Raw genomic sequence first — 288358 nt, 5'->3', positions numbered from 1 at the left:
AAGGTCAATAAAACAACACTTTGGAGGCCAAATAAAGAAAAAAAAAGTAAATTAAAAGAAGTGAGATCAGCTCATATGATAATGCCCTTGTGGAAAAAGGAAAATAAATTTTCTACAAATAACAAAATAGATTCTTCTGGAGAATTTATTTGAATATAACTTTTTCTACTGGGTATCAAAGAGTTAAAGCCAAGGAGAGTGAAGAGGGAGCCCGAAGAATTAAAATTCAAAGTCATCAATATTTTACTCTATTATTTATCACCATGCTAACAAATGAGGTTTTTTTCTTAAAGTCTTTTATGGTGTGAATACAATGAATTCTGCCTTAATACTGGGGCAGTTAATAGTGAAAAGCATAATTACAAAGAGTAAAATCAGTAATACACTTAATCCAGGAAAGACAAATTCCTGTTGATGATAGCTTCTCAGATACATTCCATTTACATTTTAGAAAACATCTGTCCCTACTCATATTACCAGTTAACTATGATTATCCTTCTGCTAGTGAAAAGCACATTCAGGATTCTGCATAGTAGAATAATATCTCTAATAGGACTTTTACGATTCTCCTGTCTGTTTCACTAATAAATAGATTATTGATGTTAATGAACTTTATCAAAGTTCTCAGCAGACTACACTGTTATGTGCTTGTTCTGTATATACATGAACTTTTCATATTTCTTGACTCACAGGCTCATTTCCTCATATTTTTTTTCATTTTCACATGAAAATATGATAGTTCTTGACTTAAAATTTAATTTTAAGGGTTTAAAGACCTGAAATTGTAACCTTATCTGTTAAGCAATTAAGGCTGGAGGTAACTTAGATTTTACTTCTTGATAAGGCAACATTATATTGTTTGTAACAAAGTGGTACTTAGTTTGGAATACCAGATGTAGGATTCCTAGCATGAGGTGTCTTTTGCTGATCTCCTCATGGTTTTCACCTGCCCATGCAGGCCTGTGACTGTCTCACAAATGCCCTCCCATGAGTCTGACTCTGCAGTATCCCATTTAAATGCCAGTGGTTATATGTAGGCAGCAGGAAGCCCTCCCTTACACAGCCAAGCATCAGTAACTTTGCGTGGGCACCTATGCAGGAGCAAGTGGCCATCTCAAGCTGAGCCAGCCCCAGGAGCTGACTGGCTGCTGGGGGTTGGGATGATCTGATAAAGATGTCTGTGTTATGTAAAGGACTTCTGTAAATTTATTAATGACATCACTTAGCAACACATCACTTCACCGCTGTAAATAGGTGGGAATATTTTTCCAGCCTTTTGTCTTTCACACAGCTTCCTTGTCTGGCTGTGTACGTGCCTGGCTTTAACCGCTCTGCTTAACTTGTCTGAGGCTGATTTCTGTGGCGCTAATGGTCATGCATAAAGCAAGCACTCTTTCATGGATTAAACCACTTCAATTATGTTTTTCTGCTTGAGAAAAAAATTAACAAACTCTTCTTTATTTTGCAAACCAAATTTTTATTTTATAAGATCAAGTTTTCAGCTGGTTCACAGCAAAGGCTCTAGGGATATTGTAACTCTTATTCATAAGTATTTAATACCTAGTTTGTCTATTTGAAAGTAAATTATCCATGATGTCTACTCTAAAAATCCTTTGAGATTTCCAATCCCCTAATGATCAGGTAGAAAAAGAGTGTAATTAGTTTAAAACATGCATTTCTCACATAATTTTTTTTAAGGTTTCAGTTAGAAAAATATAGTTTGTAGTTATTTACATAATCAATCCATATGCAAACTTATTTTGTATTGCACCTTGCTACAAAATCCTTTCCTTTAACGTCATTGGGGTTTTCATAACTTTTTTCCAAACCAATCTGTCTGTTCTGTTTCCCAGTTGCTACTGAGATGCAAAACCAGTCACAAAAAAAGACACATTGGAGTCTCCTTTGGCTTCAGCTTTATTTTGCTATCAATCAAGGCACTTCTGTAGGGTAGTGTGCCCCATGATTCCATAAGGATAGCTGAGATTTACCTCTCTAGGTCAACAATGTCCTGTGACAGCATCTTCATTCTAAGTTTATTTAGCAACAGGGAAATGCCCATTAGCATATCTGCTTGTTGTTTTCATTCTGCAATTAAGATTTTTAAATCTCCTTTGTCTTTCTCTAGGGTTACAATTCAATGTCTACCTACTCAGTCAGTGGGTGCTGGTCTGAGGTTCCGCTAACTGAACAAGACGCCCAGAGGAAAACTGACAGGTATGGGAAATTTCTGGATGTGCTGGATATGTGTGAGAGGCTGAGAGAAGATAGTGCCATGAGCAATGGCTGGACTTCACAGGTTGCTAAAGAGAAGGTATATGAGATGGCCAGAGTTGACAAATAACTGAAGGGGAACAGAATCGTCAAAGGCTAAACAACACCTGGAAAAATGGCATAGTGATACGTTGTACAGCCAAGATTATCCAGGTAACTATAATGTCAGAAATCCTTGATGCAGGTGTGGAGGCAGCAAAACTGAGACCAGTAGGGAAAACATAATTGGGACAGGTTGTTTATTTGGTAAAAGATTGGGACTGACAAAAGAAAGTTCAAGAATGAAAATAAGGGTCAAGAAATGAGAAAAATGGTAATAAGATATATATATAAAGTGTACCTGCTGCTGTCTAGGGCTTGATTACTTCAGCTGCACAAGGACCATAAATCAAGCTCAGATCATGTAATGCAAGTGAAACTTACTTCCATACCTTGGAGAGCATGGGGGAGCAGGGAACTTTCCTTGGGTAACTGGAAAAACTGGAATGGAGTGTTGTGGTATCACCATGTCAGTGCCCTTTTGAGGATGACGGCTCTGGCAATTACCCAGAAATAATGTTTTTATTTGAAAATAAAATAAAGAGACAGTCCAGAAGATCTACTGGTGATGTGACTGCCTTCCAGGTACTGCTAAAATCATACAGGTGAGACTGTGACTCACAATCAGAGCTATGATATAAATAACAAGTAGCAGCTGGAGAGTTTTTGCTAATGCGCAGCTGCATGTTCTGGTTTTGGCAGTAGTGGGCATTGGCGACTTCTGTTCTGAGGCTGTTTATTTGCTTTCCAGCAAGGTTATGGTGAAGTGGGTTGTAGCTTTGAACAGATAGGAGAAATACTCAACAAAATCATCTGCTCTATTTTTAAGGTGTGGACGAGAAGGAAGAAAATTAAATGTTACTTCACAGTGATGCACTATATTCTACTTCAGTACAGACTAAAAATAGTGCAGAATAGAGGTTGCTATATTTAGATTATTTTTCTAGTATCCTTAAATAGCTGACTGAGGATCTCTCTAGGCCATTAATATTAATTAATTGATTAATACAATGAAACAGTGGACAAGTTTTAGAGGCCTCAAAGAAGTCATGACTGTTACCTATTGAAAAAAAAATGTCATAAGTGAAAAATTTGCTTGCACTATGAATGTGTAGCAGATAAACAAATATGTATGTCTGTGTTCATAACTGCACTTTTCAACTCTCAGATTGTCAGAAGCCTGCTCCTGACCACTGCAACTTGTTCAAACTAGTTGTAAAATTCAATGATACCTGGCTAAACCAAAGCTGAATGTCCTAAATGCTCTAATTAATAAGGAGAAACAAAACAGAACCACCCAGCTAGGGGGCTGGTCACACACTGTGCCTTGACTATTAGGCACATACACTCTTTAGATTGGAGGAAAATGAAGGACTTTAGAGTTCTGCAAAGGAAAAGTGGTGTTGAAAATAAGGGTTCCCAGAGAAAAATGGTCTTGGAGGGAAAGAAACCCAGAAAGGAGGTGGTGAATATCCTGGAAATAGAGAAAGATCCCAAGATACATGGAGACAAATGCTGGTGGACACCCAGGAGCCCTGGTTGATAATTCCAGGTAGAGGCAGAGCAGTGGCGTGGTGGGAACTGGCTTGGTTTCCTGCCTGACATTTGTGGACAGCAACAATCTTCCTGATGGGAAAGGAAGTCAATACCTAGGAAAGTGCTGGGGGAACAAGCAAGTGCAGTGTAAGGGTAGCATAAGCAAGTAGGTCAAGGACTAATCTCAGAGGTTCTTAATTGCCCTCAAGCATCCAGATCCACCGTGTCTTGGTATTTATTCTATCCTGCCAGCAACAATAACCCAAGATCTTTTAAGTCTATTCCCACGATCACTTACCTGGGAAAAAAACCATAAAATGAATGATAGAAGATTCAAATCCTTAAACTACTATAGGAGCATAACATGACCAATTTCTGTTAAAACACTTTACTGAAAATAGATTTTGTCAAAACAATTTGATACCTATTGATAAAAGTGTTAGCGTCAATGTAACATAATCCTTGATTGGTTTTGACTTTATGATGCCTGACATTTCCACTACAAAAAAAATCATACAATTAAAGTGACATACTTGTATTATTGTCTGGCTGACAGATGCCAAATGCCATTGGCAATGAAGATTCATCATCACACTGGTGGGTTTCTAGTGGAGCTCTCTGGAAATCAGCTCTTGTCCTGTGCTGTTTAATATTTTCTTTCATCTGTATCCTGAAAGAAAATAATTTAAAATCTTAGTTTCTGCAGGTAAATGACAAAACTCTTGGAGGAGTGATAAATAATAAAATAGACAAGTGTTCTGTAGCCTTTGAAAGACAAGTTGAAGAAAAAATCATGAAAGGATAATACAACAGTAAAATGGTTTGGGTGCTGCCAAGGTCACTTGTACATCTTGTGCTCCTTTTGTAGTGAGTAGAGAGAAATTGACATTTCTAAATTGTGACTTATCCTAGAGTAGAAATAAAACTGGTTAACAGTATGGATGCTATAGATACCTGTTTTTCTCTCTTAATCATAAAGGGAGTCGTAATCAATTCACTTAAATGTAGATTTTTTTCCTGTAAAGATTTGCAGTTATATGTAATAAACCATGATTGCTATCATGTCAAAAAGAAATGTGTTTGTTCAATGACAGCATGGTTGGAAATATTTAGGAAGATGGGACTGTCTGAATAGAAGTAGGTGTGTACTTCTTGGGAAATTCTTGGGAATACAGATATTAATAGAATTTTGAGTGACTTCTGTCAGCTATCACACTTGTTTTATATAAAAGTTCCAAATCCAGAAAAAAAAAGAGTGAAAAACTCCTGGAATAACAGAACTATCTTCTTTGTGGTAAAGTGCTACAGAGAAGCTGTAAATTCTATTTCTCAGCTCAAAGGACAAGACAGAATTATCTAGAAATCTTTGTAATACAGACCTATTTTCTTGCATTATATTTTTTCTCTTTGTAAAAAACATTTTATTTTCTGTCATCCCGCAAATAACGAATGGGAAAACTGAGCAGCTGTTAACCTTTCAGAAACGTTTCTTCCTCTGTGTTTCCAATATCATTTGTTCTGAAGAACATTATTCTGTATTCAGGCCTAGGCTATTTTGTAAACTACATGTATTATTTCCACTGCACTCAGTGTTGTTGCTGTTTTTATGAGGAATGTGAAACAGAATCCAAGACTAAAGAGGCAGAGTTCAATCAAAACATTAAAAGGCCTGCCCTTCAATGTTTTTTCATCGACCTCAGGTCCTTCTCACTTACCAGGTCTATATATGGGCCATGGCATATTAAGAAAGATGGTGCTTGAATTCTGATGAGAGATGCAGAACTATTGCTTTGGGCTTTGAACAGACACATCTTTTCTCTCAAGGGCTTTGAGATGAAGCTCATTAAGTCTTATACAACACAGACTATAGATAGTAGAGGAATATATTTGCAATGCTACCCAGCTTAGATATATATCAGATCATTGTCCTCTGTATGTGTGTTTTTATCTACAAATTGTAATCTCCTACTGAGGAAAGGTATCTTGGCTCTTGTGAAAACTATTTCCAGTAGTCTTCCTCAACTTGTCTCTATCTTCTGTTTACTCCTGTGATTAAAAGTAATAGAATGTCCTATTGATGGTGCAAATGCTCTTCTGTTATCCTAATTATTCTCTTGGCCATTAATGAAAAGAAGAAAAGCAATTCTAGAGGTCATGTAGCACTAGAGGAGCATGCAGTTTCTCCTCCGTGTTTGTATTCTCTGTTTTCATTAAATATTTCAGGTGCAGCTCTGCAAAGCAATAAACACCAAGAAGAAAACAACCTGAAGTATGTGAGAATTTGAAAATAACGCTGGTAAAATAATAATGAAGGAGGGTATAAGAGGAAAAGATACCATTAAAACAAATGTAATGGTACTTCTGTTACATTTTTATCCAACCTTTCTTATATTTTATTTGAAAAATGAAGTTTATGTACCAGGATAGATGGGATAGATGGAAAAGAATGGTAGCGGCATGTGGCTACAGTGAAGATCGTGATCCAGGGAGGTCACTACCAGCAGGAGGGAAAACAGACGAGACAAGTCTCTGTTGTTAACAGGAGAGTCCATTTTATTCCCTCACGCCCCCCGACCCCACTTGTGCCGGGGGAGCAGGGGGGCAGAGCCCGGGAGTCTGAGCAGAGCCCAGAGATGAGAGGAGCCAGACCCAGGGCTGTGAGGTTTCTACCAGGTGTCCCATGGGAGGAGTTTTAAAATCAGATTCCACAAAGGACCTCACAGCAATTGAAATCAGGTCATTGTAGCTGCTTTGCCCATACAGAGCACTCAAGCTATCACAGCACGAAAAAAAAAAAAAAAAGAAAAGACTAAAAGGATGTTTGCTCCTATGTAAAGCAAGACACAGGAATGCAATATCAATTTGCCTGCCTACCAGGTGCACACCATGCTGGTCTATCATTCCACATTCTCAACAGGACTGGGGGGAAAAATAAAATTAAAAGCCAGTAGGCCAAGATAAGGACACAGAGCTTGCTCATCAGTAGTATCACAGGCAAAACAGACTCAGTTTGGGGAAAATCAATTTAATATATTGACAATTAAACACAGAAGGATAACAAGAAAAAATATAAATACCACCATATTCCTCCCTACTTCCCAGGCTCAAGTTCACTCCCAAGTGGCACAGAACAGGAAATGGGCTATAGTCAGTTAATGTTTTTTCTCTGCTTTGCCTTCCTTCTCATGCTCCTGCTTTGTGTTCACATCACCCAGTAGTTACCTACACGCCCCTGTGCACTGCACCTGCTTAAAGGCAAAGTTGTAGCCCAATGTGAGGTGTAAGAACTGGATGGGCTCAGATGACCAGAAAATCAGTGACATCTGGAGGCAGCCTGAAGTTGGCTGTCCTCAAGTGCCTGTATGGTGGCACTGGGCTGCACAGCACCGACCCATCTCACCAGAGCAAGTGATGTGTGCTGGCAGGGCATGGGGCAGGGAGGATGCACTGTCTGAAACTGCCCCCAGAGAATAGCCAGAGCTCAACAGTAGAAGGACAGTTTTGAAAGACCAAGACTCCTGAAAGCATTCCAGAGGTTTACACAGCATAGAATTGAGGTAGATTTTGATAAATTATTTTTATTCTGCTGCTTCACACTGAAGGTCAAGAGATTTCACAGCCTGATATGAAGTCCTGTACTGCTCCTTTTCTCTAACCAGCTTCTTCTTATTTGTTTATTTTTAGCCTTTTCTCTCTTTATAAAGAAGCATCACTAATGCATTTATAAACTCTAGATGTGAGGTCTCTTCAGTAATCAGTGTACCTAATGCAATTCTCTTAGGCAATCTTTGGATTGCTCTTAATGAGAGGTTCTGAGGTAAAGAAAGGCAGATGCTGGAGGGTATTTTAAAAAGAGAGCTCTTTGACCTAGGACTTCGATTAGATGCTGTACTGAAGCAGATGCCTTTGTTAAATTCCCAGAAAAAAAAGTTATTGCCTTTAGCTAAAAATAATTGTACAAAAATGTATTTACAAGTGAATGAATATTTACAATGACAATTGAACAGTAACACTTGTTTTTATCTGAGGCAATTAAAATATCTCATTTTACTCTAGGTCATCTCTTTGTCCAAGTAAATGAATAATTACTCCAGACAGTTTCTTAGGAAAGCACCAAAAAAAAAAAAAAAACCCAAAACAAACAAACAAACAAACAAAAAAACCAACCAAAAAAACCCCTGAAAATTAAATGTAATATTGAACAACTCCCAACATTTTAGAAGTGTGGCCAGCTTTTAAGATTTTCTAAAGGATTAAAAGATCAAATCTGATTTAATACCACATTGCTTCATTTCACAAGAGTTTTCATTCATTCATTTAGGGATAGGACAGAAATAAACCTTAACAATTGCCAGTGTCAAGTGTAAGGTGCATCCCTAAGGGTGAGATGGTATGAAGTGTAAATGCCAGTTAACCCTTTCATGTCTAAACTTTCCCACACATCACAACTGAACGCTTGGGCTAAGTGATGTTGGAGAAGAAGGAATTTCAAATATGTTTTGAAGGAAGAATCAAAGTGTTTGATTAAGAACATGGAGTATCCTTTATCTTTGAACTATTTTGTAGATCTTGAACTTCCTTTCAATTCCTGTAAATCTGTGGGACTTCTCTTACTAAAGTTCTAAGCCAGACTCTTAGGGAAGATAAAGATCCCTGTGAGACTTCTCAGTTCCCAAAGGAATAGGTCAATGAACAAATCATTTGCAAGTGAATGAGTAGAACCATTTTGTGACCAGCCCTGAGTATGCTTTCCAAAGTTTAGAATACTAAAGTTTTTTACCCCCATTTAGTGTTGCTTATTTATGGGAAATAAAAGTTTTGTCATAATTTTATAGCACTATTTAAGATTTATGGCATTTATTCTTTTTCTTGCCATTATTACTGTCATTGCAGAGTGATTGAAAATTACTTATGAAATATTTTCCCCAAAGAACACTGACCTTGATATTTTTTTCCCTTGGTGAGAAACAATATATTGTTGCATAATACTTGTACTGGAACATCATAGAAGTCAAACAAATCTTTCAAATTTCCTGGTCTGAGATAAATACTAGGTTTTAGATCAATATAAATACTTACATCTTAAGTGAACATCATGATAATGTAGGAAGTAAGCAAGGTGCACTGTAGGAGAGGTTAATTAGTTGGCTGATGGACTGGGAGTATTGTTTAACTAAAGCACCATCTCTATATGACACACTGGTAGCTTGGATTAGGAAGGAGATTTTAACCTGGCCAAATATGATGTAGAAAGTGCTCATAATGAAACTTTTCTGTTTGAACAATATCATAATTAAATGCTTAGGTGCAACTCAATAAATTATAGCATATTTTTAAATAATAGTTTTTTACTTTTTTGCCTTTTTTTCTGTCAAAAAAAAAAAAGGTCTTGATGTGAAACCTTCTCTTGTGAGAGAATTTTTCACCTTCAATAAAATCCTGGGTCAGGATTTGTAACAAAGGATTGTCTCTTTCCTGACTAAAAGTAAACGGGTTTCTGGAAAGCAGCCTGATAAAAATAAATGATGAGGTGGGTCTCTATGCTAATGTAAATTTTACCTACTTTGTATTCATGACTAGAATAAGTAAAAAGAAGCAAATGAATTTATGGCTTAAATTTGTAAAGTTTTTACTTGTTTTATATTCAGGACAGTAATGTAAATTACATTATTTGTTCAGTGTGGTTAAAAGAATAAGTACATTTTTTGTAAAAGGCAGGTTAAACTAAATAGCTTCATTTGCCCTCAGCAATGGCTATAATGAACAATAATAGAATAGGCTGAGTTTGCTGTATTTGCCTTTGGATGGTTTTTTGTAGGCTTTTTTTTTTTATTATTATTATTCACTTTGTGACAAATGGCTTTGCTTGAATAGCTTGTCTTGTTTGGTGTGATTGGTGTCCAGACTGAGTATATTAAGAAGTGATGATACTTATCTGTGTGGTTCACATGCTAATTAAATTGACTTTACCAAAGCATACAAATGTCTCCCATTATTTTCTTTTCTCTCACCTTGTGTCAATACATTTCTGTAATAAATCAGAAAATCTTTATTCAGCAGGCAGATAGTATTTGAGAAGTGCAAAAGATGTATTCATTTTGATGATTTTTACCTTTTTCAGAGACTAGCTTGCAAAGGTAGAGAAGTATCAGGAAAGAAAATCTTTCCTATGCCAATTTCTTTGGTTTGTACATCATGAAGAGAAAAGATAAACTGATGGGCTGCTTATTCATAAATTGAAAAGGTAGATTTATATGACAACTTAAATGAGGTCTGGCAAAATCCACTTTTAAGCTTGGGTTTGTATATTGTGAGAGCTGTTTGACTAATCAAACAGAGATGGCTGTTTCATGAATAATTCATAGTGCAGAGCCTGTGAAGGAGCAGGCTGTAAATACCTGCAGCAGAACTCCAGTGACACCATAATTAGCAGCTGGCATTGGCTGGCTGATGATGCCACCTTGCTCTCACGTGTAATTATAACACGACCTGTAGATGAAGTTGTTGGTGTATAATATTTCCCCTCTCTGGTGGCATGCACGCTTTTACACAAACAAAGGAGAGGGGGTGGCCCTTCCCTCCATTAATCCCAGCCCAGTAAACCCTGCCTGCATCCCCCTTTGCCTCTCAACACCCCTTGTCATCCTACATCCTCCTTTTCTTCTTTTATTCACCATGATCTTCCTTCCAACCTCCTGCTAACACCATCAAGGTGGATGTCATTTTTGCTGTTCCCATAAATTTTGAGTACTGGACTGGCATTTAACACATCTGGTTAATCAGCCTGAAATACCCCCAGTCAGAAGTTCTTTGGGAACAAAGCAGAAATTGCTGGTCAAAAAAAAAAAATTACTCTATTTTTGTTGTTTTTTAATGAACACAGTGCTAACTTTACTTGTAATTGATGTGGAAGAGGACAATATTAGCTCTCTAACAGACTCGTGGTAATTTGTGAACCAGTAATTTCCTTTCTCTGAATCTCAGAAGTGTTTATACATCTGTGAATTGCTCATTTGTGCAGTAGGAATTTTATTCAAGGCAGTGTCCTGGCTGTTATCTCTACAATGATGACTTCCATAGGTGTTTGGATTTGTATTGCTGCTGGTTAGTCTGTGATGTGTGTTCATTTAGGGATGTAAATATTGACCAGCACTCTGCATTGCAATCACACAGCTCTCTGTGACTGAACTCACAGTCTTTTGCTGCCAAAGTGAGAAAGCTCCACAGAGCCAAAATAACACTTGGGCAAATGGCATTTCATAAAGCAGCCGGAGTGATATTTCTTTGCTTGGCACATCTGGTTTTTTATAACTGAGACTCAGTTGTGTATTTATGTTTGGAAAGAAATGTTAATGGCAAAGAGAGAAGAAAGGAAATTTTTCCTTTGTCAGGAATTCTTATAGAGATGAACATTTCCAATAATTACAAGCCAGGGACACACGTTATAGAAGGTCCTTGTTTAAAGGTTTTGGAGGGGTCAGAGGCTTGCTTTCTGTGTTGGGCCATATCAGTCAGTACTTGCAGATAAGGAAGTACTCTCTTTAATCTTATATGGAAGGGTAAAATTTATGATTCATAGACACTCCCTGTTTAGAGAACTGAGTGTAACTTCCATCTGCAGTGGGCAATGCTGAAATGCATGGAGGATCGGTCTGCCATCTGTGTGTACAGAAATATCCTGCCTCGTAACATGGGACAGTAACTAACTGTAGGAACCTGCTTCTTTACACACAGAATTAACCTCTGGCCAATTATGATTCTGGCTACAAATTTTTTATTAATCAGTATATTTTACTTTCTTTCTGTGATTTGGAAGCCTTGTAGGGTTTTTTAGGAGAAGGTTTGTTACAGTGTTTATATCATCATACAAAGGATCATGAGGAACAGGCATGGGACCAGGAGAAAGTACCTGGCTGCTGAACAGTAACCAGTATTTCCACAGAAGCTAATTAAGTGGTCAGAAAGCTAAATATTATCAAGAAATGAAGGAGCTGATGTCTGATTGAAGAATGAGATTGAGAGCCACAGCCTCCACAGGCTGAGGATTTGCTTCCATTTTCTGTTATGGCTTAAACTCAGCAAGTGCTTCTGTGTACTAGAGCAATGAGCCCTCCATGCAGGTGTGAGAGGGACCTCTCATCTCTGCTGAGATGCTCATGGTTGAATAACTGGGCTACTGGCAGCCCTTCTTCTTGCATGAGCCACTGAGCTGCAAAATCGGAGAGCGTCTGCACAAACAAGTACATGATTGCATCTGACTCTTGTACCCAGCGTGGAGAAGTTGCATATTGCCATTCTGTGGGCTAAATGATATCTAAGCCCATGACTAAACAATAAGGCAATTCCAGTGTTTGGATATAAATTTTTATGGCACTAGTATATTATTGCAAGAGTTTAGTAGTGGCTAGCAAAAATGAATAACAAATTTTGTGCAGATTAATTTTAAATTGACAGAAAACATGGTTTCCCAAAATATCAAATGTTTTTCCCTATATAATAAAAATTTAAAATTAACTCTTTCTCTTTGCAGAATCATAGAATAAACTGTGTTGGGAGGGACCCACAAGGATAGAGTCCAGCTCCTGACCCTACACAGCACCATCCCCAATAATCACTCCACATGCCTGAGAGCATTGTTCAAATGCTTCTTGAACTCTGTCAGTTTTGGTGCTGTGTCCATGTCCCTGGGGAGCCTGTTCCAGTGCCCAATCACCCTCTGGGTGAAGAACCTTTCTCTAATATCTTACCTAAACCTCTTCTGACACAACTTCAAGCCTTGGGTCTTTAAAGATTCCTTTTTAAAACTAATGTTATTGCTATTATCCCTGCCTCAATATTTTTGCAGTTAATGCAAAAGTGAGAATTTTTGCTCATTTATCTTGTCTGTTTAAAATTATTTCCTACTTCTATGAAATAATAATAATATGAGTCAATAATATGCTTTTCTAGAGTTAGGAAAACCCTCAAATTGCCAAATCTAAATGAACTTTGTCTCTGTGGAAATTTAATGATAAAGCAAAATAAGTAGGACAAATCTAAAGAAAAATCCACAGTTTTTAATAAGGATAAAGTAAGTTTATGCAGAATAAGAGGTAAGATTTCCAATACCTCTACTCTTCCTCTCACTCTTTTTTTTCCCCACTCCTTCTTTACTTTGGGACTATCACTTGCCAGAAGTAATACCACAGAAAAAAACAAAAAATGGTTTTCTCCTGTAGTTCAAGTTCTTGTTAGCACAGAGGTCTGGAATGTTAATTACAGAAGTCAATTATCTCAAGGTAGAATTCTATTAACCACATAGGAAAGAAATGGAGTTGTCAAGGCAAAATGAGCTAGGCAAAGTGAAGAGTGGATGGGCTATGGTGATAGGATGGATATAGTGAGTTGTGAATGAGTGCTTTAATATTTAATCTGTATCTTGTACAAGTGTATTTTTATACACATTTGAAAATTTTCTGAATTCTTAAATGAGTAGCATGCTGCATCCATCTTTTTAAGAAAAAAGTTATTTAACTTTTAGACAATACTGCAACAAATTACAGATATATGTGAAAATAGAATACTTACCACTCCCCATGTAGTCTAATTGTTCCTTTTTGCTTGTCTAATGTGTCTCACATTTTTTAGCTTTATTTGGATACATAGCTAAATCACTGGCTGTGCCAAACTTGTTTGCTAGTGATATTGCTTCACTTATTTCTTTGATCTTTTTCTAACTCAAAGAAGGAAAATAATTAAGCAGATGTTTTTGTCTCTGATTAATACACATAAAAATCTACACCTTTTCTAACATTAAATTTCTGTAAATAATATTTTATTGAGACAATCCTTGACTGACGACTAATAAATTTCAAATTTATTAGTAACTTTCATCTGTATTAAGCAATTATTATATTTAAGATTTTTTTCCCCTTTTTTGAAAGAAAAGGAAACAATAAGGAAGAAGAAATATTATTATCCTAACCTTGCAGCTTTCAGTTTAGGCAGTAAACATGTCTTGGGGCAATGAGAATACATGCCATTATGGGATTGAAGGTCATAGTTTCTGGAAGTAGATTTTTACAAGTTAAGGAAAGAGACACATAGCAATATTTTATTCTGTCAAGCTTTGAACTGCTGATAAGTCAAATTGTACTATTTTCAAAAAACACCTAATTGATCTAGGGGCTGGTTTTCTGAAGTTAATGGAACCTTATTTCAGAGAACATTGATGGAAATGTGGCTGTCTGATGTATTCAATGTTTTTATAAGTCCTATTTTTAAATGCTTTGTAAATTCATCTTTAAAGTTCTGAAGTCACAAACTTCAGAGTGCATTAACCAACAATCTCCCCATCCTAAATTCTGTCGGACAATTTTTATTAGTAATTAGTTTTAAAAATTTCTAAAATTATTGAAACAGAGTTATTTTTTGACAAATTTAACAGCAGTAGTCTTCCAAAAAATGTATTAACTATGTGTTTCAGTAAAGGTAGAGCCTGATTTTGAGAATGATTTTTAGTATGCACAAAGTTGATCAGATCCTTGGAATACCACTTTCACCATCTGTACTTTTCTGAATTCTTTCTGACAATGATGGTATAATTTATCTATCTTTTATATTGTTTTTATGTGGTATGGCACTTTTAAAATGGATGCATAGAAATTCAAAGAGGCATGTAACATGAGAAGACATCAGCTCAGACACTACTGACTGAATTTTGAAGTGATATGCTTTAGATGGTGTAAATCAAAGCAGTTACTTTCATGAAGTAAAGCTCTTGTCCTAATTAATTTCATCTCTTCATGCAGATTTTCTGTTAACAGATTTCCTGAGAGATAGCTACTTCCTTTCCATCTGTGTGGGGATTTCAAGTCCTACCTTTCCTAGTCTCTATAGAAAAATCAATATAGACAATTTGTTATAGATGGTATGACATGCATCTTATATGAGGGAGGTATTTGCTTTCTTAATGTAATGGAGCTTGATGGTGAATAAAATATATTTGCAATTAATTACTACTGAAATTCATAAAATAAAATATGAAATTTTGCAGAATAGCACAAGATATTTTTGGTGAAGCAACTCTAGCGTGTTAGTGCTAGCTTTGGTTTTAAGAAGTCAGACAGTCCACAATCTTAGTCTGCAGAAATGATTCCACTGATGTCAGTGTTAAAATATGTATTGACTTCAGGAGGGGCCAGTATTATTCCTCTTGTGTCCTTACTATCTACACATCAATGACCTGCTAATATTAGATAGATGATTTGAATAGGCAGTCATGTCATAGGTAGAGCTGTGGAAGTCATTTATTATTAACTGTGACTACAGTAGCAATTTATCTGACTTTAAAATCCTTAAGTTGCCCACAAATCTTTGAAATAGGACACAGATTTTTAACCTTCACACCAGCCTTATTGAGAAACAAAAGGCAAATGCTAAAGCCAAGAAAGCTCTACTGGAAAAAAAAAAAAAAAAAAAGGCAAAGTAAAAGTAATTTAATCTAAAATCATATGAAGCCTCTTTCTTCTGGGTAGCCACTCAGCTTGTCCAGCATTGAAACAAAATTAAATTAGAAAAAAACACCCATTTTTAGTTTCAAAACTTGCCTCTGAACTTTTGTTTCTCTTTTACATTCCAAGTGCATTCTCGTTCCACTCAAATACTCTTCTCATAACTATTGTGCACCCTTTCCTGTGTACTCATTTCTCACTTCAGTGCTGTCAGGAGGCAAAACTAATTTACTTCTATTTCTTTGTAATTATTCCTTCCTGATTGATATTACTTATTATCACAGTGTTCAGAATGACTTCGTTCCTTGATTCAGCTGAGACACAATCAGATACAATTGATAGGAGAAATTATCTCTTTTCTTGATCAGCAAAATATAGCAATCTTGAAATTTAAATTTTTCCTGCCAACTAGAATTCATTCTGCTAGAGATAAAAAGTATATTTCTGAGTTTATTCTTCCCATAGCAATGGACTTTCATGAATGAGAAATGGAGACTGTAAAACCAGCTAATTTAGGACAAACAATATGGGTCAGACAGGTACATTATCACTGAACATCTTCAAATATCTGTTTGTTAGGTGACTTGCAGAGGGTATGAAAAGAAAAATCCCACAGGAATCACTGCTATGTTGTATTATTTTACTGAAACCAAATAGAATCAAATTGGGAGAATACAAAGCTTGTTCAAGTCAATGGCTATGTACCCATTTAGTCCAGATCTTATGTAAATCTTGAGTGTTATTTTGCACTTTTTCTTTCTTATACAGTAATTTGTTAAGCAAGAAAAAATATTTTGGTTGTTCTCGTTAATTTTTGATGCTACCTATTCAAATTGTGTAATGTTAGCACACTCACCTCTGAGGTGGTCTCCTATGCCATTAGTTAGAAATGAATGACTGTGGCTCTACCTGAGAACAAAAAAAAGCTGTATCTTCATCTGTGTGGTCACTGATCAGAAACAGATTTTAGAAAAAGACTGTGAGGGTAGAACAATAACAATACAACTTAATAGCTTTGATTCTCTAAGCTTACCTCACTTTCAGTATGTTTTGAAACATTACCTACTTATTTCTCACATCTGTTATAAAAGAACACACTAGCTTCAAAAGTAATAGCAGTGTAATTTGGCAGGAGGACAGATGCAGCCTCAGGAATTTAAGTACAATTGAAAGACTGCTTGAAGAGATATCTAGAACTGGTCACCCTGGAGAGGAGACCTGGTCTGTCTTACATTTCTGTCTGCAGCTTATAACCATTATAGACAACTCAGAAAACCCTTGCTTTTCCCCACTAGGAACAAAGTCTGTCAGTAAAAGCATTCAGCATGTGCTGCATCTGGCCTAGGCAGACCCACCACCTCTGTGTGGGACAAGAAGGGTTTTGGTCAGCTAGGAGTTAAGCAGCTCACATTCCTCTGAGGATTATGTCTCCAGTGGTGAGGGATAAAGTTGGCTCTTACTTTCCTCCCTTCCTGGACTCATCTCTGAGGCTTGCAAGAAAGTATGTAAATTCACTTGGGAATGTTTTTTTCAGAGAAAACCACCAGTGCTTATTTGGGTGCTGTTGTCTCTTGCAACCTGTCCTATTATGAGATTAAGCATTCTTCCAAAGATGGAGGAATGGGATGTCAAAGTTCAACTATCTTCTCTGCTGGAGAAAATTTCAAAATTTCAGTTTAAAAAGCACTGTATTTTCTGTTTGTTTTCTTTCCAGAAACATCTCATACCTACTAGGTTATATGACCTACTAGAAGGGAAATCCTATCCTTTCTGTTGGAACACTGCCATAGAGCAGAGAAGTGCAGTGTGTAGAAAAATGCTTGGAAAGAAAGGGTGATCAATTGCTTTAATTTTTTTCCATGATATGTTTTAAGATCTGAGCACTGGAGAAGTATTTCTGTGAGTGCTTCTATATTAGCAATTTTATTATATGGAGGTAGATGTTCATGGCTGGAAGGAACAATCATAAGGATCTATTTTATCCCCTCTCTAATGCAGGTGGTAAAAATACTTCAGATAAAGTAAAAATACTGGTTCAGATAAAGCTAGAAAACCCCTTTTAGAAAATTAAATATTTGTGCTCTATTTGTACCTATGAGCTAACTTTTTGCACTGGTTCTTCAGGTGATCTATTGAACTTCATACCACTGGAAAATATGGGCATGAAAGTTTACCATTTTATCAAACATAACAGTGAAGCATATACGGTTGTAACAGCATACAAATGTCTATATTTTCTGGGAAGGAGTGGGATAGATTTTTTTCTTTTAAAAAATGGTTCCCAGAACACTTTCATTACCCAAGATCTAAGCAAATGTGAGTATTATAACCAGTATCTCAGGTTGTATATATCAATGTTCAGAAAAGTGCTGTCAGGCTCAGACAGCTGGGAACATTAATAGCAAAGGAAAACACTTTAGCTGGATTTTCATAAGGTCTCTGTGAGAAAACTTAAACAAAATATTGCTATTAATTTGCTATTTTTTATCAGATTATTTCAGCTAAGATTTTATTTGTCTGTTATGCTTGAAAATATCAAAAAGGATACCAAGCCTGTCCTTATATGCCTCTTAATAAATCAAGTCAGTTTAGAGAATCACAAAAGATTCAGGTCTTCCTGCTGTGTGGTGAAGAAGAAAGTTCACATGGCTTGACCACACTGTTGTGAAACCCCATCTCAGGTCATAGATGGGATTAAAAAATGTAATTCTCAATGAAAATGGTCACCTGAGCTCACCTCTGCTGCTCTTGGAATTTGAAAAATCTCTGTGAAGATGATTGTGCTCAAAGGACATATTAATGCATATTAATGCAGTCTGCATCATTATGCACAGTTTCTTCTTTGTTCTATTATCTTCCAAGCCCCCTTTATCCAAGAACAAATCTAAACTTTGTTCACCATCAGTGAATAAGACACAGAACTACAGAAGCATGTGGGACCATAAGGGAATTAAAAATAGCTTTCAAGAAATTGCATTTGGGACACAATTTGGGACACCAACAGGAATCCCTGTTTCTATGAAAATATATTAGATCTTCTTAAAATACTTATGATTAGCATAGCTTTTAATTTAATTTTCATTTATGGAAATGTTACACTATGTTTGCTGTTGTACTGGGTTAAGTGAGAGGTATATATATTTTGAGTAGGGTTTAGAAGGAATTAACTGCTTGGGTTTTGTAGGAGTACATTGTTGATTTCACTTGGCCTCACATGACCAGCCCAATATATGAAAACAGCTGAGCTATAAATGAAAGCACTAGAAAGACTTTTGGTTTTAATTCAAGCTGTCAGTTCTGTAATTCAAAAAATAGTTTGGCTGGTCTGTGGACCCTTGGAGACTTATCCACTCCAAAGTTTCAATGGGACAATAGGCCAGCATGACCACAGCAGTGTGTGTCAGCTGCAATGCTTCCCAGACACTTCAGCCACCTGACCCTCTCCAGCCTGAACGGTGCTGTGGCTTTCTGGCCCACCTACAAAGGTGTCCTCTATGCAAACAAGAGCAAGGGTGAGGCATGATTGAAAGTCACCAGTGAGTGGAGGGCTTAAGTGCCATCTTCTCCCTTTAGACATAACCTGTGAAATCTGGAGAAACCTGAAAGCTATCAGGCATGAGGAAAATGTTTGACTTCATGAATGACATATAAACCTGCCCAGTTGTTTTCTAGACAGTTTTTTTCCACTGCACATAGACCCCTCCCTAGCTCGTATTTTCTTCTTTAACTTCCTCATTCAAGCTGTGTACATTGGAACCTGGTAACTAATGTGTATGCAAGGGAGATCTCTGCTTCACTTGAGGCACCATAAATAACTACTCACATCAGAGGTAAGGCATATTGCTGGTGCAGCTCATAATGTTAATACTGAGTATTAATGTCCTGCCCTTTATCTTAATTAGTGTTGCTTTCAATTAGAAGTAAGTTGTTCACTTTGGAATTGAAGAACTGACCCACACCTCTTCCCTAAATTTGAATTATCCCCACAATTAAGAGCTAAGTATCTGTCTTGACACTTACAGACCTTTATCACCATCCTGTCTGAATGACTGGCAATGAATTGCAGCAGTCATTCACCCACCCATTCCATAAATTTTTCATATCAGATATTAAATATATGTTCTGTGATGCATTTCTGGCAGCATTTTATGTAAGTTACAAAGGACTGACAAATTTCCCTTATAACCTAACACTGTCCTTTGTACTCACTCTTGGATCTTTTTACAAGTTCCAGAAATTGACAATTTTTTGATACTGAATTCTAAGCAACTTATTTGCATCCCTAAAGACTACTCTGCATTCATACCTTTAGTACTGATTCTCCTCCAATTTACAATGCTCACTAAGGGTCACTATAACTGGAGAAAAAAAGATGACTAGATATTTGGAAAAAAACTTTTCTACTTCATGTGTGTAATGCAACAAGCAATATATTTTTGGTTTTCTGTAGATCTATGCATATCATACATACTAAAACTAACTAGCTAAATTATTTGAACACCTTGTCCAAAAGGGTCTTTACTTTGAATCTGAAATTTTCTGTCCACTCTGATGTTCTGTGATTCTGATATGTGCCATATTCTGATATTAGTGTGTTGACTCTGTAATCTGAAGGCGTTTGGTCTTTAACTTTCTCTATGACATCTGACCCAATGAGTTAGGAACCTTTGGAAATGCTGTTTATCTTACACTTGACAAAGAGTAGAGAACCATTGGTAACAGAATGTGACACAAAAGAGCCACTTCTGCACATGCCCATGCCATAACCCAAAGGATGGATGGTTTCTGATGTCTTTTTGATGCTTTATGGTAATTCATACCTTTTGAGCAACTGAAGACAAAGGGGTTGGATGTACAAGTATGGTGTGAAAGTGTGTTATTTTCACAGTTTCAGGAATCTCACCTTAGATCTGACGTGGCCAGAAGAGATTGGTTTCTCATTTGCTCAATGAATATAAGAGGTGTCTTTACCTACAGAGATGAGCATTCATGTACAGAAGGGTGTGTGGGAATTGTGGGAATTATTCTGTACAGTAATTCACTTCTTGCACTATACATTGTATAATAAAACATATGCGAATGATTGAAACATGGTTTTATTTAAAGGTAAAAAGGGAATACTGAAAAAAGTGTAACTGCAGGCTTACAGATTTTTTTTATGCTTCTCAAAGTTATATCTACTTCTCAAGAAAACACATATTATTTATTGTATTCATCACAGATGTCTTTGTACAGTCCATATTAATTATGTGAGTGATTTGAAATTGTCTTTTAACAATGTGACTTTATATTTTGTCTATAGACAAATGCTGTAGAGATTCTGAAAGCTATGTGATAGTCTATTTATGACTGCAGTCATTTTCTTTTTGTAGAGCATAACAAAAGCTAAGTGGACAAAGTTGCAGAACAATAGAAAGAGTATAACTGTTTCAAAACACTTAGAATTTGGCAAGTAAGAACAGAAAAAAAAAAAAAAAAACAACCAAAAAAAACCCAGTAAAGTATTCCAAAAAAAGTATTCACAACAAGCTGAGTTAGCAAAATGCTTTTTTTACTGCAGATGTTCCACTTCTGGGACAAGAGGGCAAACTGAGTCCAAATTGATCTAGTAGAAAATCTTCCAGTACAGTAAAAGCCTTCAGTGAAAGGGGGGTCTGTGCAGTTACAGGCAGTTGTATTTTGCTGCATTGTTCACAGCTGAAAACTATCCAGTACTGATGTGGACCTGGCAGACTCATCTGGAAACAGTTTCTGCCAACAAGATGTCTTTGGAAGGCTGAAACAAATGAGAAACTAAATTCTTCACAGCTTGCTGAGATAAGAGGTTCCTAGGAATTGCTGAGTGTTAAATTGCTGCCCTAAACCCCTCAATTTCATGCTCTTTTTTTCTGTGCTGCATATTTGTTCCAACTGGCTCCCTACCTTGAACTCTACCGCATCCTGCTGGGTTAAATGTGATGGACAGTCTATATGGAAACCAATCAGTTATTTTGACAGGAGACTTAGAGAAGGTCAAAGCCACCTCCTCTCAAAAACCTGTCTGCCGAGTCTTGAGCTGTCAGAGATGAAATGTCTCTGATGCTCTTCTTTGGTCTGGGCCGTGTTTTCATTTTGTCCCGAGCAATCAGGAATCCAGCTACTGCGGGTCTTCCAGTGTTTTCATCACAGTATTTATTTGATTGCTATTGTCCAGATTTAGAAGTGGGAGATTGTGACTCAAGTACACTGAGTGTATAGTGTGCTACAATACCTCACTTATGCAGGAAGACAATTCAATTTAATATTCATGTGATGTACTCTCAGTGGTAAAGCTCTGCTGGGACACACAAATGTGCTATTGTGAAACAATGCTTCCAGAGCTTATCTAATATATGATTGATACATGGTTAAAGGACTATGTGGGAGCCAGTCTTGAAGGATACTTAATACATAATTTTTCATTTAAAAACAGACCACAATGGGGCTTGAAGCTAATTTCATTAAAATAAGGTTTATGCTTAATATGCAAAGAGATTAATTTTATTTAAAGAATATATTTTTCACCTTCTCCAAAATTTAAAGGAAAAAAATGTTTATTAATTTTAAAGTCCATAACAGTATGTCCTAATCTCACATCAAAGCTTATTTTAAGCTTTATGAATTCTACAGGATTCATGTTTCAAGCACAGATGTTCTGATCTAGATGATTAATATAATGAAGGTACTTAATAACATTTTATTACAACCACCCTCATTTCTTGAGGTTTCTAATTCAGCATTGCATTGTTCAGAAAGAGACACAATTCAGATTGTAGTTGCAGGGAAAGAGGAGAGAAAGAGAAATAATTTCCAGTTGTGTATTCTGTAGAGATTTTGACAAGTGGCATATTCTGTATCTGAAGTTTTCTGAGAAACCACTAATACAGTTCAGTCGTGTGACCTAAGATTACATAAGGGAGATCTAATTTGGTAGTTCCTAGCATTTCAGGTGATGAAGAGTTTCCAGAAATGTTTAAATGCTTACAGCTATCAAATTATTTTCATTTTTGATACATCCATGTAGAGCATGAGAAAAAATTGACCAAAGTTACTTCAGAGGACTTGATCTAAATTGAGCTGGAGAAAATCAATGTCTAAAAGCAACAGCAGGACAGAACAGACCTACTATCATGTTGCATATATTTTACTGGAGCTTTGCTGATCTTTTTCTTTTGAAGGGCATGTGTTAGCAGCTATACATGATAATTTGAAATAGATAAAATTGGCAAATGAAGAATGATATATTTATTCCAAGTTCTGTTGAAATACCCTGAGAATTGCTTAGTCAGGATGGTTTGTCACCACAGCTACTAACTGGGAATGAGCCCAATTTTGTAGTTCATAAATTCAACATTCTTAGTAAAATATTAATTGTGGTCATTATATCAGATCATTATTGAACTTATAGGCAACATTTCTTAATCAAGAATCTCAAACAAGGAACCTGGGAAAATGATCTAATCACGACTCCCTAATTTCATGTTGTCTTATTGAAACATATATAATTTAAAGAACTTCCAGGTTTTCTAATTTATTGAGGCCATTATAGAATGTCACAGGTAATGCAATTACAGCACATACATATGGGAAGAATGACAGTAGGTATCAACCCACTAGTTCAATTAGGAAAATTATATGTTACATAGAACTTGGTCGGGTTAATTGTGTTTTGCCTAGGTAATACCTTTGTAACACAGATGACTTATGGATATGCTTAGTGGTGTTCAGGGGCAGACACAGGAACCAAAGGCACATGGCAACAGCTAAAATATGTTTTTTCAACTGAAGAGCACTTGGGTGGCTTTCAGAATAATATGGCTCCAGATGACTTTGTGGGAAGAGCACAAGATCCTTATACTGACCAGGAGACAAAGCCATGCAGACAGAAAATGAGGAAGAACTGTTGTCAATTCAGGTTGTCCTGTACCAGAGCCAGGACTGGACTGAGTTACCTAAACAGCCACCTGGTGCCATCCAAGACCCCCTTAGGTATTGTGCCTGGCCTCTGGCTCTGGTCCCTTCCCCAAAGGGCCTGGACCTCCTGTAGGTACCCAATGATATCTGCTAGCCCTGTGTGTGTGCCTCAGAAGCCTCAGGACACTTCATGTGGTCCAGGTGCTCATGTATGGAACTGAGCCCCAAAGACCACAGTTGGGCAATAACATGTTCCCACTCAATTTTTTTTCTATTGGACCCTTCTCTTCCCTAACCCAAGAGAAATAAGAATTTAAAGAAGCCAAAATATAAAGGAATAAAAATGATGAAATCTTTAGAATATTTCTGATCTGCTTTCCTATTTATCAGAAATTAGGACCTCTGTGATTGCAAGACTAACTTCTGTACAAATACAGAAATAGTCTAAGAGAAGATGAAAAGTTCTTAGAATAAGCACTTGAACTGAAACTCAGTATTTTGCTGAGGCGTCCTGATCACTAATTCTGGCTGAATTATCAAGCAACAGTGATGACCCTAAGTTGTCTACACACAGAGAACAGCATAGCATTTGTCATGTCAAATAATGCCTAGGCTGTTTGCAAAACATTGACAAAATTATGCAAGCATCCATTTTCAATGTTTTTTTGTTTTGTTTGTTTATGGTGCTTCTTAATAGAAGCAATTCCTGTTGAAGGTAACAGAAATTAGTTCAGTAACTTGGAGCAAAATGGAATCCTAAGTGTTTAATTTATATTCTAATGTCTTTTTTTTTTTTTTCTTTTAGAACAGTATTAATTAATGGTACAAATACTATTAAGTATGAAAGGATTTCATGGAAGCACTATGTTAATTACAACCTGAATCTATCCATTTCTTGGTTAAATACCCACCTATATATTGAAATGGTTCTTCTGATATATTTTCTTGCTTTGAGAGACTGCTAGTAGATGATAGGCTCCTAGTAAGTGAATAGGTGGTTGAAAACCAGTCTTTGCCTCAGAGGGGAAATGCTGACATTTCTGAACTTGTTTTCATTCTCAGCTGGAACAAAGATAAGAATAAAAATGTATGAGAAAAGAAAACTTTAAAAGAATTCATATAAAAATATGTATGTACAATTTCCTTTCAGTCAAATAAAACTTGGTTCAGTGATGTGGAAGGTTGCAACAAATATCCTATATCACATGTGTATGTGTGTTGTGATATAATGTTTATATTAAAATTTGCATTACTGAAATTTAAATGAAATTAAAGAAAATGAGTAAACAAAGATAAAATTTTTTACTTGACTGGACAAAAACTATTCTTGCATTGTTGAAATAAACTTAGAAAGCTGAAATAATTATTCCAACATTTCCTTGTGGAAAATTTCTTACCCCTTCTGAAATGAAAATCATGAAGAAATTCTCAAGTTTCTGATCAGTCCTGACACAGAGGTGAGTTGCATTCCTTACAACATAATGCTCTGACTGCTTCACCAGGCAGGACCATGTTGGACATTAGTCTTTTCCACAACAGGCCTTTCCTTAAATGCTATCAGTCATTGCCGTCTTAAGTTTGTTTTATTTTCATATGTATTTCACTGTGTCTATCAAAAACTAGCATATTTGGTTCAAATTTCTTTCTTTTAACCAGGTTTGTGGGTGAGCAAACAGTAATTAATACTGAGATAATTCTTAAGATTTCCTATAAGTTTTGCTCTGCATTTCAGTGAAAGGAAAGCCCTTTTGAAAGCTGTTAGACACCATCATTGTGTTGAAAGGCCATCTCTGTTAGAATATTTAGCCTTTAAGAAGGATGTTTGATGGTCTAAAATGATCTGTATTGTATGGCTAGGTATTGCTCTATGTAATATTATAAAACAAGGAAAGGGTTTTCTGAGTGGCCAGGAAACATGCAGGGAAAATGAAGCATGGCAAAAAAGCTGAGTTAGATATTTCAAGGACATTGGACAAATAACAAAAGAAAAGAAGAGAGATTATACAGTGCAGCAGCACAATATTGATGGATAGGAATGAAAATGCAGCTATGAATTTACAATATATTGTAGCTTAGTTCCTACTCGTTGAGCACTTGAAGGACTGATGAGAAAAATATTTGTGGAAATGCAAACAGATATACAATCAAAAAGGAGACAAAAATGAAAGGATTTTTAATGTTCAGTATGTCCATAATTTAGAAAACGAATGGCACATGAAATCACAGGCATGACAGCTGTATCCAGTCAAATCAGGGGTATCATCATTTAGTTTTAGGGTACATAAGAGCTATCAATAACTTTAATATAGAAATTGAGATAAACTTTTTCTTCATTAGAAAAGTGGGAATTTGGGATGGTCTTTCAATTGGCAGGGAATTTGTCTTGCTTTAAGATGAGTTTACTAAGATATTACTTTGGTATAGATGACTAAGATTACAGTGGAATAATCCTGATGGCATAGAAAGTCCATGCCAATTGTATTGTGCACATTTGCAATACAGTGCACATTGTGCACTTGTTTCTTTCCCAGCAGTTTTCCAGCATCCAGTAACTGTTTGTCTTTTTCTGCATGCCTGTTCTACTAGTTATCATGCAGAATTGTCCTTTTTAGGTGTAAGTCCCTCCATTAAGCAATTAGGGTCCCTTGTAAGGTATTTTAAGTAATTTTCAAATCTTGCATAATTTTTACTGGCTGACTTTGAAGATTTTCTGTGAAGCATATTCTGAAGTTCAAATATAAGCCAGTTTATGTCTCTTAATAACTTATACATTTAGAATTATTTAAGTTAAGTTTCTGGGGTCAGTGTTATCAGGATGTTCAAGTGAACATATTTTACAACATTTTCATCTCCTTTGAAATCTGTATCCCATAACACTCTTAGAGGTATGTTATGATTCTTGATGTGAAAACACTTTACAGTTACTAGTGTGGTGTTTCCTATCTGTCCCAAGGAGGGGGGATTAATTTCACTTTTTACAGACATTATGAGAAACTGATGGGTTTAGAGTGTGATTAATCTCATCTCTTTTAGTGTAGATGGATGGCCCAGGTTTCCTGTTCTGCGGTAAAGTTAGGATAGAGGGAGACCCAGGTGACCAGCACAGATGAAAATGTTTCACTTTTGATTTAGTCAAATTTATCACAGTTTTTTATTTTGTCCTTATCCTGATGGAGTGCACTCAGTTTCCTACAAGCTTCAAAAGCCTTTAAAAAGCAGCTGTAAGCCACCTGCTCAGCTGGCCAATGCACTACAACAGTAGCTTGGTAAGAATTGGGATATACTTGTCCTTGGCATGTTTAAAACCTCTTCCCATTTCAGATATCAGACCTAGGACGGGATGAGAGCTTCCCTAAAGGGTCTGATTCTCTCCTTTAACTATAAAAGGAGCCGGTAGTGGCTAAGTCACAAGCTGAGAGCTTAAGCTCCAGATCTACCTACCCCATTATCAACTAAACACTAGGATTTGCTACAGTTAGGTAGCAGCACAAGGTTTTGAAGAACTACATGTTAGCTATGAGCCTATATTTTTTATTTTTTGTGCGCCTGGTTATTACAGGGGTAGAGACTGGAGGAACATTTGGTTGAAATGGAGAATTAGAGTGCTAAGATCCAGTAATTGTGAAAAGTGCTGCAATTTTTTTGTTGTTGTTTTTTGTTTGTTATCTTTTTTTCCTTGGGGTGGCGCAGAAAGCCATGATGTTTCTTGCTTGAGGGAAGCTTGGGGAACCATCTGCCCCATGTCTTTATGTCCCTCTGCACTGAGACATTTCAAGGCAGAAGAACTTGAGGTTCTTGCATTCAAGCTTGAATCATCTGACTGTGAGAAATGGTAGGACTTTTATCTAAGGGATGTTGGAAAGCTGAAAAGTGAGTGCAGGAGGGAGTGAGAAAGAAAAGAAAGAAAAAGATCTGATTGCTCAGCCTCAGGAGAGAAACATGTTTTAGGCTTACTTTTTATTTCATTATTAATCAAATGCTGTTTTACTACATCATTTTTCTGTCTTTGCTTTTCAATATTTGGATATGTAAATATATTTGTGTCATGTAATCATATGTAAGGTTGTATTTCTTGACAAAATATCTGTTATTCACAGGTTAGAAATGATTAATTTATTATCTTATATACATTTTAAAAGAGATGTCTCTGACTTGTACACAGGGCAAGCATTTCAAAAAGCAGGGAAAGAATTTCAAAATCATGTATGTGCCAAAGAATTGGGTCCTGTGATAGCAAGTTTACAGCTGAAATGTTCCTTTTCTATAGTTCTTAACCAAAAACATTCTACTTTGGCTTAGAGCAACCGAGAAAAATATAACCTTAGATATATAAAAATTGATAAAAAATGGGAAGGTATAAATTTTCATTGATCTTATTCCATTTTTTTTCCATGGTTTTGAGATGTCAATGTTTCATTCAATGTTTCATCACTTCTGAGGGATGGGATGGGAGTTTTATCTCTTCTTTTGAGACACCATTTTCTTCAGGTTTCATCTTTCAGGAGATGCTTATATTCCATTACAAGAAGAGCTGTCTCGGAACAGATTTCAGACAGGCAAGGGGGCAATAGGGAGCTGCAGCCTTCTTTCTGTGTTAACGCTGTGAATAGATTATGAACACAGATGCATCTGCACATCTCATTTCCATCTCTATATTCATTTGGCATTTGGATCCAGCACTGAAGCATATTTTATTCTCTGCAGAGAACTGTCAAGTATTATAAATAAGACTAGAGATCTAAGTTAAACAGCTCAGTTTTGAATTCAGTGGTCAAGAAAAACATGAAAAAATACATGAGCCCACATAATCTGCCACCTCTGCCTTTACCTCCAGCTGCTTCCTGACTTACTGGCCTGAGTTGAGTATTTGCTTGCTGAGCTATCTACCACTGGATTTCAAAGAGTGCTCCTTTAACCCTTGAGCACTGTAAGTGATAATTAAGAAAATGAATTCCACAGTCAGTGGATTTAGATTGCTAGTCATAGTTTTCTGTACTCCTAGGGAAACAAACTGAAAAAAGATCCAAAAAAATTACTGAAATAGGTTTCAAATGATATATTCTCAAGTCATTATATTTTATTTAATCCTTAACATTTTATCTTGCAAAACAGATTAATATATTCATCATAGTCAGTCTTTAACCCATGTATCACAATGGCAGTTTCCCAAAAAATATCTAGAAGATTAATATTTGTTCAAGTCACTACCTCCAAGTAGGACTACTTATCCAGTAACTCATGAAGGAAAGAAATAGCACGTTTTCTCTTCAGCTCTGTGTTCAGCACTGGGAGGAGCAGCCTGTGTGATCTTTGGCTGTTGTGGCTGGGGAGCAGCTGAGCCCAGGCCAGCAGTGAGCCTTGGCTGCAGTGGAGGCCAGCAGTGCCCTGGGCTCCATCGTCAGCAGCACGGCCAGCAGACCATGGAAAGGGATTCTTCCCTGTGCCCAGCAGCTGTTAGACCACATCTGGAGCCCAGTGACCAGTTTGGGGCTCCACAGTGCAGGAAAGGCATCGACAAACTGGAGCAAGCCCAGGGCAGGGACGCTGTGGTGAGCAGGGGGAGTACAAGGGGACTGCAGCATGTTCACCTGAAGAAGAAAAATCTTTGCCAGGACATGAAAAGGCTTACAGCTTCACATCTACACATGTACAGCTTATGTCTAGAAACACATGACAGGCTTCATAAAAATATATTTCAATTTTTACCTACAGCAATTTGGCCAGCTAATTCTGTTCAGTGTGCTAGAGCCAGCAGGTTGAAGGCTACATATTGCTGCTGGCAACATATTTCCATCAGCTGAATCCTATCGTCATGGTCAGACGCTTTTTGTGCTTTGATCTCTGATAAATATTGCACTTGGGGAGGTGGATAACCAACCATCTCTGGAGACATTTACTGAAATACCTTCAAAAACTTGCCCTACCATTAAAAAGTTAAAATAACTTAATAATCTGAATTGTGCTTTGAACCTTTTCAGTAATTTTTGTTCCTTAAATGAGATAAATATTTGACTGCCCTTGCTGGCATGCCATGTCTTTTGCCCCTTCCCACTGCACTTCATTTGCTCTCAGACCATTTTCTTGTGCTCACTGCAAGATTTCAATGGAGATCAAAGGGGCTAGGTAAATTCTAAGTTTCCTCTTGCTGATAAAATTAAGTATAGATTCCACTTTCCTGTCCTAGAAAAATGGTTTATCCCTCAGGGTAAAATGTTTTTTTAAAGAGGCATGCTTATTGTTTTTCTTCATGTTATTCCTTGAAGGTTGTACTTTCAAACTACCTAACATTGATTTCACCAGGGAGCCTTACAGAAAGGTTGTTTTGGCATTGTATTGAATTAACTTAATCTCTATTCACCTTAGTTAATCCCTCTTTTCACTTTGCCTGGTTTGATTTCCTCACCTCGTTGGGAGTTTCCCAGTAGAAACAGGACTGAATTTTTATTATTCCTTTCTCTAGATGACTTCTGCTGGATGCCCAGAACTTTATTTTATTTCAATAAATATTCTAGGAGTATGTTTGGGTTTTGTTTGCCTTTTTTTTTTTTAAGTACATTAATTAAAAATAAATATAAAATATGTTCAGGGGTTTATGATGGAATTTGAGTCAGCATTAGCAGAAATCAGGGGGGCTCAGATAATAGTTTCCTTAAACCTAAACATATCTTAACAGGATAATATTGATATCAGGATGTTCTAGTGAACTTGCTTGTGTGCATGGGCAGGCAAATATGCTGTGGTACAGCACATACAGACAGACCCATAACCATCTCCCTTTTTCATGTCTCCTGAAGCTGATGTTTTCTCTCCTCCTTATTGTCCTCCTACAGGAATATATTTCTTGTTTTACTCTTCCAAGGACCACTTTGCTAATGGGGCTGTACTGTCCATATGCTTTCTTCTAGATTTCCAGCCTTCAGTTCCTTTCTGCTCTTCTCCATGCCACTAGATAATTTTGCCAGAGAGTTGTAAACTGTAGAACACTCAAGGAAACTTAGTGTCTGTAAAAATAATATCTAAATGGAATTCAGTGCTATAGGTTCAATTTTTTGCTGACTTCAAATATGGTGAAGCCTTTTGACATGTTCTGGAGTGCTTTTTCCTGCATCAGAACCATAATGATATTCAGCGCCTTCCTGCTTATGTATGTATGTACAAAATAATTCAAAGAACAGTTTAATATAGTTATCACTTTTGTACAAAGATTTCTAGCCAAAAAGAAGAATTGTTTTTTCATACATTTCTACTCAATAAGATTGTTCTTAATTCAAATGGCTTTAATTAAAAAAGTCTAATCAACTTATATTAAAGAAAAAATGTTGAAACAAAAAAAAATATTAAAGGAGCTAAATAAAAATTAAATTGAGTCAATATGATGCTTTCCATCATTTTAAACTATTGCAATTTTTAGGATACTCTTATTTTGTGCCAATATGGTCAAATCTCTGAAAAAACAGAGCTGAGGAAAACTATTAAGAACTACAGATAGCAGAAATAATACAAATTAGATTTAGTTACACATGCTTTGGCAAAACAAAAGATTGATTATAAACTTGTATTTGAATGGAAGGAAAAAAATCCATCTTTAAATTAAAATTGTCATGTAGGCAACAAAAAGAAAAACGCAACAAATGGCTCTTGCTAGCATGACCTAAACCATGGAGATGGAAAATATGAGCTCTGCAAAGGAAATAATAATTTAGTCTTCTATATTTGTCAAAAATATTATAGAAGTATCTATTAGGTGTCTGATCAAACAAAATCTTATCTGAATCCTTTCTTCCCCATAAATTATATCAAAAGAATATAAAGAATTTGACTGTTTTCCCCTTCCACATTAGTCTCTGTCTTGGAAATAAACAAATTAAATAAATAAATGCATTTGCATAACTAATTTAAAAGGTAGTGAAGAAAAGAAAGTATTTTTCAATTTTTTCTTAATCACGGCTGTTTTCTGTGCTCTGTAGATTTTCTTTGCAGGGTCCTATTCGCTGTGGATAAAAAACATGAATGAATAACAAAACCAGCAGAGAGAGAAGGTTATTAAACCACCAAATGAAGAAACAGCACAAAGAATAAGAACACCTTGCAAACAGATTTCTTTGCCTCTAGAGAGGAAATAAAGCAGGGTTGTTTGGCTTAGGGGATATGCATATACTCAAACATAAAAGCAAGTGGCTTTAGTAATGAAAACTCCCACATAAAGAAAGTAAGAGGATCAAATGTCACGTGTACCCTCTAAGGAGCTTGCAAAGATACCAGAGCTACAACACGTGTAGCTGTCTTTGAACTAGTCATTTCAGGCCTGTAGCCTTCAAAACATGATAACCACAAATAATAGTTTTGTTGTGACTATTTCATTAGTTTCCAATAAAATGGAGGAGGAGGAGGAGATGCTGTCAGGAGGGATAATGATTGACTGATGAAGCCAGGTATAAAGCAAAAGGTTATCCACCAGACAAATGTGGTTACTCAGTCTGTTACCTAAGAGGTACAGGGGCAGTCTTTTGCTATTTCTTTCTTTGAACTGAAATAGTTATAGATTAAAGCTGAAAGGAAAAAAACAAACCACATGTAGATGAGATTGTAGTGTAAATGCTAATGTTAACAGTTTTATTTTTTGATGGTTGTTCCAATACTTCAGTGCGACGATTTTGAGCAAGTTATTTATACTACCCTTTTGCTTAAATATCCTTCTGTCATATTGCTGAAAAACCACACAGAGAATTTCTAGGGTATTCTTAGTAGTAAGAATCCTTCCAGCTGCCCTATTGAGGCAGTTTGAGAAGAGCACAGCTCCCTGCCAGGCTGCTGTGGGGTTATTTATGGCATCCTGAAGGCATATATGGACAATAGAGGAGGCCAGCCTACAGAAGGACACTGTACAGCCGTGGAGGCAGAACAAGACTTTTGCTGTCCCTGTGTACTGGGGAAATGAGTGTATGTTGAACCACAGGAAAAAAAGTCATACAAATGTAGAATGCTCTGAGCAGGAAAAGACCCACAGGGATCATCAAAGTCCACTCCTGCTGCATCTCTCCTCAGAACTACCTTAGAGTTTTGAAATGCTTAATGTATCTTTCTTTCTTTTGTATAAATATTTTCTAAGCTGAAATATTTCTCTTTTTCATTGATTATGTGATTTATATGTACTTAGTTTCTTTCAGATTCTTTATCTCTTTTCTCAATTTTATGCTCTGAATAAAAGCAGAGAGAAAATACTCATATCTTTCTAATGCTGAAAATCCAGTATGCAGAAGTATTCTGTATTTTTAAAGATGGAAATACTTCACTTATGACCATCTCATTGGAGGATGCTCTTGCAAATGTTTTCAAATAGTTTACAGGGATAAGGATATTTTAATTTTTAGAGGGCAGTTCAGACAAAGTAACATATGCCTCACTGGCAACTAGAGGAAGTGAAAAGGACTCTGACAGTTTGGAAAAGAAGCAGAGAGAGAGAAAAAAGCTGTCAGTTTATGATTAGTAAATAGTACAGAATATGATGCCTACACACTGCAAAAAAATTAATTGTTTCAGGTTTTTTGGGGAGCAGCACAAGTGCCTCTGCATTATGAGAAGAACCATGAAGGATTTTTTAAAGCATTTTAGATTTTGAGTAAACCTGTCATGCATCTATCTGTGCTAACTTCTGGAGCAGAAACTAGATAACAGTACGTTAAGGTAAGTTGGGTCAGATTTTTCTGCCATTACTAATATTCTGTCTAAGTCTGAGTTTAAACAGCCTTTGGGCATTTAAGGAGTGACATTTGCCAGCTAAAAATCAATTCTCATCAAGACCTCCTTGGCTTATATACTAGAATCTGTGCTTTGAAGCTCAGAGGAATTACTGAGAAGTTAAATGGGAGAACAGAGAAAAAGGGACCAGCGGAAAAGCTCAGAAGTCCAGTGGGGAAATAACTTCTTTTCCCCATCCACTATACATTACTGGACTGTGAGAGAAGTAATGAAACCAAGGGAGACCTGAGAGGAAGCTTATGATTAAGCAAGGTGTATGGCTTTGGTCCTTTGAGAGGCAATTTAGGTACATCTTCAGGCTGAATCTTGGAGACATTTTATTTACTGAATGTTCTCCAGCTGTCTGATAAGAAAGTAAATCAAAACCCCTCTACTGGTGATGCTATGAGAGTGGTGGACTTTCCCTTTCTAGACAGTATCACAAAAAGAAAGTATAGAAGCAGCAGGTGGAAGGGTTGAAATAGCACAACTGAGCTGACATCCTAGCAGGTTCAAAGATCCTAGCAGATGCAAGTTCCTGTCCCCATTCCTAGGAATTTTTCATCAGTAGACCAAGCCTTTCCTTCACCACGAGATCAAATGACAGCAGCTCTGCAAGAATAAAGAGATATATAGAAAGCAGGATTCGATTTGTTGCTGAAGTTTGCTGTCTCCTGTGTGATGATGATTCATCATTTTTCATTAAAAAAAATAATCCTGAATGCAATTGCATGTATCACAATCACCAGTGGAAGAAAAGGTCACTGATTTAATTCTTCTTTCAGGCACAGGGAATATTAAAATGTAAGAGGCAATGTGAGATATCATATAGGATAATTAGGACATAACTATGTTCATATATTTTCCTATAGATGAAATTACTTTGTCTGCCCTTCCTCTTTAAGAAATTACAATGGACATTGTTCCTATGGTTACTGGGAGGCAGAATTTACAGAGACTGTGGATTTCTATAAAAGGACCAAAAAAATCACTGTAATTGGAATGGTCTGCTATGTTAAAAAGTCACTTCGCCCTCCAATTTTTATAGGCTAAGAGGATGCTGAAGATCTTGTTTCTAATCAGGTATAATGTGACTAATTAAACATTTAAGATGAAGAATACACTGTAATTAATTTTGTCAGCTTTTATTGGTTTGCTCCTCCTCCAACCTCCCTCCCCAAAGGTTTAAGGTTTAGAATGTCAAAAAACATCAAGAAGATTTTAGAACAGCAAAGGACAGACTGATCTCAAACATGGTCAGAAGAGAATACCTAAAAATAAAATTCACTACATATTGCTGTGTGTATTACTACAATCTGATCTACATTTGAGGTGCATTTGGAAATACTGACTTCTTATAAAACACACTCATTGACCACATGTTAATAACAATCTACATTATACATTTTCTCCTTATTTTTCTCCCTGTCCACATCTGACCTGAAGGAAATTTGGAACAGTTTATACTGGGAAATGAATTGTTGTTCTCTTGAAAGCTCAGAATAAAATAATCTTCAATGTAATTTTAGTCATTTAGGAAAGGACACATTAAAAGGTTGTGAAATGTTTTACCTGTCTGAAGAAAATGTTTTGTCAAGCCAATATAAACTGTTTCAGAGAGCCAGATGAGAAGTAGGTTTCAAAAAGTTTTCAAAATTTTCAAATCTTCTTAACACTGTCAAAAAATAGACAAATAGAAGTGAATAGAAGGTTGTTTATCTGAGATCTGTTATGCTGTCCTCATGGCAATTCTATTTCAAAGAATTTTATACTCATAGAAGAATGCCTCTGTTATTATTTTGGAATAGAAGCACCCCAAGAGTCAAGCTGGAGTAATTGTCAGCTTTTATGTACATTCTGTGGGGTCACAGATAAAAAGCATCTTATGATCATAAAGTATGGTTCTCATTACAAAATAGCAAGCTGAAAGAATATTGTCTTTTTAATTCTACATCATATTTATAATTTCTGTTGGAGCTTCAATTTACATTTTAGAAGAATAGTCAGTTTTGACTTGGAAAAAAACCTCACACAATAGATAAAAGAGCATCTTTTATATTCAAATTTGTTCTTTATATTACCTCTTTCTATTGGTTTTTCCATTCTGTTTTTCACCCCACTGGATTATTTTATTTTCACTCTCTATTCACTAGCCTAGCAGTGGAAAACAATGAAGTGAAAAAAAATAAATCACTCCTCCATAGTCTGAAAAGCTAAAACATTGCCATTCAATGGCAATGATTGACAAAAAGTCAAAACTATGATACTTGGGTATATTTCAAAATTAGACAAAAGTTACTTTGGTTGCTCTTCTAGCTATGCATGGCTATGATTTCAGAATTTATTTATTGGCCCAATCATCAGACCAATAATTAGCTGAGCACATTACTCATACTTGAATATAAATGACTGTGTTTGTAGAATGAAGTGATTCAATTTTGTTTTAGCTGGGTCTACAACACTGCTTGCCTTATTCTGGGTTGTTGGTTTTGGTTCATACATTGATTTACACTATCATTCAAAACAGACCCCTGGGTGACATTTACTGTGAATATTGACCATGTACACCCACTGTGTAAACCACCAATGTTTAAATGATGATGCACCAAATCTCATGTCTAAATCATGCATTCTCATCAAATGTGAATGTCAGAGCACAGCAGCCCTCATCAGTACAGCAAAGCTCACTCCCCAGGCTCTCAGAGCTGACGAGAAAAAAATAAACAAAAACAGTCTATGGAGAGCCCACATGGTGACAAACTTATGCAAATACAGTAATTAAAGCTTGATAATTCGAAGAAATTCACTTGAACTCTCTTAAGAATTTCCTGGGTCTTTTCTTTTGGTCTGAAGGATCTAAAATTTTTTGTCTTTCAGAAAATGTCTTAGGGCATGTCTGGCAGCAAAATATCATCTATTAATTAACAGGCAGGCTCATTTTTACTGTGGAGAACACTAAATTAATCACTGGGATAGGTTCTGTCATCTTCCTTAAATCTCCTTTGGACTGTTCAGAAGGCAGTTGCTATTGCATAGGACTTTTAAGAACCCCAAGATTCTGCCACCAGTACTCACTTTAATTGATTTTTCCATCTTTTACCAAATTAATGGTTTAACTCTTTTAACTAGTGTAAACTAGAATAGATCCACTGGTTTCAGTCAAAATGTATAGGTGCATAATTGCAGATATGTCCTAAAGAGGAAAAATGAAGTGTAAAGTATTCAAGACAAAATCTATTTCTGTGTTGACATGGGATCAGAGTTTTTCCTGAAAAAAACATATGATGAAAACAGGAAACAGAGTCATCAAGATCTAAAATGTGCATTGTGTATAACAATTACTCTACAGTGATAATAACAACATGGGTGAAATTTCACACTTCACAAACTTATGGAATACGTTAAGTGGGAAGGGATGCACAAGGATGATTGAGTGCAACTCTTGGCTCTGCAAGGACACCCCAAGAGGCACAGCATGTGCCTGAGAGTACTGTCCAAATGCTTCTTAAGCTCTGTCAGAGTGGTGCCGTGACTATATCCCTGGAGAGCCTGTTCTAGTGTTCAAGCATACTCTGGGAAATAAACCTTTTCCTGATATCCAAACCAAATCTCCTCTGGTTCAGTTTCATGCCATTTCCTTGAGCCCTTTCACTGGACATGAGAGTACCTCCCTCTCTGCTTCCCCTCATGAGGATTCTGAAGACTACAGTGAGGTCTCCCCTCAGTCTCCTCTTCTTCAAGCTGAACAGACCAAGTGACCTCAGCTGCTCCTCATATGGCTCCCCCATCCAAACCCTTCACTATCCTTCTTGCCCTCCTTTGGGCCCTCTCTAATGTCTTTTTGATATTGTGGCAGCCAAAACTGCACACAGGACTCTAGGTGAGGCTGCTCCAGTGCAGCGCAGAGCGGGATAATCTGCTTCCTTGGCCGGTTAGTGATGCTGTGCCTGATGTATCCCATATGAACTTCCCATAGCTTTTCACTAAGGATAATGCTTTGGAAAAGAGAGAGCAGAATAGCCATAACTGCATCGTATTCTGCATAGAAGATATGGTGGGAGGACTCTCAAACTCTTTCTTATCATTCCAGTGAAGAAAGACAAGAACATGTCATCATTCAAAATCACCAATCTACAACACACATTGTCCATTAAAATGACTTCTAAAAGTTCAACTGCCTAAATGAAAGCTCATTCTCAGCTTAGTGAAGTTTCTTGGTAAAAGCTGGCAGCATCCTTGTTAGATAATGTGTGCCCAGGGTGTGAATTATCATATAAAGATCCTGTACAAAGAGAGATGGCAAACTGCTTTTTGCCACTTATTTCCACAAGAATTGTGCTTTCTAAAGGTGATTTTCTGTCTTTTCATGCTTTCTTGAGAAGCATGGAGAGGAAAAAAATAACCCCCAAACCTTGACAGTATTGAAAATACTCCAAATCCAAGACTAGCTATTGCACTTGTTTACCTGCCATCCATTAATATTTAATCTGCACATGGATAAAATGTCAGCTGAGCTGTCCAGAAACATCTGGATGTTATGATACCTAACAAATCTAATAGGCATAGCTAATGAGCCCAAAGACGGGGAATACATTATGTGTTTGCTGGTACAGCCTTCACCCAATGAATATAAATAGGCTTTCGTTGATCTTTTGTCCTACTAAAATGTAATCCAGTTTATTGAACTGGTGAATTGCATTAACCATTTTGACATTATTTCCTTATAAATCTAACATAGTGTCCTTGTTCTGTTCTTTGTCAGTACATAATACTAACCAAAAGAAAAGGACAAAATCCCACAGCAGAGAGGGGTTCCAAACCACTGATGGATGTTGATTTAAATGGGAAAAATTGTTTTAAAGCTCAAAGAGAACACCACATATCTACAGAAAAGATCTGGGGAGTAAGTTGGAGGAATGCATTAAAAAGGACATATTTCATACTTGGAAGGCAATGTGTTATGAGCTTGGAGCACAAGTAAATGAAAGTTTATAAGTAGAACTCAGAAAAGGCTTATGTGTTTGAAAGATTGCCTACTTTTACACTACTATAGTAGTTTATCACACATTTAAAAACCTCATGTCACAAATCAAAACCAGCATGGCTACAGTGACATGAAATAAACAACGGGATTTAATTAGCAGTGGCTATTTTACCATTCCATTTTAAAATATCTGAAAACATTTAATAAGCTGGTGGCAAAAATATGGCAATCAAAATTTGCTGAAGTTGGGGCTGTATGTTTAACACAGTCTTTGCTGTTACTGTGCAAATGACTAAAAGGGTTGAAACCACAGTTGTGCCTCAAAGAAAAAATATAAACTTTTTCTTACTATATCTAACCTTCCCATTCAGCTCACAAAGGACACCATATCATGAAATGCCATATTAACTCAATTTATGATGTCAGTAGTTTATTGCACATATGTTAATATGAATACAAAATAAATGATTCTAGTACCTGGATTTATAATAGCTATAGAAAATATCTAGAGTGAGGTTTTTTTAAATTCACAGTTTATGAATCTGAAGAGTTTGACATAAAACCTTTACTCAGATAAACAATTAGAACATTTCAAAGGCAGATTTTATTCCCTCTACTGCATTTACCATCATACTGACCTATGACTTTGCAGGTCATAGCAGTAAAAAGGCTGAGAAAAAGATAGGTTGCAGAATTTTTGTCTAGCATCTCTGAAGAAGGTATGTGCATACCCAGGAATCAGACTGCAAAGGCAGGAAATCTTCCTATAGATCCTCTGAAAGAATAAGGAGGTGGTTCATCCAAATACCTGTGTCCAAGTAAGTCCTTTTATCTGTAAATTTGTGTTTGTCAGTATTCAGTGTATTCTCTTTCCCACAGCCATTGCTCTTGCAGCTCTGCACATTATTCAGCTAGATGAATATCCAGGGTAAAATTTCCATGATTTCCTCAGCTTGCCAGTCGCATTCAGACCTTGTTTATATGAGCCTCTCAAAGAATGTCAGACTACAGTTAAGAGCAAAGTTTGGACAAAATATTTATGAAGGAAATGAGAGACAAGAAATGAATCCAAGACCTTGATTGGGCTCATCCAAAAGAAAAACAAAAATAACAGGGAAAGCAGAGAGAGTTAGATATTTCTTTGCTTTTGGGACTCCAGATTTGAGGGGAAGAAAATAATTTATTCTAAAACCTGAGTCTTCAGTAAGCCATAGTTTTGATAAAAAACAATTAAAAATTATTTACCTGAATAAAAAAAAATATTTACTTGAATTCAGCACTATTGCAGTTTTCCATGTAAACATAACTATTGATGGAAAAAATAACTTGTTACAATTTTGCCCCAATAAATACCAAGTAGAGCTTTCCAAATGTGCAGAGAAGATCACAGAAAGATAGACAGCAACTTGCTGTATCTGGCAATTTTTTTTTTTTGTATTTGTTTAATGTTGCAAGATATCATAAGGACTTGTACTTGTTCCAGTACAGTAAAGATAGTGATAGATGCAAGCATCAGAGAGGGGACACAAACAAAGGACATAGGACATGAACAGCAAACTGCTGTGGCTGGGAAAAGAGCATGGCTCAGAGGAACAGCAGAAAGAGCTGCCTGCTTTCCTGATACCCTGAGAAGAGGAATCTGTAATTAGGATACAAGCAAATATCCTTGCAATCTGATTCTGACAGTGGAAAAAACAATTTTTCTACTATTTTAATGATTCATCTGTTTTGAAAGCGTGATTAATATTGATGGATCTGACAGCATTATGTCTGCTGTATAGAAAAAGAATTGAGAGTTTGTAAAAAAGTTAAAAAATGAGAATAATGAGTGTCTAAATTATGAAAGAAAATCAAATAAGAAATCATTGATAGCCCACCAGATACTAAAACCATTAAATTATCAACCCTTTCTAAGTTTTATTGTGAAAAAAATTTAAAAATGGAGTAGTGGAAACTCAGTCTTCTAGATTAAATAAATACTGCACTAGTAAACGCTTACACTGAATTGAAAAACAAGTGAGGAAATGATTGTTAAAAATTTACTGAGCTTTTCTCTAAGTGCACATGGATAAATGCAATTATTTTGGACTTTATAACTTTGCATATGCAGTATAAAGACAAGAGTGAATATTTTCAACCATTTTTCCCCAAATCTCTGTGGCATGTTAGCATTTATAAGGAATTTGATAAAGAAAAGGAAGATAATAGATATTTGCTATGTAATTCTTTGTAACAATACAATAGATAGATTTAAAAAATTAATTCAAGCCCAGTGTTTAATACTGAACAATTTGGTGGACTTGGAATACCTTTTTTTTCTTTGGAAACATAGATATGAAAAATGTGTGTCTATTTAGGATGGCTTTGGAGCCAAGAAGAGATGACAGCAGAACTGGCCATCTTCTGTCAACATTATCCTTGCCAGATTCAGCCTGTCAATGCAGCTCACAACTTAGTGGTTACTGTGGCTTAAAATGAGGACTGAGAAATTTACATTCCACTATGTGTTTCAGAAACTGTTGATAGGATATGAGAAAGCACACATTTAAGAGCTCAGTTCTTTGTTGCCTTTATTAAATAAACATTTCCAATTCTTGGCATTGTAGATCATAACTAAGGGAGACTTTTTCAACTGGCCAGATAATTCATGTTAGAGAAAATTTATTCTTTTTCTTTATTTCACAGCACAGCAGAAGCTTGAATAAGTGGGATGTGACAGGAAAATCAGGTCTTTTGGTTGCAAGTTGTGATTTTTTAAGAACAAAACTTCGCAAGTACTATTAAGAATAAGAATTTTAGTCTACTGCAGAGCAATGATTTTTTAAAGTTTCATAAAATAATAGGCTACATCTCTACTTATGTCTGGGTATTTCTTTCCTTCTCAGAATGATCTGTACCATACTGCAAGTGACACATATTTATTTTCTTGTCAGATTTTTGGTAGTTGAGAATTAACTTTGGATTAGGTCAAAGATGCAATGTCATCTTCAGGTGTTTAAATTACAGTTATTTCAACACCTCCTCATTACTTGTGACTGTTTGGTATTTTTTTCTCCTTTTATTTCAACACTGTTTACTTGACACCAAATTTGGTCATAACAGTAAAAAATACACCTTAAATAGGGTAATATACATCACTTTTTCAGCCTTTTTCTGACTTGATAATTATCATTTTGGATGCAAAACTCTTGTTAATTTCTGCTGTGCAACATATGGATAATTTCTTTCCATTTCCATTGCATTTAGTATTGCAATAACTGCTGATAGTTCTGCCAGTGTTTCCACTTGTCCCTTGAAATGCAGGAATCTTCTCTGAATGTTTGATGTAATATGGTTGTTTTCTGCAGCATAGCTGATGAGCTCTTCAACTGGATTTTAAATATATAAATTATGTCATATTATTTCAAGAGTTAATTACATCTTTAAAAAAGTTCTTTAGTTTCTAATTATCCCATAGCTTTCAGTAGTGGATAATTCCTGCTTGCATACAATTCCCACTATGATCATACCCTGCACAGTCCAAAAAGTCCTGCAGGCTACCCTAAAATACTGTTGAATCCAAACCAGTCCAGACATGGTATTTGCTCTGACTACCATCATTACAGGTGGTGCTGCTGAAGGTATTTTTGTTAACAGGTTTTAGTAGGGAGGTGCAAGCAACTGTGTGAATTCTGAGAACACATGGAAGCTGTTGGTGAAACTAGGTCCACAATTTTATATGGGCCCAAGTAACAGCAGTCCTCCTGTAAGGAGTATTAAGTGAACATCATGGGACAAACAAACACATTCCCCAGCCCCAAAGTCCAGAGCTGGTTGCAGATGCCTGTCGGCATAACCTTTGTAAGCAGCCTTTTTGTAGTTGTTCACAAGGAAACAAATGTATATATTGTAGCCACCAGAGACCTCAAGGGAAAACTTCTAGAGAGCTGCCTCAGCATAGCTACATGGTGATGGGGCTGGAAGCCATACTGCTTGTACAAAGAGGTCTGCTGCTTGGCAGAGCAGACCCTGCTGTTACAAACAAATTTTGCCAGTGGCTGCAGGTAAACCCAGCCATCCACAGCAGCTAATATAACAACAGGGATAATGGCTTCAGGATCTGGTTCACCTGCTTTGTCTGTGTGTGATATGGGTTGCAAAGCCTATATTTCACCCCAGTAGGCCCAAAAGCTGCCATCAGAGCTGAGAAGTGAGCTAGGTGTCTCCATTCATCTCCACACAGCCCAAGGCAGCCCATGGCACTGAAAGGCATGCGGCAAAACCAAGTGTGTGGTCCAAGGGGCTGGGGGCGACCTCCTATTGGAACAAAACCAGCTTGTCTTCACCACTGCAAGCACTATTCCATGGCCCTGGGATGCAGGCAGGTCCACAATTAAATCCATTATTATTATCCATTAATGTGCCATAGCTACGCAGGAGCTGATAAGGCTTGGGACAGACCCTCAGGCTTTGTGTTGCTCTCTTGCCCCAGACATTGACACTGCAAGCCTGAGCATGGCTCGTGCCATCTGCACGGACCAAAGGCCATGAGGAGGTGGGTAGGACTCCATGCAGAGTCTTCAGACAGCCACTGTGCCCCACCCTCAAGACATCACAGCAGCAATGAAGGACCTGTGCTCCCAGTGGGGATGTAGAGGTGTTCACTGCCATACCACTCTTCTCCATCAGGTATTGCAAAGTATGTCCTCACCAAAACTCTGTGGCCGAAGGATAGATCTCAATATGCTTGGAACTTTAAAAGTCATAGGTTTGTACAGTGACAAAAATATGTTGCAGAGAAAAAAAAAAATAGAGGGGTGTGGATCCACATCTGTGACACAGTCGAAATGAGAGAAAAATACATGGGTCACAGGGTCTAGGCAACAATAGCTGAGAGAGATTGACAAGCAATAGAAGGAAGAGGTAGAGCTCTCCTGCCACTCAGTTTTATAAGATCTCCTGAAAACCTGCCAAGGGCATACACTGATATAATATTTATAAAACTTTTTTTCTGAACAGATAGCCCATGACCCTGACAAGAGCGCCACCTGTCCCAAACTTCCAAACCTCACTCTACAGAGTTTTCAAAATAAATCTCCATAAAGAAGCAAAATGTTTGGACAAGAATATCCTCACACAAAGCATGGATAAGAGGCATAAAAAATATCAAAGAGAAAGAGATGTATCAAAGCTAGGAAGGCATCTCCAGAAATACTCCAGCAGATGTGATCAAGAATAAAATTCTATGGAAACTGGCCAAAAAATGGTCACATATGTTACGATGGAAACTGTAGCACTTTGCCCCAGGGGAAGGGCTCAGCTAAGGCATCTCTTATGGAGAGTGTTATATAAACATGAACTTTGTGAAATGGACTCCTTTCACAGATGTACCTTATCCATGTGCCTGGTTATAATTCTCAGCTAAGCATTCATATTTATCTAACAACTAATAGTAACTATCATATATCTTTCTTTTCCTTCTTACGTTACTTTTCAGTTGTCACCATGCATATGGAGACAAGCCATCTCCTTCAGAAGGAAGCGAGCTTTTTAAAATTCTAGTTATAGTTTTTGTAACATTCATGATTTAGCCTCATTTTCCAGGGCTAAAACTTTTCTTATTGTAAGTTTTTTGGGTTTTTTTTTTTCCTTATTACAATTTGTCCAGTGCTGCTTGTACGGCAGCAATTTCATGGACGAAAGCCTTCCACTGGGGGTAACAGAATATATGTAACAATTTATATTGAGTTTCCATCATGTTGTACCACTTGCCACATGCGAATGAATTTCGGTTTGCAACACCCTTGTGTGGTAGAGACATATTGATTTTCCTTTATTATAGATTGGAAAACAAAGACTTTATGCAACAAAGTCTCAGTCAGTCACAGAGCCAAGAGCAGATCCCAGCTTTCCCTAAAGTGGACTTGTGTTGGCTATTGCAAGACTACTTTCCTTCTATCAAGATGGTGCTATTTTTCAGACAAAAAAGGACAATAATGTTAATAGAAGACAGCTCACAGAAATCTACTAATGAATGTACATGTGGACATCCTTTTAAGGTAGTTTCTATAACTAAGAAATGTTAGTGGAAATTTTGAAATATTTACCTCTGGGGTCTATGAATGGTTCATTGGATTTTGGTTTGTTTGTTTGTTTTTCTTTTCAAAGTAGCAACTATTTCTGAAGATTTCCCTTCCATTTTCATTCTTCTGCTGACAAGGAAGGCCTGGTAACCATGAGCTATAATTAAAAGCACTCCTAAACATCTCAAAGAATTAAAGAATAAAAAAGTTTTTAGTAATAGCAAAATTACACCTTTTTTTGGCAGTAAAAAGTTCTAGCTGTACCTGTAATAGAGCACATAAATAATGTCAATTTTAAGGGAATTTTAATAATTTTTTTGAAATTTTATTGCAGTTATTAAGACCCTAAAGTTACAAAGCCATTACACTTTTTCATTTAATAGAATTCTTTGTACTTGAAAATTTGTCCTGAAAACATTTTCTAGGAAGTGTCCTAGATCTAAGTGAAAAGTCAGAAGTATTCTCTTAATTTCAGAATTCCTTGGGTTTTCTTCTCTTATATAGCTTTCCTCTTAAGAGTTAATTAAATCCTCTCTAAAAATATGCATCTGAAAAAATTATAATTCAGTAGTGGGTTTACACATGCCCTCAAATACATCAGAAGTGTTCTGAAATGTTGCATATATATTGACTATATTTTAAGAGTCAATGTTCAAACAAATCCTTGATTTTCAAATGTTGGATGTGGAATGCTGCAAAAAAAATTTTACTTGATCTGATCTCTCCATGTGAGCATGTGCTGAGCTTCTATATGAAAATGCGGGTTTATAATAAAACAGGGAAAAGAGACAAAAGGGAGAACAACAGTTTGCATTTATCCACCGAGGAATTCCTGATCCTTGTAGCACTATGTTCAGTGCTTTGACTACAAACAGTTTATCCTTAGGGACCAGCATGATGAGAAAAGCAAAGGAAAACACAAAGAAGAAAATAAGAGGCAAAGGGGATTACTCAAATACACATTGTTTCACATTTTTTGATTAAGTAAACTACAAAACAGCAGCTTTCTTTTATTAGTGCAGCAGAAAAAGGTGTAATGAACACGACGGAATGTTTGAAATATAGAGGATTAATTATTTTCACGTGTTTTGATAGACTTTTTAATGGAATGACTCTGTGGGCCAACCTGCTATGGTCATCTCAAGAGTTCTGACTTGTGATGGCTATATACTGTCATCAGAACATCCTAATACTATGTATGGAACCCTGTCACATGTAAAACTCAGTCAAGTATGGATATATGTACCCAGCCATAGCCTGACACACAGATGAAATAGCATCCATTTCATGTGCGTTTTATTCAGAAGATAAAACCATCCAGAACAGAACAGCAGTTCTACAATATATGAAAAGTTCCTGCTATGCTGGGAGTTAAAATAATTTAATGGTATCAAATAACATCTCTTATCAAAATTGCCCTGGAAAAAGGTCCTGCACAATAAGACTTCTCACTACAATAAATCACACTAGTTTCTGGGCCTGATGAGAAATTAATGGGAAAATGGGTCACTGAGTTAAATACTTGCTATAAGCAGATTCTCATTAACACAGTAGTGTTTTGCACAGTCCCATGTTTTATTATCACACAACACTACTATGAACAATTGCATTCTAAGAACATCATTAAGTTTCCAAAACCAGTCTCCTCAAACAAAAAAATGTCTGACGTCTGCTTTTGCAGCTGTAGTACAATCCCATTTTCACTGCCTCTGCTGATAATTTTCAACTACATGCCCATGGTTTGATCTACATGATCAAATACATGTTTTCTTCTATAGCAGAACTCTCCCCTGTCCTTTAGAGGAGTTAGTACTTGGATTAGGGTTGGTTAGTACTTGAATCTTATCTCAGTATTTTTTGGGGGTTGTTGGGGTTTGGGTTGATTTTTTTTAATGCCTGATCCACATTCTTGAGTCAGAATTTTTAATCTCTTTTTGGCTGGGTTATGGTGCTCACCAGTATGCTCTCTGCAGTCTCTGAGACCCCTTTGCTTCATTGTCAGTTGCTGATGGGAGTGCTCAGAGCTGGCTCAGGGTCCCTCTTACTGTATAGGAAATTACCTGTCTTCTGTTTTACCTTTGCAGGGGAGTAGATGGAATGCAGAGTACCTTAGGGGACCTAGACATGGAAGGAGGCATTGAGAGCATACACTGCTGTATCCCCCCAGTCCAGCTATGGACAAAGAAGTTAGGCCACTCTTCTGCTATCATCTTATGGCGCCCATCATTCTGCACCATGTATCAATTACTTACTTCTGTCTCTATGTTTGTGAATCCAAAGGTGCTGGGAGAGATAGCATGGAATATGAGAGAATGGAAACAGTGGTTACCAGTGCAAGACTCCAGGGCATGGAGTCCTGGAGCCTCAGGACATAGAAGCTTTTCCATACAACCAAAGATTGAGAACAGTTCTCCAAGTGTGCCTTTGCCTATGACAGACCTTTCTCGTCTCTAAATTACTTGCTTCTTCCACTGTTTATCAACCTATGCAAAAATTGAGCAGGGAACATGCACAGACCTATGTTTCCTTGGTTTTTGGCTATCTCTTCAGGTCAAGTCCATTGTGCACAGTGGTTGGTTCTGAAAATGCTGAAAGAATTACTATTCTTGACAAGAGCTCATTCTTATTTCTAACACGTTTCCGGTGAAAATAGCCAGGAATTAAAATAAGGATATTTCCTTTTTGAAAATGTTCTTCTTTTGTTTGTATGAATTACTCAGTTGCTAATTTCACATTTTAGAACCTGTAAGGAATGTCAACAGAAAACCCAGAATATTTTATGAGCCTCAAAATGATGAGAAATCTGTTTTTTCCAGAATGAGAATATAGAAATGTTCACAGAATTCTACTGGAGATGCTCATGCAGTGTTATCTAAGCTAAAAGTAAGCCCAGGGATGATTTTAGAATTCCACAAATTAACTCCGAAATTCTGGAGAAGTTGAATATCATTATTTGTGAATTTTTGCCACATGAATTGAGAAGTGGACATAAAAACCCTTAGGAGACATCAAGGTTTGTTTGCTTTGTTTTTCTCCCCTAATTTGATTAACTTGAATTTAATATAGCACAGATAACAGCTGTATGGTAAAAATGGGTGTTCACATTACCATTCTTTACTTTTAAAACTTTATGGATTTCCCCTTGAAATAATTGGCAGTTAGGATTGTGGAGCCCTAAATCTGTTTTATCTTGGCCCTGAGAAACAAACTAAGAAAACCTAGAAGATTTGAGTTTCTCCAAATTTATTGCAATTTCAAAGTTAAAAAAATAAGAAAAATGTTTTTTAATCTCTCTTTATAAAGTGTATATGTACATGAGGTGATAGACTAAAGTTGACAGTCTCCCAGGGTAAGAGTTTATCACCCAGATTCCCTTCAGAAATGTATAGGCAAGTGATATGAAATACTGCCTGTGAGAGTAATTGAAGATTTCTCCTTTTCATTTGGGACTAGTCTTTCGGTCTGGAAAATAGTTTTCTAAGATGAAAATTGATAGATTTTCAGATTTAGGGTTATTTATAAAAAAGCTTTTTACATCCTGTAGCTTAGCAGTGTTTGGAAGACAGCTGGTAGCACTGTAAGTTTTGCCAAGATGTCTGAGACACTTAAAAATACATTGTTAAGTGTTTGAGTAAATATCTTAAAGCACTGACTGCTCCATAAAACTATCTCTATGTATATATAATGTCTTTCTTACTTCATTGCTTTTAATAGAAAGTGTTGTGTTTCGGGGCTATCACCATGTGGTGTGTATCACATCAACGTTCCACTGTCTATTCCTCATTTTATATAATGATCCCTTTATGTTTATACAGTATTGGACTTCTGTGCATGATGTACAAAACATAAAGCTAAAACCATCATTCTAGTCAAATAAAGAGCTATGCTTGCAGTAGTCTTTAGCACTATCAAGTGGCCGTAGATAATCTGCTGCCACTTTGCCTTATCTTCAGTAGGACGAATTATGGATCACAATTTATCCTTTTATGTTTGCATGCACTTAAAATGTTCATCTATCAGACAGATAGCATAGCTTATTTGAGAATGCACATTTCTGAATGGGCTTTTGACTCACAACACATTTGACAGTAAACAAAATGAAATGGGAGCCTTTAGACATTACTCATGCAGGGATAACTTGTAGATAGACATGCACATGCTGGGCATTCATCTCCTATGAGAGTATGTGACTTGTGGATTTCTTAAATTTTCAGATTCTCTGTCTGGAAAACATCAATTCATCATCTAGTCAGACATTTACTCTGTTGCTAGCCCTGGAGTTTAATCCAGTTACCCAGCACTGAAATCACTAGTTTGGATTTATGCTGCATTGCAAAGAGAGTTTCTGAAAATGCATTCACTCTTGGCCCACTCAAAAGAGAAACTGTCCTATTGCATGGGCAGTTTCATTTAGTGATTCACCATATCAACTGCTAAAAGCATACTCATTTCTTAATTCTTAGCTATGTTACTAAAATATATGGTGCCCTTTTTCCCACAAAGCAAATGTAACTATGTCTCAGTTTAGGACAATTGAAGAGGTGGACACTCTGAAATGAGTCCCTTCCTTTAGTTTCAACCAATTTATTTCTATCAATAGGGAGAAAAAAACAGGAACTGATAAAAAGTGAAAAAAGTAACAGTTTAATAACAAACTAAACAGTAACAGGAAAAAAAAAATCACCACCAAGTAATCACTGGACACAAAAGAAGTAGTTTGCTGAGTTTCATTTATGCCATGCATTTGGGGAAAACGTGTTCTTCTGAGCTAACCCTGAAGCTATGCAGTCAACAGGGAGTTTTCTTGCTATAACACATATATGGTTGTACACTTTTCCTGCTACTCCAAATATCCAAATGCAAAATCCAGTATTCAGAGACATCATGTGGAGTTTTGACGTTTCCTAGGGTACCCAAGGTCTGGAAGCTGATGAATGGATTATAATAAGATATAAATACAGTATTTTTAACCCTGACAGATATGAACTAGTCCAAATAATATCTCTCATTTCATGTAAGAGAAAACAATACGAACACTGATCTACCAAAGAGGTTAAAACTTGACAAATATAAGCAGCATGTCTTAGGATTTATTGAAGAGCTTTTACTATCATTTTCACTAATACAATGGGAAAAGCAAATGTTCAAAACACCGTCACCTTGAGGAAGTTTTTAACATCTTCTGAAATTTCAGATTGATAGGTTGAGTAAAATAGGTGTAGCTCTCACTGTTTCAGAATTTGAACACCATGTTGGGAAGTATGCAAGAGTAATGAAACTGCTTTTATAAAATGCAGCTGTGGGTTGCAGTTCCCTGTGGCCTGTGCCATCCCTCTTTGTGAACTGAAAGGTGTTATATAAGGGCTCTTCAAAACCAACATTTTATAGAGGAGGTCACTTGCTGCAAGCAGAGAGCAACATCTCGTGCTGTACCTATCAACACAAAATGCTACAATCTTTGCAAAGTGTTATAGTGCATTACACTACTGGATTACTCATGTATTGCTCTCCTTAATGTCACAGCAGCATTATTTGGAGCAGGGTCGGGGTGGGGCTGGTGGTATGAAACCAGAGCATCTTTGTTTTTTTGTCTTCTGGGAGCACGTAAGGGCTAAAAACCACCTAGCTAGACTGCCTTGTAACAGTACTCAAAATTACCACAGCAGTATTGGGGAGATGCCCTATAAATAATGGCAAGAAATCCAGCTGTGATCTGGAAAGATGTTAAAATATGTGGACAGGCATATAATATCCTATACAACTCAATGGCATAGAAACATCAGTTCTGGCCATATTTATGAGGTTTGAAAGAACACACCACCATGAAAATTGGTGCTACTAGATAGAGAGGCAGAGGTATGCTGTGTGTGGACAGAGCTGCTCATAAAAAGCCATTCACTTGTTTCACTACTGTGATGAGGAAGCTTTTCTGGGAAGAAAAACTGTAGTAGCTATTTCTCTTCAAAAGCTGGAACCAGGTGTCTTCTTAATAGATAAGAAAACTGTTAGTGAATTCATTCAAAGTTTAACAGAAAATCCTTCCATACATCTATCTTCTATAGACAAAAGAAGTGTTTCAGAGTGAGACATATTTTGCACTTTTTCACTCAACCAGCTCTTATAACAAGCTTGTTCTTATGTTCACATCATTTGAGATGCAGTGAGAAAATTATAATGAAAAAATACAAACTGTAGTCTAAGTTTTTTTCTTGTAACATAAGGGTTCCATAAAAAAAAAAAAAATAGAAATTATCATTAACATTCAATATTATCAGTGTGTAAGAAATAGATGAAGATTTATATTAAGCAGTGAGATTACCTGGTGCAAACTGAGCCATGTGACAAATCCAAAATTCATTAGTCATTCTGGATTCTATATAACCACATCTGACTCATCGTTGAATTTGTTTCATTCCTTATGCAAAGTCTTTTTTTGGCAGAGAATTTCTCCAGTCCTATACCTTGAGTGTACAATAAATCTAACTTCTAATGATGATAAAAAATTGAAAATACTATTATTACTTAAATTTTTATTTCACTAGTTCTGTTTTAGACTCTGACTCCATTGTAATAATTGTACTGATGAACAGAGACAAAAAGCCTTTTCTGCAGAGAAAAGTCTTCTATTTAACTTATAACAAATTTTAATAAAGCTCCTGTTGCAAATACCAGGGACTGAAGGGAGAGAAAGCAAAAAATATCCCCAGCACTTATATTACTTGGTAGCTGCACTGCTTCATGCTTCTGCATTAGCTGAATGTGTTTTTAAAATTATATATCCAGAATTTTCAGTGGCCTTCTATCTACGTATTGTCAAAAATGATTTATTTACTGTAAGAAATATGGAGTAAGACACAAATACTGATGAGAATCACATCTGATATATCCATTTGTTTCATTTTGATTTCTTCTTTTGTATACAACATTGCTTTTCTTATGATATGAAGTATTATTTATGATTTTCTGTTTGAAATGTATATATGGAATGAAAACAAACTCAAAACAAAAGTACTTTAAAGGAATGACTCCTAACAAAAACCCTGAAATATTTGCTTACTTTTATCTGGTATGCTCATGATACAATTGATCATGAACAAGGCAATCAAGAAAACTCTGTTCCAGGGTTGGTTATCTTTAAATTTGTTAGTTTTCCAGATGATAGATTTCTCTGTCTTTCTCTGTACAAATAACATGTTATGAACTAAGATATGAAAAAAGACACTGTCTAAATGAAGAATTTGACAGACTGTATTTATCAAGCACTAAAATATATTGGTGTAATGCAGAAAATAAATTAATGAATCTATCAATTTTTTTTAATATATATTATTGCTAATTATTATCTTATACTAGTACTCATGGGTCATCGGTACTTCCCAAGCATAGTGAGACAAATATCATGTTAGGAAAAGTGACACACAAAATGGGACAAAATATTTGATACCCTGGCAAGATATTAAGCATGAACTTGAGAAGGGATCATCTAACTTCTTAGGAGTTTTTTCTCATTTCCTTGGTATTGACACCCTTTTTCCTAAATATATAGCTCCCACTGTGATCAACTGCTATGTCTTGACTTCATGTCTTTCTCTCATTTACAAGCTAAACTTTATCAATTGGAAAAAGTACTGGGAAGGATCCACTGGCTGAAAACATAAATTATTTCAGCCATGGTAAAAGTAAAAAGTAATATATCCTAGTGAATATGTGCTGTGGTTCATCCAGAAAGGAATGTTATGAAGGCAAGGCTTAGTAAAAAGTAGGAGAACCATCTGAAACAGAGCAAGCAACAGGTAAATGGGGAAAGGTAAACATCCAGAAAACTGTCTGGGAAAATGTAATTAAGGAGTCATGTCAGTGCTATTCCCAAACTGAAGGAGTGTATCCAGGGCTGTTTCTGTTCAGAATTAAAATTAACAACCTTGGAAAGCTGAGTAGAGAACAAAGAACACAGATTTTAAAACTTGCAAATCACCCCATGTTGGGAAGGCTTGCAAACACTTTGAAGAACAAGATTAGAAGTTAAAATATTTTTGAAAAATTGGAAAAGTAGATGCAATTTAACAAAGATAAATTTAGTGTTTTATACTATGTAGAAATAATCTTTACAGACAGAGGATGGGAGCACCTGCCTAAAATATGAGTGGTGTGGTTGATGGCAGAGTGAACACATATAAAAATACAATGATTTTGTAAAAAAAGAAACCACAACAAAGCAAAAAAGATATAGACCATGAATATCACACTTGTATGTACAAATATCTATACTTAAAGATTTGGAAGAATGCTGTCATTTGGATCTGAATGCAGTAAGAGAAGATTGTAGCTCAAGGTACAGTTGGACAAAAACAAGAAGAATGATCAGAGGTCTAAATAATATGATTTCTGAAGAAAATCCAAAGAAGCTGAGTTATCTAGTTTAAAGTAGTAATGACAATAGATTTTAAATACATGGAAGGTTAGTTTCCAAGATTATTATGATAAACTGTCTTGTCATATTCATTTTAGCTGAAACAAGAAGCAGTAAGGTTAATTTGCAAAATGGTCAGGGGTTAGGAAATGAGTTACAGCAGGCAGAATAGTTGAATAGTAAAACACTGTATATATAGTTTGTGGGCATTTTTTTTTTGTTGTTGTTTATTTTTGTTTGGGCTTTGAGGCTGTTTTTTGTATTCATTTTAGTTCATCCTTGAGAGATGTCTAGAATAAGATGGGTAGCTTTCTAAGGTCTAGAGATAGGTAGAACACTCTAGTCTATCTGTAGGGTAGATGATCTCTTAGCCTCCTTCCCAGCTCTATATTCTGTTATTCTACCTTCAGTCCATCTACTCATAAATCCTATACTTCTGTGTCATACATGGCTGGCTGCAAAATGTATTGATGGACACCATTTTCCAAAGAAAGGAAATAGAGGAAATAAAAGGGAGGCTATCTTCCAGGTTGTGAAGGGAACACTTCATAGGGGACCCAGGGGTGCAGAAACAGAACACAGCTCCAGCTTCTACCATGGTGGAAAATAGCCATAGCTACCTACCATGGAGGTAGCTAGAAACCAATGGAAAGAGCAGGGAGGAAAGCAGATCAGAAAAATGTGATAACTGTGCAGATGGATTAGATGCCTTTAGGAAGGAAACCTGATACAATCAGGAGTCATAAATCTTTTATATACAAAAAAACTTTTTCTATTAATAGATAGTATACATGCAGGCTAATATCTGTCTCTTTAGATTAATAGATTAAAAAATATGCATGGTGGGAGGAGGGTGTACATGTGTGTCTGTTTGCTCAGACATAGGAATAAGGGGCAGCAAGACATCTCTCTCTGGGGGATGCTATGATTCCTCATTTGTGCATTCTTACAGGAACAATTAGCAGCAAATCTACTGAACAAAAAGCTTGACTCTTGCTCTCACCTGATTAAGCTGTTCCAATCTTTACTCACGAGTTCCAGACAGAACTTTTTTCTGTTGAGATTGCCACTGGCCAGAAATTTTCCAGCAGGAACTTTTTCTCTCTGTAAAGTCCACCAAAAATCAGCCTTAAATTACTTGGTGCAAAGTTGGAGGTCCGGGATTAGTGTTTTGTTTTTTCTAAAGTCAGAGACAGACAGGAAGGAGAGGAAACATTATACTGCTAATTAAACCATGATGTTTTTATGACAGATCACTTTCTTTCAGTTCTTGCTTTCTGTTCTTTCAAGTTGCACAGCTCTGTCCAGCTGCAGTCCTTGGCACACCCTGGTGCTGGACTTTCTTGCTCTGTTCTGTTCTGGACAGTGGAACAAACTTCCTCTTTGACTGTGCGATGGGACATTGATTAGAGAAGGGCTTGAGCCTGGTTTACCAACTTACACTAAGTATCTATTTTCACAAACTTTCAGGATATAACACAATAAAAAGTCTAGATAAACAAATCATCAACATCAACAAATCAAACAAACAAACAAAAAAACCCCCAAAACAACAGAAAACAGCAACAACAAACAACAAACACCCTCCCTCCAAAAACAACCCACTAAAAAACCGAAACCAAACAAAAACAAAAACCCCTCAGAACAGCCAACCAACCAAAGTAAAAAGAAAATACCTAAAGTGAATGAGACCTTGCCTTTCTCTACTCTGTTCAATGTCTTCACTTGTTTTACTGATTTGAGGAAATGGGAATGCCTGAAATTTTTATGCTTACTGCTTCATTTCTTTCTGATGAAAGATTTTCAAAAGAAAACTATTTGTACCTCATATATGTAACAAATGCATCTGTGTTATATATGTGTATTTTTAATTCAAAATAAAATCCATAATTTTCCTCTTTTTTTCTTAACTTGTGCTAATTCTGTTTTCACAGTTTATATTTCTCTAGGCTTTCTCTTGTCTACCTCTCTTTTTCATTTTGGTTTAATATTTCTTTTGAGTTTAATTAACTTTATGCTAATCTGTCTTTCTATCAAAGCCCCAGATGACCAGAGGACCACTCCTGTTCTTATTTGAGCACATGACAGCAGTCATATTAACTGCAATGGTACAAGATACAGTTTTTTATGGATTCAGAGCACCAGAGTTACATTTTGTTCAATTTCATATTAGTAATACATTAATGTTCTTTAGAAAACTTGGAGATAAACTGATGTACAGGGATAATATAATAGAAAGATATCATTTAAAATTGAGTTCTTATATGTCACAGCTGAGTGTAAAAATAAACATGATTAAAAAAATACATTTGTTACATTGCAGCTACAAAACTAAATGTATGCAATAAAGTGGTGACTTTTTAATATGACACAAACACTACATGCATATTCCCACTTCATTTCCTTAACTGACCTCGAAAAAAAAAAATTCATTTTTTCATTCCATCCATAAACAGTGAAAAATAAGTTTAAAAACTGGAGTAAAAAGACAGACAGTATAACTCTAAATTGCTTATCATGAGAGAAATTTTTCATTATCTTACTTTTTCCCTAGCTTTTCAGTGATAGAAAGCATTTGACTGTATTTGTCAAACTGCTGTTTGGAGAGCTACATTAAGCAATGAAAGTATCTACTTGAAAGCACCAACCAGAAGCAGATTTAACAGGTATAATTGGTATGACTCACTGAGACTGCATTCAAAGGGACCTGCTGGGATTACCACCTATATTATCTCCGGAGAAATAGCAGGGATACAGCTCTGTGCATGGCCAATATGCACCCAGATATCAAAGTGTGGAAGGTAGTTGTCCACACTGAAAGTAGTCACCCTAGACTCTTACAAGCACTAGATCCTAATTTTTCTAATATTCATCTATATATTCTAATATTTATCTATAAAAGATGAAAAAGATAGGATGGGGTGCTCCTGGAGCTACTTCCTTAACTATAAAGTAACAATTAGATCCCTAAAGGAGCTAGGGCAGTACTGAGAGCTCAGGTGCCTGGTAACAAGCTTTGTCTCTCATCTCTTTCCCTGCTTGCCCCAGGCCAAGGTAATGAAGCTGTGTACAGACATACCCTCTCTGCTCTGCTCCTGCCCTTCCTTCCTCTGCAATTCTTCCTCTTGCACCTCTGTATGTGGCTGCAGCAGTCAGGTATCATGCATTTTTATATCCAGCATAAGACATATATTTTGGGGCCTTCTGCTCTTTCGCTGTGCAGATTGCCTCCCGTGCATTCACTGAGTAATATTTTGGTATCTTTTCTGCTCTGAGACCAGCAGTGCTAGTAGCAGATAGAGGGCTGCAGAGCAGTAAAGAGGTGACAGAATTTTAGGTCATTGAGAGTGCACTTTTGAGGGGGATTGGTGCTTGGAAACATTTCCCCTGATAGTCACATTAGCACCCAGTGGGCTTTGTGCTGCAATTTTGTGCCTGTGGCAGATACTCAGGCACAAGACAGCTGGTCTGACATGCTTGGAGAGAGGGTTCAGTTTAGAAGTGTTAGGGCATTTCTGCAATTGCTGCTGAACTGTTTTTTTTAAACATAGGAACATATTTTGGTAGTTGCATTAAATACTAAAAGCATACAGCCGTACATTGTAGAGAAAAGTCACTTTTCAAGAACATATTTTAAAAAATCAGTGGCTGATTTCCTAGATAATTATGACAGAATAGAGGCAAGGTACTTCCCTACTCCATGAAAACATACAGCAAACCCCCTAGATTCCCTTCACAAAGTCCATTTGTCACTGTGACAACTTGTCTATATGCTGAACAATGCCAATAAATCTATTTCAGACTTGTTTCTGACACAACAAATCATATTTTTCCCATTTTCCTGCAGCTCTTTTTCTCTGTTGCTTGGGCAGGAACCACATGGTAGATAATATTAATCTGACCTTTCTCTTGTCCCGGTATGTAAAGTTTTTCCTCTTCTTTTTTTATCACTCTTTGTATATACAACTAGAATAAATGTCAGAAACTGACAATCAGTAAAACAGTTTGCTCACAACTCTTGTGTAAGTCAGCCAACAGGAAAAAAGACATCTTACAGTAAGATATTTTAAAGACAAATATTTTATTCAATGTTTGTGAAACAGTGAGTGACACTGCTGCTCACACCATCCTTTTCTACAATGAAACTAAAAAAACCAAGTAAGGAACACTCTTCTGAAGTACAGAAATAAAGCAGAGTTGTCTCAATGCCATACAGCAAGTCATGTTCATCCCATCCCTTTTAGGCAGGTTTTCCAAACCCACCCACCTCTCCTTAAAAGCCCAATCTCTGTAGAATGTTCCTCCTATTTCAAAGACTAGTTTTAAAATATCCTTTTATTTAAAATAACAGGATTTTGTAAATTTTGTACTTAGTTCAACAAAACAGAAGAGCTTCTTCCTTTCCTCTCCCTCCCATTAAAACAAAACAACTTTAATTTTTATTTGGATTAATTAAATAAGGTCTTTTTTTTAAGGTAAATGCCCAATTTGTTTTTCTATCATAAGTTTATTCTATTAGACTTTTAATCTAAGAGTACCTTTAAAAATGTGTATAAAGTTAATAAATTATTAATAGCTCTTCAATAAATTTTTAATGAGCTGTTAAAAATCCCAGCAGGCAGTTAGGTTACTTACCTACCACTCTAGCTTATAGCCTTGAAGTGGTGGGCATGTATAGCAACAAAGCAAGTATTGTTCATACCTGCAACTCTTAAATACTTATTAACCCTTCATTATTGCAAAGGACTACATGAGGCTTTTTCCACCCATTCTTTACCTATTCAGTTTAATGGCTAATGAAGTGCACTGATACCTCTTAGCCCCAAGGAGCCAGTATTTTGGTAATGCCTTGCAGCAGTGGTAGTTTTGCCACAAATCTTTTCTTCCAAGTGAGAGCTTTGTGTATGATGACTGGGACATAGAAGGACTCAGAGCAGGGGCAGGGAATGAAAGCAGCTCACAGCTTTGGTTTCTAGGGCTTTACTGACAGTCTATTGACATTTCTAAAATATTCCCCCACTGCAACTGCCTTTCTCACTTCCCCCCTGTCACTTGATGCAGAAAGACTAAAAATAAAGTGGAAAGTTACTCAGAGGGTGTGCTCAGTCTTTCTTCTACAATGTCTGTGAATATCAAACTTTAAAAGCAACTGGATAAAATAGTGTTAAACTCCTCAGAGCACAATATTAGTGCAGCTAAAGACTTCCCAGAATAAACCTTATACATACACCTTCCCTTCTGCTTTACTCAGATCAGTGGTTTTGGGTAGGATTTTTTAGGCAGAATGAAGCAGTCTTTTATATTTAAGAAAAATGAAGATCAGAAAAAAATCCAAAAGCAAACCTTCTCTCCAGTTTGGGCTGTCAAGGTAGGCTCCCATGTATTCTGCCAACTTTTCCTTTCCTACATATGAATGTATAAATACATCTATTTAACTGTTCTGTAACAGACAGGCTGATGCAGTGCAGATCTGCCTAAGCTTTTTTTTTTTTTTTCTTTCTCCACCCAGAGAGGTAAAAATGGGAATGAAGGGCCATGGACACTGAGCTATCCACTGCACAGAAGTGACTGGGGAGGTCAAGTACTCCAGTAGCATAGAAAGATCCCATCTCATAGGCAGAGCTGTTTTTCCAAAACAAGGTCATTACATCATTGTAGAGTTGAAAAAAGGTGGAGGAAAAACTTCCTCACTTAAAGATGTCAAAAGTCTGTGTATATGGATTTGTATATGGAGATATATGTATGTGGGGTTTTTCCCCATAAGAGAAAATTTGCTTTTTCGAGAAGGTAGCTGTCTTAACTTTGAAGGTATAAACTGAGAATGGGAATTTCAGCTGCCAAATAACCTTTCTGCAGCATACCCAAGTTACCTACCATTTGCTGGAGTATATAAAGGATAGAACAACTGGAGGGCAAAAATGGCCAGTCTTAGAAGTCTGGCACCACAAAATTTGCCACTGTAATAGCTCCATCACCTATGAATATCTGTGTTCATCTTCAGAGCCAGGAGCTAAGAGCAATCCTCTCCTTAACCCAGGGAACTTGAAAGTTCATAGGGTCCTGCAGCTAGCTGCTCACAGCCAAACAGCTTCAGTGGGTGAAACCTGCCTGTCCTAATTGAGCTCATTCCATCCCTGTCATACTGGTGAAACACTGACCACCTGAACGTACTGCAGCAAATGAAGCTTCACTCATGGTCTTTGTTTTAATTTTCTACTATGTTTTCCATATGTATTTACAACAAATGTGGATTAAAAGTATAACTAGTATAATCATATTGATAAACAAATTCAGCAGCTTACAATGAGATTGCTAACCTATTTCAATTAATTTGTTAAAACTATGAAATATTGTCATGTTTGAACAGTTTTAATTTGAGCCCAAAATATTCAGGGACGTAGCAAGTTCCTAAATTGACATAAACTGAGAGAGGGATTAACATATCAATGGAACACAAGAACTCTAACCTGGCTCAAATTGATATGTAATTGAGCTGAAAGCTATTTTTAAGATATTTAGACACACTGGAAGGAAAAACTATGCCAAAGAACGCTTGATCAAAGGCATTCTATTCAATTAATAGTCCAGCATTTTGTGACTTATTACAGAAGATTAAATAAAATTAAACTGCTTCTTTCTGGAAATGCGAGCACAATAGATGAGCTAATGTCATGTAGAAGGGTCATGATAACTTGATTGTCACATATTTTGGGAGTATAACATTTGATTTGAGAGTTTAACAGCCACAACTCCAGTATCCTCACATCATGTCTCACATTCATCTCTAATGTCACCTAGCTGATATCTGACACAACTTTGATTTCACAATCCTTATATAACTTCCATCGATAAGTCATGCCCAAAAGACTACCAGAATTCTCAGTGCTTCCTCTGCCAAAACTCCTCATGTTCCAACTGCATTTCAGCTTCATTGCTACAGTTCATAGTCTGCCTAATCATAACTACCCAGAAGACAACATAACAATATACCCTACTCCAATGTAGAATGAATGTTTCTCCTCCAACTTCATTAATTTCATGCAAGCTTTGGATTCATTTTTGTATTGCATCTCTTGTTGTGAGATATCAAGTCTGTGAAGCTCAATCTGCTCCAGCAGAACCATCTGTTAAAACCCCATTTCTAGCCAGCTCGCTCCTTACTGCTGCCTTAGGGTTGTCTGGGGGTTTGCTGTTGATGCTTTGCATGACAGGCAGCCTGCCCTGATCCTTCAGGCTTGAACCGTGAAACATTTGCTGCAGGTTCCACCTCTTACCTTTATTCCCTTATTCTCCTTTTCTTTCACTGAGAGAAAAAAATAAAGATAGCTTTGTGCGTCTCAGTGTGGGCATGTGGACATATCAGGACTTTTGTCAGTGGTGGCTGAGAAGAGTCCTACTCAAAACAGATGTAGCCTTGGAAGAGATAGGTTCAAGGACAAGAAGAAGAGAACAGTTTGCATAACCCAGAAAATATTTATTAGAGGCATTTTTTCCCATAAAAATTCTGTCTCCAGAACTTCGGTTGCCAGGATAAAGCAGAATCTTGTGTATGTTGGTACTCACTATCTGTCTATAGTACACCAATTTTGCACAATTTGATGTTCTCACATGACCTAGAGATAGCAAGGAGATTTAGGGATGATACACATGGGAATATTTTATAGCCACTTGGATTTTATATATAGGCTGAGAGGAGCAAACTTTTAATGTACTTTTCAAAAAATCTTGTTGCAGGAGATACAGGAGCAAAGAAGAGGACATTGTCTATTCTTTACTTACACCTGTCATGGACAAAATGAAGAACTTACACATTCTGTACACAGAAAAATCCTTGATCCTGTGTAAGTACCATTCACTAATAGCTAAAATTTTCATTGTGTTGTCAACACTGTTTTGGACACAAACTCTAAACATAGTCCCAAACAAGCTACTATGAAGAACATTAGCTCTCTCCCAGCCAGTACTCTGATACAACCAGCTTTAAAGTCCTCTAGGGACTTCTGAAAAAGCCTTTTGGCTGCTGCTGAGAAGGCAGCATGGTTCACCTGTTCATGTTCATGTTCATGTTTTTACACACCCAGACTGTGAAAAAACAACTTCTTTGTCCTGGGAGCTATTACAGTATCAACAACGCTGCAGGGACATCTCTGCACCCTGTTCTGATTTCCAAGTAGGCAAAATTTTTGAGGGATGTAGAACTGGGATACTGTCAAGAGTTTGTTATGGTTAGATTTGGACTTTAAAATTTTTATGTTATTCCTGGTGTGAATAAATGCAGTGAGGATTACTTTCTGAACAGACATTTCAGAACTAAATATCTTCTGAGAATAGTGGTCTTCCTTTCCAATTCTATTTGATCTGGTATGATTTGATCTCATTTCATTTTGTTCTATTATGTAAAATATCTGGGCATCTGAAAACATGCACTTCATTTACCAAGTAAAACTGGTCCTGCTCAATGTGACAGGACTGCAGTGAATGATTCAGTTTATATGACTACAATAGAAATATTAGTTTCAGATTATAGAAAGCTGAGGCAAAACGAGAAACAGAGAAAAATAGTGCTTGAAAAACAGCGATCTGGTTGTAAATCCTGAGGACAATAGTATTGACAACTGAATTGATGACCTGGAAAATAAGTTCAAATTAAGAAACATAATACTATAAGAATATTGGAGGCACAGCAACAAAAGCAAAAGTATAATGCATCATAAAAATGAGGAGACTGGGTAATTCTGAACTCCTTCTAGATTGTATAGCAGTGTGTTGTAATCATGAGAAACCTAATCAAGTAATGCCTTACCAGTGCTTCCAAGATGTGTGTCTGTTGGAATGAGGCATCATGTTTCAAAACTGTCACATAAATTTGAGTCTAATTTTCAGGGTTGAATACTTTTATTGAGATTGCAGTTTTTCTCTATCAATGTCAGAAATGTATGAAAGCATTTATGAACATTAAGAGAGAAATGAAAAATATATGACCTTAGCAGGGGCACTGCTCTATCCTGCCAGCCTAGCAGTCTTTGATGGCAGACTAATGGATGCTCAATTCTTCTGTCACATGCAAATGTCATTGTATTTCTGGGAAAGGTAAAGTGTAGGAAGCTGAATGGAAGGCCCCTGCTATATACTACATAGTGAACTCTATCCCAGCATTGTCTCAGCTGTGTCATATTGCCATCATTCTAATTTTACTGTATGCTCAGCAAAGGACATTGTGTTCTGGCCCACTAGGTTGCTGCCCAATCTGGTACTGGTGTGCATCTTGCTGGTGCTCTCCTGTCTTTGGCAATTTTTACTCTGTGCTCTTCTACACAATACTTTGATCTTTCTCCTGGTGTTGGTCTGTTCTGTATTCTTCCTTAACTTTTATCCTTGCCATTTTTCATTATCATATGAGATTATTCTCCAAAAATTACAGACAGGCACCTCTGGATCATAGCCATTGATATTTTAACTGTTCAACTTTTAAAAAGCTGGATATTTCAAAGGATGTAATGCTGGGTGCTTTGATTTAAAGATTTATATTTTTTAATCTTGGACTTGGTTTTCATTTTGGATTAATTCATAGCAACAAAATTTTTCCTAAATAGAAAACTAAATAATTGATGATGTGGAAAATGCAGTCCATTACACAAATCACCTATAATTCCCTTTATTTTCTATGTTACTGGACTTAGATAAATAACATTTTTTTATAGATTTCCTGAGATGTTCTAGAAATTAAAAAAAATTTCTTAAAATTTTAATAGAGCTAGTTATGTTCTGCAACTGCTTTGTTGCACGCTAAAAATGAAAATTTCCATCAGACAATAAACTGACTCCTCATCATTCAATTACTTGAAATAGACTATGTGGAAAAAACATAGAGAAACTAATACAAATTTCTGTCTTTTTCTGATATATAATTTATTAGGAGAGTAAGGTATTGTATTCTGTAGAAAAACAAAGAAATAATGTCATTTGTGCAAAAAAGATATGCTGTTGTTGAAGTTGTATACAGCTGCAGTAATGGCATCAGTCAGTAATGCAAGTGTGCAATAAAAACCAGCCACTGAAATGGCCAATCTTACTTTTCATACCCAGGCTTTTTTCATATAAAAGCTGTATAAGAAAGAATGAAAGCTAAACTGAGACAGAGATCCCACATGAAAATCAATCTCCATATACCAAAATTGTTGCTGGATATAGACTTCTGCACAAATCAGGTCTATTTGGTAGTTTCCCAATGCTTATCCTGTTAAATGACTTTGTTCTGAAATTCTTGTAGTGAGTATTAATGGTTTTCTTCACAGAGAAAATTTTCAAATACCAGAATGTATGGTATGTTCTGCTGCTGATACTGCAGTCTGGGGAGATGTTGCTCAGATAGTCCACAGCAAGGCTGAACAGCTGGATTTTAGTCTAACTGTTCTTTAGGAGGATCTTTCTCTCACAGGAAAGAAAACTGGAGTTACCATGTGCACAAGCATAGTAAAGTCAGTGTTTCAGTACCAATTAAAAATGAGAAATTTTGGTGTGAATTAATGATGCAAAAAAAAAAGCCTCAGAAAGCTAAACATGAGTTGGTATAGTGAAACAATTTCTGACTGCATCTTGATTTTGAATTCTAGTGCATTTAATTTTCTTCCTTGCTAATCAATGCTGCTTTTAACCTTTAGATAGTGAAGAAAGCAAAAAAAAAAAAGAAAAAAAAGCAAATGTTTCTCTTCTGCTTGTTTACTTGCTTTTGTTTTTGTTTATGTCTTGGCTTTGTTTGGTTTTGGTTTTGCTTTTTCCATTGGGCCCGTTACAACTTAGCTTATCCTATGGTTCTATGACTCTGAATTTAGGATGTTTGAGATAGCCACTCTCTAAAAAAGGAACTTTGATCCCTTCAGTTAATTAAAATAGTTTTCATGACTACTGTGGCTATTTAGCTAAAAAAATAAGTGAATATATGCTGTTATTCACAACTACTATTCTGTAGGACTCCTGAGCCCCATATTATCAGTTATGAAACATAATTTCATCCTAAATGCAAAGAAAGTGAAAAATGAAGTTATTTATTTCTTGTGTGGGATAAAGAAGAAGTGTTTTGCAGCTGTTAGATATATACATATAAACAAACAAATAAATAAATATAGCAGCTGAGCCCTGATACAGTTGTAGGCTGAAACTCAGCATGTATCTGCCTGTCCTGTACTTTCCTTTTCAAGGTATCTCTGGTGCATTGGCTGAAAAAAGACCAGCTTCCCACAACTCATTCTCTGATTTCCTACCTCCAGAATAGACAGCTTCAGAAAGAAACCAGCCTGGCAGGAATCTGAGTTCTGTATGAAGCCTGACCTGTTGTGATGTATGTGTTTAGGGAGAACAAGGGCCGGATATTTATCTGAGCATATCAAGTGCCTTTTATTCTTAATCCACTCACTGGTAACTTGATTTTACTATAATTTATAATATATACTCCAATCCTACACTGATATGAGATGTGTGCTTGTCCTGGACAAAACATAAACAGGAGTTTCAAACTGTTGTCACTAGCACTAAGTGGATTTTGTGACTATGGTAATATGAATGGAAAACCAGTGCATTGTGTTTTTTCAGATTTCCTGCAGCAAACAGAATCCCATTACACTCACTCCAGTGAACACCATTTTTTAGATTCTTCTATTTTGGGTTTTCTCCCCGTAAGCAACGTGATACAACTTGCACATGTAAAGCAAAATTTTCTTCACTTAGCCCAAGCATTTTTATTTATTTTCTGCTCCTTTAGCTACCTTATAACTCTTTCTTTGCAGTTAAATCTGTGTCTCTTTATAAATTATTATTTTGGAAAAACGAGTCTATTTCCTCAGGCTCTTTATCTGCAGTGTCCAATGACCTAATGACTTTCTGAATCTAATTCCCATATTTGGTATTATTTTGCAACTGAACTTCTACATATTGAAAGACCTCAACATAGAAACGACACAGTTGCATTTATTCTGATAGGTTCTTCCAATGGAGGCCTCTGCCAGCCCTCATCCCCCTGTTTTCCTTCTCTTGTGTCTCTTTTAAGCTGCAACTTGAATCAAACTGAATATTGAAAAGGTGCAATGCTTGAGAGGACTTGGGGAGATGCCTGAAACGACATAAATAGAATAGAAATAGATGTGAGAACCACCCACTCCTGCAGATGCAGAGCATCTTGCTTCTTTCTCCGCGGTAGCGAGGGAAGGATGTACCCGCCTCTTAGCAGAAGGTGTCAGTGTTGCCCCTGGCCTCCCCTGCACAGCAAGGCTGAACGAGCCAAAGCCATGGGTCCTTTGTGAAGTTTACTTTGCCCTACTAAAATGCCTTTCAACACCTGCACATACGGCTGCAATACTTCAGACAGCATTTCTGGGTGCCAGTTGGTCTCTGGGTGATGCACAGTACTGCTGGTAGAATAAGGTGGGGGTGTCAGCAGTGGGGGTGAGAAGGCTTGATTTAACAGGGCTGAATATGCTTTTAATACTCTTAACTTTTAAGCTTGCCAGAGCATAAAAATGTTTTAAGTTTAGTTCAGGTGCCTTTTATTAATTCTAATGGTGCATATATGCAATTTTTTAAATTCCCAGGTGTTGAGAATAAGTTATGGCTGCCCAAAAAATCCATTAAGTATACAAAAGGCAGGGGAATGCAATCCAAAAAACTCACAGGTGCATGGTTCAAAGAAGTAAAGGTCTGGGAATTTACCAACACCTCACTGAAACCTCCCAGATAGAAAGGAGTTCTCTTATCTGCTGTTTTCATACTTTGGTTCTTGTTGGAAAGATTACATTTATGTCTATTACACTTTATCAAGTTTATCCCACACATGATTTTTTTTTTTTTTTTCAAATTATATTAATCAGGAAAAATGCAAAAAGGCTTTGGATGGGCTTGATTTGACTTCAGCCCTAAACTGGGAAAATTTGCAATGTTGGGCTGGGATTTTTAATGACTAGATATGATATATAAATAAAGTCTCGTATTCACTTATGCTGAATAACACTGGCATTGAATTAATTTTTCGAGGAAACAAATAAAGAGGCTTTTTATACACATATTTTGACTTTGGATAGATTCTTCTCTTCCAAATCTTGATCAGATTATTTCTAAAACCTAAGAGAATTTTTAGTGAATTGCATTTTAACATTGGTATATTCTTATCACAGTTTGAATATTTCCAAGTAAGTGTCTTATTCTTTTGCCACTGGAGTAATTGGCAAATTTTTCATCAGCTTCGGTGACTGTAAAATGAAGCCCGAATTTTTCTACTCTACTAGATTAATAGGTAATTTTGACATTTTTGACATCCTCATGTAAATAATCACCAAAGAATACTGCTAAACCAAACTGCCAAAAGCCAAAGGTTTAGGCATATGGTAATAGGCTTTTGTTTTATTCTCTGTCTCTTGAAGCAGCTAGCAATGCTGCTTCAAAGACTTCATTAATTATATTTAGCTAACAGAATTATGCAATTCATGGATTGAGGCATAGAATTTTTCCTTCATTGTTTCAATAATCAGTTTATGTCTTGAAGGAAAAGTTATGATTACATTTAAGTCTAGTTTATGAAAAAAACATCAAATCATATTTATCTATAATGGCATTTAACACATCAAAAATGAGAGGTTAGATTATTGGATTCTGGACTCCTGTAACACAGAATCCCAGCAGAAGACTTCAAACAAAGGCTTGTCCTGCAACAGGAGCTCCACTCTCTATTCACTGACAAAACTTTATGCTTAAGTAACTGTAATGTTAGTAGAGATGGTCATTCTCCTACTTCTGGCAGACAGTTCCCAAGCATAAGGAAAGAACACTAGAACTCGTTTTTTGTCTGCATAATATTCTGCTCAGTTGGAGGAACTGTGTTGAAAAGGCTCTTTTGATGAGGTAGGTTTCAGAGATACAAGGAGAAAAAGAGGAGACATTGTTTTTATATCATCCCTACCTAATCTTGGGCATCCAACACCAAGCTGTCATAGGGCACTTTGACCATATTGTCTAACAACTCTTCTGGCCAGGATAAGCTCCAAGCAAAGCAGTTGATGAATGTATTTTCAGTGATAGTGGTAAAAATGAGTTTTACTGCCTGTTAAATGGTATTAGCTTGCCACTGTAGTCATTAGGGGCCCTTGGATGGAAGTTATTGGTGGGAGAGCAAAAGGAGTAATGGCTTCTGTTTCAGGAAAGAGATAAAAGGTTTAGAATGTCTGGTCCAGAGTCAACTTTTGATCTGCTTCATCTGAGTATCTGTAACCCACTTGCTCTGTGGCCCCCTTTTAACACCCCCCTCTTCCCCATGGCTCAGTTCATAACCCAGCTGCATAACCTTGGCTTTGGCTGATGAAGAAACTGTGTAGTGCAGAACAGCTGTGAAACAGTCTGAAGAGCAGAGCCACATGAGATAAGAAAAGTAAAATGGAAGAGGCTGGATTGTTGATACAGGGGTCTTAGAGATTAAAGAGGCAAAATGTGAACACAAAAAGCAGAAAATACTAAAAAGGGTTGGATTATGGCAAGTCAGCCATGCTGAAAATCAGCTCCAGGGAGCAGCAAAGGCCAACCCTTTGCCTCCTAAGAGAGCTTTGCCTGGTCTCCAGAAAATGCATGGTGAGGATTCTACGGCTGAGATTATCAGTGCTTCCTCAATCCTAGCTCTGCTGGGTGTACAGCTGATAAATGATATATCCATAAATAATCGCTTTGTACTTTTAATTAGCATATACCAGCATCTGTTTGTGCAATGCTCAAAGTGCCCAAACAAAAGGCTCAAAGCAGGGATGGTTATGGGACCTTTCTGGTGCAGGTTTCTGCATGCCACATACCCCATCTTTTCTCCTGGTATCAGCAGCATTCAGCTCATCTTTCCTGGGAGCTGCTGTGAGCAAAACAGAGCACAGGACCATGTGTTGCTATCATCAGCTGTCTGCTGCCCTTGACAGCGTCTGGCTCTGACTATCCTTTGCATGAGCATTGCCTTCAAGCTAGCTAGTTTGCATGCTGCTGGCAAAGCAGAAGCTGGTTATCACAAACTAGCAGGGCTCCTTTGCATCTGTCACCAGAGCTGTCCACTGGACAATATCAGCATGATTGCATTACACAAAGTGAAGCTCAAGTGCAAATTAACATATAGCCCCTGCTCCAGGCTCTGCACTTTATTTGGATTGATTAGATAAGTTTAACTTGATAAAACTTGGTATTGAAAAACTGCAAGCATACCTAGGCAAGCAAATGGGAATAATGAAAGTACGTACTGTTCAAGTAACTTGGTGAGGTACCTCTGACCTCAGGAAGCTGAGCTGCAAGCTAAAGAAACGTGTAGCTCCTCTGCTCTCTACCTAGATCTTAAACCTGCTGTCTGATTGTTATTTCATTCCCATCTCAAATATTTCAGGAACATATTTAAGAAAACTGTTCTTCAGCATTTGAATTAATAGAATTCAGTTATTTAAGTAGGGTTGCTATCTTATTGTGATCCTAATTATCACATATAAGTGTAATCAGTCTATTTTTTACTTAACATCTGTGTGAAGAGTTGCTTCCCCCACTACCTGCATATTGACTGACTAGTTCCACCAGGTTGGGGATGTTATTACATATTGTTCACCCTCAGCAGATGATAGTTCAGGAAATATTAATTCACTACCTTATAATAGATATTCTCAAATTGTTGAAAAACAAGCTAAATCAAGAATTCTCTTATGCAAAATGGCTAATAATTTGCACTGTCCAATTTGGTGAGCTCCTTACTATTTTCCTGTCAAAATTATGAAAAAAATCTACACAGAAAGGGAGAATTGCTTCCTACTGTTTAAGCAGCACATAAATCGATTGAGAGTACACTAAATTTCACACATTCCTCTTATTTTAAGTCTACTGGACTACAACAGTAGAGGACAAGTAGGACAATGCTGTCCAGAAATCACGTCCCTGCTGTGTTTGGAATTGACTATGCCTCTGCAAATTTAATCTATTTACTTCAATAGAGGTACCACTAGAAAGGATGAATACAGCAACACATTTGTGCAAGAAACATTTCCTTTCCACTCATAGACTTGAGCTTTATAACAACAAACACCAAAAAAAAATATTGAAAGTGCAAAACTAAACCAACACCATCAAAATCCAAACTAAGGATAGGAGTGAAAATTATAGATTTGAAGAAAGGTAGAATGTGGCTGGTGAGTGGATTTTTTCCTTAGGAAACCTTTATATCGTTGATTACTGTGATGGAAAAATACTTGAAATTAAAAAATTCAGGCCATGTTTTTCTCCCTTTAATTCCCACACTCTCAGTGCTGAGCAGATCTTTAATTGCAGTTTATTGAATGTGTGGTCAGGCTAATCAGGAATAAAAGATTCCTGAGTGAGACTTTGCCCTTTGAAAACTAGTCTACAAATTGTTTTAGTGCAGCTTTCTAATATAGCAGGGAAGGGGAAAGGCAAAGGAGAACTATTTGAAGGTAATTTGGTTTTAATATGCATTAACTACTAGCACAAATACTTAAGGGAGGATATGTTCTCTTTTCTGAAACAGTATTTCTACTTCATCAGCAATGAGAAGCTAACTCAAAAGGTGAGAGAGAAGATGGGGCAGAATGGAAAATGGAAACTTCTGCTCTGATATTGTCTCTGATACTCTGAGCTTCCTGGTGTTTCAAAGTGGCTAACTAACACTGCCCGTGGTGATAATGAAGGCTTCATGGTGGCCTTCATTAGTGGAAGATATCAGAAGTGGAATGATATCAGAATTTGAGAGGGTGCATACTAAAGAGGAATGTAGTTACACAGAAAAAGAACTAATAGAAGTGACACAAAATAGAAAGCAAGTGAAGAGAGGATGCTGGAAATGAAGCAAAACTCAGAGAATTCTACCAGATAAATTTACACAACCCCTGACACTCAAGTTCCTCCCACAGTAGTTTCAAAAGCTGAAATTTTAAACTGTAAAATATGAAACACTTTAGGTACCAATAATTACTTTTAAAAATATTGTTAAGATGGAATGGAAAGTTTCACTCAGATTTTTAAATGCCATTTCCACCTTTCTGAATCACTACTAATTTCAGTTGGTTTTTTTTCTCTCCTTGGTACTTAGAAAGTAAAAATTAGAAATTGTAATTACTTCTGTCATCTCTCTCCTATGAGAAGGTATGGTACCCTGCTCCTGCTACGTGGTGGTAATGGTAGTAGATTGGCATCAGTGAAGCCTACATACCATTTTTCAGTTCATTAATTTTTCCAATCCAGTGCTGCTGAAATTCAGAATGGTGTTATAAATGGAGATACAGATACACAGCAACATTTCTGACAGTGTGTTCTGTACAGTGACCATCTCCTCCACAGTGATTATAGTCACCATCTTGGAGATCTTGTTCTAGAGAACAATTTTTACTGACTGACAGAAGGAGGATTAAGGAATTTCAGTTGGCTGTTTAGGCAACTGTAGGTTTCAGACATATTTATGGGTATATTCTACTCTGCAGATGCAAAACTTATCTAATTACTTTTATTACACATTGACATAAATACTTTTTAATCTCTTTTGTAGCCACATGGCAAAGCATTTTTCTACTTCATTATCTTTTCAAAGAACATCCCCTCTCTCCATGGGTTCATGGACAAATATCCTCGTCAGAGATAGGTTCATTACAATTTTAATTATTTTCTAATTGTATGATATTTCCTCTCTTTTTTCCCCCCTAACTGATGAGTTTCACATTTTCTCTTGACCTGATGTTAAATCCACTATAATTATTTCTGTAATGGTACATTGCATTAAAGTATCTGCCAAAGTACACTATAAGAGAACCTGCTTGTGTGCGTATGTGTGTTGCATACTCGAGCGTAACCTTGGCTGTAAGAGTTCTTTAGAGAGAACTATTTCAAGATCAATTGAAAAGGTGTGTTTTTATACTGGGTAACATCTTATAATTGTGAAATAGGCTACATGTCTTCACATGTATCCTCACTTGCATTCAGCATGTCTGCAGGGGAGGATAATCACTTTGCATGCCCAATCACAACACTTCCATCTGCCAGAGAGCGTGTATATGCACTCATTTGAGCAAAAAACTTTTACTCTCAAAGGTAGTAAAATATACCACATGAATTCAGGCTTATGATGCTGTCAGACACAGGGATTTAAAAAACAAGGGCTGGCATTTTAATCTGTTCTTTTACATTCACCATGTCACTGCTAGATTTTATGCTTGGAAAGGACTATGCACATTTGAAGTATCTCTTATTTATTCTTAAATATAAATATTCCCATATCTTCCTGGTTTTTCTCATGTTTTCTATTGTTTTGTCCCTATGAATGCAAAATTACATGCTTCTTTTTTATTAAACTATGTGGTCTGTGTCATTTTAAAATGAAACTACAAAATCTCTATTTTGTCATTTGAACAGGTTACTGACTCCAGCTGCTATTTATGAAACATATTGCAATTGGAATTCAGTAATTTGCCTGAGACCAGAATTTCTTTGTCAGGTGAACACTTCTTCCCCAGGATAAGACTTGAAAAGTCTGCTTTTCCAGAGTATTTAAGGATTTGAATTAATAGTTTTGAAACTCAGCATTGTGTCAATCCCAGATGAATATTGCTCCTGCAGGGAAAAAAAATGCTCCCTATGAATTGTGCACTACTCTGGAAAGCTGTCAACTCCCATTCAACATCAACCAGGACTCGGGTGACCTTTGATTAGCCTCATGTCACCCTCCAGTTAAATGAGTTAGTAGCTATTAAAGCTGAAACACACAACCTACCTTGCATTATAAAGGAGTATTTAGTATTTATTCAGCTATAGACAGCTAGCTTCTAATACTAGTGTGCAAAGACACTCAACTTCTGGCAGTGGTGAAAAAACAACATTTATTTTAATTATAACATTTAAAATAAAAATTTCATTGGCCCTACTGCATGTCACAAACTGCTTTTTATTTGCAATTCAGGCAATGCTTAAAACACTATTAATATGGAATTTAGAAGTGTAACAGAGCATATATTGAGGACAGAAATTTCATTTTGTTTGTATACTGTTTTCTCAGTCCTCTATATGGATTTCGGCCAGATGTCCTCCATAACACCTTCTTCCTTGTAACCTGCAAAAGCCCTGCTGTGAGAAGCAATGTGCAAAGCACTAAATGGAGGGTACAAAACAAATGCATAGACCAGATAATGAAGGAAGGCTAATGTTCTCTTATTTCTAACTTAGAACAAAACACTGAAAGTGTTTTCCTACTGAGAAGAATAATAGGCAGATACAAATGCCTGTAAAAACAAAGGTAATCCTGCAATTAAGCCATGGACATTAGAGCATCTGTCCAAGATTGCATGAAGTGTCTGTGTAGCTCATCATATTGTCCCGGATGGTGGCCAACAACATATATCTGAGGGGTAGTATGAAGAAGCTCAAGCATGCAGGGAGAGATGTTTTACCTGAACAGTGGAAACAGTCCAGCTTCAGCAATCTGTGATTCTAGACATCCTTAGAGCATGGTACCAGCAATGTCTTAGAGATGGAGATATTTTTGAGGCAGAGAGGCACATTCCACACACCTCTGTCTCATCATTGTTTTTATTTTTTCTTGTTTTTCTTGGTTATTTGTTTTGTTGGTTTTTTTTGTTGGTGGTGTTTTGTTTTGTTTTTGGTTGTTTTTTGGTTTTTTTTTGTTTGGTTCTTTTTTTTTTGTTGTTTGTTTTTTTGGGGTTTTGTCTTGGTTTTTTTGTTGTTGTTGTTTGGGTTTTTTGTTTTGTTTTGTTTTGTTTTGTTTCTTTTATTTTCACTTCTCTTTTGTCACTGGACACATTGCTTTTCTTTCTTAGTCAGGGTGACTCCCCTCTGGTCCTCCTCTCTCCTTTTCCCAAACTTCCAGATGTCCTCTTTTCAACAGAGCTGGCTAGGCACACTTACACACTCTCCGCTGGGATTCCATGCTGTACTGCAGTGCCTTTGCAGTTCCCTCACAGGAATCGGGTACCTGAAAACCAACCACTCACCACAGCAGTCACTGTGTAAAAACCACAATATATATACAATATACACAATATTTTTACTTAGCTGGTGATTAGGTCTGGAGGCAACTGAAACCAATAAACCATGCTTCCCTAATGTTCCCTAAATGCCTCTCTGGGAAAGCTGCTATATACTCTACTTGTACTGGATCTATTATGAGACCTGAAAATGGGCTTGAAGTCCTGTTTATTTTTATCTCTAGAAGTTCCTAAAGTCAGGAAGCCCAGAGCACACTTTTCAGGTCTGGCAGGATCTGCCCTAAACCCAGGAGTCCAGCTTTAAGGCCACTCTCTGTGAAGTGTAGTCATTTCAGTCTCAGCTCTAAAAATACTCTGAACTGCAATGCCTGCCTCCAAGATAAACATATCTTGTCTGACTCCTTCCAGCCAAAGCTATTTTGTTTTGTAGGCATTCATAAAATACTTATTCTGCCAGACAGGAAACATGACCATAGTGTTTTATGGTTAGGTTGCCACAAGAGAGAAAGTAAGCACAGCTTACAGGAATGACTGCTGAAAATAGTGAATATCCATTCAGTCCTTTGCTACCCCTAAATATTTTTATTAAGCTGTTTGACTGTTCTGCTAAGAATTTTTCTTAATATTTTCCAGAGAGCACTTAATTTTCATTTAGCTTCCTCTGGGCATCTACTCGTCACAATCCAAGACACAAGTTTGTCACACATCCCTTTCTGATTCAGCTGAAGCTGGGCTGCAGCTAAAGATGTCTTCATTTTTTCATATTGGTCTTCCTCTCAAAAACCAGAACTTAATACTTCCAACCATATTATTGATTTTCAGTTCTCCCAGCTATGTATTAGTTTTGATATTATAGGTTAAAAAAAAAAATCAGCTTTCTTCTGCTGTAGTACATTTCTTATTTCTATGTCAATGTAGCACTATAAAACTCTGCAAAGAGCTGATTTTAGAGCTGGTAAAAGCAGTGTGAAAGGAAAAAAGACAATAATTCCCATTAGCCAAGAAAACTGTCTAACATGAATGAAAGAAGTGAAGAATACTCCCAAAGGTACTTCGTTGTGACACCTGAGTTGAATAAGATGCTTAAGCCCTGGATCTAGTCTATTGTTTGCACTATCCTCTTCTGTTCTTCATAGTTACGTTTCAAATGATCTTTGCTTCTCCAAAGTATGGTGCTACTTCTGGGTTCTCTAATAGCTTTGTGGTTTAGTTTTAAACACAATATTGTATTCTCCAGACTATGCTGGTCAACTCTTGTTTCATTAGGAGAGTAATGTCAGGTGCATTTTAGCACCCCTGTTGTGATTTAGTTGGCTTTTGTTTGCTGTTTTTATCTTCTGTATTTTACCTGTACTTCAAACACCAAAGTTTGTCCAATATAATGTCAAACTGATTGAGTTTACATGGCAGCATGTGATGTCGAAGTGGGACCTTGTGAACACCTGTGTAAACTGTTCCATCTCATAGCTTTTTGTTCTGAAATTTCCCTGTGGAGTTTTAGACACTTTGGGAAATTATATGTAGACATCTGCAATCTAGATATTTTCATCTGAGCATTTTCACTCTTCTTTTAGCTGACAAAGAGACACAGGAACTTTTAATCCACCACTAGTTTGATTTACTTTGAAAGTCTTGTAGAAGATGGGGTGAGATGCACTTTAAAAGTGCTTATTCTTCTGAATTGCCTAGAGAGGAAACTAGGTGAGACTAGGTTATATTAATCCCAACTTTTATTGCATTTTCCTTTTTCTACCATAAAAGCAGAGACTCCCACCAAATCTTCAGGAAACCTGTGATTATTTTCTCTTGCAGGGATTTTCTTCTATTTCATACTCCTTTGATTTTCCTTTCAATATTTTACTGAAATTCACATTTAAGAAAATGTCCTTCCTGAGGTCCTCTGTAGTTCTTTGAGGCATGATATTTCTTCTGCTGTCCTGCAATTTTGCTCCTTTTCTGCTGAAATGCAGTTGAGTAGCTTCAAACACACTGCCCCCAAAGGTGGCCAGTTTTTTTACTCAGTTCCAATCTCTAGTTTCTATTTCCACATCTTTCTCACTCCCTATCTTGTCCCTCCATTCAAAATAGAATTTCTTAGAGTACAGTTCTGGTTTAGATTTGCACTGTGCATTTTCTTTAACAGCTCCTTTTTATTCCTTAAATTTGTATTCATTTTGGCATGGAAGGGCTGTGACAGCTGCTGTTTCTTGCTTCCCAATGTGATCTTGAGTCTTTGACAGAGGATCTGAATTTTATGTTTACACAAATGTGATGTATCAAATTGTTTTACTGTTACATTTGAAGAGTTCTGTGTGTTCCTGTGTTGGAATGAGAATAACAAGGAAAAGCAACATTATTTGGCCAACAATGTCTGAGACCCAATACTCTTTCCATGTTCTTGTATGTTTCTTTGACACTGTTGTGTTACAACCCTCTATCATACCTGTCACAAAATATAAGTGGTTGGTATTCATCTGAATGCAAAATACTTTTGTCCTGCTTTTCTCACTGGGGCAATGACTGACTGAGTCACACTATTTTGAGATCAGGAATATGATGCCTTGATTACTACCCAAATACTGTGTATTATGTAGAGTGTGATATTATGCGCATAACCTCCCCTAACTGCTTATCTTGACTTCTGGCTGAGGAGCTGAGATAATTATTTTTATAAGTACTTTTTATCTGCAACCACTCCCTCTTTTGTCGAGGGTAGTTTTTTATATTTGGGCATGATTTATGACCTCTTTAACAGGTTGGTTTTTTTTTTTTTTTTCCAAAGACATCACCCTCAGATCTGGCAATCATGAAGTAGATGAACATAAGAGGATTGGAGTGAATGTGAGTGTCCTACCCCACATCTACAGGAGAGAGGGGAGGGGGCAGGGATTTTTTTGTGCAAGGACAGGTAATGAGATAATGGAGGAGCTGTCTGTTAGCAGCTGATCTTGAAAGCTGATCATGGAAGGACAAGGAATTCCAACTGGAAAAAAAGGACACAGTTTTAGCATGGCTATACTTTACAGCAGAACTTTCAGGCATGTGAGAAGCAGAAGTTCATGCTACTCCAAACAGATGAGAAGTCAAATTCGCATAGGCAATGCCCTGTGTGAGAGAAAGAGTTATTAAGTTATCAGGCTCAGTCCCTCCTCTGACAATATTTTGGAAAAGATTTCAAATGGATTACTAACTTTGACAATGGGTTCATAATTTAAGCCTAAGCAGTACTAAAAATAGTCCAGAATTACAAAACTTAATCTTTGATTCTGAAGTACAAGTTCTGTCAGCAATATTGCAAGCAGCTTCTCCTAGGTGCTGCATTGAGTTAAGATGCTGGGAATTACACTGGTATAAGCAGGAATGCAATAGTCCCAGGAGAGGCAGAGATGGCTCAACTGGGATTTCACAGGAGATTTCTTTTAGCAAGGCACATCCCTTCATCACCTCCCAAGAAAGATGGAGGGGCCATCATGGATGTAAGATTTTGGTACCTAATTGTCTGTTATATTTCTTTTGTCACATTTTTTGCACGTGCGGGACCTCTTAGAAAGTAATCTCTTTAAAGGTTTAGTAAGAATATATTAATTTAAGGAAAAATGCTCATGGTTTTGAGATATTTTGAAATACCCTTGAAAAAAACTGATTATGCATCTGCTAGGTGTATGATATTGGATAATTGTTAATGGACTTCAGTGTGAAAATAAAATAGAGGAAAAAAAAAAGAAATCTTGGGAAGAATATTATGTTTCAAATGTAGGCAATGGCATTGATAATTCTTCAAATTTCTGGGTCTGGAAATGACCACTCTTCAAAGAAATCTCTCTTCCCTGTATTTGCTTGCATTTAGAATTGCTGAGGCCTATAAGAATGCCAGTTTTTTAAAAAAACATAAGGAAAAACAGATGAAAAATGGAAACATTTGTCATTAGAATTTTCACAAAAATGTGTCCCTTACATCAACTACCTTTTTAATTTCAAATTGCATGGTTGACTCTCACATAAACAGCAAAATAATTCTTTATGTAAATTGATTCCCCTCTGCCTTATTTCTTCTTCCATTGAAATAAATCTTCCATTGAATCATTTGAAAAGATGGAGTTTAACATTTTTTGACAATTTGAGTACTTCAGGCTGCTTTCTCTAACAACTGAAAGAATGAAGCTTTTGAGCTGGCAGACAAAAATATCACTACTATATATTAGCACAATTAAATATGTAAGAAATAAAATAACTGCCTCTTTGCAGTAAAACTCCTCCACTGGTGAATGGTGAACATGAGCCATATAATTTTCAGAGATAGTCTTCCAGATAACTCTTTCTTGGCTAGCTAAATTTTGGCATGTTACAAGCTAAAGATTCACAGAAGGCAGAAGAAGCAAGACAGAGACACTTGGGACACTAAAATATAATTCAGAGTTGCATTACACAACTTCAGTAAGAAAATTGAAAATGGTCCTACCTACCCAATACTGAAAGAAAACTTCAGATATGGAGAACAGCTCTTTTTTCTTTAACTTTTTGAAGCATGGAGGGCATTCATCCAGCATTTTGCATTTTCGTTGTTATTCCCTCCTTTTCAGTTATATTGGATTTCCATAATGCTTCACTGTGACATTTCCTTAGCCTCAGGTTTCTTATAAGCATCTCATTCTTCCAGAAAAGAAATCACAGAGAAAGTGGAAAACTACAAGCAAGGTTTTATACCAGCAGCTCTGAATATGGGAAGGAGCTCAGTGGAGAAACACAGCATTTGGCTGTAGAAACACAAAACCGGTCAGTTCACGTTCTTGTTAGCCCAAATTACCTTAAAAAGTAATCCCATAGTGCTTAGTTTCTCAGCACATACCATCTATAATGTCACGAACTGGACTTTGGGCACCAAGTAGTTCAGGTTATTGAAATCAGCTAGAGTGATCTAGCTGATGCCACCTGGACAGATTTTAAGCAGTTTACAATTCTTTTTTAAACAGTAAGTCTACTTCAAAATGAAACTCAACCTCTTTCTTCTTCCACAAACTATCGCAGGCACTGTTGTCTTTTCTGTCAATGCAAGTAAATCATTGGTATAGGACAAAACCAGTAATCAAGTGGGTTATGAAAACACTTTAGGAGGTACACCCCTGAATACTATTCTTCAGAAGGAATCATAAGATTATTGTTCTAAAGGAAATCATTAGCACATTTGGATGCTGCAATTTAAAACATAGAAATTATAACATCTGTAGCCATTCTCCTACTGTTCTTCCTCATCATCTTCCTACCTCCCCTTCCCTACTGTGAATTGGGACCAATACAAAAGGTAAAATGAGAACAAAGTGCTCATTGTGAAAATGTATACAGGACAACGTCTAGCAGCAATGTTGACTCTTTCAACTTGTTTTACTCTAACTGCAATCATTAAAGGCTACTTTCATCCATTCAGGTTTAAAGCAAAGAACAGTCTTCATAGTATTAACCTCAACTTCTTTCAGATCATGCTCATTTACCTGAGTGGAGCACCTGATTGGTGAAGCAGTCCTTCAGTGCTGTGCAGTAAAAGCCAGGTTGCAATATGGAATGTATTTTGACTCACTACTGTGGCATAACTTAGCGTCTTTAAGAACAAATGGAAACAGCTGACTTCAGATTCTTAAAGAGCTACCTAGTCATAAGGAGTCCTACTCATCATCCTTCCCCTTCTTGCCCACCTTTTCACACAGTGATTTTCCCCCCAAACTTTGCCTGTAGTTCAGGGAAAAGGATGGATTTAGGCATTCTTTGCACACAGCCATCTGAATTTATAGAAGGTGAACTCTTTCTGTGCTAATCTATAAATACAGTTATTTCTGATCTGGTTCTGCCAAAATAGTCTACTTTATCCTTTGGACATGCAAAAAATAATAAATTTGGTTTTTTCAGGTCTATTTCCTGTATTTGTTCCCTGTCAGTCTTTCAGATAAAGGTAAGGAAAAATACTGAAAATACGCTGCAGATAGTTGGAGAGGAAAACTGCAGCCTTTCTGAGAAAGAATGGCAGCTTTAATGGTCTCAGTCTAAAACAAAATTTGTCAGAGATTGCTAATAGAATGTTAACCTGCTGACCAGCTGACTTCCTGTAGTTTCTCCCACTTTTCCTTCTCTAGCACATAATCCCTCTTTCCACTAATATTTTAATTTTCTTTGTTCTTTTATCTGTCTTATTTTCTCCAGGTATTATTTGCTTGCTTTTAAGATCATGAGCTGCTGAAGCACAAGTAAGAAGCTCTCTTTTGTGCTAAGCACTCACTGCTGCTAGCAACTCTGAGGAGAGCTGGTGAGAGCACTTTGAACCGATCATGTTTCTGAGGATTGGGATCAAGTGTCCAGTAAAAGAATGAGACGGAAACCTCATCTTTCCTATCTAAAAATGGATTTCTTCAATGCAGCTCCATTTTATGACTTATTTGCAGACCTTACAAGTAACCTTCTTCAAGGAAATATTCAAAGTTTTCACAAAATTTATATTCTTTTTATTATATCTGAACAATATTTACAATTAAGCAAATAAGTTTCTTTGCTTGATGTTTAATTATTATCTGATATTTATGATTAAAAAATATTATTTTTATTATTATTGTCTAATATTTGGGTCATAATTTAATTTTCAGATCATGCATTTTTTACGTATCATGTTGAGACGTCTCTAAATAGTTCTTGAAAATTATTCACATTTTATCCCACACTGGCTTTGACCTGATCAGGAAGAGGTAAGAGGCATTTTGCTTTCTTTGTTGGAATTGTGGGTCCTTTGAACATAATAGCATGGCAGTGCTCAGTTTCTGTACAGCAACAGCTTCACCCTTTATCTCTCTTAGTAAAGTCATGAGCATTCCTACAAATTTACTTATGTCTGTTTACTGCATGGTGAAAGCTCTTTCCAGGGATCACGGAGAAGCCATTCCAAACAATCAGGTGTAGCAGAGACACTTGTGTACTGTCACAGCAATGAGACAGCAGTGCCTAGGCAGCCAGGAGGGCTAACCCTAACCTTAAACTTTACACTTACCCTTACCCTAACCCTAACCTATGGGGATATAATAAGTTTTTTAAAGAAAAATACCACATTATTTGAGACATGAAAAATTAATGAGAGCAAACAAAATTGTCCCTTTTGTTTTGGTTTCCATCAGCCATATGATGCTTTTTCTATTGTCCTACCTTACTGTGCTATTACAAGTTTTTTTTCACAAAATGTTTGCAATGCACATTGGGATGTTGAGACAGAATACAAAATCCATACTTTTATAAAGCATAAGTGATTATAAAAGTTTAAATTAAAGAAATTATGCATGCAAACTTCCATGAAGCTTTTTAATAGAGTACTTAATAGTTTCATTCTTTATGCCTGTGTGTGAGCTACGTAGCTTTTTATGATATCATTTATTTCACCTGTACCTGCAATGTTCTACTCTTTACATAAAATGTGCATGTTCTTAAAATAAACCTGACCTCTCAGTGACTCGCTGTTAAAACCAGAAAGTTTCAAAACATGTTGATATGTTAAGCTCTTGGAAGAAAACCAACAAACAAAGAAATAAATAGGAAGGAAAAGTTGTGTGGTTTGCAGACTGATCAGTATGAAAGAGCTGCTCATTTGCCCTCAGCTTTGCTGTGTTGCCCTCTGGCCAGCAATCAGAGCAAACAGTCTTCTAACTTCTGCTTTGCTGCATCTGTTCCAAGTGCTGCCATGCACAGAAAATTAGTACTCTTGAAATAAATGTAGCAAAAAAAAGAAGAAAAAAGAAGAAAAAGTGGAACAGGTGTTCAGTTTAATTTTAAATATTGATGCTGAAAGTTTCCTTCTCTCCAGACAATAAAAATTAACCAGTGTTCCACCAAACTGTTAGATTTTCCCCGAGTAACCATTTAGATCATTAAATGAATACACAGAGATGCATTTCCACATATCAAATTTTTCAAAAGTCTATGAGTGTTTTTTTAAAAACTTTTTTTGCTTGAATAAATATAAATAGATCATGTTATTTAGAGGTGAACAACAGAACCATTTTATTTAGCTATGACTCAATGGAAGAAAACCCACACAGACATGGATATTAAAAATAGACCTACTGTATGGGCATATTAGGTATAATATTTTGTGCAGGTACAAACTTAAATTAAGATTAAGCCTGCACTATTTGGATGCCTAGTGTAAATCCTGTTTTAACAAAACTTGCATCCCTGGACAGCTGGTGAAAGATCATATTAACCTTCTCCTACATTGACTACCCTTCTTTTCTGTGTTAAGCAGGCTCCTCTGTAAGCCTGAGGTAGAAATTCCTGCTTTGGGTGACGTGTCTGTGTTCTTTAACTATTGGAAGAAGTGTGTCTTTGCAGAAGTCAAGGGTGTTTAATTCAGGAGCCTGTCTTCCGCTGGGAGCTTACAGGATGAATAGAAAATTGCTGATCTAGTCTGAAGAAAGATGTTAGGTGAAGAGAGTGATGCTGCATTTTCAATACTTGACTTGTGTATTAGAGGACTTCCCAGAATTGGAATCTCTCTTTCCCAGAGTTCAGGGCACCCTCTCAGCAATCATCTGCCATTCTCCAGCATGAGCAGCAGGCAGCTTTAGTCTCAGCATGAGTGTGTGCTCTCCCCACAGCTCTCCTCACAGCCATGGCACTGCATGTGGCCTTTTGAGGTCCGTCAGGCAGCACTTCCACCAGGCACAAATGAACCTCACTCCTAGGTTCATTCAAAGCTAGGCCCCTTTTTTGGGAACAACAGGAAGCAAAGGGTCCTGACACATATTCCTAGCACACAGCTATTTTTGGTTTGAAGCCAATTGTGTACTAAGACAAAAATTTGCATTGCAGGTTGCTTTTACTGCCTGCAGGGTCAACAACGATGTTTTAAACCCAGGAAAACTTTAATTTCAGCAGGGGAGGAGCTGTGGGTGTGATGTAGGTGAGCTGAACCTGGATCATAGCAGAGTTTTAGAGGGTTACAAGCAAACACATGGCCATCCCCAGCTTCTGCAGCTCAGGCTCAACTGAAGACCGCTAAGATGTGGGTGTGGAGGGACAAAGCACTGGAAAGCAGGCATCCTTGACTGTCAAGGGCTTGTCCATTTTAAGACTTCTAAATCCTTAATTTTGTCCAACTACAAACCAACTCAGTGGCTAAAACATACTAGAAAGCAGCCCACAGGAAATAATTCACTGCTGGGTAGAGGTCTCACAGATGATTTTGACAGATCACATCAAGGCAAGCTACTTTTTCCCAAAGGCAATGCTGTTGGGTAAGCTAAGTTCATTATCCCTACTGAAGAATTACTTTGTACAATATCACTTTTGGTTATAGTCTTTGGTTGGACAGATTTAGGGCAAAGCATCTTTACACAACTTCACAGTGGGCCGTGGGGGTGAAAGAAGGTCCTAACTCAAAGGAAAAGTAATTTTTAATCTTCACAGTGAATCACTGATTTTAACAATGGCAGCTGCTGTGCGCACTTTGTCAGCCTGAAGTTACAGTGCAAAACCACTGTGACATTCAATATTGCGACTCAGATTCAGGCTATGGCAAGACACAGCCCTGACATACAGGGTAGAAAATTTTGTCTCCATATGCTTATCTGTTGGAAGATTGAATTTTATCCTTGTGAAACAGTTGACAAAAAAAAACCAAAAAAAAACCAAAAAAAACCCCAAAAAACCCCACCACATTAAATCTTTAGTACTAGAGGTAATTTTCTGACATCAGAGTGGAAGGATGTCTTGAGCTCACATATCACAAACAAGAAACTTTATCTTTCTGGCACAAGTTTTTTGCCTAAATAGCCAATTAGCAAGATTCAAGGTAAATTTCCTGTATTCCTCAATTTCAAGAAGGACCTGAAACTGCTGTCTTCCTGTTCTATGCAGGTATCTTAGCCATTATATTTAGGGATATGCATATTGCAAAGTAAAGTAATATTTACATGTTACAACCGTTTACTATTTAAATAAAAGAAACGCTACTGAAATCACAATAATCCATAACAGATAAATCTGAAATTCAGCTGTTTTTTCAAGCTAGCCATGTTAACAAATAAATCTATACATTAAATTATTCTGGTACACACCTGGGAGGAGAGTACACATCACATAGCAACCAGGAATTCTGTGTTTTGGAAAAGGCTCTGTCTGGTTGTGCTGGTTTGGAAACTACACTGAATACAACTCCACTAGTATAATGATCAAGAGAATATTGAGTGTGAAGATCCAGCTGGGTCTATGTGATAACTATGTACTGCCAGAATTTGTGCAGTACATGAATGGCAAAACCAGATCTGCCATTGGGAAAGGGTCAACATTTAAGTGTCAAAGTGTTTTAATCAAGTCCAGGATTATATAAATGCTGAAAATGTATACAACACATCTATTAAATTGTTTATCTCATCTATTTATGATCCTTTTCCTAGGATACTTAAGAGAAACAACTTTCTTAACATGGCAAAGTCTGACTCCATTCTTCTAAAAACAACCAAGATAATGCCAAAATTCACAGCTGTGGGGGTTCTCTTCTGCCAGTTCCCATTATGGCTTTATCATCAGCCTTGTCTTTTTCCTTACCATGCTACTCTTTGATGATAGCATTTGTCTTCTCAGATTAATATATTTTTGGTGCTAATTACATACAGTTGTTTTCAGCCTGACAGAGTAATCAGTACAATTGAAAAGAAGCAGCAATACCATTGGCATTCTGAAAATTATGGCTTCAGACAATTGCATCCCACCTGTAAATTTACCTGCAAACTACCCTTTCCCCTGTCCTAGACCGGAATGCTTGCTGAGTGCTACAGATCTCCTTTTTCTGACATTCAGAAACTTTCTGGTTCTAAACCTATTTTTATTCTTGGGCAGATTATAACTGTCATTTTCTGTTGAATCTTAAATATGGATGACTTCACATTTTATCATCCTGATTTATTCACCAATGCAAACTCAACACAGTTTTTAAAAAAGAGTTTCTTATTTTCCACATGCATATTCATTAGCAGGTGGAAAGGATCATACACAATCATAGTGCTTACTGAGGCAATTTGCCTGCATCTGCCCACTTTTTATTGTTTCAGGTCACCTGTCATTTAGAATTATTTCTGTCCCTGCTGTAGCACAGAACACCCTGCTTCACTAAATACCATCCATACATATAATGAAACAGTAAGTCCTTCAGAGCAAGGAAGATGCCAAAAGGAAGGAAATAATTTAGCAAAAAAAAACCAAAAAAAAAAACCACAAACAAAAAACATTCTAGAGATCAAAGGGGAACTTGTGACAAATGACTGACAGTGATGCTGCCATGCCTGATCTGTTTCACATTGGCAACATTGGAAGCAGTTCTGCCATCTGTGTTTCCAGGTGGGAATAAAGGATATCAGACAGAAGAATCTCTGGTGCTGAAGAGCAGAAAGTGTGTTGAGGGCAAGAATGATAAAACATTGCTTGGACAGCTGGAATAAACTCTTCTCAGGGTAGAAAGGAGAAGGCACAGTTTGGTTGTTTAGCACAGAACAGAGCCCATTATATTAAATTGCTTTGGGCATTTATTTAACATCTGATTGCCTAAGGCCAGGCATCTACAGCTCTTTACAAGCAGACATTAAAGACTCTGTAATGTTCCACATGCACTGTGGGGCCTCTAATCCCTTCTTCCTGTTTATTTTGTTGGGTTTAAGTCCACTGGTTTTAGTGCAACTACAGTGGCGCAGAACTGGAATAAGACAGGACTTGATGGGGTCATAAAAGCTATCCACCACACACTGTACCATGTCAGCTTGTGTGTACACTATTTTGATACTTTCATGCTGAATAGGAATTGTAGTTCACCTTTTCTCTAATTATTTTCCACACTTCAATTGAAAGAAGAATCTATCATTCAGAATATGAGTAAGCACTAAAAATAAAACCACAGAGAAAAAATACACCCTTAGCTTTCCTCTCATTAGAAGGGATTTTCTGACTTCCTTGTAATGGGCAAAAATGCACTTTCTCAGCTGTAATGGGAACAAATTTACTAGACTATTTACAGCACACCTGGTAACTTGCTGTGCCAAGAAATCTTTTGGAGAAAGGAATTTTTTCTGAGATCAACATTTTAATTCCCTGGTGTTTTTCTCTCCGGACTTCTGTGCTGTACAGTACAGATATTATTAGTAATCACATTTCTAATTATTTTTTTATGGGCAGAGAGATGTCACCACATTTTTGATTGGATGAACAAAATTTAATATTAGTTAACACACCTTATTTCCTGCTTCAGGGAGCCATTAGATTTAATGGAGCAGTAATTCTGACATTCCTGACTCAGACTGACAACCAGTTTCTTATAGCTAGATTAGGAACATACTCTGGGCTAGAAGATCCTCTGATAATTTGCATAGTTATATGTATATTGCTTCACTCTGGTTTACATTCTGAGTATTTATATTTAAAGAGTTGGCTTGAGTTTTCCTAATGAGATGTCACCCCAATTTCACTACTTAATGTTTATACTACTTCAGTTTTTTGTCATTTGTCTCCGCATGGTTAAGGGATCAGTGGAAGGATCAGCAGACTTCAGACACCACCCCATTGGGTGTCTTTGCAGTTGTAAACTAATTAGTCCATAATTCATAAGATAAAATACTATGGAATCATAAGTTTGGTTTTTTTCTTCAGAACACAAGGTACCAATCTCTAACTGAACAATAATCTATTATAGTGCGTCTTCTTAGGCCTTTCTGAACTTAGCTTTTGTTTTCCTGTTGGTAGTGATCTGCAGATATTTGAGGAACTGCTTTCCTTTTCTGAAAGTTTTTAAAGATTACTTCTATCTTTAAGACAACTTTTGGAGATGACTTTTTTCATGTTTATTTCAGGTATTGCACGCCTGAACAGATAATATAGAAAACACTGTACTCCACTGGTGTACACCATGGTAGCTCTCTAGCTGCCTCTGTTATTCTTACAAATTACTTTTTCTTCTTTTCTGTAGATTGATGAAGATTATTTTGTCTTCATATAATTATGTTTGGTAGTGACCTATTTCAAAAGGAGTTTTTTCTCACTTTGGGAAGAAAGCACTATTGCAAACCCAATAAAAAAGATATTCTGAAATCTACTTTCCTAGCTTGGATAATTTTTTTTTCTACTGACAAGTGAGCTTCTGCAGAGGTTTATTATAGGACTGACTTATCTGCAAGAAATTCATTAGAATATTAACCACTTGACCTATGTTATATAGCCTCTACCCAAGATGGCACAAAATTGAACTGCAAACACCTAGAAGAATTACAAATGGAGCTGGGTCACAGATTATGGTAAGTGACCTGGGACTTTGCAAAACACTTTGAAATATTAGCTAATGTATTATGCTCATTGTTTACTAAAAACTAGGCCCAGCAGGGGCTGGAGATATTTTGCAACTGCAGTAGTCATAAAAGATTAATCATGACAGACAGTGTTGCAGTCTTTTCTAACATGTAGCAGGTTTTGAATACAGTAATTTCCCAGTACTGATAGACCAGACAAGAATTAAAGATTGCCTCAATGGGAACAATATTACTACCTATGTTTTGGCAAAGGGCAAAGGCCTGAATCTGGGCTGAAATTCATTTATGTTGGGAGCAAAATATACGTGGAGAAAGAAACTTTCAGACTCAATAATCTAGCCTTGCAGCCTACACTGCAGGCTGTTGCAGAAACCACAATTTCCTAGTTGAATTGCTTTGTTACTAGCAGAAAATCTGCCTTTCTTGCACATCTCTGACAGCATTGCACAGTTCTGTGTATGAGTGTCAGAGCTGGTGACTGTCTATAACATAAGCTGTTTATGTTTGAACCCCTGTCCTCCTTTTAGTATTTCATTTCTCTGAGTGCCTCGTTGATCTCTCTTCACTCAATTTAGGATTTAAAATACCTCTGAGACAGTTATTTTAGAGATTGAGCTACATTTTGATTTAGCTTTGTAAAATATGTATAATAAGAACATAAAACACTGTTGCCAAAAGGGATGACACTGTTACTGGGAGTACAGCTTCTTCCAAGCTAATAGAGACCAACTGCTATTGCTTCTCATGCAGAGACTTTTCACTGAGTATTTTACAAGACTCAGACCTGAGATGCTAAAAGCCCATCAATGGGTTTGTCTGCTACTTGTGGGGAGATTGAGTGTAGGTGGCCATGGAAGGCAGTGGGTCAAGAGCTTTTGGAGGGCTTGACTTGCCATGTGCTAACACTTGGGCAGGAAAGGTGCAATTCCCTCAATTAATTTGTGTTAAGGACCCATGGTCTGGGCATTAAAATGATGCTAACTCTGTTCTTCATTTTTTGGCTGTCCAAATTGGAGTTCAGCATTCGACAGTCAGTAAAACCTAGAGAAAAAAGACTGAAGGCATCATACTTTAATATTTATAAATGTGTGGGGATAAGACTCACTATTTTACAGCCTCCACAGAGAAAGTGGAAGGCTATTTATATGGTGCATTAGAGGTTAAAACCTCACTTTAAAGATTATTGCACAGGTACATCGATCTCTGTTTTGGAGGAAGAATATTACTTTCAAGAGTCTCAGAATGTGTCTTCTATGTCTCCTATGACCTGTGAGTGTGTATAAATATAAAATAAATTAGCATTACTCAAAAAGGAGGAAACTGGATGGGATATCTTCTTCATGGCTTACTTCATGGCTTAGTTCACTTGCTACCAAGTTACCTACCTTACAGCTCGCCACATATGTGTGTGCTTCACCACACATCAAAGAGAAACTTCTCATGGCAAGGCTAGGTATGATGGCATCAATACCATTATTTCAAGTCACAGTCTTCACAGTCAAGTTTATTCAAACAAATCTGCCTGGTAGTCTCTACAGACTGACAACAATTACTGGCTTGTAAAGATAGGAAAGCTTTCACAAGTTTCAGCTCTAGTACACCTAGTAGTGACCTGCACACTAAAATTTGCTCTATATATTTGCTTGAAGATAATAAGCTATTTAAGCCAACAGCAGCACCTTTTGTCCCTAATGAACAGCATAGTACTGACACAGTGCTTTCTTAAAAGTCTTTGGCTTCTTTGTTAATACCTGATGCAATGTCTTTTTGTCACAGTTCCTTCTCTCTCCATTAACAGTAGCAACCCAGCCTGTCACACTATTTTTAAATCACAGATTTGCCACTTTCAAAGACAAGAAAAAAATCTGCTAGCAATGAAGAGAATGGTTATCTGCTTTGATGTAAATGCCCTGCTTTATTTGAAGTCTTTTTATAAAAATGTATAAAACAAACCTAAAATTTATGTGTGATATTCTGGCTTTCAACTCTGAGGCAATGTTTTCTAGCTTCCTCCTGGAAGTGACTCTTTTCTGCTGCCCCTTCTTTGTCTTCACCTGAAAATTAGCTTTCATAAAATACTATTCTGCATATTTTAATGGCTGATGTAATCAAGAGAATGCATAAAGTTGTAATTGAGCTCACTCACTTAAGGCTCTGCTATTGCAATTGCCGTCTAGATCCCAACTGCTGTCACAGCAAAAACACTGAATCAGTGACGGTTTTCTCATTTTATCTGCCCACAATGGGTAATTGTAATTCTGTCCTGGTGGGTTTACTAAAAATGTCTTTGTGAAAGCCTCCTCCTCCACATGGTGACAGATAAGAGAATATGCTGTAATCCTCATTCTTTGTACAGAGACCTGCTTGCCACTTTGACAGAGAGAATGAAATCCAGTCTGTCAAGCCCATTTTTTTAGTGTTTAGCTGGTCATTGCTCTAGATTCATTTTCTGAACTATCAGTTTCTTGTGCCTTTCATTTTCAGCAGTCATCTACTGAAAATGTTTTGTTGTTCATAATGCAAAGAAGTTCTTAGAGGAGTAAAAAATGTGTTTTCTATCTATTCTCCATGACTTGACAACAAGCCTCTCAGAAACCTTAAGAATTGTTGGGCTTCCATTCAAGATAGTGCATGTTGAAAAGGCTCAACATGTTATGTCCAAAATATTATTATTGACCTAAACTGAGAACTAACTCTCTAAGTCCTAAACACTAATCCTAAACATGAGTATTCAATGTCCAAAATGCCCTGGGTGAATTCATGTCCCTATGCATCTTTTTCCAATATTTAATTTCCCTTGTACACCTTATCTTACCAGTTCAAAAAATCAGTACTAAATTAAATCAAGTATCATTTGCCAATCAGCCCAGGACCTAGATTTTTATATATTATCACCATAGTGCAAATCTGTGATATTTTCTAAATAAAGTGGGAGCTTCTTCTTCAAAAGAGAAAAATAAGTCTGAGGAAGCTCTTAGAACAGCAGAGTGTCTGTAACTCTCTGTTTAATTCTGTCACCTGCTGAGGAGATTCAGACCAGACACCTTGTCAGTCCCTTTCAAAGCTGCCCTACCTACAGAAGTAAGGGTTAATTTCTGCTGTGTGGCACTGTTGGTCCACACCTGGGCAGCTCCAGGTATCCTTTGGAGTGAAGGAGGAGAAGAACATAGGAATACAATCTTCTTTTTGGTCATATAATTTAGAAAAAAAAAAAAAAGTATTACTCTGATACTTTATTCTCATGTGGAATATAATATATCCTTCTGCTGCTGGGTTTCAGAGGATAAGACAGGCTCCTCCTCCATTTGTGAAAGGAGTTTTAAAAGGAACTGAAGGCCTTGTTTTAGAGGAGGGTACAAAGTTACAAACACCAGTGAGGATGTGGAAACTAAACTATTCTGAAAGTCTATTTAGGACATATGTTTGGTGCTTCTTATTAAAAATCTTTCACCATTACCTCACATTGAGGCTTCTCTTTCCTAAACATGTGTGAGTTTTTTTGGAACTTCTCTTTAAGTGAAATAATGCAAAGAAACTTAAATAGCTCAAATTCCAAGCCAGGTATTTTTAATCTGTACATTGCAATGCTTAGCATCAGAGTGTCTAAACACATTTTTCAATTTCATTTATTTTAGTTAGCACGTGGATCTGACTCATAGGTCCATGAGTTGAACTGGTTCTGTACTGAATTTTCAGATTGACAGTGATATTACTGAGACAAGATATTCAGTCTAAGAATAGCATATGTGTGGGGAAAATACTAGTTTAGAAGGCTATTTTTTATAAAAAATTTATTCTTTCAGTCATTTTTGAAACAAAAAAAAAAAATTATAAAGGAAAAAATACTTAATCATAACTGAAAAATATTAAGTGATTTTGTGGTTTTGCTTTACCCATTCTTTCCCACAAAAAAAAAAAAAAAAAAAAGTAAATTATATTTACAGAAATAAAAAGAAAAGAAAAGAAAAAGTAGTAATATAAATATTATCTTGCCAATTATTTCTCACACACAAAATTTTGGCTCTGAAATTCCTTAAATATTTTTTCTCTAGACTAAATATTCAACTGATTGGTATGTTGCCTAAAATGCTTGTTAATCTCCTTGGTATCTTCCATGTCTTGGTATCTTCCATGTGTTCATAATATCAGCAAGTCAGATAAAAGAAGAAGTCTGACAATATCTTTGTTATTACTTTTGATAGATTAAGTCAGGTCCAGAATTCAAGAGCCTGCTGCATTAAAATGGGATGCATTACCATTGGTCTGAAAAAAAGTCATTTAAGCAGTATCATTTGGGAGCAGGGACAGAAGTCCTTGCTGTCAAATCTGCGTAACTGCAATCTTCTGTCACTGGCAGATAAAGCCAATTATATTTCTGATCAGGTCCAATTTTTCTGCTTTCTCAGAAAATAAAGAGAGAGTTCAAGTGCCTGTCTACCTAAAAATGATCACAGCAGACCATGAGTGTGACCTGCCAATGGAGGCACTTCTAAACTTTCAGACCATTTAGGAAAATGCACAGTAAATAAAAATCTCTATCAGATATTGGGCATAAGGTGAACTCAACTGCAATCTACATTTAGATGGTATTTAAGAGGATCAGATCTCAACCAGACTTGTGAAGAAAACTACAAATTTGATCTTGTGCATTTGAAAAACTCTGATGTGTTCTTAGACCCTTAGATTAGAACTGATATAAATTACACAGCAAAGGAATAAGAATCTGCAGCAAGAAGCAATTTAGCACAAATAAGTAGCAGCTATTCTGTACCATATTTGATGTACCAAAATAAAAATGAAATATGATCCAAAAAGTGATAAGTGAACAAACACAATTGATTTGTACAAAGAGGAGGAGGAAAATGGGTAGGAACATTGCAATTGACTTTTTTGTGTTACACCAGGGAATGGAGGTTGAATGAAATATGTTTAGTTTGAATCTGAGCTGCCACTCACAACCCTTAGATTAAAAATAAAAACTTGTATCATGACATGCAGCATTCTCAATCTACTATTCCAAATGCAAAAGAATTTTGTGTAGCTGCACTGCACTGCATTTCAGATGTCTAGTTTTAGGTTATGTAAATGGGCATGATAAACGACTAGTTACAGAGGAGCTGATATCTGATATCACAGAAAAAGAAATAAAAGATAGGAGGAGAGTACTCCGACAAACATGGGTTATCTAATATCAGATGTGAAAATTGTTAATGGTAAAGTACTAAATCATTTCTGAGACCTGATATTATTTGTAATTTGTAAGTCCCAACATTTCCTACTAACCATCAACCACAAAAGTATCTGATTTCTACAGTGAAGTGCCACAGCAGCACAGAGGGAAGATGCTTTCTCAATTTAAAGGCATAAAATTAATTGATAGGTGCAAAACTTATTTTTAAGAAACTGATTTTCATTTAGTTAGTGATACAGAATTGTTGTGAAGATTATTTCTACCATGTTGATAATATATTCAAATCTGTTAGATTTTTACTGAAAATTTTATAAATTAACATCTTAGGGTTATGATTTTTAACTAGGTGAACATCAATATTAATAACCATCTGTGACTTATCTACACTTTTTCTGGTTTAATGCTATATACCATATTGGACAGAAAAATGCATGTATACAATTGAAAATTAAGGAAAGAAAGCAACAGACTTTGAAGAAAACACATTAGAAACATCATCTAATTGCTAATCAGACTCACTAAAAATCCAGTATCTACAATGATTTATGTGCTTTTATCAATAGGGGGGAATTAGTCATTTTGATATATATTTGTGTCAAGTTTTGCTTAACAGTACAATTAATCTTTCAACTTAAGGGGGAATTGTTTAGTATACATTTCCCGCTTTCTTCCCTGACTGAGATGGAGCATTCTTAATGTCATTCAATCATACTTTTTATTCTTACTTAATATGGATTAGCCTGGACTAGATTTTTTTTTAATATATATAACTTCAGTATAAGTGCTCAGTTATTCCAAGCAGCTGGGGCTTTATCTATCATCATTTCACTAGGCATTGTGAAGTCAAATTTTAGCTGACCATATATTCAACTTTTCAGGACAGAGACATTATGTTTGTAGGAAAGACACTGAAGGAAAGTAATTTGTGAACTCAGGAGCAAGACTTGGTTGATCAGCCACGAGACTTTGCCAAGAAATTTGCCACCAACATTTCTTCTGGATGAAACAACTTCAGCACTGCTCTTTTGAAGCCCTTGTAGTGACACTGTGATTTCAACTTCCCAGAAGAACTGCTGAAAGAGTCTCCACACTGACACAAAATAAATATGGAAAATAGTAGGGTCAGAAGAAGGGTCAGCAGAGTTATACTTACAGTGACAGTGACCCAAGGTTTCTAAACACTTGGTATGATTGATTAGCAGCTCCTGCTCACACAGACTGCCTGCAGCCCAGCTACCAGCTCTCATCCTTAGGATGTTGCTAACTTTTGCTGGAAGACTTTTCCATACAATCCTGACATCATCCCCTGGCAAACTGGGGATTTCTCAACATGCATTGCACTTTTTCAGAATGAAAGAGATAAAGAGTTATAGTAAAAGAGGTGCCTAAAACTGCACATGAGATACCTCGGTGCAACCATGAAAGTGCATAAGCTTTATGAGTTCCAAAATTTAAACTCAGACATTTTTCAACCACTCACTGTCATTTTAACTGGACAAGTTCTACAGCTGTCACAGGACAGCTGTTTGACAATGATTTCAATTAAATACATGTGAAAACAAATTATTTCTTCACTCTAGTGCTCTGTGGACTTGGTACTTTAGATTGTATGGAGTATGAAGAGTACATTTTCAAAAATTGACTTTTCAAAAATTGATATAATTTACAGAGAGTTTGTGTGTTTGGGGTTTTGTTTAGTCTTGTTTTTTGGGGAATTTTGTTTGTTCGGTTGATTTTTTTATTTGGAGATTTTTTTATTTAGAGGTAGTTTTATGGTTATTTGCAAGGCAGGGCTTTAACACAACCATGAAAGAGATAAATAATTTTTATATTAGACAATAATTAAAGGTTTTGGTAGAGAAAGCTTCTCCAGTGCAGACATTATTAACAATCTTGTATCAGATGCTCCATGCTTTAATCATCTATGTGCCCCTTCACTGCACCTGTTTCAGTACTTCTGTATCCCACTTGTATTGAGGACCCCAGGAATGGACTCAGCACTCTACATGTGTCCCACTGGGGCAGAGCAGAAGGAAAGGATCGCCTCCCTTGGACTGCTGGCAACATTTCTCCTGATAAAGCCCCAGCTGCAGCTGGCCTTCTTTGCTGTGAGAAGGGATTGCTGGCTTGGTCTCCACCACCAGGACTTTCATGCCTTTTCCCATAAAGTTGGTTTCCAGTAAGGCTCCCCACAGTGTGCACTGTGCATGAGATGATTCTTCCTAAGGTACAGGGTTTTGAGTTTCTTCAAATGGATGAATTCACAAGATTCCTGCCATTCCATTTCTCCAGCCCTTCAAGGTTCCCCAGAACAGTGGAAAAGTCATCTGGCATATCAGCCACTCCACCTTGCAATTTTGCATCACCTGCAAACCTGCTGAAGGAGTGTTCTGCCCCATCACTCAGATGGCTAATAAAGATGCTACTATGTATTCTTCATAGCATTGACCCCTAGGGTATACCACCTGTGACTGGTTTCAAGCTGGACTTTGTACCATTGGTCACAATGTTGTGAGGCCAGCAGTTATTTTCTATCCCCTTCACTGTGCATGTGTTTAGTCTGTACTCCATCAATTTGTCTAGAAGGATGCTAAGCAGTGCCCATTGAAATGATTCCTGAATTCAAGATAAACAAGGTCCATGACTCTCCCTTCATTCGCTGAAATAATAATTGCATTACAAAAGACTATTAAATTGGTCAAGCATGATTTCCCCTTTGTAAATCCATGTTGTTCTACTCTCAATCATCTTCTACATCTTAATACCTTTGGAGATGGTTTTCAGGAGGATTTGGTCAATTACCTCCACAGGGATTGAAGCAAGGCTGGAAAACCTCACCTTACAGGCTAAACCAAAATAGCAACCAAGGAGAATCTGGCATATGACACATACAAAGACCACTGTTAAGATGACACTTGAATAATGGATCTGCAGACTCCTCTTTCCTCTTAGAAACCACAAGAAAAATCACAGTGCAGGACTGAGAACCTTTGAGGGTAGATACTGAGGTTCACATTTAACAGACACAAGGCTATGACTGCTCTTCCAATCTCTGACAAATGCATATCCTAGCTATGGTAGGCCCACTGAGGTCAAGAGAGGAAAATGGTAACACATCTCTGAAACACTGCAGCAACAGCAATTTAACAGGTCTTGTGAGTCTGATACAAATGCAGAATCAGTTTTAACTGTTTCCTCTCCTTGTTTCTCAGAAAAATTGTGAGAAAAGTCTTCCTCTCTTCCTTCAAAGAACAAGAGGGTGGAAGCCATCACTACTAAAAGAACTGCAGAAGAGAGGACAGACTGTGTTGTTCCAGTATTTGGCATGACATGAGAACCCCACCTTGGTCTTGAGTGCCAAAAGTGCTGGATTTTAATGCAGGATATAGCATTCACTGAAGGAATATAACCTATAATCACTGTGAGTTAGCTGTACAAGCCCTAGAAAATCCTACTCACAGTCTGTTTGTGGTCTAGCCACTAATTAAGTGATGCTGTATTTAGAAGCAGGTGGGAAAGGAATACAAATTGTGCAATAAAGGGAGCACGAAGCACCTCTGTGCACCAGAGAAACACTAAGAAAGAAAAACACAAAAATACTGAAGGAGAACAAACCTGTCTGTCTTCTTTGTGGTTAGTTTGTTGCATGCTGAGTGCATTTATATGTAATACTCATATCACCAAAAGTAACCACAGCTTTGTAGTGCCATGCTGAGAAACATACCCTCAAGCAAGTGACTTCCCAGAAAATGATGTTACAGCATCAGTGTATCAATGGCTTTATTGCTCCACAGTGTAGTTTTCAGCAGGCTGTACTTCTGGGAGCAAAACAAGACACCGCTTTCTTGACAAAAGTGTTCCTGTAAAAATCTAACAGTACAGTTACAGGCTAGAAAATAATTCCCATTCTCAGGTGGGTAATTGCCACCTTTCTTCTTCAGGTCTCTTCTCTATACCGTAAGTATTTGCAGTTTTGTCTGCAAGCAAATAGATCTCTATTTAAAAGCATGGGTGACTGGCTAATAATGCTGGAGTGTACACTACGCTTGAATCAACAAACAAGGGTAGATCTACTGCTTCTTGGGGGAGGAGTAACATATGTTTACTGTCTAGCTATAGTCACAGTTGATTAAATCATTGGCTGATGCAGAATAGATAGCGCTATATAAGCACTAGAGTTGCTTAGGGTTGTGTTTGCTTAATCACGCAGAGTACAGTATCATCTATGGCATTAAAGCATGAGGTCTCTGAAATCATGTAAGTGTTCTTTCTGCCTCTAATTTTGTGTGGAGAATTATCATTGAAGACATTTTTTTTTCCCTTCATGGAAAAGCCAAAACCAAAGTAAAGCAAAACAATAAACCAAACCCTGCCCTCCACAACTTTGAGCCTATGGTCCATAGGGGATATTTGGCCTTTTCAACTTTTTAGATTTCAATTGTCATATGTATCTTAGCATGAAAGTATGTTTACATTAAATATTTACATTTTACCCAGCAATCAGTTTTAAAGTAAAACAATAAAATACTTTTGCAACACTTTTATTTTTGCTGTACAGCTCATACTACTGTCAGTCAATTCATTGTTACAGCTGTCACTGAAAGACTATAGAAAGCATAAAACCTTGAGAATTTACATGCCCCAAGGTGTGTACTTCAAGACTGTTCCCTCCAAGATCTGCAATTAAACTAACATGTACCTCATTTAAACAGCTAGGTGACAAAAGCGCAGGTCATACAATTTTGTGCTAATGTGTGCTCCCAGAACTGACTGAGGAGGCAAGACAGTAGTTTAATCCCAGGGACAGAGTTAGTGAGACATGAAAGAGAAAAGGATCTTGAAAGATGTATCTAGAAAGTGTTCATAAAGGTACTCATAGTTGATAAAGAGTAGAACAAGTCAATATGCCACTGAAACAATAAAACAGCTGATGCCAAAGCATTTTAGAAAAAGGTCATTTCTCATAACAAAATGTGACAAAGAAACCCAAGTCATCCATTCTTGACTGAGGGAATAAATTAGGGCTGCAATTGGGAGCTATGTAGGTCTTTCACAGCCAGGCTTAATTTACTGCATTTCCCCTTCAGCTCATGCTGGCAATCCAATAGAGGAGACTACAGGGCAACCTCTGTCTAGAGGGACAGGATGATGGCAGTGTGCCAGAGCCACGGGGTGGTATCTGGTGTGGATCTGTCACACCTTCCCTGTGGCAGCCTGCTACTTGCTCCCAGATGCTGAGCTACCCAGGCTCTGTGTGGACACCTCACCACCTTTAGCACAGTCAATCTGCCAGGTGGTTGTGGGCCACTACGAGCAGCTGAGGTGACCCAATGCTTCCCAAGAGTACACTGGTCCTGGTCTACCCCTGAGGGACAGCACACCCTTGGGCACCTATTCACCATTCAGCAGGAAGTTATGGCTCCCTGGATGCCCACTCCACTTTAGAGGAGACTCTTAAATGGTAGGAAGCTACATGCATCTCAGAGGGGTGATGTTAGCAGATGGCACAGCTTTCTCTGCAGAAATTTAGCAATTCTACTCCCTCTGAGACTCAAGTCCCCTCTCGAGGTCAAGGTACTGTTGCTTAGTGGGTGTCCATTCTTGACACAGGGTATCAGAGATGAATATCTCACATCTCAGGTTCAGTAGATCATTACCCTTGCTCTGAGTCTGGAGGATAACAGATTTTGGACTCCATCATCCAAATCAGTTGCTTTATTAAATGTATATCAGAACTGAAGCAACAACAACACCTCAGTGCTCCCTACAAATGATCCCTGTGAAGTAAAGAGGATGGGACAGTAGAAATTAAAAAAAAACATGGGCACTGGAGAACAGAATGAAACATTATTTACTGTACTTTTTTTCAGTTATTTGCTCCTCTTTAAAAGGAACGTGAATAGCTCCAGCTAGTTTTCTGGCAACAGAAGCAAACTTCACTGCTGGAAGTCCATTCAAGATTAAAACACATAAATTAAAACTGTAAACCACTTTTCTAAGACCCCATTATAGTGTATTGGTTTTGCATAGCCAGGTTTTGGGAGCAGAGGGGTGGAGGGGAGTGGGGGACTGCAGGGGTAGCTTCTGCCAGAAGTTGCCCCCATGTCCCACGGAGATAATTCCAGTCAGCTCCAAGATGGACCTGCCACTGGCCAAGGTTAAGTCCATCAGTGGCAGCGGTAGCACCTCTTGGACAGCAGATTAAAAAAAAAAAAAAAAAAAAAAAAGGCAGCTGCTACTGGGGGAGAGCCTTATGGGACAGCAAAAAACACTGCAGACATCAAAGTCAGGGCAGAAAGGATGAGAGGAAGTGCTCCAGGTGCCAGAGCAGAGATTTCCCTGCAGCCCGTGGTGCAGCCTGTGGTGAGGCAGGATGCAACCCTTGAGTCCATGGAGATCCACAGAGGAGCAGAGATCCAACTGCAGCCCATGGAGGACCCCACAATGGAGCAGGAGAGGAATGTGAAGAGTCCTGCCCTTGAGGAGCGAGCAGCAGAGACAACATGTGAAGAAGTGGTGACAGCCTCTATTCCCCATCCACCTCACTGCTGAGAGAGAAGGTAGAGAAAACTGGGAATGAAAAGTTGATCCTGGGAAAAAGAGAAGGCTGGGGAGAAGGTGCTTTGCTTTTTTTGCTTTTATTTATCATTATCCTTCTTTTATTTTTTAATTTTAAAAAATTAATTTCCTGGGTCAAGCCTATTTTGTCCATAATGGTAACTGATGAGTGATTTCTCCCTGTCCCTAGTTTGATCCATGAGCCCTTCATTATATTTTCTCTCCCCTGCCCAGCTGAGGAGGGAAGGGATAACAGAGATTTGGAGGCCATCTGGCATCCAGTCAGGGTCAATCCACCTCACCATTATAGCTAGCAAAAATCTAGTCAGTACATCTGTGGAGGCAAGGAAGCAGTTTGCTGTCTGGTGTCTCAGGCTTGGATGACTCACTCTGGGTATGAAATACTACATTGACCTGATCTCCTTCACCTGCTGTGGGAGCTGGAGGAGCTCACTCTAATGTACACTTGCATACAGGTGTCTTTAGCAGGTGAAATTTCTTCCCAGGTCTCAGTATGAAAGGACAGATGGAGTGGAGGGGCACTGTCACACAGAGGTGGCCAAAGTGCTCATGTAACAAAAAATAGGAAGAGGCTCTAAGGCTACTGTGGAGGCAGACTTCTGTCTCCTCACTGTGCTGAGTTGTTCAGCACGTATTTCAGCATTCAGTATGCAAGCACTCAAACACACACACATATATATACACATGAATAAATAGTCTCTATGGACCCCTATGTGTATTCCCATTAAAAGGATGCAACCTGTGCAGATAATAATTTATGAAATATCAAACCCACTTTTGAGAACTGGTCTACAGAATATGGCAAGAGCTGAATCCAGAGTGAATATTTATGACTGAGATTATAGCCCTGTGAAAGTGGATGCTTGTAATACAAACACTGTCAGATGTTTTAACTGTGGCTTTGCCAAGTGACCTCCTGGGAGCCTGATCTGAAGCCCATTTAAAGCAATGGAAAGCTTCCCACAGACTTCAGTGGGTTTGAGGATCATGTATCCAATGTGGCTTGCAATGCCTATGCGTTAAACATCCATTTATCTCTCAGTTCTAAATCGGTTGAAAGTCTATAATACCAAATTTGTTTTAACTGCTAGACCTGGGGGAGCAAACTAGTTTTGGTATAACATGCAGGGAGTTATATGAACAGCTTTCATTAACAGTAAGGGGCAAATAGTGTGCAATTCTTAGTGTGTAATTCTGTATATGGTACAAAACTTTGCCTCATAAAATGTCCTGCATTACACATAAAAAATGTTCCTGCTATTTTCAGTTTCTAGATATTTATTGGACATTTCTACCACCAGCCATTTCTTTCTGTAGAATCGTCTTCTATCTGTTTTGGAGAGTAGTATATTGACACATAAATTTTGTCCAAAATATGCACGAGCCATATTTTAAACATGCGGCCTATTTAAGAGACAGTCCATAGATTTAAATCTTCAGCTTTCTCTGTGGAGTGAAAATGAATTGTACTTTTTCCTTTTCATTCTATAATGCAAGTGTTTAATTGTTTCAGTGAAAGACAAATAAAGGCAACACATTTTATGTAGTTCTTTCAAGAATGAACAAAAGATGACTAAATAGAATTTCAAATGGGAAATTGTACACATAAATCCACAAACTTTTCCATCTGACATCAAATCTTTTCCCATATTTTTTTTAATATCATTTCATTAAATGCTGTCATTTTATTTTCTCTTCAGCACAACAAAATGCTAAAGGCTTGTCGGAGAAGTGTGAATAGGAATTTTTTAAAAAATATGTATACATACTCCAGTATGTGGAGTACCCAGAATACCCCATGTTTTTGTTAGAAATAACTCCAGATTTGTATCACAACTTGTGTGTCATCAAATAACTATGATCAATAGGCTACTCACTACTTATAAAAAAGCTGCATCTAATATGTTAGAATGGAAATATCTGATGTATTTGGATGATAATACATTTTAAATGCTCTCAGTAGAACTCTATGGTCAACAGGCCTGATGCATTCTGATCCTGGTTTTGTGCGTGACATCCACTAATAACTTATAGCTCAGCAGGCAGTTCTGAACTCTTTGAAACCAAATAATATCAGGCAGGTCATCCATTCATGCTCATGAATGGCAAAGGGAATACTTCAAGGCGAAGAGAATGCTTCATTATCTGAGATCTTTTTAATGGTCACTTCTGATATGTCTGCTGTGCCTGGGAAGCAATTTTTACACATCTTCAACTTCAAGCTAACAGACATTCAGAGAGAGAGGCTTCTGTCATCTTTTTTTTTTTCTACAGCAGTGACTATGGGGTTCATTTTGGGCTGGGTTTTGAATTTGTATTTCTGAACAGCAGATTATCATGTCTTGTTATAACAGATAGGAATTTCTTTTTGAACATAACTCTGTAACTCTTATGTCTATATTAATGTATGTCATTGCAGTTCCACCTGAAAAATTTTCATAAAATAGATCATCAAAAGCAGAAATTCTGCTGGACTTTCTTCATTCTTTGGAATTTCTTTCTTACAGAAAAAATAGAAAATCCTATTTCTGGTATGACAAATGGGGAGCAAGTAGCAGAATTTTGCATGTGAATTTCTGAAAATAATAATCTCTAAAAATTCCTATATACATAAAAATGTTCACCTAAACTTGTTTAGAATCATTATATGCTCAGTTTGACACAGAAATTAATTATACCAGAAGATCTCATCAGCTACAAATTGTTTTATCCACCCATCCAACACTTTTACTCTCAAATACATGGTCTACATTGCCTCTTTCAGTCTCCCCTCTGGATAAATAGATAATTGTGCAGTCTTCTCTTACGTAGTTCCTCCAGTAATGTTGAACCCCAGTGCAGTAAGTGTCATGGCACTGGCACTGTTACTTGGTAATTACGAGGTAGAAAATCTCTAATAATTGAAGGATTAAGTTGCTCAGTGCCTACCAGGGGTCAAAATAAAACACCAGCTCTTCCAGCTATTTCTCATCTGTATATATATGAAATTTCTTACATCTGAGGGGACTGAGGTTCCCTTTGTCATAGTCTTTTTTTGTTTTGTTCTCTTTTCCTCTCTTTAGATCTGAGTTCATATAAATCTATTTTTTGTGCACTTGTTTGAAACAACTGGCAAAATTCTTTAGGAAGTGGTATTAGCCTCTGTAGATAAGAAATGTAACCTCCTCCATGAACTGGACGCCTTTAAGAGGTATGTTTAGTGACTGGGGAATAGTTCCTGGAAGGGATTTTTCCATCTTGAGAGCTGAAATAGGGTGTGAAATAGATTTTTAGTATGAAGTTTGTGACATAAGCAAGGTGCAGATAGAGTAGAAATTCAAAACAATTTTTAAAAGAGGAAAAAAAGGTAAAAAAGAAGGTCAGGCTAGAAAAATGCAGTGTTTTTCCAGCACTAGCATGATGCATGAGCAACGTGCCAGCCGCTGTGCTTTTTGGATGGAATGCACCTTCTGCAGTGATGGGAGGGAAGCAGTCATGTTTGCCAACCCAAACAAAGGGCAGATTAAACAGGCTGCTTTGGGGCACTCAGCATCAGTGGCCAGCCCTGGGAAGTGATGGGCACTGTTCTGCAGAGGACAAGCCTCCACTGCTGGGTGATTGCTGCTGCCAAACTGTAGGGGAGACACAAAGCAAACCACAACTCCTAGATATGCTCGTCAGAACTGAGTAAACACCTAGCAGAAGGTATGTCCAGTTAAAATATCTACAGGAGACCTGCACTTCATCAGAGATCTTGAGAGCTATCTGCCTCTTCCTTGCCCTATGCTTTTCCACATATAAAAAAAGAAAGAAAACTTGCCTGTGAATTGTTGTACCTTGCAGTCTCCAATTTGTCCCTCACAAAAGTCCCTTACTGTTTTTCACTTTCCACATTTACAGTCCCTATGAGAATCTTTCAAACTCTAATGCTTCCTTAAAACCTTTTATCCTGCCTATATGCAAGATCAGCCAAAGAGGAAACACACAAAATATTTCTGAAGCATTTTAAATAGTGTTTTCTTTGGGATTGCATATGAAATATCTAACACTCTCTGCCACAAGTAATTTCAAAGTTATATTGTCTTTGAATTGCTCTCAAACATGCCTGGATGACCATTTCCTTTTTTGATGTTCACCAGAGTACTGGGTACCACCTTAATAAACTGTCAAATACTCATAGTCATGAAAGTTCTTATTCAGTGCAGGGTCTGGAGCTCCATCACATTAACTGAATACTTGAGCATAAGTTCACATCCTCTTGAATCACACCGTTATTTAAATAATATTTGTAATTTCACTAAATATTTTCTACTGCCTCTAAAAGTCCTTGAGATTTAAAATGGGGGTCAGCTTTATTCCTAGCATGACTCTTCTCTAATTGCTGAAACTACCCCAAGGATGAATTTGGATCCAGATCTTTTCTTCACACCATTTTCTTTAACAGCTCTATTACTTCTGCATATATATGACATTAGAAATATCTCAGAATTAATCATTTTAGAACTAACTGTAGTTCTTTCACAGAAGATATGTTTTGGAACCCTACCTTTATCAATACATTAAGTACAGCTAACTAGGCATTTCTACTAACTATTTCACAAGTTAATAAAAGTAAATCACCCATTGCTGGGCTTTACTGAAACTTATAGAAGCAAATGCACAGAAAAATTGAGAAGATGTTTGATTTCAGTTGGCTTCTAGTTTGTTGCCTGCCTCATAAGGGAATGGGAATAAGAAGTCACTTGCAGGACTATCTCATTTTTCAAAACTTGGTCAGCCATAAGTTGCTGATATGGCTGCAAATTTCCACAGTGCATAGACATGTTGCCGCAATGTGTCAACCAGAGTTACAAAAGTCAGGCAAAGTAAGTTAATGCTGTCAGGATCTCGAAACAGCCAGAATGCCCTGAACACAAAGAATAGGGTAACAAAGAATAGGATATTTTCTTTCTATGAAGGAAATGAGGAGATACAGACATACATTGCAGATTTGCTTACAATACCTGTAGGTCTTGCTAAGCATAATCTTGAGCAGTGTCACATTGAAAAACTGAATCAACAAGTCTGAGTACTGGATTTAAAACTTGAGATTGGAAATTAAATAAATTCAGACCACTTAACAATTTAGTTGAGAATAAATGTTGAAACCTAAGACCAATTAACATTCATATAGTATTTTGAGCTTTACCACCAGCTTTGATGAGGCAGTTTCTTTCCACAGAGGAATACAGTTAGAAGTATTTTGATGAAGTACTTAAAGCAGGAATGATGCTGGGATGGGCAGAACCAGATGGGGTCTCTCTCCTGCAAGGTTCAGTAGAGGGTGGCAATCAACTCGAGCCTTATATTTCACTTTCTGTCCTTGTTTCAGTGTTCTACTTGACCCTACAAGGTCCCTGTCTTTATTAAGGCTGACCAAACCTCCTTTAGTGAATCAATTCCTAGTAGAGCTACTTCCTGTTAGTGCTTGTTAATTATTCAGGGATTTTGAAACATTTAGGCTAGCCTATGCATTAGGAAACCCACTTGCCAAAATGGTGTACATCATTGCTTTTTTATTCCAAAATAAATCTCAGCCAAAGATTAGTTTCCAACTAATTAGTATCCAACTAGTTTCCAACAATATTTTTTTAAAATAAACCCCAAACAAATAAAGGCCTATTTTTTTTTCTTTTTAAAATTGCATATTTGGAATTCAAATCTCTTCTCAAATAGTCTTTGATACATAATAGATTATTTTAAGCTGTGGTTAAAAATGTATTGTACTATGATATTTTTGCATTTCACCAAAACTGCATACAATATTCTGCTTGAAATTACATTATCTGTAGATGTATTAAGTAGAAGAGAGCTCTAAAGCTGCACCCTTCTATGGCAAATGTTGAAGCTTTATGTTAAAGGTTATCAAATGATGCAGACTTCTGAGGTGTACACATCTATGATTTTGGTATGCCATATAGAGCAAATAGAAAAAATAGAGTACAGATTTGGGGTCACCTAATGGTTATTTAGTTATGAGTCTTTAAATTCAAGGAAATTTTTAGTTACTATTCTGAATTTAAATGCTGGCTTTCTGATTGGTGAGTAGGTTTGTGCATTTATGTCCTGTTATTCAAAGTGTTTAGTTAGCAGATGACCACAACTTTGTCAGTTTTGCCACCATACATTTTTCCTATGAAAATTAAAGCATCCATACTTAAAATTCTGACAATATAACCAGAAATTAAAAAAAAAAAAATGTCAAAGCCAAAACCCACATATTAAAAATTAGGTGTCTCTTATGGATTACTGATAGCATCTGCTGGTAGGAAGAGACTCAGAGAATTAAAAAAATAATAAAATAATGTCCTCAAGAAGCTACCTTGCTACCTTGTGGATGATGGTTCAGATTCTCACAAATTTGATGACATATATCACACTGGTGAGTTGACTACAGCTAGATATCAGGGGCCCACTGAAGCCACTCTATCCCTTTCCACATGAGCAGGAGAGAGAATACAATCAAAAGTTCCTGGGTCAAGATAAAGACACAGAGACAACACTCATCATCACAGGCAAAACAGACTCGACTTAGGGAAAGAAGTTTAATTTCTTACCAATCAGATCAGAGCCAGGTAAAGAGGAATAAAACCAAACCTTAGAAAACACCCTTCTCCTAACCATCTTTCTGAACTCGGCTTCAGCCATGATCTTCTCTCTACCTTCTCCATCCTCAACAGTGCAGGGCAATGGGTTATAAGCTCTGTGGTCAGTCCACCACATATTGTCTCTGTTGTTTCTTCCTCCTCAGGGGGAGGATTCTTCACATGCTCCCTCTGCACATGGGGTCCCTCCCATGGGACAGTCCTCCACAGATATGGACCCAAGTCCTTCCCACAGGCTGCAGTTCTTCACAAACTGCTGCTACAAGGTGCAGTCCTTCAGGAACAGACTGCCCCAACACAGGTCCCCCATGGGTTCACAATGCTGGCTGGAATTAGTTCTGTTTTTTTCTCACAGAAGCCACCCCTTTTGTGCCCCCCTACGAAAACCTTGACAACCAACCCAAAACACAGACGTGCTCTGGCACAAATAAAAGCAGCAAAAAATGTATAAAATCAATGTCATAGTAATTTTACTGTGATGATTTTCCAGTTAAGAACATAGACTTATTCAAACCAACATTCACCTTAAGAAAATATCACTTCTAATTATTCCAGGGAAAATACTGAAGTAAAGAGTCATTTATCTGAAAAACACAACCATTCAACCAAACAAAAGGTTTCTGTCTGAAAGTTCTTGTCAGGAGAAAAATAATTGTTTTATCATCAACTCCACTATCAGCACTAATGCCATGTTACGGCAGCACCATTTTATAGTGTTTAAATCTCTGACTTGGTGAGGCAGCAGCTTCAAAGTATTTTAAAACCAGAAGGAGTTGCAGGAAAGGATTAGAAGAAAGGTCATTGACTCCAGAGGAAAAATCATGAACAACATCTGTTTTCAGGAACATTGTGTGTTAGGAATAAATGGAGAATAAATTGCTACTTTACATTTTTCCAGTCCATATGCTGAAATCATCATTTCTGCATAAAATCTACTCAAGACATCAAATGAAAAAAAAACTAAAAGACAAATAGAGAAATGTTTGGTGCCCTTCCCTAATGGTTGCAGTTTAAACTGAAATTAATCAGAACTGTAAAATACATGATCTTTGGTAAGAGGAGCAGAGAAAGATGTAGATTTTTCTGGCTCCTAACACAGCAGAAGGAAGCAATCTCACAATAAAAGATGTTGATATCCAGTTGATAGGAAATATTCTATTCTTCTGTTACCTGGGGCATTTTTTGCAAACAAGGTACACCTCTATGGATAAAAGGCAAAAGAGGGATTGAAGAGGCAACAAAGTATTTCTGTTAAGGAGAGCCATAGGTAAGGGTGATGAGAAGACTTAGTGCTCTTTATAGATCTAGGACAAAAGATCTGAGTCTACATTCCAACTTAATAAAATAAACCAGATCAAGTTCAGTTGCTGTATATTTCAACTTTCTCAGTGTTGCATATTCTTGAAGTAGAAAGCTTAAAGAAATTCTATCAGGAATAAATCCAACTTTGTATTTAATGTCGTAACTATATCACTCTGTAACAAGGCCTTACTTTTGCTAGTAAAAGGCAATAAACACTGCACAGTTTGCAAGGCCTTGGGAAAAATCTGTCAGGTCCGCTCTTACTGAGCTTTTCTTGACCTGCCTGCAGCTTTGTTTTACTGGATTCAACTCCAACACCATTTTTTATAATTGACCAGGTGTCTAAGGGGAGTTTGTTTTTATTCTGTTTATATTTTCATAGAAGAGACACAAAGCTATTGACAAATATATGTTGTCATCTCTAACATGGCAGAAGCTTTCCTATGATAGCAGAAGATTTGAGAAGTGGAGACATAGGATATGTGTGGCATGAGGGGGTGCAGGCATGGAATGGTAAGAGATGGAGTACAACTTGATACAGAAGACCCCATGCTTGTAAGCATCTCAACAATGGTAAGCTGAAGGAATGCATACCTGAAGATGGGCAAAATTGATTCTTCATATAACAAAATAAAAAAGAAGAAAATGTCTAATACATAAAAGTTACCACATTTATTTAATGTAGTTGCAACATGCAGCTACAGATCAATGAAGAATGAGGGTGTAAAAGCGTGCTGTCAACGGCATAAAAATGGAATCCTAGGTGAATCCTAGAGTGAGGTGAAAGAACAAACTAGCAATCTCTGATGAGACACCAGAGGTTGACATCTCATTGTAACACTATTGCCAGCACTTTGGAGATACTGACTTCACAGCCCACTGGAGCAGTGGAAGGATGAGCTGGATTAATATAATGGCTCAATTAGATTTTGAATATACTAATGATAAACTCTAGTATGGGTTCTTTTCTGACTAATGCATTGAATAGAAGAGTTTATGAGGAGCTGTGTTACCTCTGATCCATAAGCCCACTTTGCTCAGGTCCCCTTTCTCTGTCTTTGGCCATACAGAAGAAGAGGTGTGTGCTCTTAAGGATGCTCTGCTTAGTGTTAGAAATAATTACAAGATTTGTTTACTAGGAAGGATCCTGACCTTACTGTAATCACTTTCAGAGTTTTATGGATTTTACTACTGACTTATGATTGTAAAAGCTGAGATGAAAACTCTTAAAATTGGCTGAAGTTAGGTGAATAATGAGGTTCTGTGGTTTGGCTGAAGTTAGGTGAATAATGAGGTTCTGTGGTCAATATCCCTATGACAAAGCCACCAATCTTTGATGTGTTCTTCTGATACATATAATAATTCTCTCATGGACTGTTGCGATGAACTTGTCTCTTTGTTTCCACCCCACCCTTCACTCTGCCAATATTTCTATTCTCCAAAGTTCCTCTTATTTGCCATGCACCCTGTTGACTACCAACCCTCCACCATTTCAAATATTTCTAAACACCAAGTCAATTAAATCTCAGTCTCTGTTTCTGTTGATGTTGAAAGTTGCCATTGTGATTTCCTTTTCTGGAAAGGACCTTTCCTTTACTGGCAGGATCCTGACCTATGGGATTATCCCTGAGTTCTGCCACACCTTTAGGATCTGACCACATAACAGAATTTTTGTGTTTAACACTCAGTCACCTCCCTCTCATCAAATTTTTGGTGGTTTTTGGTTTTCCTTTGCCATCCCCATGATTCTATATCATTCATTTCTGCACCTGGATGTCGTGTTTCCAGAAAGAGTCCAGACTATGTCTTAGACTATACTAGGTCCTTCCTCTTCAGTTCCTTTCTCTCCATCTTCAGACATTCCTTTTTCAGATAATATCTTTAGAATCCCTGAGGCACTCCAGGTGATTGTAAAATCTTTTGTCAGGACTCATTTCACAGATGCTATTTTATTCTGACAGCTTTGCCTATACTTAGAAAAACTCCCCCTGTAAACAAGACCTGTCTTGCCATGGCAATATAGAAAAGCTCTCTAGATATAAAAATGTGTACTGGGAAAATACCACTTCATACATTTGACCCTGCAGATTCTCTCAAGCTGGTTAAAACAGGATCAGGGTTATATTCAGGCAAAATAGTGAGCTCCCTTTCTAAAATGTGAATGATGGTGCCCGTGGTAAAAATCCTATATACACACTAGAGAGATTAGCATCAACGCCTTTGTAAAAACAATATTTTCTTCCTAGTGACCCTCTTCTTCCTCTCTCTGACCCAACAGCAACAAACCCAAATAAAAACACCCCCAAACCAAACAACAACAAAAATCAATTGCAAAGTCAGACCCATGTTGTTTACTGGCCTGGCTATCAGGCTATGCTATCAAAAATAGTGTTCACCATAAAATGTTTGCACAGCTCTATGAAATTCCACTTTATTTCTGAAATATGTACATGATTTCTTCATGATTTCTCTCCTCAGCAGGATCTTTTTTATCATCTTCTGGGGTAATTTTCAGCAGAATCTCAGAATTGTCAGTTCTTCACATGAGATGACAGGAGGTCCTTTCCCTTTAAAAGCATACACAAATACCTGTGTCTACAGATATGCACACATAAAGGTTTGCATGGTTTTGTTTCTATAGCAATAATCAAAAAGAAGTATTGTTTGTGCTGGGAGCACTGTATTTTTCTGTTTAGGGAAAGTGAACCTTTTGGATGCTATGGGAAAGATGGCTCAAAATGAAATGGTGTCTTTGAAACAGGGATGACAGTACACTGTCCTCAAAATATCAGTATAAAAATAAAAGCATTGCTCAAATGCACTAACTTTCAAATGACTAGCTGGACTTTTTATCATAACAAACAAGCTTAAATTACTGTGGAATACAGATTCACAACTGGAAGACTAGTTGTTCATGAATCATCTTAAAATTAAAGAAAAACCCTTCACCTCTGTGTAAAGCTTAGAGGCTATATGAAGTGGAAAAAGCAGACCACAGAAAGGAATGCCAACAGGTTATGAGAGCAAGTAGGATTGTGATATTGGACACCTCTTTTCACACAAACCTGGCCCTGAGTCACCTGCAGGCACATGGCACTGATAAATTTCAGCAAGCTCTACAGAACGGCATTGTAAAGCATTGAAAAAGGAGATATATTATGCAGCTGATAAATTCAACACATTTGGAATGGAAATGGCATTATTTGCAAATAGCATTTTTTGCTGTCCCTCCTTGCTCTGCAAACTGACATCCCATTATCAAGGATTTAAAAGTTTATGCCAAAGAAAAAATATTGACCTTCAAGTTAATGCTATTAAAAATGTAATTTGATTTAGATGAATGGAATTTAAAAGAATCTCGAATCTCTGCGTAAAGTGCAATACTGTCTTAATTAACTGTGCATTAACGTGCTGAAGCAGAAGGTCAGACACATTAATGTATTTACTGGAAAAGAATAACCAGAAGTCACAAATCTTTAAAATACTAAATGATTTAAAATCTCTGGTGTTATACAAAAGTCAGAAATTTTATGTACTCATCTGCTTTAGCAAACAGAAGCAAAATGCATCTACTCCACCATAGTGCAAACCATGATTTAGTCTAGTCTTTTTGACTTCTACTAATAGTAATCATTCTTCCTTTCCATTACCCCCCCCTCATTAGATTTTGATGGCACAATGAGTTCTGTACTGAGTACAATATCATCACTGGAAGAAGTTTGAAATAGAATATTCTGTCTATTGTCTTTAATTCCACTATTGCTGTAATAATTTAACTTGAATTTAAATGTGTATCTTAGTCAAAATCTGTCTTCCTGAATGACTTGGTGACTTGACTATAAGAAGGAACAAAGTATCTGTTAGCTTCATTTGATTGTCTGTTCCAGTGATTGATTGCTAAGGGTTTAAATTTAAAGCTAAATTTTGAATTTTAAATTTTCTGGCTTTAGATTCTAATCATTCATGCTTGTTATATTTCATGCTTACTATACTATCAGTGTAGTATTATAAGAATATTTAGGCACTTAAGCATATTAATGTACCTTTATGGTGAACCAAAGCAAATCCAGATCTTTTAGATGGCTACTCTAGGGATTTTTGCCTGGTCATGAAACAATGATGCTCTTAACATACAAAAATTTTAGGAAAGTCATTCATGTTCTCATGGCCTGTGTTGCTGAGCTGCAACTGAAACTTACTGGCTTATTAACCTTATTCTATGTATTAGAGCTATGTAATGCAATAGTCACAAGCATCCATTCCATGTATTTTGATAATCTGTATTACCTCAAGACCAAAAGCATTTGAGACCTATAGATCTTGTTATTCATCTGTGTGTGAGCTATTTCCTAGCTTGTATCAGGCATTCAGAATAATAATGAGCAGAGTTTACTGCCCAGATTTCTGTACAAGAGACACAATAACGGAGGGCTTTATTCTATAAAAATTGTTTTCTTTCAATTTTCTAACTTTGAAAACAAGCAAATTATAACTTCTTATTATGCATTTCTGAATAGCTCAGCTCAGAACAGTACAAAATCTGTCATGCTGCAGCTTGTGCAAAATCCCCTTGAAAGCAAGCATGCTAGAATAGTACACAATATTCTATTAAATTTGTATCTGAGTCAAGTCACTTCTTTGCACTTACTTATTTTTTTGCACTAGCCCAATGTTGTTATAGAAGCACATTGAGCAGTTATGTTGAGCTATTTGTCCATGAAGACATTTAAAATCTATACAGACTCATTGGTGTAGAATACATTTCTTTTTCTTAGGACAGGTTGCATTGGCATTTCACTGTATTAACAATTTTTTTTCCACATAGCTCCCAGCTTACCAAGTGAAGGAGGAACTGCCACCTGTTGTGTCACTAGATATAGGAAACTGTTCTTGGAAATCACTCCTTCTTCTTGCTAGGATTCATCCTGAGTCATAGCTCTGTTTTAAATTCTGCAAGTTAAAGGTTATTAAGGGACTAGAGCATTTCTCCTATGAGGAAAGGCTGAGACCTTGTGCAACCTCAAGAAGAGATGACTGAGAGGGGATCTCATCAATGTCTACCAGTATCTGAAGGCAGGGTGTCAAGAGGATGAAGCCAGGTTATTTTCAGTGCTACTCAGCAATAGAAAAAAAGAAAATCTGCAGAAACTGATGCATAGAAATTTCTGCCTGAATCAGGAAGAATTTTACTCTGCAGGTAAATTTTACTCTGAATTTTACTCTGCATGCTTATGCATTGGAACAGATTGGCCAGAGAGGCTGTGGAGTCTCCCTCGCTGGAGATACTCAAGAACTGTCTGCATGAAATCCTGTGCAATGTGCGCTACCATGACCCTGCTTGAGCAGGGAGGCTGGACCAGATAATGCACTGTGGTTCCTTCCAAACTCATCCATTCTGTGGTTCTGTGAAACTGGGCTTTCAGTATGCCACTACACAAATCATGACTGAACCAGGAATGTAATCTAGAGAAGTGTTTAGTTCCATGCTTTGTCTTTTCTAAAACAAAAGGGAAACTAACAGTAGAATCAGGAATTCAAACTACTGACAATTTTGTTTGTATTCTGCTCTGGCAGTAGCTGCAGTTCTGTGCTTTTTCATCTTGAGAGTTCACAAGCTACAACTGAATCCTAGATTGTTAGCAAAATGTCTATTCATAAATGCACACCTTCAGTATTGTTAAATTGCCAATAGGTAGTTTAAATTTTTACTTGGAACTTTATTATAGAAATAGTACACTCATAGAGGATAAAAGCACTATTGGTGCATAGTAGAGCTGTAATGATTCTAGTGAAATAAAAAAGTGTCTTTGAGCCACGGCTCATAAATGGGCTAAAAGGCAGAATCACTAAAAGTTACAGAAAAAACAGCAGCACTGTGATACCAATGGAAGTATTTTTTCTGTAGAATTGAGAATGTGAGAAGTCTTCTTTAGACTCTATAAACCTACTATGCACAACCTTTTCACTATTCACTTCTGCATAAAATAGGGGTATATCATCTGCAAACAATCTGTGGTGAGCAGAGTCCTCAGTCAGTACCACTTGTTGGTGTGCAAAATGACAGTCAATCAAAGGTAAGTATCTATGGGACAGAGAGGGGGTGAGGGCAGGAGTCAGAATGTATAACTAATTTATTATTCAAAGGATGTTGCATGGTCTCATAATATTTAGCACTAAACCCAATTTTGATAGCATGTGATTTTTTTAAAAGAAACTTTCCAAGGAATTAAAATCTCCCTTGCTTTCTGCTAAGTAAAGATACTGATTAAGTGAGATGGTCCTTATTTAAATATAATCTCCTTTCTCTTTCACCTGTGTGAGAGACTGAAGTGTTAATGGTTAAAGGCCCAAACAATTGGCCATTTGCAAAAAGCAGCGGGTGTTTTGCTGACAGTGTGCAAGATAACAGCCCAGGTGCAGCAGGTGTGAGCACCAGAGGATGACCACCACAAATCAACTTTTGTTTAGAAAGGAACTGGGATTGGAGCCAGGTAACGGAAGAAGTTGCTAAGAAGAAAATTTTGTAGCTGATATAGTTAATAAATAGACCCTTGTACGTTTTTTTGGCATTTAATTGTATGCGTAATTTTATGTAGAACTGATTAGCAATGGCCCAGTTGTGCTTATGACATAATTTCAAAAGACACTAGTACCCAAACTGGGGCCAAATTTTCAAAACAGCTCTGTTCTCTCATAGATGTAGATAAATTGTGTCAACAAGCAACAACAACAACAACAACAACAACAACAAAAAAAAAGGGCAATGAAGAGCAAAAGGCAGCAAAGGAAGAGGAAAAATAGGAAGAAAAGACATTAGATTCACAAAAAAAATTAACAGACCAAATAGTATTTTATGAAAGAAATCTAAAATGTATTTTACATTGATATAGTTGAAAATCTTTGTTTAAAACAAAAGTTGAAAGGGAAGTTGAACTTACTTGACTCTTTCCCAACATATAAAATCAGTCTCCAAACACATTAAAATTTGCAATGACAATTGAAACAGATACAAAAATATAAGTGCAAATATATGTGCAGAAATAAACAAGATTTTTAATGTAGCTATTTAGCACTGAATCTTACCCTGCTTAGGTCTTAGATCTAATATGTGGTCAAAAAAGTCAGTATATTTGCTAGGCAAAGCTTGTATATGAAGTGAGAGCATAGTATTTTTGCAACTGAATGTAGTAACTATATTTGAAGTCCTTGAAATAATCACACTTAGAGAATTTAATTCTCAATAAGAGGGAGTTTTAAAAATGTTAGAAAACATATTGAAAGAAACTTCAGTATGGCGCATGAAAATATTTGGGAACAATTTGTGAAGTCCTAAAGCATTCTTTGTCTCAGCTGGGAAGTTAACCTAAAAAAAATATTTACTTAAAGATTGTACTAGTAAAACAGAAAGCCATCTGACAGAAGATTAAATACTTAATTTAATTATAACTCGCTTATCAGACTAGTCCTTACAGTTTTGGCTACATTGGAATTTGCTATTATGCTAGCTTACTAAACTGGTATTATCAGCATCAATGAGTTCCAACTTGTTTATAAAATATAAATAATTATTTTTTATTCATTTCAGTCTTTGTATTCAAGTCAAGTCCTTGATCTTGAAATGACTAACCAGGCTACTCATTAATCCTTCACAGATGCCAATGTAAGACATCCTAGAGTATTATTTGGCTTAAAAATCTGTTGGTAGAAAAATAGTTGTTGATTTCTGATAAACAAATTAGCATTTCCCAAGTTAGCCCAGGAAATCTACTAGAGCTAATGATTAAAGAAGCTGTATACTAATAGCTGACATAGTGATGAAGGCTCTTCCAAACTAAGAAAATTGATGCAAATCTTTCTATACAATAATGTTAGTCTTGACTGAATTAAGGCATTTTATAAGAGAAATCTATCTTAGTCATGGGGCATCATTTGCTTTATTCGGTCTTGTCATTGTGCCCAGCATTACTACAAAATATATAATGCATAATCCCATAGATAAAATGATCTTGTCACTGTCCAATACAGACACACTGATACCTGTTTGGGTTTGTACAAATAGAGTACAGGGCAGAATGGTGATATTGTTTTAATACTGGCAGAGTGAGAGAAAAATATTTACTACCCAGTCTCGTCAATAATGTAACAGAGGGATGAAACAACTGATGTCTCAGTGTGTTTTAGCTGTCAGACATTCAAAGTGAGTGATGGTAAATAAGAACTAGGGTACCATGATACCACCAATTAGTCTGCAAAATCCAGTGCAGAACTTGGAAACTGACTGGTGAAAGGAAAGTCCAAGTTTCCTGTGGGTAGACCTAAAACTCATTCTTTTGCTGGCTTCCTTACATTGGAATTTTATATATTAAATGAGACTCAAAAAAAGTGGTCTGGAGGTACTTCCCAATATTACTAATTTCTTTTAGACATCTTAGGTGGGAATCAGTTTGTCTAACTTTAGATTTCTACACCATATACATCTTATCAGGAGAGGTTCAGTGAAGGGAAAAAATCCAAATACATTTACAGGGCACCTCATCTGTTTTAGACTTTAAGATGAGATTACTGATACACAGAAAGTGCTTATTTTTCTCCAGCAATTACAAAAGGGACCAAGTTCAAATATACACCTTCATTGTAGACATAAGCATTTGGTAGGATGAATTCCACTTTTCCTGTGTTTTACAAAGGAGAAAACAGCAGCAAAATCTTCCTCTTGTTTCACTGATGAGAATGCATGAGACACTGTATCATTAAGGAATTAGTCCTCTAGTAAAAGCAAAACCTGACATTAGCATTTTGTGTAAATGAAGCTTTAGGAAGAAGGATAGGTTACTGCACTTACACCAATACACTGAAGACCTTTTTGAAAGTGGTCTTCTCTGGACATGTTTTCCTCTACAGAGAGTTGCACAAGAAAATTTTTCATCCTCATAGTCATCTGGTACAGCTGGGAAGAACATAATTTTTTTCGTGACAAGGAATCACAGGTCATTTTCAGTATTATTCAGCCTCCTGAGTCTTTCTCTGCTCAAAATAGCAAAACATTACAGTCCTTTGATTTTTTTTTTTTTCATTACTGATTCCATTACTGAAACTATTAAGCATAAGGATTATGTCAGACGAAAGTTCTGTATATTCTGTGTTCTGGATGATGTTGTTCAAAAACCTATTTAGCCTGCTCTGGGATTGGCAGTTGAGGTCAGAAAATAAACACTCTGAGTTCCTTATGTGTTCTTGTTTTGGCCATAGTTTCACATTTGGGAGAATTAAGTGGCTCTTGGTGCAAGCCAGAGAGTAACCCAGAGCCATTTGCAAACTGTTCTCAAGGCTGTATCTCCAGAACAAAATTGACATCTGTTTTATTTACAAAATCCAATTGTAATCCTTTTATGGGTTCAAAAATGACAGATAAATCACCAAAATAGAAATAATTTTCAGCCTGGAGAAGAGAAGACTCTGGGAAGATCTTATAGCACCTTCCAGTACCTAAAGAGGACTACTGGCAGTCTAGAGAGGGGCTTCTTACAAAGTGATGTAATGGTCCTATAATGGGTTATTTTCTTCTTTATACTGAGAGTTCTTTTGTAATAGATATTTGGAAGAAATTATTTATTATGGTGGTGGTGGTGTTCCAGAGAACACTGGAACAGAGAAGTTGTGCATACTGCACCCGTGGAAGTGTTCATGAACAGGATAGGGCTCTGAGCAACCTGGTCTAGTGGCAGGTGTCCCTCCCCATTAGGTGAGGACTGGATCTCTTGGGTACTTAACAACCCAAACCAATCTGTGATTTTATGATTAGCCTAAAAAAGTAACTATTCTGGGTTTTGAAAGTTCCTCAACTTTCTGGAAGAATATTCTGGGAAAGCAGCAGCATATGACTGTGTTATCCTTGCAATGTATAGGATAATGGTACAGTTTGTGTCAAAAAAATTAGGTAAACTAGGGAGGAGTCATGCTTAGACCCTTGTCAATCCAGGGTGTCCCGGAGAGCATCAACAGTCTCATATGTTTTCACCAATCACCTCCACTGGGACTACACAGCAGCAGATTTGGGTTGCTTGTACTGATGCTGTGCCATGCAAAGTATCTCAGGGACATGCATAAAAAAAAATTATCAGTAGGTTGCTCTGGGTCTGCCTTACTCACATCAGAGGCATGGCAACAGAACACCAGAAATAGCCTTGCTGTTTTTAAAATGACTATAAATAAAAGCTAAATACTGTCAGTTTCTGTTGTAAACAAGTAACTGTGGACCTGAAAGACAAAAACTCAGCCAGACAATTGTTCCTATCAATTCCAAGTCATGCTGTTAGGTCACACTATTTGATTAAGTGTTCTGAGTTAATTAAAAATTATGGAAAAGACAGATCTTGAGGGTTTTTTAATCCAATGGCATCATTCTCCCTTTCAGCCAACCAAATTCTAAATGGTTGACCATGTTATTCAACCTCCTACAACCTGTCACTCAATTTGAAGAAATGCCATTTTTTCCCAACAATAACTCAAGATTCTAGGACATCTGGTGTAATTGCATTTGATCATGATAAAGGCCAAACCATCATTTTTTTTTTTTTTTTTCAGGAAAAAAATAGCCCTGGAGACATGCAATGTTTGTTTGAATGATACACAAGTGTCATCATGTTGTCAATGATTTAAATATTTGGGAAAATTGGTATCAGGTGGAAATGAAGGTTTTCAGCTTACTATTCTGATTTCGAAAAAGTGTGATTTTTTCCTTTTCCTAGAGTACATTGAAATTCATTGGCTCTAAAGATGTGTTTGTTTTAAGACTGAATGAGTTTTTTCCCTCATAAATGGATCTAGAACACAGTGCTGCCTTCATCTTGAAAACAGAGTACAGTTGCTATGTTTTCCTGATAATATGACCTGAACCACACAGACATATCAGATTTCATTTCCAACTACAAATATTCTTCACAAGTTCTCTGTAAAATGCCTTGTGTAGATGATTTCCAAATGAGTGTATCTAGTCTGGCTGAGATGGAGTTAACTTTCCCCATAGCAGCCCTCACAGTGCAGTGTTTGTTATTGGTAGCTAAAAAGATCTTGATAACATGCCAGAGTTTTAGCTACTGCTGGGAATTGCTGGCACAGCATCAGCAATGATTTTCCAACATTCTTCCCCCAGTCCCTGAACAGTAGGTTCAGAGTGGGCAAAATGTGGGGATGGGACACAGCTGGGACCACTGGCCTCAACTGACCAAAGGGATTTTCTGTACCATATGCTCTCTGCTCAAATAAAAAGTTCAGTGAAGGGAGATGTAAGTGGGAAGCATTCATTATTTGCAGCATTTGCCTTCTTGAGCAACTGCTGCACATGTAGAAGTGTAGCTTCCCAGGAAGTGGCCAGACATAACTTGTTAATGGGAAAGTAGAGAATAATTTTTTTTCTTCTTTTTTTTTGTGCCCACAACCTTTCACTTTTGGTTTCGTAAACTGCCTTATCATAACCTATGCATTATTTTCTGTCTTGGTTCCCTCTCCTCTTTCCAGCTGAGAAGGGAGATGGAGCAACTTGTGGGACAGCTGGTGCCCAGCCAAGTTCAGCCCACCTCAATGAGTCACAGGGCTTTTAAAACAAAATCATAAACTGCTGGCATGTCTTGTTGATGTTATAAATACAAATACTGTGTGTTCCCCTGTTTTGACTTAGCATACTAGTTCTCATTTTTGTCTTTAATTTTTTGGGTGCAGGACTCATTTGAATCATTAGGTTGCACTAGTGTGACAGAAAAGTTCATGACTTTTGAAGGATTTGTTAGTCAGTTAAAAATTATACTCCTGTGTGGGATTCTTCTGGATGATTGATGTCACAACATTTCTGCTTGCAGTCTTAAAAAAAAAAGGCATCCAAAGACAATGTTCTGCCTGTCCTCAATTAATCTTTAAATCCTTCAGTGGGGTTGACCTAAATTACAAAGTCACTTGCTTGCTGGGTGGCTGTGATATCCCATGGCTACAACAATACAATTTTTAATCTTAGAAGTGGAATTTACGTGGAGAAAAGCAGCAATGGGTCCATGATTTTAGAACTTGTTTCCATGACAGATCAGAATCACCTCAAACTTCACTATTATTGTTAAATGTTGAACCCACTTTTTATCCTAACTTTATAGTAATGTCATAAAAAGCATCCTATAAATCACTTCTCTGATGTAGGAAAAGCTTCAGGTATTTTTCTCTACATACATATTATACAAAGTATGATTTTATGATATGAAATGAATTGAATTTTGGCTCAATAAGCTTGTATTTTGGACAGCAGTAAATGTTTCATGAAATTAAATTGAATGCGGCAAAGTATTGATGGAAAAGCAGGGTAGGTCTGTGAAGGACTGCTGTAGTGTCCCTCAATCCTTTGAGAAGGCTAAGGAGGAGACCTGGAGAATCCACACATTGCTTTAATCATTCTACCTGGCATCTTTTATTGGAGTCAAGCTGTTTCATAAGAGGCTGCTCTATGTCTTTCTGAAGCCAAAGGACAGATCCTAAAAAAGCAAATTCTTTTCCTGAAATGAGACCAGGAAAATGAAAATTCATCATTTTTTATTGGCACAAAAAGCTTTTTTTCAGGGTGAGAGGTGACAGAAGATGTCTTGGTCTTGTATCTTAGAGATTCAGCCTTAGGAAGATAGATGGGAAGCCTCAGGTGGAAGGCTGAGCAACACCAACAGGCAAAGGCAGCTGGGTGTGAGCCAGCAGCGGCTGCTGTGATGCTGGGATAGAAGTATAGGGAGCTTGCCAAAGAAGGAGGTGCAGCTTCTCAAAGAAGACCTTCCCCAGCTTGGCGTCTGTGTCCTTCCCTTCTCAGAGGAGAAAAATAAATAGTTTTATAATAGGTTGGCATTTTTTGGGACTCATTCTCTTAGATCCAATTGGGAGGGTCAGGGAGCCCGCTGATGCTCTGTTTGTCAGATGGAGAATAGTTCCTGAGGAAGACAGTGGATGTAACTTGGCTGCATCTCAAAATCTCTGGGAAAAGTAGATTCAGCCAGCAGAAAAAGAAAGGACTGAGGATTTAAGGGAGCAGTTTCTCTATTGTCATATAATGTTGAATTGCCAGAATAAAACTTGATTTTCATCATATTTTACAATGCACTGATTGTATGGAATCTATCAGTGCAACAATAAGTTATGCCTTCACCATGATTACAGCACATCATGTATAAGTGACTAAATGAGAGGCTAAAATTGCTGTGGCATAGGGATTTATATTACAATAGACATTTTTGCATAATGCTATGGTGATTCTTCAGCTTTCCCTGACATCCACATCTTTAGAACGTCCTGTCAAAGGATTCTGAATAAATACTTCCACTAGAAGAGGATAGCACTGACAAGATGGGAGTAAAAGAGATGCAAAAAATAGACAAGCCTTTAGCTCCTAGGAGCTAAAATAGGTAAAAAGATGAGAAAGAAAATTGGGAGAACCATCCCAGTGCCATTAAATTTTAGAACTTTTGTTCTAAAAAAAGGGAAAAAGGAGAAAGATTACAAGTCTGAATTTTCAATGTTGGAGTACTCACAGACACATCACCCCTCAGGAATGCATTTCCTTTGCTTGTTACTGTTTGTTTTCAAACCAGCAAAGCACCTGAATACTTAAATTTTGTGAGTTTAAAGACAATCCTTCTCCAAGATGTTTCCAGTAGAAAATACAGTTTTCCATTCTTCTCTGGAAGAACTGCTTGACACATGAAAATGTGCAAATATTTAGCACACATCCTGAAATATATCTAGAATCCCCACTATTGAGTAATTAGAGCAATAGTGAACATTGAGATGCAATTAAGGAGATGAGAACTTTGTCATGATCATTAGTCCAGCATTTTGCAATGCAGGGGGAAGGGAAGGGAAGGGAAGGGAAGGGAAGGGAAGGGAAGGGAAGGGAAGGGAAGGGAAGGGAAGGGAAGGGAAGGGAAGGGAAGGGAAGGGAAGGGAAGGGAAGGGAAGGGAAGGGAAGGGAAGGGAAGGGAAGGGAAGGGAAGGGAAGGGAAGGGAAGGGAAGGGAAGGGAAGGGAAGGGAAGGGAAGGGAAGGGAAGGGAAGGGAAGGGAAGGGAAGGGGTCCTGTCTTTAGGGAGCTTGTGATCAACTGGGAGGCGTAGTGTGGTTTGTAATAGGCATCTGGAACTTTGGCAATTTAAAAATAATTAAATAGAATTGACCTAGAAAGTAAGAAACAGAGAAGTTTTCAGACTGGTGATTAGGGGACTCACCTGAGAGAAAGGATTCCTGGATTTTGGACACTACTGAACATAGGTTTACCAAAATGGGTGCTTCAAATTGGGGAAAAATTAGGGGCACAGTGCTCTCCTCTGGAAAGAATAAATAGGAGCTGAATGTGTGCTAGAGTATGTTAGCCACATATGTAGACAACAGAAAGTAGACCTTGTTTTCATAATTGGGAGATTAACAGAGACATTTCTCAGATCTCTTTCTTTGACTTTGTACTGAAATGAGAAGTGTGTACAGTGAATACAAGCTCCATCCATACAGGGAGCAGTGGTCACTTGAGCATAGCTGATCAACTACTTCAAAGCTTTACAGCAGGAGTTTCCTCCTGAAAGTTGGCTGTTGACAATAGTAATAGCTGGCAGGATCTGAATGTTCAGAGTCACTGGCACCTCACCAATAAACAGAAAGACTGTTTAGAGTGGATTTGATGTCTTGTAAATTAAGCAGGATATATCATGCTTTAAAGTCAAGGACAACTGTTCTTTCTGCAGATGAGGCAAGAAGGACTTATACAATCACTTGAAATTATAAACATTCACAGCTAATAAGAGAATAAGCCCAGAAGCAATGAAATTTGAGATTAGCCAGGCAGCAATTATCCCAGTAATAATACGGTATATGTTTCTTCTTTACTGCTCTTGTGTGGATTACAAATGGTTTTTAAAGCAGAGCTGGATAAGCCTGGGAATATTGTACTTATACTCAGTTTAGGAGCCAGCAGGAAAATCTACAGGGACTTCAAATCTCACTGAGGTCCTTGCTCAGCCTTACAGACAGGAAACAATAGCAACAAAATATTAAAAGCTTAAGAAGGAAGAAATAAAACCTGAGGAAAAAACTTGCTGGATTTTCCCTGTTGAGCTTGCTTATTAAGTGGATCAGATCCTTCACTTCTGTGCCCATACTCTAATGACCTACCCACCTGCTTCTTTTGCATTGTCTTTTACTGTACTTATATAAATTACTTAAAGAAAAAAACAACAACAAAAAAAAAACTGACTTAATCTCCTTCAACAGTATATTAATTAGAATAGTCTCTTACTGTCTTCCCTTAAGCTTTTCCTTTGCTTTATAATCTAAGTGCCATAATGCTCACTGCAGTCTAAGAACCACATCAATTTGTTTTTTGTCCTGTCTGTCTTTACTGATGTAGAAATGTTTCCCATCGCATTTAGTTTTTCTATTGCCAAAAAACAATTTATCTTCCCTCCTGGCTGGAAAAAAAAGAAATTATTTCATTGATCAACCTTTGAAAATCTGAAACACATGTCACATGAAAAGGGGAGATTTCTTTAACCCGTAGTATTTGATTTGTCTGTCCGTGTCCCACATAAGTTGAGATCCTTGTGGCTGACCAAGTCTGTCAGTGTTCTGCTATGGGGACATTGCATTGAACAGTCCTGCTGGATTGGAGGGTGGGTGGACTGATTTAATTAGGGATACACAGCAACAGCCTAAGAGCCATCAACAGATCTTCCCCCTTATGACCCCTCAGTGGTTCTTCCACTTTATTTGAGTTACCCACTGCTGGCAACTGCCAGCACCTGTGAAGGACTTACACTGTCTACAGAATAATACTCTTTATTAATATAAAATTGCCAAAGGTTAAGGTTTGAGAATTGTTGGTGATGTTATCTCACTGCAAAAACACATTGAAACAATACACAGACAAGTTCTAATCCCCAGCAAATGTATTTATTGTGCACAGAGTGTGATTCTTACCCAACAGGTGTCCCTGCTGGGGAGAAAACAGGTTCAGTCTGTTGACTCATCACAGTAGTTCCCTAACTTTCTCACATTTTCGACTTACTTTTATATTAATTCTTTATCTTTAGCTGGACCTTAAGTGAATATAGTCATGCATACCTTTGTTGCTGATTGATGTAAAATTCTCTCACTTTGCTCTTGATGATGCAGTCAATAAAATACAGAGCCCTTCCTCACTGAGGGGTGATCATACCTTGGAGGTGGGTAATGGTAATGAAGTAAGATTATCTGAGGAGAGTTATTTTGTCATATTTGTTGGTTTAGCAGCAAGACATCTTCACCTGTCTCCCCTGGTTGACAGATGCTATGGAGTTTATCAGCTACAAAGTGCCATCCAGTTCCACTCCCTGAATAGATTCCAACAGAGCCTGGGTATGGTGCTTCTACTCTTCTCCACCCTCCATTCCATCCTCCTTAGCAGTTGCTTGTGGTTGCACATTGTGTTTCTGGGGAACCATCATGGAGTAGGTTCTGAGCATGCCAACCACATTCCATTTGAAGAGTAGCATCTGTATTTTACCCTATAAGTTCCATATTATTATAACTTCTGATAGGATGTGAATATAAATCTGCAAGTTCCTCTAATTTTACCCCCAGCTGTATTTCCACAACAAGTATAAACGTAAAAGTATTTGGTTTAGAAAATTCTAATCCAAGTATCAACCAATCTAAAAGTTTTAATCTAAACCTCATCACATTGCACTCCAAATGCACCTTTTGTGAACCTAAGCAATATTTCATTTTCTTTTCTGCCTGTAAGCTTTGGAGTTTAAAGGCTGTGGAATTTTGAAGGGATGTGCATTTGGTAGCAAATATTTGCATAATTTTCTGATATCATACTTCGTAGAAATGACAGCATCTAAATCTGTAATCAATGAAAAGTGCTGAAAACACACAAAAAAAGTGCAAAAGTCAACAGATGCCGAATACAGATGGAAAGGAATTGGCAAGCTGCCTAACACCTCATACCTATTATTGAGTAGCTGTTTTGTCTTTATTTCATTGTTTTCCTCTTAACAAGATTGTTCTTCCAGCTTTGTAAATCACATATAACCACAGGTTACATAGCATTAAGCTCCCTCCCACCTAAGTGCTCAGCTACTTCCCTGGGGTGCAAGGAGGGAGCAGTTCTCACCTGAGGGATATGCCTGGAGTCCCCTGCACTGCCACAGGACACCCTGCAAGGGTTGAGGTGCTGCCATAGCCCGTGTTGGTTTGTCTGTTGCTGCATGTCACTGCTTAATGTATCAGCATAGCACAACTTTCAGTGGTGCACTGATTCATCAGCTTACAAGGAGTGGTAAATAAGGACTCCAAGATTTGAGTATGAGTTGTTGCAATGAACGAGATTATCACCATTGGAGCCAAAATGAGGAAATATTTCTCTCTTCTTTTACTTAAATATATGTGATTAATACTTTTCAGCACTTCAGAGAGCTTATTCTTTGCCACTAGGACACGAAAATTAGTTAATTTGTCAGTATTTATTAAATCCACGAAGTGTCTGTCTAGAAAGCTTGACAGCAATAAGGGGCTGAGTGAGGGCTCTGAGTTTCTTCCCAGGAGCCATAACAATAATCTGGTCTCACTTCTAAAGGCTTTCTTAGTAACCTGATAGAACCACAAGAGTCAGCTTACCCTAAATATTGGATCCTACCTGAACAAGACCTGGCTCCAGTTTCTAACAATGGTTATCAGGAATGTGGCTGTTATGCTTAAAAATACTAGCAATAAAAATATCCATAATATAAAAATAAGCTTTTGTGTGTTTTAATTCCATCATTAAAGGAACTTTAACTTTCACATATTGAAACTTAAAACTGTGTGAGAAAAAAACATCTCACAATGGTATTTAAACTGAAAGCAAAATAAAAATGAGGACCACACTGAAGGACATTCAGAAGAATACCCCTGCCACTCAGACAAGCATAGGGGATGCAGCTTTCTATATTTTGCAGTGAGATCACTCCAGTTTTGGCTGTTTACTTTTTCTTTCATGTTTTGTAAATTATTAACTGTGGAATGGTTTCAAGTGTTCTCTGACTGCTTCAACTTTCTTTTCCACTCTGATAGACAGGCTCATAAGTTCCAATATTTGTTTTTCTGTCTCTAAAAGTAGTGTTTCCAGAGGAAAAAAAAGAAGAAATGAGGTTCATAAAGTTAGCTCTGAAATCTCATTGCCAGTGTCAGTTATAATAAAAATGTCTCCATTACTCCCCAAAACCAGAATGGCAAAGAGGCTCTCAAGCAATTGAATTATATTGACATAAGAAGCCACTGAAAGCAGCAACTAATTAGCTTAGTGGTATTGCTGTAATGTATTACAGTGCTTTCCCATAATTTAGACAGCTTTGGGTGTTTAAAGATACAAAGACATTAGCTTTTTTTTTTTTTTGTAGATTTGAAGTCAGTGGGATGACAATTGACTTACTGAAAACAGCATTTTGCCAATGCTGATGCATTTAAAAATTTCATCTTTAAAGCTCTGTGGAAGTAATTGGGTAAGCATCCTGGCATGGACTGGGGAAGGAAACCAAATTGTTTTTTAACACCATCTAATGCATCTAATGGACAAGATTTAATTAGAATCTCTAAGGAATTGCTGACAGAACAAAAGGGACCACTTTACTTTAAAGAAAACAGGTATTAATAGAAAAATAAATGTCAAAAAATCCAGACAAACAAAAATAATGTCAAAAACTCTTCAGCATAGGCCTCTGGGTACTTAAAAATCTCTAAACTTCTGCAAGAAAAGTGTTTGTTGCACAATGTCACCTTTCTGCCAACAACCAGTACAGAATTGGGATGAAACTTATGATTTATAGGATGAATGGACTCTATATTTTAATGGAGTAAAGCTGTTATGATTAGTGACTGCTACACAAGAATGTCTAGAAGTAGGGTCAGGATGCATATTTTGCTCTGTGTTTGGAATGTATCCTTGAAAGGTTTCAGAAAGTCTGAATATTCATTTCTGTTGGTAGAAGCTAAGGACCTTCTAGTAGATCAAATTTTTCTATTATTTGGACCAAAGCAAAATAGGACCTCAAAAATCACAAAATTATAGCATTTAATATTTTTCTTATTTGGTTTCTTGATTGGTCCGAATGGTTTTTACAATGGTTAAAGAAAATAAATATTTTACTAAGCTGTTTTAATTTCCTCTAAAATTGATGCAAACTTGAGCACAAGATGATGCACGAAATCTAAAATTCCTTTCTGAAAATGTTATACAATGCCATTTACCAAATCAAGTACTTCCAGTTCTCATGAGCCTTAGATTAAAATATTCTGGGGTTTCAGCAAAAAGAATGTATCCTATTATGGATATGCCATTTTCTATAAAATTGTATTTCAACTAGTACTTGAAACTAGCCTATTTCAAACTTGTGGCTTGCCAATAAAAAACCCCTTCATCTTACATTTTACCATCCATAATTTATACCATATAAATATGGTTTCTCTTTTTGAGAAGTAGTCCTATTTAACTAAATTAGCAAATAACCAGAGCAATGGGGAACACTTTAGCTGTTTTCCCCTTGGATTTCTCACTGTGCTTTGAGCCACTCAGCCTTGTTCTTGGCAATTCTGCAATCACACAGCTTTAAATCAAAGGTACTCAACAAGTAGCCCTTTCCACCTCGTGTCTTGCTCCAGCATATCCCGTTTACATTTCTGCTTTCCATTTACTGAGGATATTACACTTTTCCCATTGCAAATAAATACCCAACCGAATAGAAAAAGTGTTCAAATATCAGTGACTATGGAGTCAATCTACTGGAATGTGATATATATATATATATCTAACTTTTTATATTTTGTGAGGTTAGAAGGCTTCCCATTGTAATACAATAACACATAATATCTTTGATGGGTTTGTAGCTTCACTGGGGCTACTTATAATGGAATAATTTTTGACTGGGATCTACAATGTACCTGCACAATCCTGACACAGTCTGTTGCTGTGCATGTCATTGTACCTTATTCCAGCAGGTACACAGATGAATTATCAAGGAATCATTGGATGATTTGGTTTGAAAGGGAAGTGACCTTAAAGATCATCTAGTTCCAACCCCTTACCATGGGCAGGACACCTTTCACTGGACCAGGTTGCTCACAGACCCATCCAACCTGGACTTGGACACTGCCAGGGCTGGGACATCCATAAGTTGTCTGGAAACCTGTTCCAATCCTCAAAGTAAATAATAATAGTAATAGTAACAATAATAATAACAATAACAACAATAATAACAACAACAATCACAGTCGTCATCCTAATGCCCAATCTAAACCTTTCCTATTTCAGTTTAAAGCCATTCCCTCCTTGTCCTGCCACAACATGTCCTTGTAAAAAGCCCCTCTTCAACTCTCTTTTTCCTCCTGGATACTGGAAGCTGCTTTAAGGTCTCCCTGCAGCATTCTCTTTTCCAGGCTGAGCAACCCCAATTCTTTTATCTTACCTTTACAGGAGAGGTGCTTCAGTCATCTGATGATTTTTGTGGCCCTCCTATGGACCCACTCCAACAGGTTAATGTCCTTATGTTGGGGGAAAATATTCCAGTCTGGGCATGGAATTCTCTTTGAGCAGATTTGAAGAAGGATTTTCATGCACAGGCCTTGCAGAGTCCTGCCCTGGTCACTCTTTTAAAGTAATAACAACAACAACAACAACAACAATAATAATGATACACACTTTCTCCTGAATCAAAAATTTTCATGTTATCACTAATTTCACTAATTATCATCCTTTTCTTCCAGTGATAAATGTAGTTAGTCTCATTGAAGTGCTCTATATAATCCCATCTACTTTACAGCAAGACCAAATAAAAGCACACTCAAAGGAAAAGTCTACTTTTCAAAATCTTATTGAAGTTTCTTTGCTGGAATCTCAAAAAAATAGAACTTTTCAATATATATGTTTATGCCAAAATCTGAGTAAGGTACTTTTCTTTTTTTATTCTCTTTCTTCTCTATATTTTTTCTTTTTAAACTATTAGTGGCTTGCAGTGATTGACTACACCTTTTGGGTTGATGGTAGTAAATTATATTATGCCATCATTCTGACAAAATATTTAACATCTCTCCTTCCTAATCATCTTCCACCTTTGAAATATTTCATTACAGTGTTTTTCATACATTATATGAGGTTTTTCACCAAATAAGAGACAATACTTGATCATTGTTCCCATGTCCTAGACAGAAGGCAGCATTTTCATTTCTTATTTTAGTATTAAATGTGCAATGTAATTCATAGAATCAAAATAAATATTCAATATATTAATTATTTTACTTAGGAGAGCACTATGCAATATATGAATATTTTACTTAAGAGAGCAAATCTTCAAAAGCTGTATACTCAGACCCCCAACAGTATTTATTGAGATAATACATTTCAAAATGCATACTATCGAGAGCAAGGCATTTCAAGTGGAGTTGCATATTGATCCTAAAAGAATTAATTTTATTCTAAATGATTCTGGTTTCATTTTTAATTTCTTGCTCTGTATGTGCCAAAGATACAAACCAAGAAGTGCATATCCCCATCCCAACCTGTTGACATGTTTACCCTTAAAGGCAATGGCTAAAAATTTTAAAAGATTGCAGCCTAGTATTCTCTACAGCTATCATTCCAAAACTGCATCAAATTGACCTCTCAGACTACCAAATCAGCAAAATTCCATTCCAGAAAATGTTTTTAGTAGCTCTAAGAATGGAGCTGTTCTGCCTCTTAAATTTTAGCCAGTATTTAAGGATAGAAAGAGCAGTCATATGATCCCGCTTGAATTCTTCTTAGAGCACTGTATTTCACCCAGGAGTGAAGCTGCAATATCAGGTGCTTTTAAAATACTATAAAATCCTTTTTAGATGTGGCCTTAGTCATATTTTCTCTCTCTACATTTATGCTGAATTAGAAATCTAAAGTTCAGTGACAGACTGTTTCCTCTGGCAACTCCAAAAACAGTGATTCTGATACATCTCACATAGCACTTTGAAAAGAACTTGGATGTCTGCAGAAAGTCTGTGTATTTGGCATCATCACAAGATAGAGAAGGCAGTGGAGAACAGGTGATCTTATTGTATGAATCCCTATATACTGTAATTCTCTGCTTCTCCCTTCAGTCCCTGAAAGCATCCAGTAAGTCATTATACTCAATTTTTTTCTTCCTCTGTTTCCACTTCTGAACCAAGCTGACCAGTTTAGGCTTCGTCCTTGACTTCTGGATGAGTTTGGTTTGATCAGATGACTTTTGCCTAAATTCTTCTTCCTATTCATCTTTATTTAAATGAAAAGGTTTTATTAGTCTTTCCTGCCATGAAAATATACAAAGTAACCCTGTTGAGGTGTCTAAGCTCTTCTATGAATTTCTGATTTCCAAGAAAGACTCATAGTTGTAAGGTCTGTTCAACATTTATGATTCATCTTTAGCCTTTCTTAATAGCAATTTGCCTCCAAGCTGCAAGAAAAAAGAAAAATATACTTGGTTCTCTTTTACTCCTTCACTGTGATATGTGTCTGATAAAGTATCGTCTCTCCTTGCTAGCATTTGACATTTCAGTTTTACTAGGGTTCATCCTGCAAGAAGAAAGTAATTTAAGGAATGAATTTCTGAGAGCAGAAAGAGATCTTCTAGACGGGAAACCACTTGTCTGAGAGTGACAATGGGTGTTACATATGTGGTATAGATAATGGGTAACTTGTTATGTTGTAACTTATATACATACATTACAACATAGCAAGTTACCCATTATTTACACCACATAATAACTAAAGAAAGAAAAAAAATATTCACATCAAACTGTGCTATGTTACCTAGTGTAATAGCTGTTCTGAAGGATTACTTGTGGCCCATAACTACAGCAATATATTCCAAGAATGAAAGAGTGATGAAAGTTGGAAAGAAGTTCAACTTCCAAGTGGGAAGGTCTAAATGCAAGCTTTTTTAAATTCTACTGGCTCCCCAAAAGATTGAAGATGAAGATTCAGATTCTTTTACAATTTTTTTAGGTTTGTGTAGCTCTAAGTAGATAGCAAACTGATTTTAGGCATTGTCCTTCATGGATGCTTCAGAATAGGTTCGCTTGGTCAGACCATGCTTTGAAGGTGCTGGTGTCACATAGATCAGCCTATCATTTGTAATGGGAGCCTCTGGATACTGCAATGAGAGCATAGTACACACAATGAGAGCAGTGAAACAAATTCTCTGAAAATACGAGCTCCTGACAACGAGATAGTATAAAAAGGTAATGAATTATAAATATTAAGCAGACCTTGTGTCTGCATAGCACAGACACAGTAAGTAGACTCCCAGAGCAGTGTTGTCTTATTCAAACTGTACTCTGCCAAAGTTAATTAGCCTGGACATTTTTCTGCACAGCTAATTAGCCTGATTGAACAACATGGTTATCCTCTGTTTGAAGCCAATGATACCTCCATATTGTATGGATCTGGAATTGCTTACTCAGGACTTTATCTTATCAACAGTCCATGATCCAAATCTATTCCTCTTTGCCATTAGTGATCATTCTACTTAGGGCATCTGCTCCTCTCATACTATAAAGAAAGAATAAGTGTAGGTACAGTATATAAGTGTGTTGAAGCCATACACCTAAATAATAAAATAAGATTTCTTTTTCAGCATTTATCATGTATGCGCTTGCCTGTAGGCCAAGTTGCATTCTGAATCTTAATATTGAGATGCTGCCCTGAAACACAGATAAGTAACTGAATACACCCTCATATATTGTAAAATATGTTGTAGCCTTACATACTCCTTTTCTCTGTGGCTAATTATTTTGTGAATCTAATCAACCCCTTTGCATATGATGAGTTGAAATGATCATGAGTCCTGTGAGTTAAAGACATTTTTTGTGAAAGAAATTTTATTTATGCATTTTGAATAGCCTTTTGCTTTTAGGCCTGTTTCATGCATTACAAAAATGGTTAAGTGGAATTTCATTTGGCTATGTTTTTTTCCTGTTCTTGCAAAGATACATTTACTATTCTAATGCTCCTATCCTTTATGATTTTAAAATTATACTTATGATATTTACTTCCTTATTTTTAACTTTCCTGAGTTATAGGATCATGGGAAAAACTTCAGGTTTGCACATCCTGGTTGTGGAAAAATCTTTGTAAATAGGACTTAAGTGTATTCTAAAACAATCAATCAATCAATCAAACAAACAAACAAACAAACAAACAGCTTTCCTGTAATCACCTCAGTAAATTTATGGTTTTTAATTCAACCTTATGGCATTACTTCCCAGGAATGGATGGAGGATAGTGCCTCTGTCTATACAGAGCAAACTTGCTCTGTTCATGTCTGCAGTATGAAGGAATTTCTTTGTGTTTCTCCCCTCTTTGTTATCCCTCTCTGAACACATTCTGCTTCTGCTATAACCATTGCTCAGCCAATGTTCTGAGAAAATGGCTAATGTGAAAATAGCATCACATTGTCAATGGATCTTTGGGTTGTATCATTGTAATATATACATACATCATCCATTGCTTTATATTTCACTGAGATGCTGGCTGAAGGTTTTATGAAAATGCATGTAGTGTCTATTATAACAAGGAATGGAAAGAATTTGATATATTACACAATGAAAAAAAATAATGAACAAGGTCAGAGACTAGAAAATGCATGGTCCTGCTGGAAGAAACAGTGCCAACCATGTTCATCTAACCAATGACAAATCTTGGCATGTCAGTGAACTGGGGCAAAAAGAGATAGGGGAATAGACAAAGCAATACACCCTAAACAAAGCCCTAGAACAAATCATGTATAAATCAACAGGAATCTGTGTGTATGAAATGTGTTGGTGTGAAGTGCCAAGGGATCTAAAGTTTTCCTGGACATTCTTCCAAACCAAGGGGAAACTCAGGATACCTTTTATTTTGGGTGTTAATAAGAAAAGTAATAATTCTTTGGGGGAAAGTTCTGTCTCTCAATTGTTTTAGGCTCATTTCCACAGAGTAACCTTAGTGTGTGTCCTGCCCATACATGAAGCATGGGGGAATACTTCAAGTTCAGCTCTGATTAGCTCCATAAGAATTTTGCAAGGGAGTTCCACTGCAATAATTAGAGAAAATGCACTGCTCTAAAGCAGAAATTTAGGACTATAATTTGCTTACCAAAACACATATGTTTGATCTACAGGACAACATATTAAATTAGATCATAGTAAAGTGAACTTCTCAGAGCCATCTAGTTCAACATTTTCCAGATGTGACTTTTTCACAGTTTGGATTGATAAATTTATTATAAAGAGGTGCTTTCAAAAAAAAAAAAAAAAAAAAAAAAAAAAAAAGGATAATAATCAATTGAAAAGATATATATTAAAAAATCCCCCCAATTCTTTTTCCAACCAACTCACACCATGGGTTTGTGGATAGGATCACAGCCAATAAAAATATAAGCTGAGTCTCACTTTATATTTCTGAACTATTAGATCCAGAATTATTTTCTAATACTTGAGTGCAGAGTTTTGACTCAGACACAAAATTTATTGCCTATTTTTTCCCAAAGCTGCCAATTTTAAAAACATGAAACCTCATTATTTTTGAAGTTTCTTAAAACTGTATTTCAAGATGTGCAGCACTTTGCAGTATTAATAAGATCTTGGCTAGAAAACTGCTGGCTAGTCTAATATATGGCTTAAATCTCCATTTTATACTAGGTGAAATTTACAATTTATCATGAACATAACTAGGAGTCACAGAGTTAGTTACTTTTGATTGCTCAGAAGATAGGAAAAGGTGCTAAGAAAATTTTTTAACTTAATTTGGAGTTGATTTGACTGAACCAGTTATGCAACAAGTGTGTTACTGAGCAAGCAGAGTAGGAAAACTAGAGGGACAGATAAAAAGAGTACTGCTAAATAATGGCAGCATAAGTTCATATAATGGTATTTCTTGCTGTATAATTTAGTTCTATCTTTTGATGTAATGTTTTTAATAAACCATAACCCCCCAACATTCTTATAACTTGATAATTACCTTCAAGATTATGCTGTTTCTAAGAGTGTAAAGGGGATATCGTTCTCCTTCTTTTCTTCTATGAGTCAAAGGTAAAAATTTATGCAAGTTCCACAAATTACATGCTAAGTCAAGGAAGTAAAAATAAATCAGTAATAATTTGTTGCAAAGACACCATCTCTTGTTCAGAAATTATCCTGTCTATGGACTGGTAGAAGTTAGGAGACTATTTTGGATTCATATAACTACTTGAAAGGGTTTTCTTCAAGAACACCTTCTTCAGCTAGTGTCACGACATTGGACCTTTTAGATTTGTGATGTAAGCAATTTTAATTGTTAATCTCTAGGCTGAGATCAAGCAAAATACTGTCATCAAATTAACTTCAGCACAAAGATATGCTATTTATTCTAATTATGTTGCTGGGACTGTTCATATATTTGAACACATATTGAAATTCATTCTTTTACTATTACACTAATGTGGTAGCTGTCACAACAAAGGTAGTCTCACATTTTAAAAAACTGACACTTTTCTAAGTTAAGTTTTGGAAGGGGTCAACATAAAAAAATTAAATCCACAATACTAATTCATGAAATGTCATTTTGCATGCTTTGCTTAAATAATTAATAGATTTGTGTAATTATTTAGCAGATTTCAGATTGCAGCTGGCATAATTTAAATTTTATATAATATTAATTTAGTGTAAAATATGGTAAATTATATAGCAAAATGCTTTAAAATCTATGCCAATCTGCTAAATGTTTATATAATTATCTGTAAAATTTCAAGTGCCTTAAGAATTGCAACATTTTCCCACAAGATATCAATCTGCCAATGGCATGTGACAAATTAACATAGTGATGTCTTCTATAATTAGCAAAAATCTATCATAGATATACAAAAATCTATACATGTTTACATAGTCTTGTCATAGCAATGGTTGGGCTCTTTTTTTTTTTTATTCAGCTTACCATATGTATGAGTATTGAGTCATTGGCTGATACCGCATTACCAGGTATTGTTTCTTTCTTTCACATGTGTATTAAAAGACTTTCTAGATATTGTAAGTACAGACCTTGAATTCCTTAACTCTTCAAGAAGATGAATGGTGAGATTTGAAGACAATTGGCATCAGTTTGGCTTTTTTCTCACTGAAATTGGCTGTAAAACTCCCATCAATCCTGGAAGTTACAAATTTATATTTGTTCAAAGTGCATTCAGAGAAATACCAGGAAGATAAATCTACTTGTGGCCTATTAAACACTATGCCTTTGTCTGCAGTAATAAACTAACCAGAGAGATGGAGCTCAGGTCTGAGTGCCAGCATGAGACAGCCCACACTGCTGCATTGTTAACCTGGCCTCTGGCACAGTTTAGGGGAGTAACCCAGCGCTGCCCCTGCTCACCCCCTGCTGCTGAATGCTGCTGTCCTGGCAGCATCCTTGGGCTGGGCTGTTATGCATTGCATTTCTAACAAGTCCAGTGGTGGTGCAGCTTGACAGCACTTCTCCTTCTGAGTGAACCACACAAGATATGCCTTTGCTCAGTGCAGGACAGACAAAAGCCTGTACCTAGTGATAGCAGATGCTTCACAGCCGCTTTAGAAGGGATCCATACTTCCCAGAGCTGTGCGCCTGGGAAGATCTCCAGAGGTTCAAAAGTGACCAGAGATAGGAAGTGCACCTTAACATGGAGGTTCTTTTACTTCAAATGGGTTTCCCCAAAGTTTTTTAAGCTTTCTTTCAACTCTGGACTGAGTGACAGTGACTGTGAGATATTCCCCCTTGAGGATATATTCTCTGAGGATAAAGCTGAGTAAAGAGAGATACTAGGTCTTGTGTAGAGTCAGCCCCCATTTCCCACTTCCCATGCCAAAAAAAAATAGAGTCCAGTTTCCACTGATAACTGAATCCTCCAGTATGGAAAAGTCATATACAAATAAGCAAGTCAGATACATTTAAGACATTATTTTGTATCTATTCCCACACCAGACATGTGGCTTTTTACTCATATACAGTCTGTGGGCATTCTTTAGCTTCCTAAATTAAAGAAAAAAACATTATTGAAATTACATGGAAGAAAATAATGCATTAGTCGTTGTCAAAAGACATAATGAAAGCAGCATTTTTTCATTACTTCTTTTCTTTCCAGTAAGGAAAACAGATTCTTGCATCATTTGGCACATACTCATTGTTTGTAAATACTTAAATTGGTTTCTATTAATCTGCATTGTTCAATTTGCACTACGCATGCACTGTGGAACTGAAACTGTTCTCAATGCTGCCAACATTTTTTTGGTTCCTATTATTGCTCTGTACATGAGGTCAGTACTGGAAAGACAAGCACACAAATAAGCTTATAAATACAAAGTTGATTTATCTTTGCTGTAATTTATTTTTATTTTTGCTGCACTTAGAAGAACATTTAGAGCACCATTTTGTTTATTTTAAATATTTTTACTAAATATATGGCATGTGATTAGTGCTAATTATTGTTCTGTCAGGATGCCATGGAAAAACTAACACCATATGATGGTCTGTGCACTTTTTCTTTTAGAGTCTGCATTAAACAATAGTCATCCCACTATCAGAATGGGGTGATTTATACACTTGGTTTTGGGTGACTTTTCTCATAATCTCTAAACTATCTGTAATGAATTATTAATTCTATAAGACATAGACTCTTTCTGCAATTTTTGCTAAAGAAACAGCAATAAAATTTATCTCAACATTGATTGAATAGATATGCTGTGGTTTGAAGTGTTACTTAATGGCTTGCACTATAGGATCCTCCTAGCTGGGGAGGAGGAACTTTCCACAGCTCTGTCTTAACCCTGTGTAGCACTAATGTCTTATACCTGACGCAGAAAAGCTCCTAAGCATTTGTGTAGCTTCCCATATATGGTTAACACTGTGCATTTTATGAAGAAAAGCTTTCAGTCACACATAAACATTTATTAGAATTTGACTTAAAGGTGTTCTAAAGTTGTGATACGAGCTACATATTAACCCATTTTTATGGGGGTGCCTACTTCAGTGAATACTTAGAACTTTGCTTTCCATTACACTTTTGGTAGAAACAGCTGATTCTAGAGAATATAGTAAAAAGGCTCCTAACATCACCAAAGAGTTTCTGCTTGTGGTTTGGGGCTTTTTTCTTATTTTTTTAGAACGCATTTTTTTGTGAATATTCTTCTACAATATTCATCTATGCTGGCTCCAGACCTTCTACAGTAGTAATAAAAATACAAATACATCACATTTTTAATTAGGATCAAAGAAATAAAAAGGCAGTTTTTAGTATCAGTGGAAGGAGTTCATTTCATCACTGTGCTATTTCAAGGGCTGCATGATTGACAGTGAGAATAAAGATTCCTGTAATCAGATTTTTATATTAGATTGTTTATCATGGAATAAATATATTGGTTAGAAAATCACAAATATGCGATTGTTTCACTAGGTTTGAAATCATTAGACTTATCAAAATAGCAGTTCTTTGTGGATTTCTTTAAGTCTGTTAAAGGTATCCAAGCAGAATATCCTGTAATTGCTTACTCTCCTTAATGAAATTTGGAATCTTTTCACATCTCACATAAATAATAGTAAAAGTAAATAACCTAATTAATTTACTATTGATGTTTTGTTCATTTTGTCTGAAGAGATAAGCTAGTCATGAGTAGCAGAAAGGAAGCATATGGGTATGGAGAAAACCTTGGGACATGTGAATAAAGTGATGACTATGTTATTAATAAAATTTAGGGCTGTTCAATTACAATTGGCAGTTTGCCATTACAATAAACAGTGGAATTGGCTGAAAAACAGTACTAATTAGGGAAAGATGATGAGAATGATAAGATACTCTGAAAACCAGTGTCAAATGTACTGGTTTATCCTTTTTTTGTGAAAAAAATGAGATAGATTTTGCTTCCTGCTCCCCAGATGTACCAATATACTGTATAGTATATCTGTATACTATACTAAATATCAATATAGTAAAAAGTTTTTATTTTGTCTGATTTAGAGTGAAGATTTAATTTTGTAATTTACAAGCTATATATCTACAGGTATTCCTATTACATGGGGTAATTCTTTCACTCTTCGCTCTGATAGCTAAATGAAATTGCTTTACTTCATGAAATTAACATTATTGTATTTTCATTCAGTTTGTTAATTGTTCAATAAATAACATCAATAATACTAGAGAGATGTTACCATATTTTAGAATGACTGCATCCTTAGCCATTCCTCTCTATTTTAGCTACACATATTGCCCTCTAGGAAACAAGGACTGAGTTGAGCAGATCTCCTATCCTGTTGTGAAAGTTTTGCATTTCGTTTGTAAATGTCCTTGCTTCCATTTGGCTTAAACAAACTAATCACAAGATCACCTAAATTTAATATATTTGAGTACCAGCAGGAGAATGAAATTCTTAAATATGTATTTCCATGGTTCAATTCAGCAGATTTTGTAACAAAGGAAGGAAAAACAATATTATTGTATAGGTGTTGTATCTACACCTTTTGTTAAATACCACCTCTTTCTTTTCCTTTTTTTTTTTTTTTTTTTGAGTTGGAACTTTGGCCTTACTTCTGAGTTCAACACAATCACAACTTTCTAAAAATGCCTATTTCTTTAAGAGCCTCCATAGTCATTTAAACGGAGCCCAGTTCTAAAACTAGGCTTATTACTGAAGTATCTGATATTAAAACATGTCAATTTAAGATCTATAGAACCAATTAAGAAAAGCTGATATATCTTGATTTTGGATCTACTATCAGGTCAGTCATTCTGATTATCAAGTCATTTGAGAGTTCTTGTATGTTGTATTTCTATAAGTACTCTGCAGCTGTCAATATATACATCAGCTATGATACTACAATTCAAATTGGCTGCAGGTTTAATACTGTCTGCAACTGCCATATTTGATATAGCTGTAAAAGCAGAATCTCTTTTGCACCTTGAATAATTGTATTTAAAATAGATAAGAATAGGGGTTATCAATCCCCATCAAAATTTCCTCAACCTTTTGGAAAGTGAGATTCATAGGTCTGTTTCAAAACCTATTTTTAGTTTCTCTTCCAAACTCAAAATATTTGCAACACCCCAGCTTCCAATCAGCCTTCCCCTAATAATTTTTTTTTTTTTTACTTCTTTAAAATAAAGCTGTTTGATTATCTTGTAGATTAACCAACTAAAAATCCAGAGAGGTATCCAACATAATTTGGACCCAATCCATGTAATTTACAATAGCTGCCATTCTCTGTAAACAATCAAGGAACAGGATACAGTCAGTCTCAATGAAAAATTGCATAAAGTTCCCTGAAGCCTGCTGAAAATATTTCTTTTTTATTTTTTATATGCTAGATGTGCATATTATGCAAATCCATAGAAGATACAACTTGCTGTTAATCCATAACAAGGTACTTATAGAGATGCAAAATGTGTCATCTGAAGACCTGAAAAAAAGTCAGAGATTCACAGTAGATATAAAACAGAACTTGCCATCTTTGTCCTTCACATTACACTGTACATCTTCTGGCCTGCAGTCCTTTACTCCCTGCTTAGACCACACTTCGACGAAAACCAAAAGCTTGACAGAGCACTTTAAGCATTTTACATATGGGCAAATATAAGGACTGTGCTAGACAACAAAATTTGTTATACTTATTATTGGAGTGGCAGAAAACACCTTTCTCTGAATTTATTTCCAAGGCCTTGGTAAATGAGACATGAAACTACAGGAGGTAATCACCTTGCAGGTACTTCCATAGAAAAATGTGTCCTGTGCAAAATGTTAAGAGAAATATATTCTTTTCTGCTTTCTGCATTCACACAAGGACTTCTGATTTATTGAACATATTAAGCTGATGAGTTAGGAGGTAGACAATTTTTTATACTTTTTGCCTTTTTTATAAATTAATTCCCTTCACAATTTAGCTGATTATAGTTTTAAAATGAAAATATCTGATGTATTGCAAACAGTGTACTGAAAAGTGTAAAGAGTGACTTGCTTGAGAGTTAAGATTAATTCCAGAATCTTTTTGGGGGAGTTTTCTTCTGCTGTTTTATTAAGTGCAAGATTGAAGTCTCCTGATATATTCTCACGTCTCAGAGATTCTCATTAAAAGAAGTTATAGCAACTGAATATAAGATAGAAAATTTTGGACTTTGTATATTTCAGCATGAGCATTTTTCACTAGATCATTATTTTCCCCAGCACTTGGGTCTAATGTAGAAACTATAAGGCACTCCACTTGCTTTTATGCATGATAAACAGGGCTCACTGTTTTTTCTCTGTTATAATAGGCACCATTAAAATCCTTTAGCCAACACCTCACTACTTGCAATAACCACAACATCCTCCTTTATTTAGAAAGTCAAATGACACTATAAATGATGAATGCTGAGCTCTTAATATTTTCAACTCTATTAACGTATAAAGAATATAATTTCCTCTGCATCAAGGTGCTGTGGGAGCTATACTAATAAAGTGTTGGTAAGATAGTTTTGCTTCCCACTGCTGTGTCATACCTCTGGCAAGCCAGAGAAAGCCTGTGAAAAGATACCCTCTTCCTCCTCCAGTGATGATTGGGATCCATCTCTTCCAAAATGCACCTGTGTTACTGTGGCAAGCAAAGGAAGTGAAATAATTGTAGGTTACAGCTGCATCACCTGGGATGAGGGGCACCAGTGGCTTTAGCAGGGCCATGAGTTACCATTTCAAGTGAAATCGAATCTGAAGTGTTTGTCCCACCAATGTCAAATTGTCTTTCCATGGAACCTGTAAAATGCATAAGAAAGAAAGCCAAACCCTTTCCTCTCTACTGTTTTAAAACCCCTCCTACATGGAGGGATTTAATCAGAAATTCTGTGGTCTACATGAAGAGCTTTTTAGTGAGACTGACTATCTAAGCATATGCCAGAAAATTGCTGTCAAATGTGCTGGGATGTGTCAGGACACTTACAGAGACAGACTGAAGAGGACAATGGAAATGTAGTATCTGGGTCACCACCAGAATAAAAAGAGATTCTGCATTTCCTGAGAATAAATGGAATTAAAGTATCCTGAATATGAAGGTGTATCTGAAGGAAAATTTGTCATTGAAAGGAAAGGACCCTGAAGTGATGAAGAAAACATCAAGATTGATATTGAGGGAAGTACATAAAATGAAGAAATAAAGTATGGACTCTCAATATTAAGATAAGGAAAACATTGAACTCTAAATCTAAAAGCACAGCAAAATATGTATGAACATTTGTGTATGGTTTTTGATGAACTCTAGTCTAAGATCCCAGTATAATGAACAGAATGCGTGAATGGAAGGAAATTAGAAAGAAAATAAATATATTCAAATCCTTCAGTTTACTTAGATGCAGTTCTTATTGAACTGAAAGGAGTAAAGACTAGAGGATTTGATGTGCTTTGAGGACACAAAACAGCTACATCCTAATCTGGCAGCATAGCCCAGCCTTCATCAAAAACACACAGGTGGATCGAGAGGCATTAGCAGGATTTGTATGATGAACAAGCGTTAATGGAAGTTTTCTACAGAAAAGTCTTAACTTGTGAGTATGAACTGCCTGCCTTGAATGCCAAAATAGCATGGGCCTAGGTTCAGCTGGTGTGAGGTATCATAAACCTCAATTTACTTGCAACTTCATTGAAACTCCATCTAACCCTCAGTGCTCTAAGTGATGTTGGCCACAAAACAGCTTATTTAAACTTAATGCCCTGAGTCCACTCGTAAACAGCTGAAGCCCAACTCACCCTCCTGAGTCACCTTCCATTAATTACACTGCCTACATTAATTAAAAATAAAACTAATGTCTCCTGTGCTTTGTGATTATGTATTTCATAAGTAGCCAAATCTTAGAATTAATGTGTAGCATCTTCTTGTCAGAGCACAAATCCTTAATCCAAACTATTGCTGCAAACACAGAGAGCAGGGAAATAGTATTCTGTGATCCCTAAAATGTGGTAACCTCGGTTTATTACTCAACTCAGTAACCTGCACTGTGGCATAGCTGGCTTCATATATTAATCTCTGCAACTGGTAATTACTTGAACAACCAAAGAAATATACCCCTTCCTCCCTATTACTGAATAGAATAGCTCTAATTCTATGCTCTTCATATAGACAAAATTCTGTGGTCATTATCAGAGCTACCTGCCACCTATGTAATGTTGCAATGTCATTAGCTGTACCAGATCCAGAGGTTTTTCAAAAGTTTCAGGGTATTTGGTGTCTCACAGAAAACAGTGGTGCTCAACAACATGCATCTGTTTTCTCTTACCTTTTTTCAGTGATCCTTTGCAATGAACTGGAAGTTACACAGCCTCCCTTGTTTGCAAGAGCAGAGTTCTAATATAGGCATGACACTGTATATATATTGGCCCTCATTTCTGACAAGGCAAAGGGGTTTTTTATCCTATTATTCCCACAGCAGGAACCTTACTGGTTTGTTGGTTAGGTTTAAGTTCCCAGCCAATTTAGATATTCTCAGCCCTTCTCCTACCTTGATGTTTTCTCCAGTGATGCACTTATAAAAAGATACCATATCTCTTCTCAGCCTTCAGGCTAAAGAAGACTAAGCCTTTCAGTTGCCCTGTATAAGACAGATTCATTATTCCTTTTTCATCTTATCATGGACCTTCTTGACTCTTTTTCTTCTCAAGAACATATTTATGTGATATGAGTGATTACGAATGCATGCAGCATTTCAGCCATGTTTTCTGCAGTGAAACAAACTTTTTAGTACCTCCTGCCCCTATCTGCTTTGCTCTTCAATACTTCTACCCCTTCCTCAAGTTGACCTCCTTGTCCTTGACAGCACAAAAATATGGCTGGCTGGCACAAAGTGCATTGGACATACTCACATGCTTTGCATCTCCCAGGTTGCCATGGCAGACTTACGTTTCTCACTGTGGTGGCAGCTGCCAGAAGGAGAGTCTACCTCTGCAGCTGTGTGAGGCCAGGGGAGGAGGAGGAGGCAGCAGGCTGCTGATAATGGGATTTGGCTGCACCTGCCACAGGGCCCTCAGAGCTACTGCTCCGCGGGGTGGTTCTTCTGTACCCACTTGTTTCAGGACATGAAAGTTCCTCTGGCAGAAGCCATTTAGTGTGAACCTGCCCCCCTGCTTTCATTGCATCTGCTGGGGGATGAATATATGGTGAAGCTTCATTATGTCCCTCAGTCCAATGAGGAGCACTCATCTCTGCATTATCTCCCTGCTCCGCCTTTGATGTGATTAACTCTGTCTGCAACCGAGTGCCAGGTACACATGCTGACATTGGTGAGGCAGCTTCTCAGCCTGCCCAGAGGTCACTGTTCAAGCTGTCCTACTCAGTGCACAAGTGCCAGCTCCTCTCCAAGAGGCCCTGCAAGGAACACTGCATGTGAGACCACAACTGGAGAGTGACACACTGTCTGACACCAGCACAGCCACAAGTGTCTCCCTCTTGCCTTTGTACAGCCCCACAGCATGGGCCCCAAAGGGCAGACCTGCCACTGCCTTGCAGGATTTCTGCTTTATAATTATGGCACTGAGTCAAAAATCTTAATGGGCCAATTTAACTAAGGGGCCTGAATACATAATTATTTCTAGGAGATGAGAAACATATCAATTGCCAAGTAATGGATTTCCCAGTGGAAAGCTAAAATTTCAGCATTATATTTCCTTCACAGCATTTTTCCCAGTCTTTAAGAAACAAACCTGCAACCAACAGTGTATATTTTTTAATTTCAAATACACACCCTCAGCTACTGTTTTGACAGTACAGATTTAATCAGATTTCTGTACTTGAATTGACAATTTAGCTACAGCACAAGAGGACAGTGACTTTGACACAATTCCACTCTCACCACTGGAACCCTGCATTCAGTGCCCAGTTTAGGATGTGATTTGCTGTCTCATCTAAGTCTCCCCTACTTTCTTATCTGCAACGCAGAATCTGTGGCATGTGTCACCATCATTTCTGTTTTAAAGGTGCAGAAAACAGCTTCATTTCCACTAGATAATTCTCATGAGTCACTTCCCCAACACATTTGTTATTTTAAATACTCAGGTTCAGTAGAAACCAAATGTAAAATCAGTGTCATTTCATGAAATTCATGAGCTATTCTGATTTATGTCACAGAGCATAAATCTGCAGATGAGGGACTTGTATCTGTTATGGACTCCAGGACTCTTAGATGTTAAGGCCCAGAAATAGTAATCATTTCAAACACAAGCCCTTTAAACAGACCATCCTTTTCCCTAAAACCAGGGCTATTTACATAAGGTTGTGACCTTAGGTGTGGACTCTTGTGCAAGAAAGATAGCACTGCATTTTTCAATTTGTCTCACGTATCAGAGGAAATTGGCAATATATTTAAACAGGTTAGGGAAAACACACCTAATGAAGTATAAAACTGTATATACTTGTTCGTTTTGGATATATTTTGCTAGAAGTTCAGACCTTGCTGTATTCCCCCATAACTGTCCTGCCTGAGCTGCCTGAGTCCATTCAGAGCCATTGACAATTTGTCAATGGCTGCAAAGGCAGCAAGACTGGACTAACTCCTCAAAAGAGGTAAGAAAGCAAATTTAAGCATTCACCTCAGCTGTTGTGCAAAAGCATAAACCTTTGCTAGGATTATCTCAGAACTGATTTCCAAGTTGATTTAAGCTGGATGTTAGGGCAGAAGAGTGTTTATTCAATAAGCCAGTATGATGCCTTTTATCCCAGTTACTGAGAATAGAAATACTAAATTACTAAGTGAAATATTAATGCTATGCTTACATTTGTATCATAGCTTGCATGAGTGAAGCTTATAGGAAGTTCTAGGTTATTTGGGGAATAAGTTGAACCAGTGTAATAATTTTTGTAGATTAACAAAGATAATGTGATGGAGGAAAGACATCTTGTCCTCCTGATGAAATTTACTCTGATGCCCACAGTGCCTCCTGAATTGCCTGATCTCTAACTTTCAGTCTGCAGAAAAACACATTTTGTTTGCCATTAGTACATGAAATGGAAAATACCATTAATGTTATGGTGGTTATACATATGCAGGTTTATATTTATATATAAGGTTTGGAAAACATAACTTCAAAAAAGGTGGGGTTTTTTTTGTTACAGCTGAGTGCTGAGTCTCTTTTAATCTTTCTTTATGTAGCAATCTCTCCATCTTCATGATTATTATCCATTGTTTTTCTCTGAACTTCATCCAGTTTGTCTATATTTTTCAAGAAAGAAGGTGTCTAAAACTCTCAGTGCAATATCCCACCTTCATTGTCACTATACAGATAGGGTCTATTATCTTCCTGCTCCATGAGAGGCATAAATATCTCTGCTTTATGCAGCTCAAGGTTAAAATGGTCCTTTAGCTGCCATGTTACTTTGCAAATATATCTGATAAATAAGATTAAAAAAAGGTTTAGGAGGGAAAAAAAAAGAACAATAAAAAGCAATATGTGCTGAAACAACTGACAAGCAATAATTACCTCTCTGACATTACAAGAAGGTTACTAGCCTTAACTCCCACCTTAAAACTAACCCACTGGTATAAATCTAGTTTAAGCAAATTAGTTTTTTCTTGTGTTAGTGATCTGTGATTTAACTGCTCTGCAAATTATCTGAAAATCTTCATAAAGCTCAGAAGCACTTAAAACTCTTAAGTAAATAATATAGATTAATAATCTTTAAAAATCATTGGTTCCAATAAAATAGTGCATGCAGCTATATGTGCACATTCCCAAGAACTCTATACTAGATAACCTCAGATATGAGAACATTTCATATTTTGTTCACATTTCATGTCCCAAAGTCTTATATCACAAAATCGAGGGACTAAAAGACCCTAATGAAAAAGAAATTCACTCTGAGATTGCTATTAACTATTACAAGATAATTTAAAAAAAACCCTCAATTTGAGACTCCTGTTTTGGCTGCTGTCCTGAGTCTGTGTTCTAGAAAGAATATCCTGCTGTGACCCACCAGTGGGGCTCAATGTATCTACAAAGAATGGGAATTAAGATTCTTCTAGTGCAATTTCATGTTCATATTGCATCCAAATTTTTCATAACTATATATAATATTTCCAGTTACTGAATTTAGATACCAAAGGCTGGTGCAAATATGCCCAGTTTTGAATTCCTTACCTTGCAAGGGACAAGGGACAGCTCCCTAAAGATTGTGCTTACTTTACCTATAGGACCAACATATCAACATAAGAGTTACGTCATTTACTCTCTCCACAGAGCAGCCCATGTAAAGCTAACACTTTGTACCTCAGTCCACTGGGTTCCAAGAAAACATCAGGGAATTTTAAACATGTCCATCCACAGGTTCAGGTCTAACTTCTTGTTAAGGAAGTGCTGTTTGGATTAAAACCACACTGCCTTTCCTCCCATTCCAAACGTCTGGCATGCGAGGCGCTGCCTGCTCACCCACGAAATGGACAAACTGGCTTCTGGACTCAGAGCAGCCCTGAGCGCCTGCATCCATCTGCCTGCTCTGCCTGCTCTGCTCTGGCTTTCCCACTCCCTGTTCTTATGCCAAAACATTGCCCCTCAATGCATCCAAGAACATGGGCATGGTGGGATCCCAGATGGAGCTGCCAGGAGTCAGATTTGGGTTCCAGAGTTTGGCATGGAAAACACGTGTGGGTATTTTCCATCTGATCCCTGCTGGATTTAAAAACAAATGCACTTCTGGAAAAACAGACTAAGATGTGTAGTAGCAATTCAGTATCATTGGGCTGCATCATTTACTGGAGAAAATGGAGCTGGTTTGTTTTGCTGGAGTTTAAAAAGGAGTAATTTCCCATGCTCTCCTCTATCTGCAATACCATGTGGAAGAAGCAGCAATAAAAACAGAACCTTTCTCACGCTGAGCACAGGTACCCAGGGCAGGAGCACACTGATTTATATGTTGTATTTCTGCTTTCCATCACATGGACTTTATGAGGAATCATAAAATGGAAGGTAGAGTAATTAAGGAAGAAGTCATACAAGATATGAGACAGAGTTGTTGCTTTTGCTGCTTGGTATCTCTGCATACACAACAAGAACATATATTAGTTCACTGAGATTCCTATTCATTAAATTGGTAATTCTGTAGTTAATCAGAAAGAAGTATAATTTTTTTTTTTTTTAAAGACAAAAAAGGGAAAAGAAAAAAAAAACAACTTGTGAAGCCCAGCCAGCAAAGATTAAAAGAACTGAAATTTGTTGTCCTATTTTGGCAATTGGCACAGTTAAAATTCAATAAAGGGAAGAAAATAAAATAGTTTCTTTATAAATAAGCTAGGGAAAATTATTTCCTACTAGATCAGAAATAGAAAAACTAGATTTAGACATTTCTGAATTGCAGGTAATTCCCTGGAATGCTCTAGGGCTAATGTGTCTCTGCTCTGCTCCTTATTCAGTGCAAAATTGTACAGCACTACCTTTCCTTAAAAGACTTTTCAGTCCTGCAATACAGACAGTGTTGCAAAATATTGCTAAGCCCTGAAGTGCAGTGAATTTTAGAAGATAATTCAGATGAACTTAAAGGAAAGTTTACAGGGTTCTATTAGCTCTCACATACTACAGAGAAGGGCAAAGGTAGAAAAAGGATTATGGAAGAGACTGTGGAATAGAACACCTTCTGCTTGCTGTCAAGTTTTGTGTTATTAAAATTTCTGTTGTCTTTTCCTATCAGCAATGAACTATCTGTCTTTCAAGGGACACCACTTACTGTCTGGGTTTGGGAAGCAGTGCAATTTATTGTCACATGTTGCAGAAGATTGACACAGGTAGGAAATCACTTTCTCAGAAAAAAAAAGAATCAATATTTTAAATACTTTATTGCTTCAAGTATAGATTTCAAGTGTTTTATAAGAATTTAATGTGAACCAAATATGTTCCTAAGATGTGTTAGTATAATAGGAATATTCATATATTTATAAATTGGAAAAATACTATTTTCATTAAGATGCTTGTATAATTTATTAGAGAACATATGAAGTTATGCCAAGAAAAAAATGTACTTTTCAATTTGAAAATGTGATACTTTTATAACTGTGGGGTTTGGGGTTATTTAAAACTATATGGGAAATTTTTCAAAATTAGAAATTTAATCTTTCCTGAATTTTTTTATAAATTTAAATTACTTACCTCTCTGTAGACATCCAGCTAAATATTTTTCATAGAGTTTTATCATTTTTTATGCTTTATCCACTTTTCTTTGGCAAACACCACTGCTAAAACTACAGGGAACCAAGTTAAATGTAAAATTTGCTTATATAAATGATTGCATGAAAACATCAAAGCAACTCACTCATCTAACCCCCATTATCATCATTCACTATAGTTGCATATGTAATTTAATTCTCTTGACAGCAGCTTCACATTTTGTGCAGGAATGAGAAAACCAGAAAAACACTGGTGAGATTCAATAAAAGACAGAAAGTAAATGACAATGAAACTGAAAGTTCTGTCCTTTAGGTGAAGGTTGCATTTGAATGCACACCAATTAAATGTAAAAGCTGAATGCCTTTAATTTAGTCCAGGGGTTTCTGGCCTTTCTTTTCAGGTAGGTAATTTTTCCAACCAAGTCTATCCTGCAACAAAGATGTGATATGATGTTATTCCAAATACAGTTGAGGTAAACAACAGAACATGTGTTTTTTTCAAAACATTTTTTTTGTGTTTTGTCTTTTAAAGGGGATATTCCCATAATAAAGCTTTATTTTTGTATGTGACAATGTCATACCTTTCCCCTGCTGATATGTCAGTGTGGTTATTTTAGCTCTAAACAGGATATATCCAGCCCCACAATACTGCTCAGCAATTGACCATCTAAAGTATAGCAGGTTCAGCCTCACATCTAATCCATGCACCTCTTCCATGAGTCATTTGAGAAGATATGTAATATGCAGGTCACTTAAGAATTTGCCCCAAGCAATTTAAAAGTAAGGAATGGTATGCTGGATTGAAAGAATTCCTCAAAGGTTTGAAGGAAACATGGATTATTTATCTTTTGGTGATTCTTCTGTTCATTTTTTCCACCTGTGATGAATATTGTTCTTTGTCATCAACCTGACTGGGGTGCACACCCATGCAGAATATTAAAGTAAGGGAAATTGTATGGGTAATTCCCCGTACATAACTCTAAACTCCTTTGATTTCAGGGTGCATGTACAAACCTGGAATTTAGATATTTGTTTTTTCTCCAAATCCCTTCTGTCAATGGAGTGGCCTGATGTGAGGTGAAGGAGTGTTTTGCCATTCATGTCATTTTCCTGAATGGTGAACTGTGTTGAAAGCCGTCAAATATCAGGTCAAAGCAGCACTTCAGGAATACAGTACATTTACTATATACCAAAAACTAGCAGTTTTTAAAAGTATTTTCTCCTTATTTTAGTCTGTAAAATTAGGCTATTTAGTGTTTTATTTTATGCTATCTCAAATACTTTCCTCTTCCTTCTCACAAAATGTAATGTTATCAGGATAAGAAGAGACACAAGACAGAAAACAATACTTCTAATTCAGCTTTTCAACTGCATTGCATTGTTGGGAATACAAAAATTCTTCACGCAGATTAAAGATCCTGTTGCAAGAAATGATAATTCATGATAATCTCATTGTTTTAGAGCATATGAAGAAAGTGGAGAACTTTCTCCTATGGCACCATTATGCTAATTTCTGCAGTTTTTTAGCGTTCATTTGTTCTGAGTACTGTATATTTTCTCTTCCTGTTTCTGTGTAGAATTCAGGGAGGATAATGCAATGATGGGACTGGCAGACCTTTGGTGGGAAAACAGAAAAATCTTGTGCTCTTGCTGCACCCTTATCTTCTTACTGGAGTTAGCATCCTGTTCTTATTGATTTCTTTCTTACCTTCATGGCTCACTGCAATAAATTTGAATCCTAAATCAAACTTCCACAAAAACAAAAGCACTGATTTTCTGTTGCATTTCTATTTCTGTAGTAATTTGTAGCTGAGCTGTTGCATACTTAGCATCCCTGATCTGATATGCTAATATGCTACACCTTACCTTATTTGTACTCTCTTTGCAAAGCAGCAAAGATGAATTGAGCACAGAGTATGTAGGGCAATAGAAAGAGAGATACAAAGAAAAGTAGAACGGAAAAAGATTGGGCGCTGGGGGCAGGTTCTGGCACAATGCTCATTTATCTCTATCATCTGTAATGACATGAGTGCATCTAGCCTGGGGCAAAAAATGCTGTAATTGCTAAAGATAATATAGCTTATATTTTCTGGATGGGCTCTCTCATAAAAGAGATACTTGTGTTTCTGAACATATTGCCAATATTTCTATATCTGACTTTATCACTTTTAGAGGGCAGAAGGGGTAGTTATGAGACTTTGGTAAGAAAATAAAGGATATGGTCACCTGACATCAGTTTGTCATTTTCTCCTTTAAACTGAATATATATCATAAAAACGTAGGAGAAGCAGGCATCTTAATAATAAGACCTTGACCTGTATGGCAAAATTTAACCACTTAATAAGAAAAAAAGTATCTTCAAAATGGCTCTGTTAAATCAGCCTACTGCTCAGTATCAGAGAAGGGGCAATACCTGGTCTGCCTATAGCCAGATGATAACAGAATATTAATTCCAGTGAATTTCTTTGTTCTTTTAAATTTATTTTAGAGTTTTGTTTAAGGAACAAGACAATTGTCTATTTCTAGCAGAATCATTAAAAGTTCAGGCATATAATTGATTTGTGCCTTCTGATAATCTATTCAGATAAACAATTTTCCTGTTCTATTTACTATAAGGAAAATAATTCTTAGAGTTATATAGTTTTGTCATTGATGGTGTCCATTTTTATCTTCTAATCAAAATATTTTATTTTTCTGTATGCCACAAAGGTTAAAGGTAGGGAAAACACAGTAACTTGTCCATTCCTAATCAGTGGTGTTTCAGAGATTATTTCAGTAACTGAGCATCAGGATACAAATGAGCTGATGTGTGTTCAATTCTTAAAGATAACTTGTTTATCTGTGGTTACTGGGTATTTACATCCTTGATTTGTTTCTTTTTTCCTTATAAAAAAATCCCAAACACAAAGCCATCACACCTCAAAGCAGCACTGCTATAGGAAGATTAGAATATTAAAATCCTAGAAAATGTGTGCACTTTCTTATTCTCTTAGCCTGTACTACATCAAATTTTTCAAGATAAAATATCAAACAGGTCAGCTAGTTCATAAGTACAATACCAGGCAGAAGCAAAGTTGCTCAGGCAGTGAAACTGCAGGAACATTTGCAGTTTTCAAAACAAGATACAAATAGAAATTAATTTAAAAACATTTAAAGTACAGATTCTAGACCCAAACACTTCATTACTGAAGTGACTTTTCTGATTATATATAGATCAGCAAAAAATCCCACCCTTCGCTTGCTAATAACCTCCTTGAGATATTTCTAAATTGACTTGAAAACAGCCTTTTGTGTAGATGTTTTTCTGCTGTAAGGTTGAAAGAAAAATTGGTTATCTATGCCAACACTATGGATTTAGTAATTGTTATAACTCCAGAATGAATTCACCAGTGCAATAAATATGCCCTACATTTTTGTCTTAGAGCTATGTGAATTCACATCTAGCTGAATTTACAATCCTCAGCTTGTCTCCACATAGATGTTATACTACTGAAAATGTGTAAGAGTTCTTTTGTTATGCTATGCAGTGTCATTTATATATGTGCTCAGGAAGAACTGTACAGTACAGAAGTAAAACTTCCTGCACAATAACTGCACAATGCTTTCACAAAAATGAAATATACATTTACTCTTGCTTTTTAAAATACCAATGTCATTTGAGCAGGGACAGTGTCAGGATAAACAATGATGAAGATAGTGGTATTTTTAGGGAGGATTAGTAAGGCATCTAAACTAAATATTATAATTGTTTCTCGCCACCAATGGTGACAATTCAGAAGAGACTCATGGGTAAAAATCTGTCCCCCAAACTGCTCTCTAAACAAATGCAATAGTCCAGGGTGTTTTCAAATTAATTTCTTTCAGCCCATAATGTATATAGATGCCTAATTTCAGATAAATTCAAATATTTAAGCTCTTTCTAAACTTTAGATATTCTAGTATTTTAAAAAGTAGTGATTAATTCGGCTTCATCTTGCTGAAAGTAGCAAAAATTTAATTAGAAGATACGGGTTATTTTTGTCAAGCATTATGCTTGCTTCTGTTTTGTGTGATTTACAGTCTGTAGGTATTTGGTAACAAAGAATCAGCTATGTGGGCTGTAGCATTTATGCCAGAGAAGAATTCAGGCCAGGAATACGTTGCCAAAGTTTTCTTAAGGAGATTACTCATAGGGATTATGCTGGCTTTCAAAAGGCGTTTTTTCACAAGAATAGTAAGCACAATAAAGAGATACTGAACTCTGAAGGCTTGGTGTTCTCCTCCTGTAAATCACAGTGAACTCTTGCAAACATCAACAGATTTAGCTAGCCACAAATCCAAACATTTCCCACATTTAAGAAAAGATAATTATCCTCATGACACAAGTTAATGTCTGCTAGGCAATAATCTTTGTCTTCAGTGAAAAGCACTATTGCTATCAAAAACTACTTCAATCTTTTTGAAGTTAAAAAGAAAACAGGAACCCAGTAAAACAGAAAACTTCTTATGAAATGTCTCTTTTTCTCTGCTTTTGCATGAAATAAAAGTGAGAACAAGACACTCTAGATATGCCAGTTTCAACCAAACCTGCTCATTATTCAGATTATTACAGGGTTTTTTCCTAGCTGGAATTGTTAATGTAGAAAGGAAAAATGTGTTGCTTATCCTAGGATGATTAAAAAAATAAAAGATTTCTGGTCTACACATTTCAAGCTAAGGAAGAGAAAAAAGGCTATAATCTGCAAAAATGAAAAAAACTTGCCTTATAATATTTTCATCACAAATACTATGTAATTTATACATATGAGTACAATGGTACTGGTCCAAGTGTCCAAGATTGTTCTTGGGTTTGTGCTCTCCTGGCTTAATTCACGTATAATGGTTATTTTTTCAATCAACAACTACCACCGTTTATGGCTTCACCTCAGAGCTGCTGACAGACCAGGAGCTGTGGCTGCTGACTACTATGTAGGATGCAACCTTCTCAGCCTGCTTTTTTTCTGCAAAAGTAGAGGGAGCAGGAAGGGAAACACCATGTGGAACAGGACTCAGGTACACTTGCTTTCAATCACAGCCTCTGAACCACTTCATATCAGTACTTGCTGTGCTCTTCAAGGCAAATATGTTACATATGCCATAGCCAAGCCCCAGTGTATATTATACAGGTAATTACTATCCATCAGCTGCTTAAGGCATTGGAAATTTAAAATATAGCAGTGGCATGAAGATAGAATATCTTAATGCAACAGAAAATGTCTTTATCTTTAAAGAATCTGTAGGCAGACTAGGCAGTACTGCACTAGCTTGTCAAATTTTCCAAAGGCTTTTTTTCTTTTGACAGAATGCAAGAAAAAGAGAGGTTGTGTCAGAAGCAAAAGAAAGCAAGGCTACAGGAATCAATAAGCTCTTGAGAGCTGAATAGAATAAATATTTGTATGTATATGGGAAAGTAAAGTTGCTTCAATAAAAGTTGTTTAAATTGCTTTTAAGGCAAAAGCAATAAAAAAATATTAATATGCCTTTCAGCTAAAATAATTCTTTTGTGAATTCTTCTTTAGCCAAATGGCAATAACAACAAAAGAAATAGGATTTTATTCCCCTGAAGCAGTATTTTAGAGCAGTTGCCTCCAGTCAGTCACAGGGCCAGATCCTGCCCTATCTGCTCTGAAATTGCTCCACTCCTGTTCTAATAACCATCAAAATTATTTCATCCTTCCCGAGATGTTTGGTTGGATTAGGTTTTTTTTCTGGGACATCTGTGTACCTTTTTCAGCCAAGGGGACTCAAACTTCTATACTTGAAGTCTTCTGTAATGCTATAGTGTGAAAATTCTACTGGGCACCCAAAATCACACATGCACATGGTGAGAAACAACTCAATCTTTGTGCTGATGAATGCCATGTTGCCATTCCACAATAAATACCAGAAAAGCGTGCTGAAATTCATCATCAAAATTGGAAAGGATTTCACATTAGCATTGTCGTTTTTCTCTCTGATTCTTTTCTTTTAAGCAGAAAGGATATGATTCATTTGAAATAACTTATCTCTAAGATGAAGTGATATTGCACTATATAGTAATTTGTAAAACCTAATTAATTTTTGTACCCAGGACTATATTTTGTCACTGAATGAAAAGAGAAAGTTGAACTTCAAGTTGGCTCATTCAAATCAAGAGTCATCTGCTGGCTTTCTAATCAATAGAAGACAGAAATACTTTTATACCTAATAGTCTGGGGCTTTAACCATATAAACAGGTACAAATGAATTGCTGCCAAATCTCTTGAAATTTTGCAAAACTTTTTATATATATTTGCATATTAATAAACTTATTGCCTTGATACAGTGGACTTGATGGCCTCTGTACTGAGATCAACTCTGAACAGTATTTAGGATTTAAGTTTCTGCAACTAAAGCTGAGACACCAATGTCTAAGTCATCCAGCCTTAGGCTTGAATCTGGCATCCACCTTGTAGTTATTGTAGAAAGGCAATTTCTCAGAAGAAGAAATGTTAGGATTTTTCATATCTGACTAAGCTGATGGTACCTTTGTCCCCATATTCAATCAACACATGAAGTAAAATTTGCTTGGAACTCTTCATCAGATATTGTTCTGGACTGCTCTAGACTCTTGCAAGCTCCTTGAAAGAGAAGTAAAATCCAACTAATAGAGTTGGATTCCACTTCCTTAATTATAAAATTCATGCATTTAAAAGCAAGTTTCTTTTCAAGAATTGTATTGTTTCCCTAGATTTGCCTCAAATATCAAGAATTGTCTAGAATTTCCATATTATATATTAGCTTTTTTTGGTCAAACTGGGCCAAATAAACCAGCCTCTTTTAATATCTCTTCATAATACAGTTGTTTCAGTGCTCTGACCATTTTATTAACCTCTTTTAGAATGTGTGTACCAAATCACTGGTACATTAGAATGAAGCAAAATTTTGCTTGTCTTGTAGAATGATCATTCCCACACCTGACCCTGAAAGTATTTTAAGTACTTCATTCTTGAATTTCATGATATTTTTTCAAAGCTGCTTGATATTGATGGTTCACAATTGTTATATGATCAGTCAAAACAGACAGGTCTCCTTCCCTTCATTTATTTCTAGCTATTTAATTGTTACTTCAGACTAGAAGTGTTTGGACTATAAGATTTTTGAATTTTATGCCATCAATTTTCTTACCCTTCAGTCAGAAAGGACATTTGATCCTTCTTGTACACTAGCTCAGTCATCTTGGTAGTGTCGAGGACTCCCAAATTAAAAAAAAAAAACATACAGACTTGCATTTGTTCATATCCTGATGTCACTAATGGATGCATGAAACAGGAACAATCTCAGAACCAGCTATACCTGTTAATATGCCTTTGGTATAATCCACTATAGCCTTCTTGGACAGTTTCTCATAGAGTTCCTAATTCTTTTATCAATCCCTTTCATTTCCATCATGGATGGTAATATCACATTGAAAAACACAGCAGAAAATAGTTATTTAAATGGATATGGATACACTGAATTAATTCTATCTAAGAAATTAATCATTTTGGCACAAAAGACTTACCGTTAATGAAGTACTATTCACCTTTGATGATCAGCTTTTCAATTTATCTCACTTTACCACTTGTCAATTACCTTCATCCTTGATTGTTCTTTGTTTCAAAAATGTGTTCTCAGTATTGAGATCAAATCAATAGACCCTTTTTTGCTTATATCACATTATTTTACCTTTTCGATACAATTTTTTCCTATTTCCTAGTAATCAGGTACTATCCTCCCAAAATATATATAACTATAAAATTTTATATACTACCATACTTTGTGCATTTAAAAGTTAGAGTAGGAGGCAGAGTGCTAAGTACTTTCTAAGCATGTATTTTGCTAACTTTTAAAAGGTATATTTACAGAACAGAGGCAGCTTTGAAATCTATATCAGTATGCAATGAGCTTTGCGTAAGATCTATCTTGCATTCTGTTACTTGAAACATAACAACTAAAGCTAAATTTAGTTGTGATTAAGTCATTATCACCACTGTAATAATCCTGGAAGCATATAAGACTAAGCTACCAGTGGTGGAAGTCTTGCAATGAGATGTAATCACTTCCTTTTAGGTTATATCTTTCTGTGCTGAACTAAAATTATTTTTCTAGAGGCATTGTTCTTACTGACTAAAGTACCAGAATTATAAAATATTTCAATAAAAAACTTGCATTTTCAAAAAGACATCGTAAGTTTTGTCACATCAAGCAAAATTTATACTTAAGTAAAGTTGGTGTTTGCATTTTTTAAAGAAAATATAGAAACAATAAATAATATTTTTGTTTGGGTTAATTGGTTTGGTTTGGTTTTAATGAAAGACTGTGTTACTTCTTGATTAGCCAATAACTTTATAAGGGTTTGAGGAAGAATACTCCAGAAAAAGAAATTGAAGAAAATCTGTCACAAAAACTTTTTTATTTTTGGCACAGAAAAACCCTGAGAAGATCAATAAGTATTGCAGAGGGTTTTGCTTCATTACATCCTTCCAATATAAAGAAATAATTTATTTTTTTTTCTGTTCTGGTAGGTTCATTAAAATTAGTCTTCTACTCCCCATGTCTGTCGTAGCAAAATAGAATATTTCAAGGAGACTCAGTACTTTGTTCCTCTTTATTATTAGTTATTACTTACAGCAAACACTGGAAGACAAAATATGCAACGTACTGGCTAATTGTCCCTTAGCTGAAACACACAGCTAACCATATCAACTAAAATATTAACTCATATTAAATGACCATTTATATGTCATTAAAAATTTTGTCAGTTTCCATGTCTGAGAACAGGCAATGAAGAAATCACAATCACACATATTGAATTTAAAAGGAGACTGCAGTGTTTTGCTAAGTGTGATGCCAACCAATAGCGTGCCATAGGCTAAAAGCTCTACAATATTACTTCCATCTGGGAGTAATGGCAAAGAACAGTGTCCTAATCTACATGGTTAAACTACCACTTTCAGGCAGCCTGTTATATCACAGCTATCTCCTAATCTGGGGTCCTGTTTTACAGTGGACACAAGATGTGACTATTTTAAATATGATTCAAAATTGTGATAAAGAATTGAATTTACAACTCTTCCACCCTGCAATGTAAAACTCCCTCATTTTTGCAAAAAGAACACTAAGTTTTCAGTCCATTGTCTCCAAAAAGTTTAGAAGTGTTTGTTGGGATATTTTGTTTGTTTGGGGTTTTTTAAAGGCATAACAGTCAGGGTTCTCTTTTGTACTGCAGAGGTATTTGAAGTTGCTTCCGGTATTGAAATGCAATACAGACATAGGTATTACATCACACACTGTAAATTCTGGTCTATATTTGCATACCTTTCTTGTTTGAAAATAAGTAACTATCAATAAACCTTCAACCCCAGGTATATTGCATGCCTACTATGAACTCTAGTTGATTTAGGAATTTCAAATTAGCATTATTTTGAGGGATCCAAAAGTACATTTCATCAATACTGTTTAACAATCTTTGTGACAGAGGGAGACACTATCTGTATGGATCTTTTCCCTCTCTCATTCTTCAGTACAAGACATGATTTCTAAACCCGCAGCTACCTTGCTCAGGTGGCACAGACAACTTCAATCATATGATGTCCCTATCCATTTTCATCTGTGTTTACCTCTGAAAACTATAAAAAGGACAGTTGCCAAAGACCTATCACAGCATAGGTGATACCAGATGCATCCTGGTTTTTACACAGTGAGGTATCAACTCACAGGCCTCTTAATCACAGATTTTCATTCAGAGTAATACAGAAACAAGTAAAAGATGCAGAACACTAACAGAAACCACTGTTGTCCCTTTTTATTGCAGATATCTCCCAAGGACATGACACAGTCTTAACTGTACTCTCATGACAATAGGTGATCATTCAATGGGTCAAAACTATGAGGATATGAAAAGTTTTTTCACCCTAGTTATAATACAGAATTCCACACTAATTTAATCTGGACGCTTATTGAAATTCTGTACTAATGTGCTAAATTGCTTGCTAATTTGGATAAACCCTTGCCTTCAGAAATCTTTTTCAATAGATATAATTTCAACAATGTACTTTATCTTGTTGGAGGACATTCAAGAATTCTTTTTTTCAAGCCAGAGGGATATGATGTTTTTCAAACTGTAATCATAACATTTGATATAGCATAAAATCAATAAAGTAATATAAAATAAGATAAATGAGTTATCTTTTTAGGAATCTTTTAGTTAAGCACATGACAAGATTTGTGCAAAAAGTGACTGGCTGATGAAAATATCTCTTGAGCATGAGCAGATTGGATTATCAATTAGCCATGTGTCTTCAGAAATCTCCTTTTCTCAAGCCTTCTTCAGTTACACCCTCATTTGTCAAGTGCCAGCAAAAAGTGTTTGTTCTCTTACACAGAAAAGCCTTGCTTGCAGACTGCCATTTTCCTCTTAAAATCTAAAGCTTGGTAAGCGTCACTAAACCTGTCTAGTAAAATCCCTTACAGCAAAAACAAAGCATGAAGAGTGTCTTAAAATTAATTATTTCAGTGATTTAAAATAATATTAAAGTCAAGCTGAAAAATTGTCAGCCACTCTAAGGTCCCAGGGCAAATCCTCAAGCAGTAACAAACTGTGGCCACAGAACATATTCATAGAGCTGAGGCCTACAGGTCTGGGGTTGTTAAAGGTTTGGATTTCAACTTCTATTAATGCCCAGAAGCAACCTATCCTTTAGTCATCTTGCGATGGGCTGAGATTGTTTCTTCATTTTTTCCTGAGTCTTTCTGTATGCATATTAGAAAAACTGGTATGCCTCAACAGCAAGAAATATAGTAGCTTTTGTACGGGCAAAATTTAATTTTGTATGTCAGAGTTAATAGAAAAGCTTTGACTTAACGATTCTCCTGAATCTGGGCATTACCATACTCCCTGGGAATTCAGATTGATTTGTTTTTTCCTCACTGATATTTTTAAGGTATAAAAGCACTGAAAAACCATAGTGTTTGCAGTACATAATGCTAATCTGCTTTCTTTAAATTTTCTACTGCTAGCAAATGTTTCATCAAAATAAGACCACATCCATATGCTAGCTGGAAAGAAGGCAGAATTAGAAAAAGATTAATATTGTTATTAACCAAATCCTTTGACTCCCTCACAAGGAACAATTTTAATTCGCCATTTATTTATTGACATGAAATTTCTCTGCTCTTTCCTAGCTTGCTTTTCATAGTGAATTTAATGGCACACCAGGGCCTGTAAAGCAAAGGCAGCCTACTGGAGAAATGGCCATAAAGCTGTTATAACTTCATCACACTTCAATGGCATGCTATTTTTAATTTTAAACTTCATGGCTCCTTGTGCCTCCTGGATAACTGTATCTCCAAGACTACAGTTACCTCTTCATCTCATAAACAATTGGAATAACAGCTGATCTTAGCTCTGCATATGCTGTTTTATTTTAAACAGAGTTTAGTATCCATAAAATATGTCAGGTTAACAGCACTAGAAATAGAAACATTTTGATTGTTCTGAAACAGCAATATCATAGAAGGTGATGAGAAAGTCAATTTTATGGGGTCACAGAATCAAAAAATCATAGAATATCCTGAGTTGGAAGGGACCCACAAGGATCATCCAAGTCCAGCTCCCGACCCTGCAGAGTAACACCCCCAAGAGTCACTCCACGTGGCCAAGAGCATTGTCCTTGAATTCTGTCAAGGTTGGTGCTGTGACTATTTCTCCAGGGAGGCTGTCCCATGTCCAATCCCCCTCTGGGCAAAGAACCTTTTCCTGATATTTAAGGTAAATTTCCCCTGATTCAGCTTCATTCCCTGCGTCCCATGACCAGCAACCAGAGTGAAATCAGTGCCTGTCCCTCTTCCCTTCACAAGGAATCTGTATCTGCGATGAGGTCTCCTTTCAGTCTCGTCTCCTCTCCTCCAGGCTGAACAGACCAAGTGATCTCAGCCACTCTTCACACAGCTTTCTCTCCAGACCCTTCACCTCCTTTGGACAATCTCTAATATTTTCATATCTTTCTTGTATTTTGGCACCTAAAACTTCACAGAGTACTCAAGGTGAGGCTGCACCAGTGCAGAATAGAGCAGGACAATCACCTCTTTGATCACCTTTCTTCTCTAAGTTGCTCTGTCTAGACCACAAGTACAATAATTGAAATGTTTGTAAATCTCATGCCTTGACATGGTGAAGAATTATGTCCTAAACCTTTCATAAATTATCTAAGAATTAATGAAATATTTTACTGCTCCTCATTCTGAAACATTGTTCCACAACCTCAGGGCTATGAAAGCAAGAATATTTCCAGCGTGACTCTAACTCACGCCAGTGCTCAGGAGCTGTTTTACCAGTATAATATATTCATTTAAGCAATTTTCCCCTCACATTGCACTTTAGCAGAAAGATATTCAGAGGCAGTGGTCATAGTCTTTCTCAGCCTCTCTTTTGCTCTTCTAAATAAATGAAACACTTCAATACAGATGTAAAACTAGAGGCTTTCCAGTTCTCTTAATAGCCTGTCCCAGTTTTAAGATGGAGACTGGGTACAGTTACAGTTACATTACTGTTAGAAAAGCACCATCAAATCATGTTTGGAAGTGAGACACATGCCTGGTATGAGTTGAGCCTCAGATTTCTGTGCCTCTGTACACTTTTTTAAACACAAAAGCACCCTTCTTCTCCAAAACTAGTATTAAAACTGAATAAGGGGCAGTCCTGATTAGTCCCATGTCTGTTCAGGCTTTGGAACTTCCACTGCTGTTTAAAAGTTTACGTTCATACTAGTAGTATCTTGAAAATATTGTTTGCCAAGATCTGTCTTGAGATTGTCATCCTAACATTCTGCAAGACAATACACCTCTGCTGACCTCCAGCCTTTCAAAAGGGGACTTGTTTTGGCCAGTGCTCTATTGGTCACATCTATCTTAATGCTTTACACAAACCTTTACCGTATACAAGGTAATCAGCATGACAGCAAGGCTAAAATCACCAAAGGTACAAATAAAAAACTGAGTTTGGTAGGGCTTGCAAAGAATGCAGACATGGGATCCCGTGAAGAATCAAAACATGGCTCATTTTCTTAAAGATTAGACAAAAAATCTGAAATGCAATTATTTATTTATCCCATAGATACAACTATCTATAGATACATAAATAAATCTCTGCACCTCAAAAATGGCAGGTAAGTCTGAATTAGACATTAATTTCCTGACATGGTTGTCGCTAGCACAGTCTTCCTACTGTTTTATTGCACAGTTCAGAGAAGGACATTTAAAAAACCCCAACAAAACAGTAACAACAGAAACCATGAAGGCCATTTTCCTCTAGGAATTATGGCATGAACAATGTTTCAAGTTCAGTTTAGACCATATTTGGTCATGAGTATATCTGAAAGCGATTTCAACCATTATTATTATCAGTCACTGCACAATGACAAGACCAATGTGTCAGCACCATGGATGGGAGAGCAGGATATTTTTTTTCCCAAGAGTCATACATCAATGTCTCCAAGAGAGGAGAAAGAGAGAGTGAAATATTTCTCAGACTGGTTTTATTTGATCTATTTCAGACTTTGATATACAGAAGAAATGAGTCAGTGTTTGGCTTCATGGAACTATCACAAGAAAAACCTTTCACTCTTATCTCAGATAATGTTCAAATTGCAGCCAGACAGCAAAGGAATGGAAAATCAACAAATGAGAAAGAAAAGTTTTGGGGGTGACAATATGAAGAGGAAAATTGTTAAAAATGCAGCGCTTAATTATTCTTTGTTTCTCTCTGCTTCAACTTATTGTCCATGAAAATCAAATCTGGGTAGACTTCACCGCTCAGGTTAGAAAAAATTCAGTGGAAAAATGAAACATCTTGAAAATGGGGGACCCTGGTTTGAGACATATTTACAGATAAATTTGCAGATGATGTGATTGGAATAAATAGACGTTTTAATTTTCTCCAGAACAATTGCATGGTTTCTGTAGAATGTCTGACTGTATGTAAGAAAATTATTTATATATTACTGCTATGCAACTATTAAATGAATAGTTATGTGACCAGAATTTAAAAAATCCAGAGAATGAGTCTACATTTCTGTGATTGAAAGGCTATTTTCTTCTCCTAATTATCTAAAAGAGCCCTCCTATACTCAGATCTAGCAAGATTAAGAATGGGAATATTCTAAGGGATTGTGAACATCCAGATGAACCAAGATGCAAATGTAATATCATGTATTTGTCCATCATATAAAGAGTGAATTAGAAACCATATAAACATTTTATTATGTAAAATAGTAAAATGTGTAAAATGGTAAAATGTGTAAAATGGTTTTGTGCTGTCTTGCCTTGTCTGGCATTTATGTATTAACACTTTGCTGGAATGACCACAATAGGAGATGCTTTCTATATGAGAGTTGGAGTTATTCAGCCAGGAGAAGACAAGTCTCCAGGGAGATTTTTGTAACAGCCTTCTAGTATCTGAAGGGAGCCTACTAGGGAGATGGAAAGAAACTTTTTACAAGGGCATGTAGAGACAGGACAAAGCAAAATGACTTCAAACAGAAAAAGAGCAGGTTTAGATTAAATATCAGGAAGAAGCTTTTTACTGCGAGCGTGGTTTCACAGAACAGGCAGAGGAACAGGTTTCCCAGAGAACTGGTGGATGTCCACCTCTGGAAGTGTTCAAGGCCAGGCTGGATTTGGCTCTGAGCAGCCTGGTCTAGTGGAAGGTATCCCTGCCCATGGCAGGGGGCTGTAACTAGAGGATTTTAATCTCCTGTCCAACCCAAACCATTCTATACTCTGTGATTCTGGTCTGTGGGATTACAAAACTGCTGACATCAGTGCAGTGCTCTTTGTACACACATGCAGAGGGACCTGACAGGAATAGTACAGATCATTCTGACATCTCATCCCATGAATAAAAGAGAATGGCCACTTTTCCTTCTTCATCTCTGTGAGGGGAATAGGAACATTTTACAAAATCTTCTGGCAAGAAAATCTAGAAGGCATTATGTCCCTCTGTTCTGTCTCTCAAATGCTCTCAAACAGTTATAAAAACAACCTCTCCTTATTGTGAAACATCTCACAGGGGAGAAGGTTGGTTGAAGGTAGTGATCACAGTTACTACTTTGTTTTAGTCTCTCAGCTGCCTGAGGCTTTCTGTCAAAAAAATGAAACAAAGCCGAGACCAGAATACAGTTGTTTTCCCAAAGTAAACAATTTCCTAATGTTCTAGCTGTACTTAGCTGTACATGTACTTAGCATTTTCCATCACGGTCTAATTCACAGTGCTCATTGCGATTATGTCAGGATACATGGCACATAATAAGTAGGCTTAATTTTTTCAATACTAACAAATCAGCATCTCGGAAGTCTCCATTAGACTTCTGTAGTATTTTCTGGATCTATGAATTGCCAGTAATGAAAAGATTGCTTCTGGGTTGCAAGTTCACACAGTCTCATCTCTTCTTCAAATCAGGTTTTCACACTGTTGTAATGCAAAATGTAAACTTTTTATATGTAAAAAGCAATCTATCAGAAATGCATATCAGGAGCAAAACTTCCACGGGAAATTTCCTATTTCCACTCAAAAGATAAGTAGCCACAACTACATTTTTAATGACCTTTGAATTAAATTTATTTTGAGCTTGTGTGTTTGCCGCTTTCCTGGGTTACAGGAAAATCTCATTGATCTAATTCCTAATTAAATTCCATAAAAATATGCTGAAAAGAAGCTAAGAATTTTAGGATGCAAAGAGATAAATGATTACAAAATATAAGGGTTATGCTATTCTTTTGAAAGCAGTTAATAAAAATATGTAGCCTCTGTATTATAAGTACTCTGGTATTATCTGAGTAGAGTATTTATGATGATGTATTCCCTCAGGCATTAGTTGCATGACTGTTTGTTTTATAGAAAGTATTTAAATGTAAATTAGAAATATTAGCTTGCTCTATTTCAATTTTTTTTACTGGTAAAATGCAACCTACGCAGTGAATACAATTACGATGCTAATCACTGCTACACTACTTTTTCACAGTACAGATTTCCTTGTTTCATATTTCTGAGGATTATTTTTTATGGCACTGCTCCTTAATTTTGTATATCAAGTATATGGAGTTATCTATTTCATGTTATATGAATTCTATTTGTATCTGTCACATTTTGTTGTATGAAAAGGCTAAAAATTCATAAATATGTTAAAAAAATGAATAGAAATATTGATTTCCTTTTCCCAGGACATCTGTCAGGTCTACATCAAATCAGAAAATAGTTAAAGAAGTGCTGTCTCTCACTAGCATTTGATTTTCCACAAAGCACTTTCAAAAACAAAACAAGCAAGAGTTCTCTTAGCTGTGTGCAGACCATTTTGTATTTAGCAAGCAGGAAGCACTCTCTCGTTTGTTTCTGTCATATTATTCCACTGAGTGACAAGAACAAATGCTGTTGAAGCACTAAAGAAAATGCACTTAAGATATGTACCTCAGCTTGCATCAAGGGGTACTGGATTGTTTTTGTGAGCTGCAGTCAAGTGGTGCCTGTGTACAGAATAAAGAAAAAAGGACTGCCAAAGTAATCTGCAAAATTGGAAAAAGGCAAAGTTTGGCTGATCCTGTATTCCCAGGGTGCAGTGAATAGTTACTATCAATTTGACTTCACTTTCTTAATATTTCCTGACTGAGCAAGGCATTGAATGGATAAATGGACTCTTAAGGAAAAACAGTGAGAATCATGGAAATAACCAGTATAAAAGCAATGCACAAACTCAGAAGGCAAAAAAAATTACATATTTATATTTTAAAGTTTACAGACAAATCCTAAGTCCCCAGGATCACTGATACTAGCTTATCACATACTCAGCCTTTATCCTCATTATAGGAATCAATCCTCAGTCAAGTGAATAAGTTACCTACCATTTCCCTTTTTTACAGGGGCTCTTCCTTTTACACTTAGGTAGCCTTAAACTCTCGTCTGGCTTCTTGCTCATTCACTAAAAAAAGATAGTAAATACAACTTTTGGAAAGTTTAATTTACATATCTTACAGCCTGCAATTGTAATTGATTTTTTGTGACCACCCTCCTGAAATAAAACTTTTATTCTGCCACATATAGATCTGTTATACATTCTTTTGCAAATTGAAATTCATGAGATCAATTAAAATGTGAATAAGTATTGCAAACTGGTTTGCATTCTGAGCAGGAAGGCCTGTGGGAATACACAAATGCTGCAATGGTTCTCTTGGGAAGTAAACTCTAACATCCAAAAAATGTGTCATTTCCCACAAGATTAACAGAAGCCATGCTCCAAGAATACACATACACTCTGTCACCCTGTCTCAGATTTAGAACTTTTGCCATACACAAACAAAAATCCTTCCCCGAAATTTCTCTGCATAAGCAGTACTGTTAGTATGACAGATCTTACTGAATATGTCTCCCTGAACAGAACAGGTTTCAAGGTTCCTCAGATGCTGCTGACAGTGAAGCTGGACAGAGATGCAGTCATACTGGCAAGTCACCTCATAACCTATGAAGAAACTCACAGCCCCACACTGATCCTGACTGTAAGGGTAGCACAGGTAGGATTTCACTAGAGGCAAGGGGAAGAGGGAGCTGAGTATGGGAGTCATTAGATATTTCTTTGTACAGAGGCAGAAAAGTGTGCAGAGCCTTGTTCAAGTGACTCAAATCTATAAAATATCTTTCTGTGTTCCATTAATAGAAGATGGAGACCTGCCCTTTTTATGCTTTTAGAAAACCCAGTTTGCACATTCTTTTCAATGTTACAGGGCATACATTATCAAACTGTGATAGACTTTGAAGTAGTTTTGGCTCTGTCACAGGAGGACACAATTTGATATTGGTAAAAGTTTACTTTAAACTATATTCAAATAATATTTCTTCTTATTTTTGTATCCACAAGGACATGGTTGTGTAGCCACAAAGGATGTGCAAAGAAGCAAGCTAAAACCCTTGCATCAAGAAAAAAAGTACTTATTTCCCTCTGTTTTCCCATGACAATTTTCAAAAACTTAAGATGCAGATCTTATTTTCATTAGATGGCTATAGTATACTATTGTCACAAGAAAAATAAGAATATATTTTATGTAAGAGATGGACATCCTTTGCTTCCTTTGTTATAAAGAATTGCTAAGATGCCTCAAAAAATTAATCTTTGCTGTCACAAATTGTTATATGATAGTGCCAGAGAACTTGGGAGATACTGCAAGTCCATAGTACTAGGCATCAAGAATGCATCTACTGATTTCTCCAAGCTAAGGTACTTACTGTCTTAAAATAAATCAGAGAGAAAGGTGGCATAGAAATACAGAGATGCAAGGTGACTCTGGGCTCAGCAACAGGCTGAGGAGGCAAGGAGTAATGCATAATGTATCAATTTGAACATGTCAATGAAACTTTTAAATTTCTGGAATCAGCCTTAATATGAGGAAGCCATACTCACTGATGTATCTGTCTGAAAAGATGTCTTGACTATTTTAACTCTCTTCCAGAAATTCAATTATTACAATATATTTCTTTTTATTTGCTAGATATGTTAGCAAGATGCATTTTAATGAATGTCCTTATTTTTATTTTCTGTATTATCAACACTAGAAAATATTTCAATATAGAATTATGAATCAGTATTTTGTCTCATGCAATGGCTGACATTACTGTATATAACAGAACTCCTAAGGGTACGTGCTTGTGAGATAAAGCACTTGAACTTCTAGCCTGACATGAATGGACCAGACCTAGTTTTCTTCCACTCTTATTCTTCTTTTTATGTTTTGGTCTTTTCTTATATAAATCTCTCTTCAAAACTTACATGTAAAAATCATGTAAGTATAACTAATACTTTGCAATTCCCCATGCCTTAGAATGGAAATTAGTTAAATTCTGATTATGGTGTGCAATTATCCTCTGTGCATCTAATGTCTCTGCCAAAAACCTTCCTTAACTACAGACTGAGGTGAAAGAATCACGTTTTATTTCATCAGGAGCAACATTATTAAAAGTACCAGCACAGAACTTATATGTAGTGAGGCAATTTCTTAATGCCTTTTCCTTCTAAGCAAGTATTTTGCCTGTACAAGACCTACATCCTGTGCCTGGTTTCCTAAATGAGATTTTCCCTTGAAGGATCCCTTACAGCTGGCACTTTACAGAAAGCCTGTAAAAGTTTAAAAGGCCAAACTCAAATCTGAATAGCAGGAAGTTTATGTGGTTTTGATGCACTGTGAGTACATTAAGCTAAAAGGTGTAAGTAGACTATTTTTCCCACCTATTTTCATTTCTCCCAGAAAGGACCCTGAAAACAAAACTTTATGTTAAAAACATTATGTTCTCAAAAGAAAACAATAAATGTTGTATTTCAAGCCCAGTATCAGGAATGTAATTCTGAGATAAAATCTGCTAAGTAACTTTAAATTTGGAAAACATAAACTGTATATTACACTCCCCTCCTAAAAAAAAAACCAAACTGAAACTGCACAATATTTTAGTCACTCAAGCATTTAATTAGAATTTCAAAAATAGATTAATTGTAACTGAAAATGTTATAAACTATAGTTTGGAATTTTTTTTCTAGGGAAATCCAAATTAACATAGTTAATGAAATTACTTTACTTTTTTGCTTTGTCAGTAAACTAAATCCTTTCTACAGCTTTCTATTTGGAAAAAAACCCCAACCAAACAGATAATCTGCTAAAGCAAATGGTCTGCTTTTTCACCTAGGGATTACAAAAGCTATTAAGGCAAATTCCTGTGAACTCCATCAGCAGTACTTTAAAATGAACTTTTAACACCTTACAAGTGTTATTTTATTGGAAAAAAATTACACCAATTTCTCTAAATACTAGAGGGATTTAAACAGTGGAAAGATGAAGTCAGTGGTTTTATGAAGTGTATTATCTTCTGGGTACTGGTTTGTTGAAGATTTTAAAACCATTATCTCACTAAGCTCTCAAGTAATGCTAAGAATGCCTGTGAGCTCATTTGAAGCTGATCTGCAGTGTAATAAAGAAAAACAATATATTTTCTTCCAACTGTCAAACCAGCATAAATGAACTAAGCCACGCTGGACATGTTTAAGGAATGTGGAAGAAAAGCCTGTAAAGATCAGGCAGGAGTTTCCCAGTGCTGGGAAAATATGTGTGAGCAGGTTTGGGTGTGATCTCTGCTCGATGCCAATAGCTCAGCAAAGACTCTTCCTCGCATGAGCTGCTCAACACGGTGAGAGCAAAGTTGTGCTTTGCTGTGGCTGAACTGCAGCAAAACATTTTTACAGGGAGTTTATGTGTGTGGGACTGTGCTGAGAGATTCTTGTTGCTTGATTCCTCAAATGTTCAACAAAATGCAACTTCAAAACATAAGACAGGATGTAGATAGCAAAAAAATACTTGAATATTTGGGAAGACACACAGTCTGCAGCTAAGAAAAGAAAGCTCAATTCTATTTCTTCTTCTAAATTATTTTTATTTCATTTTCAAAACTCCATAAATTTGTATTGCTTAAAAAAAATCATGCTATGATTGACTTTGGATAAAAGCATTTTCTTTCAACATAATCAAAGCATGATATACTGCTGAACTTAAGAATAATTTCCACACAAACATTAAAATATTTCATGCCCCTAATGTCAAGAAAGGTGAATATTTTGTGTCTATCTCTTTTTCTTTTTTGTTCTGACTCCTTTGAAAAAATTAGCACAATTCCAGAAAGCATATGTATTTTCACATCAATGAAAAAATGTCATCAAATAGTTTCTGGATAAATTAAGAGATATAACTGAAAATATTGGATTTTAAATTGTGCTATGCATGCTTTTTTTTTTTTTTTTTTCTATTTTAGCAATCAGTTTTACTGAAATTTCTATCCTTTTCTACTCTTAATAGAGCTCTTGGTTGACAGTGATATTTATCTTCCTTATGATACTGTATTAATCCTTCCACATTGTTTCAGGCTAGCCTGAGTACAGGGAAAAATCAACATGTGTATGGAACATATTTTATATATATTTTATGAATGAAAGCAAGATAATAATTTATCTTGTAATAATTTTATTGATTGGGTAGTCACCATAAGACACTTCTCATCACTTTTTAACATGAAAGTGTATAGTCTTATTGGTTGATACATTTGCATTTAAATTATTTTCTCATAGAGACAATACATAACTGTGAAAATTTGTGGTTTTAAATTAAGTCATCATTAAATCTGACATTTTTATGGTGGGTCTGTCAATCAAATGACAAATAGTTGACATGAAAAATGTGTGCTGCTATTTGAATTGTAATCATTTACTTTTAATCTTATTAAAAAACAAACAAAAAACATTAGGTTAGGTATTGCACATAAAGAATATGTTTCAAATCAAACTGCTGGGAATCCTATTTGAATATTTCCAGCAGAGAACATAATTTTCTAAATAAGCAAAATAATTTTTATTTTAATGTATTTAGAACAAACGAAAACCAAACCAACAAAATTCCAACTGGATTTATCATCAGAAACACAGCTCTGTGACTGAGTAGCTGTGGGGTAGATAACAGGACATTCCTAAATGAAACATCAGGAAACATCACTTTATTTGAGGCTTCAAGTAAGCTTTTTAAAGAGATTAATTCATTTACTTTGAATATTTTAAGATTGGTATCACTACCATTATGACAACAAGATCCCTTCAGAACTTGAAGCATCTGAAGGCTTTAGTTTAAAGGCTCAGTTCTAGTTTTATTTTTTATTTCATAATTCAAATTTCTTTTATTACGATGAGCAACGATATTTTTATTTTACGTTAATATTGGATGGAAAAAAGTCTAGGAGTGTCAAAAGTAAGAGATGTCTAGAGATTAAGCATGTTGTTTTTGGTTACAGGAGTACTGATAACAGGTTTATAAGGAAAATATGGTCATTATATCTATTTTCAGTGACATATTAATTATTTGTAAATAAAAATATGATTTGTAGTGAAATAGACATGGTCTTATTATTGTCTTTCATTTATCTACTTTTATGTCTTCTGATATTGTAAAATCTGTTCTTTTTCCAGTCATTGTGACTTTAATATCACAACAGAAAAGATAGGAAGTATTAATACTGTAAAATCTAAAATATTCATGTATAGGAGATTGCAGCAAAAAAATTTAAGCTTTCATTTTAAAGACATAAAAAAGCTGCCTATATAATTTTTAAAATCTTTCTATAAGTGCCAATCTTAAACTTATGCTGACCAAAAAAATGTATGTACCAAAAAAATAAAATTAACATAGATATTAACCTAACTTTAAAAAGTCAATTATTTTTACCTTTTACTTTCATATGATCTTAAAATAAGGTCTTTGAAAAAAAAATCTGAGAATTTATTAAAGTTAGGAAAAACCATAGAAAATAAATTAATAAAGAACTTGTGTGTATTCTATCTTGTGAAAAGAAAGCTGTATCCTTGGTGGTTAGTTCATTATTTGTACTCACACTGCAGCCTTATCTGCTCACTCTGTAAAGGCTCAGAAGTGTGACTGGGAAACTTTTTTAACTGGTTGAGTAGACTATGGAAACATGAATTTCTTCAGTGTCTCTGAACATGCATGGCTACTTTTGTTCATCTCTGCCATCCTACATATCTTTATTGTGCCAGGGTGATGAACATGAAGAGGTGAATAACCTGCTTTTTTGATAGACTCTGCCAATTTTAATAAAGGCTAGGATAGTGCTTTAGAAAAGAGTGCTATTAAAATCAAACTTTAATTGAGGTACCCAGCTTATTCTCATCCTGATCTCATCAGTTTTCATTCACATGTGACACGTTGCCAGCTTGTAATAAGAACTTATAATAAAAGGTGGCCCAATGGGAAGATAAAAGCCAGGATGGAAATACCTTATTGCTTGAAATGAATTAAACATGGGACTGATAGCTTTTAGCAAGATAAGTAGTCAAGACTGCTCAATGACAGCTATGTCTTATTTATTTACACTAAAAACCTATTTATCTGAAGTTCTTGGTCCACAACATAAATTAGCAGGTAACCAGAAAGGCTTGTCACACAGATCAGATCATCAAGATTGATCTGTGTATTTCAAAGTGCACAGTTAAATTCATCTTTCCTACAAAATTGGTAAAGAAGAGTACACAAACTCCCACAAATCTCAGCCTGATAGGTCCCAAAAGCTGCTCCTGCCCAAGGCTAGAGTCAGTACTCAATATAGTCAGTTCTCAAATAATGAAGTGTGCAGATAAATCCTGGCATAGGGATGCCAACTAATAGCACTATGTAATAAACCTAGAAAGGCTGAATAAAATGATATTTAATACAAACGAAATTGCAAGAAAAACCTTATAGGAAAAATATAAATATCCATGCTTCATTTAAATGCATCAAGTGCTATTAAGACAGTGCCCTGCAAATCTTTCTGCTGCTTTATTTCTCATCAGAGTATTTCTCATCAGAGTAGGTAGCCACCTACTCTGGGTTTCTCAGGTCACACTTCCTCCTCTGTTGTGACATCATTTGTGTATGTCCCTGTGATTCATGACAACTTTGCTACCATTTGGGTGTCTAAATTCAGAGCTACAATTAAGCTTGCATCTTTAACACTTCTATTCAATATTGCATTCAAGATACCCTACAACGCAGGTATCTATTCATATATCTCTGAACGTAAACAAGCATTAGATAGCCCTGTTAATTTCTAGGGCTGACTTCAAGCCAACAAACTGAAAATAGTGATATTTATAATTCAAAATCTGCATGGAAGAGCTGTCTTCAGAAATATGTTTTTGCCAGCTGCCAGGATTAAGGAGCATTCTGGCTGTGGAAAATATTCTGTGAGGGCCTGTATAAACCTGGATTGCACCTTGAGGGGAGTGATGCTTAAGGAGATGGCTGCAGTAAGCTGATGCTTTCAGTGGTCTGGCCTGTCACAGTGGAGAGCCTGGAAACACCACCCTCCCTGGTAACAAGCTAAAGGTGGTCTGAGACAAGCCATGATTGCAGCAGACTTTTTGGCTTGAGGCAAGGTAACTATTTATACCAGCTTTTTTTGTTTGTTTGTTTGTTTGTTTGTTTTTATTGGTTTTATGGAGGTTTTTTTTACCCTATATGAACACTATTCTGTTAAAATATACAAGAAAACTTGCTGCTTAAGATTCTTTTCTGTTTTGCTCTTCCTGTCTGTGGCGAGTTCACTACAGCTCCAAGGACATCACAATCCAAGATGGTGATTTTTCTGTGAACAACCAGGGTGACTGGAAATATTGTTCAAGGCAGTATTGAAAGCATTACGTTCTTAATTTCCGGCAAGGATTAAGCATCATTGCAAGGCAGAAACTGTTTTTAATAAACTAATTAACAATGAGCAAATCAGATCCTGGCTTTGTACAACTTCTGCAAACAATCTGGTACAAACTTCTGACAAATGTGAAATGACTTTTGAAGCAAAACCCTGGCAATTTCAGTATCTTCCTCAAGACTTCTGTAAAAGAACTTTGCCTTAAAAGGTAACAACAACATCTGAAGAGGAAAAACAGACTTCAAAAATTCACCTCCAAAACAGAGCTCAAAATCTCCATCTCACTTTCTGTTATGATTTAAAAATATGAATAGAGATTTGTGCTAAAACAAGAAGGGTTATCATTCTTCCTTATTTTTGGGGTTATGCAGGTGGAGTACCAAGCCAAGTTATGCAGCCAAGTAGTACCAAGGGGTCCAGAGCCTTCAGAATCAAGTTCACTTACACAGCTGGGATGTAAAATGTAAAAAAGGGGTTTCTATCTAGTCTGTATGCTCAATAATGGGCATTTTAGGTGTAAAGAATATGTAAACTAAGTCAGATTGCTAAAAGGATAGAACAGATAGTAATAGAAATTAGGCATATCAAAATTTAAGACAGAGGAGAATTATAAGAAATACCAGATTTCCTGAAAACTCATTCCAGTCTTTTAGTCATAAAAAGAAGGGTAGAAATGCTCATCTGTTACTCCCTGGTTTGGAAGGATGTTGCCATAGATACTGAGCTGTCTGATGGTATTTACTAACTTTTTTGCCTCTGCCTTTAATGAAAAATTGTCACATTGAAGTGAAACAGCAAAAGGCTATTGTAAAAGTAAAGAAATAATTGTTCCCTACACAGTAGGCATGATAGGTAGTACTGGATACTAACTGCACTGGGAGGGATTCAAGTTAAGAAGCAGAAGAAGCTTTCAAATAGCATGGAAAATGAGTAACTGGAATAATTTGACTGGAGAAATTGTGGAGTCTTAATCTTTGAACCTTTATAAGGACAGCTCAGGCAATTTGTCAAGAGTAGTCTGTGATAGGAATTGCAACTGCTACAATGTGACTTCTGCCCTGGGGCAGAAGAAAAGTCCAGGTGATGCTCTTGAAGCTCAGTTCTTCTTTTTATTTGACTTTTATTGTTGACTCTTATTCCGAAAACTAATAAACAAAATCATATCCACTTTATTTTTGTTACATGCATACCTACAGTCTCCAGAATTCCTGATTGCCTTTGGGAAGCATTATATGGCTATTGCAGCTATGTCAATAATTTTTATATCACCCGTGGGACAAGTTAGAATTTGTAAACAAACATATTGTCAGAAAATTTAAATCAGTCTTTCCTTCAGACTTCAAGAGGAGCTCAATTGCATCATGTACATGCAGACAACTAAGCTGGCAGCTGGTGTCCCAGGGCTCCTTTGTAGTCAGAACGTAGATGGGCACTTTCAGGAAGCAACTGAGAGCATGAGACTAATTTATGTCCTCTGAAGACTCGCCAAATAACTGAGCAGGTTATTAAAGTAAATTAAATTGGAAACCAGTAGCTGGACAGTGTTAACACTCTCCTTCCGTACCTTCATAAAGCCTAAATTACTAAGTGATAAATAACTAATATTTAAAGAGAAGATGTGAAAATATATAGTGGAAGAAATAGCATTAAATTAATCACATCCACAGAGTTTAAAGATTTTGCTGCAGTCTCTCCTCCCATTTCTGCACCATAAATAATACCAGGGAAAAATAACTGTTTTCCGTTACAACTCAATGTGAAAATTTCTGCAATAGACTGGCTATGTAAACATGTAGTGAAGTGTAAAAGAAAGCAAACCTAATTTATTTTGGCTCCCAGTCAGAGTGCTAGGAAAAATAAGATCATGTTAAATAAATATGTTTTAGAACTACTTAGTTGTGTTTTATAATAAGAATAAAATAAACACACGGTATAATTTCTTTCAAAGCTTTTTAAGATATAGGTACCCACAGTTAAGTTACAGAACAAAGTTAAAGAACACAGAAAATGTTTTCTCTATCCTTCATCTTCGTGGTCTGCATCAATTAAAATTATCCTAGGACCAAGAGTAGTCCTGTTTCCATCTACAATATGCAATATTATTTTCTTATCTAACAAGGTCTAGCTGAGTAACGCCTCAACACTGAAAGAATATTGATGAGTGAAAACATAATATTTTCTTCTTAATATTCACTTACATTTTTTTTCAGAAGACTGCTAGGTAGCCTTCTGCATATGGTGGAATTGTGTAAAAAAAAAATGATGAGGTTGTGACTGAGCAACACAAGAAAGAACCCAGGACTGCCTTGTTAGTTAGTTAGTTAGTTTCTTTGTACAGGATAGGTGTATCATAATTTCATCAAATTTTAAAATTGTTATTTATATTCCACTTCACTATTTCAACTGAATATCACATTTCATTGACATGTTTATTCAGTACAGTCTTGCTAAGCTCCAGGATAACCAGTCTCCCACTGAAAAGTGAAAATTGACAATTTAATAGAAAAATAAAGTGTTTGCTATCTACAAATAATGGAAAAGTCCACATAATTTTCAGGGAATCTAGTTGGAACTGTGACGATAATTAGAACTATTAAGTACAGTCTTGTGACACTTTTGACCCATTTAATCAGAAGGGTATGTGTCATATTAATACTGTCATTACTGTGTAAGTCAATCTAGACATCCATATTTAACCTTTCTTAAATACTCCTTTAAATAAAAAATCCATATTGGTGCAAAAACATTTAGTTATTTAGCTTGCAGTATGAATGCAATACTAAAATTTTAATACTTTTTTTTTTCATTTTAATTTCTCATCAGCCAGCATGTGAATCTTTGCCACAGTGACATAAGTATCTCTGATGGCTGTTGCCTTTGGGCCTCCCTTGTGCTGAGGGGGCTCAGAGTCACTTCCACAGGCAGCAGAGTGCCAGGTGCTGCATATTGAGGGGTTTATTGCTCCCTGATGCTGCTGCAAGGGGAAGGATTGTTTCTCCCCAATATCTCTGATAAAAGGATATTGCTTTTGGACTGCTGGCAGGAATGGTTAACTCCGCCCATGTTTAACACCATCCATGAAAGGGCCCTGCAGAGTTATGGAGGTTAACCACTTCCAAAGCTTAGATAATGCTGCAGGAAGTGGTGCTGAATAAATTATTCATGTATACTTTCTTATGACTAAAAAATATACACAAAACCTGTGTAGTTTGACTCATATTTAAGCTACTGTTAAAGTATTAGATTTTATCACAGATGTCATTTTTTCATATTTATTTCTTTTGGCACAAGGGTCTTTTCCAGAGGCTTGATGGCAGTATAATAGAAATTTGATAAATTGATTAGTACATTGTTTTTGTTCTTTCCAGATGTTTCCTGCATTATGCAGAAAGCTGAAAAGTGCAAATTTTAGTATCTCTCACAAGACAAGGAGTGCAGTTCAGAAAACAGTGTGAATCCTTATTTGGCCAGAAATATGATGTTTATTTTGGTTAGAATGGGACACACATCAATAGACACACACAAAACAAAACAATAATGAAAAAAAAGAAATCTATGAAGGATTCCAGTTATGGAAAATATTGTATGCAGTGTTTATTGTAGATGAGACAGCTAGTACTGTCTGTTGACCACCTCTTCCTGATACCCACTGGTGTCCAATAGATGCATTTCGTTGGCACTGATTACTTTTGTATTGCTATTAGTAGCTGTTTTAAAAACAGTTAGCTAAACAGAAGCAGTGCCAATAACTACTCTGCAAAATTTCCTTGCGTCTAAAATGTCAGAATATAGAGGTTTGTTGTTTTTTTATTTTTTAATAGGGTCTAGACACAAAACTGTCAATGACACTACTGAACGATGTAAAAAAAAGAATTATGCAGGAACATTCAAATAATTAGTGATTCATTGAAGAACCTGGGACTTATCTGACACTAAAATTATTAAAAGTGAAAACATGAAGAAATTATATTTCCTGCTATTATGTTACGTAACCTATTTTCTGTTTAGAAATTAGGCCACAAGAAGTTACAAGAATTGCAAAGTAGTTCAGCTGGCATTTGCATACAAATATAGAAACACTGGCTATAATAACCTACTAGTTTAAAGGTTGCTTCAAAAGTCCTGTTATCATCTTCTTGTATGGTTGTCATAATATTTCTTCATATAACTATGTGGGAGTAATTAAGCCATTTTAAGAAGATTTTAAAAGAGATTTTTTTCCTTTCAAAATTTTCCTGTCCTGAAATGCCCAGCTTTTAGGAGCACCTGTTTTCTCATATGAAATATTTATATAATTTGGTTATTACTTTTGTTATTTTATTGAGGTATGCAGCTGTGGATTTTTAGTTTTATCTTTTAGAAAGAAACACACAGCCTTGTAGTTTTGTTATATTTAAAAATATAGAAGGCATCATCCTAGCAGCTTTTCTACTTCAAAGCTCATAATTTAGTTAAGTCCTCTAATAGAACTATATTTCATATATGCTTTATGCTTGTGCTACTCCTCAGAGAACCTAAAGATGAAAATAAAGTCATTTACTGCATAAGGAATAGTGACTGTATTGGCCATTAACCTCAATATGTTGCACAGACTAGAATGGGGCATATAAAACACTCACAGTAGTGAGATTTGACAGTACAAGACATTTATTCAAGCCAAAGTATTGCTTATAGAAAAGAACTCACAGATATCTGTGCTCACAATACTCTGTGCTGCCATCTTCTCCAGTCAAATAATTTGTTTTCTGCTTCATACAATATTTGAACTTCATGCCCCAGGTACCTTATTTTCTTACATCAATTTCTTCTTCTCCTACATTAACAGTACTGAAAAAAGTGTTACGTTATATTAACTTATAAATGAATTTTTGTCCATTAGCATTGTGCTTACAACTTTAAATGTAAGTATAATAAAATAATCACTAGGATATACAATATACTGCTTATATGAAGAACACTTTGCTAAAAATTAAACCCTCTTCATGTTTATTTTGCATATAAGGGCATATACAAATTTTTATGTTTTAAAACTGCTGAAAACTATATTAGCTTTTCAAAACAAGAAAAAGGAGAATGCTTCCATGACTAACTTCCTCCAAGACTCTGGTTGAATACAAATATCAGTTTATCTGTTTCTGAAATTTTATGTAAATGCATGCAACTCCAAAATGTTTTGGAAAAGTGATTTATCTGCTGGAACCCAATGATACAAATCCTCTTTGCTGCTAGGTACTCTTCCAAATCTGGCAGAATTGGGCTGTTTATAGATAATACTTTAAAAAAATGCTGTGTGAAAATGTTCTGTAGATTATAAATTCAAACAGTTGGGAGTTAGAAACTGTCGGTTTACTTAAATTCAATCCCCCTGTTTTTGTATACTTGAATGGCAGCACAGACATCTTTTCTGGCAATACATTATTGCTTTCTGTGGGAACCCTGCCTCCTCTTTTGAGTCAGTTTTACAGTACTGTTTGAATGTCGTGATGTACAGTTCTTAAATCCATTCCTGAAAGTATCCACTCATCTACTGCTTGTTTAGCTCTGTCTCAGTCTTGAATTAATTTCTTTGACAATTTTTATGATTTTTAAGATCCTAAACTTCTAAGACTTTTGATAAGACCTTAGAGTTACCCACAGCTCTTTGTGAATGCTCAAAAATCCGTTAGTCTGACCAAAATTCACATGCTTTATTTATCTACATATATAGATGTCGGAATCTGAGGTATTGATGATTCCGAGATAGTAAAAAATCTCTGTCTTTCTGCCCTGTTGCAAAAGAAGTCATAATTAGTCTGTACTGTTTTTTAAGGTTGTTTATTTTTGCTTATCTCTAACATGTTCTGCTGCCCTGCTGCAGGTCTGTCCTGCAGGGGAGCGTGTGGGGCTCTGCCCTCAGTGGGATGTTACAAACATTATATACCAGAAACTACCTGTGCTGTACTTACAATAATGTGCCAATATCTGTCACCTACATTGAACAGTGTGTCCCCAGCCTAAACCAATAGAAAAATGCCAACACTACAATGAAATGTGGAGGGCATGAAGAAGGAGAAAAAGGACAAGACACCCAATTTCCTCCATCTTGTCCCCTTTGAACCCCTAATCTAGAATCCTAAAATTTTACTTTTGCACCCGTGCCACACTTAATTATTACTTACATCAAACACTCAGAGTTTGTAATTCATCCTGTAAGATTGAAAACTTTTCCATGGACAGAGATCAGAGACAGTGCCTCTCGGGGCTCTGTACAGGGGGGTTTCTGACCGCCTGACAGGGTCCCAGGGCAGCCAGAGGGAAGCTCTGGATTCCCACATATAGACTTCTAGAATCATAGAATAATTTGGGGAAGGGACCTTAAAGATCGTGTAATTCCTAGCATGCCAATGTGGACAGGGAATCTTCCACTATCCCAGGTTACTCAGACCCCCATCCCACCTGGCCTCGAACACCTCCAGTGATGGGGAATCCACAATGTCTCTGAGCAACCTGTCACAGTGCCTCAACCCCCTTATAGTGAAGAGTTTCTCCTAATACCTAATCTAAATCTCCTTCAGTCTAAGGCCACTTCCCCTTGTCCTGTCACTAGATGTCCTTGTGAAGCCCCTCTCCACTCATGCATGCCCCTTTATGTAATGGACATAAATCAGCTCAGTATCTATCAAGATGTTTTTCCACCTGCATCCTTCCTGGGACTCACTTCAGTGAATTTTCTTAGAAAATAGTTACAGGATGGAGTCTTGTCCAGAATGTAATAATGGACAAGGTTGGCCATGAAATGCAAATCCTTTTTAGTGTTGTATATGTGGTATCTGTAATAAAAGCCTCCTCATTAATTTATATTGGGGTTTTTTTGCAAAAGGAAACTACTCCAGATAGGAAAAGGCACCAGTCACAGAGGACGACAGGTGGTGATTGATTTTGTCTCCCTCATTTTTGGTGACATTTCTGAATGCTGTATGTGTGCTTGGATGAAACTGTCCTTTCATTGCTCTGGTTTTCAGTGGAAACTGCTGTGATTATTCAGCTTTGTAATCACCAGCTATGCATGGTTGATCAGGAGTGGTTTTAAACCTGGATTCTACGGAGATTTTTGTATTTTTTCAAGGCCTCTATCGGCTTCCTGCCCCAAATGGGAATCACAGGGTTTCCTGCCCTCTCAACATTGCTCAAACCTGAGCTTCATTTTGGAGTACTACCTTCACTCATTAGGCTTTGCAGTTGAGATTGAGGGTGATTACAGAGGATACAGACTCAAAGCAAAGTCACTTTGGGCATTCCTGATAAGCAAGAAACATTTGTCAAGGGCTGCCCACATATCATTGCATCCTACCTCCCAGGTGTTGCTTTTCAAATGATTGAAAGTGGACAACTTAAAGGACCCCAAAGGCTGCTGGTTATGCAGTTAGAGAAAGGAGGTGGTGGCTACTCCTCCTGAATTTAACAATAAGATTTTGTTGAATGGAGTTCTCAGAAACTGATTAATTGTTAATTATTTTTCTCTTAAATCTTATCATTTTTAAGATCAAATTTTAAGCTACAAACAGGCTGTGTTCCCTAGAAAAACAGGGTGTTTGACTGGTCAAGAGGGAGCGTGTTGGTCATTCCACAACTTGCAAAGTGACAGGCAAGAAAAGATAAAGCTGAGACCAGAGTGCTATAAAGGGTAGGTGGTAAATGTCACTCACTCATAAGAAGCAGTGCAGCAGCAAGGATAATTCATTACAAATCCCTCTGTGCATAGAATGAGCCTTAGGCAAGCCTGTTCCAAGGATGGAAAGGTGAGAATATAAAGCTTGTTCCTGAGGCTTGCAGGATCCAGATACTGGGAAACAAGGATTTTAAAAGCTATGATCCCAACCCTGCACTGCAGGAGTTTGAATACAGTTTGGATTGGGGTGTGTGCCTTAAATGCTCATCTGGGCATAGCATAGAGCATTTTGGAGATGAGGGAAAAAAAGTTCAAAACCTACCTCTGAGTGGAAGAAGCTGTTCAAACATGGAGCTGTGTCACACAGTAGGTGAATGTCTGAAACATAATATGCAGCCCAAAGAATTTAAATGCATTTTGAACCTTTTTAAAGGCCTAAACCTGGACTCTTCTCTTTTATAGTCTTCCTGCCATGGAGCAGAGCACTGCAGAGTTTCAGGACCAAACCCCAAGTCATCTATTCCCAGATTACAAGCTCTGGTTGTCACTGTCTGAATGATCTCTCATATGAGATAAAAAATTGTATATCTGGTGTATTTTAGACACTTTCTGTGAAGAACATTGGCAATAAGTAAAACAAAGCATTTTTGTTTCTCTTTATGCTTTTATTTCCTACAAGAAAAATGAAAAATGTGGTTTGTTTGGCATTTTAAGTTTTCTTCCAGTCCCCAGAGAAGTCAGTTTTTCTATGAAGTGGATATTTTAATGTGTTTTGGATATTTGTGGGCAAGCAGATATTTGACCCTGTTTCTTCATTTTCCTTGATATGTAGTATATTTTTCTTTATGATGTATCTCTAAAGACACTAAATATGGTACTATTATAATTTTATTAATTGGAATAAAGTTAATAGAAGCAAAAATGTACTCTTTAATTTAAAACTAAATTTTTACTTTATATACAAGCAGAGTTATTGACCTGATTTGCAAACCTCAACCTTAAATCTTCTGAGCATCAAACATCAATTTTGGGTAACCAGAAGCAAAATAGCTTCAATTAACGTAAGCTTCTCTTTATTTATTTTAAAGGCAGAAGTACAAGCTGATTTTACAAAAGTAGCAGTAAATCATCATAAACATGAAAAAATTTTAGCCTAATTTTCTAAGGCATTTTTGTTCCTATTTGTATGCACACAGTCACATTTGTTCATTTTTAAACTTACTGATTAATTTAAACTAAGACTTGACAGGAAAGTATAGATTTCAGAAATAACTGAGGTAGTTATTAACCTACAGTTACAGTTCATAATCAAGTACAAGTTTTCAAAAATCACAATGATGAAAGAACAGGGAAAACTCTGTGACACCATTTGATAAACCACCCAGCTCACAAATTCTGCAGCAGAAGAGACAGAGGTCCCACGAAAGCCTCTTGCAGTGCATGACCTGATTTATTAACTGTTCTTTCTGCACTGTAAACAGAATGAAGTCTGAGCAAAATGGAGGGAAGAAAAGAAAAAAGTGCTATGCTTATGTACTAAAGACATGGGTACTGAAAATACACACATCAATGGGTTCTGCTGCTAACTTTTCCTGTTATTCCCCACTAAAATCTCAGTCTTGTTTCAGTCCTGCCTCAAATGCAGAGCACACAAATGCCAGCACCAAGACAAAACTTTAGCACACTGGGGTAGGAAGTACACTCTGTCCATCCTCAGCGAGAGTCCTCATCAGCTAAAGGGGATTATGGCTTCAACTACCAATTGGAAAAATATTGATCCACGTTTTGATACTGCAGTCTCCTTCTCCAGATGTTACCAGGCATGATGGCATATGATATTATCCCTACCATCACTGAAAATGTCAGTGCAAGCTGTAGGGCACTGCTGCACCTCTGTGGTCCCACACCTCTTTGTTAGTCAGAGGAGATCTTGGAGACTCATGAATGCTGGTGTCTGTTCCCTATACAAAGAAATGGATCTCATTAGTCAGATTCTATGACCTCATACTCCTGCAAAACGAAACTTCAAATAATGCCCAATTCCATCTCTGCAGCCCTTAGATGGAGCATGTTCATTTGTTCCTGGAAATGCAGTCTTCTTGTCTGCGCAAGCTACATAGAAAAGGGAGAAGCTCTCCATCAAAGAAAACTGCAGAAAGCTGACTGCCAGACTAAAAGCTACTTACTATAGGTATGAAAATATCATTTTAAGGGCTCATAATTTAATCAAGTAAGAGGTTGGGGTTTTTTGTGTTAAAAAAAAAAAAAAAAAATTTATGAGATGAAAGAGAATTTTCTTCCAAAGTTCATGTTTCCATGTTCCCAGTTATGAAGTACTGAAGCTTATAAGGGCTGCAATTACCGAAACTGATTTAAACACCAGGTTACACACTAATACCTAATAAATATACTTTTGCAAAAAACAGAGTTCAGCAAAGGTATTGAGCATATCTGGTAGATTTGCAAAGCCATACATTTGTGAACAAAGCACTTTATTATAGAGTTTTGGGCACCTTCTGTTACACTAGGTTGTCCTTGATGGTAGACAAAGACTACTTCAAAGGCACAGAGGCATGGTCAAATAACCCAGACAGACACGTAAGGAATGTAAATTTTGCTTGCATGTGTGCATTTAGTCTATGAGGATTATGCTTGCAAGAATCACTCATGAGGCTAAGAAAAGCAGAATTTTATTCATTCAATATAACACGTGGCTGAGTCACTGAATGTCACCAACAACACAACACAGTGGACTCAGAAATTTTTGGCCAGTGTAAATCCAGGAAGGAAAAAGTTTATCTCCTGCTCACTCAGGAGAAAGTTCAGCAAGTATTACACTATGTTCTGATGTCTTCATCTCCTCTGCCTGTCCTTCAAAAACAGCCTGGATCATTCCATCCCAGTATTCCAGTCCTAGCAGCCAGCCCACTATGTCTCTGTGGCTGCAGTAAGAGTGGCCCTGCAGGCATGTGCACATCTCTAATTCCAGTTGTTTATTCCCCATGCTGTTTGCACAGAGCCATTTAAGTTGGGACCCCCAAGGAAACCAACTCACTGGCTGGAGTGGCTGAAGTTCCTTTGTGCTGCTCTTCAAGTGTTCTGCTGACCTGTGATCCCTCCCCAGCTTCTGGGCATCTCCTGCTGGTACTAGTATAAAAGTCAAGAAAAAAATTAAGTTATGAATAATTCATGTTGGCTGTTGTATCACGGCACACACTCCCCTCGCCGCGGCACCCCGAGCGGTGCCATGCTGGGCAGCGAGGGAAGAGAACGGGCGGCCGCTCCCCCTGGGAAGCTCTGCTGTCCCAGTCGGTGGTGCGGGGACAGACGGAGGCGGCACGGGACTTGGGGGTGAACAGGATGGTTTTATTCAGTGAGCCCCAAGACCCCCTCGGGAGCGGGAGCAGAGGTTTTATACAAGAATTCAGGGAGACGGGTGTAGGAACAGCAACCAATGAGGGAATAGCAGGGCAGGAGTTTACAGCAAAACTAACATCACAAACCTATCAGGGGAAGCAGGGAAGTGGAATAACACAAAATAAGCAATAGGGTTTTGAGCCTCACTAAACAGACAGGGAGTGCTCTGGAAGCAGAGGAGGGGGCTAGGAGGAATGACAGGGAAGGTTCCAGGGAAAGGGGCAGGGAAAGGGAGGATTGACAACTTGGAGATGAGGGGGTTAGGGGAGAGCTAGGGAATACTGACAACTGGGGAGAGGAGAAGATTAGGGATGGGGGGGGAACAGATATTGAACAAATATCAAATTAAAGACACACCACCGCAGTTGGCTGTTCTGGAAAATATTTTGTAGTTATAAATAGTGACATATAATGGACTGGTATCACTGCAACATGTCACAAGTTAACTGTTTGATACTGTTATTAATAATTACATAAATAGTGTTTGTTCAACTGGATTCTGTTCCACACAAAGGTATTTACCCATTATTTTTAAGATACCATAGTTTGAATTTGTAACAGATATATATATAATTCAGAGAGCTTGTCCTTCTAAAATCAGATGAGGCATTCATTTAAGGTATTTCTCATGAAAGATACATGAAAAAAAATTGCAGCAGCTTTGCTTTGAAAGACTCCTCAAGCAAACAGGCCTCCGTTCTGCAAGACATGCAAGATGAGTTCAGTTCATCTCAGCCTAGGCAATCTCTGATAGCTCTCCCTTCACTTGCAGAGTATTTAGAGAACTGTCTTGAGTTCTTTAAGCTTATGTCCTAACCAATTAATTGATGGTATTTAGAGTGGTATCAGATCAGCAGCATTCAGAGAATCTAGCATGTCTCTTGTGCTATAAGGTCACAGCATGAGTGAGAAATTACTTAGAAAATTGACGTCTTGCAAACTGAAATATTCTATTTGAAATATTCAAGGAATGGCATTGTGGAAGGTATTCCTTATCTTTATGAACTTACTTCTAATGGTGTATCTTAATTTTTGTGGAACCACTCACAAGTGTAAGTAGCTTCTAGCATAAAGTGTACATCACCTGACATCACATTAAAAATGTGGCCACTTTTAATTTAAATATTTGTGTGTTTTTGCTTGCAAAATGAATGGTAAAACTTCTAGGATGAAATTTACATTTATGCAGCTGTTTGAAAAACTGTAATTTTTCATACTATACATTACTGCAATAATTTAATGGCATTAAATTTACTGGAATTATATTATTTTACAAATTATGCTCTTTTCTAAAATAGGTTGTGTAGAGGCCAGGAGACATTTGCTATGGTGTATCAAAATCATAATTAATATTAAACAAAAATGTCTCCAAAAGCATAATACATAATTGGAGTAGTCCATTTATCAGAGAATGAGTCTCTGCAAATGAGGCTTTATTTATGTACCCATATACATAGCAAATTGTCTTAAAGTGTTAACATAGTCTTTAGAAACTCTCAAGTGTACATTTAACATTCGAGATTCATTGTATCTGGCATTTGCACAACTGCTGTCTCCAAAAGCAAGTTATGTGAATCATCACAACAATGATTCTTTGGGGAATGCTTCTTTTACCATGATGGATTCTATTTTTCTGTGAAATTTCGAAAATTGAACTGTTCATGATAATTTGGTTTAAATTCCTCCACTCCTCCAAACAGAATTTGTTTATGCACATGCAGTTGGAGCACATCTGCACCCAGTTAACTGCTTTCAGTTAGCAAAATCAGCTGCTTTCAATAATTACATGCACTATCACAGCATATGTGAGCACTTGAATCACATTGACTTTATAAAATGTTACATCTATATGTAAACCTATAAATTTTTTTTAACCAGTGTAGTAGATAAAATTTCCCATATTCATGGTTTCTTAAATTAGCTTTCTCAGAATTTCTACATTTCTTAAGGAGATATGTAGCATATGTCATACTGATCCCAACAGATTTTAGGGGCAGGCTTACAGCACTATATCCAGAAAAGGCCAATGCAAATACACACCAACTCAAGATGTGCTTCTGCAAGCAAAATACCTCACAACAAATACTTTGAAAAGTGAGGCACAGTACATAAGAAAGTGTTTTTAGCTCACCTCTTCAAAGATGCCATATACGCCATCTACACAACAGATAAAAAAGAAAATTACTTAGGAAAAGTCCAAATTCTCTCTTATGCTTTTAATTATTTTTCAGAGAGGAAAATTTCATATGAAACCAGACAGGTTTTTAGGCTCAGGGTTCTGCAACCAGGTCATAAATAAATAAATAAATAGCCAGATAAATAAATAAATATTTTTATTGTTTTTACTGTTCATTCTGGCTTCTTTTGGTTTCATGTTGCATGGCCACCGATCCATATACCTCTCATTACACATAAAATTTAGACTGTCTTGACTACAACAACAATACAAAAAATAAAATAAAATAATAATAATAATAATAAAACCCACCTAATTTTTCTAGTTCTGGACAGCTTATAACACTCAAAAAACAGTCGGGACCAACAAACTCATAACTAGCTGGTCAGTAAAGTTTGATCTGTTATATTGTGAAAATTCAATTTAAAATACAATCTTATGCTTTTTAAATATCAGCTTGTTTATTTAAAACTGTAATAAACTCAATATGATGGAGAATAAAACAATATGGCTTCTAAAGTAGAAAACAATTAGATTCAAATAGAATTTTTGATTTCAGAGAAATTAAATTATTTCATTTATTTCTCTGCATTAAAAAATGAGATAATAAATGCATTAAAATTATAAGCATAAATATGATGCTATACTTGCATTTGAAGATTTTTAGTTTTCTGCTATAAACAACATACCAAGAGCAGTAATGGAATACCATCAAACACACACACATTTTTAAATGGCTTCAGAAAGATATAACTCCTAAAATTATTATTTTAATTTTGAAGACTTTTTTTTCCATCAAATCCAATTATTGTTCTCCCAGAAAACAGTGATTTTAAATTTGTGTTTGAATAAAGCATTATGAAAAAAATATAGGATTGTCTATAGAATGTGAAAAGAATCTCCATTCATTTCATATTTGTTGAATGAAGAACTGCCCAGTTGCCACAAAGGCTTCTCTCTGAGACGCTTTTAAGGATGATGCACCACACTTGGACCATGGCAAGTTGGAGGGTTTGCATATGAATAGACCTGCAGATCAGAAGTGATTGATATGATCAACTTGCCTGACCACAAGTGGCAAGCATCCTCAGAAACAGTATTAGTGACAGAATTTAAAGCATAATTCAACTTATTTTGAAAACTGCACCATAATCTCCCTTGAGAAGTCTGTTTCAATGTGTAAGTGTACTTTCTGCTTGAATTTTGTCTGATTTAATCAAGTCATTGGATCTATTTGTACCTTTGCCTGTCACACTGAAAAACCTTTCTTCACCCATTTTTCCACGTGTAAATACCAGAGTAACATATCTTGACCTTCTTTATAATAACATGAAAAAAGGAGTTGATATCAGAAGATCAGGCCAATGTGCTGTGATTTAAGATTAAAAAAGAAATGGCATAATTATATAAAATACTCATCTTAAGACTGTAGAAATATTGTTGAGCAATTGAAATAGGCACCAGTGCTATGACACAAGGAAAAATCCAAAGATATCTGAATATTTTCTAGAACATAAAAAGAACAGAGAAAACATATAGAGGTTCTTCACAGAAATTTCTCTCCAAACAATGTGAAAGACAAGCATATTGAATTTGAATCTTTGGTTAGGTTAACAGTGTTCCAAGGACATGTTCTTTCACAGTCACAGAAAAGAAATCTGGTGCAACACAAAACTTTTAGATAATCCTTTTTAAAAAAAAAGGATTATGTTATGTTATGTTAAAAAAAATCCAAAGACAGAGAGGCAAAAATTCTAGTTAACTTGACCCAAATGTGTTTGTCTGTTTTGAACAGTTTTTCATCTCAAATGCTTTCATCTTCTTTTTCCCCTTAAAAGAGAGAGGGCATGAACTCAACTTATAGTGGAAAACATTTCTTGGAACATGAAGAGTCAATCTCATAATGACAGGCATCAAACAGATGTAGTCTGAGCCTTTAAACATGGAGGCACCATGTCATCCTCATAATCTAATTTTAAATCCTTCTGGATGAAAGTTGATATTATTACTTTTATTATTATTGTTGCATTTTATTCTTTTAGAGTGTGTCGTATAAGGTGTTACCCTAATTGACTTTCCTATAACTGCAACAGTATTTTTATGCATTAAAAGTCATATTAAGAAATAAGCATTAGAATTATAATGCTTTAGTTAAAGGCCATGTTTTGTTCAAAAGGTATGTAGTTTAAATGTTGTCAAGTTTAGAATTAAGAAAATAAAATGGAAAGGTAGCTTTTATCCCAAATGTGCTCCCTGAAATATTCCAGGATGAGTATATAAAAAATATAAGCAAACTCACCTTCTGCAGTTAGGTTTCATGTGTTGTGTGTCAAAGCTTTGTGGAGGACTATTCTTTACACACTAAACATGACATTTTAGAAAGAGGAAATAAATTGAAGAAGTAATTTAAACTTTATATTATTAGTAAAACCGTACTCTAAAATTATTTAAATTATTTAAAACGTTACTATTGAACAGAAAAATATTAAGGAGTGATATTCAGTGCAAATTACATGAGCACTGAATCTAATCTAATTCACAAGCTTCTTGCTCTTTCCCATCTTTATTAAATTTTAATTACATAACTACCTCAAGCTAACTTTCAGGTTTTCAGAGAATGCATTTTGTTTTCAAGGCATTGCCACATCAGCAGTTGCTATTGCGTCTAAAATCTGAACACTGGAATGTACAATACCAAAAGAGTCTTTCAAACTTTTTGTTCCAGTATGGAGTTACTTTCATATTCTAGTGGCAATTTGGAGGTTTTCTCCCAAATTTGCCTTAAACCAGGACAAATTTCTTCATCACTTAGAGCAAATGCTCCAAGGTGGAGGTGACACAGCAAAAATTCTGAAAATATTTTGCCTGGATATGTATTACTGGAGAGCTGCCAGAGAGGACAGAGACAACAGAGCAGAGCAGAGCCTGTGCCAGGTGTCAGTTTTCTGAATATGGATCAAGTTGAGGGAAGGAGTTCTAGAGATTCTGACCAAAAGCTTGTGAAAAACACTGTATTTCCATTTAAAACATTTATTTCAGCAAAATCTGCCATTTGGGAATGAAACATATGAGTTCTGAGAATACAAATGAAAAACTCAACTAAAGTTAAAGCCAAGCTGGATATGCTGTTGGAACACAGAATCAGCTAAAGTGCATGGCAAATGGATTTCCTTTCCTATTTATAACTGATGTGTTGAATATAATTGTGCTGTGCATTTGGCTAATCATAGAGCAATCTGCTTCATATTGGTTTGCCTGCCACCATCATGGCTGTAAGTTCTATATATTGTTTAATAAAACTGCTGATTTTCACTCTTTTGAGAGTCTCTTGGTGTTGGAGTATTTTAAATTTACTGTGATTACTACTTCAGTAATAAGGCATAACTGTGCATAAGTGTCGGAAACATGAGACAATGAGATTCAATAATTGACTGCTACCTCTAATGTTGCTCTGATTTTACACACTAAGCTGTATCTTCTATTTATACTAATGTTTGATTTTAAGCTCATGAGCCCTATTCTGTGGCCAGTAGTGGATGCTCTCCCTCCTCTTAAATCCCCTTCAAAGTCATGCAAAAGTCAAGAAAATATTAACAAATCTATGATGTTTTCCTTCAAAAAAGGTAATTTTTCTATAGGGCCATTAAAAAAAAAAAAAAAAAGGTGGAGGAGGTTACAAATCCCCACACAAAATAGGGAGGAACTGCATACACTATACACTAAGAGCCACACTATGGACCCTAGAGATCACATGTTTTCAGTCTTGTTAGAAAATTATGAAGAACCAGTTTTGGAGACTGCTCTTACCAATCAACCTCTCCATAAATGTCGCATCAGAACAACACAAACCATAAAAGCAGTCCATAACACAAATTTGAGAACACTTGAACAAGCATATTGTGTACCTTTTATGTATCCAACAAAGAACATTAAAACAAAAGGGTTACTTTTACTGTGGTCCCCTTAATTGCAGTATCTTCCAGCAATGTTGTGCTGGAAATAGGTCATTTAATGGCCTAACTAGCTCATCTTCCCTTTGGGAAACGTACATGTTATTCACATGGGTACAAATGAAGCTGCAACTAGAGGAGATACTGATTTTGTGGGGAGAAACAATCTCTAGGATGCCAAAATGAAAAGTGGTCCTAGTGACAGGCTGCTGGCATCTTTGTTGCATTTTGTTAGCAACTTTCCCTCGAGAAGTAAACCTTTAAGGCTGAGCACTTTAGGTCACAGTACATAACTGAAAAAAATGAATTGATAGTTATGCTTGGGCACTAGCAAAAGGTAAGAGTGATGTTAAGTGTAATAAGTTTGAAATACCAGGAACATACAATTGTTCTGAAATCCCATTATGAAGATGTATTATTATTAGGTTCTGCTGTTGCCTCAGTAAGAAAGAGAATATAAAACACAAATCAGTGGGCACAATGGTTGGGATGAAATCTCAAGATGTCCGTTTTCTAAACAAACTCACAAATCACCTCCTTTGCTTCGAAAGGCAGATGCACCATTTTGAAGAGCCCCAAGAAAGAGGATGTAGAACACATGTCTTGCTGTTTTAGACTTCACAATCTAACTGGAGAAACTTGCATTGTGCCAATAGGCATTGCAAACAACTCACTCAACTTCTCTGCCAATATGGCAATTTGCATAGCATTACCCATAATGCTTCAAACTGTGCCTTTGCTTTGAAAACAGATTTAATTGAGCCTTGCTGAGCTGCATTAATGTGTCTGTTTAAATTGAGCAAATCTAATTAGCTCACATGAAAGTTATGCCACCTCTGGTGCAGCAAAGCTAATGCAATTAAAGTCAGCCAGATGTATTGAGTATTGTAAACATGAAGTCAGACTGGTGGAGAATAGCTCAGTATTCATCAGAGACTGGACAGTTTTTAGCACATTAACAACAGCTGCACTCTCTACAGTGTACAACTATATATTGTGCTGTATATATGACTACTTTAAAATTCCAAGGTTTCTACATCTTCAACAATACTTGTTATAAGATTAGAACAATCTCATCTGCGTGTGCCAACACAAGTCCACTTTTTTTTTTCAATTAGACCACTACTTGTTTATACAGCATTGCTACAAAATCAGTATTTACCGAACATTGCACAGAAAAATACTATTTATTTTGGAAACAATTCCTAAACTCCTTGACTATTTACATGCCTTTATGAACTAGATTTCTAAAAAAGCTCTATGTAAATGCATAACTGGGAAAATGTCAAGATACATTTAAAAAATAGTCAGAAGATGTTTAATAGGAAAAAATATATGATTTTAAGATGACTAAATATTTTTACTATATTTTCACTCCTTCTATCAGATACCACATCCTAGTTAACTGCTACCTATAAACAGGTTATCACTTGAGATGATGTCTTATTCCTATACTGTTTTGTTTTTTTTAATACTGATCGCAGTATCAGGTTTTGTAGATGTCATGCAAAAAAAAAATTATAATTCTTCAAGGAAATACTTCAAATCATACTTCTTCTTTGAAAACCTCACTTAAGATAGCTACAGAATTGTCTGTGTGTCTTCTTTGATGTCATTTTTTGTTTCCACTTTGTATTCTCTTCTCAGAATGCCAAAATGTCTGAAAAAAATTTGGCTCCTTCCTGGTAATTGATAATCTTCTTCTTCCTCGTTTATTAAATTAAGCTATAATTGCTTTCAATATTAATCAAGTCCAGTGTTTCACACTGTGGAAAAGACATTAGGTGGAAAATATGGTAGGCTGTGTTCTGTTTGTTCTTCTTAAATCTTGAACATACCATTTTCTAAGTTCTCAATTTTCTTGTCTGTAAAGAAATTATGAATTTGGTTTTCTTATCATTCCCTGCCCAAGAAAGTCAGAGATACAAACACTATAGAATGAAAGTAACCCACAAAACTGATTTTTTTAATGTAGCAGGTTAAATATAGATTAGAAAATATGTATTCAGACAACATCTTGGATGTATGTATCTTTTAAAACTTAACAGATTTTGAGGGTAGAAATAACAGCTATTAAAATAGGGAAATTAAATTAAGAATTAAAATTTTTAACACTAACAACCTTTACATGTAAGGAACAAAATCATCTTAAACATGTTCAAGAGGTTTTCTGTACTTAATTTAGCTGTATACCTCAAGTTCTAGACTCTATTTTGTAAGAGTTTCTAAAGGTAGCAAGGTAGCAAAAACCAATTTAATATTTCTTTACTGGATAGACTTTTCTATGGAGTTTTCACTGTAGAGAAGGAAAAGTTTTGATGAATGGATAGCATAACACATCCTTTCTTTCTCACATTTTTCATGTCTGATGTCCTTAGACCCTGATATAAGTGACAACAGGTTAGAAGCTGTTCCAAATACCTAATCCAATGATCTATTATTTTTTTTTATCCCATGCTGAGATGCCTCTCCTCAACACAGAGCCACCTTAAGGAGAGGGTGGGGTACCAGTACAGTCCTTTCTGTACTGAGGGTGTTGTACAGTTCCCAGGCCAGGTCACAGCAGAGGGTTCGCACTGGTATAAGGGTAGCAAGTGGATTCTTTAATCAAATTGAGTTATACTTTGTTTGTATGAAGGAAGAAATCATGAACAAGCAGAAGACCAGATTTTGGGGGTTCCTTTCTTTATTGTTTGTTTGTTTGTTTGTTTGATCTGCTGGGCACAATACAGATTCCCTTGATATTCTTCATCTTAATTTTAGAAAAGTAAATTTCTGTTGGGCACTAACAAACTTTCATTACCAACAACTATTACCTAGTTTGCCCATCCCTTAAAAGTCACCAATTTAAGAAATGTCAAAATGCTTGACATTTCATAGAATCATAGAACAATTTGGGTTGGAAGGGATGTTTAAATGTCATCTAGTCCAACTTCTCTGCCATGGCAAGGATATCTTCATCTAGATTTAGAGATTATGACAAGAGGATTGCCAACAACCTGACAGGCGTAATAAAGCAGAGAATGCTGTAGCAGTGGAAGATTTCATGCACAGAGGCCCTTCAGACTGGACTGAGAAGCCATAATCAATCAATGTGATCAGGAATTTAGTAACTCTAATGTAAGAATGAGAATGAAGATTGTAAACACGTGGCTTACAAAACAACAGAGGAATAGCATTTCTAGTAATTTTTAGAGTTGAAAGTTCTGTATAACAATAAAGAATAATGTTGTAAAAGGAATATAGAGAGACACAAAGGTGAAATTCGGACTCTGAAAATCTCTCTTGACTGAGACTGAGATTTTCTTATCTCTCTTGACTGAGATAATAAAAAAAGTATATCTGCTGGTTTTGCCATGTTAATTGAATTCTCAAATTAATGCTTATATATTTTCTCACCTGTTTTGCTGTATTTCTAATATGTATCCAAATGCATGTGTAACTATATTAATATCATCATATTAATATTTACATAAGTGTAAGCTCATTTCCAGATTTAGCTTTTGGAAAACACCTGCTTTCACCTCAAACACCATGCCTGCTGCCTAATTTCAGTCTTTGGATGCAAGTGTTTGGTACTCCAATACAATACAGATCACAGAGGTCTAGAATCATGTTATGTGAAAGTTTATTCATCAGGGAAAGTAATTGTAAATAACTAAGAAAACGCTGTGCAGTATAACAATAACATTTATCTACTTCCCCCAGCAGCAAGGAATTCCTCTTGCATATCCTGCACAAGAATTGATAAGACTGAGTTTTGTCCAGACCTCCAACCATAACAAAAACTTGTCTCATACAAGAAATAATTAAATATCATCCTTATTTGCTAATATATCCGTAGAGGTCACACTCAGTTTACATATTTTTGCTCTGCAAATTGTTTTTGAACCATTTTGCTATGTGATTTTAATTAGAAGATTGCAAGTTTATAAACAAATCAGGGTGCCAAGTCAGCCTGTCACACTGATTATAAGTGAAGTATAGAAGATAAATTGATTAAGCATTAGTTATAAAAGCAGAACAAAGTACCCCATCAGGCATCCAAATACAACACAAAACAGGTGGAAAGAAAAAGATCAGTGATACTGGTTAGCAGAAACTGGAGAAATAAGGGGAAAAACACACCATAAACTGAGGGAATAACATGGATAATAGGCAACAAACTCAGATCTCTTTTATTGGCAGCAAGTACATAATATCTGAAAATAAAATGAAAACTTTTTTACTTTTAGTTTACTAAAATTCATTTGCAAACCAGACTTTGGGAATTGTGTTCACAGCATTAGAGATTTATTTTTAGAAAATGTATCTGTATGTATGTAAATAAAACACTTTCTCTGAAAAAGTGAGAATGCATGCTTAATGTAGGTAACAGACAATAAAAATAAAATTACCTTTTCCTAGAAGATACAAAATTTGGAACTTTATATCTAGTTCAAGGCAGTAATCCAAGTAGAACACTACCTCCATTGCAGAGCTAGGAGCAATATCAGCTTAAGTTGTATAAGGCTACAACTAAGTGTAATTGGCTTGGTCAGTTGCAAAGCTTGCTGGGGATGCCTTTGACAGAAGGCACTTTTTAAAAAATAAATAAATAAAATCAAACAAAATACCCACTGACCAACTTGAACTGAAATGTTATAGGGAAAGATAAGCTATTGGAATTAATCTCTTTGCAAAAGTTTTTGCTGTTGCTATAAAAAAAAATCACATATTTAAAAACCTGGTTTTTTAAAGTATTAATGGGGTTAAAAAATTAAGAAAGACATTTGGAAACTAAAATGCTGCTTTAAGTGATCCAAAATACATTTGCTTCAATCTCTCAAGATTTTTGTTCATCTTTGGGAATGAAGAAAAGGAGCTCCAAACATGTATCCCAGAACAGCTTTTTACAGCAGTCCTCATTTAAATATAACCTCAAGTAGGTCAACGGCCTTATCACAATTTTAAATAAGCTCCATCTAGATTTTTGATGTCCCTTATACTGTTTATAGAAGTTATTCAGTGTATTTTTAACTCTGCAAGGAAGCTCTCTGGAGACTATTCTCCCTCTCTAGTACTTGTATTCATGGTTTTGTTAAAAGGAAACACTCCCAGAGAAACTATGAGCACCATGACCATAGAGATGCAATTTTTCTTCCCTACTTCTGATCATCACAAGCTATACAATATCTAGAAAAATAATTTCTCATCAGACTGAACAAATACTTTTCAAAAATACCTTAGGTCTACATAATATTAAAAAGACTTTTAAAGTAAATAGCTCCATTCTATATGCCTTTCCTTACACACCACATGACCATTAAGAGGTCTAACTACTCCTTAGCCAGTAGTTACCTAAATCAGCATTTTCCTCATTTGAGCTGCTAAGTATCCCTACCTGCATGTTTGAGAAACTAAATAAAGTCCCTACTCTCATTTTCATAGTCCCATTCTAATCAGAGGGACTGTTTGGTGGTTCCCTGGTGAATCCTAGAAAAAAAACCAGCATATAACTGCTTTGAATTTAATGGGAGGTTTGTTTTTTTTTCATAAGTATGGCAAATATCTGTTTTAAAGCAAGAGACAAAAAAACATCTTTTACTATATTATCAGTAGTTCTGACTTCTCCAGCTGTGAAATGCTGTTCTTGAATCTCTATCATTTCCCTAACAGTACTTTAAAGAGATATACAGGTTTCACCTGCATCTCTTTTTTCTTTATGGGGAAGTCATAAATACTTGAAAGCTCTCTTAACAGGATAATTATTGCTTGTTGTAATTTGCTGGCTACTGTAATGCTCTGAGAAACAATAGAAAGAATGCACAGTATATGCCTTTAAACAACACCAAGTGGATTATCCATGGTCAAAGAAAATAAATGTACAAGTTCCATACAAGATTTGGCAAACAACTATATAAAGTTAAGGCTTCTTTTTGCTTTATTCTCCATTTTATGTGCTATTTCCCTGATGATATATTGTATTGCAGAAGTATCCCATCTGTGACCTGACCAGGTTTTTTTATTTTCCGACACAATTTTAAAGAGAATATGTGTAGGAAATTTTTAATGAGGAAGCTAAGAGTGACTCTTGTTTTTTAATTCCCTTAATATTCCCTCAATAACTAATGCCTGTGCTTTACTTGTTTCACTGGGTCTACATAAACCCAGCTAAAGAGACTGGAGACTTTCAAAAAGTGTCTGTGCATGTCAGAGAGCAGATGCTCTCTGTGAACCATGTAGTGGGTTGTGAAAGAAATGTCTGAAAGGAAAGGATGAGGCAAAAACTTCCATTGTCAGAAAAATCAGCTTCTGTTTTAGACTGTTAGAAGAGGTGAGACCTACCACAGGGTACAAGTCAAGGCTGCATCATTTCAAAGACTTATGGGCACGTAGAGCTTTTAAAACCAGCAGTGACTGTAATTCAGAAACCTTTTTCTAAGTCTTTTCTCTTGTTGTGCTGCCAGACTGGGTCAATTAGGAAGCTCAAAAAAACTGTGGTGGGATTCCTGAAGGAATGTGTGGGGAGGGAAAATCTCAGTAAGCTGAAGCATCAGATCCAAGGTTTATGATGATTATTGAGACTTGTACCCTCAGAAATGAGAAAAGATGCCTAAAATGCATCTGAAATGTTCAGAAATTAATTTTGATCCTGATTTCTGGCTAGAATGTAGGCTTTGTGGTTAGCTTCTGTAAAGTGGTACAAAAGTGCCTAAGAGAGAAGATATGTTGGTCCTATATGTGAAGCCCACATGGCCCTCCACTTGCTGAGAATAGTTACAAATTTGGGTTGTGAGGCCTAAGTAGAGAGAGAATTAACCCAAGCTTATCAGCAGGGCTTTTTCTTTCATAAACCTGACACTGCCCACTGCACCTGGAATTACTTGACCCTTGCCAGATTAGGCCTCTTTTTACTTCCTGGGATTTCTAGTCCTGCAGTTAAAGCTGGGATAAGAAAGAAACCATGTCTGTAGGAGCAATATCTGTGGACCTGAGAGGCTGAAAATAATTGCATCCATAAGGTTCTGGCCTAAGATTCATTAGCACCAAAAAACTGCTTGACATAGCTCAGAACTCCATATGTTACCAAATGATGGTGCCAGAATGCTGCGCCTTGATAAGGGATGATGTACTAGCCAGAGATGTGCCATGTTGTAGGAAGGGCACAGTTATTTATGTGAGTTAACACACAGACCTGCAATCAATTTTGAAATCAGTGCAAAATCTTTCTTTTCCACTGAGCTCTATTTTGGAATTGTGTTCATTAAATATAAAAATTGTGCAGCCCTCATATCTGGGCCTAGTGCAGTAAGTTTTCTTATGAAATGACCTCTAGCTCAGAGAAGGGGGCTGCAATTTCACCTCCTACAAATTAATCCTACACAAACCCAGTGTGACACATGAATCATGTTAAATATTTCTGTAGTATTTTTAAGGCCTAGGGGGATACCTGTTCAGAGGATGAAAAAAAATGACCTAATATTTGCAGTGGGATTTATTGAGTACATGTTTTAAAGAGGTTGCATTTATCAAACACTGTTGAATGGATACTTGTCTGGAGTTTTCCAAAGAATTTCTAGTTACATATAGGTTTGTGGTCCAGATCTGGACAAACACCAGGGAGAAAGATAGAGAACTGATTTTTTTAAGACTTATTCTCCAAAAAATCCTTAGAGGAAAAGTTCAAAAGGTAGCTTCACAATAATATATTCAGAAAATGCATGCTTAACCAGGGCAAATAATAGTAGCTATATTCCCTGGTATTCCTTTGGGTGTAACAGAGAGCACCACTGCAGAAATTTGGTGTGCTGCTTTACATAGTCTTTGTATCATGCCCCAAAAAAAGGACTTTTCAACAAGGGCAGGTGGCTGGTCTTATGCTTTATCAGATTATTGATCAAATATGTAGGACAGCACACTTATACTGAGAGACTTTCAAGTCTCGGATATTCTTCAGATATGCTATAATCCTTCAGACACAGTGGAGTCCTGTCTGTAGGAATCACAGCAGTAGCTATGCATAAAAAATTTGGAAGTGCAGATATATTTTTGGAGGGGAAAAAAATTGCTGCAGGTTCAGTGCCACTGTATTTTGACTCTGGTTTCTTCACTTTCTGTCATGTTAAGGATGAATTTTCTCCCAAGCCTCCAACAGAGACAGTATGGGATGACTGGGGACAGCTAAAGTTGCTGCCTAATGAATGATGATCAGTTTATAGACAAGAATTGATGTAGATAAGTAATCTAATGATTAATAAATAAGAGCTTTTCTTTCTAGCACTTTGGGTAAACCTTGTTCCTCTTTGAAACAGTTTGATAACAAGGAAAGAAAAGGATTTTCTGGAATAACTGTTTTGCAGCTTGTCAAGCTCTCAACCAGCCTTTAACTCCCAACAATTCACCTTTAGGAATCAGTTGCAGATTAGACAAAAGATTATCAAAGGAAACTTCCATTATAAATTACTCCTTTCATGTTTTTCTCTACTGATAAACTAAACAAGGCTAAATCATTAAGTTTGAGCACTGTCTGAAGATTGTTCAAACTGTTAGTGTGATCCTAGGCACAGTTTTGGACTGTGTTGACTAGGACTTGCCCAGGCAAAACTCAGGCATTGTTTGGATGTTAATGTAGACCAAAAACCTTTGGAATTAAACAGATTAGTGCTGTGACATAACAGTGCACTTTAGAGTCAGAACACAGTTCTTGAGCCATTTCATATAAGTTTAAATACTACATAAATTAATACATGCAGCTGTAACCTGCAAAATTCCTTGAGATGCCTGTCTTGCTTTCCTGTGCAGAAATGGAGCTTGTACTTAAACAAAGTTGAAGGTCACTTAGACAAACTTAATTTTCCTCAAAGCTATAAGAAGGATTGTGAAAAAGTGATAGTCATGGGTCAGGAACTTTGTCACAATCCTTGTTCATGACTGTGTCCCAGCCCTCCAGAAGTATAACCTGTTGGGTCTCCTCCTGACTCAGAGATCTGGAGACATGGTTTTCTTTCATTGCAAAAGAGAGACTTAGGCAGTTGTAAAGGGAATCAGCAGTTGGGAAAAATAATACTTCAGCACACTATGCTATCTGAAACAGTTCATTAATTTTTCCCAGGCTGCTTTCTTAGGAAAAAGGTCACAGATTCACACCTCCACAAGAAAAGCTGAGATTCTCCTTTGCCAATTCCTTACTTTCAGTGACTAAACCATAAGCTTAAAAAACTGATTTTGAACATGGAAAATATTAAAACTTCTAAGACTAATCAAGTTCTCTTTAGTCTGGTTCAGATATAATCAAATGATGCTAAATTTCTTCTTTGAATAGCACAGAATATAATTAGAACAGGAATACCTATGTCCTTGCTACCTGTTAGGAAATCCTCACTTCATAGTGAGTTTTATATTAGATTCTATACAAATCTTGATGTTTTCAACGTGTCAAATATGTCTGTCTTTGAATTTAAAGAAACAGCCTATTTCACATTTATGATAAACTGCTTCACAGCAAGTCACATCAAAAAGTTGTTTTCTTTAACACATAGACTAGGATGAAAGTTTTTTTTTTTTTTCTCCAAGCTTGAACATCTTTTTATAATATGAGGTCAAGAACATTGACAAAACTCACAAAAACTGTGATGCAGTCCTTCTACAAACTATTTGTTTTTATAAGTGACAAGAGGAAAAATATATTTTGTTGCCAATAGTAAGTTCCAAATAAGAATAAAAGTACATTACCTTTAGTGATTTGAAGTTCAATTATTTTATTTGCATATGAAGAGTTGTATCCTTTGCAAGTATATTTGAGCTAAAGTACAGCTTCATTTTGCAAATCTGGAATCTGTGCTTCATTACCTGTTAAGTCTAGCATAATTTTAGCACATAATATGATGAAATAATCTGAGGAGACAGTTTCAGAGAAAACAGAGCTAAATTATTGTCTATGTTCTGACTTTGACTCTGTTTTAGAGGAGGATTATTATACCTACTAAGACAGCATTAGACTTTTTTAAAAATTATTTTTATCCTCATTCAGTCCTCTGAAAAAGAATCCTCAATATTTAGGTATCCCTTGCCCAGGGGACAAATTTTCATGAGAATAAGGTACAATTGCATGCAAAAGTCCATGTAATTAAATAAAAATTCTTTAGTTCAAAGGGTCTAATTGGACTATTGTTTGATTGATAATGCTGTTTGATAACTTGCTGAAATTATGGCAGGTAGTTCATGCTTTCTTCTCATTGACTTTGGGTATCTTTTTCAAATGTTGCAAATTACAGAATATATTAAAGAAATAGGAATGGCAGAAGGAATTGGTCAAATGTTTAGGAAATTTAACTCATTGCACAAATCTGACTGCTTTCAAGGGTTTGGATCACAGCAGCAACAAATGCTAACAGAAATACATCTTGTACATGAGAAGGATGAATCATGCAATATGACCTCACAAATACTTGTCAATGTATGCGCTGGGGAGATGGAGAAAATAATGAAGGTTTTGACTGATGATGATTTAAAATCAATATTTGCTTAATTTTTTTCACACAAGTCTCTTGAACATCTTAATGATAAATACACTAGAAATTGCTGTACAATCTCTTATTTGATTACAATTAAACCAACTCTCATTTTTAAGTAAGAAAATTAATAGCAATGTACCTGATTGATAATTTTTTCTGTTTCCAACACATATTGATAAAAAGCTTCCAGAAAATCTTGAAAGAGTAGGTCAGGGGTAGTAGAGGGTTAAATCTCAAGAACAACCACACCAGATAAACTTAAAATATGTTCATATGATATAAAATAAATGGTCAGAAAATCAGATTTCAGCCCTCTGAATATCATCCATATTCAACTAATTTCATCCAACTCAGATCACATTAAAACATCCTTAACAGGTCCATATTCAAGTTCCATATTCATAGTGCTGAAAATCCATTTTGTTCTAAAATTATGCATGTCTTTTGGCTGTGATAATATTTTTAGGACTGCTTTGGCAACACAACCTCTGGCTTCCCAACATTTTCCATTTCAAAGCCACAAACTGTGAAACACAGCAGTGAAATTCACCAGGCGATGGAGGACAATCTCATTGCAAATATAAAAATGAGAAAACTGTAGCCAGTAGAAGCAGATTTCCTCCTAGCCCCCACAGTACTAAGTTCAAAGACCTGTTCTACTCCCCTGAGATCAAGGTACAGTAATTTTGTGCCAAATGTGCTGTCTGCTACCATCTGAGAATAGAATATGTACAGAAAAATAACTTTACCGCTTGTCAGGATTTCTGGATAGCTCAGGGAAGTGACAACTGTGCATGAATAGTCAAGGTGTGCTGGACTCATGGCCAAGGCACAGAGTGACTCAGGTGCATGCAGACAGCGAGACGGATGCTTGCAGAGATGACCAGAGGATTGGGCATGTCTTCCCTGTCAGAACTGCAGATGCACAGCAGCAATTTTGTCACCTGGGCACACCAAACTTCGTTTGGTTACATATGTTACAAGGCACAAGCACCCACATTCTCAGCCAAGATTTCCCAAAAAAGAAAAGAGGAAAAGGGTAAAGGAATCGGACTGGACTCACTTTCAAATTAAGAAGAGACGATCCAGAGAGCCAAGATTTATGGGGATATGGCAAGATTTCTGGCATATCTCCTGTGCTAGCCTGGTTTAGCCACACTTCAGTGTATGCTCTTTGAAAGGCTGGTTAAAAGGGAGCTTTTAGCCTTTTAAAAAATAAAGTTTATTTTCTGGAACTTTTACAGAAAAAAATACTTTCTGTCCGAGTGAAAGTGAAAACATGTCTCCAATTTCTTGCTATGTGCTCCTTGGTCAGCTGGTGTTACAATTTGCCTGTTATGGAATACTTCTTAGAAGATACTAAGGGATGAGAGAGCGGGCATGAGAACAAACACAGATTTGCCACATTTAAGTGGTATTCTGATATACACATGATGATGTACCCTGTTTTGCCTCACAGCCCCATTTCACTTCCAACCATTTGTAGGTCTTGTATCTCAAGTGTTTGCTCTGCAGTAACTTCTTTCTTTTACAGTTCTGCACCAGATGGACACAGAAATAGAAGTGAACAGGGCATGAAACTGTATTTCCCACCCTCAGGCTGCTGTCAGGGCAAGCAGTCTATGTTTAAAAGGGCAAATCCTGGACATTACTTGTTGTACCTGATATCTGACCCTGTGCCATCATTGCACAAGGACTGAGAGTCTTGTAAATGTGGGTTTCCAGATTTCTGAGTTCTTCAACTTTGAAAAAGTAATTTTCAAAATTGCTACATGTCTTGATATATGCTACAATGATTTGTCAATATTTAGTATGAACAGTTGTAGGATAGAAGCCTGAATAAATAATAGCAATTCCATTATCTTTTATCAATCCTGTAATCTGATCAAAATAGATATCAAATTAATGAAATCAAATTATCCTGCCATAAGGTCATATTGATTACTACTATTTCTTTTACTAGACCTAATTTAATATGATGCTTTATTTTTTATTGCTCTCAAATGGCAATTTTGTTTCAAATTTATTCACAATTTCAAAAGATAAATGTATGTACCATGCATGTACATCACTCTTGCACATGAGTGTTTTCTGCATCTGGGCAAAATAATAAGGAAAACCTTACTTGTTTTTCTTTCTTAGGCAACTCCTAGTAACAGAAATACCATGTGCTTAAGTGGAGGATGGGCCCATTTCTAGATTCCCAGATTAATTCAATCCAGCACTTTAGTACATAAATGTAACCAAATGATGAACCAAAGAGATCTGCTTAATTATGTGCTTAAATGCTTTGCTGAACTGGATATACAGCTTCTAGCTTCTAAAACTTGACAGAATTAAAACCCACATTTTCCACTTGGATGAAATAGCAGATGATTTTCACAAGTAAGGACAAAGCTGCTTCTCAAGTCAATAGACCATGTTCTGATTGCAGGTATATCCCAGAGATCTCACAGTTCTCCTGAGAACTTATCATCTTCTCACCTGAGAACATCTTATTTTGAACAACTGGAAATAAGAGACCACACTAGCCCAGAAGAAGCTGTGTATACTTACATAGGATCAGACCTCACATATTTTTCTTTGATGAAATTATGAAGACTAATATCAGAAACTGACTACATAAGAATAAGAAGATTAAATAAAATCTTAATATTTCCTAATTATCAGTTAAATAGGAAAAAAAATAATCTCGGAGGTAGCCACAGAAATGTTGCTAAAGTCAACATATTTAGCCTCAGGAACTGTATGGGATGGAATGAATACATATCTCTATGGCTCTACAGCTACTAAATAAAAACATAGATAAACACTTGCAATGCATTCATAGCACAAATGTAATCTCGACTACTCAGTGTAGATTTTCTTACTTCTCTCTGCCCTTACTATAATTCTTCCCTCCTAATAAAAAAGAAAACAACTGTGAGTCTGGTTGAAATATTTTTTACATCTAAAATAAAAAATATTTTTAAGTTTAATAGATTAATACTAAGGCTTCTTAAAACCACATATGAGGTCAAGAGAGGTGATCTTTTTCTCTGTGTGATGTTGATGGGCAACATCTGGAGTACTGGGTCAGATCCTGGGCTGCCCACCACAAGAGTTACATGGAAATTCTGTTGCAGGTCCAGAAAAGAGCCACAGACATAACTAAGGGACTTGAGCATCTGATGTAGAAAGAGTGAGGGGCCTGTTCAGCCTGGAGAAGAGAAGACTCAAGGAGATATTTTTAAAATATCTGGCGGAGGTCAATAAAGAAGATTCAGCCACACTGTTCTCACTGGTGGCGATTGAGAGAAAAAGAGACAGTGGGCACAAACTGAAGTACAGAGGCGTTTATCTATAATAGGTGTAAAGCACAGGAATTGTCTGGAGAGTTTATTGAGTCTGCACTCTCTGAGATATTCAAAACCTGACAGGATGAGGCCCTCAACAACCAGCTCTAGCTGATACTGCTTTGGACAGGTGGGGTGGGTTACACAATCCTCAGAGGCCCTTCCTAACCACAGTCATTTTGTGAGTCTTGAACAAAAGACTGGTTTCTATTGTTAAAGCCAGAATGTCCATGAGGATGCAGATGCTTTGCCAGGATCAAGAATAGAGCATACATGACCTCATTCTGCTACAGGCTCCTGCAACAGAACTAACCTGCCAGACTCATGCCCAACTAGGCATAAAAAATCCAGCTCAACAACACTTTCTGATTCGAGATGACAGAAAATAATAAAAAACAGTTAATTTTAGTTCATTTTCCTACTTTCTAAGAAAAAAAAAATGCAACACTTGTGTCTTTATCACTTTTACTTCCTGAATTTTTCTGTGCTCTGGAAGAAGATCTAACTGCTTATTCTTGCCATTTTCTTATACATGTGGTTATCCAAAGAGCAGTGCTGAAATAGATTGTGAGTTGTCCTTGGAGAGACATTCAGACCAATTTGGAGTGAAGGTCCAAATTGAAACAGGCTGCCCAGGGAAGTGGTTGAGTCACCATCCCTGAAGGTATTTAAAAGATGTGGTGCTTAGGCACATGCTTCAGCAGTGAGCTTGGCAGTGCTTGGTTAACAGTTGTGCTCAGTGATCTTAAAATTCTTTTCCAACTGAAAATATTTTACAAATCTATGAAAGTCAAATGGTTTAACTGCAGTATGACATACACAGATCTTTGTGAAATCGCAAGGACGATATCCTGGTTTTGCCAGGAATAGTTTTCTTCCTAGTACATTGCTGTAGTTTGGATTAAGTATGAGATTAATGTTGATAATATACTGATGTTTTACATATTGCAAAGCAGTGTTTACCCTACGTAAAGGCCTTCTCATACTGCCCTGCCACTGAGGAGGATGGCAGTCACAACAAGCTGGGAGAAGACTCAGACAAGACAGCTAAGCCCAACTGACCAGAGTTGTTTCGTATGTTCCATATAATATGGGTCAGACTGAAAAATAAACCTGTGAGGAGCTGGCTGGGGGTGGGTGGTGTGGGATAGTGGTCTGCTGCTTGGGGCTGGCTTTGCATCTATCAGAGGATGTCAGGCAATTTTATTATTCATCACTTGTTTTGCATGTTCTTTATCATTATCATTATTTTCCCTTCTTTTTCTGTCCTATTAAATTGTATTTATCTTAACCCATGAGTTTTAACTCTTTTTTCTGATTGTCTCTCTCATCCCACTAGGGGAGAGTGAGCAAACAACTGTGTTGTGTTTTGCTACCTGCTAGGTTAAATGTAGCAGACCTTTAGAAATGTCTACAGTTAAGAGCATGATGAATATCTCTTAGGTCTGTAGAGGCTTAAAGGAAATCAGGAGACAAGTCAGACATCCAAGAATGGATCTGTATATAATAGCAGGTCTCATACCTCATGAAGTTTAATGCTTTCATAGAAAATAATAAAGGTGTGTTAAGAAATACCACTTCTACAGCCATTAAGCTTATCTTAAAGAGTACTGTTTTCAATCTTCTTTCAAAGGTGTCTGCTGACACTTCTAGCCCATAAAAAGACACACACAAAAGTCTTTTTGCCTTGAATATGCAACTTCATAGTGCATTACTCCTCCAGTGGCTCCAAGCTTAGCCCATATAGCCAAATAATCAAGGAGACTATGAGCAAACCTCCTAAATGTATGACAGATTCAGTCAGGCCTTGGATGTGGTGTAAAAGAGACTGCTGAGAGACTGCTGTGACAGAAGTTACAAATGCTCATATCTTGCTTAGCCACCCAAACTTAGCCATTCTGTTCTTATGAATTCACCTTTCACCAAGGAAAATAAAAATATAGAAGTAAGAACTATTCCTACTGCTTTACTATAGTAAAGTACTCTTTCCAGATGTACTCAAGAGTATGTCTATAACTGTCACTTTATGAGTAACTTTTCAAATATTTAAGCAGATGGAGTATCTGCTTCTATCAAGTCTATAAAGAGGGCGAAGGTGTTAACAAAGGCTTCATTATTGGCACAGCAAATGTGAGAAAGATCACTGTCACTTGTAAAAGCAGTAAACACTCTTGAGAGCTGCAGTCTGCATGTGGGTGACAAAACCTTTCCAAAAGTCTCTTCCTCTCTCAACACCAGACTTTATTAGCAGCCTAGCAAAACAGGAGCTCTCTATTAAAGAGACAGAAGCAAGGCAGGGTAAAATGCTGGAAGTAAAGCCACATGGTAGTAGTCATGGTGAATAACTCTAGCGGTAAAATTTCATTAAATGAAATTAACTTTATAGTGACAATAAAACTGGAAATAGGAAAGGTTATGTTCTTTCTGGAGAGAAAAGCCTAGCTGTTCCAATTTTAGAGGGAATCACATAGGCATTTAGAAGTGTCTGCAAATATACTATTAAGCTCTGAAGTTCAGCTACAATGAACCATGAAACAGGAGTAGAAATCTGCATAAAGTGTAATGTAAGGTATAATCCTATTAAAATCACATGAAATCTATGAATCTACAGTGGGTGTGCATGTGCACAGCAGCAAGTCCCAGGAGGAGAAGCTTCAAGAATGTCAGTCTTTATTGCTATGGAATGTGACATGTACTAGTTTAGTATTCCTCTTATATTGTTAACTTACTCTTCACTTTACCACCTTCTCCCACATCAAACACAATTATTGCAGTGAGAATATTGACAAGACCTCTCTTGCCTCCTTGCAGCCTCAAAAATTGCAATATCCTTTATAAACTGCTGTTTAATTGCCTTGTTTCCCCACCTCTCAGAGTGTTCAGCATATTTTTTAGAATTCCTAATAAAAGATTATAAGCCTCAAAGACTTGGACATCTAAACTGGGACAGCAGTGGCTTCTGAAATCCATCCTCAGTCCTGTTGTGCTGTTTGGAAACATAGCATGAGACATTTTCTTTTAAATATTTAAGGTACAGCATAATCATTTAGGTGTTTATTTGAATTCACCAAATGTTATTGATACTAGTATGATTTGCATAACAATAACAAGTAGTATTGAGTGACTTCTTTCCTTAGAATAAAGTCTTCTGTTTACATCTGAAACAAGGGAAAGGGAGGGTGATGGGGTGAAGGGGTCATGATGGGGTGAAGGACAGGAAGAATTTGCTAGCCAGAGTTCTTATTTATAAGCACTCCAATTTCTATATATAAAACAAGAAGCATACTGATCAAGATCATATCACCATTGAAGTTACCTGCTTAGTCCTGTTGGCATTCCCTCAAATCAAAGGATTGGGTCTCTTCAGGAGCCTCCCATTAATTTTTTGGGGGAGGGCAGAAAGGAGGGGAGAGAGATGGAGAGACAGAGATGTATGCATATATATATTTCTATTAAATTATGTGAAACCTGACAACAATCAAACAATATTTTGCAAGGTGATGACAATATGTTTGGGGGTGACTATTCTGTTATTCAATTTAACCCTGTTGACCTGCAACTTAACCCCTTGTATTTCCAAACACTGCTTTACATGAACAGATTTACATATAGTTTAGATTTATTCTTCAGGATTGCAGAATCTAACAACATGCCCCTCTTATCAATAGAATAGCTGTACTTTTTCTGTAGACCAGCAATGCTTTCAGAAGCAAACTATAGTTTGGTATACATCAGTATTTAACCTGGATGCATGATATTGTCAGCAAATACCAGTTACTTCTGCAACAAGGTATGATTCTGTAACAGAATCATAGAATGTTTGGGTTTGAAAGGGACCTTAAAGATTTTCTACCTCCAACACCCCTGCCATGGCAGGGACACCTTCCACTGTTCCAGGTTGTTCAACGCTCCATCCTGGCCTTGAACACTGCCAGGGATGGGACACCTACAATTGCTCTGTGCAACCTGGTCAATTCCAGTGTCTCACTATCCTTTCAGTAAAGAATTTCTTCCTGATATCTAATTTAAACCTTTTCTCTTTCAAACTGGAGCTGTTCCCCTTTGTCTTATCACTACAGTTCCTGGTGAAGGGCCTGCTCTGGCTTTCTGGTATGCTCAGTTCAGATCCTAGACTGCAGCTGTGAGGTCTTTATGCAACCTTCTCTTCTCCAGACTGAGAGACTGACTCCTCACTTTCTTAGCCTGTCTTATAGGGGAGGTGCTTCAGACCTTTTATCTGCTTCTTGCCCCTCTCTGGACCTTCTGCAACAGTTCCATGTCCTTCATACTCTGGGGACACTTGAACAGCACACATCAGTACAGGTGCTGAGTAGAGCAGAGCGCCAGAGCAGAGCAGAGGGACAGAAACCCCTGCCTTGGCCTGCTAGCCACGCTGCTTTTGGTGCAGCCCAGGCTGTAAAGACGCACTAATGGCTCATGTTGAGCTTTTCATCAACCATCACCCCCAAGTTCTTCTCCACAGGGCTGCTCTCATTCAATTCTTTATCTAACATGTATACTTCTTTTTCAAAAGGGCAGTCCTCAGGACTTAAGTAGAAAAAAATAATGATGTCCACTATCAGACCAGAACAAGAATAACAGAACAAGAAAAGTTCACGGTAGAAAAGATTTCATTCAGACTTCATCTAAATGTTTACAATAGAGAATGGCATTTTATTAACTCTTATGTTTCAAATATTCCTTTAAATAATTAAAACATTATACTTTTATCAACATATATATATATAAATATATATATTAAAATTAATGTTAACAAGCACAGTTTTTTTTTTTAAACCAGTTGTTTAGCTTGAAAAGATTGTAGAGGCAGACATCACAGATTGTCAGAATAAGTGATGCCTCTGAAAGAGTAGATGTCTTTGAAAGCACAAAGATTATCAGAAGCTCCAAATATTACAGAATTTAATTACCATCTTGTTAAAAAGAAGCACTTCATTGCACTTTTAATTTTTTTTTTTTTTTTGTATGTGGATCATCAAACAGAATATGTGTAAAATCTATGACAACCCCTGGGAGATGCAGCCACGCAGTGATCCAAATTATTACTAAGGCAAACCAGACAATATAAAGCAATGGTGAAGAAGATGGGAAGGAATAATACAGCTTATATAGCAATTCTGTAATCCAGACATCTTAGAAGCTGGGAAAGGTGGTAGCCTGCCTTGGCTGCCTGAAGCTCCATCTTCTCAATAGCATCCCATGCAGATTCATTTGGACAACCATGGGAAGTTTACCCAAGGAAATTTCAGGGAACCCTCCTAATACACTGGCCTCCAAGAGTACCCTGCAAAATCTTTGGGTGTCCTTACTTACAATCACCACAGCAATGAGGATAATTAGGAAACATCACAACTGTGAAAATTCAGTGACTACATAATTTTTGTCAGACAATCTTGCATCTCTTCCATGCATAAAAATAGAGCAATATGGTAGATTATGTTCAAAATATGTGGAAAAGAATAACACACCAAAGTGAATAAAAAGACACAACAGAAGCACTTGGAAAATCATATAGAAAATTGAAAGCAAAAGTTACCATCACAAGTCCACTTACCTGGTTGCTGAGCAACATGTTCATTTGTAACAATCACTGAGCTTTATAAAACATGGTTTGTCTCTTTGCTGGAGGTGATATATAGATTTCTCAGTCTGTAATCAAGAGATGGTCAAACTTTGAAAAATACACAATAAACCAGCAGGCTTTAACTGAAATCCAATTTATTTTATGGTCTCCAGCAATAATTTCTATAACCAAGTGCTAAATGTTTGGTCAATATTACTTTCCTTACTTCATGCTTTGCAATTAAATTATGCTGCTATATAGGGAAATGATAATTATAGCACTTGAGAAGCACTTTGTACTTCCAAAGCTCTATTCAAAAGTTAATTACTAAAAAGTGATATGGCTTGACCCTTCTGGCTGTATACCCTGGCAGGGCTACACACAAGGGACATTTCTGTGAAGTTAGCAGCTTTCAGTCTCTCCTGAACTGTGCCACAGATTTCCTGAATGAGTCTTGTGAGATAACTTAGGTGCAAATTTTGCTGATCCTGGTCACAGTCAGTCTAAACAAATAACTTACAATTACTTCATTAGGATTTCATTAGCCCAGCTGACTAACACTGTACTCTGTGAATAGCCTTAATGAGGGATCCTCATGGCAAGTAGAGTAAAAGAGCAAAAATAAATCTAAAAAAATGAAAGAAAAAAATTGTAATTGGACTTCAATATTTTTTTTAACTTCAAAATAATAATGAACATTGTAAAAAATTCTTTTTCAAGACTTTTCAACCTGAACGTGTTTTCCTAAAACCTTGAAATATTCATAGATCTACTATTATAGCCCTTAATTGTGGAAAACCAGCTGCACAGACGCTATTTTCTTAAAGAACAAAACCAGAAGATGAATAATAATTAGGGTACCAATAGAAAAGATTTCATGTTGGCTGCATGATCTGGCCTTTGCTTTATATTTACATACAGTACAGTACAAGTTCTAGTGCTTATCCATATTTTTAAGTCAAGAAAATAAGTAAGTTTTCTTTGTCTTCACTACTGGACAGAAAACACAGTATCTAAATGTACTCTCAAAACCACTTAGATTATCAGCAAAATTATTTTCTCTTTCCATATGTTAAGTGTCTTAGAGTATTTCCAATACTGTCTGAGGATAGTCTACAAAATTGTGAGATCCCTTTCATTCACATTAATTATTGGGGAAAAGATATTTTTTAAAAGAAACAATGTGTTGTCGGTTACTCTTATGAGAATAGCAAAGTTCAGGTATAGGTGGGATATTAAAGTAAAATCTCTAACAGCTCTGGCCAATCTATCATGTCTGATAATTTTTAAAAATATATTAATATGTAGGGATTTTTAAATTTTGAGACATTTAGGATACACTTGATCTACTTTATAGTTTTATCTATTCTAGGATACTTTACAGTATATGGTCCTTTTTGCATTTTCAGTTGTCCTTCTGGAAACTGTGTGAAAAACATGAGTTATTTTTGTGACTGTTACCTGCCTATGATTCTGCTGTTTGTTATGAAAAAAAAATAATAGGTTAACAGATTTTGTACTTCTGCATAAATTCAGTATATGACTTTAGGTAACACCCATTATCAAAATATACAGGGATAATATAGCACATTGTATCTCTGAATATACCTTTATACCCATAGTAAAGGGTGTGAAGTAAAGGTCAAACAGAGATGACTTTTAAAAAATGTGGATCCTCCAAACATTGGGAAGTAATTACCCATAGAGAAAAGCATACAATGTTCAGTTGCATCTTGAAACCTCCAGTGATAAGGGTTCTGCACTCTTCCAGTGATGGCTGTTCACACTGTCTGGGTGAAACCTATATGCCATTCAATTTGTACCTTTTGCTCCTTGTCTTCTCCATGTGGATCCATATGAAGTGCTCCTCCATCCTCGTTGCAGCTACCCTTTAAAAACTAGAATATTGTGATGAGTTCCCTCAGAGCTTCTCTCCTCCAGGGATTAAAGACCAAACTCCTTCAATCTTTCCCCACAGGGCAGGTTCTTTGCTCATCTTCTTGGCTCTCTTTTAGACCCTTTCCATTCTGTCCACATCATTCTTGAATTGTGGGAACCGTAGCTGGACACAGTACTCCAGGTGCAACCTGACAAGCACTGAGTGGAGTGGGATGATTGCATTTCTCTCTCAGCTAGTAATGCCTTGTAGATGAACCTAGGCTGTGATTTACCTTCATTACTGCAGCAGCACACTCCTAACCTGTGTTCAGCTTGTATTTCACCAGGACCCCAAGGTCCCTTGTAGCAAGGCTGCTCCTCTGTAATTAGCTATTTGCTAATTAAGCTATTTGCTTATTTTGTGTCAGATGTAGGACTTCACACTTCTGTGTCTTAATCTTCTTGCTAGCCCACTCTTCCAGCCTGTCCAGGTTTCTCTCTAAGATGTTTTTCCCTTCTGTTCTTTCCACCTCACCACCCAGTTTAGTGCCCTCACCAAATATGATGACAGTGCTGTCAATTCCATCCTCCAGATCATTTATGAAGATGTTGAACATTGAGCATCATGACCTGACAGCCAGTTTCCTACCCATCTTGCAGGCCACTCATCTAATCTGTATCTCACCAGTTTTTCTAGAAGTTTTATACTTTTAATAGAAGTATTGCAGTTTTACTCAGCTTTCTGACATACTGGATACAAGGCAGTATATACTGACAAAGCTAATAGTTGCACCCATAACTAAAGGGAACTTGAAGAAATAATTTCTATTTGAAACTGTCACTGAGATTTGCCCCAAAATGAGTTTCCAAAATGAGGTGGTGCATTTGTTTTTTCTCCCTGAAGAATTTTTTTTAAATGCAAGAAGGCACATACATATCTAAAAATGCCATATGCTTTAATGTTCCCTAAAATGATTTTGGAACAAAAGCTGGCTAGAAAACACAATTTCTGGTGTGTCTGCAGAGTAATATCCCTGTTTAAAATGAATGAAATTTAATCTTTCCAATCAGTTTACACTCTGCTTCTTGGTATGACACGTGGTAAACTGATGTAGCTTTAAATAAATACCAGTAGTAATAGTAACAACAGGAAAAGATCCATAGGAAAAGAGAACCATTATGGCATGTTTCTGCCTTACTGGTAGTTTGAGATGCTGATTCACAGCATAAGGCATTAGTGGAAGTAAACCATGTCACCAGCCAGAAGAAGCAGATTTGGACATAATGGCAGCTGAATATTAAAAAGCTGAATTGAAATCCAAGGTCACATCCAGAGCCAAACTGAATTATAAACCCTTAACAAAAATCTCTTAAATAGTAATGTTGTTATGACCTAGTGCCTTAGAAAAATACATGCTTTTAGACATCTCTTAGTTCCTGGGTGGATGAAGCATGATCAGTTTGGGATCTTCATTTCTTCCATACTGTACTGCAGTTTAGATAAAATTAAACATGCACTATGAAGAGATAGGTGCTATTGTATGATACCATTAGCACAATTTGGATTCAATTAAGTGTTCTTACACAACTATTTTCTTATTCTAAGATCTTCAATAAACTACATCTTAGACCACTTCAGAAATACAAGGCTATATTTGATGATACATTACTCAAAATACAATATTTTACTATAACAAATAAGTTTATAAAGACACATTGATGCCACAGGTCTGTGTAAAATATTTGGATTGTGGCTTCTAAACTTGCACCTGAGAAAAAAATTGTTGGAACCTTGTTTTCAGATCATTTATAAGTGTGTATTAAAGTAGGCATCATTTAAAGTGCTACCTTGGAGTTTTCCCTACAAAACAAGTTAGACATATTAGAAGTATAATTAATAATGATCCAGAAAACTTGGATGTGGTGAAAAGCAGTTAATTTAAATATCCATTCTCTGACAAATTAGACATAAAAACTTTCAAAAAGAAAATTGTTTGGAGAAATTCACTTTTAGAAAATTCATTGTTCTGGTTTCCTTGAGTAGTTTTATGCAATATCACCCATGTGTTATATTTGATTTCTAAATTCCATTGCTTGTCCTACTAATAAAGTGTCCTGTGAGGTTTCTAAACATAGGTAAAAATCACAATGGTATTCAAGTTCATGGGAAATTTTGGACAAAGGACATGTTCTCCTTAGATATAGTAAAATTTTAATTGCACTCCCTCCACTCAATTTTCACATAATAGCTTTAAAGTGCATGTTTTAAGCAGTTAAACATAGAGGAAAATAGCCACAAATGTAAAAAATGTAAAAGACAACAAATGTAAAAAATATGGGAACCCAAATATATTAAACACACTTAATGCTTACCTCAATTTTTTTTCCTGCTGACCTAGAAATGTAAATACAAGACCTTTTGAATTCAGATTAGGTGATGCAACAAGAAATAATTATTTGCTGATAAATTCCAAAGAGCACTGATACACTGATACTTTTGGTAACAACAAATACATATGGACTACTATCAAATTACATATTAAGATAAAAAAAATCTTAATTTAAACATGTTATTCAAATATATTGACCTTATTACAAATTGTAAGGCTTTCCGAAATTATGTGATAGCAAAGCATAACTACACATGGAAGCTGTCCTGCAGGAAATCTTGGAGCTTTTTCTAGGTTAAGGAAGCTGAAAAATTTAACCACAAAAAATGGCTACATGTCTTCTATATTTTTGAGCAAGCAGGCCTGTTACTTAGAAAAGTTGTTCATCAGTGAAGTAGCTAGTGTAATTTAAACTATTGTTCTGTTTTTGTGGGAATATACTATTGAATGAAAATACAGCTGTTCAAGCTGCTGCAAAACAATTATTTCAAGCTAATACTAGACTCTGAAAAACAATTGTACTGAAATTTTAACTTGTCAGCCAATACTAGTAATTTAGATAGGAGAAAAAAATGTTGCTTTTCTGGAATCAATTCCAGCACAGAAAAAGAGTTGTTAGATATCCTGTCAGTTGGAGGAATTTATATTTTGACTTTTGATTAAACATTACTTAGACTGTCTCAAACCCATGACAAGCATTCAGATAAGAAATTGAAACATTTCTTTACATATAAATATGTAAATAATTAAACAGTAATTAAGACGTTTAGAAAGAGAAATATAAAATACTAAATTTTTAAAATTTAGCAGTATTTTTCATAACCTTGGATTATTGCCTTGAATATTGAGTAGAAAGGGACTAGCTGTGACTAGATAGGTAATTTTTTAGATGGGTAACATCACATGGGATAAATCCTACCCAATAAGGTATTACTCCCCACAATGATACTTCATCCATATTAAGCATTAAATATGGTAAATAATATCTCAAACTATTTTATGTTGTTTCTAGTGTTTGTGCTCAATTAAATTAATGATAGTGTGTTAATTGAAAACCAACTAGACCAATTATGTTTTGGGGATAAATTCTAAAACCCTCTCTCTCAGCCCAGGATGCATCTGGACTTACTGGGTTGCCAGAGTGAGTCTTTCTAATATTCTTAAGCCACCATCTGAGATAAGGCTACCATGTGTCTAGGTTTTCCATGACACTTTGTCTTTTCCAGATGGAAGTTTTATTGTTCAGGATTTTGATCACTTCTATTATTTGTCCAGGAATTCTTGGCATATAGCTGCTCAGTCACAGCAAACTATTTCCTTCTGAAAAATCACAGTCTGAAATATGGCAGCCCTAATGACAGGAAAACCATCTGTCGTTGCTGTAGAGCTTAGATTTTAGCATAGATAGATATATTTATCCGGACAGCTGCAACTTTGCAATTGCTGCACTAATCAATAGTTTTTGGCTGCAATTTTTGCAGCAGCAGCACTTACATTTACATTTTCTTTCCCAGCTGCAGCTACACCAAAACAATGAAAAGAGAGGAACACCAAGGAAAAAGCACAAGCAGAGATGCTGATTCAGAATGGGTTTTCTTTAGGATCTCTTTCCTTCACATTTTAGTGTGTGAAGCTGAACAGCTATTGACTTTGAGATGGTAACCGGAATTGCAAACTGCACCACTGTGCAAGTCTCCTCTGACTTATGGAGCCAGCTCACTGCTGTGAGAATTCATTGCCAATTCACTGGAATGTCACCACTGCCATGCTGGCACTTGCTGCCCAGTTTGGCAAAGGTGGATCAGTTGTTGGTATATGTTGGTTGAAAAATGAATAAACTAACTAAAAATATTCTGTTGCTGCAAACTGCAAAACTCTAAAATTCAAAAATCCCATCATGTTTTGGCACACAATAGTGGAGTTATCTAACTGCATTGATAAAAATACAGGGACCTACATTTCTATCATTTTTCAGAGCAAGACTTGAACTCGAAGGTGTCTTTCAAGAAGAAAACCCTTCCTAATGCACACTGGGAGAGAAAATGGCAGAGGTACTTTTTATAGGAGAAATAATTTGCTTTTGTTTTTGCAGAAAGATTGATTTGTTACTACAAATAATGTAGATATTGATGATGAAACCTCTACTTTTATTCAGAAAAATTTGCTAGCCTGCCTTCCCTAACTTCATCATTTATGAAGGCTGTTAGTGGGTTGCATGATAGAAGTGCCTAAATATTTGTAAAATTACGGTAAAATTTCCACTTCTCCTCTGACCTTTTATTTATACCTGCCAAGTCAGAGGACTTGTCAAGCTATGGGAGATTCTCTGTAATGATTTCCTGGTTAAAGCTCATCCATTCCAACAAAAGGATGGAGCTGGGAAATGTGGAGATCCTAGAGACCGTTAGAATCCTTTCTTTCCCTCATCTTGTGATAAGTCCAGGTGAAGCAATTCCAGGGAGAGCCTCTAATTCCTTGAAACTTCAGGGAGGAGGGTGAGTTGTTGTGATCTTCTGCTTGATGTCCTTCAGTCTTTTTAAATCTATGATCATTTAATCTTTCCCATCTCCCATTCCAATCCCCTTTTTCTTTTTCCTTTTTTTTTTTTTTTTAATTCATCATCTGCCATAATTATTTGGATATTCCTCCTTTTTATACTGCTCCCAGGAATGGGCTGGTGCCTGTTTTTTGGGGGAAAATCAACAAGGACACAGATGTAATCAGGAGCATAAAGGAATTTTTTAAAAAAGACATGCACATGTAATTGTCTCTTCACAGCAAACCACACACTCCCAGTGTTCAGCTTTGTTCGGTACAGAAAACTTTCTGTGCTGAATGTACATATTTGGTAACCATTTTACAGTTCAATGCTCAGTGTCCTCATGAGCCAATGTGAACACACCTGACAACCCAGAAACAAATGTTGTCAATTAATGACAAAGGTTTAATCCTTCAGTTCTGTTTGTTCAGAATCTGGGTACTTCTCACATAATTTAATGGTCCCTATTTCTGTTCTGTCAGAGAGGAGGACAAAGAAATCCCTGTCTATGCTATTTCATAGTTTTGTAGGTTCCTATTACATGTCTTTTCTGTGTTGTAGAGGCCCAGGCATAAGCATATTTTGTCTCAAAGACTCGTACTGGTGCAACAGGAAATAGAATAGAATAGAAGAGAAAGTTCTGCAGATGTGGAACAGTACTGTCCACAACCATCACACAAAATCTAGTTTACCTAAGAGGCCTGCACCAGGATAATCATAAAAGGAAGTGGACCAGTGTAAACCCCGCACCCCCCCCCTCCTTTTTCTTCTCTTTCTCTTTCATTTTCTTGGTTTTACTGCCCCACCTTCAGGCCACCCACATGGTAGGACCAACATAGGACCTAAGGGCTGATCATTTTCTTTGTTCCCTCTCTCTTTTCAGCCTTATTTTTTCTCCTCTCTTGCTCTGACTGGGCAAAGCACTGCTATCATATTCTGCCCTGTATTCCACACTGAAGTTTGTGGTGGCAGTGGGGAGTTTCTGGAAGTGTGTTGTGACTCGTGAGCCTGCATCTTCGAGAAGTTTGTTGCAGGAGATGAAAGCTTATTGTACTGTACTGCAAAATTTAAGGCCTTGTTAGTCAACACTTTTTGAGGCTAAATAGTGGCCTGGTTGCCAGAGTTAAGGTGACTATATTACAAGAGTATATGTGTTCCCTGACACATGGCCTCCTGTATTTGCTCAGATTAATGAGAATTCACAGCAAGCATCACACATTTCACACTGGTGGGTATGACATATGTTGGCATTCTTACATCATTTCATGACCTTTGAACTGAAAAAAGAGTAACTAAAATTTTTCATGATCTATTACCACAGGAAAAATGGACGGAGCACGGGGAGACTCAGGCACAATGTGCATATCTCATGTCATGGCTATTTGGTCTCAGAGAACAGTTCATGGTCTTGCTTTCCTGACTCATTTCTTTGATTCATTAACCAGTCTTCAGATGGTTTCTACTAGAGAAAAATATTTTGGCACCATGTTTGGTTATCAGGATCAGTATCAAAAAGTTCAGCCTTGTCATTTTCAAAGCCAGTTAAGAAGGAGGTACAAGTGCCTGAGCAGTGTTTTTAGTCAGTCACACTCTCTTCAGTCTATAATTTGGGATTAGTCATCCTGGAGGCAGATGCTGTGAGGGAGGAAGGAGAAAGAAATAGAAGGCAAAAAGTTGTGTTGATTGAATGTGCTTTCCACCTGAGCTACTGGTGCATCTGCATGTGCACTTGTACAGGAAAGCCTCACTCTGCAATTATACCACTTTTCTTCCTCCTGATCTTTTTCCGCTAATGTCTGAGAAATTGTGGGTAATTCTCTCTTCTCCTGTGGCTCTCTTGCATCCCAATGAAATTCTTTCTCATGGAACAGCCTCCCTTATTCCTAAAAGTTTTCTGAAGATCTCCAAATGCTCCAGAGTTTCCTCTGTCCAAGAAGACCTATGCCTGTTAAGTAAGAAATTGAACAATTATTGTTAGTTGTTACTGTTAGTGTCACTTTCTATGGATAAGAACAAACAAAAAAAAAATTAGAACATTTTTACAAGGCTGTGATGATATTTTCACAGCATCTTTCTCTTGTCTTGAGAGTCTTGAGTAACACTGTATCCTTCACATCTGTTATGTGCTCTGGGCAGGTGGGAACTTCCCTAACACAGACATTATAATAGCTGGGAAAAAGGGTTAGCACTTAAAATATACATTGAATTGTTGCTGTGCTTTATTTACAGTCAAAAAAAATAGCATGAGCATGGAAGACCTGAGGCAAACATTCCTGTTAAGAGTACCTGTGACATTACATATCCATGTTTGAGGTGAAATGGTAGCTGCAGGCAAAGTACTTTTACTTCTATGCAAACCACTTGTCAACTATGTAAACATATGGGTCCAAAGAAATTTATAGGCTGATGAAGGTAATAAATAGCTTGGGCTAGATCCTCAGCTGCTACAAAAGCTAATGGAGCTAGTCTAACTGCACCTTGTGAATTCTAAGCTGCTGAGTAGTATTTTTTTCAAGTTTTTAAACCAGAATCCATGTTACTGAAGTATTATAGAGTTGGACAAAGAGGGGAGGGAATGCAATTTTGAATTAAATAACAGAAGACAAATCTTGCAGAAAAGTAACTCAGAAGCCAACAGCAGGTGTCTTGCATAAATATGTACACCATACTGCCTAGAGGTCTAAACACTATCATATTCAGACATCATATTTCCTGGTCAGAATATGTCAGATCAAATCTCCTAACACCTCCCAAAATCCAACAAAATATGAATCTGCACATCAATTTCTGTCCCCAATATCACAAAGCTGTAGATAATTTTGTCTTTTTTATCTTTATGTGTCAAAATATTTAATCTTTCAGGAGGTTATAGATATAATAGATTTCTAAGTCTTTACAACATGTTTTGAAGGTAGTTAGTCAGTACAAACACTTGACAATTACCAATCATTAGTTTCTCAAAGGCTGCTTTACCTTTAAATCACTCTAATGATGCTGTCATAAAATATGGCTTGTTTACTATATTTTTTATGCATGCTGTAGCTTGTACATCATTTCAATTAGCTTCTATCTTTGCCATCTGGAAACAGGGAAAAGAACTTGCCTCCTTTGTACTGTATAGAAAAGAATTACCAATGATACTCTGTAGGATATCTAAAGGAAAATTTTTGCATCAAAACTTGATTGCTCGTTTCATAAAACAAATTTATTTAACAATATATAGACCAAATTTATTTATTATTTTATTTTAAAAATTTCTTTAATTTCAGGAATTAGTTCTTCCAACTGGAAAAAAAAATAATAATATTTCACAAACCATAATAAACCTCTAGCAAACACAATCTTTTTATCACCCAGATATGATGCATAGGGTCACAGCAACCTGAAGAAACAATATGTTGTTTGGCAAAGCAGCTCCATCATGCCCTTTTTAATGTGATATTTAAAAAAGGTTATTAGCAATAATGGTCAAATCCCACTTATTTAGTTCAGATTAGGAGATGAAACTTCATTGAATTTAGACTGAATCTATTTTAATGTAATGAGTAATGATAATAAGCTTTTCCAATCTGCAGTTCAGATTCTTGGGCAGAATCTCCCTGAGAACAGTGGGGATCTTCTGAAGATCAAAGGTCTGGCCACTGCATTTTATTGCAGGAAGGTATCACTCATTAATTATGCAGGTATCACTCTTAAACAGAAGTCTTTTGTATCAGTTTTCTCTTTGTCCTTCTAATCTCAGAACTGGAACAGAAGCAATACGCAGACAAAAGAATGAATGATGGAAGGCAGCAGATGTAGCCAAAATTTGCTTACAGCCAAGAAGAACCAAGACATTTCAACTTGAATTGAAGGTGAGAAGAATTCCTTGACTCATCAACAGAAAAAAAAAATTAAAAAAGGAAAAAATAAAAATAAACAAGGTTTTCAAAAGCCTGTGTGAAAAAAATGTGTCTGAAAGGGTATTTAATATATAACATATATATATAATATATATATTATATATATATATATGTTTTATATATATATATATATAACTCTATAACATAAGGGAAGAGGAATCCACATGTAAAAGCACAACAAACTATTGACTGGAAAATTGCAAAAATATCTTTGCCAGCTCACAGTCATATTTTAATACCGTAAAAGGGAAAAAACTTCCATATTTATTCATGATAAAAACATTAAGAAATATAAATACCTGTGTGTAAAAATTCAAAATTAATCAAATTTTGATGCCTGCAGGGGAAAGAAAATCTATAATGAAGTGCAAACAATGTCAAAGAAATAAGAACAATCATGGATCAAATTTATGATAAAATAAATTGCCCCTGGGACATTTAGAGTTTTCTCATAATAGTTTTACAACTTTATACAATGTAAAGATACACTTTCCACTTGGTTATCTGTGGCAGCAATATAAATACCTTCTCATTTCTGGTCAATATCTGATATAAAGACTAAAAAAGCCAGCAGAGCAAACATCTGCAAGAAGACTAATTTAAAGTATTAAGTCTAATATAAAATTACTTTATCTTGTCTTTCAACTATTTGGAAACATTAAATTTACAACAGTCATTTCATATGGAAATTACTTCTTCCCCTTGAAGAGACTGATAACTAACCACATATTTCATGGTCCATGATTGTATGAATTTGCCCTATTTCAGCAAAGTGACCAAAACCTGTACAACACTAATTCAATGACAAAGCCTAAGTATGAAGCTCAGAATGTCCTTCTTGCCTTCTCTTCATGCCTGCCTACAGAGACAGTGGAAAGGCTTGTATTACCTTGCTAATTGAGCATTAGATTAAGTGGACTGGTGTATTTGTTGTCTGGATTTTAGCAAATAAGTGGAAGAAATAATTGCCATCATAAGCACAGCCACAAATCCGCTTTACATTTTAATTTAATGTGTTTGCATGGGATCTTAATCCTTAAAATGGTTACACCCTACTGTAGCTAGCTATAAATGTGAGGCATAAAGTTTCCTTCTAATAGCGTGTCATCAGCATTTGCATTTTCAGCCTGGAAAAAATCATTTTGGAAAAGTTGATGCATTTTAAAATATTGCAGTCAGTATTTTGCAAGCTGATCAAGTACTGTATTTTGTAGGAAGAAAACTGCAATGACATTGCTTTTTTTTTTTTTTTTTTTTTTTTTTTGTTAGAGAAGAAAGCCAAAGAAATTTTAAAGAATTGCCACAATGAAGGCTGGTAATGTATTTAGTACATAAAGCTACCTACTAGTAAACTATTCTAGGAAGCAAAGTAATCTAAATTTCTGTTTAGTTTTTTGCCTATCAAACCTATTAGACTATACATAAACAAATATTTTGAACTTGACCTTATTTTTTCATGGTATTATTACCTTATATACCCTAATGCTTTCACTGGTGGAGTGAGATGGTAGTTAAATCTAGTGGTTAAGAAATGTATTCATTTTTTTTGGAAATTTTCTTTCTTTTGGAAACAACCTGTTGGTCCATGTGTCAGGACCTGGAGGACTGCAATACCCCCAACCAGCCTGTCATGGCAGCCTCACTTCCAAGCCAAGGAGCCCAGGGCAGGCTCACCCTGGGACCCCAGCACTCTGCTCAGCCCAGGCCCTGTCGAGCCCATCAGAGCTCCCCAGAGGGACCCCAGTCCTGCTTTGTGGAGCAATTCCTCTCCTACTTCTTCCTGCAACCACATTGCACAGCTTATCAACACAACTGCTGTTGGATGCAAAAACTACATAGATCTTTTTGCACTACAAAAAGCTAACCTCTGTCAAAGTAGCACCTGGCAAGTATTTATGTTCTTCCATTGAATATATCTCACCTTTAAACACCAAGCTACTATATTTATTTCCATGGAAGTTAATTCATCATACAGTGGTCTCCAGCTGCTCTGACAACTGCTCTAAGAGACGCAGATGAAATTGAGTAACACTGGTTTGCATATAGTATTTGTAGATACAGAACTAGAAGATAAATGAGAAGTGCAAGCTCACGTTACATAATGAATGAAAGGTATAACAGCAAAGTATAAGAGGAACAATACATAGAGTAGATGTGTGAATTCCTGCCAAGAAAACACAGGTTGCAGCAACTGAGTAAACAAAGCGTTAATAGGCACTGTCTTCCTAAGCACCTTCCCAATACAGATTTGCTCTCTTTATGATTGGACAATCCAGTGTCTGTAGAGCCTTACAGTATCAGAGCTCTGTCTCTTGAGAAATTCCCACAGTTTCTGATAGTGTGGAACAGAAATTGGAATGTAAGAGTCCAAAAGAAAAATTACAGTCTGAACTCAAACAAACAAAATGTTACACAATCCCCCCCTGAATCAGAGAGAAATGCCACTGTAAAATTGCAAACAATGACACACAATTATCAAGACTCTCATACTTGTGTTTAACTGAGATCCTGGTCAAGTTCTTCACGCAAAGTGAAATCCAAAAGATATCAAAGATAATCCCCTAATATTATTAATATTAAGCACCTCTTTCATTAATAGAGATGCTGTCACTATTTTACTGTTGCTTTGGAGGTGACTGCCCTTCCTTGACACAAAGTTGCAGTTGCCATTTTAGTGGTGGCCCAGGTTTCTACTTCCCACAATACTGGATAGAAATTGTGTTCAAAAAATGTGTCCTAGATAGCTCTTATCCACTGAGGGAAATCGTCTGTTTTATTGTAGTTGCTGCTCTTTAGAGGTATTTAAATGTGATTATGAAAGTGGCAGAATTTGCAGACTGTGTTTCCCATGCTACTTGCAAGAACAAGTTAGTTGTGAAAACTAACAGGAACCTAAGAGTAATGAATGGGAGGTACATGTTTCTACAGACAGGTTAATGTGTATGTGCATGAACATGCTTTCATATACAAAATATATACATATAAACAAATATTTCTCTAAGTGGGAAAATTCAGAATACAGTGGAGGTTTACTAATTTATCTTGCAACTTTATACTCAGTAAGCTATCTGTATCTACATACAGTGAAATCAGAGGTCAGAAAAATGATTGCAGACACAAGCCTAACTTGATAGTTCTCAGCTCCTAAAGATCTTGTACAGTAAAATCTCTTTTGTTGGATAAATATTTAAAACAGATTGAACCACTACTCCACATGCAATCAAACCAGGCACTTGTAAACTTAATTATGAGTGACAACCCAAGCCAGAACTTCAGTGCTGGCTCACTTCACTCCTTCATCTGTGTACCCTCAGGAATTACAATTCTAATGCCTCTGTCACTAAGGAAATTACATGATTAAACTAGCTTTCACTGGGAAATCAATTACTCCTCACATTTTTTAGTTTATTTTTACATCCCAGAGACTTCTTTGGGACTTCATATTGAAATGACACAACTACAATGTTATTTAATATAACTTTAATTTTTAATTTTCTTAGGAAATATGTTTCTATTCTTCTATATTTGTCCCTCCAAAATATCCCCAAAAAACCCTTTTGGACAAAGAAATGGCATTGAGTGAATATGCCACACCCTTTATCACCCATAAGCCTCTGGAAAGGCTGAGAGATAGAATGGACTTGCTAAAAACTATGTTGAGAGCATTAGGCAATGGGTCATGGAAGCAATGGGATGCAAATTTAGCAGAAGCCATTTTTGGTTGCTAACACCAGAGGAACTGCAAACCATCCTGCTCCACCCAAAATAGGCCTCCCACAAATGGGAGGACATAAGGTCTCTGTACTACACATAGGGAAGTGGCTGGGAAAAACAGTGTGGATTTCTCCTCCCATGGGAAAAGGCAAATGCAGGCATGGGATTGTCTTTGCTCAAAGTTGGGCTTACCAGGTGAGTGATGCAGAAGGGTGGGGACACCTGGTGTGCATCTCAAGGAGCTCTAACTCTGGGGGTAAATGGTCTATTGTATGTTGCAGGAAATAAAGTAGCAGGAATGACATGAACCAGGGCAGAGTGAATTTTGTGAGGAGCAAATAGGTATGATGGTGATCCAAGCCAGGCTGGTACTGTGCTGCCTCTCTTGTCTTGATCATCTGCCTTGATGGAATGGAGCCTAAATCATGACTAGTTTTGATCATCTGGAGGAGTGGAGAAAGTCCATGGAATGGGAAAAATAATATCTGTGAACTGACAGGGAATAGTAGTTAATTAATTATATACATCTGTATTTTGGGTATAAAGATGGTTTAAGTACCTAGTTAAAGCTGTAAGAAAAAGCGGAGGAAGGAATGAATTAATTATGTTTGTCTTCCAGAGCAATTGCTATGCATGCTGCAGACCTGCTTCCTGGGTTATGGCTGGACATCACTTGCTGATGGAAATTAGAAACAATTTAATATCTTTTTCTTTTCTTTTGCATGCACACTCTTCCATTTTTCCTTTAGCAAAATGTGTTGCCTCAACCTATGATTTTTCACTCTTATTTTTCCTCCACAAATTTGAATTGTCCCCAGTTGTCCAACTGAGAAGTGCAAGTGATAGAGCAGCTTGGTGGCATCTGGCACCCAGCCAACGTGAACCCACTCCAGTCTTGGATATTTCTGCTTCATGGCTTACTTAAATGTCTCTGATAGGAGTGTCATTATATTTACATTATCAAATTGTCTGTATTTAGATAACAATTACTTCTGTTTCACAGATGTAATATTCATCTGTGTACTCCACCACTGATATTATGATTATTCTTCCAGTCACCCTGTCTTGTATGTGTGTGCACACATGTATACCTGTGTGTGTTTAGGTATATATAGGTATATAATAAAACTTAATTTCTTGCCTGGTCAAATTTTTCTTAGGCTGTTCCAATTTATCCTGTCTAATGAGACAGCTTCTAGCAGCAGACATGTTGACAGTAAAAGTAATAGCTTTACAAAAACAGTAACCTGTTGCTGTACATTGCTATATTGAAAAATGGATGCTCTGGTTTGGAGCACATCTTTTTATTGAGCGGCTACACTCTGTGATGGAAGATACATGTGAGAGAAGAACATTCCTAATCACCAAATGTTCTGATAAAAAGGACCAATTAATCTTTGTCTATTAGAAATAAGGTTAGGGATTAACTCTTATAAACTAGTGTGAAGACAAAGTTAGGGTAAAACTTTAAAATATTGAAACACTTTACAATTTTTCTTTCATGCTCTGTACAAATTACTTTGCACCCATAACAGCCTATGGCTTAATACAGTTTCTGAGGTCTGGTGTGTCAGTAATGCTGAGAAAAGCTGAAAACTATAAATTATCCAGGCAATGACTATTACCTGAACCTGTCTGCCTAGTTGCATTTATATTAGCTCATCTTTTCTTGTTGTTATCTTTAGGGAATTTGCCTTAAAACCACCAGCTCTATGGGAAAGCCAGCTCTCAGACAGGAAGCTCACCTGTTGGCCTTGACACTGGTGCACAAAGAACTTGGGAACACCAAGAGCTTGTGGATCTGTACCAGGTTCTAAGTGCAGCCTTTGCCTGACCATGCAAGTTGTTAAGAGGCTCTGAACATGACAGTCTTAGTGTTTATGTACCACCCTCATGGAGAGTGATTTTCTCTGGCCTCAATGCTACAAACAAAACTCTTTCACTCACTTACTGTGAGCATACTCACAGTGTTGCATATTTCTGAGCCCCAAGTGAATTTATCTACAGGGAAATTTAAAATATCTTCCTATGTCTTATTTTAATTCAGTTTCACCACAGTCTTCAAAGAGGAGTCAAAAAAAGAACAAAAAACCCACTTTCTTGCAGTAGGTAAGATAGATTTTTAGGGATTCTGAAAAGATAGTGATAGATAACAATGGTACTGAAGATTAAAAATATAGATTAACAGTCTAAAACATCTATTTAGATAAGATGCACTACATCTTCACTTCATTGGCATGAAGTCAGTAATTAAGCTGCAAAAGAAACCTGGAGGCCTCCAGGATCACTTGATCCTTCCAACCCACTGCCTTAACTGCAGGATACAGAGCTCCCACAGAGCCATGCTATTCCTAGCTGCAGGCTAGAGAGAGAGCAGCAGAGCCCTGGGCCAAATAAACAGGCATGAACCAGCCCCTCTCAGCACTCCCCACACATTGTTCCACCTGTGCCTCTGCTGGGAATGCACAGACACACACACAGAAACATAGCACGACCCTAGAGGGTTTATCATTCCCCTTCCTGCAAGCAGACATTTTCACTTGTTAAGAAAATGATACTCTATTTTGGGATAATTTAGCCCTTTTTCTATAACCTAACAAATTCTTTAGAGGTCATTAATAGTGCAGAAATTATATGAAGGTAAAAATTTTACATTTTCAGAAAAGAAGTTGTTAGTACTATAGATTTAAAAACAATACTAGGGACTCTTTTTTAAAGCCTAGATAGCAGAAACAGGGATATTAACATCTACCAATGCCCACTAATCTTTTGATTTATGAAAAATATTTCCCCCCAGTATTTAGTTAAAAATATTTAAATCATATTTAAAAAGCATGACTAGTCACTAAAAAACCAAGCTTTTTCTTTTTACTGCCTTTAGAGAATATCTCTTTTGATGCAATACTACCACTACATTCAAGTTTTGCTTACAGATCACAGCAAAATTCACAGGAGCCTAAAAAGAAAATCTCTGTCATGTGGTAAGCCCTAGTCATGGTATGTCATCCATTCTGTGTCTCAATTTTGTTTAAAAAGGCTTAACAAGTGTCAATTTGAAGAAACAAGTTTGGAATAGCAATGACCATCTCATCCTGTTTATTGATTTTAGCCATTTCATTATGTTCTATCCAGCATGCTAAAATTTAAAGCTTCCCTGGTAACTTTCAGATATACTTACAGAAAAACCTTGAAACAGGAGGATGGATTTGAAATAGATTTTCCCTGGCTAAATAATTACAAACAAAAAAATCTCAACAGCATTTGGTTCTGCTTATTGGTACACTGTAAACTATGAAGCTGTAAAATAATTATTAAAAATACCTGTTGCTGGCTTTAGAATGAAGGTTTCCCTTCAGTACAAACCTGAAGGAAGGGGTCAGTTGGCTGATTGACCTGATTTTATAACTTGTTGCCCAATACTTTCAAACTCTCAGGATGAAAAAATTCATGACTTGCACTTAAATATCATGAAAAATTAGTTTCTCATTTTTCTGTTGACTGTGTACTTTCATTATTTGTTTTATTAAATTTTTCCTAGTGCCATCAGAGACCTCAGGCTTTTTTTTCCCAGAGTACAAAGTACATGTTTAAGCACCCATTGATGTCTTGTCAATTCCTGAATATCTTGTACAGTAGAAGTTTTATTATTCCTTTACAACAATGACTGAACTGTTCTGGGCCATTTGATTTAATATCAGAGATAGTGGGAAGGGACGTCTGTTGGACTGTTAGCTTTGAGAGCAAACTGACAATGGTACAGTGATGGAAAGAAATGTCCCTGAAAATAAGAAACCAAACTGCAGGAAAAGCAAAACCAAGTGAACAATAATAAAGATTTCAACAGATTCTCAAAGCTGGAAAAAAAAAAAAAAAAAGGAATACAAAAATTCATATCTGTGAGAAGGGATGATCTTTTTTTTTATAGCATCCATGTGAAATCAACAGTTCAATACAAGCTAAATGCAACAGTGATATGATTGCCATTTAGGATTTATGTCATATTGTGGTCTATATGTCAACTTGAGCTTGAGAGCAGCTGCTAATATAAATCACCACCAAATGCTTGCATAAAAAATAGGACTCTTTTTTGTTGTTGTTTTTTTTTGTGTGGGGGAGCAGGGAGGAGGTATGAGGAAGAGAAAGTGGATGGAATTCAAGAAAAAAGAGGAAATAAAACAGGTTTAAAAGTTTTGTATCCTTCTCAGCCTTCAGAAGACAAGTGCTTGCAAAGTTTTCTGTGCCATCAAGAATTTTTGAAATCAGAAAACAGCAGCCCTGCAGCCTCTTTTCCAAAACTGCAGTCAGGGAAAAGTACATACAATTGTTAATGGATCATCCTTTTTCTGGATACTGCCTATGACATAAGAGTGGATAATATTTGTTAAATACTCCAGAATAGCATCAGGCACAGGTCTTTTTCCTGCTATTGCTGTAACTGTAGCCACCTTAATGACTGACCATGAAACAGTTTTTATATATTCACTCAGTCTCTGACTCTTTCCTTTCAGTTTTGCTGATTTTATTGTCCTTGATTCTGGTTTATTGTTTTATTTTATTTTGGGGTTGGTTTTGGGGTGTTTTTTCTGTTTGTTTGTTTGGTTGGTTGGTTTGTTTTTTTTTTCCTGTGGGAATTTTGAACTCATAAATGCTTGTGCTGTATAGATCTGTCCCATATAGCCCCCAAGCTTCTTAGCTGATATAAATTTGGCACTTAGTTTGCTGCTATGATTTGTGTCTGTGTTAAGTGAGTTAGAATTTGTTTGATGAAACATATGATCTCAAAAGTTAGTAGAAGTTGAATAGAATTCCATCTGTATTTAATGTACCTTGGGTTTATTTCACCCAGTTCTGCCTGTGAGTCAAATAGTGTGAGCCACCCAGTCTCTAGGTGGTCAACCGACAGGAGTACTTCCTGCTAATTTTTTTTTTTTTCCTTCGGGCTTGGGGGATAATTTAACATATATGTAACAAGTTACATGAGATCAAGTTCATGATTTGTTGGTCCATTCATGAAAACCACTTTTAATGACTGCCTCTACAAGGTCCTGAAAGGACCTGTAAATAGGCAAGGACAAAATGTACCAATAACAACAGCTTCCTTCTCTTGCAGTGTACCTGAAGTGTTGAGATATAAGTTGTATTCTTGCTTGTATTTATCAACAAAATAAAACTTTGGCTTTAAATGTTAAGGAAGAAGTGATGCCTTAGGCTGAAATAATGACTGTTAATGCATGGTTTTACGAATTGCACTGATTGTGTGCTCCATAAAACCCAATAATTGTGTGTATTTATTTTGTTCTAACAATAAGCATCAAAACAAAACTATAAATACATCTTCACACAATTTGCAACATAGCTTTGTATTCAACTGTGAGAAAATTAAACAAGTGCTGGTGTATATTTCACTACAAATAAAGGCATTTGTGATGTAACTAGTTTTTCCTCTAGACTCATCTAGACTTTCATCTGAATTCATTTTTGCTTTCTCCATAGTCTACCTTTTAACAGAAAATGAAGACAAAATATAAGTTAACTTGGACAACTAAAGTTATCAGTTCTTGTGAATGAGTTAGAACTGAGATCCACCTGGTCCACTGGTGAAGTACCCTCAGTCCTGCAGCAGGATTACAGGATGCAAGCGGGTGTTTAACAGGGATTTGAATGAGTTTCAGATTGTTTTGACTAATCTGTTCTAGCACTACTATACATTTACTTACATTTGGAGAATGGAGTTGTTCCCTTGAAACTACAATGCCCCATTTTGCCCTCATGTTTCCACCTTGTGTACATTTCCCTTTTTCTCCATTTTTTATACTCCTAGAAGTTAAATTTTCTTATTTAAGCATGGGCATGATTTTAACAACAAAATGTTTGAGAAGTTGGTCAGAGATGGAGGCACTACAGCAAAAACCCTGGTCTTATTTTCCTCTCATATCTCATTCAACCCTTTTGCTGTTGGTGGGAAGCAGTGGTAATAAATGATGCCCAAACTGCTGAATGCTCTCCTGTGCATGATTTGAGACCTGTACTTTTTCCTATGGTCTGGACATGAACAGCCCTTCAGACTGCAACCCCTCTGACAACAGAACTGCTTTTTGTTGCAGAAGATGTTCATCGCTTCAAGCCATTTATATGACTGTTAATGGTCTTCTACTAAATTGAGTTGTAATGCTTCTCTTCTTGAAGGATGCTATAATAAACAAGAAAATTACAGTGAATGTTTACAAAAATAAATGCTTCTTCTGGGCAGCAGTGGCAGGGGGCAGAAGAACTCCTTATGGTAAGTAGACATAAGATTGCATTCAACAGCTGGCTTCATAAAGCACATATAAAATATATGGTAAAAACACAGAAAGACCCATAGGATTCTGCAAGTTTCACCATGGGAGTCCAACATTGTTTAGCAGAAACAAGTTATTTGAACTTTGTTTCTACTGTAGAAGGAAAAGCAATAGAAAATTCAGAACAGTCTTTATTTCCTGCATTGGGTCTGTTAAACATTAAGGGTTTGTTTTTCAGATGCAAGAGTAGTAGCAGAGAGGAAGAATTCTGCTTAGATCTGCTTTTCATCATTTAAAATGTTAAGGTTTTTTTTTTCAAGAATTGAATTATATAATATTCTGTATTTACTTTTTGATTAAAAGAATAAATTATAGGCCATCTGAGAATCCCTATTAATCTTATTACTTTGTTCCACAGAAAAAGTAAAATAGATAGGAATATTTCCAGCAATATAAACAACTTTTTTGAGAATTTTTTGTCACAGATAAACTGTGAAATTAGCCATTTTTTGCCTTAATCATTCCTCCAGTTTGCTAACAGTGATTAATACAGCACCCTAATTATCCATGTCCTAATAGTTTCGTATCAGTCACAGAAGATCCATGGTTTAAAGTAAAAAAATATGATGGTGAAATCATCACAATTCAGCTTTATTACTAGAAAATGAGAGGATTTTTTTTTCTTTGACATGTATTAGGGAAGGAAGAAAAAGAGTGTTATCTAGATCTGAAGGCTAGAAGAACATATTCTAAAATATGAAAGAACAGCCAATTTAGCAGTCATTGTTTTCAAATCTATGGTTTTCTTTTTCAGATATGCTTCTCTCACCAAGGGCATGTAGCTGAAAGTCAAGGCAGACACATAATAAACATAAAGTGTCAAAAAGGATATTTAGACAAAATTTAAAACCCTAATGCCAAGAAAAATGACCCACATTGTTTCAAGTGCACAAGACATGCTAAAGCTCCTTGTCTGCAAGTGTTTTACTGATGTCCATGACCAGCTGAATTCCTTCCTTTGCTAAGCCAAGTACCTCAGCTTTCATCTGTGTCTATCTGCAAAGCTTTAGGATATCTGAGACATTCATACAAGGATGACAGGTATAATACAGAATTTATGTACACTATTTTAGAGTAGCAGCTGAAAGCCAGCCATCATTGCATAGTGCCTGATATCCCATCTGCTGCAGAGAAGCAACACCAAATTAATTTGCAGAATACTGCATGTAGTGAGACCGCTTCTTTCACAAAAGCCGTTGTGGACTTCAGTTGTCTCTGTCTAAAGGGAATTTGAAACTATTGCTTCAAATCCCCTGAAAGGTACCTTTTTCTATCCAACTACAGGATAGATAAAATGGAAGCACGTGTCATATGTCCTGCTGAAGTTTGGCTGATGAATAATAGCATTTTCATTGCACTACCTTCATTTATGCTCATTAATCAGAGAAACTAAGTCCTTTACACATAGAAATTTAATTTCCTTTGTGTGTATCTTGAAGTTATTATTTGTAATATCTCAATGAACTCAAACAGTGATCTTTGTGAGTAGAGTACATAAGCTGGATAGCAATATGAGATGCCTGCCAACTCAGTACACTGCAATATGCACACAAAATTATTTCTAAAATTCAGTTTTGCAGGTAAACAAAAGTGGGTAAAGAACTCTACTGAAAAAATGCTCATCACTTTCTGTGGTGGTGTGTCTTTTCTTTAATTTGATATTTGTTCAATATCTGTCGTCCCCCCCCCATCCCTAATCTCCTCCTCTCCCGAGTTGTCAGTATTCCCTAGCTCTCCCCTAACCCCCTCATCTCCAAGTTGTCAATCCTCCCTTTCCCTGCCCCTTTCCCTGGAACCTTCCCTGTCATTCCTCCTAGCCCCCTCCTCTGCTTCCAGAGCATTCGCTGTCTGTTTAGTGAGGCTCGAAACCCTATTGCTTATTTTGTGTTATTCCACTTCCCTGCTTCCCCTGATAGGTTTGTGATGTTAGTTTTGCTGTAAACTCCTGCCCTGCTATTCCCTCATTGGTTGCTGTTCCTACACCCGTCTCCCTGAGTTCTTGTATAAAACCTCTGCTCTCGCTCCCGAGGGGGTCTTGGGGCTCACTGAATAAAACTATCCTGTTCACCCCCAAGTCCCGTGTCACCTCCGTCTGTCCCCGCACCACCGACTGGGACAGCAGAGCTTCCCAGGGGGAGCGGCCGCCCGTTCTCTTCCCTCCTGCCCAGCCCGGCACCGCTCGGGGTGCCGCGGCGAGGGGAGCGCATGCTGTGATACAACTTCAAGGCCACCAGTGTTCTCAGTGAAATCATAATAAGGCAAAATACAAAAGAATGGCCAGTTACATAAGAAAAAAAACCCAAAAAACTACTACTTGGAACTTGCTTATTGTTTTATTAGAAGTGAAAAACTCTAAAGAAGCAGAAGAGCTGTGCAATGCATGAAGGTAGAAAGAGTTAAAGGAGACTGATTTCAGCAAGTCCACAGGGAATTAAAAAGTAAGCACAAACAGAATACATTCTGCTGCAGTTTTCCTGTGATTGGGTCTATAACACATTAAATTTCAATAACTTCTCATAGAATGAGACATGAACACTTTGTCTTTTCTTACTCAAATTCTTTTGGAATTCCCATCTCATTTTTCCACCTACTGCTTTAAGAATGTAACATAAAGTATCCCAAATGTTATTGTGCTACACTACGTAGAATTTTAATAATTTTCATTCTGTGATATCAAGATTTGTTTAAAAATGGGCTCTGGGAGATTTGTAAAGTTCTACTATCATATTTAGTCTAACTGATTTACAGCTAAACTTGGTTTCATTTAAATGGGGGGGGGGGGGGGGAATTAAAAAAAATAAAATAGTAAGTATTATCCAAGAATATTGTGTCATTTGAGCTGTTATCATTGAGCAATTTGCCTGAAAACCAGATTTGAAAACCACCAATGAGTTAACCCCTTCTTTGTATTGAGTGCCTTCATTATGTTGATAATATTTTTTTTCCAGAGAGAGAGATTTTAGTATTTCAGAATCATCTAAAAAGTGTAGCAAGTTTTCATCAAAGAGAAAATGTTAAACTTTCAGGTATCTAAAACCATTCAGTACAACACTAATAAAATTCTTAAATCTTTTCTTCATGTTAGGTATATAATGGTTCTCCACAGTGAAAAAAACTAAAATCAATAAAACATTGATTTTTTAAATGCTTTTTAATCAATTTCTCATTTCCAAATATTATTAAATTCTGTATGTAATATTTACTGATAGCAGCAGTAATTATTGTATATGAGTCTTTCACAGGAACTTGCCAGTTTATACTTTCTCCAGAGAAGTATTTCACATATTTCTATACTTCATGTCTATAAATGTAATCACTATGCACTAATGATTAAAAGGATGCTGCCTTGAGTAACAAACTATATTTATGAACACCACTGAGGAAACAGCTGAAGGAGGAACTTATACCACAACACTCCTTGAACTCCAACAACCATCAAAACATTTTAGGGTGGTTATTATTTATCCTTCTTGCTCTCCCTTTAGTAGGGAGTAAATATAAGTACACTATATGTAGCATCTGTCCCTTCATCTTTACCCAAAACACTTTTAAAGTTTTAAAAGTATTCCCAACTTTTATATTCTTCATAATCATCAGAATTCTTGGAGGTCTCCAGAGGTAGATATGTTTGCCAGCATTTACATCTGCACTAGACATACTCGTTCCTCCTGATAATTGAAATTTTTTTTTTTATTGTGGCTGACCTAAGAGGCCCCTAAAAGTTTACTATAAATTGTGTGTTTAAATTAGGTACAATGGATTCAACCTACTTCCTTCTATCAGTTTATATTTATTAAAATAATGAATTTTGATTTAGCTAGTTATTAAAATGCTAATTATATAGCACAATTTTCTAATCTGCTACAAGACAACACTGACATGTTGTCTTTGATGTATTTGCCTGAGTTTAGTGACTGGGAATGTGATATCATTCCCTATAAATTAATATATTCCTGTAATTTTAAAATCAGTAAACTAATCTATTCCTACTAACACCAACACATTATTATAGAACTGAAATTCATTTAACTGAAAACAGTAGTCTACATACATTTTTTTCTAACTTCACTGAATACAGCTTAGCATCTATACTCTGATATTTTAAAACCATCTTGTTAGCACCTTTGTAGCTTGTCTGTGTCTGTGAAGTATCACCCTTTACAAAGCTGGGACTGGGACAGAACCCTAAAAATGTGTTCTCTATAAGGAGAGAAACAACCTGAGAAATGTTAGACCTGTCATTTTATTTACTTTCTGCCTTCTGTAAAATATAAAGACTGAGCTCAAAAATCTCGCTCTCGTCTTTGTTCAATGGCCTGGCTCCTATAAATGCACCATATCACCTAATGCTCCAAAGAGAAAAGTAATAAATAACTACATTTCTCAAGCACACTGAAACTTTATTAAATCAAACCAAGTCCTAAGGCTTACTTCAGCTTACAGTTTCTGGTCCAATGCAAAGGCTATCTCTACCTTTTTTTCATATAAATGTATAACAGTAACCTAATATTTAAACAAATATAGAAACCAAATGCTTTCCTACACTACAGAGTGAAAATACAGTTATTTCATGTGTGAGTGGTAAGGGCAATTAATTTTTTTATAGCCTGTTATTCAGAATAATTAATTATTCTGTGAAGCATATTGGAATCCTGTGATCAGTAGGGTTGGAAAAGGCCTCTCAGATCAATGGTTTACCCAGCACTGCCAGGTCCACCACTAAACCATGTCCCTAAGCACCATACCTACTTCTTTTTTGAACACTTAATTCTCTGAATATCTGGACTTAGGGTCATGCCTTAGCCAAGTTGTCTCACACAATATTGTCTACAGTTAAAGTAATTGCCCTTATTATATACATTAAAACCTTAAGGCTTCACCTACCTGTTTGCATTGCCCACATCTGACTTTGGACTTTTGGATCTCTCACTGACAAGAAAGATCAGTCTACTGTCTCCTTTAGGACTAATTGTGTTGTAAGAAAAACAAAAAAAAACAAAACAAAACAAAACAAAACAAAAAAAAAAAAAAGGAAAATGTTTCTCTTCACAGACTATAAGGCCATATGGCCAAATACAGTCATCAACTTTAGACATCTGCATCAGTCTTTAGGGAGCCACTCTAAAAGGGTGCAAATTGTGCAAGTTAATATTGAAACTTCCACTGTAGGCAGTCTTCCCATATACTTATCTTTGCCTCAGATGCCATTGGTTGCATATGTGTATTCACAGAACTGAAGCACTCCTTCCATCTCACAGAGATTGAGGTGTTTAGCATAAATTTCCTTTGCATGCAGCAGATACACCTCTAAGAGGGGTAATGCATCTTATTTTAAGTATGGTATCTGAAGATTACTAGCTGTCTAGAGATCTCTCACTCTCCTATTGACTAAAAATGATGCCTAGACCATTCTTTTAAATGGACATTTAAGTGATATGCAGTTAGGTCTGAGTTTAATATGACTGTTTCAGAATGAGGTGACTGTGGAATATATTTTATGGAACTGGAATTTGCAAAGCTTTAAGATGTTTGAATAATTGGATTTCTGAACTGACAGCTAATGTCTGCATGTGCTTTTATTTCTGGGAAAAATACTGAATTGCCTTCTTTCTTGAAAACTAAGCAGTTTTAATGAAATAAAAAATAAATTTGAAAAATTCTGTATCACAAATATATTTTGCTAAAGCTGAAGTTATAACCCATTTCTTTATGAATTCTAAAGTCAGTCTTATGGAGACATACACAAAATTGACAAACATCCATTTCTTTATGATGTTTATTTTGAGTGTAAGTGGAATTGTATTATAATCAGCATAATCTTGGACTAATTTAAGTCACAGAATAACAGTAAGTTGTTTAGTGAGTTTGTTGTAAGCCTCATTTTATTTAGAAATGTCTTCTAAAAGATAAAATAATTGCTATGAAATAGTTTAGCATCTCACTATGCCATAAATTTAAAATAAATTATTCAGTTTAACAATCAGTCTCAGAAACTACACTCTTAATATGTTAATCAAATCTCAGTTACAATGCAGAACTAGAGTTAAATGAACATAAAGGTGGGACCATTTAATTAAATGGGTTTTATTGGTACTTCATTTAATGTTGAGTACTAAAATTTAGCCCATCAATTTTGCATTTGACAAGAAACCTTTTAACTGAAGGTAAAATTCCTTAAATTCCAAGAATCATAGCTTTAAGAATAGAAAATCCTACAGAATTAAATTCTGGCAGTCAGTCAGTTCAAAGTTGTAGGTGAACGGAAGTGACAAAAACCAAAAAACTGATTAGATTGTATCAGTGTATAAATTGAAGTGGAAATGGAAAGATAAAGCAGCAAATCAGACAGAGAAACTCTTTGAACTGTTACACAGTATCTACATTAACCTCTGAAAGGGGTAACATTAGATCTCTTTAATGTCAGTGGCAACAAATAGACCCTAACAGTATATGATTGACCTTACTTACCTTAGATGTCTACCTTCAGATGAGATGAATTGTTACTTAGAAGCATCTGCTTCTCCCCACTCACCATAAAAAGAGACAGGGATTACTACTTTAGGTGTAGACCATTAAAGACATCTTCCCAACAGGAAGTTAACCAGCTAGAATAACCCATGAAATGACAGTCATGACTTCATTTCTCAAGTGCCTTTACCTTGAAGGAACAAAAAGAAAAAGTTCTTAAAGATTGGTAAATATGATCTGTTTGCTTATAGTATTCAGAATACAGAGGAGGCAATGAGGCAGTTTCACTTTGACTATAATGAATTTCTGTGTGATAAATTAACTTTTTAAAAATTCTGCCATAATTTATGCTAAATATCAATTATTTTACATCAAGATTAAAAGTATGGTAAAGGGAAAATAGTATTGAAGCTGATTAGGCACCAATGATTTTACTTAAGTTTGAATTGGTATTTTCAGGAAACAAGAATATAACACCCAACAAATCCTTGAAACATATATTTTCATACTTGAAACATATATTTTCAAGTTCACTTGTGTTATCATTTTTCAATTTTTACAAATCTATAAAGTGTGTGATACCATGGAATTAAATGTTCATGTTATAATCTTACCAGTATCATAGCTTCATATTTTCAGTTAGACTTTCATGCCTTGCCTGAATACAAAGTGTAAGCAGGAACAAAGTCTTGGTTTGCAATGCATTCAGAATAACATGTTGTTGTTATTCAGTGCATCCAAGCTAATGATTTAGAAGTTTAAAAGGCAGGAAAAAAAGACATTTCAAGAAGTTGTTTTCAATCAGAAGCTATATTTCCATTTAGACTGAATTTATTGCTCTACAGTAAAAACAAAAAAAAAATAATCCTCTTACCATTCATTAGTTTAGGGCAAGGGGAGGGTGGTTGGTCTTGTTGTTCAGTTTGTTGTGGCAATCTTTTGGTTTGATTTTGTTTTGGTTAGTTGGTTTCTTTGTTTGTTCAGAATTTTTTTTGTAACATCCATATTGAGGTTTGTTGACATAATATACACAAAAGAAGTGACTGTGAAGCAGCCCAGTACAAAGCAGATTAAGGCTCTTTATTCTATCCTATCAGCTGGCATGCCCAGCTACCTTCAGCTGCTGTCCTTTTTCACTCATGTTAGTGGATAAGTGAGGAAACACTGGGTATTCTTACAGCATTTGTTCTGCATATTCCATTCACAGAGAGCCTAATTCACTTTGTAGTAACACTTTCAATGCTGTCCCTCACAGCATCCTTCTGGACAAGCTCTCTGAGTGTGGCATGAGTAGGTTCACAGGGTAAAAAGCTGTCAATAATGGGGCTCCAATGGTTGTAGTGAATGGAGTGACATCTGACTGGTGACACCAGCAATGTCCCTCAGGGCTCAATCGTGGGTCTGTCCTGTTCAGTGTTCTTATCAGTGATCTGGATGTAGGAGTTGAATGCACTCTTAGCAAATTTGCTGACAGTACCAAACTGGGAGGTGCTGCTGATTCTCTTAAGGGGTGAGAGACCTTGCAGAGGGATCTGCATAGATTAGAGAGTTGGGGAATCATCAATGGCATGGAATTAAAGAAGTCCAAATGTCTGATTCTGCACCTATGGCAGGGCAATGTCAAGCACAAGCTGGGCGAGGCATGGCTGGAGAAATGAACAAAAGCATGGTAGTAGTGGCTAACAGCAGGATCAACATTGGTCAGCAGTGAGCCCTGGCAGCCAAGAGGGCAAACACCATCCTGGAGTGCACTAAACCAGCTGGTCAAAAGAGGTGATTACAGCACTGTATTTAGCATTTGTCTGGCCTTACCTTGAATGATGTGTGTGTTTCCACACCCCGTGATTTAAGAAGAATTTGAAGGTCCTCTTGAGTACATCCAGAGGAGGATAACAAATTAGGTGAGTCATTGGGACATTGGGACAATGCCCTTAATAGCATGCTTTAGCTGTTGGTCAGCCCTTTATTGGTCAGGTAGTTGGATGAGTGTGAAAGACTGGACTGCTAGTGATTAATGACTCAAACATTCATCCACTTGCAGTATCCTCTGTAAGAGACTGTGCTGTAAGAGACTGAACTATTGGTACCAATGGCTTAAACAATCCACTGGGTGCTTTGCTAGTGATGCACAGTGTGCCCTCTCAGGTGCAGAAGGGCATGTACATCTGAGGCTACAAGCTGGATTTCTAGATGAGGAAGAGACCAATAAGAAGCAAATCCTGTGATTCGGAAAGAGCCCTTATCAAACCAATGCCCTTCCTTACATAATGACCCATCTGTGAATATTCCCTTCCCAGGCAGTGGAATATTCACATCTAGGATGAAGGTGCTCATCTCAGCTGATGGGTCATGATTGATTCAATACACTGAAGAGACTGCTGCAACATATCAGAAGATGTCAGAGTCCTCATCCATAACATTAAATCATCCAGTGTGAAACTCTGCCTCAAGGGAGGCACGTGGGCATTCCCACCTGAACCGCAGTGAATATAAACCTAACAGATTTTGTGATGCATGGTCTCTTTCCTGCTCCCCACTCAATGGGTACAGACTGCAAACATTACTTCAACAAGAAGACTAGAAAAAGACCAACAGGATGTCATCAGTATTTATGTGAGTGGTTATATTTTTTCTACTTTGTCACTGCCTTTCTCTCTCTCCACCCTTCTCTTTTCCCTATCTCTCTCTCTACCTCACATTTACTTAAATAAAAACCATACTATCTACTTCAGCATATGGTCTCATTTGCACCTTAATTTGAGCAGAAGCCTCACTCTAATAATTTAAATAACAGAATCATAACAATGTTTGTTCTAGGTCCCTTCCAACTGAACTCTTATATTTTATTCTAATCAATTTTATATAAGTAAGAAAATTTTCATTAAAAAAAACAGAGGAACATGGGAAACATATTTTTATTACAAGTAAAGTTCCAAATACCTAAACTGAGATTTATGTCTTCCACACCACATTTCTCACACAATCACTAGTACTGTTGCTTGTTGGAGAACTGAGAAATAGATACTTAGGAGTACTGCAATAAGAAAAGTAAATTTCTAGTAGAAGGCACTATAGGAGACAGGCTCAGAGTTCCTTCAGAGTTTACTTGAATATGGTGGTTATGTGAAGACAAATAAAATAAATTAATGAAAGAAAGTAAGGAAAGAGAGAAAACTTGATTAAGGAGGTAGTAACAAAGAGACATAATAAAAGTATTGAAGAGAACAGTGTAAGATATATTAAAAACAAACAAACAAACAAACAAACAAAAACCAGAAGAAAAGCTTCTGTAGTAATCCAAGAAAGTTAACATTTTGGCAATCCTTGAAGAAGTATTTCATTTAAAATACCTTTGAAAAAGTCCTCATTTAACTTACAATTTACCTCCAAGGAGCTAAGTGGTGCATTGTCACAATAACATATTTATGATCCAACACTAAAATGGTACAAATTATTCTTTAAGATATCACAGGTCTTTAGGAGCATTTAATTACATTGCAGTAAGGAATCAGCATATTATTTTCCCTGCAAGAAATAGCTCTTTATTTGTCCTTCTTGGTTTTCCTCTTTTCTGAAAATTACTACGCTCTCTAGGGCTTTGGACATCAGGATTGTTTACTTTAATTCCAGGATCTTTTATTAATAAATGTGCTAGATTTTCTTATTAAATGGAGAATCTTGAGAAGACTACTATACTAGGATGAATTAACTTCTATATTAACTCCTAATAATTTTAAGTCTCTTCCAGTTCTATTCAACAGGTAAGTATATGGAAATGCCTATCAGGTTTAATATTTCTAAAATTAAGCCAGAGAAATATTCAGAAATGTACAGAGATGTGTGCTGTGTGAGAAGCCACTCACCTTCATATGGAAAAAAATGAGGCTCAACAAGTCTAAAGGAAATTAAAGGAAAAGCTGTAAAGGTATTAATATAGATGAGGGCTAATTTTTGTTGTTGTTGTTGTTAAATTTAGCATTATCAGGCTGGTAATTGTTTTAGGATACTAACCATATGGATCAGCAGGAGACATAAGCATATATTAGAGGTTATTCATTCCATTGAATTGAGAACATAATGTGTTGTGGCTTTTTTATTAACATTAAACAAGGTAGGAAATGAAATGTCATTAAGATTAATGTTGAATTATAGTGGTGAAAGCTTTGTGGATATGCTAAAGGATCTTCGGCATGTAAATACTGCCCAAAGACCAAGCACCAATTTGAAAACAAATGCATTTCCAAGTTTTCAACCAAACTTTAAAAAACTTGTTTCCACTCCATTTGCCTAAGAGATTCAAAGCCAGATCTGGGCAAAAGGGAACTGAACCTCTTCTGAATATTGCTCTTAATCTGATTAGTTTTTCTGTTTTCAGATGTACTTAGGAAGAAAAAATATAGCTAAAAGTGAGGATGAAAAGCAGAGGGCACAAACACCTACCTTTAAGGAAGAGACTCAAGGCACATATCTCCAGTGAAATAACTCCCTGCCCAACAGCACTGAGAATCACAGAGAGCTCTGTGATTTCAAATGTCCTACTGTCTTCACACATCGCAGCTGCCTAATGTAGGGGGATGCTTATTCAACATACTGTTGGACTGGGTTTTTTTGAGTTTTTTCAAATGTATGCCACACTAGATATTTAACCTTCCTCATACATTCAATGGGGAGCCTGTGCACTATTTTCAGCCAAAGAGATTCCATTATTAAAAATCAAACTCTGAAATTGTGGAGCTTTTAGTATAGATTTAGTACCAAAAATAAAAACAGTTTTACCTTTAGTAAGAAATAAAACAACATTGACTAAAAATATTGAGTACTTGTGTTTTGTCAGAAAAATAAGAGGAGGAAGGGGACTACAACAACAACGACAGCTTCAACAAAATTGAACAGATTTGGCCATCAAATATTGTTGTATGATTCCATAATGCTGGAAGTACATATTGTCAGAAGCAGTGAGACATTGACAGACAGAAAAACTGTTTATATATTGACAGGTAAAGAAAGTTCATTTGACCTACACAGAAATGGATAATATATAAGTGTTATATCAAAGGAAATATTTAAGCTCCATAAATCAGCAGTTTCAGCATAAAGGAAGTAGCCTTTGTGATGTAAGAGGCCTCATCCTAAAAACTTTTCAAGTGTATAGATCTCATAAAAATAGCCCAGTAATTATTACTGACATTAATAAATTTATGGCTTCTGCTAGCAAGGTGTTTTTCTAAAACCCTCTGAATCCTGCTCCTTGACATCCCCAAATACTGGATGAGATCCTTAGTGACTACTTAAAAACTACTTAGCTCACTTAAAAACTGTCTAAAAATAGGTAGGGGAAAATGAACAATAAGACTATAAAACGTACATAGCAGAGCAACATCTTTTTGGTTTATACTCTAACTGTCCTGATGTTTCACAATTGCTGTCAATGAAGAACAAGAATAAAGGTGATTGAAAAGTAATAGCTTTGATATGATACTGTAGGAAAAAAAAAATCTATTGTTGTAATTGGCTATTATCACCTACTTTGCAGATGAGTGAGCAGGAAACATCATCACATTTCCCAACCACTAATAGGCTGCTGCAAACCAGTGTCACAAAGACACACTTATTTGGAAAGTGACCAAAGAATTTAAAAACATATCATGGCTGTAACTGCACCATCCCCTCCTAGAAGTCTTGCTATTTCTGAAGTGCACCTGCATTTCTCTTTAATATAACAGCCACTTATAGCCAGGAATCATTTCTATATGAGCTGACCAATGGGAGCATAAAGCTATAATTATACTGCACAAAGTTATCCATCGAACCCTTTATAAGGACAAGATGTATTCATTGTATTACAGACAAGTCTAAATGGCTTTCATCAGATATTTTTAGCCATACAGTGTCTTACATATATTTATTCACATAAATATACTCCCTTAATTGAAATATATTTGTGCCATATTGATAAAATCCAATGGAAGATGAACAAATATTTAGGTTTCTTTGGGACCTTTAAATTTTACTGTCTATTAAGTAGGCATCATAGAATTTCTATTTGGAAGACAAGGCATGCAAGTTTGACAGTTTTGCACATTTTATGTTAATATTTTTGAATAAGCCTAAAGTATAACAAGTGTTTAGAAATTGTCTTTTATGGACTTCAATTTGAATAGCAAGAGTTTTATTCAATACAGCTACCAACTTATATACAAAAGCCTTTTCCAACTTGAGATTATCATTTATTATAACATAAGCTTCATAGGTGTTTTCTAATGAAAAGAACATTTCATAACACAAAAACGAGGTGCATTCAAAACTGTAGACAAAAAAATTACAAAAGCAATTCAAGCAAATACCATAAATATGTCTTAGCAGTCAAAGAAGAGCTAGAGAAATATAAAGAAAAATAATTCAGACCATTACTCTAAGATGTGATAAAAGAACTTAAAAGTTACAGTGAATGATACAGTTATGGGCAGAGACAAGTAATGTATGACATGCACATAGAGCTGAGATAGTTGAGAAAAACTCCTAGATGTTACTAAAATAATAGACAAATATTTCAATTTATTTTTATGCATGCTAGAAAGCAAACACATGCAACAAATTTGAAAGAATTAGAGAGGATATGTGAAGAATCAAGAGATATATTTTCTTCTTAAGAGATTCATCATGTTTATAATTTTGTTGGAAAAAATGTGGTTTTCAGTGACTGTGTCAGTACAAATGAATGCAGAGACTCTCAAGGATCTCAATAGCCAGGAGGAAAGCTTGTCTTTCTCTCAAATGCCAGGCTAAATGTCTGTAAGATAAGAGTTCCTATCTGTGAAAATTACTGTCTCTAAATAGGGAAGAGTTTCTAATTTTCAATATTTGATACTTAATGTACAACTTGATTAATTTTTTATGATGTATTATTCTCCTTTTTTTTTCTCCAATAAGAAAAACTTCAGATTTTGATAATATTTTAGTGATTGTTTTAGCTAGATTTTTTGCCTTGGAATGTTCCACTGACTGAAATTAATAATCACAACATGCTTAAAACCAAGAGTGATTCTGAAAATCTGTTCTAGTCATATCTGAGCAGGAGAATGCAAATCTACTCTCTACTCTGAGAACTTTATTCAACTGTGAAGACACAGTTATATGTACACAGGTTATAAATAATGTGTGAGGTCCAGTCAAATCCCAAAGCACTAATTATTGTCTTCTTTTGCACCACTCAACATTAGAGAAGACCCAGTCTTCTGTTGCCATAGAATAAAACTCTCTTCCTCAGTAAAGCCTATTTGGCAAAGCTGCTAGTAAAGCAATTGTAGTTGGCATAATCTCTGATATATCTCTACCTTTTTTTTTAAATAACATTAGGAGACCTTTATTTACCACAGAAATACAAAATGTTTTGATACTCAAATTATACTTAGAACATTCTGCTCTTTTATGAAAAAAGTATAACAAGCTGCATGCAGCAGATAACCTCAGAAAGAAGTCATTCCCTAAAAGTTCCAGAATTCAACAAAAAACTTCAACACCACACTTTGGGTCTAAGATTAGGTCAATTACCCAAAATATGTGATATGCATAAGTGATATAGCTCTCCATTTTACCTACTTTGTTTTTGTTGTGGGAAATAAGGTAGGTGGAGAGCAAGTGGAGCTCACAGAACATATGTTGTTTCTTGCTATGCAGTATAGCACAAAAAGTTAATTAGGAAAATTTTTAAAATGTTATCAGCATTATCTGAGGCTTTGCTCTTCAGTTTTTTTAGGTTATAGTGTCATGTTATACTGGGAAAAAACATTACCATATTCAATTCAGGCTACTAGAAACCCTCTTCCACTTGGCTATAAAAAGGGCAATGTGGTCATTCTACCACCTTTAGCTCTGACCTGGGTAACGAGAGACTTGGAGCCAAACCAACTAAAGACATCAAGTCATGACATTTTCAGAAATGCTCTGTAGAGTATGTTGCCCACAAAGCATGAGATATATTACTGTCTGCAGATCATGTACTTTCTGGTCTGCCTGTGAGATCTGCTTGGGTTTGGCAAGAAGGGAGTGGAGGGGCTGCTAGGGTCCAACCCACCACCTCCTTACATATCCTTTCTATGCTGATTTTTCCTGAGTTTTCACAGTGCAAAAGATCTGCCTCACCATTTGTCACAGTTGAGGCAGGACGGGAATGAAGAGACTCTGATCAGAAGGCTGCTGAGAGTAAAACTCCGGTTTATTCAAAATACACTGCTCTTTATACAGAGCTTCGTGAGGAACAACTCTATTGGTCCTGAAGTGAAAACAACCCAAAGTATTGGTGCAAAGTACTTGATGCACAGTATTAGAACTTAACTATAAACAGTGTGAATAACAAGAAAGATAAAGGATTATTTACATTCTTTTCCAACCCTTTCCCAGTCTTCTGCCTGGATAGAAACTCTCAGTTACTTTCTTTGAATGAATCTGAGACCAACAACCATTTTTTTCTGACATCTTAGTCTTTTCACCACATTTCCTATGAAGACAGGCTTAGAGAGCCTGAGGTTTTCAGCCTGGAGAAGACTCTAAGAAAACTGTTAGAAGTTTTCCAGTAACTAAAGGGAACTTATAAAACAGAGGGAGAGTGACTTTTTACATGGGCAGATAGTGACAGGACTAGGGGAAATGGTTTTAAACTAAAAGAGGGGATATTTACATTAGAAGTTAGAAGGAAATTCTTAATTCAGAGGGTGGCAAGGCACTAGAACCAGCTTCCCAGAGAAGCTGTGGATGCCTCATCCCTGGAAGTATCCCCAAAGCCAGACTGGGTGAGGCCCTGGGCAACCTGATGTAATGGGTGACATCCCTGCCGGTTGTGGGGTGGTTAGAACTAGGTGATCTTTAAAGTCCCTTCCTACCCAAGTCATTCTATGAGTCTAAAGTTGTCACATCAGGTGTGTTGCTACAAGCAGTCACAGATCATGGTTAAAAAATAGTCCCTAAACCACGCATTTTTCAGTCTGGTGTTGAAGGATAAATTTATATGTGTGTCAGATTTTGATAGTGCTCCCACTGTCCCAGTCTGTTACTTTTAATTTCCAAGAGATAGTTTAGATCATCTATTTACAGTCCAGTTTCAAAGAACTGATGGTCTGCATAGTTCAAGACAAGCAATGGGCTTCAGCAAAAAGCTGAGCTTACAAAAAGGAGCAAGGGAGGATTGGAGTGGCTTACACTGGCCCACTGTTAGAAGTGTTCATTCAGGCTCATTTCCCATGTCAGTTTAAACTAAACTGGAGGATTTAAGTAGTCAAGTTAAGGGTCTGCCTTTCCTTCTACCAGTGTCATTGTAGAGTAGTCACTGCTGGTTAGGGGTGAAATTCAATACTAAGAATATAGCATCTAAAACCTGTAAACCAAGTTTTCCTGTGCTTGCCTCCTGGAGTTTTCAGGCACTTTAATCTTTGGACAGATGGTGGGATGAAGATTTTAGCATCTATATTATAAGCATAAGGTCCTTGAGGGCTCCTCAAAGGCTTCAGTCTCTCTGCAGCTCAATTTAATAGGACATATGCTTTTCCTTGACAAAACCTATGTGTAGGAAAGAGAGAATAACAACTAGTCTTGGTCAAGAATTTGATGTGAGAACAGCATTCTTCAAAAGTACATTGATTCATGGTCATCCAAGGGTCTTGTAGAAATTAATTTTCATGGAAAATTTTAATAATTTTTTTAGATAGCATTGAAAAAAATGCATTCTGACAAGGTCAAGGTAATTTCTTCTTTTGCATTTTGATCTTCATATTGTTATGTATAAATAGATGGAGATAAATAAAAGCTGAAGTGTTTCAGTCAAAAAGAAGTACTACATTGCATCAAAGAAGTACTTTAATCTTATCAAAGTGGAGCAGAGACATAAAACTCTTTGAGAGTTCTGAAAAAAATGTAAAATGAAATTTCCTGATCAGGAAACATTTACTTTAATTCCTACTTTTATATTCACTCAGTTGAAACAAAATGTCAGAATACTGTAGTTTCTCCCTGACCAGAGATTCTGCTGTTATTTTAATTTGGCTAGATAAGATGCAGAGAGTGTGTTCCACAAATAATGCAGGCATGTTTCTGTTAATGTATTATGGATGGATAGACAAGCTGCATCTTCAAAGTTGGTGGCAAAGGAGTTTGCCTTCTGGACATGTAATGAAGATTGCTCTTCTGCTTTTTTCTTTACATGGTTCCATGATTTGAGGTATCCACCAGTACAACCTGTTGCAACCAGTTACAGAAAGGTATTATATAAGGGGAAAAGGAGCACAGATAGAGACACTTCTGCAGGAGTTTGGTAAGGACTCATCAGCTGAAGATGAGACAGCTGATGAGAGGGACATTGAAGAAGGATATGAAATCATGGATGGCACAGGGAAGGTATTGGAAAATATTGGTAGGTATTCCTCACAGTAGAAAAAAATAGGCAATTGATTCAGAATTTTTCATACACTGAAAATTTAACTTGGGAGTTCATTGACATTCAGTGCTTTATGTAACACAAGAGTAAATAATTTCATAAACTACTAAAAAATTTCCCTCATGGAGGAAATGTTTTTCAAGAGCTACTAGTCACACCCAGGCAAGTACAAAAGTGCAACCTCTATCTCAGTTAGGTAAGCTGATAGCTGGAAGCTGAGACAAATATTTTGTGAAATGTTCTGCTTTAGCTTAGTCTTACTTTCTTTTCATAAGCACCTGAAAATTATGCAGGCTTTTGGATACTCTCTGTAGTGTTCTTTTAATACTTGGTGGGAATAAAGGTCTTCAATATAGAAAATAAAGTTTCAATGTCCCTGTGGTCTCTGGACAGCCTTGATATATTTCAGAATCTTTCTGGAAAACATGAATAGCTGATGATATTTTGGAAAACAAAAGGCTATCATCTTGTCCATGTGCACCAATGATGAAACAGGACTGTCAACATTTATGTGAAGAATATGTGGCCTTCTTTTTGCTTTCTTGTTGCTAACTAAATGTCTAATTTCCTTTACACATCAAAGCAATCACCAAAATCTCTTGTGAAAGTATGCTGTTAAATGCCTAAAATTTTTGCATACTGGGGTGGAAAACTCACTGAGTAGAAGCCACATGTCTAGACCCATGTCTGCCAAAATTAAATAACAAAATCTTTTAGCAGGGCCTTTTGTTGGTAATTATAGAGAAATTAGACATACCTATTTCACTGGGCAGTTCACTTAAATTGCAAGATGTCTCTTTTCCTCAGGTTAAAGCTGGTACAGTGTAAAGTTAGAAAAAATCCTCTTGAATGCATCATGCTGAGTGAATTATCATCATTCTTGTAGCACCGTTGCAAGTGATATAATTAGCAGAGCTAGCAAGGGCATTGTCTATGAGGTCAGCTTCACCGTATTCTGGTCACTATAATTACTGTCACACTTCTCAGAAAATTGAACTCCTTGTACTGTCTTCTGCCCCTCTAATAATGATGTCTTCCTTCTCCTTTTCAAATCTGAAAATGTGAGCTCTCTAGTGATTATGTGTTCCACCTGCATTTTTGTAAAGCTAAGCTCAAGACCTTCTGCCTTTTCTATCTTCCCTCTTCATACAGGGGACTGTATTTTAAAGCCACTGTCATAGTGGTTTAGTTTGTAGGAAAAATAGCTACAGACAATGTGGCAGATGGCCCTACCATTGGTGCAAAAACATCTTCAAAAGAGAGGGAAGCATCCCCTGGACTGAGGAACCCTGGACCTAGTCCTGTTCAGAAAAATGATTATATACCTCTGGAAACCAATGAAGCTGGTTCTACACATTGCTTCTTTGGGAAGGCTATTCTGTAATCAAACTTGTTTTAAGGTACAGGAAAGACCTCTAATTTTCAGCCTAGTTTTATTGAAGTAATAACCATTTCTTTTTGAAATAAGAAGCAACTGTACTTTCACAGAGGGCAGAATAGCAGTACCAACAATTTCACTGAGCTGCAACGCTTTTACGGCAAGAGATTATTATAAAATCTTGTATACACAGCTTTCTGGTTTTCTATTTTTTTTAGCTTGTTTTGTTGTAAGTTCTTTCTATATCTACATTATATCTACATTATATCTATCTATTTATAATTTTTCTTTTGCCATTCATTGGAAAGCCAGGAATAAGCTATTACATTATGACCTTTCTGTAACATTTTCCATTGGGACATTAATAGTAGGTTATTTATCATTTTGCTGGAAAGGAATAGATTTCCTGTCTCTTCCCTTGGGGAAACCTTATTTTCACTTGTTTCATTGACTAAATGTGCTCATTATTTAGTCTCAAGTGCATGCCTGGGGTGTAGCCCCAGTAATGATTAAGTTTTCCTAACAAATCAACACTATGGAAAATGTTTCTGATACTTAAATATGTCTCACACTTCATTTATTTTTCGGTCCTCTCTTGATTAACTTCAAGCTTGCTTTTCTTTTCTTTGTTTGTTTCTATATCCAGTGGTGACATCTCAGTTGTAGCTTTCACAATTAATTGTCACTGTCGTGTTTTCATTATCATAAACACCCAGGACAGAGAAACCCTTTAATGAATAATTTCCTAAGGGTTACTTGTACATGTTACTTGTCTTTCTATCCTGAGGTTTGTAGGTTTTACAAAGAAGCTATTTAAAACCTTGTACAGTCAAAAAAAAAAAAAAAAAAAATTCCTTCACATTTTTCCTATATTTCTATCACATACACATTAACACACAGTATCCATAGAGTATTACTCTGGTATTCAGATCCACTGTTTCCAAGTAAATAATTATTTAACTACTGTGCAAAACTCCTTAAAATAGTAGGATTTCATCCATTCCCTTGAGCCAACCAACATTTTCAGTTGTATAAATTGTTGGTTTTATATAATTATGCAATTGTTTTTAATAATTTATTAATTAATATAATTATTATCCATCTTATGGTACACTAGTACACTTTCTAAGTTCCCAGTTATCTTCTTGGATGGGTATTTATTGTGGGCAGTAGAGGATTAGCTATAAAGACCTCTGCTGGAAATTACTTTATAAAAGACTAATCTTCATTTACTTCCCATTTCTTTTTCAAGCGCTTTCCACCTCAGATTGACATTCAGCATTCATCTTTCAGTGTGTAGGCTCTCAGATGTACACTGCAAGTTTTCCATTACATAAGTAGGTAGCAATGACTGGAAAGATAAATAACAGGTCCTGGAATGGAGCTTGCCTATGGAACTATATGCACTATTTTATTTTTAGCTCCCTCTTTTATGGTGTTTTGGACCCCTCTATCTATTTCCCCACAGGATGAATATACAATGGATGTGACAAGTCTGCAAGGCTGTTGGGTGTCAGCTCACACACACCACTTGGTGCTGAAGGCAGAAATCAACACCTGAACCCCTCCTATCCAGCATTATAGGCAAAACACAAGTGACCATACATGCACTCAGTGATATTTTCAAGGATTCTAAAAGAATAACAAACCAAGAAATAGTGTTAGAAGGCAACATAGTAAAACAAAGATAGAGAAGATAGTTTTTCATTGTAATTTTTCAGTTGAAACTGAAGCTACAGATTCTTTATTGTTGCATAAAATGTTAATAGGTTTTGAAAGGCTGAGACTGTAAGAACTGTAATAAGCTACTAAATATTGTTTCAGGAAAACAGAACAAAAATTTTCTATTTTCTCTTTTCCAAATAAAAAGAATAAAGAGAAACTAATTTGAAGGGGAAAATGTAAGAGTAATAAATATACAGCTAAATAATGGAATTGGTTTGTGCACTGTGGCATTCTGGTGACTATTTATTTTTATTTGTGGCAGAAAAAATGGGTAATGATGTGTCGGAAAAAAAATCCTTTATTTTTAATTGTTAATTCATTAATTCATAAAAATTTTGGATGTCACGTTGGGAGGAACCATAGTTGGTCACTTAGTCCAACCTCCCAGCTCCAGCAGGGTCATCCTAGAGCACATTGCACAGGATTGTGTCCAAATGGTTCTTGAATATGAGGGAGAGTCCACAGCCACCCTGGGCAACCTGTTCCAGTTCAGGTGGAACTTTCTGTGCATTGCTTTCTGGCTGTTGCCTCTTGTCCTATTGCTTGGCACCACCCATTCATCATTCACTGAAGCTAGCAGAAATAATTGGCTATGCTGATTAATGAAATGGTTTATCTAAGGAAATAGATATGAAAGGCTTTATAATCAATGTACTCTGAATCTAGAAAAAAGGCAGATAAAACCAGGAAAGAGGAAAAACTAAGTTAGACCTGCCATTGATTTTTCTCACATTTTCTGCAGTCCTCCCTTTAGTTGTCCTTTCTTATTTCTTTCGGGGAAGGGGGGGTGGGCATTTCACTAGTATTCTGCAAGAAGTTTGAAAACAATTGAAAATATTGGTATGAAATTATTATCTTTTGTGGTGACTGTTGAAACAGACGAAATTTTCACTAGGTTGACCATTTTTTACTTTTAACTCTTTGCAAACACAGGAGCATATTTATTGTTTCCAGAATGTATGGGCCTTTCAAAAGCATAGTTTTCATAGTTTAAGGTTATGAAATTTATTTTTTAAAAAATTTAAAAAAGAATAAAAGGGGGAAAAAAAAACCTGAATTCTCTCTTTTATCCAAAGAGCTTCCCTGGATACCCCCCAAAACATAACATATTGACAAAGGAGAAATACATGGATACAAACAAGGTTTAAAATAGGAAAACCATTAAAGCAAATATTTTTCATTCAACAAAATTTCTTATATTGACAAGTTGTGGTTGTGTGAGGATTCATAGCAATGTGTTACTATTAAAGAGCTGTTTAGTTTGGAAACATAAAAAAAAAAATAAATGTTGGGTGGCACAGGGCATTTTCTAGGAATTATTTTTAAGCTCAAGGAAGTGAAAGAGAATCATGTGCTATGTATATAAAAAAAATTTCTGAAACGTTCAGGCAACTGGGTAGTTCCTTCTCTTTAGTTTATACAATTTCATTGTTCTACCTGAAGCTTTGAACACAGTAGTTATATGCAATCCTTATCTAGGACAGCAATTAAAACACCTCTCCTTATCACGTAATTTTATCTCTGGAGATAATTATGAATTTCATACTTTCATTTTTAACCTTGAATATAATCTCCTGGTTCACGCAGTCCTGGTTTGCATAAAGTTCAAGCTGAAATAATTTTATGCTTGAAGGTGAGTAGCAGAACTGATACTGCCTGAATAAAATGTCCATAATTTCTTAGACAAAATGAGTAAAGAAAAAATAGTAGTACAAAATGCAAAATTACTCTTCTATCTATTGTAATCTATTCAACAAAAAACGTAGAGACATAACTAGCTAAGATATTCTGCTTCTTTTATGCAAAGTTTACTTATTTGAGAGAAATCATTAAAGGGATAGAACATACAAGAGGACTTGTGTTTTATTGATTACAATTCACTATATATAAGCCACTGCAGTTTGAAATGACAACTGAACTTCTTAAGTGCAGAGGTCAAATTATATACAAGCTGTATTCTAGAACAGAAATTGCTTTGACAATGATGCCTAATGAAGAAAATATTCTATGGTTTATTTATGTAACTTACTATTGGCTGTAGAGATAACTTGGTGCATTGGTTGAAAAGATTTTGCTTAGGTTTTTTTGCAAGTGTTTGAAAATAGAAGGCAGATAATCATCTGAAGAAGTGCAGTTCTAAATTTTACAAAACAAAATAATAGGGGAAAAATACTTTAAAGGTAAAACCAAAAATCAGAAATTAGTCAAAACAGGACTGTTAGATCTGGTGATGGAATCATAACTTTCTCTGACACCAGATCATTCTTCTTATCTTGGCAGTTTCCCTTGCCATGCCAACTCTTTGGTTCAGCAAGCTGCTTAATACTTTCTCCCCTTGCTCCTTCTGGCTTTTCCCAAACCACTGCAGTAAGCAGTGCTACCGAGGAAACATTCCTATAGTGAACTACATGCTCTGAGGAGCCAGAAAAGAGAGCATAAAGATGTAGGAAAAGGGTGGAGGTTTTATGGCTGGCCAGAAGCAAGGTGAATGTAGAGCTCAAATGTTCTTTGCTTTAACAGCAAAAATTGCTGTTTATTTTAGCAACAAATTGCACCTTGCCTATTAAACTATGTTTAAAGAAGTAAATAAAATAAATTTTCAGAGAAATGAAGTAACCCCCAGTAAATCCAGGACATTCAGTATTGTGATTAACAGCCAAATCCACTATTAAACCACATCCCCAGGTGCCACATCTACACATATTTTAAATACCTCCAGGGATGGTTACTCAACCACTTCACTGGGCAGTACATTCCAATGCCAGATCACCCTTCTGGTGAAGAAATTTCTCTTAATATCTAATATAAACATCCCATGGTGCAAATTGAGGTAAATTCCTCATGATATTTAGCAGTATTTCCCAACCCCCACCCAGCTACAACCTCCTTTGAGGTTGTTGCAGAGAGTGATAAGTTCTCCCAGAGCCTCCTTTTCTGCAGACTAAACACCCCCAGCTCCCTCAGCCACTTCTCATCATATATGAACTGCCTATGGCCAGTGGCAGCAGTGATCTAAACTATAGCAGACTCTAGAGGTGAGGTTATTTGTATTTATTTACTAATGAAAGCTGAAGTCAATAAATTTTTCAAAGGAACAAATAAACTAAAATCCATCAGTACTTCTGATAATACTGGAAGTATCTCTTTCAAAATGCTCCTCTAGATCTTGTGACACCTCCTGAGTACCAGCAGCAGCAGACAGTGGACAACAAGCAAGAGTAATATAGAATAAGAATTCAAAGTAGTAAATGTTTTTTAAATTAAATTAAATCCACAGTACTGGGAAATGGGACCAGATTTTTTTTGCTTTGTGCACACAGGAACATGGTGTTTATAAGGAGTAAATATTACTTATTAAGAGAAGTTAATATATTTCCCTTATTTAAAGTATAAAACAGAAGAATCTTAATAGTCAGTTTCAAGAGATTTCTGTTTGAACATGCTTATTTTGGTATCTGCAAACATCTGTCAGGGAGTTAGCCTCTATAGCTAACACCAATTACATATCTTCATTTTACAGATCCTTTTGAACTAGAATATGTGGCCAGATAAGTTTCTGATGAATACCTGTATAGGCTGATTATGGCAACATGTACGCTTCAGTGAAGTAGGTACCATTAGTTACTGCTGGTGATCAGAATCGGATCACAGAGGACATTGGATGGATGTGAGTGAGTAACTCTGGCATCCTCAGGGGATGAAGTGCAGAAGCTGACTGTGTGCAGTGAGACAAGAATAAGATATCGCCAGAGAACGAATCATCTCCCAAAGCAGCATATATCCCAGATATCCCAGAGCAATACAATATTTTCTCTCTCCTTCACTGGCCTTGATTTAAGCTTCTTATAAAATGACAGAATTTGAAGATCTATTTTAATAAAAACCCTATTAAAACTTAAATAAGTGTTAGCAAATTATTTTTAGTCTGATTCAAATAATTTTAAAATTAGATATATGTACCTAACTGAGGTGCATTAGGAGAGTCTGTATAATTTATAGCTGGAAGAAGTTTTTACAGTATTATTTAATGAAGGATATATGCAAAGTTTGTAAAAAACTTTTCCTAGGGATAATATGCACTCATCTTTGCCCCTTTTTCTCTTTAAATAAACTAAAACATCCAAGATTATTTTGACACCATGAGGTCTGAAAGTAAAAGCACTTCCTTTTGTTACAGAAAAAAGAAAAATATAATCAATATGATAAAAGGAACTGTCACATCTTAATTCTTTAGAAATGCAAGGATAATAGCTCCTAGCTGTGATGTTTGTCAATGTTCTGACAACCCATGAAATAGGAGGAAATCAGAGTTTGGCCTAAAATGTGAACCAAACTTTGGGACTATGGGATCTGGGTAACCAGCAATGTGCTTTGGCACCTCTTTAAGGACCTTGTCTGAGCATGCCAGACTAAGTCCCAATATTATCAGATTTTCTTTCTGTGGGAGATATCTAGTAACTTTTAGTTTTCATTATAGGTTTCTAAGAGTTTTTAATTTTTATTTTTCCTTTTATGAAAGAATTCTTTCCCAGTCAAAATATGTGAGTAGGTATCCCCTTAAGTGGAGCATGAACAATAGGCACAATAGGTGGCTGGCTCACTCTTTTTCCCAAAATGGCTACTCAGCCCTGCTCTGGAAAGTAACTGTTAACATACTATGGATTATTTTAAAATTAAAATAATATCTACTTTTGATTCTATTCTCATTTCTTTTAAATAGTTTATTCATTTTAGTGAGGTCTCCCAAAAGTTTTTACTAATATACCAATGAGCCTGAGCTTCCCTTTTTAATCTCTCTAGTAAGGCAAAAATGTAGTGGGATTACAAGAATCAATACCTTGTTGATCTAAATGGCTCTCATTTTTCCATTCTTTTCATTTCTTGACAACAACCCGATCATTCACTCAGCTCCACTTTCCACAGTAGCTTAAGCTTGTGTAAATGTTTAATACATGGCAGTTTCGTTTCATTTTAACTTGCACATGTTCCATGTCCCCAAATAATGGTCAGGTGCTGATAGGAATTTTAGATTAAGACAAACAACCTGCAGCTTCCCAATCCAAATAAGTAATATTACTTCTTTGACAACTGGTTTATTATTCTGGCACTTCACTGACTCCTGAATACATTATACTTGCCCTTAAAAAGGAACAGAAAACTCTCTATTTCACAGTTTCCAACTCTGAATCTAGCATAAAAATCTTACATGACAATTCCTCATGGGACAATTAATTTTTTGAAGCTATTTACTTGGATGAATATTTACGAAGCTGGCAGCGTAAACATTTAATATGGATGGGTTTGACCACAATATTTCAGCTTTTGCAGATTGTTTTACTTAAAGTACTATTAAATTCAAATACTTAGGCTTGAGCTGTCTCAAAATCCAGCTAGCAACTATTAACAAAAACCTACTTAGTTTTAAAAAAATTTGAGCACTATATTTAGGTGCAAGTGTACCTTTATGAACCAGGTCTAGAGTTGGGATAAAGCTGATCTTTCCTAAATGTAAGCTTCTTTGAGGGTAATTGAGGTGCTAATGAAAAGAGATGTGATCCAAAAAAAGCTCACCCGACTTCTGCTAGAGTCAGTTGCAAATGACAAAATGCCTTATATGCCTTATCATGCTTAGGGGCCAATCCCACATGATGGAGAGAATGTCCCACTGTCAAGTCTGTCTCTTTGAAATAATTTTATCACTCATTAAATGCTTCAGAAGATGATTAGGAAGCTTCAGAGCATGAGGCTGCATTGAAGGGGGACAAACAATCAATCACTGAGCCCCTTGTTTTGCTCTCAGCTGCCTTATGTGTCCTGCTTTAGATGCTTTGTCCTACCCTGAATATAAAACTCAGATCCTGCCTGTTTTGGGAAGTAGGACACTTGGTTGGTTGGGAGCTGGAAGATCTGTGTTTTGGTTTCACTGAAAAATATTCCTAAATGTCTGCCTAACCTGGCAAACCAGTATAAAAGGCATAAATGCTTCTTGGAGAGCCTGAACCCAGCATTGCACCTTCCATTAACACACCTTAACCAGCAGATATGCAATAATCATCTTCTTGATATTTTCCTTTCTCTGGCTATAGAACAGCTGAAAATAGCTGGGCCACTTTTCTGCACCACAGAATAACAGCTGGACTGGAAGGAGCAGTAATGCACCTGAACCATTCCTGATCCCTTCCCCTAACAGCAATGCTTAAGGACCTTGCTGGTGGCACGTAAGAACACACAAACTTTGCTTTATTTGTAGACTGAAACTGGTTCTGTCCCTCTAATTGCTCTAATGTTTCTCTCAACCATGATTACAAGACAAGAATGATTTCTCACTCAGGGAGCAACCAGTTCTACAAGTATCAAAAATATATTGCATTTCCTCCCTGAGGTCTGAAAGCAGAGACAACTTCAACTCTCAGCTTTTGCTCAGTATTTCTTTCAGGTTAGCCTCCTTGGCTGTGCATGTAATATAAAAAACTTTAATTCTAATTTTGGCTCTGACTACAGCTGTTAGTGTGGGGATGTTCAGTTTCATCATCTCCTTTCCCATGACTCTATGCTTTGATAAATGTTAATGCAAACTTTGATAACCCTGAAACAGAAATTGGTTTCACCAAACAAATTTCAATAGCCACAACCCTTCAGTCTCTGATAGCACTCAGATCTCCAGATGAGGTGCAAAGATCATACAGTTACTCTGGTGTCCAAGAAGTAAACATTTAATAGTGTATTTACTGCACTATTTGCCTTCACTTTCTGGTTTCACTCACACTGGAGGCTGTAGAGGATTCACCTTCCCCACATGTGGAAATACATGAGGATGGCTTGCATACATATCCTACTTGTAGTTTTGAAGGTTTTCTGGTAGTAGAAGTGGAAAATACATGCTAGGGTAGAAAATGAAGCAGAGACATTAAGAACTTTTTTTCAAGTTTCAGTTACATTAAGCTCACTCTCTGAAAACTTGCATGATCATTTTACTTTTCTACAAGCTAATTAGAAACATTTCTTGAAAAAAGTTACTTTATCCAGCAAGATGATGCTGTAGTGTGATGATAAACAGAAAGAAATGAAAATAAAGTCATTACTTAAGTGATTTAACAAGAAATTATATGATTCTTTGAATAAATTGATATTCATAAAAGTGGTGAATTATTCAGTGAACAGCTTTTTATAACTCTGAAGTTTCTTGCAGATCATAAAGTGCTACATAATTAGATAGCAAATAATAACAATAATGGAATGGAATACAACAAATATTCTTAATGAGACTGACATAGGAACAACAAAATTAACTGAATAAGATATATTTAATTGTGTTTTATCAGTTGTCTATATTATTCAATTAGTTTTACCATAATTTATTTATTATTAAATTATTTTATAAATCAATTTTACTCTAGAACTATAGCCTGTGCTTTTGCTACCATTACAGTGTGGCATAAACCTAATTGAGAAATGCCAGTTATAATCCAAGCACAAAGGTGATGGAATTTCTGTAGCCATCATTTCAGGAAAGGGTTCTGTGGGCATAAACATGGAACGTATTCAAAGGATAATAAAGGCTTCATGAATGCAAATGTTCATGAGTGCAAAACCTTCCCTTTTAGGCTGCACAGGCTCAGAATGAAATTATTTCTTATGACATGCCTCTAAATTTTCAATAGCTTTAGATAATGCTGTGAACAATCTCAGTTTAATTACCCTAGATAGGTGTCCAACTTTACAATGTTGAAACAGATAATCATTACTAGGGTGTATTTGCCCAGAGAGGTGAATCCACTGGATATGAGCCAGCTGAAATTTTGGCAAACCCAGCTACATTAGCAAATCCTCTTTGTTTAAAGGCTGATTTACTGTCTTCCCATGAAATTTGGTGACTTTGAAAGAACCAATCACCTAGAAGGTTCCCAGTTCAAATTCTGATGTCATATAAACAGGGTTTCCCTGAGATGTCTCCCTGTTTAAATTTCATACCGTGACAGATGCTGCAACCTTTGCATGAGAACACGAAAAGTATGGATCAAGTCAGTAAAAGGCTTTGTAAGTGTTGAAATTCTGCTGTTACCTGAATTCTGCTTTCTATCTTGTAAAAGGTATTACTTCCAAAAATCCTTTCTGATGTAAATTAGCACACATGGTATGTGTTTTCAGGCACTGGCACACCAGACAGAAGATGAGAACACCTGTCATGAGAAAAGAAGCAAACTACTGGTTCAAGGCTAGTATTTATTATCTGGGATTAACAATCAGAATCAAGAATGAATGAATGTGTCTCGAGGTCAGGGTAGTAAGGGATACCAGGACTGGGTCTGAGTAGGCAGGGCACACCTGACAACAGCAGGAATCGGGTGCTACTTGTTCTGAGAGAAGGTAATGGACAGAATGGTTATACAACCAGGAAAATGCCCGTGCAGACTGCACCATTTGTTTGGCCACAGCATCATTCCCATTGAAACAAATATTGAAACTAGAACTTAGAAAGTAAATAGCAGGAGGGTAAAAGTGTCTCTTTACGCTTTCTTCTTTCTTTTTTTTTTTTTTTTTTTTTTTGAAAATAAAGAGTAAATAAATAAAAAAAAAAGAACCCAGAAATTAAGTGGCAAAAGCTTTGTTTATATGAATTTAGAATTGCAGAGTGCAGCAGAGTTTAGAATTGCAGAGTGCAGCCGAGTTCAGGCCTCTGGAAGGCATGAAACGTACACCTTCTTTGCTCTGTGATGTAAAACACCAATAACATGTATTCAAACCTTTTGTCTTTGAATAAGTTTTAACTGGAGTACCTATACATTTGTCAGTCCATCAGTGACAACACTTTTTTCACCAGATGAGCAATGAGATAGATAAATATCACATCTCTCTCCCTTCATTTTATAAACACACAACCATGTACTATATTTTCAAATATGGTCAGCCACGGTCATCTCAACCCAAACTGCTCAAAGTCTCACTGCCAGTTCTTTTGCTAGCACAATCTATAGGACACAGGACTGAAATATGGAACATCATAACTCTTGTATCATACATAGTTCTTTCTTTTTGTTACCCAACTAGAAGTCTGACAGAAAACATCAGTCTTTTCATAAGCAGGCACAGTCAATCCCTTAAACTAGAATTTAAAAGCATGTTTTTGCAAAGCAGCTCCAAGACTCACTTCAATCAGCCTTATCAATTAATACAGAAGATAGGGTTATGTATTTTAATGTATTTTAATCCTTACAAAGAAATCTGGACTTTTAATTTTTTTTATTAAACATATTTTGGGTCTTTTTGAAAAAAATTGATTTCATTGTGGAACAAGGCATGTAGTGGAATTGCTCCAATTGTCCAAAAATTGTGATGATTTTTTAAACAAAATATTGATTTACTTCAGCTATTTTCCTTCTGTATTGCACTGTTTTCTTCACAAAGGCTCCACTTCATTTCCAGAAAAGTATATGGAAAACAGTTTTCAGAGTAGCATCTCTGAGGAATCATTGAAATCTCAGCTTTGCACTTAGAAGCCTCTGTACTACACTGTATTTATGTGAAAGCACCACCTCAGTTATTGGATGAACATGTCTGGGGCTAAAGGTATGAACTGCAGCAACCTGTGCTGCAGCCATCTGTCCAAATTAAAGTGCAGCTTTGTTCCCTGCACCCCAGGGACAAGAGGGGAAAATGCAAGCTAATGGAAAAGTGAGCTTGCTTATTGAATAAAGGAGCAGGAATAGCTTAACATGGCCACTGTTGGTCAAGCAGCGCTGTTGAAATGTCTAAACCCATCAATCTGCAGGATATTATGGTTTTGACATGTTATTTGCTCAACAAATGTGAAGAAAAGGAGAATCCACCCTCTTGACTAGATTATTTGTTGTGATCCATTTACTTATATCTATTAATCAGTGGCTGAAAAGCAGCTGTCTTGATATATGTTTATAAGCATTTGGCATAGGTACCTTTAGGCCTGACCAGCTGAGCTCTTTCCTAAATTAAAGTAAAACAGAGAAATAAACAAGATTAAAGTAAATGTCAATAAGAAGCAGTTCATAAATAATCGAGTATGTCAAATAAAATATAAGAAATGAGGAAGATGGCAGAAAATTAATAGATTTGCTAAAAGCAACTTCATATTACTCAGTGCTGAAAAATTTACAGTCATACAGATGCTATAAATTTGTGACAAAACACAGGAACAGAAACAAATGGAAGGTAAGCCAGCAACAGCAGCGTGGAAATACTTGTGATATTAGAAAACCTTTCTACTAACCAGAGCACTATGATAGATGCAGAACATTCTAGTGAATTCTACAGAAGCATCAAGTCATGAATACATGTGTAATTATATAGGCATCTATTTATGGTAAATGAAATTTTACCTTTTTTAGGAGTTTCATTTTGTGCATTTAATTAAAAATTTTTATTTTGGCTTAGATCTCAAGGAAATCAGGATTCTTTTTTCATAGGAATTTAGGGGGTTTCTGTTTGTCTTGTACAGAAACAATTTTGTGTGATTCTTTTTTCTGTCAATGAATGAGTGTCAACATGTCACTCTTCACAGTTAATATGCAGGCTGTAGTGTCCCTGTTACAGTAACATGGGGAGAACAAGCTTTCCAAGGTTTTACTTTGACCTGCCAATCATCTTCTTCATTGAATGCAAAAGACAACTGTCCATGTCTGTTTACTGTGCTCAGGGACAGGTTCTTTTATTCTTCTAATAGATGGAAGATGACAATTCTGCTCATCTTTAGATATTAAATTTGTCAGAAATTAGTCTGACAACCTCAGCAGAAGCTCTGAGTGGGATTCAACCCACCTAACCAAAAATCTCCAATGAAGACGTCTGTATCTAGGTGACTCATCTTAGGTTCCTTTTATAATTAGGGAAAATGAAAATGCAGTGATTCATCTGACATATTTCAGACACCAACTTCATGCTGTAATCAGTCACATCATGCAAGTGCTTATGTCTCTTCATTGATTATGAAGGGAGTTTACGTGACATACCCAGATATAGAAATGTACAATGAATCTGACCATAAGTTTCTTGATTCAGGTTTGAAGATTTGTCCTTGTAGGGCACTCAGCAATCACAGAGTCAGCTGGGGTTGAGGGAACATATCAGAACAAAACAAAACAAAACAAAACAAAACAAAAACAAAAACAAAAACAAAAACAAAAGCAAAAACAAAAACAACCAAATCAAAACAAAAACAAAAAGGGGAATTTAAGCCAGAATGTCTTCTTTATCTTGATCACTGAGTACTCCATATGGTCCTTCAGGGTGCCATATTGTGGGATGACATGCACATGCATTCATCAGATCTCTAAGTGTTATGCTTTGGTCCAGCAGTCTCTGACACAGATGGTTTAGGAGGATTCCAGTTCCAGCTTAGATCATTACTCCAGCCCTAAAACTCCTATTGATGAGCTGGAACATCTCAGTAAAAAATCAGTCCAGATTATCGCATGGCACCTGCTAGTTTAAAATCTGGGAATCTGTGTAGAAAGCAAACACATAAACTCATCACACAGTAGAAGTTATGCTTTCCCACACTGACATTTCCCAAATTCTCCCCTGCGCATCCTTCTATGCAGCTGTTTATAGAGGGTTTGGAGGGTGTTTGTTACACACATGGATATACACATGCAGGACAGGGTGTTAGTGTAGCTTAAACTAGCAGCTGTGGGAGTGAAAAAAAGCCAGAGGCTTTCTTGGCTTTGTCATAGACTTCTCAGGCATGCCAGAGAAGAGGTGTACTCTCCACTTGCTAGACTGCAGTGAAATATGAGCTGCCATGACTTCTCTCCTCTTGACAAAAATTATGGAGTTTCTTGAGTTTGCATTTGTTGGCCTGTAGAATTTTTAAAAGCGATCAGCCTCAAAGCACTTTTCTCAGTGTTATGTTTATAAAATTCTTAAAGATATTTGGGCATAAGAAAATTATTTAAAAATACCTTTTTTCCTGTTTTTTTCCTTTCTAGCTATATTAAAATAGAACTACACATGGAGTCACTTTATGTGTAAGATTTACAAAACCACCAAACACAATAAATCTGCTGCTGTACTGCTGCTGTACATCAAACTCTTTGAAATCACAGAAAGAATGTATAATAACAGCTCTAAAATTAACTATCTGGTAGAACAGTTCAGCTGTATAGCCTGCTTAGTCTGAATTCCACATCTGTGTGAACATACTTTAACCATTTTAATCACAATCAATTGCTGACTGAGAGTGTATATGTCCTCATAAATTTGCCAGTCCTCTTTCTCACATGAGGAATGTGTGACACTAATGCTTTAAGGTACTTCTTGCAAAAGCTGTACAAGAAGAGGATCAAAATAAGAAACCTCTGCTGATTTAAATGTCACATTCTTGGCACAGGTTAAATACCCATAAAAATTTACAGTCAAGATTAAAAGATGAGACTTCAGATAGTACTCAAGAAAATGACCTTTTGGTGCTTAAGTATGAGAACTAGCTTAGAAATGGCATAATACCAACTCTAGGAGGACTGGATTTTCTGACTTGATAAATGAAGCTTTTTGTTCTGCATGATTTTTTAATTTCTCATTTTTATCTCCACTTGACACTGTTCAGCAAATTGAAGTGAAAAAAAGCCAGCATATTTTTAAATACTTTGGAATATCACATAAACAAGGGGAATGAAGGTGGAACAGACGTATTTCTGTTATATTGTGAGGCATACCAGTAAAATTTAGGCAAGTGCAAGGGATCTTTATTGAACTGTGAGAATCTGCAGACTCTCATCAACTAAAACCCTGGAACTAGAGTTTACAAACCATCTTCTCAACAACACTGCACAGCAAGTACACAGTAGTATACAGAGATGAAAGGGATATGTAAAGTAGTTTTTTATATTGCTGAATCTGGGTGGGTAAGAAAGGGCATTAAGTACAAAGAAAGGCTAACTGCCTTTCCTTTGGATCTCTCTAAAAACAGCTATTAACAGCAGTTAATAAACTATTGCATTTGTAAGAATTAAACATATAGAAATATTTCTAACATTAGAAAACCTATTGATTTTAACACACAGGTGAGCTTATCTCTATTTTGAACAAAATCACAGTATCGAAAGATATTTTCCTCATTATCTTCTGCACTCTAATTTTATAAGCAAAACATGCATCTCTTGTTCTTTGACCTGATGATCAACAGAAACACTAATTATCAAAAAATAAATCTATAATGTAGGAAACTGGGATGATAAAACTTTCTGCAATCAGGTTCTAGCTACTTACTTGGCTCATTTATAACTGTATATCTTTCACAGATTGCAGTAGATAGGGACAGGCGAACGGAAGATCTCAGGATGTGATGGAAAGAAAGACCCCTTCCCCCTCTCTTCCTGCAGCACGTTATCCATTACCCCAAAGAATGTAACCACACCTAACCCAGTAGTTTTCCACTCCTGACCAACCCTAGAGACCCTACCAACCCCCCATATCATAGCAAAATCCCCCGAGAGTATTTAAACCCATGAGATAAGATAATAAACGCTTTTGACTGTCCACTACATTGGTGTTAGCGTATGTTGTTGGCCCAAGTAGCCTGGGTAAAGCCAGGCTGCCGTGCTGTTCCTTGCAACCAGGTCGCCTTGCCTTCCCCTGAAGGCAACAACAGATGTCTAGAATCTGAACAGAAAAAAAAAAAAAATTCTCCTGAGACAAAAACCAACTGGAAAAGTAACAACATTCCTACTAACTTGTTCCAGATTTTCATAAATGTTGCAAATTTTGACTTTTTACTATTTTTATTATTTTTGGCTTTTTTTATTATGGCATATCTTGATGGAATTATTTTTTAAAAATATTAAAAGTAGTTATTCTGGTTATAATCCAATTAAAACATCACTCCACATCTGTGTTCTTAAATGCAGCAGCTTCTGGTTTTGGTATTCTGAGGAGAAAAGGAGGTCTGAGGGAGGATCATTGCTGACTGACAGTAGTTCCCCACTACTGCAGGAGACATGAATGTGGACTGAGAGTACAGGTGGTTCTAGGGAACCTTGGGAGCTAACAGTGACTTCTGGAGCTACCTTGCTGGCTTGCTTCCTCCTCCAGCCAGGCTGTGGTGTGTGTAAGCAGCAGACTGCAGGCCAGTACAGAATGCTGCAGTCACAGGATGTGGTTCCAGCATATAAGCCATATTTCATCTGCTTAAGTGCCATATGCAAGTCCACAGCCACAAATTGGCTATTTTACCAATTTGTCAACCATAGTTAAACACACACAGTTTCCAAGAGTAAAATTTGGCCCAAAGCAACTATCAAAAAAAGTATTTGAATCTCTTTGATCCAAGGCTGAATGACATTTTGACATTGTAATGGTGCGAAGCACCACACCTTCAAAGACCTTCATCTATAATATGAACAAATTAACCACCAGTCTTGTATGTAGTGGTCTTTTACATCAGTGCCGTGTCTGAAGAACTACCTCTCTGTACATAAATACCATGGCAGTATGTTCATTAGACTGAATATTCTTCTTAACTGTAGCAAGCCAAACCATCGCTCCAGGTCATATATCCTTTTGTATAAAGTGAAATCAATTTGTTTCTCTCTCTGAATAAATGTTATCATGATAGTTTTTACTCTGGGCGCTAGGACAGAAATGGTGTCCTTTTCTACAGCTTTCTTGTAGCTCATTCAACAGGCTCGCAATAGATACTCGGTACTTTGTTTTCACCCCTAAAAATACTGTCAAATATGTTCAGCCATGACGAGAGAAGGCTTTGGGATGACCTAATTGCAGTATTCCAGTACCTGAAAGAAACCTACAGGAAAGAAGGAGACAGCCTATTTACAAGAGTATGTAGTGACAGAACAAGGAGGAATGGATTAAAATTGAAAGACAATAGGTTCAGACTAGATATTAAGGAGGATGAGTTTCCAATTGATTTGGTCCGTTTGCAAAAGCAGGTGAACGAAAATAAAATACCTAAAGGTGCAGGACAAGTTAAAGCACCAGTGCGAAATCCCCTCATTTTGTGGCAAGGGTGGGTTTCACATTTGCCCACTGCTGAGGGGGAGCCCCAGGAATTAGAACTCCTAGGCTCTGCAAAAGCTGAATTTTGCATTCAATTTGATTTTTCCCCAACCAAAGAAGTAAAATTATATGAGCATGTCAAACAGTACAAGGTAGAATTCAGAGCAGGTCAATGGTGCACAGCTATCTATAAGCTGAAATATACATCCACCACTGATTTCCGTCCACGCAAGCTGGACAAGGGAATGTTTCTTATCTGTGGGAACAGAGCATACCCAGGAATCCCCTCTCGTCTTATTGGAGGTCCATGTACTCTTGGGCATCTGACCCTTGCTTCCCCCAACATGACCCAAATTCCAATTGGACAAGCAAAAGGTGGGGAAGAAATTACTAAGCGGAGTGCAAGTCAATTTGATGAACATTGTGATGCAGAAATTTATCATTGGGCAAAATCCAAAAGAGTTGCCATCTCTGTGTTTTTACCATAGGTTGCGGCAGCCAAAGCACTGAGTGAATTAGGCAATCTAGAATGCTGGGTGACACAGCAGGCAAATTTAACATCAGCAGCCCTGAGTGACCTCCTAGAAGACGAGGAAATAACCAGAAAGGCTACCCTCCAGAATAGGGCAGCTATTGATTTCCTGCTGTTGGCACATGGTCATGGATGTAAAGAATTTGATGGGTTGTGTTGTTTTGATCTGTCATCTAAAGGTCAGAGTGTCCACTCGTCCATTCAGGAAATGAGAAGCCTCATTGGGAGTGTGAAGCAAGAAAATGAGGATTGGTTTAAAAAACTGTTCAAAGACTGGGATCTTTCTGGGTGGGCAGTGTCTCTTTCAAAAGACATCTTTTACTTTCTAGTTGCATTGTTTTTAGTTCTGTTAGCATTCGGGATTCTGAAGCGGATTGTCTCCAAGGTCATCACCTCGAAGTCGAAGGCTTCCGCACCGGTTTTCATCGCTGCTGCTGCCACGGAAAGCGATTGGTGGGAAGATGACAAGCAGAAAGACACTGTAGTTTAAGAGCCACAGTTTACCTTTTCCCAAGGCACTGTTCTTCTTAATAAGTAAAGAAGAGGGAATTGCGGTTATCATGCTGGCATGGTAGCGTGGAGGAAGGTTTTAGAAAGGCCTTGGGAATGGTAAACTGAGGAAAAGGATACATTCATGTATGCCCCATTGTTTTAGAAAGGCCTTGGGAATGGTAAACTGAGGTAAAAGATACATTTATGTATGCTCCACTGTCTCAGGAAAGTCCCGCTTCAGCATTCCTCTGCAAACACCCTTCTCCCCATCCCTGAGCAGTTCCCATTGGACCTGGCCCTTGGGGTGGTTCTGATGTGCCTTAGCTGAACACTGTCTCTATTGTTTAAGACCTTATCTCTTAATTTTGCTGTATAAAACTGTATCTGGGCAATAGCCCGGGGCCTTTGGTCCCTGCAACGCTTCAGGCAATACAATCTCTCTGGACAAGCATACCATTGGTCTCTCTGGGTCTCTTTATCTCGAATCCTAGCGGCGACTGAGGCAACGCCGCAGCTCGGACCATGCCAACCCAGCGCTGCCTGGTGAGCCCGGGGCAGCAGGACCAAGGAAAACCCCGGCCCCGGAGGGGACAGCTAGCCGGAGGGTCCCGGGGGGCCGGGGAGGGACAGGGGACAGCGGCGAGAAACCCCCGAGAGCAAAGTGGCGGTCCAAAGAGAAGCAACAGATATTAGGAAAAATTCTTTACTATAAGGGTGGTAAAGGTACTGGAACAGGTCCAGGGAAGTGGTGGATGCCCCATCTCTGGAGGTGTTTATGGTCAGGCTGGATGGAGCTTTGAGCAGGCTGGTCAAGTGGAAGGTATCCCTGCCCAAGACAGAGAAGGTGGAACTACATCTAGAGCTTCTAGGTTCCCTTCTAGCCCAAACCACTCTATAATTCTATGAGTATCTTGAATCTGGACTTTAGTGATAGTATTAAGCATAATGCTTCAGTGTTCCCCTGGAAATATTTTTTTATTTTGTGAGGAAATCTGTTATGTTTGTCACAATTATTAGTTATTTATTAAATATTCATTGAGAACTATAAAATATAGGAAGAAGGCAATAGGAAATTTTGAGACTTAGACATGTTTCTAATGTTCATGCTGCGTTATCGATACCTTATTGTGCTGATAAATTATTTCTGTCAGTTGGTTGTTCAGGTCATCATTTTTATAATGCAATGGCAGAATGAAGGAATTTTAAAGTGTTTGTATACCAAGAAAGCTGTAATGAACTTCACATAAGCAGGCATGATGAGTGTGACTCATTTCACTTTATAGTCAGTGAGAAGATATAGGGATACTTAAGGAAAAATTAATTTCATCCTAAACAGCTAAAATAGTCCAGATTAAATGTTTTCTAAATGTACTCACCACTCTCCATTGTCTACAACTGAGAATTTGATGGTTAATTCTGGTTTAGTGTCTACTGTGTGAGTGCTGAAAGCTACATAAGTCTGATCCCTTTGACTTGACTCTCTGTAAAGCAACACATTCCCATTACAATGGACATGGATATGCCAGGCTCATTTTTTTATTTAGAACAAGCTACTAACTCCCACTTCAGAAGGAGAGTTGTAAGTCTACAGAAGGAATGGGGTTTGCTAAACTTTGACATATGTAAAAGCTAATGGGGTTACTAAAGCTTCATTTTACTTGTCTTTTCTGTACTGGTTTTCTTACTCATCCATAGAACTCCACAGCACAATACCAATATATGTTCATTAACTTGTGGGGTTTTTTGTTTTGACTGAGAAGTTTTATTTTGTAAGAAAATCTACATGGTAATATGAATGGGTAGCAATTTAAATATGTATTTAATTGCTTAAACCCCTTAATGACTTAGGTCATTGTACTGTCAATTTAGAGAATGTAGACAATGGAACAACTGCTAGTAGTCACTTGGAGGACAAAGGGCTTGCAGAATTAGACCTAGCTTTCAGTGACTAATTAAATCTATCTTTTTTGTTGAGCTCAATATAAAAACATTGTTTTATTAACTTATTTCACTTATCTTCAAGAAGCAAAATGCTGGTTCCTGATACAAGGCTGCATAGAGATGCCAAATGAATGTAATAATTCTATTACTACAATGAGCAGTGCTGAAAGGTTGAATCTCTTTTCACTGGTGTATGTCAATAGACTGTACTCAGAGAAAGGATGGTGCCGCACCATGGATGCAAGTGAGCATGTTTTGGGACATAGCATACCAAGGAGAAAAAGGCATGCATTGAATAGGCCCCACTGACTCATGTTGCAGAACCAACACCAAAGGGAAGAGGAGATTTATTTCTTTTTATGATAAGATCATTTTTTCCCCTTTCTCTTAATACTAGGTATTCAATATCAGGCTGCAGCTCAGCTCCTTCTGGAAGTCTCCCCTGCTCAAGGAAAGCTCAGAATCAAGGCAGAATGGGGCTGCAGAAAGCTAAATAAATTAAGCAGGAATAAATTAAACAGCTCCTATTTATGTCAGAAGCTGGACAAATTCCTTGGCATCTAGAAAAATTCACTGCTAGCCAAGGTTAGCGCTGAGGAACAGAAACTCTATTATCACAGCAAAAAGGAAAGGGAATTCTCTATCTATTTCAGAATGTAGAAGCTTTCCCTGTTTATACTTGGGTTTGTTTCTTGACTTAAATGCAGGACAGGGTTGCTAATTTGCCATCCTCTTGTCCTGCTGCGTACAGATACTCCTCTCATGATTAGTTACAGCCCCACTAAAAAGAGGTTACTCTGTCAGGTGGAAAGCCCAAATACATCTCACAAACAGACAACAGGGAAGAAGCATTACACCAAAAGCGACACTTAAAAGCCATACTCTGCATATAATAAATTAGATAGGCCCTGTGAAATGTAAAGGGGAAAAAAAATCAAAATATTTCAGAGCAGAGCAGGCTCCAAGTGGTTTGAACTTTATGCATATTCTTTTAATCAAGCCACACTGGGACATTATGCACAGAATACTTGATGGATCACTAATACTCATAGGCACTGTTAAGCTATTCACTAACCCACTCATAAACAATATTCACATTGAATAGTACCGTGAAAGCCAAAAGCTAGTCAGCTAACACAATCTTTTGAAGATTTAATGAGAAATTTCCATATCTATCTTGAAGGATATAACAGTGTATCTGAAGAAGAAAAATTCAGGTAAGAAAAATTTGATACCTGGTCAAATTTTGTATAACAGGAACTGCTTTAGAGATTTGACTCATACTCCAAGTGATCATTTACACAGTGAGAGTTATTGGTCTCTCAGACTTTCACAAAACAACTTACCCTCCTTTGAAAAACTGCATTCTTCCTAGAAGGGCATGGTATATATAACACCCTGAGCTCAGTTCCTGTGGTAATGTATGAAATTCTATTTAGACCAAGAGCCAAGTTTGAGGGACTGCACTATACCGTATGTTTAAAATGAAGACTCTCAGATGAGCCATGTATGCAATAGGAGAGTCAATACAATATTCTCAGTCATCCCAAGCATTCCTTTCTTCTCCTTTTCTCTTCAAGCAGAGTAAACAGCACATATAGAATGTTTTGCACTCTATCAACCCTCAGAAAACGTCCATCCAGCTATTAAGAGAGAACCTTTAAAAGTCTTCATCCATTTTCTTGTCACCAAAAGTAGAGTACTCTCTTGAAATTTACTGATGCTGTAAGCTCAGGAGCCATCATTGAGACAAAGGAGAATTCATCTGTAATACAGGATGTGACTGGCAACAGGGACAGTATTGTCCTGAAATCCAGCAGTGCAAAGTTTTGGTCTTGTGGGACAAACAAAAATTTCTGCTTCAGTCAGAGTTCTTCAGCAGAAAAATAACCAAAACCACTGAAAATTTAGGGATTCAATTTTACCAAAGGAAATTATGGGCTATGTTACAAATTAATAAAAAAAATATCTCAGAACTATTTAAAAAAGAAGGCAAGTCTGTGATTTTTAATTGGACTACTCTGAGTTCTACCTGAAATCCTCAGAGTGACATTTTTCCTTCTTCATTTTTTACTTTTTATGCTGGACATTTCTATTCATACCACCCTAAAAATGCATTATACCCAAAATAAGAACCAATAAACTCACTTTCAGTTCAGTGACATGGGTAGAAAAATATTTTATCTTCATGTCTAAGGCATACCTATAAAATATCAGTACCCAGTATTTTGGACAGATGAAAAAAATATCTATCATAGGAAAATTACTTTAAAGTTATATTTATTTTAAACAAATTATTATTTTTGTTATAAACTAGGAGTGTAAAAAATTTCTGATGTTAGAGAAATAATAAGCCATGGATTATGGAGAATATTGTGTGAGTTTGCCTAGAATATTGATCATGTGGCCAATGCATCTATTTTATGGTCTGCAGACTCATTAAACATGCTTGATGGCTGCTAGGTACAAAAATACCACTCCTGCCTCAGGAAGTCTCCCTGCATTGGCTGGAAGGAGGACACACAGTGCAGTTCCTGCTGTGTGTTTGCTCTGTCTCATTACTCTTCCCCTGGCATTTGTTATGGGCTCTTCTCAGACAAGAGCCTTGACGGTTCAGGGGTCCTTTGATCTGACCAAAAAGAGACCACTCTCTCACAGGGAACATTTCTCACTCCAGGCTCTATCAAGCACACAGCAGAGTGCTGCATTGAACTCTCCTGCTCTCTGCTGCTTTGCAGTGCCTGAGAAGATAAAAACACCACAACTGACTGCTGACTTAGTGGTGAAGTCCGAGTAATTGCAGCCAAAAGGTTTTATGAGAAAAGGACTCCATTTGCAAGGAGGTGATCTAGATAACTCCAAGAAAAGACAGGTTTTATCTGGCTACCATGAGGTTCTAGGACTGAAAGTCTGAGAAACATAAATACTGTTTTCCTGCTAAGAATAAATTCTCCTTAAGTGATTTCCTGAATGTTAAGTACCTTCAATAAGAAATACAAATTTTAAAAAAGGATATTTTTCACCAAGCAGACCAATTACATATTTATTTATCAAATTAGATAGTCAAGAGACCTTTTTAATGATACTGTCACAGGAATTAGTCACATTTATTATCATGCAGTTATTCAATCACAGAACATTATTGGCTGTAAAAGTGTCTATATTCAATCTGTGTTGATATTCACATGTATTTGTTATGAAGCCAGATTTGAGCAAACAGCCTGCCAGCATAATTGAGATATTGCAGGAAAGAAAATAATTCAATATATTACTCCTGTGAGAGTTTCTGTGACATGAAAAGAGCAATCCCATTCATGATGTGCCCTTGGCCATGACTGATAGTGGATTTCTTGAAGTACATTTTCTGATTCTGATAGCCTTAGAAAGTACAATAGGAAGAGCATTGCCAGCAGTGCGGGCTACCCTGGACTGAGTCCCGTAGGGTGACCCGCTGCTGGCTAGTCAGCAGGTGCCCAGATAATGAAGCTCCACCAAAGATGAGAGGACTCTTGTGCTGTTCAAATCCACGTGGGTTTATTGAGGGGAGGTCGAAGCAGGCAGGAGAGGAGCTGAAAGCCAACCTCACATGAAGGAGAAAGCTTCTAGAGCAACTGTTGGAGGAGGGACCAGGGCATATAACTGGGGCAGGATAGGAGTGGTCAGGGTACAAACAGTCCAATGGGAGAAGGGTTCAGGGGAGGAGCTGGGATGGGGTGACCTGAACTGGACCAATGAGGGAGAAGGGAAGGAGTGATTTTCTGAGGAAACCAATGGGGGAACTGAGAACAATGAACTTTCTAGAACTAGGGAGAGTACAACAGATGACTGACATAGACTCAGTCACATGGGGATGCAGGGGTTTCTGGGGAAATGCTAAACAACTGTGTTCTCCCAGGGCATCCCTGAGCTACTTTTCCCAAGGGCATCTCCCACACAGCAGGGCGAGGGAGTTGGTCCTGCACTTCTGCTCAGCCCTAGGAGGCCACATCTAGAGTGTTGTATCCAGTTCTGGACTCCCCAGTACAGAAAAGACATGGAACCCCAGGAGTGTGTCCAGCAAAAGACAACAGAGATGACTAGAGAACTGGAGCATCACTTTTATGAGGAGAGACTGAGGGAGCCAGGCTCATTCTGCCTCAAAAGGAGATGGCTGAGAGGGGACCTTGTCAATGTCTACCAGTATCTGAAGGCAGGGTGTAAAGAGGAGGGAACCAGGCTCTTCTCATTGGTGCCCAGCAAGAGGACAGAGACAATGGACATAAACTGAAGCACAGGAAGTTCCACCTGAATATGAGGAAGACCATCTTTACTGTGTGAGTGACTGAACACTGGAGCAGGTTGCCCAGAGAGATTGTGGACTCTCTCTCACTGGGGATTTTCAGAAACTGGATGCAATCCTATGCCAAGTGTCACATTGCAGCTGATCTGAAGCTGCCCCCTAAAATCAACCAGCCTAGAAGAAAACCAATCCTCGGATTAGGAGGGGATAGGTTGGATTCAAACCCAAGCAAAGGCCTCAGCCAGCCCTAAGTGCAGGCTTAGATACAGGTACACCACTGGCCAGAGATCTGGGCAGAGAGAGATTCCATCCAATCAGCTGCGAGGGACTGGGAAATCCAAAACCTCTAGATGAAGAGAGACTGAACAATGAAACACAGTGTATGTCTCATGATCAAGAGGACTCCAGTTGTGATTTCAGTCTCCCTCCTACAACTGCACATAACAACCACGTGCTCCAGTATGATTCTGCTTGAGCAGGGATGTTTCACCAGCTAGCCCACAGTGGTCCTTTCCAACCTGACCCATTCTATGATTCTCTTCATATATGATTCTGACTAAAGCTCCAAAATACAATTTAGGACTGGGTCCTCACTCATATCTGTGTCTTTCACCATTGTAGACTCATTTGAAGTTCTTTTTGCCTTGCCAACACACACCAATCCTCTGGATACTCATACTTGTTCATTACAAAGGGTGACCTTTAACTGCATCCCATTCTCTTCTGAAACCTCTTGCATATTTCCAGTTTTAGACCAGAAATAAAGAAGTCATTCACACATTCTTTGTCATACTTGGAATACTGACTCCTACAGTTTTTGTTCCAGAAGAACTCTCTTCTCAGAAAATTTTGGGCAATTGTACTGAATTGATTATCTGTACTTCAGTCTTAGCATGCCTTTGCTTCCTTTCACCACTCTACTTCAATAGAAGGCTGCTATATTTCAATAGATTTCTAATCATTATTTTTAAATTTATGTGTTTTTCAAAATAACAGTAGATGAATCATTATGGAAATCTAATTTACATCATGAGCCGTTTTTAGTATAGTCAGGATTAAAAAAGCAAAAAACCACAACACCTAATTTTCACATTAAAAATTGCTGCAAGTCTTGAAAATGACATAGTATAATAATGATTACAAGAAAAATTATAAATGACATTAATTTTACCGATATTCATTTTACAGATTTTAATTGTGAGGCTTCCTCTCTTCTGTAGTGAAGAAAAAATGCTGTAGTTCTACATGGTTGTTTATGAGTACCTGATCCAAATTGATTTCTCATAATCATAGCAGGATAAAAATAAAAATGCATGTTGTACAATGAGCCATACACACACATACACCTGCATACCTAACGTTAATAGCAGAAGATAATTAATATTTCTAATTGCTAGCATAAGAGTGCAAGTTGCCTGAAATTTTTCTTTGCCTGTAAGTGAGCTGTCATGCCATTATGTAGTACAATATATTATCATCATCAAATTATTTCCTGTTCTGTTAAATAATTACAAAGCACAGAATGCTTTGCAGCAAGACAATGCTTGTCAGTTGATGGGTTGTTTTTGACATGATCCAGCTGTGTTTTAAACAAATGCAAACCTGTTAGTAGCAAGAATTCCCAATCAAGCAGTATCTGTCAATTACAGAACCAGTTGTTTTTAACTGAGGGTGTTTCCCGAATATCAAACATTAACAGGGAAAGGGATAGAGAGGACTCCTGTGCATACTGCACTGAAATCACTGTCCATCACAGTAATTCATTTCCTAATGATCCTGTATAAAACTGGTCTGGAAGTTTTCACAGAGTATTTGCATGTGTTGCAATATGGTCTTTGGCTAAGTCATTATTTAGAAGTCTTTTTAAGGTATTTTCTTAAAGAGATTCTATTTTCTTGCTTATCTTCTTCCTCATATGTGCTGAAAACACACAGGTCACCGTGCTTTACTGTGTTATGAGAAAATGAAGGAAAACTGTTCTTGGTTTCAGATATTTCGGATAAACCATTATCTTGGTTTAGCTCATCATCATTTGTGAATTACCTTGTCCAAAAGTGTGAGAGTGGTAAATTAAAGCCTTTTTTAGAGATTGCAACTCCTCAGTTTTTATTTTCCAGCTAGGTGTCAATGGTAGTGACTTATAAATGCTGAGAAACACAAAACACACTAAGACAGATGGGCTTTAGCTCCTAGCTCAGAACAGAATAGCTGATGAATCTTCTGTTCATACATCCAAGCTCCTGTGTTATAAAAGTTCAGACACATAAAATTCCTTCTAATCTCAGGTAGTATCATGGTTCTGTGCCACTTGCTGTGACCCTTTGGAGTTTGTTTAGGCTGCTATGTCTCCTTAGCTGCACAAATAGGGCAGAACAATGGGAGCATGCTCTGGATTTAGCTCTTCACTGACCTGTATCTTTATTTTTTATGTACTTACTGTTTAATTTTCAAGATTCAGAAAACTTGGACTAAAAAAGTGAAGCAGAATAAAATGCCCAAAATACAATTTTACTTTAAAATGCAAGTTGAATTGAAAGTTTGGAGGAAGGCTTTATTTTTTCAATTTAATAGGCATACAATGTAGCAGTGTTAGTTTAGACATATATTTCCTGGTGAAAAATGTCCTGGGAGGGGGAAGGATTTGCATGAAAGTGCTGCCATGTACATTTGAACATAAAAGTAACTGTAATAGTTTTAATAGAGTGCACAACAGACACTCTTCCCTATATATGTATTTGCAAGTCAACCAGAATTTCAAAGCTGTGAAAGTTCAGTTTTAAACAATGTTTCTAAGGGGCTGTTATCTTGCCTTTTTGAAAAAAAAAAAATCACTCTGGCATGAAAGTTGGTATATATAAAGTTACAACTTGGGACCAATTTTTTAGATAAAGTAATACACCTTCATTTTTTAAAATTAAATTGTACAGGCTGTTAACCTATAATCCTAAGTATAGTTATGACATTTTCTCTACATGTATCAAAGGAGTGTTTAATTACACATGGAAAATGTCGAGCCAGTTAGGATAATGCACTTTTCTGGCTTTCAAAAACCTGGGAGAAGGATCTTAGCCAATCAAGTACTAGAGAAAATCGTTGTTTAACTGAGAGCCAAGTTAACAATTAAGCCCCAAATCCAAAATGTCTCTTTGTTCCAAAGTCTGGTTCTGAGTTCACACTCTGGTAAGATGTGTCTTCTTTCCTACACACAACCCAGTAGATGTGGTCAGAAAAATCATAAAAAGTAAAAACAAATGATGAATGAGGGACTCCAAATTCTTTATAGTAGTCTTGGATATGCATTGCAGAAGTAATGGATCTGGTGGAATAAACACACATGATATTAAGTTGTAGTCAATATTACCTCTAGGACTTGGACTACATTTCTCCCTTCCTTCTGTTTAGAATTCTCAGGTTTCAGATGCCTTAACCTATTTCAGTAACAATGCTACAAAGTCCCAGTTGCATTCAAGTATTTATTTTATTAGAAACAAAGCTAGACACTCTTTTCCCTCGCAGCACTACTGGGATACAATATACCTTTAGTCTTCTTCAAAGGATCAAGAAATCTGAGACATGTTTGAAAAAAAATCATCTAAAGTTCATGCATTTGAAAATCAATTGATTTATGCTTCATCTCATGTTATTTAGTAGAAGAAGAGCAGAAGAAGGGTAACTCAGATTACCTCAGAGGAAAGACCAAGTATGTATTATGTATCAGAAACCTTGATTGTGCCTCTGTTAGAAGACAGTTGAAAGAAAATATTAATTTTCAATACTATGCACAAGCTGCAGAATACATTGAATTCTTACAATTCACGAATGATAGACAATGTGAAAAGCTCCAAATGAGATTTAAAATTACTTTTCTGAATTATAAAGCCATCAACTTGAATTTTTGGATACGTGTGAGCCATTACTGAATGATTCATTAAAGCACAAAGCATAAAAAACAGCACGCACTTAGCCACCCCCTATTAATGTCTATAAAAAAGGAATAGCTTTGTTGTTCCTCCACAGTTCCTGGCAGAGTCCTCATTGGAGTTGTTAGGAATAAAGGACATCTAGGAATAAGTCTCAGCTCCCTCATGCATTTCCTGAATTCTTTGCTTATTACTGGCTAAATGTCTAGGCTTTTAGCTGAAATGTAACATGCAAACTCATTGACATCAGAGGAAACAGTTAACGAAGGAAAACACAGGTCTTCTCTGACACCACCAGACTGCTGAAACTATGTAGACTGTCATCCTAAATATGGATGCTTGAGGAAAATATTGTGTTTCAATGTAAGCATCTCAGAAGGGTAATTGCCCTTACTCTCAAGAGTCTGGAGAGTAACAGAACCTCATAACCACTCTGTTAGCTTCTCAGAAATGTGGCATGCTCCTGTCTGCACCATTTCCATCACACAGAGCCATTCTGCAGGAAGCAAATGTTGTTCCAAGCCCCATTCAGTCACAGAAGAGATGTCCCAGAGAATATGCAGGTTCAGCTCCACAGCTAGGAGAACTTAAGAATTATTCCATCTGCAGCACCATAAGGCTGGATAATGTTCTGGCACGCATTATCTTACAAGCTTGTATTTACATAGTAAAACAGAATACCTATCCTTAGTGGTGCATTCCATATTTAGAGATTATTTTTTTCTGCTTTTACTCAATAGATTTTTATTTTAAGTTTGCCTTTACCGAAATCCAAGTAGCTGTTTACACTAGAAAGCCTCAGATACGCCAAGACACCAGGATGTCCTCAGCCCTGTACAACATGCTATAGTGGGTAGCCCTATTCAATTCAAACAAACTACTCACAGTTACTACATTTTAAGTATGGATATTTATCTTGTCATAAAATCATAGCTGACCTTCTCAAAGTATGTAACACTAATAGTCTGGACATACTAGGCATTGTTCCATGCCTGTTCTTCTAAACACACAGAATCACAGAATGGGTCAGATTGGAAGGGAACACACTAGGCCAGCTGGTCAAACCTCCCTGCTCAAGCAGGATCATACCAGAGCACATGCATCCAGTTTCTGAATATCTCCAGTGAGAAAGAGTTCACAGTCTCTCTGGGCAGCCTGTTCCTGTGCTCAGCTGCTCACACAGTAAAGATGTTCTTCCTCATATTCATGTGGAACTTCCTGTGCTGCAGTTTCTGCCCATTGCCTCTTGTCCTGTTGCTGGTCACCACTGAGAAGAGCCTGGATTCACCCTCTTTACACTCCTGCCTACTGATAGACATTGATAAGGTCCCCTCTCAGCTATCTCCTTTTGAGGCTGAACAAGCCTGGCTCCCTCAGTCTTTCCTCTTAAGAGAGATGCTGCAGTCTCCTAATTTCTGTTGCCAGTTTCAGGACCAGTTCCAGGAGCTCCGTATCTCTATGTCCAGGACTGGGCACAACACTCCACCTTCATCCAAGTAATTAATGGGTGTCTTTATTCTCTTTTATAAATCTGTATTATCAGCTTCAGCTGCATTTTTTTTTTTCCTCCATTTTTAATTCTAATTTCAGATACGGATAAATATCTTTTGTAGGCTGGAAGATTATTTCCCAGAGTCCCCAGGGAATTCATCATGACACGCCAGAGGTCAAGAAGAGCTTGGACAACTCTCAGACACACAGTCTGATTCTTGGGGTGATCTTGCAAAGCCAGGAGTTGAACTCAATAATCCTTGTGGGTCAACTCAGGCAGGTCTATGATTCTATACTTTAATTCTATGGCAGTATAAGGCTCGTGCCTTCAAAGTACCCCTTGTTTCTGTAACAATTTCTTTTACCTCAACCTTAATGATTAGTCATAGTATTTCTGGGACTTTTTTCCTGTTTTTTTTTTCCTAGATAATTTTCTGAAGTCTACTTCAAACAGTCTTTATTAGTTATGAGTTATACCACAATTTTGGTACCTTTATTAGTTCAGCAGCATTTTGAGTCTGTGGTGCACTAAGTCAGTTGACTGTCAATTTCAGCTGTCACTACAAAAAATGTGAGGGAAACAGAAGTTTTTTCTTCCAGAAAACTACAGCCACCATTCTACTGGTTGTCTTGTATTCGCCTGATTTATTACTCTGTGCAAAACTTGCCCATTAGTTTTTTTAATCTGTGTTTGTTTATAAAATGGATTTAGGTACTATGAGCTCCCTATAATTAATTTGCTTACAGAATGACAAAATATCAATGAATTGTCTAATGTCACATTGTTCCACCACAATATTTGTAAAAAGGATATAAAAGACAAGTGCCAATCAAGTCCCCTTCCCTATATGTGAGAGGTTATTCTAAACAAAACATTTTGGATTTTAATTGCATAAAATTAAGAAAAAGCCCTATATTTCAGGAGGTTTTTTAATTAAACTGTATTTTGCTAATCATAGCAAACTCAGGAAAAATGTTGTATCCTCACTACTGGACTGAAGTGATAACATATCTGGTACAATTAAAAAGAATTCAAGAGAGCTGGATGACAACAAAACCAGAATACTGGGGACCTTGCAAGCATATATTACAAATTGCTTTTTGTAATTTCATAGGTGTCTTATAAATTTACCTTTATATTTAGATATCTATTACTTCCCCAGGCTGATTCCCTCTATTCATAATAAAATTTCCTTTTTTATTTTTATCCTGATATTGTTGCAAAAGTAAAGGTTCTATCCTTGAAAATAATAAGCCAATTATTGTTTGTATGTTTTGTAGTATGTTAGACATGTTAGACATTTCTTCTCTGAAAAATTAGAATCCTTTCTCCAATTTTTGTACACCAGTGTCAAAACCAACAAAGATGTGATTTTTTTTTTAAGATTTCATAATTCTTCTCTGAGATTCTGTTGACAGTATTGGTTAAGCTCTTTTTGGTTTCTTTGTTTGTTATTTGGTCTTGAGGTTTTTGTTGGTTGTTTTTGCCTTTTTTTTTTTTTTTTTTTTTTTAATGCTGGCTGGTTAGGCTTGAAAAGTTTAATTAAATAAGATTTAGACAGGTCTAAAGCAGATGATATAGTTTGATGACTGGATTTCTGGCAGGCCTGCATAGGGACTGGCAACTGGGAACCATTATGAGAGTCCAGCCCTAGGGAAGAGGTGCAGGCTAAATTGTCCCACAGTTGGAAGCCTGTAAGTCCAACACAGCTGCTCAGGGAAACAGCTGGCATCTTCAACAAAGCTGAATTTGTTTCATAAATCTGCTGCAGAAACTAGTCAATTTTACCCTGTCTGGATATTTCTAACAAATACAGGGACTGAATTTAGAATATTTTTTCTTCTGGGAACATGGGGTTTAGGCTATCTTTAGCACTGGAAAAGCTTCCTGAGCTGTGGCACCACCTGGAAAGGAGCCAATGTTTGTTGCTGCAGGCCCCCAGCCAAGTAATAATTAGCATTGCCTCCATGATTGCAGAGGGCTGATCAATTGCTTTAATATATCATCTTATACTGTATTATACTATACTTATTAAGAAACTCAGTAACCCTTACAGCCAGCCTGATACAGCTTTGACCTAATTGGTCAATTAATCCAGACACCATCCAGCATCCAATTAAGAAATCACCCTATGGTAAACAAATCTCCATGACACATTCCACATGTGCACAACAACTTGTGCAGCAAGTGCAGACAAGAATTCTCTCATTCTTTCTCTGATCTTCTCACAGCCTTCCCTGGGAACATGCCTGGGAGAGTCTGTGCCTGCTCTCTGTAGCCACAGAGCTGCTGCCACAAATGTTAACTTGAACTGGAGGAGATGGAGATGAAATCACACTGACAGACATTTCTTTCTTTCAGACCAATAAGAAATATAGTGATGTTTGATCTGATAAGAAAGCAGGAGTGCTGTCATGGATGTCCAGGATCTGCTGCTAAAAACCACAGAATCTGTGGCTTATGATAAGAATGAAGACAACTCCTAGAAATTAAAAAATTAAGACAATTCACGAGAATACTATTTAAAAAAACACAATTGCCACAATCCTCCCCTCTCATCTTGTCCTTCCTGGCTCTGATAGTTTATCTCTAGCAAAAGATAGTGTATGCTAACCACATAATACCAATGTCATTTTCATCCATCTCTTTCCTTTTGGCTTTATCTTATTCTGAAAGCAGACTTGCCACCAACTTTGAATGCACATTGTTTATAATGGAAAGTGCCCTTTATTCTTTTTTAATGACATAGTCCTTTTTCCGGATATGAGAATAATAATACAATAATTTGTATGATGTTATGTAATGAAAAGATGCATTTCTTCCTAATATGTAGGTTTCTTGCTACAAAGTTTTTTCAGGAGCTTTCAAGTGGTTTTTGTTTTTTTTTTTCTCTGCAGTATTGTGCTTATAGCATCATCACAAATAAAATGCTATAGATTAGTAAGGAAAACAGTATGCTAGAAGGATAGGCAGATAAAAAAGCTTGAAAAGGTACAAACAGAATGAACTGCTTACTTTCTTAAGGAAGAAACTAATAATGCAGTAGAGCCCTACATAGCCTTCAACTGATTTTTTTGGGGCTAAATCAATTAAAAAGATGTGAAAGGAATATTATAACCATTTAGAAGAACATTTGAGGAGAGAAAATTACATTTACTCGGCATAAAGTTCCCTTGTCAATGTACTATAGAGAGAATAAAGGACCTCAAGAGGATTGAAAGACTGCAGAAATATTCTACTTTTGACTTTAAAAAATGAGGTTTTCAAACAGAACACGAATAAATTTTAAATAAATGATCCCTGGATTTTTTTGCTGCTCATCAATAGCGAAAATAAGAAACTAGCAATAAAGGGCAAGTATCAATTTTCAGAGAAAAGAACTTAGATCAGAAGCTGTCAGTTCAATTGAACAAATTTCTGGAAATTTCAGAAGAATCAGGAGAATAAAATTTGTCAAGGATCATAAAGAGGAACATTGGACAGCATCTGAATATGGACACCCAGAGTCAGAAATTACAATATCTATTTAGAAGACTGGTCAAAATCATCTTGAAACAGTGAGATGAATATACATACAAATACATGTAATTGGGCAGCTTAAATAACAGATTGGACAATAATGCCATGATATTACCAATCTTTTCTTTGAGCAACTGAATGGATTATTTTCTGAATTATAGATAATAAGCAGGTGCTCTTCATCCTGGTCCACAGCAAACAAACAAGCAAACAAAAAATATTCTGGAAGGAAGAATTTATATGTTAAAATTATAATTTTAATGAAAATATAATTACTAGATTTTCTTTGTAACCCAATAGCAATAACTAATTGAAACAACACCTTCAGGTTGTGTATAGGTATCCTTCATATGTAACTTTGAACACATAATATATAATTAATTTGACTTTACTGAAAAGGTTTAGATTAATTCTATAGTTTAATTATCAGTGTATTTTTGTGGTGCAGAGATTTCTGTCATATTGAGAGAAAAATACTTTTCATTTTAGCTAACTTCAAAGAGCTAGTTTCTCACTGGGGTTCTCAATGAGTGAGAATGGCTTATGTCTGACAAACAGATTGACCAAAAAAACCCAAAAAAACCAAAAGGAATAAAGGAAACCAAGAAAATATCTGAAGAAAGCTTACTGGATAGTACAGGGAAACCATATAATATGTAAGAATTCATCTCACTTTTTGTTTAACATCTTCTGTCTGTTAGTCTAACAGATATCCATAGCATTCCAAGTTTTGCTTTCATTAATTGAATATCGAAAAGGAAGATTGGCTGGAAAAGTGAGTAAGGTTAACATTCTCATTTTCATAGAAATACTATCAAAGTGATCGACACTTAATCATGGTGTAATATGTATTTGACATCTTTCAAAACTGGAAGTCTCCTTTCCTGAGAGAGAGATGATTCTTATAACATCTTCTTGAATCTGATGAAGCACAGCTAGATAAGTGGCCAGTGAGGTGGGCAGAAAACTGGCTGAACTGCTGGGCTCAAAAAGCTGACCAGTGGTACAAACACCAGCTTGCAGCCACTTGCCAGTTGTATAGTCCAATATCAACACTGGTTCTAAAAGTTTAAAAACAATGCCTTCATTAATGAACTTGAAACCTAGACAAAACTGGTAGAGGTGGTTGATGCACTAGACAGTTTTGCTGCCATAATAGGACAGGCTGAAATAATGAGTCAATGGGAAATTCATGTTCATTGATGGTAAAAGCAAAGTGCAGCACCTAGGGAGCAATAACCACAGGCACAAGTAGAGGTATGACCAGCTGGAAAGCAGCTTTCCAGGAGAGGATCTGGTTGTGTGGTGGACAAGCTGACCATGAGCCAGCAACCTGCAGTTGTGGAGAAGGCAAAATGCCTCCTCGGCTGCATTGGGTAAAGAGCTCCCAGTAAGCTGAGATAGAGGATTTTCCCCCTTTTATTGGCACTTGGTGAGGACACGTGAAGTACTGTGTCCAGTTCTGGTCTTGCTGTAAGAGAGTCATTGAATGAGTCAAACAAAAGACCACTAAGATGTTAAAGGGACTGGAACATCTGTCCTGTGAGAAAAGGCTGTGACATTAGGAACTGTTCAGCCTGAAGAGAAGAAAGAGAGGGATACCTTTGATGTGTGTAAATAACTGATGGGGGAAGAAAACAGGGCAGAATCAGACTCTTTTCAGTGGCACCGAATATCAGCACAAGAGGCAGTGGACAGAAACTGAAATAAGTTCCATTTAAACATGAGAAGGTTTTTTTCATTCTGACAAGTTACTGAGAGTCTATGACGTGTCAATGCTTAGAAATACTCAAAACCCAACTGGAAACAGCTCTAAATAGCCTGCTGTAGTTGAGATTCCTTTCATAGGAGGATTGTACTAATCTTTTGAGGAACTACTCAAGTGAAAGGCTGGTTCTGACACACTGCAAAATTCCAGGACGAACTAGGGAGGTTTAAATATTTGAGACAATTTAAACAATGGTTTCACAACTGCATCTTCTATACCTATGGTGCACCTTCTCATAATTCCACAGATATTATGGTCAATTGGTATTACATACATTTCTCACAACCTGTTACAAGTGGTGTGAAAGTCACCTAAGTACATAATTCAGAATGAGTGAGGAGATCCATAATACCAAGTATTATGAAAGATGGAAGCTTTCCTGTTTGGCACTGCTTGCATGCTCCACCATCCCTGTGACCTCAGAGTCAAATACACAGTCTGTAGCATTGGTTTGAGTAAATCACTAGTTGCTTAAACTGCACATCTTTCCCCATGAAATCCAGAGGGAGCGTGATCTTCTAGCTTTTCCTGCTGTAAACTGTCACTTCTGATGAGGTAAATCAGCTTACCACCACTGAATTCAACAGATCTGTGTCAATTTTCAGCATCCAAGGATCTGACTGAGGTCCTAATTCTCCTGTTTTATAGAAATGAATTGCAAGAATTAAAAAAAATAAACTTGGCAAACTACATCTACAATACACTGAATTTTCAAATTATCAGAAATATATAACATCTAAAAAAATACATATTGAAAAGACAGAGATAATATTCCTGGACCATCCATATCTTTTTCTCATATAATGCACAAATGAGTTCAATTTCCAAATCAGACACATTCAGACATAGCACAAGTCTATGCTCTACACTTTTTTCCTGTGACAAACTGTCAGTAGGAAAGCTTACATGACAGAAGCTCAAAAAACGCCAATCAGAATAGAATAAAAGTGACAGTTTGAAAATTACACTGACACTACTGCTTGCTCGAAGCCAAATGAGTACATTTCACTCATATTGTCAAAATACAGGTTGTAAATCTGCTGTTTCTCTTCAGTCAGTAAGAAATAATTTCTCTCTACTTTTCTTCCTCTTGTAAAATACTGAGTGAACTGTTTTTCTCACCATCCCGATGCAGGTCTGACCTACAATAAAAACTTCAATAAAATAGCCTTCTAAACAACCACTATTTTGATTGGCATTTATTTTGCATTTTGCCAAAACAAACTAGTCCAAAAGTACTTATGCCAGGGAATTAAGAAAGGGATTGTACAGCCTACAGAGCACTTCCCTGTGTGTGAATCACAGAATAAGCTGACTTGGAAGGCACCCATCAGGATCATCAACTCTGACTGCCAGTCCCGTAGGGTACTATTCCCAAGAGTCACACAATGTGTCTGTGAGTATTGTCCAAAGGCTTCTTGAACTCTGTCAGGTTTGGTGCTGTGACCACTGCCATGGGGAGACTGTTCCAGTGCACAACCACCCTCTGGGTGAAGAATCTTTCCCTAATACCCAGCCTAAACCTCCCCTGACACAATTTCAGACCATTCCCTCTGGTCCTATCACTGGTCACAACAGAGATCAGTGTCTTTCCCTCCTCCTTGCCTCATGAGGAATTTGTAGCTGCCATGAGGTCTCCCCTCAGTATCCTCTTCTTCAGGCTGAAAAGACCTAACTACCTCAGCTGCTCCTCGTGAGGCTTCCACTCAAGGCCCTTCACCATCTTTGTTGCTCTCCTTTGGAGAGTCTCTAACAGCTTCACGTCTTTTTGATATTGTGGTACCCAAACCTGCCCCCAGCACTTGAGGTGAGTCTGGCCCAGTGCAGAGCAGAGCAGGATAATCCCATCCCTTGCTCAGATGGCGATGCTGTGCCTGATGAACCCCAGGACAGGGTTGGTCCTTCTGGCTGCCAGGGCACTGCTGACTTGTGTTCAACTTGCCATGGACCAGGACCCCTTTCATGGTACTGCTCTCCAGCATCTCATTCCCCAGGCTGTCCTTACATCCAGAGTTGTCCTGTCCCAGGTGCAGATTCCAGAACTTTCTCTTGTTGAACTTTATGTGGTTGTGGTTGGTGTGGTTGGTTGCCCAGGCCTCTGATTTGTCAAGGTCTCTCTGCAGGGCTTCCTGCCTTCAAGGAATCAGCAGCTCCTCCCAGTTTTGTATCATATGTGAACTTGTTCAGTATCCCAGTCCTGCTCCCAAGTAATTTGTGAAGATGTTGAAGAGCATGAGGCCTAAGATGAAGCCCTGCAGAGCCCCACTAGTGGCAGGTCACCAGTCTGGTGTTCCCTCACTCCCTATAGCCTTCAGCATTCCAGTTTAAAATGCACAAAAATCTTTATGGAAGTTAAATGCTTTGAAAAATACCATGTTGCTGAGAATATCTCAGTTAGGCAAGATGGATGAAGCTATGTTTTGGCCCTTTAACAGACATGGGAGCAGGCCATTGGTGATAAAAAGGGACAAATGAAGAAATGAGATCAGTCACTGGATGTTTGAAAAACTCATCACTGGGAAGCTGAAATCTGAAGTGATTGTTTTGAAGCTTTTGTCTAACAGCACAATATATAATTAATGTTTTTGTTCTTTCCGTTTAGAGGATGTTCTTTCAATGCAAGCCTCCTACAACGTGTTCTCCTGCAATGCCTGCAACAGTGGGACATAAAAAAACTTTGTCAATACAATATTATTAATGGTTTTGTAGTCTGTCTCTCCACTGACAAGTCTTGTGCTAGAATACTCTATGTGGACATATGTAGCTTGCTAGAATAAAAACATCTCAGTGTTAGGATTTCCCAATTTATCTTCTTTTTCAAGAATTCTAGATTCCATTTATAATCCACCTTTATTTTAATTCTTCCAAACAGGGCAAGGAAAATCCTGAACTGGATACATGAAAAGACTAAAACACTATAAAAAAACCAACAGTATTCTTTTTAAATTATTATTGTTAGTATTTTCCTTATTCAAATGGTAACATTCTTTGCAAAAGTGGAAACACAATTCTAAGGGAACATACACACAACAATAAACATTATAGCAGTCTCTCATCCTGCTGTGTCTTAGGATTCTTCTAGGTATCTCTTGATTGAAGAATGTGAGCAATAAACTCAATGTTACTCTCTATTGGAAGTTTTTTATTTTACATTGAAGAACATGCTGGTGTTGTATTCCCAGTAACAAAATCAAGTTACCACAGACTGCAAATGGACATGAAGAATAACAAGTGAGGGGATTTGTATCTTTCTTTTCTTCCTGATAATTAATCTAGTAAAATTTACTTGTGTGAAGCTGAACTTTGCAGCTGTCAAAGAATCAGAAAAGGAAAACTTCATGGGATATATCACTTGAAATGTTTAATTTCAGACATTTTTTTCTTGAAATAATAAATGTGAGGATTATTTTTTTATTTCCCCTTGACTATTGTTATTGGAGGGCTGATCTCCCTTTCATATTACCATCTTTCCCCTGCTCTTACAATCCTCAATGTCAATGAGAAGGATTTTAATTACATTACAGAAGGAACTGGCACTTATGATAATGTAGTTGACTGGCTGAATTGAGTCTCTATTGAAGTTAAACACAGAAGAATCCTATTGTGAAATCTGCTGTGGCTCTCCCTCCATGCCCACCTACTCTTTTTTTGATAATGGTATCTATATGCAAAAACCTAAAATTGACTATCTCATCAATTTAGATAGGTCATTTTTTTATCCTCTTTGGATCCTTACAATAGGAAGTCATCTTGGTGAATCAAATCAGTTCTTCTGTTCTTTCCTGATAATTAGCGCATCTAAATTTTCTTCTGAAAATCTCTTCCATAGACCAAGTTCTGTCCTCTTACTTTGGTTGGAGTATAGTGCTTCTTATGCTAGATTTAATGTCTGGTTTTAGAACAGAAATCTTGCATTCTTTGCACAATTAAAGCAAAGATATAATGTCAGCTCTGAGTATGCAGAGAATACAAAATCCAGTCCCTGTTTGGTAATTCCAGTATTTCTCTTATTGGCATGAAAAATTCTTGGCCAAATCTTGGAGACCTGAGCCCAGCCCCAAGGACAGCCTCATTACTTGCAGAACATAGAATGTGATGCACTAGTCTTTCTTGTTTCTTCACTCACCACCACAGACACACACATCCCTACCATGCACACCCACCCCTATTCTCAGACTAGCCTAAGCTCAGTTAGAGTTACTAGTTTATAATGCATAAACTGCAGGGATAATTATCTTAAAATGAAGGATTTTGACTCTTGTTCAAATATCCATTTTATACATCTGTTTTAAATATTTATTATAATTTTTATGTGTGTAAGTGTTCACTCTTAGATGCTAATAAAACTTTTTAAAACATATGCTTAAGAATAAATCTCTTGTTTATATTGAATTTATTCTGCATTTTTCATATAGCATAAAACATATGGTAACCTTTAAGTACATAAAATGCCTGCCTGTATGAAATGATAAAACATGTTTTCAGCCAGAATAAATCTTCATATCTGAGTTTTAAACCCCTGGAAAATAGAGACTATCACAGAAATGTTGACACAATATAACAGGATTAGTAAGGTACACAAAACAGTTGAATATTCTAGAAATTTCATCCTTTGGATTCAAAATAGCTCATTCTACATTTAACCCAGCATAAGGGGGCACTGTAGGGAATGATGATGTCAGGAAACAAGCATTTGTCTTACATTTTATCTTATAAGTTTAATAAGCTAACACAAACATGTACTAGGATTTGTTGATTGCATAATGAAAATATTTTACCTAGTTGTTATTCTTTCAATTTAGTTCTACTTATTTATTTAATAATATCAGAAAAAATAGTAATTTTTAAAAAAACTTAAATAATAAACATTAAAAATAAATGTTGATTTATCATACTCCCAAGAAATGTAATGGATTTTTTCCATAAATATTTTATGGTGGCTCTGGATTCATCATTATTTTATTATTTCAGAGTAGTCAGAATTATTTACTCTCATCTCAGCAGTTCTTGTTCCAGCACATAAACAAAGTTATCCTTTGAGCTCTAGGAGCACAAAAACATTGAATTTTGCACCATCTCTTTTAAGGTGCAATGTGAAGCTTTCTTTTTTTTATTTATTTGTCTTTCCACTAGTAGTGGACATCAACCATGCGGTGTAATCCTTAACAGTTGTAAGACTCCTAGCAAGCAGAACTACATTACAGGTGGATTTGGGAAACTTTTTCCTGCTGCAGCTTCTGTTATGTACCACAGGCAGAGTGTGGTGTGGTTGGTTTTGCAATGAACCTGTCTTTTGAAGCAGAGACTAGATGAAACAAACTTTCACATCCGTGTCTTGAAGAAGGACAGTCAGTTCACATATGCTTCTTCTCTGCCCTCTTTTGTGTGTCCTGTGTATATAGACTTAAAACACCTTAGGGAAAAGAATGGCACTGTCTGCTTCTAGAAGAAAAGTTGGGTCCTGAAGCTGGTACCCCAAACTATAATTAATAGAATATAAATAAGAGCATAATCAAACATGTCTAATGACCAACTCAGTGCAAAAAGGAGCAACACTCACCAAGTGTGAGTATTGCATGGATATGGCTTGCCAAAACTGATTGGTTATTATTTTAGAGCTGTACTAGGGCTTGCAAACAGCTGTAAATTTCATTATTTTTTTATTCATCCTATTTAAATCATAATGTCCACAAAGTCAAAATCAAAAGCCAGGAATTTGAGGAGGGACAATGTGCAAAACTGGTATTTCAGTGCACAGTCATGCTTTTTACAGAAAAATCAAACAACTTTAAGACTATATTTTACTAGAAGTATGTGTGTTGTGGCGCGGTACGCGCTCCTCGCCCCGGCACTCCGAGCCGTGCCGTGCTGGGCGGTGAGGGAAGAGAACGGGCGGCCGCTTTCCCCTGCAAGCTCTGCAGTTCAGTTCGTGGCGCGCGGGGACAGACGAAGGCGACACGGGACTTGGGGGTGAACGGGATGGTTTTATTCCATGAGCCCCAAGACCCCGGTGGGCGGGGGGGCAAAGGTTTTATACAGAACTCAGGAGGACGGGTGTAGGAACAGCAACCAATGAGGGAATAGCAGGGGAGGAGTTTAGGGCAGAACTAACATGACAGGGAAGGTTCCAGGGAAAGGGGCAGGGAAAGGGGGGTTGGGGGGGGGGGGAAACAGATATTAAACTAATATTAAATGAAAGAAAAACACACCACCGCATATGTGCCTGTTGAAAAATAGCCCATCTCAGGGCAAACACTTCATGGATCAACTAGAAGGGTAATTAAGTTGCCCACAAATAAGCACATAGCGCTGTATTAGATTGATTAGGACTTTCCACCCAGACCCACCTGTCAGCCTAAAAGGACGCAAGTTTCTTGGAGGTCATTTAGAACTTTAGACTCTCAGATACCTTGCCTGGTCCCATGTGGCAGCAGGGTCTAATACTGAAGTAAACAATTCCTGTACTGAAATTCTTGCTTTCTCTATGAAATATAATGAAGACAATACTCTCCACTGGTGCATAGACACCTAAGGTAGGGAAAATTAATTCCTATTCTATTTACTAGCTCCTAAATTCACTTCTCAAAAGAATACAACTACAGAATTTAGTGTTGCTCTCTGTAGGAAAACCAAGTAGCTAATTCATGTGTTTGTGAACAGTATTATTTCTATCAATCCACTCTAAAGTGTCTGTGTGGACTTGTGGATGAAATCTGGAGATTATGTCCAATTTAATCAGATGTAGATCTACATAAAGGTTTGCAAAACATCTTTATAGGGGCTTCTGATTGTATCAGCTGACATTGGCACATTGGCTCCATTCAGATTTCCACAAGCAAGCCTCAGTGCATCTGATTTCACTGGTCCGTAAGAGCTGGCCTCATGCTGCAAGTCCACAAGGTATTGAGGTATTTTGACTCCTGTGTCATACCCATCAGCCCTATGCAGGCTCCCACGTACTTCAGAGCCTTACAAACAGCATTAGATGCCTATGTCACCACCTGAACACAGACAAGGGTCTTCAATGCCTGTAAGGAAGGCCTGGACGCCTAGTCTACATCTAGACATTTAGGCTTAGACACCTCAGTGTGGAATTTCACCCCAACTCTGGTTTTATTAATTTCTCATAAACCCCTGTCCATTACTCTTCTAGACTGAAATAAAACAGTCAAAATGCCAGAGGAATACTAAGACTCCAAGTTTTTTAAAAGTTGTTTAATTGTGACTCTTAGAAATACTGAATCTAAGTAGATAGCTGGAGAAAACATTTGTATCTATTAAAGACTCTTAGGAAAACAGCTTTTTTAAAGAAAATGGACAGCTCATGGCTTTGCTGAAATAATCTTTCCCATAAAGTTGTTACAAAAATTTGTTTTCCAGAAGTTCTGTTTTAGTCCATTCTGAATGAACTGGCTGGCTGGCTAGAGATAACAGAACAAATTATTGGCCTACAGCATCATTGTGCTTGATTTCTGCTTGCCTGCAGATCCAGATTGCCTATAATTGTTCTCCTTTGTTATGGATACAGTTTGATTCCCAGTTAAATTGCAATCACACTTGGTCTAAATATTTTAGTTGTGGGTAGGAATGTCAGGATTTCTGCTTCCATTGTATTTACTCCTACTGCCAGGTAGACTGCAATCTCTTTTCCGACACTGTGCTATTTTTTATGTTATCTGTGCAAAACTTAGGAAACTATGAAGGTGCATACCATGTACTTTCTGCAGATTCTTCTGTATTTTATGTTAATTACCTCTTTGTCTTGGAAGTACCTTCCAGTCTTACACTTTCAAGAATTAAGCTATAAATAGAAATACATTATAACATTTTGGTAGGTTTGCTTTTACAGTCTGTAACAGATCACAGAAAAGTTATAATAAATATGTCCTTCACATTGGCAGCCTCATTTTGCCTGTTAGGAAGAGGGAAGAGAACACTGATACCCTTCATCAGCTCTCTTCTGGAAGGGGATTCTCTTATCTGAGTCAAAGAGGTCAACTTGTCTCTTCTTTTCCACTGTCAAATTAAAGGGAATATGTGATTCAGAAGGAGGAAAATAAAGACGATGACAGGGAATTGAAGTCAGACGGAAGAAACAATAGTCCAGTTTCTTTAGACTTTTATACTTGCTAGTTTCT

General features: G+C 36.6%; 1 long non-coding RNA gene across 1 annotated transcript; it reads left to right on the top strand.

Moving 5' to 3' along the window:
• Positions 1–57815: 57815 nt before the first annotated feature.
• Positions 57816–222671, top strand: LOC144246271 (uncharacterized). The gene is made up of 4 exons (XR_013339946.1): positions 57816–57835; positions 60202–60308; positions 217081–217192; positions 222640–222671. It is a non-coding gene; the product is annotated as an uncharacterized LOC144246271 (long non-coding RNA).
• The last annotated feature ends 65687 nt before the right edge of the window (positions 222672–288358 follow it).

This window comes from Lonchura striata, chromosome 5 (genome assembly GCF_046129695.1).
Source record: "Lonchura striata isolate bLonStr1 chromosome 5, bLonStr1.mat, whole genome shotgun sequence".
In the NCBI taxonomy this organism is placed as follows: Eukaryota; Metazoa; Chordata; class Aves; order Passeriformes; family Estrildidae; genus Lonchura; species Lonchura striata.
Note: the sequence above shows the minus strand (reverse complement) of the source record. Positions and strands in the feature narration are given on the sequence as shown.